Source organism: Aptenodytes patagonicus, chromosome 3, assembly GCF_965638725.1.
Source record: "Aptenodytes patagonicus chromosome 3, bAptPat1.pri.cur, whole genome shotgun sequence".
In the NCBI taxonomy this organism is placed as follows: Eukaryota; Metazoa; Chordata; class Aves; order Sphenisciformes; family Spheniscidae; genus Aptenodytes; species Aptenodytes patagonicus.
Window position 1 is genome coordinate 106,072,264 of NC_134951.1, and position 285,778 is coordinate 106,358,041.

Below are 285,778 nucleotides of genomic sequence, written 5' to 3' on the forward strand. Positions count from 1 at the left end.
CTGCCTTGCCTTCTGTCTCTCTGTCATGGCAAGCTCCCCTCTTTCGGCTGTGCCATTCCTGCTGATTGTTGAGCCATTCTGTGAACAGGATCAGGCAACTGACACTCAAAAAAAGGCTCTTTTTTCACACAAGATTACTTTTCAACCAGCTACAGTTCACCGACCAGGTTTATTATGCAGCCCATAAGCATTGTGCTGGCACCACAGGGAGAGCAGCAATATGGGAGAAGGGTGGGGTGAGGAGGTAAGACATGCTTTAGATGGTGTTGCCACCCAGAAAACTGTTTGTACCCCTATTCTCTCAAAGGATTGCTACTACTGCTTTTACACGTTACATCCATACACCCTGAAAATATACTCAGTGCCCACACAGCATGAAATTCTAGCCTAGGTGGATTTCAGAGGCAACCAAAGCTCATTTTTTCCTCTGGATGTCTGAAGTCTCTGCCCTTTCCCTTGCTCTTCCCCCACACTGAGTAGGAACTGAACACCTTGGTTGAAACCCTGGCAGAAACGCAGTCCCTGATGACAAATCCCACTGACCTGGGGGGTGGGGAGGAGTAGGTTTCATGCCATCACTTCTCACAAGTTTAAACCCAAAACTTCTCACTCTCTGACTCCATCAGTAATAAAGCACAAATAAGCATAGTGCAATGCCTTACCTTAAAGCATCAGTGGCCTTTCAAAGGAACCAAGACATTTGAGTGAGAACTGAAGTAGGTTAAGCAGGGGTATGTCCCCTTCTGTCAGTTCTGGTAATTAATGGCAGAGGAGCAGAGCAATAGCCATGCAGTGAAAACTGTGGCTGCTAAATTTACCAGAGCCAATTTATCAATGCTCTTACTCAGCTGGAATGTACCCACATGAACAGCCCTACTGAAATCAGCTTGTAAATTAGATAAATGTCACCCACACCCATTTTAAAATTCCTTTGTATTGCCAAAATGGCATGGGGGGGGGGGGTGTATAGGGAAAGAAACAGGTGTGATGTTTTAGCATGTTAGTAAAGTTGTTGGGACTACGATTTTGAAATCAGTAAGGCAAATCATCCAAGTGCTTGGCAACATATGCAGCTGTTTGCAATTTCCCGTAAGATTTTGAGAAAATCTAGACTGCAACGTGCAACTTCAGAACCTGAATATGGATCCATGCACGCAAAGCTCTTGTGCTCTCACTGGGAGTATCAGCACACAATTAAATGAAAATATTTAAATTTACTAACTACAGTGCTGAAACAGTAATGCAAGTCTTGGTTTGCAATCTAAGAAGATCCACTTTCATGCCAAGTATACATGAATTAAACTCACCTCATACAATTCCATGAGAGGACTGATGATTAAAAAGAAATCTGCTCCATGAAACCTGGAGAATAACCTCAGAGAACTAACCCTTGGTTGCTAATTGAATGACATCAGAAAGCAGCCATCAGCGGTATTCTGCCAATTTCCTAGACGCTGGAGAGTTTTGGTAAGACTTGCATTAAATGATCTGTCATCAACTGAATATTAATCTCTCAGTATTTTATTACTCAGTCTTAAACAGGGCCTTCTGGAGGGCATGAATTATTGGCAATGGAAGGCAGTAATTACAAAGTGAGGTATAGTGTAGAAAACATGACAAGTGAGTTAAAACAGTGTCTGGGGACCATTTAATATTGTGCTGGCAAACAGAACATGTTATAAAACCATTTTAGAGAGAACTGATATAATGCAGGAATCTAGCTGCTAAACTACAAAAAGGAACCCTGAAGCAGAAAATTACATTTTTCATTTCTCACATTAAGGCATAACCTTTCTGGCTGTGCTCCTTTAACGGAGCAGTAGATTCTGCCTATACAGACCACCACGTGGATGCGCCGAGTTTCTTGAATGTGCTGCAGGACCAGACACATTTTTTGAACATGTAGTAATCACTGTCCATGAGATGCCATGTTCCACGGTCTGCCTTTTGGGTGCCATGTGGCTGATGACAGTCTTGCTGAACTCAGCGGTGAAGGGGCTCCAAGTAAGAGCAGGGTTAAACTGAGGAAATATGCACTATACCTGTGTGTAACACTGACATAATTCTGTTGTAGTTTAGAAAATATTTCAGTAAAGTGAAAACAAAATCACACTGAATTATTCCAGTTCAAATATCCCAACCTGAGCCAAGTATGAACAGGTACTGTGTATTGTGAAGGGATGGTAAGAAAAACTAAAATCAAAGTGTACAGGGGATCAGCTGTCACAGGGCAGGGCATATGGCTGATAAAAAGATACGTGGCTTTGGAAAGCATCGCTGAATTACTAGGAAGCCTCAACTCATGAAACACAGAACCGACCATTTCAGGCCACATGATACAGCCTGATGTTCCCACAGCTGTCATTATTGCATGACAAAGCGTGAGTAATAGCAGAGGAGTTTTCTTCAAGTGTATCAGTGCATGGAAAGACCAGGAAAGTACTGGAACATTTCCCTGGACTGGCTACTCATTGCAACAAATCCTCTGCCTTGAAGAACTTGTATTTTTAGTAGGTAAAATGGGCAGATGGCACTGGAAAGAGATACATTTTACCTGATAAATGACCAATAGCAATGTACCTTGCAAAGCATGATAGACCTGAATTAAGAGCATTTCTTCATTAAAAAGTATTTTGAAAATGTATCGCATGATGCAAAAAAAAAGGTCATTATTATTATTATTATAATTATTATTATTATAATTATTATTATATTATTATTAGGGAAATTGGGATGTTTCTAAGCAAAGAAGTAGAGACTGCATATTGACTTGGGATAGATTATTGCTTTCTCACTTATTTTTAATATGCGTTCACTAACTGAATTACTGCTCTTGAAACACTACTGTTTAGGTATAAAACAAGTATGCAGACTGTGTAATGGGATTTTTATTAAGAAATCATGCAACAGTTTAATATCCTTGTGTTATCATTTGTAATAGTATATTCTCCAAGTTTGTGAGAGCAAACCAAGAAAACAACAGCTAAGAGTCTCTCCATATGCATCTGATGTCACATGTTGCGATAAAAGTGAAATTGAAAACACATCATCCATTTTTTCTTTTGAATGTATATAGCTGGTATTTAAAAAGTAAAATACTTTCATTTTTCCCAACCATTATAAAAGCTATAACTTGAATTCAAAGTAATTATCTACAATTGTACGTTGTTTCCTGAATTTGTAGTTGGAAATGTAAAGAAAATAAATGGAAACAAATGATGATGGAAAACCAATTACTGAAAACTGGAGGAACTGGTTTTCATATGAATTAAGTAGAATATTTTGAATTTTATAAAATATCAAATTGACATAAAAAGCTGATAATCTAATAATTTATGGGGAAAACATTTTGATCACATAGTTTCTTAACATGATGGTAAAAATACAGATGTGTTCACATGTGAGTGTCATTTAGAATTGCTCATTAAAAGCCTGAGTAGTCATGTAACTTTATATTACAGCTCTCAGTCACCCATATCCCCATTTCTGCTCTTCTGCTTGAATTGTATCCACAATTAGATCCTGTCCCTGCTGCAAGTTGCTCTGTGTGGGCTGACCTCATTGACTGTTCAAAACTCCCTGAGTTATCTGAAACTCCAGACAGGAGAAGTGTGGAACTACCAGCAGGACAAAGGTTCAAACCGAGGCAGGCTCCCTCAGCATTTTATTCACCTGGAAAAAGGGACTTCTGTTCTTATATAAACAATACATAAGTTGTTGTCATTAATTTCCTCACCTGTATGATGAAAAAGTCTCTTTCAAATTTGATGGCTCTTGGCTATTAATCAAGTCCTTCAACACAGCTGATGGATCACCTACCGCTGGAAAGGCATTGGCAAGGGCGCATAACCTCTCAGTGCACTGACAGAATAGGTCCTGAGTCCATACTGGAACTTAGCAAACAAATGGGATGACCAGAATTTACAAGGGAAATTTCTAGCCTATGTACTATTGTCATTTACAGTAAAAAAGAAAGAAAAAATATTCATCTCTAGAGATTATTTACCTCGCAACCCAATAGTGCACTTGGAAATTACTGTACCCTAAAACAGCTCTGATAAGCAAAGATGAAACTCAAATAGCTAAAAGGGAACTAGCAGATCTCTTGCTTAGTATCAAATCCTGTTTTAAACCCTTCTGCTCTTAAAGACATCCTGTTTATATATTTCATCAATGAACTGGATGTCAGAGAAACAAAAATTGCCTGCAATCCTCTGTAAAATGCGTATTTGCAAAGTTGGAGTAACTCAGCTTTTAAAGTAAACAACTAAACAATTTGGGAAATTCCCCAAATTCCTGTTAGATTCTGTTTCTGTTTCTCTGTGAACAGTTTTCTGATTTTTCTGGGAATGTACCACGGTTCAATAGTAGGCATTTAGGAAAAAAAAAAAAAATCCCTTTCTCTTCTGCTCTTTCCTTACCTGGATGCTATCCAAGATTACAATTTGATAAGAGACTGCCTCTGACAAAACCTGTGTTAGCTCTCCTGTCAAAATGAGCTTCTGGATAATGATGTGAGATTCAGGGACCTCAGGGGGTTGCTTTTATTTGTTTTGTTTTGTTTGTTTTCAGATCTTCTTGCTTTTAAAGACCAATTGCAAGCCTTCTCCAAAGAGAATAAGGACATGGGACAGGAGGAAATATTTTGGATCACCAGTATACTCAATTGATCTCACCTCAAATAATCAAGCTTCATCCTAAAACTAAGCAGGTTGCATGCATGCATGCCTACCTACAAAGTTGCTCACATACACCATTTCTGTTGGAAGGCTATTCCTGAACATCTTTCTTCCGACAGGTAGAAACTTCTTCACACATATAGCTCAAAATGTGTACAAATTGTACCTATTTATTCTTCTACTAACATTACTTCGTATCTATGATAGCTCTTTCCCTTACATGGTCTTTACTCCGCTGTAATTGCATAGACAGTGATCCTTCCACTTCTCAGACTTTATTTGTCTGAAATGAAGTCTCAAAAAAATAGATTCTTCATTCCCTTAATCTTCCTAGTAGCCCTTCCATGTACCTGTACTAGTTTTGGTTCATCTTTATTATGGTCGAGCAGAAATGTATGCAGAATTCCAGATGAGGTTTTGCCAGGCCCTTGCATAATTAAATTGATATTTCTCTCTTTAAGAACACAAATACACAAATAAAGAAATAACCCCATTACTACGCATCTGAGTTCCTATTTAACTTCCTTGTTGCCCTACTGCATTGGTGCCTCAGGATCAGTAACTGACTAATACGCCTTTGCCTGTTCATTCCATTGTCATTTCCAATTGATGAGTCTCCACCTTGTGACAGAAATTCTTGTTAATAGTTCTTCCAGTCTGTGACTGTATACTTTGCATCATGACAGGCTGCTAGATAATCTCATCTAGGTTCCCTTCCCCAGAAAATGTTGGACCAGATGATCTTCTGAGGTCCCTTCCAACCTGGGCTGCTCTAGATTTCTATGATTCTGTGATTTTATGGTTAATTATCATGGCATTTCTATTCTCTTCTGCAAGGTCATGCAGTTTCTTTTGCATGATATTTCAATCTTCTTCTGTACTAATGGTTCCTTTGTATCCAAAGTCCTTACCGAAGATACTAAACAAGAGTGGTCTGCGACCAGTCCTTAAGAACCTCCACTTATAAACCATTCTTTAGCCTGATAGCTCCCTTTTCAAAACAAACTATTGCCATTTTCCTTCAGCTAGTTCTCTGGTGATTTTTCAATTCTTGTACTATTTCACATCATCTCCAGCTGAAGTAACTGTATCTTGTATAGCATTGCATCAAACAAGCAGAGTCTTGTTGCTTATTCCTTATCCTCAATTATTTTACCTAAGACAGATAACAAATTAGTATTCTCAAAATGTACTTTACAATGGGAAGACAAACCTTAATAGTTTGCTTATCCCAAAAGAGATTACTTATGACCCTTGCTTAGAATCTCAAGAGTTTTGACATTTTAATAATTTAGAATAATGAAAACATGACAACAACTTCATTATGAGACAGTTAAAGGAGAAAGTTCTTCCCAATAATTGGAGACATCTATCCAGAACTGAGGTCTGAGGGGACCGGTCTGTGGTAGACTTAATTGGGCAGTACCCGAATGAGTGCAGCAAGCTACGCTGGCAGTCTGTAGAACTTATTAAACACATACAATAAAACCTCTTCTAATGCAGATTTAAAACAAACACACCTATTAGAGATATCATTTTCTATTTGGCTACATGAAGAAGCTGCTTCAGGATGAGATAAGCTGTGAAATTGAAGCACTGTAGTCACTTGGTACTAACTCCTCAAATGAATGTTTTCATTCTATACCAAGACAGCCCTTTGTGGTTTAGCTTATCCACTTCTAAAGAGAACTATAATGATTCCCTTAGAGCAGGCAAACACATAAATAGAGAACAGATTATTTGCAAAAGATATGCCAGCTATTTCCAGAATAGTCAAGCCCTTACATTTGATGTCATGGTTTAAAAATTCGACAGTGGGAGAAAAAATTCCTACTCTATTCTTATGGATTTTTTCCACAGGAACTATCTAGGAAAAAACCTGAATGAATACCAGAAAAGGAGCACGCAATCCCAGGGATGATTGTTACTATGGTTTCCTTACTAAGAATTACCCACTTCAAGTTAGCCTGTAGCTATTCTTGAGTTAAATATTACCCAAGTTAGTAAGCATAGTGCCACATGTCCTCTGAGGCAGCTGTAGGGCTGTTTCTACTTCCAGTGAAATCAATGTAAAACCCACGTTTCTGCAAACAATTAATCCAAATTCTTTCACTCCCGTATGGATGTGTGCCCACACCATATGCTGTATGTACATGTAAAATGTTTCTCCAGTGACGACTTGACAGTAACCCAGGGTTTACAAACAGAAAACTCCTACCCTCCTATAAAGAGAGTAACAGTAGTCTTCGTAACAGTAAATAAACCCACCACTTCTCCTGCTTATCAGACATGCTTCCTTCCTGTGACAGGAATTATATCACTGCACTGATGGGAAGAAGAGAAAGGGATTTTTTTTAAATGGTTGTTTTATCTATCACTTTCACTGAGGCAGAAATTCTAGACTGATTCACAGATGGAAACCCCAAATGCCATGCAGCAAAGCGTTCATCTATGGACAGGAAACAGTTTGGGTTTTATAGGCTAGAGTAAAGGTTATGTCACTTTTAAGTACCTTTTAAAAGACTGCACAGACACCTTCCTTAATATTCAACTGACAAAACTAGCCACACATAAAAGCCTTTAATCATATACAGGGTGTACCAGTGAAGTTCAATTTCTATATGCTCCTACAGATTAGCCTTGTTCCTCTAATACCGATAAACATTAAGCGATGTTGTCATCAAGCTGCACAGGAACAGAAGGAAACAGGAAGAAGGAAAAAAAAGTGGCATTTGAAATAAAATGGTGAGAGAATACAAAGGCTACTGCAAATACCAAATGCAGATGAGCTCAGCAGGTATTACAGAAGGAGCAGGAGACGACAGTAAAAGGTACCAGGGAAAAGAACAGAAAGTCTGTAGAATAGGCTGTTTTAAATATGTTCTTTTAAAGGTGTATTTTTAGCAAGACTCTGGATGAGTATATGAAGATGCTTATAAATGTTCATAGACATGAATGTAAAACATCAGTGGGAAGGAGCAAGACTTTCTAATCGGCTCTCTTGAAGTATAGTAGTTGATCTCTTATACTCACACTAGCAGTTTTGGGAAGCTTGACTTTGTCTTTCTGTTGATTTTTTTTACCTTTGGAGGCTAAAATTATCTTTTCAAAATATGATCAATTTAAATCTGACCCAACAACTGAAAGAAATGAATAGACAAATAGCTGAATTGGACCCACTCTACTCCCGGAATGAATACTTTTATCTGCGGGTAAGTTTGTACTGAGCATTTTGCTTCTTCATTAGAGTCACAGAAAATACAAAAAGGAAATCCACGCTAACCAAATCTAGACAAACTGCGACCTTCATTGTGAACCTAAGAGGCAAAATCCAGCTTTCTTGGCAACCCTCATCTACATTACGCATCCACAAACAAGACTGCGATTCACAGTACTCCTCACATGAACCACCAGCTGAACATAGAAAAGATCTTCCCTATATACCTGCATCTGAAAATCACGTGAATGTAATACAGACCACATTCGTAGGGAACAAGTCAAACGAACTGGAAGCTTTCTGAAGCTAGAATACATCAAGCGGTATTTTAGCCACATACAGGTATGAAACATTTTTTGTGATGGTGTAATACCCTGCTGCAGAAGGAGAGGTTTGGATTTGGAAAAGAACTTTCTGTTGCTTCGTTAACAAATGGGCCTTTTCCTTTCTGTTCTCCTTTCTGGTTCCCTATTCATGTAACAATTATCCCATGCTCCAGAACATACTTTCAGTTTTCAAACTCTCTGTAAATCAATATCCTTATGAACAGCTCCTGCAGAGTGTAATCAGCCTGTACGCGTATCATTTGCTTAGGGATACATAAGCCTGTGCTTTAACAGTTCATTGTCCCTTTCGACCCATGATTCAGCTATGACATTAATTCTATAAATATATCAGAATGTTGGGTTTATTTAGCTTGGGACTCATTTTGCTCACTTCTTTTGCTTGGGGTTCCCAGCTGCCCTTGAACATTAGTCACACAATACACTGTGAGAGATGCCTCGGTTAATCTGGTAAACAGAAGAATGATGCATAAGACCCTTTGGAAGTAGCGCTGGGAAAAAAAGGTGATGCAACAGATGAAGGAGGAAGAAGCAGTCCAGGCCCCAGAGGTTTCAAAGCCCGCTGTTACTAATGGACGTGATACACAGACTGGAGCTACACCCTGTGGTTGTGGGAAGGAACTGGTGGCAGTGAGGGCCCCTGCAGGGCTCCCAGACCTTCCAAGGAATAGCAGATCCTTGGACTTAGGTTGCTGTTGCCGGCGCACCATGTTGCTGTGAATTCAACTGTCTTCCCCTGTACACTCTGCATGGACATTATACAGTTAATAAACCAATAAACTCCAATGCAGAAACAGTGGATTAAAGCTTGCATCACAGAACAAGAATAGTGCTTACTGATGGAGAGCGTACAATAGAACTTGGACTACCAAATGATAAGCTGGAGCCAGTTTCTAGACAGATGTTTAGAAGAGTAAATGTGTAAGGGGGAGGATTTTACACAGGGAACTAGATCGCCACTTCTAGAAGCAAGCATCTGTAGGACAAAAATCTTTAGAAGGATTCTGCTGGGATGGACTGTCTTGGACAAGGTGGTTGATCTTTCCTCCCATTTTCGAGGGTCTGCAGGGCTCCACAGGAGAGACCATGCTTTCGCACCAGCCCTGACCTCAACTAGCTACTTTCCATTCCCAGCCTCAGCTCAGTTACACACACCTAGTTAAGAGATGTGAGATATCCTCTCTCCCTCTCCCTCCATCCTAAGCTATAATGAATTTTCCCAGAGTGAATGTTGTTCATTTCCACTATGCTCCTCCTTCTCCATTACACCTCTACTCTGCCCAAATTACACAGTGGCATCCAGGGCCTGAAGGAATGTGGGTGGGTGGATGAAGTTGCTTAAGATAGCTTCCTTTCTTAAGGGTGACACACAGAATCATATCAAGGACATTATCCAAAATGCTTATTTTGAAGTGTCTCAAAACTTTCATTTTCCTTGGCAGGGACTGCACCAGCTTTTCTTTGCGGGATGACTCAGTTCTTACAGGACCAGAAGAAACTTTGAAGACATTTAGGCTGTAGATAGCTTCTGCAAATGCTGAAAACTCTCTTGGGGACAACTTAATGAAAACTTTTAAAGAAGCCAACAGCTCATGCCTGTTATCTTGAGTTTCTAGCCTAGGACAATAGCATGAGAGGGCCCTTTAGAAGGCAGAGTTTACACGGTTTCCCCAGTTCTATCTTGGCAGTGATCAGCAATGCATCATGCTACTGAAGAAGCTAAAAAAGCAAAAAAATCTTTCAGATATTTCAAATCATATTCTGCTGATAAATACTACAATCCTGGTGAGGGGAGAAATTAATCCCACGAGTTGAACTGAAAAAAATCCAAATGCTGAAGTGAGAGAGTTGGCAAAGGGGTGGAGCTTTTTATTATCCAAAGGTGCTCTTTGACTGGGAAATACTGCAAGAAAAACACTTTGCTGGATCTCAGGCTACAGCATTCACATTTCTAGAGCTTGACACGACTAAGAATCTTCAGAGAAAGTAAATGCAGTTTTCTCTATTTCTCACTAACATTGTCATAGTTTTTCCTTTTTGTAAAAAAAAAACCAAAACAAACCGTTAAAGAAAACATAATGTTTTTCTTGCAAGCAGTTATCAAACATCTTCGGTGTGGACATAGAACAAAATGCTTAGCTAAACTCAATTTGTTCTATCTATGGACATCATTTACCAGAAGCAATATGCAAGATGAAGGATAAAGGTATTTGTTGATTTCCAGTAAGTGCATTAAAACAGTAAATTTTAAAATCTGCTTTTTAAAACAACATGTGGAACCAGCAAACTCTGTTTTGCTTTTCTTCCACACAGAGCAGGTAATCATCATTAGAAATTGGCCAAGCCATATTTTAGGATATAAAACACTCCAAGAACTAACGTTGACAGGGCTGATAATTGGGGATACTAAAGAAATAAAGACTGGGAAAACTCATTTGTTACACACACTTCAAAAGAGGAACCAATGAAGAGGTGATAAGCAAATGATAAAACAACTGACAGGAAGATTAGCATTAGACTTTGGATTTGACCAGTAAAGAAAAAGTAGAGATGTTATAAAGACATTGATTATTGAAGAAGGTGGAGAACATCATAAAGATGGGACATCGCTTTTATTAACCAAACCTGTTTAGAGGAAAAAAAAAACAGCAGCCAGAATGTGATATACATGGATGACAAGTGACAAAGGGTTACTGGCAGTGGACGTGTGGGAGAAAGGCATCCCAGCCCAAGGTCAGTACTTTTCCCTGTCTACATTCCATCGCACGATGGTGGGCTGCACCGCACTTTGACATTTCTGAATGCAAAACTGTGGCTTGAAGATTCTACCAAATAAGAAGTCGCCGTTCGAATTGTCTGTTTTCCATACTGGTATTTTCCTGAGATTCAGAAGACTGTAACACTTCAGCATGGAGAAGAGCTGCGTGGTCAAGTCCAGCCCTCTTCGATGGAAGACCTGCACCATAAGTAGGCAGTTCTTCAAATCTCCTGTCAATGACACTTTCACACATCACATTTAAAGGTGATCAAGGAGAGCTCTCATCTTGGCAGGCAGCTGGCAAGTGCATCGGGCCTTGGTACGGTCACAAAGTTCATGGTACAGTGCAATAGTGGACAGATCTTTTCATGATCCTTCAACACTTCACTCAAGTGTTTCATTTCATCTGTTAGCTTTCCGATTTCTCTTTTCAGGGAGGTATTTTCTTGCTCAAGAGACTCGTATTCCTGGAAGGAGGGAAAAAAAAATAAAAGCCTACTCAACAGTCAAAACATTCCTTTCAGTGCTTCCACCTTGAGTATATTCACGTAACTGTAAAAAAACTGCACAGTTTCTTATTACAATCTGCAAAATGCTAAGGAAAGACAGACACAGCCTGGGTGCTGGAACAGGGCAAGTGCTTCACAACCTGTGCCCTGACCACGCTGTGATTCCTTTTGTGGCCCCGAAGACCAGGAGGTGCCGCTGGCCCTCGGGGGTCCCCAGCAGCCCAGGGCTGCAGGCATGGGTGGCTGCGTTCCCATGGTGGCCTCCTCCAGCCCTGGGCCGCCTCTGCTGGTAAGGGCCGAGCAGGGCAGCTCTGCACTGTCAGAGCAGAGAAAATGAAAGCACCGAGCACAGGTAGGTGCTGGGAAAACCCAGTGCCTGGCATTGCCAGCGAGGAAAGGGCAGCCCCTGCTCCGGGCCAGTGCAGGGAAAGTCCGTTTACCCAGGTGCTGGCTGAGACGGACACCCAGCACAAGCACGCCCGGTGCCAGTCACTCTCCTCCAGCCCAGCCAGGCTTGTAGCCACCTGCTCAGATGCCCGGGAACTCAAGAACAGGAGGAGGGGAGCGTTATGCCAGCTTGTTCCCAGCCCCACTTTGTCACCAGAAGGCCTGACCACTGCCTTGGTTATCCCTGACCCAGGCTGCTTTTGAGCTAAGGCTTCTCTGGCAACGAATACGCTGCTATTAACTGCCGGGGAGTTCTGAGATGCTCTGCAGTATACATCTGTGACGGATATGAGACTCGTGTGTCACATTTTTTGATAACTGCGTGTTTCAAGTGTCCCTGCTGTCAAGACTTCTCATCCCAAAGAGAAGAGAGCTAGAGGTTCAGAGCCAGCCCACGGAAAACCTGCAGGTGTCTGCACCTCACTGCTGGCCTAGGGCTCAACACTCACCCACTCAATCTCACCTCCCTGGGAAAGCTTCAAAGTGAACTTCAAAGCCTACACATGCCTTAAAAGGCCTGTTTATCAGGCAGCAGGGAGAGCCTCTCATGCAACGCTCCTCTGGGCAGCCTGGCACTGTCTCTGTTGCCCTTTGCTGCAGAAGTTTGGATCCCCTTGCCCTCCCTCAACACCCTTCCACCACCCACCACTTCTCACCCACAGAGTGAGACAGGCACGTTTCTCTTAACATCTTATTGTAGCCAAACTCCAGCCAAGTTGTCCATCCCTGACTCTGTCCCTGCTCACCTCTTGTTGCCCCAAACCCCATGGGGTTGGGTTTTGGAGTAAATGTTACTCTCCCATTGCTCTGTCCCATTTTCAGGGACGAGACTATCAAATTGTTCTTGCTAAGAATGAATGTCTATTCAACCAGATCTGCCTGCACCTGAGAAAACCTACGTGCCCGAGAATGAAGATTCCCAGCACGAGGAAGACCCTCGAGTCCAGGAGGAACATCAGAGAGGCTGCAGGATGGCACAGGGCCCAGAAATTATTCCACAAAAGCCAGGGGTTACCCCTTTCCAGAAGTACCCTGCACCTGGCTTTCTCGGGCGCTGACTCAGAGGAGATCTGGGAAAAACCAAACCCAAAACTCCCCACACTGTCCCTCTTGGCCTCTGCTGACTGTTGGCAGAACCTTCCACACTGAGAAAGAGAAGAGCCTGTGCTGAACCTCCAGAGCTGAACAACTGACTCAGCCACAATCGCAGCAGCAGAACTAACACCTACCCCAAGAGCCCTGTCTGCAACAAAAGCACTGTTGTGTGAGGTAACATCCAAAACCAGAGAAAGGGGATTCCTGTCCTCCAGCATTTGCACTGGGGACACGAGAAAACTACACCACATTGTGATATTGAGAAGTATTAAGAGTTTCTGGAAGAATCAGTTACTTTCATGGTTTTTTGGAAACACCCACTGTTATTTATCAGAGTATACAAGTGTAACAGCTAACTGAACCGAGCTCTCACGCTTGGAGGTTCTGAAGTTCCTAAGAAGCCTTTTCAACTGGGTATTTCTGTCTCACACTCTAGTTTTAGAATTGACTTAAGCCAGCACTGCCACTAAGCAGCACGGTCCCCTCCTCCCCCTCCATCGCCTTCTCCCTCGTAAGGCAGCAAGCATTCATCCACTGCCATAGCGAACATGACAAGCTTAACACTAATCCAGAAGGAAATGGGTTTGTTTTAGCCCAGAGGAGCCCTGTGATCCAGTTCACTGGGTGGTCACGGGAATAGCAAAAGAGGGAGGGTGAGGGGAGGGGCAGGACCACATCTCTCTCTCCCTCGCAGTGTCACCGATGGCAGAGCTGCACCATCCAACGTGAGCATCAGTGTCCGGGAGTTCCCGACCAGGCACCCCGCAGCACGCCTGTCTCTGCCTCACACCCACAGCTCTCTGAGCTGGATTAGCGTTAAGACAGGCCCACGCCTGCTTAAGAAGTCCCATTTATTGTAAAGTCCCGCGCTCGGTACCCAAGCCGTGCCTGCAAAGCATCAAGTACCCATTCACCTCGTGAAGTTTATCTGCTTTCTGAGTTTGCTTCTTTCGGCTCCTCTGTGCAGCAACTCGATTTTTTTCTCTCCTCCTTACCTTTCTGTCATCTTCTTCATGACTCTGGAAGACATAAACCAGAAACGCGTTTTTAAAGTGCACACGGAGACTCCCGAAGTCAGGCGTATAAGGGTTGCTGAGCATGAGCACATACTCCCAATTTCACAGCACCTAACCCCGGCCTCCCACAGACCGCACGGTGCCTGCCAAGGGCAGCGCATCCCCCTGCCCCGCTGCACAGGTGGGGCCCGAGGCGGAGGGGTGGAAGCCGGCAGAGATGGCCGGGAGATGCCGCAGAGCCCCGCGGGCACTCGCTGCACCGCTGATGGGGGCACCCCCGTCTCCCACGGCGGGGACCTGCGCTCCCGCTCTGCCCGACGGGCAGCATTTTACACCAGCGCGAACGAGGAGACGAAGGTGCGAGCGGCGGGGAAGAAAGCCGGGCTACCGCTGCGCCCGCACCCGCGGCCGGCGGAGCCGCCCTGCTGCCCTCCCTGCTGCGGGCCAGCGGCGCTCCCGGCCCGGCGCTTCTCACGGCGCCCGCCCGGCTCTCTGCGGCGGGGAAAAAGCCGCTGTCCGCGCCGTGCGGCGGCGGCAGGGAGCTTTCCGCGCACCACCGGCGGTTCTCCCGCTCTCCTACCTGGAAAAGCCTGCACCACAGCCGCCTCCTGGGAAGGGAAGAGCCGATGCCCGGGGGGAGAGGGCACCCCCGACAGGGCGCTGCCCGGCGTGACTCAGCCCCATGTGCCCGCCCGCCTACAGCACCGAGCCCCTCCGCCCTGCCCCTACCTGCTGGCTGCCCTCGGCCGCCGCGCTCCGAGGCAGCGCGCTGCCCCCCGCCGCCGCCGCCGCCGCCGCCGGGACGGCGCACGACATCCCGCTGGCTGCGGAGCCGCCCCGGGGCGCCGCGCTCGGCGCCGCTGGGCTCCCCCGGCCCGCGGGGGGTGGGAAGGGAGGGGAAGGGAGGGCAGGCCGGGCAGGGCCGGGGCGGGGCGGGGCGGGGCAGGGGACGCACCGCCCCGGGCCGCCCCGGCACCTGGCACCCCCCCGGCCCGGGGGCGGAGCCGCCGCCCCGCCGCGGGAGCCCCGCCGGGCCGCCGCGCTCCCGGCCGCTCCGCCGCCCGCATGGCCGTCACATGGCGTCCGCCGGCAGCCGCGCCGCGCCCGGGGAACCGGGAGCCCCCGGCCCGCACTGCTTCCCTCCGGGCCGGCCGCCCCGGCTCTGAGCCTCCCGCGCCGGCAAGGGTGCCCGTCCCCCGGCACCGCGGGGTCTGCTCAGCCCCCGGGAGCCGGGGGAAAGCCCGCACCCCCGCGGCACGGCGTTGCCGGGCAGGAGCTGCCTGAAAATCCCCCGGAGAGCCCCAGCTCCGGGGGCCGGCTAGGCCCGGCGCCCCTCCGGGCGGCCCGACTCGTGCTTTCGCCTGCAGAACTAACCGCCCCGCAGTTTCTCTTCTCCCCAGGTTTCCTCCCGGCGGCGGGGCGGGGAGGCCAGGCTGCCCCGGGAGCCGGCCCAGCCCTCCCGCGGCGTCCCCCGCCCAGAGCCCGCCCGGCGCTCGGGACCGGCTCACCTCCGGCAGCTGCTGCCCGCCGCGCTTCTGCGACATCGGCTTTCACAAGCGGCCTGAGCTCCAGCGAAATGACAGCCGGCTCAGCCAGGGTTCATGGGCGTGGGGACACGGCATCGGGGCTGGGATAGAGCGATTTTCACTTTCGCTACTCGCCCTGTTCCTTTAAATAATAAGGAAATGCCACAGGCTTCTTGTAAAGGCGAAGCCGGACAAGGACCGCTGAAAATACAGTTGCTGCAGGCAAAAATCCCTCTGTTCGACTATTCTGTCGAGAGTATTTTCACACTGAACAATGTTTCTTTTACCCCTCCAAACACTTTCCTTACATTTTAATTGAACCGTTATCTTGGCCCTCCGCTCTGAAGGAAGGGAAGGTGTTTGCACCGACAGGTACCTCAACAACGTCCTTGCTCTACCATAGATGTATATATGGCAAGTAACGTGCACTCCTGGCCGTGCTCAACTCACAGGGGCAAACGCGTGGCCATGCAAGGAGGGTTAAGTGCCCCCAAACTGCAGGGCAGTCAGTCATAAAGCCCCAGGTACCTTAACAAATCAGATACTTCCCTATTTTTCTGGTTTCCCCAGAAGTTTGAGTCATCCAGCTTAAATGAAGATGAGGTTACAAAGTTTGCAAACTGAGTAAATAGAGACTATCCTTTCAGGAAGATCTGGCTAACAGTTCGTGCTGAAGGTGAGAGAACTGCGCTGCCCGGGAGTCCAAGAGTCAAACAGAAGTCTGCACTCTGCCACGGGTTTCCTGGTAGGCTCCGGGACCATCAGCATTACTGAAAAACCTGAGCAGGACTTCCCTGGTAGGAAGCGCTTCTCCCCAGCTGTTCTACCTCAAAGCAGCTTCTGTCTCCATCTTCCAGGCTACCCACACCTTTGCTTTTGCACTTTCTCAGAGCTCCTCTGACCCCGGAGGACTGAGTACCTGTGAGCCTTCCCCACCGTAACGGCCACGGGGACCCACAACTCGGATGGGCACCCTCGCCAAAGTGCCCTGACCTCACCTGCATCCCCAGACTGGGCTGGGTCTCCCAAGCATCTTACAGGATGTTCTCAGCCCCCTGGTTTCTTTAAAAGCAGCCTTGCTTCTCCCTTCCTCCGTCATCCAACATGCCGACACCAGGGTGCTCACCAAGGGGGTGCTCATGGAGGCGGCAGAAGGTGTGGGTTCAGTGCCGTTCTCCAGCTGAGGGGATCCAAACCAACGTCTCTTGGAGGCAGCCCTAGCTGCCAGGCGGTGAGCAGTTAGAGGGTGAATTGCTCTCAACTGCTCCTTTGAAACCGTCCAATCTTGCATTAACTACACATTGTGCAGTTAAAGAAAAGGAGTAGAAGTATGGGCATGAGCGGAGACTTAGTTGGGACAGCTGCTTAAAAAGAGAGCGCTGGGCTCCTTGCTGCCTTTGTAGCTTAAGCACAGTTGAAATAAACAGGACTAGAAGCCGGTATTTTCATAAGCTCAGGGAACAGGTATATTCTCTTGCAATAAAACCTATGAACCATGCAGAAAAAATACCTCAACAGCCCTTCAGAGTGATCTGTGGGGAAAAAAGCCCCCTTCCACAGAGGGACTTTGGACTGACCCCACACGAAGCTCTCGTGCTGTTCCAGGAGCCATGCTGCCGTTAATGGCAACTGCACAAGCAGGCTATCTAACAGCATCAAGTCCTGAGCAGCTTACCAAGAATTTATTAGTGCTGAATAAATATCTGCTTCATTGAGTAACTCCCAGCAGCTGTAGAGTAAGGTTTCCGGGATCCCACAGGTATGGGACAAGTCACAGGACGGTCCCCTCGAGCCTGAACACAGTCTGTTCTTGTTCAAAGTGGCAAAGGAAATGAAAAGTCAAAATTTGCTTGTGGGAACAAGTTTCTGCTTAGTATTAAAGCTATCTCTGGTACATCTGTAGAAATGCCTACACAATAATTCCAGGTAACGCAGCAGTAAAGGCAGAGTGTTTCTATGCAGGAGAGAAAACAAGCCCAGAAAGCAGTCTAAGTCAGCGGAGTTTACATTTTATAATGGCAGTTTATCAGTTATTTTTGTCTGCACTGAAGCAGCCTACACACATGCAGACTAGAGTCGCTGAACACGGCTTGGCACAGCACGGCTCTTCTGAAGAACGCCACGTATCAGAACTGGGTTTCAGAGCACCAGCACGCCCAAGCTTCCAAACAGACGTCGGTGTCCACGTGAAGATTTCTGGAGGAGGAGCTTCCCTGCACACTATTTGTAATCCCCTTTGTTCAGAAACTACACACAGCAAAAGCGTGCGTGGATACTGCTCCAATTTACAAGTTTTTCTTGGGTAGGGATGGCCCACCCTCACGAGCGATAAGCACATCGCTGACACTACACGCTAACAAACAGCGAGATGTTCCATCTCACCCCAAAAAGCCATGAAATTCAAACTCGGTTTGCCAATGTCCCCAAGCATCCATCACCATTGAGCCGTCTTACAAAAGTCAAAGGCTATATAAAGAAAAACTACCAGACATTTCTTGATGCAATACCAATTCGCCCCAAGTTAAAAATAAGAAGTTTGGACGTTGTGACACTTCAGTAGAAGCCTGATTAGACGCCTGTCTTGCACAACACTGCTGATTTCTATGAAAAGTTAACTGAAGGACAAAAGGCTACTGGAATGGGAAAAAATTAAGTATTTTATACATTTCTGCCAGTGGGAAGAACGGATGCCAGGCACGGCTAGTTGCAGATATCGCTTGCTGCAGAAATTTTTAATAATAATTTGAAAAACAGCTGAACATGCAAGTGTCAAGTTTAGCTCATCACAGAACTTGCATTTAAAGGGAGGTCCTCTGACACCTTCCATTGCTGCTTGGCCAAAAGTAGCCACCAGAGATTTGTAAATTCATAGTTTATATGCTGCACTTGGAATCTTGATTGTTTTCTTTATCCTTCTTTACACTATTTATTTGGCCAGCGTTTCCAGATGCATTTGTTTTCTTTTTCCACCCAGCTGCGGTTGAAACAAGGGCTATGGAACAAGGCCTGACGGCCCCAGCTCAGGGCATCCATTCAAATCCTGGGCAGACCAACTATCCTGCAATCTCTTAACTCTAACACGGACTGTAGGGTGAATTCATTAATTGGCTTATTAAATCTTAAATCATTAAATCTTAAATCTTATTAAATCCACCGTGATCTCCCTCCTTATTTCTTAAGGCATTTGTCCTACCTTGGCCATTTTTGATGAGACCTCTTCAAAGAGACCTGCCTATTCCTAGCTATTTTCTATACTTGCCTGTCATTATTTGCAGGGAATAGCAGGGAATCTTCCTATTAACATAGAAAACGTTCAAATACTGTAATGGTAGCCATGCAAAATCTTGCAGGGCTCACCTTAGTCTAGGAACGCTCAGACTAAAGAGTATCTGTGGATCTTGGTGACGAGAGCCATGGTGAGGATTTTCAACGCAGCACGGAGCACGTGTACTGAAAAGCAGCTAGAATAGCAAGTCGCTGTGTGAAAAACCGTCCGTCACACGTTCCACAGCTTCGCAGCTCCAGTCCCTCTTACATCCTGTCCTCTCTTACATTAGACGCTTTGTAGCCCTGAGATTAATAACAGTTGTGAGTTCAAAGGCGGTAAATGGAACTACTTCAGTTACTCGAGCCAAAATTTAACACAGATGTCTTCTGAAGTACACTTACTGTTCCGTCACCATCTATTCCAGGATTAGAACTAACAACATTATCTGAAACTTTGATCTTCCTTAATCGATTTAATTTACTTTGTATAAAAACACAGGTTTGTATATACAAGAGCGACGGGAAACAAATATTTACATATGATTAAATATACAAAGTCTCAGTACAGATGCTCACCTTTACAAAATAAATGATGCTAAAATCTGTCACACATTTTCTTGAAAATTTTCAGTCTCTTGGACATTAAGTTGGACCTATCTTCTTACCACAGTACATTTCATTAATAAAGCTTCTAAAAACCCCCCTCCATTTACTGTGTGAGAAATACGTTACATATTAGACATGAGTACTTACTGCAAGCACATGCAATCATAAACCAGAAAGAGTTATGAAAGGTTAAGGCACAATGCTCAACTTAGTACTACTGTGCAATCGTCTAGCTACTAATGTGTAAAGGAAAAAAAAAAAGTAAGCTAGCTCAACTTAATACCATTTACTGGTAGCCTATACCGATCTTTAAAGTTTAGTCAAACATCACAAATGCACACATGACCCAAGTCAAGATCCTGTAATGTACAGAAATATTGTCCAGGAAACCCCCAGACTGCATAATTGGATTACATGAAATGAAATATCAGATGGCAAGATGTGGATGGTCAAATCTTTGTTCAGAAGAGCACGCTGCAAGTAAATACATACAATTACTAAAAATCCAAGTTTAAACAAACATGACTATAAATATGCCCCGCTGACCTAAATTCAGGAAAGGTGGAATAGCACGGACCAATGTCACATCTGTGTGTGGATTTTCTAAAAACTGTAACATCATATCAAATCTGGTGTTTTCAATATGCTCCAGTGTGAATTTCTTTTTAATTTATTTATTAAAAAAATAGCCACCTGACTCAGTAATAAATGAAAGTGCATTAGGAAAGCTAGACATTCTCCAACCTCTCCAGAGACATGCTTCGTGTAAATGAGCACTTAGTGGTTTACTAAAAGACTGCCCACGTACGTAAAGCATGTGCACAAACTCTGAGAAGCACGAGGACTCAAGCTAAATGCTGTAATAAAAGAGCAAAAAATGAGAGTTAATCAGCAAATATACTTGCTGGATATCGGATGCTACTGGTATGCGTAGGCTTTCATATACCATCAGTGCGACAGTAAAAATAGAAATATTTAAAAGGATCAAAGACTAAATAATTAAGGAAGCTCCCATGTATAGCACTGAACTAGAGGGGAGACGAAGTTTTAAGAAAAAAGACTGAGCACACTGAACAAGAGTACAACTGAGATTCCAATCTGAAAACACTAAATGAGAAATTCACGCGCTGAGAGTAATCTTCCTCCGCCGAAGTGGGTAACGTCTTCTTTCTGGTGAATCTGCAGCTTTTTTTCTTTTTAGCAAAACATAAGGATTTTTACTGGTATCAGCGTCTGTTGGTGTGACTTCTCCTGGTGATACGAAATTTTGGACATCATTTTCCTCCTTTGCCTTGCAACCAGCAAAGACTTCTTGCCGCAGCTTGCAGAGTTCCAAGGTTGGTTGCCAAGTTAACGCTTGGGAAAAACCTTCTGCTCTTTCTATCAGCGCTGGGAGAGACTGCAAAAACAAACCCACGTATCTCAAGTTACATGGGAAAAGTAATGGTTACAATGAATGAAATACATTAATTAGATCCTGACAGGCACAAAAGCTTCAGTGTCTGCAGAGATGATCCTTAGGATGGCAGGTGAAGGTTGGGAACTCAGAGCTACCAGCCTAACAGTGACAAGGGTCTGCACTCAGAAGCCATGCAAAGAATATGCCAAGTTTAAATGTTCCTTCATTACGGCTCTAAGCTGAGTAAGTACCACAGGAACACCACAGTTCATGTCTAAGCTGGTACTGAAGTAATAGGTGTCACGTGCTATAAGAAGTTGTATGGGTCTTCAAAAGACATTTTAGTTTTCAGATGCTGCAGGTTCTAAAATCTCTGTAAAAAATATTTCCTATAGCCACAGGGTAGTCTTCCTTACTACCACGTGAGTGGGAATGCTTTACAGATACAACTTCAGCAGCCCAAACCTAGAGGTAAAGTACACACGCAGGCTTTTTTGTACAAAACTATAACCAAGATGAGTTAGAACTCCTGTTTTGTGACGTATTATCAGATCAAGAAACTAAAAAAATAGCCTCTTGGAGCACACAGAGATCTCACCTTCATTGCTCCACTGATCTGTTCGGATGCCATTTCTGTCACCTGCTTCAGATCTGCGATGTAAGCATCTACATAAAAACATAAAGCCCAAATAAACTTCTGAAACACAACTCCCTCCCCCCAATACTTGCTATTGACTTCTTAGAAATCGGACAGAAAAGCAGTAGAGTCCCTGTACAAAACTTAAACCTACAACACACCCCTTTCATCATAGCATTGAGGATGACAGCTTGTATGTTTTATCTTACTGTTATTACTCTTTATCACTCAAAATGTAGTAGTGTCTAGCAGTCTCAACTATAGCAAGCCACAAAGCTCTTCACTAGAAAACCTACAGCTTATACAAAACATGAGACACAAAGACAGTATTTGACATAAAGAGAACAGTTATAAAGGGGGAAAAAAAAATCTGTATTCAAACCTTTCAAGCTCATATTACATTTGATAAAAATGCATGAAAGAAGGAGAATAAACACAACTGTGGAGAAAATGAGATGAAGGAAACCCATTTTAAGGAGGGCAAAAAAAATAATCTTACAGCTCCAACGAGTCAGCTTTTACAAGAAAGGCTACATTTTTCTCCTGGCTTAACTTACCAAGCATTAACACTAAGAACAAAAAAAACCCCAAGCGTAAACATCATGAACTGCATTAATTCTGCTGGGTTAATAAAAAAAAGAAAGAAAAAGAAGCTTTCAGGAACACTGAAGCAGGCAGCAGGTGCAGAATACTGGGGGGAAAATGGCATATATTTGATTGCAGTAGCAATATGGTAAGATCATCAACACAACATATGTTTTCAACGATTGATTTACAAGCAATAGTAATTCTTTACTCAAGAGTTAAACTTACAAAACTGTTTTGCACGTTCCCCGCCATTATTCCATCTGCAATGCTATGCCATCAACAAAAACTTAAAATCAGCAGATAAGCAAGCGTGCTCCCGGGAACTAAGCAGCCTCACCTCCGCTACTACTATTTTTCTGTAGGGTTTCAGCAGTGCCTGCAGCAGGATACAACGTTAGACGGTGCACACACCCCTAAACCCTTTCAGGGTTAAACACAGCATTCTGCTTTGAAGTCAATCTCATTAGTGCTACTGAAGATAATTTAAGTCAATCACTGTATTCTATCTCAGGGTGACAGTGATCCCCTGCTGAAACGTAGTAAGCAGCAAGAGACGGCGTTATGTTAAATTGTCTGTCCGCATGCCCAATGTGCTGATCAGACATGGTTTAGGAATACATAATCCATGTATGAACATGGATGCTAAAATGCGCGTCATTCAGAGTTTGGAAGGAAAAATGGTCCAACAGCAGCCTCTTTAAACACACCACAGAGGCCTATGAATGGACATTCTCTAAAAGAAGGCTATGTCCGTAATGAAGCATTCTTATAGCACAGTATTGGGATTAGGAGACTGGTGACCCTATGAAATGGCAAGGAAGGAGTTAAGTAAAAGTAAAAATAATTACTTGGATTATTCCAGTTATACAGAAAGACTGACACACAGTTAAATGAAATTTGCCTGCAGGAGTTCAGCTTGACATGGACAGCATTATATTCCTCAGTGTTCAAGGCTTTCCAAAACATAGGGAAATGAAAAAAGGAAACGAAAGGTATTGAGTAATCTAAACATTTTTGGTTTCTGGCCACTGTACTTGCTAAACTGGGATACATAAACTTCCCAAAGACTACATAATACTAAAATTCAGCACAAACTCTATGCTATCTTGGCTAGGACTTTGCTGTTACCAAACCTAAAAAGGCAATACCATAGTGCAAGCCGTTACTAACTTACAAGTAGTTAATTCACATCAGAAAAGCATAGATCTGGAACACTAGAAACCAAAAGAAACCCAGATATGAAGTGACACTCTTTACTGCTCCCGTTAGCTGCTTTGCTGCACAGGCTGGCATTTCTGGAAGCAATGTCTCCTGTTTACAAAGAGGAAATGATGCCTAGAGTGAAGTTAGATCAGCAAGATGAGAACTGGAAGATTAAGCTCAGCTTCTCAAACTTTAACACCACTGCTTGTTACACCAGCTTTACATCATGTGCAGCAATCCATAGTGAGGATTCTGTAACCACGCTTTTCAACTTAGAAAAGCATCGGTAAATTCTGTCATTTTTCAATACTTAAGAGCAGGCAAGACAAAACTTTCAATTTCTTAAGATCAGCCTCAAAAAAGCACATCCCAATCACCAGTTGCAAAATACACCACCTTGTTCCAAGGAGTCTGTATAAGGAATCTTTCAAAAGCATGTAGAAAACTTATGACATTGTTTGCAGTTTTGTTTCTTCATCAACCCTTACAAGTGACACAGGCAGGATAAAATTTGATGCCTCTTTGCAAGTTAGGAGAGTCAACACTGCCATCACTGAGTACTACACAACTGCTTTCAATTCCCTGAAGAAACTGACTGATTAGGAAGAGAGACCGAAGCATTTCTAGTATTCACGTAAAAGGAACACAAGAACGGTCAAAGTATAATGTCAGCGATCCATCTAGTTCCCCATCTGGCCTCCACCAGTGGTGAAGGAAAGAAGTAAGAAAACCTACTGAGCGTAGCTCTGTGACAATTTCTACCCAATACCCACACAGTGGCCAGCTTTTGCCTTTAAGTACAGTGCCTAACAGCAGACAGCGCTTAGAAGAAGAGAAACGGGTGCAACAAACTGATGCAGCAATACATTCAGTTATGACAAACTTCTAGCTATTTTAGTTAATTATTTAAACAGTCAATAATTTTAAACAAAGCTTCTTAAACATTTACAGCTAGCCAGTAAAGTAGGCAGTGTTTCCTCAGTACAGTTGCCATCCCCGCGAAATCTTTACCTTGAGAAGGCTGTGATCTTATCTCTTCTGGCGTTACAAAAGGCTGGTAGAGCTTCTGCATATTCAAAAAAAGAAAAATTCTGAAATATCCTCTTGGTTTAATAGATATCTAATGTACACATAGCAGTCAGAACAACGGAGAAAGGCTAATACAAGGAGATGGTGGTGGAATTATTTAGATAAAGAATGTATTAGAGGTACAGTTTATAGACACTCAGTTACTGGAAATAGTGTTCTGGTTAACACGGTTAAGTTCACTGCAAACACGTCTCCAAAATCTGCTTTAGTTTGCAGCATTCTAATTATTAAAGCATGAGAACTAAACCGAAATCCAGGCATTTTGGAAGAAGCATTGCCACCTGCTGCACAACTGAGGAAAGAGAGCTGCTCTGGCTTCTAAGGAGCCATTCACAAAAACAGTACGCTTTTACAGAGGAGCAAACTCGAACAAAGGGTACATTAAGACAAAAAGCTAAGAAAAAGAAAACTATTTAAATTACTACATTCTAGCCCTGCAATTACTTATGCATGAGTAAGAACACTCTCCTTCACAGACCAGGCTCTCTGGCTCTTTGGTCCTACTGTGAGTCTTGTGACCTGACATCAGTTAATTGTGACATGAATTTAACTAATAATAAATAGTGAATACAACTAATATTTAGTTATTTTAAAGGTAGAATTAGAAGTAACTACCGGAGAAGAAGGAAACAAGGCAAAGACATGGGAACGCAAGTTATGTCATCCACAAGTTAGTATTTTTCTCCACTTCAGATCTGTCTCTCAACCTTCTTCAACCAAAGACAAATAAGAGGAAAGTTAATTATTATTCCCTGTAGTTTTACCAGAGCAAATTTTTCACAGTTCACACATCTTCTTAGCAAGTTTACAGTAACAGCTTCAAGCAGAGGAACAAACATTGCTTGCATTATCCTCAAACATAACAGAATGTATTGACTGAAAACCTACAGGATGATCTCTTGCTTTGGCAATTATAGGGAGATCACCACACTGAATCAGTGGTTCTCTCCAGATAAACTGCAGTTAATTACCGCATCTTTGTAGCTGCTCTTTATGCCTCAGAAAACATGTATCACAGGAGCAGCTAGGGTCAAAAAAGAACATAAAAATTCCTCAACCAAAAGCAGAGAAACCACTAATACCTTCGCTGAAGTAGCTGAGAGGGAAAAAAAAGCCACTTCATTTACAGAGATAAACTAAAAACTTTCTATATTTTGCAGACACTTTTAATTAAAATAATCATCTAGTTGTGGTGGTGTAAAATTTGAAGAGGTCAGCAACAGAAAAAAGGTAGCATGAGAGGCATTCTAAATAATCCACTTTGGGAGCCAGGTAGAACAGTTTTCCTTTTGCAGAAAGATTAAAAGGTCTTGTTAAATCTTGGTGTTATGCAATAGCATATTTTATTTTAGCTAATTTTTTTTGTTTGTTTTACATACTTGATATAGTGACAAAACAGAGAGATCACAAAAGGCAATATATGTTAGAAAACATCTCAGATTTAAGACAAATATATACCCATGCACTTTTACTTACAGTAAATCATCTATGCCTGGCTAACCGAGAGAATTACTTTTGTCAATTTTAGTCCTCAGAAATGCAATGCAGGCTCTTAAACAACTTTCTAAAAAAAATCCCTTCTTTAGTATAGAATCATAGAATAGCTGAGGTTGGAAAGGGCCTCTAAAGATGGTCTAGTCCAACCGCTTACTGAAAGCACGGCCAACTAGAGCCAGTTGCTCAGGGCCTCATCCAGTCAGGTTTTGAATATCTCCAAGGATGGAGACTCCACCGTCTCACTGGGCAACCTGTGCCAGTGTTTTGACTACCCTCACAGTCCTTTTTTATTTTTAAATGGTTAAATGGCATTTCCTGCATTTCCATTTGTGCCCATTGCCGCTTGTCCTTCCCCCCCCCCCCCCATAGAAAACTGATTCCTAATTAATCACCAGGTAAGCAAAAGGCAGGCCTAACATAACTGCAGGAAAGAAATTTAGCAACCAAGGACATGACTGGGTTGTTGAATGCCAGTAATCACTTTACACTCAGTGTCAAAAAATCAGAGAAATTACCACACCTATTCATTCATCCACATTACTTTTTTTTTTTCTTTCTTTCTTTACTGAAAGTACTTACTCAATGCAGTCATTAGCTCAACAAAAGTGCTTAGGAAAACACAGACATCTTTTTAAAAGTCATATACTGCACATGATAGTATCTGTACGTATCATAACATTTAGTACTTCAACCAGCCTTCAGCCAAGGATTTCAGAAACCCGGATTTGACAAGACAAATAGGTGTATACTGGCTTGTAAATCATGAGTCTTCATGTTGAAGCAATCTGTTTAAGTAACTCGCTGAACTGTGCCACAGGCCCAATTCACTCATAGTCACACCACTTTGTGGTAACCCTCATTTTACTGAAGAACAAATTAATACAAAGAAACAATTTCATTATATGACAAAGAATGAAAAGCAACTATCGGAAGGAGCTTAAAGCTCAACATTTGATGATTTATTTCTTCAAGTTACACGTGGTCAGCAGCTACTATATGCAAAGGTTTTCTGAAAATCTTAGGTTACTCACCAACATCTCTTGCTCTGCTTTCATGGTTTGGATAGCATGCATCAGTATCTTTTTAGGCCACTGCTTACGCTTTGTTGTTGTCTCTACTATTAGTTCATCAAATTGATCTTCAAGAATTTTGATGTTGGAACCTAAAAATCACAAACACACAAAGTTATTGTAGGAATTCTCCTACAATTTCTTTTTAATTTGAGACAAAGTTATAAGGAAAAAGACAGCTTTAGATCTGAAATAAGAAATCGTGCACGATTATCAATGAAGATGAAGATATCTGTCTTGGATCTCCTTGTAAGGTGATATAGAAATTGGAGCACAACAGTTACTTTTGAAGCAAGGGAGCCGGTGAGAACAGGGGAGGCAGGGAATGATCTGGGGAAAAAAACAAAAATGTATTTTTCTCTAGGCACTCTGAATCTATAAAGAAAATCTCACAAAGAAATGGTTGTCCTTTGGGATAATTTGTTTTTCAACTGAAGAAAAGCAATGCAAGATGCAGCAAGAAAAACGGTTTACCTGTGTAATTTACAGGCATTAAACAAATACCAACTGTCCAAACAGTAATTTGAAGCCTAACATTTTATAGCATATAGAGCACAGATACGCAGTTTGATTTTAAAATCCGTCTATGAATTTTTGACAATATGCAATGCCACCATAATGAAACACAGTTTCTGGAAATACTCTGCATCCTGAGGACATCTGTAATTACTAGTCATATGGAGTTTCCAAAAAACCAAAACATGTCTGCTTTCAACATCTGAGGCCCAAGAGACCGTATCTGGTAGAAGCTAACTTTCATAGCTTGCTTTTCCAATCGTAAGATTAGACTAAATACCTAGAACATATTTTTAGCTCTTGACTGAAGCGTTTTGACTACTGCTACCCGACTACAGGTACTCAGCTTCTTCAAGACTGCAATTAAACTGCAATTTAATTTAAAATTAAACAATTTTAAAAGCTTAAGATAGTATTTTAAAACTGGTTTCAAAATTTAGTAAATGCCTGCACTGTCCTGACATCACACACCATCATTACAAACCATAAAAATTAAGAGTTATAGAAGAAAACAGAATTAACCACTCAATCTTATATCCTAACTGCGTGTAACTGAAAGGTGGTGCATATTTCTATATTCTTCCATCTGTACACTCTTGTAATTTTTCTCCCCTGGTGGAGATTTGAAACGTTGACAACAGCCTTGCTTTTTCATTTTTTTTAATTTAATTTTGCAAACTCCTTAGCATTTAAATTCACTGTCCCCACTAACATCTCGAGCACAACTTGCAAGCCATGCAATGTTTTCAATCTAGTGGTAAAGAATGGATTTTGAGCACCCTCTCTTGGTCAATCTGTGCAGAACCAGGTGATCGTAAACCTCAGAAAGGCAAAATCAAGGTTTTAAGAGTTTGTGGGTTTGTTTGTTTTAGGATCACCATGAAATCATTTAAGTATAGAGAGGAAAGACTTGAGCCACTGGTCGACGTAAACACCGAAGGCACAAAATGCCGGATCACTTGGTGATTCAAACTGGATCAGAGATAGGCAAATGAGTAAATTTATGTCAAATTAAAAAGCACAATACAGTCCTTACACCTGCTTTATGCCAGCTGTAGGAAGATGACAGTATCTTAGCTGGCATAAAGTTAGACTTGTACAGACAAAGGCTAACTTACTGAAAATAACATCCAATTGGACAAAGTTTTCCTGTTAAGAAAATCCTCTTACGAATTTTTGAACAAACTGGAATTAGTTAAGCAAGCCTGAATCAGTTCAGCATTTTGCATCATGAGACCAGTGCATTTTTGACTTTGTAGTCAAAGGAGTTGGAGTTTTATTATTCTAGAACTACAACTGCAGAAGCTTCCTGACCAAAAAACAGTTCAAGGAGCTCTTTCTCCAGAGCCAGTTCAATATATCTGTATTTTCGGCTTCGTGCAACTATAAAAAGCATCATTACAGGCAAAGAACATCTAACACTAATACAGGCCAGCAAATGAATCGCACTGAAATTTTCTTTGGACACCAGACTACCAAGAATCTCCACTACTATTATTCAAAAGAAAATAATTATAAAAATATTGTATATATTGCATATAAATATATGACTATATAGCAATAATTATAAACATTTACTTAATTTGTATATTCAATAATAGCAACAGACATACTATTAGGGTCTCTTGATAGGAAGAGATCTTGGCCAAAATCACTCAGGCTGGAAGGGCCCTCAGAAGGTGTCTCCTGACTCAAGCCTCCTGCTCACAGCAGGGTCAACACCCAGTTCAAAGCAGGTTGCTCAGGACTTTCATCCAGTTGGTTCTTGGAAGCCTCCAGTGCTGGAGACTACACAGGCTCTCTGGGCAACCTTTTCCAATGCTCGGTTATCGTAATAGTGAATTATTACTTCCTTACATCAAGTCAGAACCTCCCCTTTTAATTTATGACCCTTGCCTCTGTGCACCTCAATAAATAGCCTGGCTCCATATTCTCAGTAACCTCCTCATAGGTACTGGAAGGCTGGCTTGTCTTCTCTGGGCTAACAAGCCCAGTTCCTTCAGTCTCAACTCATAGGGCAAGTGCTCCAGTCTCCTTGCTGTCTTGGCAGCCTCTGATGAACTCACTCCAGTTTATCATCAATTTCCCTATACTGGGGAGTCCAAAAATGGGTGCACTACTCCAGATGTGCTCTAGTAAGTGCAGAGTAAAGGCAAATAATCAATTCCTTGCATCTACTGACTACACTCCTGTTAACACAATGTACTAGGCTGGCTCAGGGTTAGCCTGCCAGGACCCCCAGGTCCTTTTCATCCTGTACCCCTGCAGGGGGTTACCCCTTCCCAGATTTAGGGCTTTGCTTTTTGTCCTTGTTGAATTTCATGAGATTCCCACAGATGCATTTCTCCAGCCTGTTTACGCCCCCCTGAATGGGCCTGCCCTTGAGCATATTCACTGCATGCCAACCTGGTTGATGTCAGCTGCAAATTGGGTGAAGACACTTTCCATCTCCTCCTCCAGGTCACAGATAAAGACATTAAACAGAATGGGTTCCAGAATAGACACCTGAGGAACTCTGCCTGTAATCAGCCCCGAGATAAAAGTATGAACCATTAAACACTACCCTCTGAGCTCAACGATCCAGCTAGGATTCTCATCTACCTAGACCATAACATCCTAGCTTGGATGCTCTGGGAGACTGTCATTGAGTACTGGAGCAACTCAAATGGAAGAACACCAAGAGGGTTGGTATCCAGCGTACATGGTGTATGAGAAGCAGCTGAGGGAGCTAGGTTTGTTCGGCCTGGAGAAGAGAAGGCTAGGGGGTAATTTAACTGCTACCCTCAACTAGCTAAAGGCGGTTCTAGAGGGGACAAAGGCAGGCTCTTCTCAGAGGTGTGCAGCAAAAGGATGAGAGGCAATAGATACGTTACAGTAAAGGAAATTCCAATAGGCCACAGGAAAGAAAATTTTCACCATCAGGGCAGTCAATCACAGAAACTGACTGCCCAGAGAGGGCAGGAAGCCTCCGGACTTGGATCCTGTTGCTGTGTTCTAGCTTTAAAAATAGATCACCTTACCCTATTCCATTAAATGTTGTACACTCCCTTTATTCTGATAAGAGAAGCTGACGAAATAGAACATGCTCTATCCTAACCTCCCAAATGAAAAATCTTGCTTTGAAATACCAACTTTCTGAAAGCTTGCTGTAGACTTTCCAGCAAGACAGCTGCTATTAAACTTAGTTAAACCTTTATTTTTCCCATGTTAATATCAGATACTTTGGTAGTCTCCAAGCTACTTTTTCTCTAGTAGTCAAGAGCAGATCCTTTAAGTTAGGTAGCCACCATACTAGTGACAGCTGGAACTTGTGCCTCAAGATCTATAAGGATCTTGACAGAAGTGCCAAACAAGCAACGGTCCTTCAGATAAAGCACTTTCCCCTTCCTTTTCTCTTGGATACAGGTCCCTACAAGTCTTGGTTACCCTTCTTTTTGTTTATGAACACTGCTCTGTGAGAATCGTGCTCCCGCAGTGCAGCACTTCAGATCTTTACACGGGCACATCTGAGCTGGAGTTTGACCTTACCTGCTCCATAAGCATCCTTACTGCCACAGATAGCTGGGGGAAAAAACTGCCCAATTAAAAATACCACATGCAGAAGCCAAAACCACCCAGCAGGAAATTAATGGAAACCAACCCATACCACTCTGCAGCTCGGAGTCATCCGAAGTCTCCTCCCAGGGCTGCCCATTAATGGTAACGTTCTCCCGCACCGCTGTTTCGAAGTTCTGCAAGAGACGGGAGAGCTTGAGAAGCCATCCTTCTGGCACAGGTACGCAACATCTGCAGCTGGAAAGGCCTCTCCTGCCTCACCGCTCTGCCCGGGTTGGCCACCTCGGGGGAAACAGCTACACAAACCCGCTAAGCTAAGGGCTGACACCACGGACCGCCTCAGCTTTGTGCCGGGCCCCGGGCACAAGCGCTCAGAGACGAGACCCAGTAGCGTCGGGGCTCCCCGCGCGCTGCTCAACCTCACCCAGAGCGCGTCTCCCGCGGCGGCGGGTCCGCCCGGCTGCCCCTGGGCCAGGGCCCGCACGAAGGGCGCGCAGAGCGCCATCACCTCGCCCAGGCTGCGCCGCGAGCAGCACCGCACCCGCAGGTCCCGCCGGGCGGCGGCGGCCGGGCTGAGCGGCGGCCCCGCGCCCGCCTCCCCCGGCGGCGGCGGCGGCAACAACGGCGGCGCCGGGCTGGCCGCCATTTCCCGCCTCGGACGCAGGGAAAATGCCGGCCCGGAAGCGGAACCCGCGGCCTCCCCACCCCTTCCCCTCAGCCCCGGGCGCGGCATGGCGGCGGCAGTAGGGTTGGTGGACTGCCACTGCCACCTCGCCGCGCCCTGCTTCCAGACGGTGAGGCGCGGAGGGGCGGCTGCGGCGCGGCGCGGCCCGGCCCTGGCGCTAAGTCGGTGCGTGTCTCTTGCAGGACGTGGCGGCTGTGGTGCGGGCGGCGCAGCAGGTGAGGCGGCCGGCAGTGACCCTCTCCTCACTCCTCCCCGGCCCCACCGCCCGGCCCGGCTTCAGCGGGGCGGGGGTTTCTGTCTGCCGCAGGCGGCGGTGTCGGCGCTGGTGGTGGTGTCGGAGCAGGCGGGGGAGTTCCGGGACGTCGTGGCGCTGTCGGAGAGGTGCGAGGCCGGCGTGGGGGCCTGGCGGCCACCTGTGTCCCGGCGGCGGGGTCCGCGCCTTGGCGGGAGCGAATGGCGGCGTGGGAGCTGACGGGGGACGCGCTGCCCTCTTCCTTGGTCAGGCCGGCCATTCTTTTTCACTTTAAACTCGCTTTTTCTGTGGTCTCTCGCACTACTGATATTTATTCTGTGTCCAGATTCCCAGGGTTTGTTTTTCCATGCCTGGGAGTTCACCCGGTTCAAGAGGTTTCGCCAGAGGAGCAGCGCAGTGTTACTTTGAAGGTAAAACACAGGCAACTTAGATTAGCACAGCTATAAAATAGTGCTGGGACTGCTCAGGGCAGCTGACAGGATGCTCTCTGGTCTGCCTGATTTAACTTCAGATCTGCCCAGTGATTTTTCTGCGCTTCTGTAATACGGGAGACCCAGCGGACCAAATGCCAGGGTCTCTTAGTACATCTATTTGTCTGTGTTAGTCCTAAAGCAGAATTGTTCACTGGAGTCATCTGGCCATATTACTGCAGTGAAGCAGTTTTAAAAATCCCAAGTGAGTGCTTTGCTTACAGCAGACGGAACACGTGTGCGTGTTTGCAGATGTCCCTTTGTTAGCATGGGAAGTGGAACACGACCGTTTGTGCCCTTGGCCTGAAAAACTTGGAGAGCTGTCTGCAGCCATTTAATGTTACAAAGCTTTTTATTGGCCTTGTTTTAATTACCTATTCTATTCCTGTGGAAAGATAACTTAAAATGAAGGGTCATTAAGTAAAGAAGGGAAATCCTGCAGGTTTCTAAAATCTGTCTGACCGCACAACTCACAGTAATAGCAAGTTTTAAGGTACAGAATTTAAGAACAATGAAGGAAACTCCAATTTAGTCATAATGCTGAGTTCATACCACTTCCATCTTGTAAGGGCAGCGAGGGTTGCGTCTTTAATTTGTTTTTGCAGGATCTGGATGCTGCATGGCCGCTTATAGAACTCTACAAAGATAAATTGGTGGGGATCGGAGAAGTAAGTAGAATTCCGTAACTTGTTTAAATGTCTATGGCTTTGGCAGCATCTGTCACCAGAATTACAAAAACTTAGTGAGTACTTGGTTTTGTGTATGCTATAAGTATTGCTATCAGTCTGAACAAGTGCTAAGTCTGATTTGTAATTCTCTTAATGTGCTTTCCTTCATAGATATGCCTGATTCCCTCTTTTCCTTCATTATCATTATTAGGAAATAAATGGCATTTATGCTGGTGGATTTAGTAGGAAGGATTGCATAATTATGCTATATCATCTTATACCCAAATGTCTTTTGACCTATGCTCTGGCACAGTGAAGTGTCGAGTCACATTGTTGTCCTCGTGCAGATCCTTCCTGCCTTCTTCCCTGACAAAGTTAAGCTACGCTATGATTTCAGTACACGTCACCGACTTGTACAGTCCTTTTTTCTTGTGATCCCTCATCTGTTTGTGCCCATGTGTTGTCTCATGTCTTATATTTCTTTATAAACTAGTTGAGGCTTGAAAGCTGTAGGGTAGAGTCTGCCTCTTTTGTGTGTTGGTACTGGAGGGACTTACGGCTGGTTCTGCACTGGCTGCAGAAAAAGCAGATATTGGCAGAGCTTTGTAGCTAAACTTGCCATGTTGTACTTGTACTGTATACCAAGGACTTTGGTTGATGTAACTGTGAATGGGGCTGCTTTGGCAAACTTTAAATTTTGCCTGAACATGTTTAAATAAAAAAAGTATAGAATTAATGGGTAATTTTTGCTAAAGATAGGACTAAAGCTACAGGTTCAGTTTGGAAATTTTGCTTGTATTGGAGATCCAGATTTGAAATTTAATCTGAAATAATATTCAATAGAATATAAAACCCCAGAAAACCAGTTACAGATTAAAATGTTAAATACACTTGTTAGTAACTGTTTGCCCACAAATGCTTCATAGTTGAAAAGCTTATGGTTGAGAATGGATTCCTCTCTGAGTTAAGCTACGGTTGAGCTCATTTTAATTGCAGTCTCTAGTATATATATTTTGAAATGCCTTGCAGTTTTGAAGCATTTTTTGCCTTTATATATGGTATTGTGGTTTAGTCAAGTGTTAGGTCTGTAAAATTTTTTCACTTCTCTTCTTGTACCGTAGGTTGGACTAGATTTCACTCCCAGATTTGCCAGCACAGATGAACAGAAGGAAGGACAAAGACAGGTTTTGATCAAGCACATTGAGTTAGCAAGAAGATTGGATTTGCCTTTGTAGGTTTTGTTTATACTAGTAGGAGAATTTGCCAGATCTCAGTAACATATGGAAATATTTCCCAGGATATATAGTTACCAAGAGCCCACGGAACTCTTCTTACATGGATTAAACTGGCATTAGTGTCCTGTCAGTCTCCAGCCTGAGATTTAATTATAGTTTTCCCTGTTTCCACTTGAATACTGTGGTCTTCTGTGTCCTGTCCTTGCTATATTGTTGCTATATCTTCACTGTAGCTAAAATGATTCATATATATGTCTCTAGATTTTTTTTCTGATAAAAGGTGTAATACAGATTAATTATTTTCTTCCCAAGCTGCTGTTAGTTCGTTTGTGTTTACAAAAAAAAGTATTTTGCTGAATTTCCTAATGCCGGGCCTCTCCTTGCTGTGCAGAAATGTTCATTCCCGCTCAGCTGGAAGACCAACCATTAATCTCTTAAAGGAACAAGGTATGTTTTTAATGCATTTTCTCCATCATGGCTTTTGTCAACAGAATTTCTTCAGTTGTGCCATGTCCTCACATCAGTTTGTGTACGTGAAACTGGGGAGGAATAGTGCAGAGATTCTGTATTCATTCTTTATGGGACCAAGGTCCCATTGGAAGCTGACATTGCAGACCTACTGTAAACACTGCTAATGGTTTGGTTGGCTTCTTTTCTCTGAGGTGCTACAAAGGTGTTGCTCCATGCATTTGATGGGAAGCTATCTGTAGCGATGGAAGGGGTGAAAGCTGGATACTTCTTCTCCATTCCTCCTTCCATTATAAGGAGTGAACAGGTAATGTTTAAAGGGGTTTGCTCCTTCTCGGTGCTTGGGGATTGCACATAATAGCTGACAGCTTGTCATGATGGCGAACATGACTGTTTTCACTGTGCAGCTCAAGAATATGCTTGTTTTTAACTGTACAGTTTGAAGTGGGACTAGCAGTGCTCGCAGACGGTTGCTGTCACCTGATGCTTCTCAATAGAAGTTTCAGTTGCTTATAGCGTTGCACATTTTTACTTTGGCTAAATTTCTACCTGAGGCTTTTGTCTTAGCTAGACTTTTGGGGGGAAATTTTGGCTAAAACAGTTCAGCTATTCCTGAGAAACAAGGGTTAAGAAAATAGGCATTTTCTTGTCATTTTAATGTGGTTTCTGGTGAACTCTTCTTTGGAAGCTTCTGTCGCTGTACTGTTTTAGAGCAGGGACATCATGTGGAAAAGGACTAGTTTCTACCTCAGTGCTATGGCACTTTCTGTTCAAAAGGAAATCTGCTCACAATTGGCTAAGTTACAGATCTTTGAAAAACTGCGATTATCACAAGGTGCACCCAGCAAAGAAGTGGCTAAATTGCTTGAAGACGGCATTGGTGAGGTTCAGCCCTTGATTTGATGAGACTGCTCTTTTAATTTCTACTCTGGGCTGCTACAAGCTATGCTAACTTCTTATTTTGGGGTAGCAGTCTGTTTCTATCCTGCACTATCATCGCTTTCTGTGATAAGCCTAGGAAATGTAAGAAAGGAAAAGGCATGATTCAAGTGGAGGGGGTGTGAGGGATGGATATAGATGGGGATGAGGTTAGGAACTTGGAGAAAGGAAAGCAAACTGGAATTGAGGGGTAAAAGCGGAGATGGGAAAAAGGTACATAACTATTATATATACAGAAAAATAGCAAATTAAAATTGCATTGGCAGCTCTAAATATAGGGTATTTTGTGCAATATAACTACGTGATTTAACAAATAACAATGGATTCAGTGTTTAGATAATAGTACTTCAGATATTTAGAAAACAGGATAATCCTAATTGTCGTGGTTTAACCTCAGTCGGCAACTAAGCACCACGCAGCCGCTCGCTCACTCTTCCCCCCCCCCCCCCCGCCCCCCGGTGGGATGAGGGGGAGAATTGGAAGAGCACAAGTGAGAAAAGCTCGTGGGTTGAGATAAAAACAGTTTAATAATTGAAATAAAATGATAATAATAATAATAAAATAATAATACACAAAGCAAGTGATGCACAGTACAGTTGCTCACCACCTGCCGACCGATGCCCAGCCAGTCCCCGAGCAGCGGCCCCCCCGGCCAGCTTTCCCCAGTCTATGTACTGAGCATGACGTCACATGGTATGGAATGTCCCTCTGGCCAGTTTGGCTGTGCCCCCTCCCAGCTTCTTGTGCACCTTCAGCCTTCTCAGTCGGTAGAGCATGGGAAACTAAAAAGTCCTTGGCTAGTGTAAGCATTACCTCGCAACAACTAAAACATTGGTGCGTTATCAACTTTGTTCTCATCCTAAATCCAAAACACAGCACTGTACCAGCTACTAGGAAGGAAATTAACTCTATCCCTGCCAAAACCAGGACACTAATTTGAAGGGACTTCTTGAGCAGCTCCTGGTATCCTTGCTTCCATTCTGAAATTGTTGATAAAATGCAGACAGTCTTTTGACATTGCTTTTAAATGCAGAGGATCTCCTCCCTTCATACATTTTTTCCCACAGGTCTAAGTGCATAAAGTGTTTAATGGCTGTCTTATTTTCTTCAAGAAGCAGAAGCTTGTGAAACTGTTACCTCTGGAAAATATATGCTTGGAAACTGACTCTCCTGCTCTGGGGCCTGAAAAACAGGTAAATGATGGGGCAGGGGGGACTGCTATGTATGTATATCCAAACCCACACCTTACGGAGGTCAGTTACTGGCATGGGAGAGTGAAGTAGTGCAAGCATGGGTACAAAGGACAAAAGAGGTCGCCAAGTGAAAATTTTGAGATGAACAAGTCAGTGTTCCTGGGGCTGGGAAAGGAGAAGAAATTCCAGGAATGGGCAAAGGGGAAAATAATCCAAGAAGAATAAATACATGTAATTTCTCTGGCACACATGCCATAATGTGACTGAAGTTGTGTCAGGAAGTACTGAATCTGAAACACCTGTGACCTGTAGGGATTGTAATTTGGGGGTTTTTTTGTTTGTTTTCAGGTGAGAAATGAACCAAAAAATATTTACATTGCTGCAGAATATATTGCCAAAATTAAAGGAATTCCAGTTGAAGAAGTTATAGAAGTGACTACACAGAATGCACTGAAAGTATTCCCCAAACTTTGGAACTTTCTTCAGATATAGATTCAGAAACTGAAATATATGACATTGCAGAAACTATTATTTATGGTGTAATTAATAAAACCAACGTGCATCTTATCTTGAAGTGGAGTTTTGCTGTTGAAAAGTTCAAGAAGTGAGCAGAGTGTTATATAGATGCATAGGATGAATATAGGGAATTTCTCAAAGATCTTTGGTATGCCCCATTGTCATGTCTTGGATGTGATAAAGACAGGTTGTTCACTTGCATCTCTCATGTCTCTGAACAAATACTTTCTAAAGAAGAGCACCATAAAATTGTCAGTTTAGTTTCTCAGACTCCTCGCTCAGCTGCCTCTAGTCTGGGAGACGCCTGATGTGCAGTGCTTAACGTCCCCCTCATCCCTTAATTTCATCTGACTGAAAGTCATAGGGTTGTGGGCCTACTTGTGATACGAAAGCTCCTGTTAGGACTTGTCGACTGTACATCCCTTTCTGAGCCATTAAAAAAACCCAGCTGGATGGACATTCTCTGTATGTCGTATTGACTGGGCTCTGCGAGTGGTGCAGAAGCAACACCTCTGATGTCCTTAAAAATACAGTTGGAAGGAAAGAATTATGGCCCTTCTACTCCTTCTCTCCTTTTCCCTTGTAAACAGTTGCTCAGATCTTGGCTATTTTGAGAAGGATTTGCTTTGATTTTTTGTATTTTATTTTTTGAATCATATTCAAAGGAAAAAACCTGGGTTTGGTCTTATTTCAAGGACTTACTCTTCTGACTGCTCAGTATCAGGAGATATGGGATGTGAAAGGGAGACAAGCCCAATTTTGTGAGATCTTGGAGGCACCTGTCTGCTGTGGATTCTGCCACGTTGGCCAGTGTCCTAAAAACTGAATCTTGTGCTCTCTCACAGCACCTGTGTGGACGTGGGCCTGTTGAAATACTCATCAAAATTTTGCTGACTATAAACCAGCAATGAACGAGGTGAGTTATATATGACACTCAATTGTTCTGAGGGCCACTAGGGAAGTGGAGGCTTTGCCTCCCTAGAGGGGGGGGTTTACTAGCTCAGTGAAGAAAATACGCAAGTATTAACTTAGTCCGTCACCACCTCAGGTACAAAATCATGCATCATACCAGCCGATGGTGAGAGCATTTGGGTTTAAGATTTGGGCATGTGTATTCTATGTCTCGGGTACCTATGTGATTTTTCAGATGAGACTCCTTCCTGTCTTCCTGGTTAGAACATCTTACCAGTTGCCCCTTTGCAAAATGGTTTGTAATGCCCTGTTCTGAAATCATCTGATGTCTGCTTTTTGGGGTGTAGGACTGCAAGGCAAGGGTTTGGGGCTTTTTCCTGTTTTGAGGAGGATACAGGTGGAGAAGGTATCAGCTCCCAGATAGAGGAGGGGGGGGGGAAAGGGAGCAAAAGCTTGTAATGTAAGCAATACCCATCTTAAACTTTTGGTTTCCTCTACATTTTCTTCCTCAATTTCTTAAAACCATACTGTCAGGTTTTTTTGCTATCTTTAGCAGAACAGCTGTGTTCTGCTTTTTGCCTAGAGTTAGCTTATTAAGTTTAAACATATGTTCCTAAACAGTTTTCAGCCTGCAGCAAGCAACCAAACTTGAATAATTTGTCTCTATTACAACATGTATTCAGAGCAGCAAACGCCTGAATCTTTGCTGAATGTTTGACCCAGAGCAGTTAGAGCCATTTGTTACCCTGGATCTACAGGCATCATTTCCACTAAATTGGCTGAAGGACAGAGTTTGCCTCCAGATGGTGCTAGGGAACAGGTGTGCAATAGTCTTAAGAATATTAATGTCATTGACATCAATGATTAGTAATCATGTTGTCATCGGAGATGCTAAACAGGTGATACCAGACAGCCTTACATGTGCTTCCTGCTGCCTGTGTGACGGGAAGGCTCCCAGTATTGCGTGGGAGATGCTCCTGGTAAAAAGTCAGGCAGTGTCCAAATGTTTGCAGAGTTTTGGCCTTATTATTCTCTATGAAATTCTTAGCCTTGGATGGAAACACTGGTTTTGCAAAAAAGGGAATATCAAGTATTTAGTCTGCTCAAAATCCCTCTCTCTGCAAGGGGGTAACATTGCTCTGGTTCAGGCTTAGCCTCACAGTCGATGATACCTGGCCTGAGCTCTTGAATTCCTTTTGCTGCTGCAGTGCTACAAAAACCTGTAGACGTGCTCACATCCTGCAGCTCCCAGCTGGGCAGGGCACTGCCGAGGGCAGCCAGCCCCACGTGGGCTGTGGGGAGCTCTGTGGGACAGCCTGTGCCCCCTGTCCCTGAAGCAGCAGGGTCCAGAGGTGCTTGCTGCGGCGCGGGAGCGTGGTTGGGGCCGGGGAAGGAGGCACAGGGTTTCTTCCCCCTGGGCAAGAGAAACCTGGCATTGCAGCAGCTGTGGGTAGGGCGAGCCTGGCAGGGTGCCCGCAGCAGAACAGACCGACTTTGTCCTCTCCTTAGACCTGCAGCGCCTGAACTCAGTCACGGCATAGGTGGCCTGGCGCTCCAGAAAAGGAAAATGCAGTGTCATTCCCACACCGTCTTGGCATCCCTAACACCAAACAAGGGTCAGAAGTAGCACCCTTTCCCCAGTGCCGCTGGTTTTGCTGCGCGAGCTGTGCCCCAGCCCTCTGCAGTCAGCACTGGGGGGGCGGCAGGCACTGGAAGTAAAATCGTTGCTTTGCGCAGGAAACCCAACTTTTGAAGGCGCTCACTCAGGACTGGTGGTAGCTAACGTGTGGGGGGAGGCCGTGTGGTTTTCACACTGGAAAACATCGTTGATCTCTCAGCAGTCATCCTGTGTCTTTACCTCGAAAGGGGAATTTAACAGAGAGCTTGCATTTCTGCCTGCAGTCCCAGGCTAACGCCTGGTCCAGAGGGGCTCGGCAAGGCCAGACAGCTCATGAGGGAGCCATGTGGCTGCACACCATGAAACCCTCCATCCCCACAAAGGCTGGCCTTAACAGTGTGTGTGCTGAACCCTGTTGCAGCCTCTCAGGTTGTCTGGACAAGCCATGTCCCCTCCTACATAGCATAGGACACTGGACTGGCCAGGGACGTACTAGGGGAAGGACCCATTTCAAATTTAGCTGGATGCCGTGTTTAGCTTTCGGGAAACCTGAGGGGAAATGAGAGAGAAAGCACAGAGTTCGTGGAGACCCCAGTTTTCTTTTCAGTCATGCCATTAATTTTGGGGGACACTAACAGCCCCAGTGACCTCTCTCTCACAGAGATGGAATGGCACAGATGGTCTGCAGCAGTATGGAAAGCGGTAGGTCCCAAGCTCCATCTGGTAACTGTAGCCATCACCTTTCCGTGGGATGCTACAAACAGCAGATCTGATTGCACTTTGTATGACTCCTCATGTCTCTCTATCTTGCAGGATGTATATGATGTGATAGAAAAATCAAGAAAGGTTTGTGATTTCTTTGGCATAATTAGTGCCTTCCGAGTGCCTCGCTTGTTAGTCAGTACTCTGTTATTGATGCAGCTCTGACTGGTACAGCTTCTGCCAGAAAAAAAAGCCCCGCATCACTCGGTTCTTTCCAGGCTTAAAATAATGCACGCAGATGCACTGTGTGCACTAGGGACTCCCACACGTGCAAGGCCTTACAGTGAGCGGATAGCTTAACACCAGGCATAAATAATGAGGGGGATGCAGGGTGATGGTAATAATGTGAAGGTACTTTCCATAGGCTGAGATGCGAAGCTTGTAGATCTAGAGAGCTTCTAAAGCAGATTTGTCTGTTGATAGAGACAAAATAGTGGACCAGCATATGCCGTCAATGGCTACCAAATCACACAGAGGTACTTTGCACCTTCTTTGTTCAATGAGCACCTTGAATCAATAGCAGGGGCTGGAAGGATGCTGAAATTGCAATTCCTCGGCTGGCTGGTGTCGTCGCCCTTTCGCCACCCGTGCCAAGCTGCTTGCAGGACTCACGTGGAACAAGACTGAAATGATTTTGCCTGAAGGCCAAGTGACTTGCAAGAGTGGAGTGGGTATAGTAGGACTAAAAGGTTCAGCGTAAGTCACTTGAACTCCTCAGATCCTGGAAATCCCCTCTGAGTTCAAGACCGACAGCTAAGAGTCTAAGGGCTCTATCTGTGCTCAGTCAATTAGTTTTTGGAGGGCTGCAGGTGGATCATCCTCCCGGGGCCTTTCTTCTGAAACTTGTTCTTAGTCATGGACTAACAGGGCCTGAATCTGCTGAACTCTGGGACAAACTGCGAGGGTGATGAGTTTGTCCAGATTTCGACATGGGAACAAGCGAGGAGATGGTGATGAGGCCAAGTGGATGATAAGCTGTTTAATCCTGCTGTTTATTGTGGTAAGAGTTTAAACAAATTGACCAAAGACTTTTACTGGAGGTGCTTCCAACAGGCTCCTATGCAATGCATAGATAGGCTCTTTCGAGGCAAAAGCAAATAAATAATTGGCTGGAAATGCAACTTTCATCACTAATGAACTTCTGCTTTTGTTTGTTTTTTCATTAATGCAGGCTGGGGTTCGATCCTCTGTTCCCGTTACAGAGCAGGAAAACGCATTTGAGAGAGTCACTGGCTTAGCAGAAAGGTTTGTTGTTCTTCTCTTTGCTTTCTATATGGAGTACAAAGATACAGCTGAGATCAAAGAAAGGATACGAATTGCCATAGTACCTAGTTGTCTCGGCATTTTCCTCTTCAGCAGGTGGTTATCCATCCATTCATTTCCCCTGCTGGGGTTGGCTTTTCTATCGGTGTGAATCAGTTGGGGCACGGGCATGATAACCCTCATTGCACCGCAAAGTACCCCCTCCAGGGCCTGGCAAATTTTTACGCCCCTCTTTGAGCTGCTGTGAATGACAAAATGGTGACAAAACATAGTGAAGATTATGGCCCTGATGAACCCGTGCCTGGGGCAGGAACTGATACTCATCTCCCCAAGTGCACGGAGAGATGCTGCCAACAGGGTGCTTAATGCAAACACAGGAGATCAGTGCCACTACCCGTGCCCGGGTCTGCTGATGAAAATGGTGGTGTGGTTCACGTGAAAAAGCAGAAACAATGAGGCACTGGGACAAGGAGTCTGTAGGAGCAAGATGTAGCCCCTCTCTGCCCTAGAAAACAGCATAACGAGCAGTGCCGGTGTTTGGCTTGGCTGCTACAGAGGGCTTTGGTGCACAGAGCCGCTGGCGCGTGGAGCACTTGTCATGTAGTGAGTGCGCAGGTGGCATCAAGAAACTTAAGACAAAGCTGAAAAAAAGTGTAGAGAAGTGGCACATGCACAGAACAGGAAGATCTGGCCTCTTTTCAAAGGGCTGTGGTCTGAAGAGCAAGCTACTTCTGCGGCGGCACTTGGGGACATATCTGATGTCCTACCAAAGTGACAGTCAACATCAAAATACATGGATTTTGTCTGCAGTGCTTGGGTGAGGTACTATGTCTATGTACACTGCCTTCAAGGGCAGGCAAGGAGGCTGCGTGGCGTCCACGGTCGGTGGCTGCATACAGATGAGCCTGGCCTGCCACGGCAGAGCACTGGCGCCGCGGCGTGGCTGAGCAAACCTTCAGCTTCCCAGCACGGGATCAAGTACAGCTGCCTGAAAGACCACGAAGCAGCACTGACATGGGGGGAAGCAGGGCCACATCCCTGTTTTGGAAGTGCAGGGGGTGAGACATGGAAAAGTCACAACATCGGCAGTGTGACTGAACCCGTGATGCCCCAGAGGTATCACCTGGCAGGCAGGCTGGGTCAGCGCACGGACTGTATCTGGGGCTGGCTGTTAAAGCCTGCCTGCAGAGGTGGGAGAGCTGTTTGTGCTCCCCACCCTGCTTAGTCCCTGTTGATGAAGCCCGTGATGCTAAACAGCAGCAGAGCTGTGCCCCATGGCACCGTGATGGGTGTCCTCTCCATCTGCTGCAAGGTCCCCATGGCTGCTGGCACTTACTGCACCTGGGCTACGCTTGCTGCTGGGGAATAACGGCTGACATGTTCCTGCCTCCTCCCGCCCCCAAAGGCATCCCGACTTGGTCATCGCATGTTTTGGGGTTCATCTGATTCGGAGCAGAGCAGACGGGCAGTGCAGCGCCACGGTCCGGGTGAGGTGCCTGGCTCCTTCCCACATGTATTTTGTATTTCTGTGACAAAGTGTGGACACTGGGTTTAACTTCTTTAATATGCACATTCAGATTTTGTGTCCGCTATTTTGGCTGTGCCAGGGCTGTATGCTCTGTCACCAGAGTGCAGACACTTGGCTCCTTGTCAGTGGCCAACCACAGCTTAGGTAAAGTACATGTGTCCCGTGTTGATAGAAGACAAGTTATCTCACAAGCAGCACAACCAGTAAAGCTTTTTTCCCCCCAGGGATTTATGACCTCACCACAGCAATCCCAGTCTCCTACCTGAGTCCTGTGATGCTCCCATTACGGCCCAGCACTCCCGGTGCTGCATTTCCAGCTCCCTGTGTGTCTCCCTGATGCCTGCCATGGTACCACCAGCTCCTCCGCATACCCTCTGGGCTCTGCCCGCCACAGTACCTCGGCTTTCTTCTGTGTCCTTGTGGCCTCCCTGTAATTCCCCAGCTCTCTTCCACGTTGCCTCCCTGCACTTGTTGGATTGCCATTTAGACAAGAAATAGCACATGCTGAGATTAGTCCAGAGCTGGGTCGGTCATGTTTGGATAGCTGCTGGCGTCAGACTCAGCAGCTGGGTGTGTGCCTCCTCTTGGTAGCCTTGAGGGGGAATGGAGAGAGTCGGTGTCATCTACATGGCCACCAACTCTCACAAACCTTGTAGGAACTTTGTATCTCCAAGAGCTCTGTCTGCCTGCCAAATTTTGTTGACTGTTGTAAAAAACTGTGAGTTGTGGATGTGGACGAGGAGACAGCATGACCATGTTAACTGATTTCCATGGGAATGTGTGTATGTCGGATGCTGCGTCTCACGGGTGGAATTGGACCTGCTGCTTGGGACCTCCTAGGTCTGCTCAGCACATGACCATGGGTGAACCCATGAAATGGAAAGGACCTGGGATTATTTAGCAGGAAGGTCTGTCTTTGTTAAGTGCACTGCCTGGAGAGGGCAGCTTTGAAGTCCTGATTGGCATTGGCTTATTGCTATAAATATATAGAGAGAACATTTTTGTGCTCAGAACATTTCTGGATGCACAACAAAGGGGGAGGAAGCGAACAAATGGAGTGCTGTGGGAAGAAGTTAAACGGAGCACTATGTGTGGAGCTTCAATCAAAGCATCGCTAGGTAACTTCCCTTCTCTTCAGGGGTCATTATTCCTGCCTGGAAAAGTCAGGGTGGAAACTCAGCTCTGTACTGCACAGGACCTCTGTGCTGAGTCGAGACAATGGCAAGTGCATGTGCAGTGGGATAATGTGGTATATAATATGCATGAGCAGATGTCAGCACTCTCCGAAATAATCCCTTCTGTGCTCCCAGTGAGTGCAGCACATCCATTGACAATCTATGTGTGTGTGTGGGACCATTTATCCAAAGAGGTTGTTTCTTGACCAGCACATGGAGGCTGCTGTGGTATCAGGATGATCAGAGCTTCCTCTTGGAGTCCTTAGGTTGCCCTTTTTTTGGAGAGGTGCGGCTACACGCAGTGGTCTTGCTTCATCCCTGCTGTCTTAGTGGATGCAGATTGTGGCAGGGAAGGGTGAACGCTGGGGCATAACTCAAGGAAGGTAAGTACTGACCCTGTTGCCACCAGTGGCAGATAGAGTTGAGGTTCAGCAGGAGCCCTGCTGGTAGAGGCTGTCTTGCCCTCATCTCCCAGGGATGGGGAGAAGTCTCCCTCCCTCCTAGCCTCTGCCCCACATGGCACTGGATGGGGGTCTCATTGCTGGAAGCCCACAGTGAAGCTTTACCAAAGCTGAGGACAGGGTGCATGGGAAATTGTCGTGTCCGTGTGCTGTTTGCTGGTGCAGCTCCTGAACATGACCCTGTGCTGTTGAATAGCCCAGAGTGATGAAGAGCTCGGCTGAAAAGGCAGTGATTTGTGGGGCTGGTCTGGTACGCTGGTTCAATGAGACCTGCTCCCTGGCACTGACAACTGCCTTTCCTCTGGGAAGGACACCACCCAGGACCAGGCTGCCAGGGACCTATTAAGTTGCCAAGATGCCTTTCTCAGAGGTTTCCCGGCTCTTAGAAGATGAGGCTCAGTTCAGCCAAATTAGGGAGAATGGGGTCTTTCTTCCTCTGCTCACTAGCAGAGTTACCTGGACTAGCATCCCTCCAACCCTCTTTGAATCTATCTTTCCATTTTCTTTCCAAAGGGCTGAGTAATTACGTTATTCAGAAGCTGTTAGTAACACAGTAGACTGACCCCCTCTGTCCCAGACTGTCATTTTCATGATTTGCATTTCAAGATGCACAATAATAGTTGTGTGTGGTTTTGTTTGCCATGGCTCAGCTTAGCCCCCAGCAGTCTTTACAAAGCACATGACCTGGTTTATTACAGGACGTGGAATCTGTCCTCCCGCTCTTCAAGAAATACACAGATAAGCTGGTGGCCATTGGCAAGGTAATCTGCTCTGATTTCTGCATAAGCAGAGTTTGCTTGATTTGACTATATGCAAACTGCCTTAAGGTGCACGTAACTCATTGTAATCTCTGGCTGCTTACATTCCTCTGCATGGATAGATATGAAACGAGTTGGGATTAAAACCCAAAACTCTATTTTCCTGGCTAAATGACCCTGCAGGAGTAAAATGAAAATTGGAAAATCCCACAAGGCGGGCGTATTGATAGACATCTGAAATGCTGGTTTCCTGCAACAAAGACATTGCAGGGAAGCTAGAGAAGCTACTTTAGATCTTTACCAGGAGTATTTTCCTAGCTGATGTCACATTTTCTTGATTTTTATTATTCATATGTTACTATATTTCCAGGTATGTTGCCTTTTGGAGGGTGCTGCTTTCTGCTCTGTTTCTTCATTGCTAAGAGCTTCTGCCACTCTCCTGAGAAAATTAAGCTAGCGAAGGCATTAGATCCCCACAGTTTGAAGTTCATCACATTTTGTGAAGTCTTAACTGGCTCTTTGTGCGGGTTGGGCTGGACTTCACGCCATAGCTCATGTCCACACCTCAGCAACGCGAGGAGCAGCAGAGAGTCCTTGCGCTGCAGCTGGCCACAGCAAAACAACTGGACTTGCCGGTGTGAGCCAGAAACGTTTCACGCAGTGTCTCCTTCATACATCGGACTTTAACTAGGCTCGACACCTGTTTCCTGCATCACAGCTCCACAGGCATCCTCTAAGGAACACTAGGGGTTGTTTTGAAGTTTGAGTTTATCCAAGTATTCAATGGCTTGAGATGAAAAAATAACAATACTTGTGAGCACTTACATCTAGGAGTGTGGCGTCTTTGCCAAACGTGAACTAGAAAAATGTTCTTTTCCAGCTGTGCTTCTGCTAAGGATGTGGGAAACTTCCTAGCCTTTCTCCCAAAGGAGACTTCTTTTTACGGTTCTTCACCTTTTTCTGTTAGTACCCACACCATCCTTACAGTGATAACTGGGTTATGCTTCCCTAAATGGACCACTCAGGATTTAGACTTGTGATAATTACTCTCAAGGCTTCATTCTTCTCTCCCACGCTACATGACGTAGCAGAGGAAAGGTTCTCATTGAAACAAGGGGAGAAAAATGAAAGAGGGCCTGCTTTCGCCTCCAGGGAACTTGGCTAGTGATTTGCCCATGAGGCCCAGAAGCAGATGTGCCTCCTGTCCAGTTACTCTTAAAATCTCCTTCCTGACTCAAGTTCAGGTTTCAGCCCTTCATATATGTAACTTGCAATGGAGGAGGGAGGATGGGACAAAGAAGCTTATCTTCTTATTAATATAAATAAGCATGCTGCATGCAGTTTATATACGTGGGGAAGGGTCATAGCCATATTCACATAGGTGCCCAGGGCACTGACAGAATAAAAACGAGTTAAATTTAATCCAATACTTGCGAACGACTCTCTTAAACTTCAGATGGATGCAAATAGCAACAAAAATGAAATAACATGTGGCCAGCAGTGATTGCTGGAAAACAAATATGTGGAGGAAATCAAAGATCAGATTTTCTGGAGCACTACTGCTTTGCTGTGCACCGTCCGTGTAATCTGGCCATAAGCCAGTTTGAGTGATCAGGAGTGGGTGTTTTGGGTATAGTCCATTGACAGCTATTTCACTTATACCCTTTGGACCTGGCATAGCAGATACAAAGGTGGGGCTGGAAAAAAGGGCTGAGTGTTTATCCCAGCCTGCTGCTTTTGGTCTCTGTCCAGTCCAGGGTGAGTCGGAGCAGCCCCTGCTCACTCTGTGCCCTCCAGCTGTAAGGGCCTGCTCAAAACAGCATCAGGAGAGAGTCAATGTAAAGGGGGACTTGAAACTACCTTTGCTTGTGACTTCTGACATGTCTTATGCTGCTAAATCCACAAAAAATAGGGGTCTGGATCCATGGAAAGGGAGATCTGTCTATGTTTGGTTTGGGAAATCGCTGTGGGAGAGTATCCTTCCCCCAGGCTGCCTGCCCTGTAGAGTCAATCTGTGATTGCAAACCAGGTGAGGTCCTTTCCCTCGCACTTCCGATAGCAAAAGGATGCAGATCAAGCAGTGCCCTCCATGGTAACTGTTCAGTGCCATCATCTTAGTATGTGTTTGGTGGACACGCACCACCACCAAAACTGGTGGAAGTAGAAGGAAAACTAGAAGGAAAAAGAACAGGTCTGCCTTGCTTTTCCACAGCCATCGTGGCTGCACGCATCAAGCGGGTGCAAAGCCTTCCTCTGAACCGCACATGACTGTCTTCCTGAGTGACCTGTGCTCCTATCTCTCCACTGTGCTCCGAGTGCCAAGTTTAACTCTGCTCACCTCCACAGCTGCTCTTTATTGCTAATGGAAGGCTATTGCTTTCTAAAAGTAAATAAACTAGTATTTAAGATAAAAACGATGAACTCACTCAGTGTCACTCTGCTTTTCTAAGGCATGTGTTTGCATTGAGCAGAAACGTGCATCCTTGCTCAGCTGGCAGACAAACGATTGCTTTCCTGAAGGAGGAAGGTAGGCATTGCTCCTGTGTTTTTTTAACAGTGGGTACAGGCTTAGAAATAATTTATTTTTTGGAAGTGATCTGTGAGATGACTCCACTCACATACAAGAACTTCACCCATTGCCTCTGCTTACACAGAAGTGATAGTAATGCATCTCTGCCTTGAATGTACGTGTCAAGATTCAGTAAGGTCAAGAGAGCTGGGCAGAAGGCACTGGGGTGCTACTTAGTACTGACCTAGTAACCTAAGTAATCACAAAGTACACCTGAACAAGTGTGTCAGATGGAAAATTAGTGAAACAGAGACCAAGGAAAGTAATGTAACTTTGGGGGGAACAGTGAAGGTAGTGGAGCAAATCAGCTACTGCCTCAGCATTAGCCGATGTGGTGGGTTTTTTTAATTAGGGTAAGAAAGTATGATTTAATGAGGTTTTTTTTCTCCTTGTGGACTATTTTAAGCTGATGTGTATATTCCAAATTTTACTTACCTAATGGGGAAAAAATGTATATCCTTTCCACTCCTTTAAAAACAATTAGGTTTATGCATAGCTTAAAATATAAGCATGGCAGAAGACAACAGGACAGAAAAAAGGGGCTGTGGACCTGGAAGAGAAGTAGCTGAGCAATTATAGCAAAGATTTTTCCTATATTTGCAAGTCCTAATACAGACCAGGCAGGTGCTAACTGAAACATGTGCCCATTACTAGTCCTCTGGTGACTGATAAGTTAATTTGGTGGTACTTGCCTACCTACCAGAGGGCTGAAGGAATCTCAGCAGCTATTTCACCATATGGAGGGCAGGGTTAACAAATCCAAGCTTTGCATTTTTCAGTGACTGTAGTACTGCCTATAATCTTGGAGTCTTCTTGTCCTGCTGTAAGAAAACCTGATACACAGTGTTCGGGTTGCTCAACTCTGCAGCCTGATCCCAGTTCCCTGGCTTTCTTACGTACATTGTAGGTGTTCAAGACGTACTGCTCCATAACTTTGCTGGGAGACAGTCTGTCACTCTGGAAGGGGTACAAGCTGGCTATTATTTTTCTTTTCCTCCGGCTGTTACAAGGCATGATCAGGTTAGTCCTTGCAGAGTTCCTGGAAGCCATTTCAGGAGGGTTATAATTGGATTGCATGAGCCTTGGCCTTTTGCCTTCTCTTCCAACTATCGTTTTCCAGTACCTGAATCAATGCAGAAGGAAAAGTGATACTAGCAGGGATGGGGGGGCTGGCTGGGGGGTGACTTCCACGTCATGAAAAATGTCAATGCCCCCGTAAACTTGTTTTCCTTTGGAATGAAAATGAGACACTGGGATTTTTTGGATTTTGGAAAAAAACATGAGAAAGAGACCTCATGTAGCAGTTTGAAGCTAAGCCTCCCACAGGCTGTTGTTTTCAAACAAAACTGTCCATTTTGAAATGAGAGGCTGATTTTTTTTTTCTGTATTTCCCAGGTAAAACCAAACATTTCAACACTTCTTAACTGAAAGTTCAGTATGAAATTCACAGTGAAATGATTTGGTGTTTATAAATGAAAGAAAGTTTCCCAAACATGTAAGTAACTTTGGTCCCTCAAAAATGCAGCCTTTCCCAGGCCAACCCTTTGTCAGGGAGCAGCGGGAGCTTCACCTTCACCACCGTCCATCCAAACATTGCCCAGCTCTGCTTTTGCCCCAGGCTCTGGCTGCTCCATCACCTCCCTCTGGCCTGATGGAGGCACAAAGTCTTCTGTTTCCAGCACTCAGACATTTCCCCTGGGAGAAGCTGAGCTGACAGGAGAGTCACCAAGAGTACTAAATCTGCCTAGGTAAAAGGAGGCAATAATGAGCTCTCCCTATCCGTTCTCTTAGGCTGGGAGGAGGGATGCTGGGATGTTTCTGAGCACGGTGCTCCCGAGCTGCCAGACAGGTCGTGGCTGAGCTGTTCTTTCACCAGTGTGTTAAACTGACCCGTGTCTCTTCAGCAGCTTTGTGAGTCTGCTTTCTGGCATCCAACATCGCTTCTGTCCTGTGCGTAGCTCCTAGGAGCCCACGGTTGTTGTACAGCCAGCGGAGAGAAGTAAGCACCCAAAGCAGAGTTATTCTCAGGACCCAAGTTATTTCCTCTTCATTCCCCTCCTAAGGTTTCTAAAAGCTATAAGCTGTTGGTACTGTCTGAGGTCTTAAGGGACATAAATACTCTGTTCAGCCTGTGTTTGCAGTTCATTGGAAATATAGGATTATCTCCGAAGGCTTAAACAGTCTGAATGCCATTCTGGCAGAACCGGTACTTATTTTGCGTGTTGCTATATTGATTGCTGTAATGAGACTGACTTTCTCATGGGCTATTCTGTCTTGTTTATTTTCCTGGCTGTTAAGTTAATTAAACAGATTCCACTGCAGAACGTTTGCTTGAAGACTGATCCCCCTTCCCTTGCTCCAAACAAAGAGGTATAGTCAAAACCATGTAGATTAGTCCCTACATTTATGCTCCTTTAAAATCCTTTTCCTGTATTCTCTCTTAAAGTTCATGCACTTTAAGAGCCTTAGTGCTATGTAACATTTACATATGTTCTTTTTTACTATCGATTAGGTCTTTTCCAACCTACATGATTCTATGATTCTGTATATATGTAAGAGTCCCAGGGATCTCACAAGATGGAGAAACAATTTGTAAGTCAACACTTCAGCTGTTGGGCTGACATTATATGACCGTTGCTCCAGTAAAACACACTAATGAATGTATTCGTGGACACATCAGGGATGTCAGGTGCTGGGTGAGTGCCGGAGGTGCCGAGTGCCCTCTGTTCCCAGTGGTGCCATCAGGAGCTGGGCGTAGTGTTGAGGGGGTCAGTGTGCAGGCAGGAGGTGGAAGCAGAAGGCCAGGCTCTCCCCTGCTCTCTAAACATCTGGACGAAGTAGATGTCACTCACATGCAAAAAGCTCTAGGTGCTCTGGGGTTGTCCTACCAGAGGAGCTGCCCGCTGGCCGGCGGCTGTGGCAGTAACGGCATGGCTGATAAGGGCACTAGGCTTGTCTCCCCTGATAATAAAAGGGAGGGAATTTTGTGTGAGAGATTCTGGGTTTGCAGCTAATCTGAAATAGTTTGTATCTTGCTAGGTGTGCTGCAAAAGACAACTGTTCGAAAGAGTCTTTGGAGAACGCTTGGAGTGCTTTCCCAACACAGGAGTTCCAACAAGGACAGTCCCTCTTGGTGTCTGGCTGACTTCCTGTTAAAATGATTAATGCTCCTGGAATGTTAATGCATTTTCCATAAAGTACTGTCGCAGCCAGGGTCTTGGGCGGGCATCTTTTATTGTTATTCAGTCTAAACAAAAAAAATCCTGCTGATTTTTAGTTACCAGCTGGCTGCTGGTCAGCCAGCATCTTCCCCATTGAATGGATGGAGACCTTTAAAGAATATGGCTCTCTTCCTGCTGATAACCTCTTCAGAGAGAAATTGGGAACTTCAAGCTGTTACTAAATATTTGGTTTGCCTCAACAGTAAAAGTAGCAACGTTTCTCAAGCTTGGGTGAGCAATCTGTCTCTAAAATACAAGCGCATTTCCGTACTAGGCTTTTAATGGCTCCAAATTCACATGTCCCTTCCATTTAATTTTCGAAGGATGTGTGTGCATGGACCAGGCAGGTAAGTTGCAGTGAATCAAGTAGTGAAAGAGAGTTGGAAAATTTCAGTTACATTGTGGTGTTTTTTCATGAGTATAGTGCTTTAAATTGTTGTGACTCTTACCTGAGACCTCCTAGAAGCGGAGAGGACATTTTATCCTTATTGCTCTGAATGGTGGTTTCACCAGCTAATTGCTTCAACATTGCTATATACCCCTACGTAGATGGGGCAGGGAGCGGGAGCTCTCAGTGGACATTCTGCATCCACAGAAGGATACATCTGCGTTAGTCACTTGGGATCCCGCTATAGCCAGTAGAGAAAACTCTTAGGGAGCAATTCCTCTCACGTTACTGAACTCTTACGCGCTGAGTTGATAAATGGGTTGTGTCAGTGGAAACCTGCAATATCTCCCCGGTGTACTATTTAGGATGGGATGAACTGCAGCCTAGCAGTTCCTCGGGCTATGGGTGAACCGAGCCAACCTGCTCAGACACAGCTGGCTGCATCTGCATGGCTTCTCTAATCACTTCTGTCCCACGGTCCTTTGATGGGTCAGGTTGATGTCACTTTATCTCTCTCACAAAAGAGCTTGTCGATTATCTTTTAGGAAAGAAATGAACCCGAGAAAATCAGGATTGTCTCCCAGCCCATTGCTGTGGTGAAAGGCATATCACTGGAAGGAGTTTGTGAAGTAACAACTGAAATGCCCCAAAGCTTTACCCCAAAGTTAACCAACCTTTGAGTGAATGAGTGCTTGTCAAAAATGAGAATGTTCATCCAAGACAACCCTTCTGCACATCATGCTTTTTATTAATTTTTGTGGGCGTATACACTTTTCTTGCTGTGTATAAAGGATTCAGATGGAAGTTGCATTTTTTGTAATATATGAAGAGACTGTTAATCTTGGCAAATAAGAACCCAATAAATGTTACCTACTGTATTTGTTCACAATTATTTTTTGTACACAAAATTCATTTTGTGTATGTAATTTTCTTCCCCTGCTTGCTTTGGTAAGAAACTCAGGGGTAAAATTCCATTACGTATATGAAATTGATAGCTAACTACAAAAGGAAAACCAGATGGCAGCCCGACAGAAGCACCAGATGTACGTTTCTGCATCTTTTATATGGATTGAGACACACAGAAACACAGATTTCTATTGTTTACAGTAGAGGAGTTCATTGCCCGTATTTTAAAATTCAGAACTTTTCTCTGATACTTAAGAGTATACTTCTATATTCCCGTCAGTACATCAAAAATTGAATCCAGGTCGTTGGCAAACATGCCTACTGTGGGCAGTCATATTCCAAAATTGAGGTGGCCAGACAAACACCTGGAGCTACAAACAAATTTCAGTTAAGTGCCTTGTGTTGCAAGCGCTCATTCTCCAGGTGGGATTATGGCTTTATCTTGTGGGGAGAGTGGGCAAATGTTGCTGGAATGAGGACTGCATAGGAGGAAGAGGATGTTTACGTTTTCCCCTGTATTCTCTAATAGCTTTCAATCAAGAAATTTAAACATGTTACTCTCCGACTACTTTCTTTCAAGTCCAGCTTATTGAGGTTTGTTTAATATCCTGCTAAAATAGTTCATTTCTAGCTTAGTTGGAACTTCAGATCTTTTGTTCTGAAATCCCTTTCTTAAGCTGCTGTAGTTTTCTTGTTTAAACAACTGGTCTGGAAGACAAGTACCTGGTGCACTCCTGCCATGTAGGTTTTCTCTGCATCGAGAGACCAACTTTTGCATTGAAAATCATAACCAAGAGTTAAATGCATTATAAAATAATGTTTAATTTTTTTCCTTTAGAGACTGAAATACATCGTTTGAAACATTAAAAAAAAGAAAATCTGGAAGTCTTAACTGTGTGCCTGCTGTACATAAAAATTCTAGTTTTACTTCAGAAGTGTTGATATTTTGGCAACATTCTACATTGTTCATTTCAGACTTCTAACCTTGGGCTCAAGTTTTACAAAGATGGATTGACTTGTGGGGTTTTTTTTGGGGGTGGCTTAGATACCGTTTTGAGGTTTGGAAGAAGGACATAACTAGAAATTGATACCACTGAAATAATCCAGCTAGGAGTGTCAGAAAGCTAATTACACCCTGAAAGCAGCACTCTATAGCTGGGTTTCCTTTATTTTGTGAAATGCCCTGGACTGAAGCAAAAAGGCACCTTCTGAGCCATTTTTTTGTACAAAGATGGCATTATCTGCAAGATAAAATTAAAGTTTGGAAATAGTTATGAAAATACATTGTTCTACAGAAGGAACAATAACACCACTACATTTCTAATTGCTTTTTAACTTTCTTCAGCCTGAGAATTTGAGTGCTTGGCCTCTGCCTGACTTCTGAAATTTGGGCACAAGAAAATAATTGCTGTGGAGTAAATTAGTATCAGCTACTTCCCAGTGACTGCCTGATACATAAGATGTATTTTAGCCTTTTCACAGCATTCAGGAAAACAACTTTGTTAACGTTTGGGTATAAATGAACAATTTCTGGCTCTATCACTAATAGGAATATTCAGGAGAGCCTAAATTTTCAGTTAGAGGTAGATTGAAAAAGGATAGCAGCAGTTTTAAGCTAAACTTGTGCTGTAAACCTTGACATCAGTATTCTGTTTTTAGCTTAATAAATTGTCCATGAAATGTAGAAATCCAAGGACGCGCTTTTTAAGTGAACTCCTGCAATGGATGTTTCTTATGGGATAACTTTATCTTGCTGGGCAACTACGTTCTTGGCACTGCTTCTCATACAAATGGGTGTAAATCAGAAGTAATGGTTGTGAAGCCTCTGAAATACAGCGGTGTAAAAAGTCAGGGGATGAGTATCAAAGCTTTGCCTTGATGCTGTCCATTTGGTTTGCCTTTTCCTTTCTTTTTTAGGAAGGTACTTCTGGAGATAAACGTCCCCAAAGACGGAACTGTATTGACTATACCTCATCAAAATCAACCTGGTTTTATTTCACCAAGATCAGTGCAGCTGTAGCAAAGGTGGATTTGGCTTCGTGTTGATCTGTTATAAATAAACTTACTTCTTTCTGGAAAAAGTCTCCTCTCCTTATGGGAGGTAGCTTTCATCCAGGTGCTGCTTCCACTGCCAGGCTTAGCCTCTTTTTCTCTACAGTTCCCTGATGTCTAGTTATTTCTTCCCTGCAGGATCCCTGTGCAGGAAGCAGATGATGCTCTGTGTGCTGAACTGTAAGGCGGATAGAGGAGACGATGCTCTGTGGGCGCTGTGGCAGTGAAACCCCAGGCGTGCCGGCCATTCTAGAGTGGTCTGAATTAGAACCTTTCCCTGAGGGTATTAGCTGGCACAGCTCTGCCTGCTGCACGGAGCCAAGGGTGTAACAGTAGGAAAAGGAAGAATGAGGGAAGAACAAAGCCTGTTTTCCTCTGTCGTTAAGAAGTAAATGTTATCTTTGGATGGACTTTGAAGTCATCCAAAATTCAGCAGGGGTGGGGGTGGGGTGGGAAATGTTAAATGAAATCAGCTGTAGATTAATGTTTACACCTTCTTCCAAAAGAACAAGAGTTGTTTAGGATGCTAACGCCACATCTATATGACTCAACCAAAGTGGCACGGTCCTTTCCCTGGCCCCAAGGCCAACCCACAGCCTGTGCCAGGGATTGCTGTAGCAGTTCAGCAGTGTGGACGACTGGGTCCCAGTGACCACGAACGGGACCCAGAGAAAGCGTAGATGTAGTCTCAGGTGTGTTTTCAGCATATTTCTACCAATGTGTAACACGGACATACGTTCCTGAAGTGAAAGCCGGCTATTCTGTTGCTTTGATAATGTTTGTTTCAGTTCCCACTACACTTCTTCCTCTTGAAGTCCTGTTTTAAAAAAAGCTTCATTGCTACAGCACGTAGCACTTGAACTGTGAAGTAAGGCAGAGGAATTCAGAAGAATTTACCCAGCATCTGATCTTACACAGGAAAACTAAAAATAAATCGGGCTTTTTCTTGGTATGAATGAAAGAGGCAAGAGGGGCCTGAATCTGACATAGGTAACTTCATTTTTAAAAAGCAGGTTTCTAACACACACCTGTGATCTGCAAATTCAGGATTCACTTCCAGTAGTCTCTAAAAATCCATGGTGCCTGCCATCATCACTACCGTTGCTCAGCTAAGTGCTCAGGGAAAGCAAACATAGCCAAATTAATATTTTGAAGCATGTGTTCGTATTATTATTCATGCTGTAAATAAGATCAGGAACTGTGGCTTACATAGATCACCTGATCTTGAGTAACATACCAACTCATAATTAGTGAGGGAACTTAAGACTGATGGCTAAGCGCATCTACCACACAGACACAGATCTGATTAGGCTCTGACATATCTGTGAACAATGCACGGTGTGTTATTTGCAGAACACACGCCAAATGATTTCCCACAAAAGCCAGTAAAATACTTCTAACGTCGTTAACAAACTTAAATATTTCTGTATTTTCCTAATGCTCTTTGGAGAACAATCTGGGTTTTTATTAGGGTACGGTGCCAGCAGCGGCAGAATTACAAACCGTGACAGGGGCTGCCAGACACTGCTCCTGTGCAGACATCTACCGAGCAGGGTTTGAGGGAAGATTGCTTACTGAAGTGGTATCTAACCGCCTCCGCACGTGAGCCAGAGGGCCAGTTTTCTGGGGTATGTGTCAAATCAAATTTCAGAGGTTGAGTGGAAACGAGGAATGTTTTGCCTGCGGCTCTGCAGGCAACGAAGGGCTAGGGTGGATGCACGCGCCCCTTGACGCACCCGTCCTGGTCACCCTCCGCCGCAATTTGGGCCTCCGTCTCTGCCCGCCCGTCTCCTGTCACCAGTACATTTCTCCGCACCAAATCTTCTTATCGCAGGGGAAGGCCAGCGATTAACGCGCAGGGAGCGGTGTGGCCTGCGTGTCCGTGGCACAGACGGCGCAGCAGCCGATGCCGCCCGCCCAACCGGAGGTGGGCGAGGGACGAGCTGCCAAGCGTAGGTCTGTGACCGCTCAGCCTTGCCTGCGCAGGACACACCGGCCAAGAAAGCAATTACAGGAGTGATTCTGCTGCTCCTTCCTCAGGGATGTCGTGGGGATTGTTTACATCATTCCCGTCTCCGTATGGTTCTCAGTCACCCGCACGGACAGCCTTTATAGGTTCAGTTTAAAAGACTGGGGGGGGGTGGGGTGCAGAGAGAGAGAAAGAGAGAGAGAGAGAGAGAGAGTACACACACCCACACCCCCACACCCACACCCCCACACCCACACCCCCACACCCACACACACACACACACACCCCCCACACCCCCCCCCCCCCCCCCCCCCAACGGCTTCGCAGCGATCAGGGCTGCAGCAACAGCCTTTCAAACCCACCCTCGGCCATTTCAGTGCCGCCCCGCCCGACGAGACCCCCGCCATTCGCCGGGACCGCCTCCCGCTCCGCCCCGCCGGGCCGGGCCGCGGGGGCCCGGCCCCGGGGTGTGGGCGGCCGGGGCGGGGCGGTGGCGGCGTGGTCTCGGCGGCAGCGGCGGAGCCGGAGCCAGAGCCGGAGCCAGAGCCGGAGCCGGGTGACCTTGGCAGGCAGAGCCGGGCTGCGCCCGCCGCCGCTACTACCGGCGAAGCTGGGTGGGGAGACGGCCGAGATGGTGGAGGACGGCGGCGAGGAGGAGGCGGAGGGGGAGAGCGGGGAGATGCCGGCGGCCGCCGCCGCCGTGCCCCGCCTGCAGCGTTGCAACGGCTTCCTCCCCGGCAAGGAGGCAGAGGACGGCGGGCGGGCGGCCCCGGCGGGCGGCGGGGAGCGGGCGGCGGCGGCGGAGACGGAGACGGAGACCGAGGCCGAGGCCATGCTGTCGGCGGGCGGCGGCCGGGTGGAGACGCGCCTGTCGCGGCGGCGGTTGGCGGTGCTGGCCGTCTTCAGCTGCTACTCGCTGGTGAACGCTTTCCAGTGGATCCAGTACAGCATCCTCAGCAACGTCTTCGCCGGCTTCTACGGCGTCTCCTTCACGCAGATAGACTGGCTCTCCATGGTCTACATGGTGGCCTACGTGCCGCTGATCCTGCCCGCCACCTGGCTGCTGGACGCCCGTGGCCTGCGCCTCACCGCCCTGCTGGGCGCCGGCCTCAACGACCTGGGCGCCTGGCTCAAGTGTGCCAGCCTGGCCCCCGACCGGTACCCCCTCACCCTGGCGGCCCAGGCCGTCTGCGCCGTCGCCCAGGTCTTCATCCTGGGGCTGCCCTCACGCATCGCCTCCGTCTGGTTCGGCCCCACCGAGGTCTCCACCGCCTGCGCCGTGGCCGTGCTGGGCAACCAGGTAGGGGCGACGGGCGGAGGGGGGCAAGGGAGGCTTTGGAGAAGTGAGCTTCCTTAGAGTTTGGCGTGGCATCGATTTAAAAATAAGTCGTTTAAGTGGGAAAAACCATTCTCCAGGAAATGGTTACGGGGCAGCATTGGAGAGAGGAAAAGTGGGGGAGCGGGGGCAAGCGCGGAGGTGATGTTACACCCCACCCTCCCTGGCCTTGATTTGCAGGACCCTGGCTGTATGGCAGTGTGTAGCAGCTTGCACGCTTCTGTCAGCTGCCTGAAGTACATCAGTCAAGACCCTTTGCAGAAGTTGTCATGCTCCGCTTTCTCTTCCTCTTGCATTTGGCATCATTCATGTGACTGAATCCACACCCAGCTGGAGGGGGGGGTGAAGTACCTGAACTTTCATGGAGAGCCCCAGTGCCAACATATATTAGTTCCTGCTATCTAAAATACGGCCTCGAATTGCTAAGTGCCAGTAGTCAATGCCCTGCTGTCTCATGAAGTTTTCTGTAATGCTGTGATAGTTTGCGTCACTGTGGGGAGCGATAACTGAGTCTCAGATTTCCTTGAGCTCCCTGGTCCTGGCTGGTTTCAGAGAGCTGGAACAGGCATATCTGAAAGTACGGGTGAAGATATGATGCTGATGGGTTTTTCTTTTTCTTCCCATAGCCTTGTTCTCGCCCCTTGCCACTGTCCCTGCTTTTCTGTGGCAACAAAATGTTAAGATTCCCATCAGCATCACTGGTGCAGGCTGAGGTCATAGGTACAGTTTGATTAAGGTAATGGGGGATTTTTTTTTTCCTCGTGCAAGTCTAATGATTTTATGTTTGTGCACTTTGGATTATTACAGCGATAATATTAGTGTTACATATTTACAGTTAGGGTTGCTCATTAGCTCATACCTGGCTGTTTCCAGTTTTCCCAATGCTTTTCCAAAACAATTTTTTTTTGCATTGAAGTCTTCCAGTGGACAAGTCAACTGTCCCTTTTGGACTGAAGACTTTGGGGGTTGTTGGTCGGTTGTTTTAGCAGTTTAGCAAAAATTTTGCATCTGCGTCCCAGAATCAGGTTAAAGGTTTCTCTGGCAGCTAAATTTCCACTCTTCCTGACATGCACCAGTCCTCCCAGTAGCAAGGAGTTACTGGGGTTTCAGTTCTACAGTACAGTGCCAAGGATCCAGCTGGGAGTCTGAAACCGATGCTTTGCTCGGATGCTGAGATGTGGGGGCTGAAGTGGTGCGGGAGAGGAGCAGGAGCGCAGGGATGGGCGGACAGGCACCACGAGAAAGATGGACAAGGAAAACGGGAGCAGAGGTGTGAACAAAATAAACCTTAGTTATTCTGGGTTCTGGCGTATTCCCTCCAGAAGCTAGGGCTGATCTTAGTGTGGTGACGTGTTTGATGGCCCTCTGCCAGGGAAACACCTGTGAAACGCACTGACAGTGTGTTTCGGCTCCCTCTGGCAGTCCTGCGCAAAGGGTAATGGCTTATTCTGCAGCTATGTCGTACCCTGCTAACTCAGAGCTGTGTGCTACACAAGTCTTAAGATCCCAGTCCTGCTTGTGACCCATGAAGACTGATACGGTGTCAAACAATAGAATTTCTCTGTCCTCAGTTTTTGCTTTCTTAAAAGTAACCTCTCAAAAGCTAGATTGAAGGAGTAGTGAAATGACAAATTAGGCACTCGAAGTTAGAAGTAATGTTGTCTGTATATCCCAATGCAGTTCACTTCTGCATACGCATTACGATACAGTCTCACTGTACCTGTTTAATTCCACGAGGTGAACTATGTAACAGAATCGGGTTGCTGTAACCAACTGGGCTGTTGGTCATCTGATTTCTTATCAGATACTTTACATCGCTTCAGAGCTACAGCAAACGGGGCTGGGACCGCAGGCAGGGGAGGGACAGAGTAGTTATGAAAAATCAGATTGCACCCATTATCTCTTGAAATGTGTTTTAGCTGCAAATGATCAGCAAATCACTGGGAATGCGGCGATGTACCTGTCAAGGGTTGTTAGGAGTGGCAGATTTCCACAAATATTTAGCATCTTAAACTGGGCACACCGGACTCATTGGAACTCTGGATCCTTCTGGCCTTAACCTCTCTAGGTGTAAAAGGTGAAAAATGGTATCACTTGACTTTCTTGGAATATTGTGGGTACTGTACTGTCTCACATTGGGGGAGGAAAAAACATACCTTAAGAAAAAGAGTAATTGTGTACTCAGTTCATGTTTGTAGGGTTAATATACTGGAGGGTGAGGATAAAAAGAGACGAATTCTTCAGGTGAGCACTGGATACTGTGTAAATCTGATGGTCTGTGGGGGGAAAAAAAGGCGGCAGCAAAACCCTCATCGGGCATATGCACAAAGGGCACTTTGTAAGCACATTGACACACCTTTAGTTTGAGTACTTTCTGAGTGTTGGACTTGCTCCTCTAACAGTCTTTGGTGCTCTTTTTTTATTTTTTTACCTGAAATAGATGCAGCGTTTTTTAGTTTAAAAAAAAAAAAGTTCTAACACTTTAAAATGCAGTTTAGTTTTGGAGAGGCAGCAGAGGGAAATTGGAGAGTAGTCCAAGACTGTTGTTCCTTCATGTTTTAAAATGCTTTATGTATATATACCCAAAATTTCAGTCCTTGTTTTTTCTCTTTTTAATACAAAATCAGTTGCTACATTGGAATTGACTCCAGATACAAACCCACTACTATTTTATTTTGTGATTTTTTTTTTCTTTATTTCCTTAGCAATAATTGCAGATGTAGGTTTTGGGTTTGTGTTCTTAATAAGGATGCTCCTTTTCTCTTGCTCTTCTCTGCTCTATCGGTTCTGCAATAAACCTTGCATGTCAGTCTTTGTTACTGTAGTGGCAGGATGGTGGAGCGTTTTGATCGAGAAAAAGAGAAGAGCGTTTCTACAAGAGTAGCTGGAGTCTTCTGTCATCTCTAGGCTTTCAGTTGCAGGATGACTGATACGAATTTATGTGCATGCACAGTATTTTCCTGTGAAAGATTCTTCTGCAGAAAAACTTCCTTAATGCTTAGTTGTTAAATGTGCTATATACTGGGTGTAGTATTGTAGTTTAATTTAGAAATGAAAAGGTTAAAACCTGAGTTGTGGAAGACCTGATTGTGAAATGTCATTGAGAGCAAATGGCTCAGAAATATGGTACTAAAAGAACACTTTTCCTTCATAGTTTTATTAACGCTTATTATGATACAAATTCTGAATTCTACCTGGTAAGGCTTTTCACTTCTGTTAATTTTTATGTTCACAAGGAAATGATTTTTGGTTTTCTTTTCTTGCCTTACAGCTTGGCACTGCAATTGGCTTTTTGTTGCCACCTGTTTTGGTTCCAAATACACCTAACGATATTGAGCTAATGGCACATAACATCAGCATCATGTTCTACGGAACAGCTATAGTGTCCACGCTTTTGTTCTTCTTAACAGGAGTTGGTAAGTGTTCCCTTCTTGTAATTTAAATGGTGACCATAGGGAGTGTTTACAACATCTCGCTTAAAGCATCTGACTTTGCTCAAAGTAGCTGAGGTCACATTTTCTCCAGTTGGCTTGTGTTCATTTACCTGTTGTGCCAGGGTTAAGCGACAACCAGTTTATTGTATGTTGTGCTTCACACGGGGTGACCTTTCAGAATATTTAGTTCAGTTAGGCTTTTTGCTACAAGGACACTATGATGTAATGTGAATTCTCTCTGTTAATCTTACAATTCAGATACAAAGGTCTAGACACATTGCTACCAACATATGGTCAAAGACAGACTTCATCTGCAATCAGATGTGAGCAAATAATTAGCACATCCTTTGTGGCTGTGACTTGATTCTTCCATGAGAAAATCTAGAATGTTTTTTTTCATGGAAGTGTTAAAAACCACAAGTTAATCTCCTGAAATTCATCAAACTGAAACACTGCAAAAAGAAAAAACAGTCTGGTAAAGACAAATCAAAATTGTTCCTTCTTCTTTTTCCCCAGTGTTTGAAGAAAAGCCCAAATACCCTCCTAGTCACTCTCAGGCAGTCCTGCAAACTGTGCCTCCCGAGGATTACTCCTACAAGCAGTCGATTATTAACTTGTTCAAAAATATTCCATTTGTACTTCTGCTGATCAGTTACGGTAGGTGGTGCTGTCTGGCTCTAGCCTGGCAGAACAGTTCAAATGTGTGCCGAAAGCACGTTGAGTTTTGGTGGTGGTGGTGGTTTTTTATGGGGGAGGGAGTGTCAAACTTTCACTTGCTCAGCAGCCAGTGCTGGAAAACTCAGCAGGATTCAAAATACCATTTGTAGGTCTGGTGAAGAGATTTTACCTGGCAGATAGAAGGTTTTGCCTCTGATGTGAGTCTTAAATATCAGAAGGTTAACTCTTTAGGGTAGCAGATCTGTGTGGCTACACCTGGAATGACTGAAGCTTTTCTTTTGGTACTGCACTGCAGGTATTATGACTGGGGCATTTTATTCTGTCTCCACGTTATTAAACCAGATGATAGTAACTCATTATGAGGTAAGTTTCTTGGATCTTCTTTGTATTTTTTTTTTTTACTGTACATTTGCAGAGGTGATGTTTATTATTATGTAGGTGCTATGTGTGCTCAGACGTTTGGTTTCCTTTATGCCCTCCCTACAGTTTCTTGCACCATACAGCTATGGGAGTCATAGGAATGTTTATTTGCGCTTATGACTGCCAAGAGGTCTGAACTTGACTCTGAGTGGAAGCAAGTTATTAATGAGCACCATATAAATATTTGTTGAAAGGGAGAAGAAGTGAACGCTGGGAGAATTGGCTTGACACTGGTGGTGGCAGGAATGGTGGGTTCGATTATTTGTGGTTTGTGGCTGGATTACACTAAAACATACAAGTAAGTGTGGGTAGGCATGTATGGGGTTAGGGGTAGGAGAGCGGTGCAATTGCATTAGAAAAATACTGCAACGTAAGGACTGAAGTGAACTGATGATAAAATGCAGTTCATCTCTGATCTTTTAGCGGCCTTGATGGAGACTAGTTTCTGAGGCTACAGCAAAAGCTTGAGACTCTTACTCGTTCTTGGCCAAAAGAAATGAGAGAGGAGAACGCAAAGATGCAAAGAGGTTTTCCATCTACTCTTGTCTCTTCAGGAGTGTAAAGCTAACAAGGAAAGTACTGTATGTCCTACATACAGTGGCCAGGTGGCCCAGTGCGCTCCTTCTCCTAGGAACACATAAAGGCTCAAAACCTACTCGGCATTGTTTTGTAAAATGGACAGTTGATGGATTTTTTTTTTTTTTTAAATGCTACTCCTGGTCCTATTAGTAAGCATAACATTTGCTTTAATTCAGGGGATGACCATGGAGCAGAACTCTGTTCTGGGGTAGGAGCTCCTGGGTCCATCACCCATGGTGTGGTGCCCCTCAGGAGTGGGCAGTGTCCTGGAGCACTGCTTGCGGTGGAGTAGTTCTCCCCTGTGACTCTTAGTACATTATGTGCAAGAGCTCTAGAAACCTAATGGATGTTAATGCTGTAGATTTGTTTTGTTTCTGCATGTGTTTTGGCTTATTTATAAGTGACATGTGCTTTAATATTTTGGATGACATCCCTTATTCCAGATTTAAAATAAATAGAACATTGTAATGAGATTTGTTTGACTTGCCTCTTAGGCTGACTTTTATCGCTAACAGTGTTCAATTTGGCTGCTCATGTATTGTATAATGGGCAGCGCTGCAGAATGGCCGAGAGGTACAACATAGCAGAGAACTAAAATAGTCTTAAGGTAATAGTATCTGCTGTGATTGTCCTCTCTTTGAGAGTCTGAGTAAGTCTCTTTAGCCTTGAGTGAAGCAGCCATATAACCAAGGCAGTAAAGAGTTCAGGGAGGGATACGTTCTCATTGCATGATATGTTTGAGTCAGAATTACGTGAAGCAAATTTTATAGCTGTAGAATGTCAGTTATTAGAGAGTAAGTAATGTTTATGTTACTCTTCCATGCTTCAGCAATGTGCTATGACCTTCTGTTAACAATGTTTGTTTGTTTGTTTATTTATTTATTTTTGGTTGGGTTGCAGGCAAACTACTTTGATTGTTTACATTCTCTCTTTCATTGGATTGCTGGTATTTACTTTCACCCTGGACCTCGGATACCTTATAGTAGTGTTCGTGACTGGAGGAGTACTTGGGTGAGCAATTAAAGAGGTCTAGAAGACTTACTGCAGTTCTGTTCAGAAACAATACTTAACTGTTTTAACTAAATGCTTCTACTGTATATTCTGTCGCCATGCTCTCAGCCTATGCCTGTAGCTCACAGTACAGATACGGTTTACTAGGGTTTCACCTTCTGTTACATCAGAATAAATCTAAAGTAACTCACTTTTCAGTGAATTTCATTTAACACTTTTATGGACCTAACAGAAGTCTGTATGTGGCCAATTTGTTTGGTTCCGACTCAAAAAGCTGTCTGCGGTAAAGTTGAATCTTTTTGTTGACCACTGGGTAAGTGATTAGAGTTTAACTGAGCAAATTTAGGAAGACTGGCTTCTGTGCATTTTTATTAACCTGTATCTTGATAGCCCAAGCAACGTGCTGGGTGCTTTGTTCGCTCAGAAGAGCATGAGCATTTCTCATAGATACATAATCTAAAAGCCCCAAAAGGCGCTGAGGGAATAGTGCTGTATCCAGACATGGCAGTCAAGGTAGAGCCAGAAGTGTCTTGCGAGTTTCAGTTTGAAAACCAATCAACCAACCTCAACTGCATGAAGCCCCTGCTCGTCCTGTCACCTGTTGGTCCCCTCAGCTTCTTCCACAGCAGCTTCTAGCAGACAGTCCAGTGTCCAGCCTCACTCCCTACTGATGGTCTCCTTTTGTCCTCCAGCATGGATGTTTGGGCTGATCAAATGATGATGTTTGTGTATGTCTTTCATTTGAAAGTAGTTGGCTTCAATTACGGAGTGGCTTGTGGACTAGTCAGAGAAGGTTGTTTCGTATGTATGGAGTGGAGTGCTGGTGGTTATGGGAAACGGGACAAATACGTTAAAACGTCTTTGTCCTAAAAAGAGAGATGTATGGCTAAAACTGTTGGATGAGGTCGGGGGAATGAAGCAGGCAAAGCAAGTATTGAATCATGTTAGGTCTTGAAAACAGACAGTTCGGAATACCAGCTAATTCGTAATACCATGTGTTTATGTTTGATTTTCTTAGCTGTAGTAATAGATGAAGGCCACACCTGTCATCCTCTTACTCTCCTCTTCAACAGGTTCTTCATGACTGGCTATCTCCCACTTGGGTTTGAATTTGCTGTGGAAATTACATACCCAGAGTCTGAAGGCACTTCCTCAGGTCTCCTTAATGCATCAGCACAGGTTATATCATTTTATTTCCTCAAGTGAAGTAATGTTCAGGAAGGTCACTCTGCTCAAATCTAAGAAGGCTTTCTTAGACTGGGCTGCTAAGTCTCTTTTGTGTTGCTGTAGTCTTTAATTTTTTAAATTTCGTTTCTATAAGATGTGACCTGAAACTTTGCAAGGTAAAGTGATGACTCTTTTCTATGTGATCCTGATGAAGTGACTTGTTTGTTTATAGATATTTGGAATTGTCTTTACACTTGTTCAAGGAAAACTCACAACAAACTACAGTCCTCGTGCAGGAAACCTCTTTCTTTGTGCTTGGATTTTTGTGGGCATTATCTTAACAGGTAATTAATCGGAAATGTAAGTAATGATTTCTCTTTAATGTAAAGATGTGGAGGTTTTTTTGAGATAGTGAATTTCTGGGTAGTTTTTAGATGTCTTGGACATCTAGAATTTAAATATCTGGCTTCCTGTCTGGACTGACAGAAGTTTTAAGTGCAGGGTTTGGTCGTCGTGTGTGTGTGTGTCGCACCCCCCACTTTGTTTTTCACTTTACTTGCTGTGCGCACACCCTTTGTTTTAAGGATAATGTTGCTCATATATGGACAGCCATCTGTCACCTGTTTCTTGAGTCATGTCTTAAATTTGAGGCAGATGTCTATCTCCAGAGTAGAATAGTAAATGTAAACAAATACATAAATGGAGACAGTTTGTAGTTTTCCAAATGCAAGAAACTGCTGATGTATTCCTGAACTGTACCAGTGACTTAGACACGCTGGTACTTACAAATGTCCTGAAAGTTCTAAAACCATCAAGCTTTGCTTTAATTACTCATGGTTTAAAAGCTTTTATTGTCACTTTCTGCGTGTGCTGTGTGAGGAGCAAGTTCAAATTGCAAGAGAGTGAATACAGGTATTTTGCATATGTGCTGAAAGCAGCTTCCGTGTGCTTGGACTGTATAAACATTTCCCTAGAAATGCATGTCATTGCAAAGTTGTGAACGTGCTTTCTCTTTATTTTTTGTTTCAGCCTTAATAAAATCAGATTTGCGAAGACACAATGTGAATTCAGGGATTATGAATTTGGATGTTAAAGCTGTAAGTGGTGACTCTTTTTTTTTTTACCGTGATTGTATTACTGTACTTGAATGGTTGGCTTCTATTGGCATAATATTAACAGCAAAAGAGTAATTGACAAAAATTTATAATATGACTGTTTCCATGCTATTTTGGAACAACAGAGCCACATGGGATGCTGCCCTCAGATACCTGTTTCTCCCCTTAGCTCCCGTGAAAAAACCTAAAAGACCACCTGCTTTCAGATTTTCCTGAATTTTAAGTTGCTAATATTAATCTCTGATTTTATTGCTTAAATCTTGCTTTTTTCATATTTGCAGGTAGCATTGTAAATTGTGAAGCCTTCTTGTGTATTGGGTTAGGAGGCTGTGCTATAGACTACGTGTTTTATTTAAAATACCTGCAGTTCCTTTAAGTGAAGTCAGTGTCTGATGAGCAGAAGTCATGCTGCAGTTTCTATACCGTGCTGCATGAAGAGCTGGCTCTGTTCTTCTGCTGAGCACCCTCTCAATTTAAATGAAGAGCGAGCATAGCACTTTCTGCTGTTCAGGAGGTCGCAAGACCATGTTTCAGCAGCTTTGCCAAATTATCACAGTTACTAGTAGAAATAAGGCTGTTACTGGAAACTTTTTTTTCAGTGCTGTGGGTTTTCTGATCATTTGGATCTAGATAATGAAACAGCTTTTTGGAGTCAGATATTGCAAGATCCTCTGTCACGCTTCTTTTTATGTGTAGGTGTCTTGCATGTATAGCAGCTTTTGATCATCTGCGATCAGGTGCAGACTGTTAGTGTCTGCATAAGGTTGAGAAAAAACTTCCAGGCCGGTGCTATGTGTGCTAACTTGAACCTGAAGCCTGTGCAGCTGTGTGCGCACAGTATGGCATCCTGTGGGTTTATCAGCCTGGGTCAGGGCTATCTCGGGGGTGTACATGCTGACTATAGGCAGTGATCCATGACTTGTCTGTTTTCTGTTATCACCTTGTTAATTAGCCTAGATTGTCACACAACTTCATTTATATTAGCCAGGATATAAAAAAAGCCTGGAGTCCTTGCTCCGATATTGCTATAAATAATTGAGAACTGCCTGTGTTAATAAGGTACAATAACACTTTGATACCAAACCTTGATCATCAAGATTCTACCGTGTTTAAATGTAATGGAGAAAAAACCTGAAAGTTAATCTCCATGTGATAAATATCTATGTGCAGTAAACGTATACTTTAGAGTTATACTAAGAAACTCAGTTCTGTGGATGGTGGGTTTTTTTTTCATTACAGAGAGAAGGGAAAATAGGGCTTTCTATAAATGCCTAATTTGGCTAATTAACTACATATACTACTGGAGTCTAACCTAATAATTACCCAAGAATACTGAGGCTGGGAATAGCTTCTGCTGAATAACAGCTTATTTCCTGCTTTTTTTTTTCCCCCTCTCCCCCCCCCCGCCTCCAGGTACCAGTTGACAGTCCTGTAGAACCTGAAAGTACTACATTAAAAATTCAGTCGGCTTTATAAAGCTGAAAGAAGGTGACTTAGAAATGCACAAGTTTGGTTGGATACTGAACAATATTAATTGGTGTAATCACTGGATTTGTGTGTATGAGTAGTAAAATGTGTTTGGTGATATTGCTGATAGTTGTGTGGTGGAAACTATGAAGATGCTCAGTTCATTTTGCCCAAGACGCAAACAATTTGCCTTTGTATGGAATATTTATTCTAACAGTTTTCAAGTTTTGCAGTTTCATTAGTGGAGAACTGTGTGAATACTCTCCACGCTAGGGAGACATGTACATTCAGGATGCATACTTGAAAAAATCTGGAATTCTGAAGTACAGTCGTCATGATCAGAAGTATCTAATCTTCTTTTCTTATTCAGTCTTTGCTAGTGCATTTGAAAAGTCAGAGAGTAGGTAGCTGCACAGCTGGAGGATGTTCACAAGTTCCTTTTTTTAAATGTATCTGTATTTTTAATATAAGCCAACGGTTCCCTCTGGGAAACTGTCTATAGCACAATACTGAAAACAAGAGATGACTGCAAATGTGTGTGTTTCATACTGGCATCTGACTTTTTTTTTGCCTTGAAACTTCTCGATAGATATCAGAAGGCAGATAAGAGAAAACACTGTCTTATAGATTCACTGTAACATTTCTGGGGAGATTTAAAAAGTTTCCCACTAGATCAATTGAAGAAAAAAGATTCCTTATTAAATATAGTAAAAAGGAGGAGAAAGGCCTTTGATATCTCCACTGTGAAGTATTTGTAGGCAATGGAATGCTACCACGCAGGTTGCCTCCACAGAATATTTCGAGTGCTTTCTCAGTTAAAGTGAGAGGAGTATGTGTTTACAAAGAGCTGGTGCCTTTACTTTGTAAAGAAGATCCTTGCCTCATCTTGAGTTTAATCAGTGCTGCTGAAGAAATTCCACTTTGTGTGTTAAACCTCCTCTGAATATTTGTGGAGTACCAGAAAATGTGTTCTGTCCTTTTTTGCAATTATTTCTCTGCGTTATGAATTGTAGCATTTGTCTCATGAAGTTTTTGTGCTCGTGTAACTTAAATCATGTCTTTCACAGTTTGTTAAAAGCTGTAAGGGTGAGTGAAAGGAAAATAGTGATGTTTCACTTTGATGAAATATTTGCCATTTATATCATGCTTCTTAGCTACAAAAGGAGCAGATTTCATTAACGCTCACCTTGTGTTACTACATTTATCTGAACTTGGGATGTGGATTTCTCACTGCGGTGCTTCTGAAAGTATTCTCCTTTACCTTGTGCTCTACCTACACACCTACAGAATTGATAGTACTACAGTAATACTGAGGCCCTACTATTACTGAAGAAGTCAGACCCGAGTTAGACTTTTTGCAAACATTTAAGCTTTAGCAGTCTTTAAGCTGAGTCTGCACGTTTAGTGCCACCAGTGATGCCGTCTCTTTGAGTTCCCACAGATGTAGTGCCATCCAGAAGGTGGAATCCTACTCAGTTTTCCACAGATTGTTACAGTTGGGTATGGGGAACTTTTTAACTCCAAGATAGTCTTTCAGTATGATAAGCAGCACTAAATGCTTTTCTTCTTCTTCTTTCACTGTAGATTTAGAGAATCCTTTTATATAAAAAGGACCCTGTAAACTTAGCTTTCTAGACTTAGCCTCTAAACTTGATGATCTTGCTTTAACATTTTGTATGATAAATGCTTCAGACATGGGAAGACTGAACGGCAATGTACAAACCAGAATAAGCAAGGCATGCTTGGAACACTCGCCTTTCCAAAAAGGGTCCGTGTCTCTTTGCCAGGTCCAGTGCTAGAGAGAAAATAGGCACACCTTGCTGCTCCTGGAGAGGCGAGCTCTACGAGAAGAGTCTTCTGGTGAGGTAGCTGAATATAGGAAAAGTAACTCATAGATATTCAAACAGGAGGCAAGAGTATAGGAGTGGAAGTAGAGATGTTTTCACTATGTCAGTTCTTTACGTTTAATGACTTGCCGTGATATAAGCTGCCCCATCAAGGGATGTACATGTTTTCAGCCTGAGTGAGCAAAGTGAAAGTTCCTGCCTTTTGATATCTGTGGGTGGCTTTTCCCTTTGGAAAAATGATAATAATGTGTGCCAAAATATATACGTTCTTCCACAAGGTACAGATTCAGTAAATATTTGTGTTCATGGCCCATGGTTGCTTTGTACTTCCGCTGTTGCAAAATCTTAACAAGATAATATCTTTGCCGTTTTGGAGAAGTGTTTTCAAATGTCCAATAGAAAGTCTTTGGCAGTATCTGGAACGCTTTCTGAAATGTCCAGCACACACTGTTCAAATTCAAAGATTGAGCTTTTTTATTCCTTTTTAAAATTTATTTTTTAATTCTTTTCCTCACTACTAGTTTCCCCTTTCTTTAGTTATGTTCAGCTGATTATTGAAAAAAAATATTGTAGCCCTTCTGGCTCCTTGTGTTTTTTTTATCTTCTGCCAAATTACTTGCCTACCCTCTGAAAAGGTCCAAACAAGATTTTGGCATGCTAGAAACCCTGCTGGGTCCCTGAAAAGAAAATATTCCTAATAATGAAGGCTTATTTACATCCTGGATTTAATACTCCCCCTCTAAAAGGAGCTTGAAAGTTGGAAACCTGTGAGCTATTTCCACGCAACGATAAAGTATTTAAATAAAAGGCTCAGCAGCAAAATAAAGGGCAAATAAAGAACAAATCAGTATTTTATGCAATAATCTTACCATCTGTCAAGGTAACTGAGGTTCTAGCTCATGGCAGAAAAAAGTTTGGGGTAGTTGGGGCTTTGGTCTTTCTGCTTTTAACTTTTGTTTTTAAACAACATCCACCCAATCAAACATCCATCTGGAATTAGAAAGAGGGTTTCTGATTCTCTTAGCCTTGAGATTCTGGCTCAGCCCTCCAGTAAGGGTAGAGGTGGGGGCTAAAAATCGTAACTGCTTAAAGAGGTAATCGTTTAATGAATGGAATTACATTTCAACTATGAGAGGATGGAGTGGGAAACCAAGTGAGGAGAGGCATCCCAATCCCATGCATCAGCTCTTGCTTTTCAATATGCTTTTCTTTTAATTGCTTCGAGAGAACTCTGGAGGATGCAAGAGAACTCATGTAATGGTGAGCATAAGCAAGGGGGCTGCCCCAAGTTCCCAGGCGCCCACCAGGGCGTGTAACAAGATTCAGAGATTAGCCTTTAAAATAACGATCTATCTTTGTTTCTTCCAGACCATGTTAAACTTTTGCTAACTTCAGTGGAAGAGCCCCAGAGAACGTTGACCCATTTTTGTTTAGGATTCCTAACATGGCCTTAAACCCCTCGTTTCTGTTGGCTGGGTGTGACAATGTCAGACCTGTAAGGCATAGTCTGGAATTGCTGCAATCAGGAGCTTTCTTCTTCAGCTTGGTAGAAAAGTCCTTCAGAGCATTTATTTTGTACATGGGTGCTTGTCTTTTAATAACATCTCTTTCTGTTGCTGAATGCTCACGTTTTACGAGGAGGAAAGAACAAGGGAGGAAGTGGGGAGAATACATATGAATCATTTCGGGTTAATAGGGCTTTCCTAACTTCATCCTCTTGGTCATCTCTTTTGTTCAAGACAGTCTGTTTCAGAGACAATCACTGGAGTGTGCAATTAGAGCTGCCAGCCCGTGTTGCCTAATGAAAAAATGCTTTTTGAGAAATCTTTGGACTATCTTGTGCATCTACAACCAAGTGAAATTGGGTTAAGCTATAAGCATTTATTGCTTTCATTTTCCATTCTGTGAACTCACGAGTTTTCCTGCATGAATGGGAACATGTGACCTTTTCGGTTGCTGCCTTTCAATATGTGTATGTACCACCTTCTTAAGTGTTTTAGGCTAATAATGATTCATAGACCACAAGCTAAGTTAATTGTATCCCATGTGATTTCCCCCCGCCACCATTTTGTCTGAAGTCTGTGAAGAGGGAAGAGTGATGTTAATGCATGAACTAGAATGAATTAAGCAAAAAACACTCCTAAGAGAAATGTATTTCCATGTAAGACCCATCTTATTTACTGTTCATGTCTTTGTTCTTCTCATGAAGGTAGCAAAGATTTTTGCTGTAATACTTTGTTTTTGTTAGTGTCCCATTCTTTGTTTCAAGAGAAAATTAAAAGTTCCTTATGAATATTCTCTGACTGCAATATTGTACATATGTGTATATGTGGGTGGCATCACTCCTTACCATTATATGTTATTAATAAAGTGTATAATGTGTAACTTGATTGGAGCCAAGACTACAATTTTTGACAGCTACTGATACAGCTGATGGCCAAAAAATGGTTCATTTTTTTCCTTAAAAGCTGCCACTTAATGTAGGAAAATCTTGTAAGTGGATGATGTACTGTCATTAATAAACATGCATGCACACATATATGCAGAGTGCATGTATGCAGGGTATATAAATGTATTATACACAAGAGTATTGGCTTACAAAGAAATTCTCTCAGGGCATGGAATTAAAGTATTAGCATCAGTAGTTGAGTTGCACTGCTCTAGCACAGTGATTTCTCCTCCTTTGCTTTGGAAAAGGTCTGTGAGGAAAAGAAAGTGCAGTTAACACCTAAAGCAGAGCAGTTCAGTGTCATCTCCTTAAGGGTAGTGCAAATATTATTTTAATAAAGCACCCAGCTGGTAGTGCAAATATTATTTTAATAAAGCACCCAGCTGGTAGAGAGATTATCTGGGGAGAGAGGGTAGAATAACTTCTTAGAGAGGGTAGAGTGAGACATTGCATTCAGTTATGGCCCAGCTTTCATTTCTGAAACCAGAGTTGTCTTCAGCGGGAGCACAGTAGGACCCCTGTGAACACCCTGCAAGGGTTCTCTCGCTTATGCTCGGGCGTTTAGTGTTGATCCCCAGCACATCAGCTGTGAGCCAGGTAAGTTTGAGGAATCTGCTTCAAAGAAAGTAGAGTCACTGTAAGAAAAGGTTTTGGTTTTGTTTGTTTTTTCTCCCTTCTCCACAAAACTGGAATTACCTCAGCTATTCTCATGTAAGAGATTCTTCACAGGAGGAGGCTGCAGGTGCTGAGAGCACAGGAAATACGAGCCTTTTGTCATAAAGCGACGCTAGCATCCAGTTCAACAGTGGGATGAACTTTCAGATGGGTTCTCATTTTACAACCAGGGTTATAGGGTCGTATTCCTCTTATAGTATCTCTGTGAAAGCTGCAGTCTATATCCCCATTTAGCATTGCAATTTAAACATTCCCACAGCTGGGAAGGAACAATCACAGCAAATTATTATTGCCATAAAGTTCATTCTTTGGCAGACGCTCAGTCTTTCTTGAAAGAAAACACCAGAAACCTCATCAGGTAAGTGGGAGGTAGGAAGCTGTCACAGCTATGATTAGTCAAAGCTATTCTTGAGGGAAAATACTTTTTTTTGTTGTTGTTGTTTCTATAGCTGGGAGGAGGCACTATGTATCCAAAACTAACAAGTGTTACCGCTTCCAGAAAGCGATGCGGTTTGTGCATGGATAAGACACGCGTGTGCCCAACAGTGCAGCTGCTACCTAGACTGGAAAGGTTTCCTAGAAGCCTGCTGGATTTTCTCCCGGCTCTACTTCACAATGAGCTAACCTTATCTGACCATGTTCTAAATCAATATTTATATCTTCAATTAAACAACATCTTTCCAAAGACAAAACAATAATATCCTGAACTTTGTAGAAAGGACTCCAGCAGGTATGTTGCAGTAAAAAAAAAAAAAGGCTAAGTACTGGCAGTGGCTGGGCATAGTTACTGATTTGTGAGGCTGGGTGATACCTGCTTAATATCGGGTGTGGTCAAAATTCAGCCTCTAGGATGCTGATTTCCAGTGTTTTCTCAATAAACTGCTGCTGCCTGTAACAATGCTTAGGCCATTAAAAAAGCTTGTAAATAATATCTAAGGGGCATTGTCAGAATTGTGGCCTTGCGTTATGAGTTCTAGAAACAGAGGCGACCCTACAAAAGCTGTAAACTCCATGCAGACAGAAAACTATCATGAAAGCAATTGATTTTTTAAAAAAACCTGCTTAAGATGCCTCATGTGAGCCCAGAAGTGCTGTTGTTGCGGCTGCAGCTCCGCAGGTCAGAGTTCATCAGCTTTGTAGACGAGGCAGTGAATGTGCATCCTAGTGTGAGCTGATTTTGGAAAATGGGAAGGTGTAATTAAAAGCCGCCTTTTTCCATGCCTAGGTGACTTTGGTTTATGATGTCTGTTTTATCACTGTAATAGCAATTTCTTACTGGTTTAACTGTCTTTATGTTCTACCTGTACTTGTGTGTGCTTCAAAACTTACGTAGCATGTACTAAACCCAGCTTCCTGGTGAGCAGCATGACTTAGGGATGTCAGGGATTAACCCCAGTTCTTATGGCACGGGTTGCTTTGCTGGGAAAAAACCCAGGGAAGTATTCAAGGCTTCAGAAGTTTTCCCAGCCTGTGCTGGGCTGAACCGGAAACTTCCCAATTTTTTTTTCCAAATGGGGCAGTCCTAAAGTTGCTCAGATGCTGATCACTAGTTTGGATCAGGTAGAAGAGGGACTGCAGATGACTGCAAAGTTACTTATTCTTTTAGAAATTAAATTGTCCAGCTGCTGCCAAGGGAAAAAGAAATTAAAATATAACAGTGCAGTTTCTAAGCCTGTACATGCTGTTTTCTCCGTTAATTCCTGGAAGGTAACTTGATTTCTTCAGAATAATTCATCAGCTAATTCTGAACAACCCTACAGGTGTTAGACAAAACCTTCATCCTGTGCTGAATGAAGAGGCATTGTCACGCTAGGGTGAGAGTGACTCACCCTTGGATGATTAACTTGAAATGGGACTTGAATTTATGTATCTTCTGCTCCCAGAGAACAACTGAAATTTACTTAGGGGGGGCCTAATGCTAAAAGCCTAAAATTCACTTAGAGGCTAATGCCTAAAGCCTAGAAATCCCATGATTTCTCATCTTGTCACTGCTCCACAGAAGCTTCAAAAGGGTAAAGGAGCCCTCGGAGGCTCAGAAGTTTGACAAAGTTACCCAAACCAGACTGTTGCCAATAGAGATATGGAGGTCCATTGGCTTTTGGGGAGCAAAGACCCCCATGCTCGGTGTGATTTTCCTCTGACCTACTCCATCTGCTCAGGCTTGAGCTGTGAGAATCTCACGAGGGTTGAAATGTCTGTGTGCGTGAAGAGGACACAGAGCATTATGGAGCCTCCTTGAAGTCTGCAGCTTGTGTCACCGCACTTACGACGTTCCTGGTTTTGATTACAAGGTCAGAAAATGCTCTGTAGGCTTCTCGAGTTTGCTAGTTACCTCTGAAGATTAATATCATTCACATGATGGCAAACAACAAATATGACTGAAAAAAATTATTTTGTTCCAGATGACTGTAATTCCCTTAAGAGCTTTACGTTTTTTAATTGACCGCAATATTTGAACTTTACTCTCACTTTCAGGGGCTCCTGCAGTGTTTTGACTACTGTTCAGTCGTTCTCTTAGAGAGGGGGAATCTTAGTCTGCAGAGCACTGCCTTCCAGAGATGCTTGAAGTGATGCTTCAGATCAAAAACTGTTTGATGAAATCATCAGTGTTGTGATGATATCTTGTTGTACCATGACATTGAGAACAATGTATCATGCATTTCTCTCTTTGCAGGTTTCACACAGCACCTAAATTTAAGGGCTTGTGGTTTCTGGGCTTGTGACATATTCTATTGCTAAACAGTCACTTTTTCAGTCCACTTTCAAGTACTGCCTGGAAAGACAACGCGTTTGAGGAACTTTAATACACAAGGACGACGTTTGTTCAGAGTGTTTCCTAACCGGCATCGTACTGTTCCTAGGGGGCACAGGGTATCCCATAACAGAACTACGTTGCTTAACCAATTTCTAAACAGCACCAACAATTGTGCTTCTAATCTTCAGCAGGCAGGGGTTGTATTGCAGTACACTCCTCTTTCCCTGCAGGTGGGGATGACTCAGGTGCTCGCTTGGCAGTGGAGGTTAAGTCCTGCCTCTCACCTTTGGTGCCGCCACCAGCGGCTCCCCTGTGATAAGGGCTGCAGGTGCTGACGATTGCTGAAAAGAGTCAGCATTTTTTTTAGCCACTGCCTTTCTTTACTACCTGTACTTTTATTATGCAGTTCCCCTGAAGAGAAGTGGTTGTGCTGGGTAGTTTACCCTCTGACTGAAAGTTAAAGAAGAAGTAATTAGTCCAGAAAAGATAGATTGCTGAGATTTATGGAAGGTTACATTAGTGTTTCCTTGTTTTTATAAGCAGAGCTTGCTGCGAAGACCAAATCATGTGCTATGCTGGCAAGTAAGACCTTCACAGCAAACTGTATTGATGTAAATATTTTCCAAGCTACAGCAATATTTGGGACTGAAACCTTGGAACAAGGCAAAGAGTAAGGCAGGCTAATAGGGATGCTGACGCTGTACTAGTGAGAAACAACAATTTCATCTGTATCTGATGCTATCAGTTGTAGATCAGAATGAGGTGACTATAATAAGTACGGAAGAGGAAGGGCTATTTCACTGTCAGCAAAGGCTCAGGCCAAGTAGGACATGCTGACCTGCAATGAGGGGTGGAAAGAGAAAACTTGCAAAACGGTTTTGAGGAGGCCTGATTTATAGGCTTTTCCTGTCACTTCGATTTTTTTTTTTTTTTTTTTATGCTGGAAATCTTGCCTGTTGGATTAGCCTGAGATCAACTGGAGCCCAGTTAAACAAACCCATCTAAAATAAACACTGTAATATTTGCTGCAGTAGAATTACTGCAGGAGGTCCTCCTCCTTGCTCAGGCAGAAATCAAAAGATATTGCTGATGTTCTTTATTGCTAAAGCCAGAGCAGCTGATGGCTGTTTTTTCTGCTAGACCATTGCAAGATAAATAGTGTGTTGAGTTTCCAGAAAGGGCTACCTTGGGGAAAGCTCCAAAGAAGCGCACCCTGAAGCATTCCTTTTATAGCTTTCTTTTTTTTTTTCTTGTCTACTTTACATATTTATTTTCCCAATGACCACATTGATTAATACATAGTTATCGTTCTTAGTGGTTACGCAAATCACTCCTGCAAACTTGCATCAACAGCCATTCCCATATTACCACGGTTACATCCTTATCACAGTTTTACCTCGCATTTCATTACTAACCCAATCCAATTCCAGCATAACTTCCAGTTTGAGAAAAAGCCCCAAACAAACAAGTTTTATTTTCCTTTTCAAGGATCAAACAAGGTCACTGTAGTCTTTTCAGGAAATGGGCTAGTGTTTGCAGAGCAATAATGCAATTCACTTACAGCAGGCAAACTTTTTCGACCCGTTTTCCTCCTCCCCTTCTGCAAAGCTGAAGCACATTTATAGGATTAACGGTTTCAGACTGCTGCTGCTTTTCTGGACATACAGTGGTTCCTAAATTCAGAAAAGGCCATGAAGATCCTTGGCCCAGCTTTAGCAGAAGAGTGCACTCAAGCTGGGGATTCTTGTACCCAGGCTTCAGGCTTTTGCACTGACTGCTGCCAGGTGGAGGTACTGGACATATTTCCTGCTTCACCAGTAACTGACCTGCCTCTCATATGCTCAGTGCTGGTACAGGAACCTTCACTGAGTATGGAGCACTTGGCGTCCACTTTTGCCGACCTGGATAACAGCACAGGTCCAGATCTATCACGCTGCCACTGATTTGCACCTATCTGATAGAAGGAAAGAGTGCATGAGACCTCACAGGCACTTGTCACACCAGTGGTCCATTCTCCAGCAAAGCCAGCAGGTCCCTGCCCTGAGCCCGGGTCGGGCTGGAGCCGCTGGCCAGGGAAGCCTTCTCCTGCTCGCTCCTGGCGCCTGCACTGAGCCAGCAAGAAGGGCTGCTTGGAAACAACGGGTAATAGAGGAAGTATTTTCCCAAATAAATAAACAGCCTCTGTGTGTATGGAATATCACAGGGCAGTGAGGGTTTGCTACGCGGCAGGGCTGAATTCATCGCTGTGTGCAAGAAGATGCTTGCTGGGGAAGCTAGTGGGACCCCTTGAGGGGGGTGCGGAGGTGACACTTCTGGAGAAGAAATCTTCTTGGAAAAAAGTGCTGATGCTGTATCACCTTGCTGCCATGGTACAATTAAGAGCCATTAATTTTCCCACAGTTGGTTGTGTAATTGCGCTGCAGGGCCTTTTGAATACTGCATTTAAATTAGTCTGCAATTGGAAATAATGAAGGTTAAAACCCTCTTACATGATTTTATGATCAAATTAGTTCCTTTGACACAGAAAGCAGCTGTGGTAGCAACATGCGCTGCATTAGGAACAAGACCGTAGGTTCGAGGTGTTACTCGGAGCTAGCTTTAGAAAGGTGCCTCCATGCAAAGTGACTGGATTTCAAAATCAAAAGGCTCTTGGCTCTGGAGCCGGGGCCGGGCAGCAGCCTGGGGGCAAGGGGAGGGTCAGCACTGGCAGGGCGGAGGAAGAGCTGTGAACAGAACAGGAAACAGGGCAGCTCTGCTGAGACTTACGATATCAAAATTAGGTGGTCCCACGAGGTGAAAGCTGTCAGATGCTTGGGGGGGATGCAGGGGGACACGCTGCATATCCCGCCCTGCTCTTACTCATCTTGAATGTCTGCTCATGACTAATACTGGGGAGGGCTTGGGCTAAACCAAAGCAGCATTCTTCTATTTTTACTCTAATTTGTAGCTAGGAAGAGTGTAATTAAGGCTTTCCCTTAGCTGTGGGGACTTGGGGACTCTGCTTTTATCCCCTTAGGCTGTTTCGAAGTTGCCGTTAGCTTCAGGAACTCAGCTAACTTCTGCCCTGCCTGTCCGGCCCACAGGTGGCCTTGGGCACACTGGCTGGCCTCTGGGAGTTCAACTTGTCCCTCTTCATCCTGAGCATCAAGGAGGAGCTGATAAGATTTTTTTCCTTTCAGTCCCGTTTGGAAGGGGTCTGGGTGCTGCAAAGGGCTGCTATGGACAGGGCTGTGGTGTCCCAACCTTGCTGTGCCCCTTACCTGCCTGGCCAGGGAGACTCCTTCCCTCTGGCACAGAGCATGCCCTGGCATGGTGGATGCAGAAGGCTTTGAACTGCAAAGCACATAGCATCACTCTGGTCTTCACACTTCCAGGGTGCCTAACAAGTGGGTGGGTGTAGGAAGGTGTGATCTGAGGGTTCCTAGCTGCTCTGGGCAGTGGAGCAGCACTGAGCGAGGCTGTGGCAGCCTCACCACGATTGCCTGTTCCAACAGTGAACAAGGCTCTGGGGCTTACGTGGCTGCCAGTTTGTGTATCAGCGTCCTTGATGATGACTTTCTGCTGCACAATCCCAATGCTCCAGGCTCTGTCACACGCAGCGTGCCCCTGGGCAGTCCCATTAGTCCTAAGATGCAGGCCTGAATGATTTTCAAGCTTTCCCCTGGCTCTGCTCCAGCGAACTTGCACACTTTCTCAGCCCCCCTTTCCTCATTTTGCCTTGCCTGAGCCTCCCTCTGCTCTTCAAGAGCCCTCTCCTCCATGGCTGCAGCCACCTGCAGCCTCTCCAGGTCTCTGTGCCTCATCAGCTCCCATCTGGAGCTCATCTTGGTGCTCTCACATCTCACCGATGTGCAGCCTCATCTGCGCTCCGGAAGGAGAAACTGCACCTCCCCTGGGATCCTGCTCCAAAAACCAGCAGGGGGGTGCAGATCGCCTCTGGCAGGCACAGGGGCACATTTGCCCTCTGGTTGTGATGTTTGCCTGAACATTAGGGAAACGCAGGACATAGCGGTGAGGGTGAAGACTTCACAGCAGCTCTAAACTCACTCTGACCTTTCCTCCTCTCCCCCAAATTGCATCGCCATTTACACACTGAGCCCCCACGTTCAGCTCAGGGGGCTCGCTAGAGCAAAGTCTCCTAGGCTCAAACCTAACACTGGGCAAGCTGTGTGAGCTGAAACCCTTGGTTTGCTTTAGCTAATGGAACAGCCTTTCTCTGGCATCCCTTATGTTAAACCTCCTGATGAGATTCAGGCATGCCGCGTGGCCAGGGTGCGGCAGGGAAGATTACTGGTAGGACTCACAGAGACGTCAACTCCAGTGGAGAGCGATTAGTAACTCAACATACACCCGTGGCTCCTGAGAGCCTTCAGGAAGCTGATTAGGGCACTGGAGACATTTCTTTACAGTGAGAGATGAAAATCAGTAGTTGCAGCTGCTGAGGAGATGCACAGGTACGCACCCAGCCTGGCTGGGAGCAGGGGAGATCGGAGCGGGAGCAGTATCTGAGTGCATGGGCAGGGGATGGGAACAACATTTTTCAGACTACTGCTTATTTGTGATGGGGAGTCACCTCTAGCTCTAGGAGTTGTGTTAGGTTGACACTGTTGTGCTTGATGTAAAGAGCTAAAAGAACCCCTCCAAGCATGGAAATAAGCATCAGGGAACTGAGCTGAGTGGTGGAGATGGCAGTGGCAGCCAGGGAGTCGTCTGCCCGGGAGGTGCTGCAAGGCCACCGACACAGCTGGGCAAAGCCCTGGGGGAAGAGACAGGGTCCCCATTGCTCTCGGACACAGCTCCATCACATCGGGTACGAGCAGAGGAGGACCAGACGCTATTGTTTCTGTGGCGTTAGTGTGCGCAGATGTGTGAGGCAGGTACCTCTGACTGCTGCAGGGGATCAAGACAGAACATCACCACTGTGTGAGACAGCCTGAATAACGGGCTGTGCTCCGACTCATGGCCCAGCCCTGACAGTCTGTGTGGCAGCAAAACAGAGAAAGGCCGCACTGTGACGACCCTCCCTCCTACTCAGGGATCAGGCACTCAGTGCTCCTTCCACTAGAGCAGGAAATATTCCCCTGGAGGATGAGCAACAATCCGTGAGCCGTCCGTGGCAAAGGGAGGCTGTGGGCTGCAATGAGACCCCAGCCACTCATCCCTGTCATCACTGTAACACTCGATGGTTAACAATGATTTTCCAGCTCCGTTAGGAAGAAGGGAGCAGCCCACCTCTCTTCAATGAAGAGTCTGATTTTCAAGGGCCCCTCACGCAGCGGGGGGCAGGGATGAAAGGCACGGCACGGCACGGCACGGCACGGCACGGCACGGCACGGCGGGCCGTGAGCCGCCGCCCCACGCCGGCCAGCTGCGGGAGAAGGGGCTCGGACTGCGCCGCCTGGCTCCGGTGACCCGGGCCGCCCCGCAGGGGGCGCCTCCAGACAGCGTCTCCGCCAGTCACTGCTCGTCCCACCCCCCGAGCCCCGCCCCTCTTTGTTGTGGCCGCCAATAGGAGCGCGCCGAGGGCGGGCGGGCGGCTGGTAGCGTGGTAACGCGGCGGCATGGAGCGCGGCGCGGGGCGCGCCCCCAGCGCGGCTGGGGCCGGGGCGAGCGGGGTCGGGCCGGGGCGCCCGGGACGAGCTAGCTGCCGTGCCGCGGGGCGGGCGGGCGCCCGCCGCTAGGGGGGGGGTCGCCTCCGCGCTCAGCCTCCTCCGCACGCACGTAATACACACTTTTTAAAATTTTTTTATATATATTTATATATATATATATATATAGGGCCCGGGCGGCGGCGAGGCCGCGGGGCACCTCCCGGCAGCCGTCCCCGCGGCGCGCCCGGGCTCGGGCATGGCCGCGGGGCGATGACGGGCGCGGCGGCGGGCAGCGGCGGCCCTGGGAGCACCCGCCGTGCGGCGGTCGGCAAGGCGGGGGGCCGGTCGCGGAGCGCCCAGCCGCGGGCGGCGGGCGGCGGCGGGAGCGGCGGCGGCTCGGAGGAGGAGGAGCAGCGGGACGGCGGGTCGCTCTTCCTGGTGAACAAGAGCGGCTTCCCCATGGACGGGCAGACCTGGGAGCGGATGTGGGGGTACGTGGAGCGGGTGCACCCCGACGGCGGCGCCGTGGCGGCGGCCATCCGGAGCGCCGCCCGCCTGGCTCGGGTAAGGAGAAGCCCCCGTCCGCCCGTTAAAAAAGGGGAGGGTGCCACAAAGCCCCAACCCAGACATCCCGCGGCTGCTGAGCTTTGTGGGCGTCGAGGGAACGGGGAGACACAAGGGCCGGGCAGGAGGGCGTCACGCCTCAGCCCCGAGGATGCTCTCGGCCCCTGCGAGGGGCAGCGAGGGGAAAGCTGGAGCGCCTGCTATTTGAAAATACACGAAACGGGTGTGGGGGCGTGTGCCGCGCGATGCTTAGGAGCTGGAGTTGGTGTCTTGGGAAACAAGTAGAAAGAAAATTACTGTCTTGTCTTGGGGAGGAAAAAGCCGAAAACAAGAATTAAAAGAAATCTTCGGGGACTGAATGAAGCGCTTTGTGCAATTTAGAGCACATTTTGCTCAGCTCTTTGGAACACAGGCATTTCCTAAAACACAGCCTCTCTCCTGAAATGTAATAAGGGATTTAAAACTCAGACACTTCATTTCCAGTACATGGAAAGATTCCGAATGCTTTTGTCTTGTACGTTCCTTGGTACATGCTCCAAACAGCTCTGCCTGACCCAAGTCTTTTTCCTCCAGCCAGCAAATAAAATGTTGTTGTCTGCTGATGTTCCAAGGCTTCTCACCACTGCACTGAATTACTGATCACAATGTCTTTAACACTATTGTCTTTGGCAGACTTTGAGCTTGATTCACTTCTCCCACCAAGCAGCATTAATCTGAGCTGACCGCTGAAGTCAGCGTTGATTCGTACCCCTCTGCATGCTGGGGTGAGATGGTTGGGGTGGCATCGTCACGGTCCTAGTTGTCAGCGATATGTATCCTTGTTCTTTATGTGGGGTAGAAAGGAAAAACTCTGTGCGTGGAGAAGTTGAAAGTATATTGAGTAGAGCCGTCTTGCGAAGGCGCTTGTCAAATAAGACGCAGGCTGAAAAGGCCTTTCATCTGCTGAACCAGACATTGCAGAAGGGAGAAGTGCAATAGGGGCAATCTCTTCCTCTCTGTTCCCCTGCTTCCCTCGTGCTGGCATCAGCCTTTGTTTGGATGGGGGAGCAGATCCAGCTAAAGAATCATCTGGTTATGCTGGGTTTGTTTGCAGTTCCTTGGTGTGGTTCATCTCATACTTGCACAAGCACTTGAGGTAGAAATGAAGGGGCAGGGAGAGGGCAGAACTTCTTGTTTCAGTAGCGTGACCAGCTTAACACTGGTCTAAACGGCCTGCAGATCTGTTTGGTGTTAAGAGACGGCAAAGCACACACTGGACTTGATTTCCTTCCCTTACTTTCCAGCTCTAAAGCATGTAACTTTTACTGGTGACACCTGTAGTGACTGACAAAGCATCTGGTGAGAGACCTGCCAGTGGCTCCAATGTGCTGGAGCACCCCAGAGAGCACGACCCACGGCTTCTTCCTCAGTGCCGAAGCATGAGGCTGACTTGGTGTGGTATGTGCTGAAGCTGGGTAGGAGGAAAAAATGTTTTGAAATCTGCTTGGCTAAATCATTTGATGTTAGTTACTAGTTGCTGATCAGTGGAGGGTGCTGCAAGAGTTGTACTGCATTCCTCCAGCAGTGTCCGGCAGCAAACTCCCTGTCGCAGTGATTAACTTCTTCAAGAGCAGAAAGGCCTGGTGTCCCCTGAGACTAACTGGCACTTGCTGGCTAAGCCTGGGACCTCTGGGGTCAGAGGGTAGTTTGAGGACCACCTGGTCCTTATTAAGGCCAGCACAGCTCAGGTGAGCAAATGAAGGTTAGGAGCAGGTTTGTTTGCTACAAAGTGGTAGTGGGTTGCTAAAGTTGTGATGGTAATTTCTGGGTCAAAGTAGGAATGTGAGGGGAGAGTTGTTCCTTAAATGATGGTACAGCTTTTTTAATTGCCTTCTGCTGCTGGGTATGTGGCACCCTGCAAAAGACCAGGTAGTGCTGATTGGGAGTGACGAGAAACTTGTGCCTGTGAGAAGATGGCTTGTAATCCACTTGCATTGGTAGTTGGTGGAGGCTGAGTGAGTGGTGTGTGCAACTGCTCCGTTTCTGCATCTGATCTGTTCTTAATCCCTAGTGATGGGAGAGAGTTTTCATCCCCTCCCCAAGAAGCTCCGCTTGATTGCTCTAATCATCTTGGTATTAGTCGCGGCGATCATACATGCAGTGTGGTAAGTAGCTTCTTACTGTATTGGCGAGGTTGTCCTTGCTGGAACAAATGCAAACTGCGGGGGTGCAGGGCTGCATCTCTCCTGGGAGGAAGAGTCCTCAGGAAAAGCCGGCTTGTCTGCAAGGGGGGCAATTTTGGAACCTGAGGGGTCCCTTGCTTGCACCCCCCACCTCTGATTTTTGGCTTGAGCCAAAAGCGCAGGCTCCCAGTTTGGAAGGGCTGTACAATCCTTTACGTGGCCTGTGATCTTGGAGATACTTGTAGATCTTAATGAATTAAGCATCTCACCAGCTTTGAGGGCTCTAGCCTGCCGGCTTCATCCGTGCTAAGTAACAGCGTACTTGCAGGGTGAGCTAGCAGAAAATGACTTTCTGGTCATTAAATGAGACACAGTGGAGTCAGGCAAGACAAGTTTCAAACAGGATGTCTGCGGTGAACTGAGACTACAGCATTTCCAGCTGCAGGATGACGGTCTCCAGCTCTGCCATGAGGTCTTGCTCTGCAGCGGCTCTGCTGTCTCTGGAGCTGCTTGGAAATACTGATACTGGGTCAAGGTCCTTTCGTCTGCCTGGTCTCTGAATTTCACTGGCTTTATAAATTCATAGTCTGTAGTGCTGTGTCTGCATTTCCTCTCGGCAGCTCTGCCCTCCTGCTACAAACCCTTGCTGGCTCCTGGCTGCTGCGCCGGGATGTGCACTAGTAGCTGGAGGGCTGCAGCCTCAACCACAACAATGTCGCGCTTTCCTTCGCTTGAGGTATTGCGCAGCCCTGGCTTCTGCTCTGTGCTGGCTGGGTGCCCAGGATTGGTGGTCCTGCAGCTGGGGCAGGAATTTGGGGGGGGAAAAAATGGGTTTTGTTTGGAGGGAGTGGGAGCAGTGGGTGGCTTTCTGCTGCCCGGCTGGCGGCATGGTGGCGCGTACTGCCCACCCAGCACTGGAAAGAGGAGAGCAGAGCGCTGTCCTGTGCGGGGGAAGACCGGTGGCTGCTTCTCCCTCGTTGCCTGAGATCTGGAGGGACTTGTGCCTCCTGGCTCGGCAGGCCTGCCGAGGTAACTTTAACCGACAGGTGATGGGATACGTGTCAGCCGTTGGGAAAACCCTGATTCTCTTTACCTGAGCATGCCCCAGTGGCTGACACGATTGTCCTCCGCCTTGGAGATGGGGAAGCACCTCGCATGGAGGTCCAAAGCTGACCCCCATGGCGAGGGTGGCCGCTGTGGGTTACAGCAAGGGCTGCGTCCCTCCACACTGGTGCGGTCCCTATGGGATGCTCTCCTGTCCCATAGCTGGGCGAGGGCAGGGGCCTCCATTTTATGGAGGGCTGGGAAAGGGGTGCTATCCCCCCAGCAGCTCTGCAGCAGCCAGGAGTCTTGCTGGCTGGGACTCCCATTTGCCTTGGCACGTTGTGTCATGTTTGTGCAACTTGTGCACCTGGAGTTTTTTATCTTTGATTAAAAGGAGTGTTTATATCAGAGCAGGAATGACTACCCCTGGAAGGATTTGACAGGCCTGCCTTAATTCCCTTTTTCAGCTGCTTGCTGCTCTTGAAACTCGAGTCTTGTCTGGTGCGTTGAGTCCAGGCCTGCCTTAGTGCTGAGAGGGACAGGTGGATAATTCGTCCAGACCAAAGGGTCTGGGGACGGAAGGAACTTGTGAAACCAAAAAATTGCCTCTAATGAAGAGGTTAGGTGTGGAAATTGTGATTAAGAAGCGTTAATGAACCTTGCTCATAACTCCCACTTGTTCGGAGAGAAAACCTGTGTGTGTGCGGTTGTCTCCCATGTGGCGCTGGGGATGGCGGCAGCATGCTGGAGGCCTGGCCATCTGTCTCCTTGCCACTTAAAATATGTTTCTGTGTGCCAATAATGTAGGAGTGTCTATTTTGAGTTTTTTCCCTTCTCCGAGGTGTATTTACTATCTGACTGTAGTAACTAGCTACATGTAGTAAATGTTGGGTTTTGGTCGTCTTGGGATTATTGGTGCTCGCTCGCTGAAAGCAAACACGCAATCCCTCCATCATAGTGGAGGTGGGAGCCGGAGAGGAAAGTCTGTGTGGCAGAGATGGCCCTGTACCGCCTGAACTTGCTTTTCTTATCTGTAGTCGCTGACTTGAAGTGTCTTTAGAACAGTGATATCTCACTTTATGATCTTCAAACTATTGTAACGATGTCACAAGCCTTGCTTGTGATGATGCTTGCTCACGATGCTGCACGCTTTCCTTTGCGCCTTGTGTCACGGCTGCCTAAGTTGCTGGTTCCTGAATTTGGGTCTGCATTAATATTTAAATAAACTGTTTCCTCCACTACGTTTGTGAGAATTGTACTAACTTCTTTTAGCCACTCTGCCCACTTTAACATCTGCTGACCCCGTATTTTGCAGTCTCACCCCTAAAATAAGGGGACTTGGGACAAGGCCCTGCCCCTTTCCTGCGTGGTTACAGCCTCAGGAGCCACGTAGCTGTGGGGATTAAATATGGATTGAGGGCCCGGCTTCTTAAAGTGCTTAAGCACAAGCAGATGTCTTATGGGATTTTTCCAAAATCCCATTACGGTGCCAGTCTATATCTTTAAGTGTCTTAATATCATTAAATATCTGGGTCCCAGGTGGTCTTCTAGGTACCATGCACTCTCTGCCCAGCAAGTGTGCTGCTGACATGTGGCAGATGGGAAATTATGCAGCTTGAGATCCTTGTCTCCTTTTATCTTTCTGTCATGGTAGAGGAAACCAAAAATTAGACTTGAAATATCCTCTTGTGGGAGAGAGGACAGCAGAGCCAGTGCTGGGACTCTGCTCATCCAAACTGCCCTGTGCTAGAAGGGAAAAATGGGAAGCGTTTGCCTTCAGTGCTGGACTGTCTGCCCACATAGGGCAGTGTTTGAGGGATGTTGGTGGCCAGGACGAGCAGGCTGCCGTGGCGGGGGCCTGCCCTGGCCTTTCCACACCAGCAGGATGGGGCTGGCTCCAGTGCACGGGCAGCCCCTGTTGTCAGCGGGATGACTTTGCCCAATGCTTGAGTTCACGTGGGGTTTGAGCCATCTGTGCTGCCGCGTTGCATTGCACTAAGCGCATGCCACTGCCCAAGTAAATCACTTATCTGCTCTGCAGGGAGCGGTAACTGTCTAACCTCTTTATCTTTTTTTGTGTCCAGCCCTCAGTGCCGCCAGTGCCAAACTACAAGCTCTCCATGTCGATCCCAGAATGGCTCCAGGCAATACAGACCTACATGAAGATGCTGCAGTATCCTTCTCCGGCGTGTGGTCCCCAGCGAGAAGGCTGGCTTGTGCCTGGCATGAATTAACAAGGGCTTTACCAAATTGCTAGCTGGTCCTGAGGGCTTGGGTTCATTCAGGGGTGAAAGGACACCTCTAAGGATTTGTGATAGCACCTGCAGCACTGAGCTTGTCACAGCAATCCTCTGGGAGATGTAATTAACTTTAAATGATACTGAAGAATTTAACTGAAGTGACGTTGGTGGGAGCAGAAATGCTTATTTTGAAGTTGGTTTATGAGGATATTATGATCGGATCGTGATGCCTGGAGAAATAATGTGGCATCTTGTTGTAAAGCGACTAAGGGAGAGCCGGCGTTGTAGCAAACCCTTTCTCCCTCTGCCCTCGCAGCCCCTGCGGGCTCCCTGAGGACTGCCTACGTGTTCAGCTTGCAGGGGGTGCTTGTCATTGGGGTGGGGGGCACAAGCAGCTGTCCTGACTCCGAGGTGGGTAGGCTTGCCTGTGGCACAGGAGCTGACCAAAGGAATGCCCCCTTCCAGGTGTCCCACCTTGCTTGGGGGGCTCATCAGAGATGTACACATCCATCCAGCCTCCCTATCGCTGCCCCATGCCTAATACCTGACTGTTTCCTTTGCTGACAGATAATGTTGAAGGAGATGGTTGCTGGCCCAGATGCTGCCCTTCTCTCTGTTTTCCTTTTTTCTAAACTCTCCCTTTTTGTGTGTGTGTACGTGCATGTGTGTGGGGAAGCAGTGGGGATGAGGAATGAATGTAAAGTCCTGGTAAGGATTAAGAAGAGATGTGGGTGGCAGCTGGAAAAGCATCCAAAGATAGCAGGCACGGTTAGCCTGCTGGGGAGTAGTGGCTGGGATCAAGGCGGCAGCAGGGGTTGGAGCCGCAGCAGTTGCCGTGGGGAGGGAGGCAGGCTGGGGCCAGCCTGCTCTGCGGTGGGATGGCACGTTTCTCTTCTGCATGTCGGCCACTTGGGCAGGACAAGAGGCTTGCTGCTCAGTGGGGTTGTGCTGGAGAGGAGACCATGTCACGCAGAGCTCCAAAAATTTTATATTTTTTTTTCCCTCCCAGCAGTCTTGAAATCCTGTACTCTGCTATGTAGCGGGAGCAGGCCTTAGGCACGGGGTTTGGATCTGTGTTCAGAAAAGCTTCAATGTGGGCTGGGGAACAGGGTCTGGGCTTCCTTTGTGGGCTAAAAGAGTCTGTATGCTTTGTTCAGAGCATTCTGAAAGGGCCTCCTGATTTAGGTTTTGAAGGCAGGAGGGAAGCAAAGCCTTGTTTCTGGAGAACTCTGAACTCTAATTGAAGTCAGTTCAGAGCATCCTGGTGCGATCTGAAGTTTTTATTTAGACCATGGTTATACAGCCAGCAGCTGTGCTATTTATGCCTTGCAAGGTACCCTTTGCCTCCACGGGGTCACCTGTTTCTGCCCTGGTATCGCCACCACAGTTTTGCTGGCGTGAATGTTCTCATGGCCACGTTGGGAACTAGGCTGGGGAACAGATTCAACAGTAAAAATAACCTAGCAAAAGTAAGTGGGTGGTGTGATTTTTTTAAAATTTTTGTTGCTGTTGGGGTTTTTTTTCTTTTGTTTTTACTGGACAGATCGGTTTCCTGGTCTGATTTACTGCATTACTGCTTGAACAGCTATGCTCAAGGAGCGGGGAAGAGGCTGCTGTTGGTGATGTTGCTGCATGGTAGCTTGCACTCCTAGGCAAGTGGTGCTCTGGTCTGGTTGATGGGTGACCGCCTGCTAGCACCCTTTGTGATGAACTTTTCTCTTATGTTCATAGTGTTAACTAATGTTCTTGAATTGCACTTAGCTGGTTATTTCCATTTCAAGTGCATTGTATTTTTTAGAGAATGATTTATATTTCCTAGATGTGAATGGATGCACCTGCTGTGCTTTTGGTTTTTAGGTCATACGTGAGCTATGTGGCTGGCTGAGTTAAAAACTTATGAAGGAAGTAAGTTCTTTCGAACCATGAATGGTGTTGATTGGTTTGGCTGGACTATAAAAGCTTTCTGTTGCCCAAATGGGAGACTTTTTTTCAAACTTGTAACCTAATAGTGAGTGGAACCTAGAGGAAAAGTGACTTCATAACCCTCATATGCCAAATTTAAGTGTCATTTTAGACAAACAACCTTTTTGCTTGACTCTCCACCTAATGCCAGTTAATATGTCATAAAAAGACAAGTGAAAAAAAAATGCTTTATTTCACATGCCAGGGTTTCATTTCTGAGAGTCAATGGCTTTTACTGCTTGTTTTATGTTTCAACAGGAAATCGGAACTGAAATCCACCTTTTGAGCATTGTTATTTTATTGTTTGACTGTTCAAGTTACTTTCCTTTAACAGACAAAATTCAGATACAATCACACAGGAACACAGTTCTTCGAGATTAGAAAAAACAGACCTCTAAGTGGGTAAGTGTCTCTGGAAATGGTCTAGTGCCCTTGTCCCACATCGGCTGATCACCTTGGGCATTTAAGCACTGTAGCACCATGGCATGGGAGGGCTGTCTCCTCCATGCCACGGCTCCTCTGGCAGGGCCAAAACTGTGTATGTTGCTACCTTTGCAAAGAGGGTCCCAGCTTGCTGCTAGGTGGCAAATGGGCCCATTGAGAGCCAACGAGTGGAAGGGCTGGTCTTGCTCAGCAGCCGTGTGGGAGCTGCATAGCTGCCGGCCAAAGCTGAATGCACAGGGTTGGGAAAACTCTCAGTTCTCACTTGTTGGTGTTGGGTTGGGAGGGCTGGGCTGCTTTTATGGAAACTATGTAAGTCCTGATATTCTGGTCGCGCTGTAATGCTCTTTGCTGATGGTAGGAAGATATCAACTGCGCAAAATGCTGCGGGAATTTTGATGTCGTCACAGGCACAATCCTTTCCCCTGGAGGATCGCAACAGACTGTTTTAAGTCATGGCCTTGCTTCTCCCATTGCTGCTCATCTTGCCGTTCCTTCCACATGGTGGACTCATGCGCTGGTTGGCGATGAGTTGTGCAATACAAGTACGAACATGTGTGCAGGGAGCCTGGCAACAGAGAGCTGGGATCCCTTGCATGTACGAACTGCATTGTACTTAGGACAGCTCTTAATAGGACCCAGTAAATTATAGCAGGTTAGGGTAGGAAGACGTGTTGATAACATTATGCTTTTATTTTAGGGTGAAATTTAGATAAGCAGAATATCATTATGCCTGTAGACTGGCCTGTCTCTAGCTCTCCCCAGCTGTCTGTCATGAATCTAATGGTCTGTCACTGTAAATTCCAGTTCCCATCCCAGCTCTGCACTTCAGGTTTTCATCTTGCTGACAGAAATCTTTCCCACTTCCTTTCTCTGTAATGTTCACTGCACCAGTGGAACTAGTTTAGAAGAAATCTTGTGCCTTTAATGATAGATGAGTTTACAGAAGCTTAAACCAATTTTCAGGCTGGTCACTCATTTTTAAATTTGTCCCATTACTTTTCTCCGAGGAAGTGGAGGATGAAAATGAATTGTGCTCAGCACTCACCACTTGAAAGGTCGGCGTCCTCCTGGGCTGGATGAAAGCCTGGCTTATGAGGATGGTACTATTTCTGGGAAGGGAACCAATATAGTGCTCACAGCTGGAGGTGCACCTATGGCTTTGGATCCTCTCCTCGGTGGTACCATTTCCTCTGTTTACCTGCCTTAGTATTTGCTTGGGGACTCGTGTCTGACTTCTCTCCTTGTCCTGTTGCTGTTAGGACTAATGTGAGTGAATCGGTATGTGGTGGCAGGACTTCTGCAGAGTTAAGGAGAGTGCCCCTGGAAATGGTCCAACCCCTCGGGGCAGCTGCTGCCAGCTTGCCAGGCACAGTTGCCTGCACCTGGTGTACGCTGGACTTGCATAGTGTTAAGTCCTAAGACCTGTGCCGCTTTGCTCCTTGACCTGCTGGATGGGAGTGCAAGGAGTAGTGGAGCTGTTAGGAGTATACTTAGCTGCCCAGATCCTGTCGTACTGCAGTGGGGCTCAAGCGCTTGCCCTGTCATGGTTTTTCCAACTTTGAGAAGGGGAATAACGCGTTGATTGCCCTGTAATGTTGAGGTATCCCTAAAGGCTTTCCTTTCCTTCATCTGGGGTGCGTGGCTGTTCATACCAGCTGAGGATATCTTCCTTGCAGTTGTCCTTGGTTCCTTGGATTTGTTCTCCTGCTGCCAGGCCAGTTTTCATCAGGGCTGAAAAACACCCACACCTGCAAGTTTTTTTCCTGGGAGGTGTGTTCTACTTTGCAAGAAATCTGCTTCCGGCATGGCGACAACAGGCGTCTTGTGCTGAGGCGACAAGCGCTGCTCTGAGCAAGTTTCTGTGGTGTGAAAGGCCTTGCTTGCTGCAAGTCAAAGTCTGTATTTGCAAGTTGATCGGGCAAGATGCTGAGTACCTCCAATCGCCACCAGCTCCTGGAAGTTGAGGCTGTTCCCAGAGCTGTGATTTATTGATACTAAACATATTGCTTATTTCATAACATGAGGGCTCGAAGCTAATGAAAGTATTATGAGATCTTTGGCAGCCTCTCTTCAAGAGAGCAGTGGCCGGACACAAAGAAGCTGAGCACTAGATGGAAATTGAATATTCATAAATTCATGTGAAAGTGTCCTAAAGCAGCTGGGGCATATTAATGAGTTTTTCTATTATGGAGGGAGGACTAGATATTATAGAGATTTACTGTCAGCATTGGTGTGATGCATGAGAAAATAAAAATGCCTGGCTGCATTTAGGAAGAAGAGCATAAATTATCTATAGGAACTCATAACATCAAGGGACACAGGCTTGCTGTAATTCAGTATTTACAGTCTCTCTTAAGAAAAAGTCACTGTTAGCTATCAACTTGCTTCTAGACTGCCAGACACCCTGTGGATTTGTCTAGACTATAGATAACACTTTTGAAAATGCTAGATTTCTATTGGTGTAGCTGTGTGAGTCGGGGTGGCAGAGATGTGATCCTGCAAACTGTGTGTGGTGTTCCTGTTGTACTGGCAAACTGTGTCTGAAAATGCATCTTACCTGGCCTGAGTTTGCTGTATTTGCACAAAATCCAGATTTACAGGTGTAGCTACATCCACCGTAGGAGTGCTTTGCTAACAGAGTATACAAGGTATCCTGACCTGGGATGGTGTCCTTTACATAGGCTTTGTGATGTACCCTTTCATACTAGGTAGGTAAAGGGCACCCTATGGAGTTCAGCTCTACTGATCCATGGTGTGTGTGTGTTGTGTGTATGCATGCGATACAAGTGTTTCAGACACCGATTGAGCTGGTCTTCCTTTTCCCATACAGGATTATGCTGGCAAAACCTACATTACAGCTTTTGTTGGTACAACCATTCTGATAAAAAATGGCACTGTTAATTGAAATAGTCATTCTTTAAAACTCCCAAGCCTAGATCATGTAAGAGCTTCAGAAAAAAAAATGTATTTCTGGATATCTAGTAATATCTGTAACTGCATTCAATGTTAACAAACTTCTATTACTGGCTTTACAAGGAGCAATAAGCCCTCTGCAAGCTTCTGTTCTAGGACGCAGGCATGAGCCACAATGAGGAACAAATATCTTTGTCCTCCACAAAGTATCTGGGGAGGTTGTAGATAGGTGCGGTATTGTGCTGTTCCCTCCAGTTAAGTGCCAGCTGATCAGTGGGACCTACGACTGAAGCAAAAGGTGATGTTTAGGTAGGTTCTGGAGACTTTGAGAAATTACAGCTCAGAAGCTGCTCTGTGAAGATGGAGAGACATTCAGTGACTGCAGATATAATGGGTAATCAATTGCAATAAAAGAGCATGATAGAAGCAGTCACGTGGGAGCGATGCAACCAAATAACAGCGGGGGGAGGGTGGAAAATAATACTGTTTTGACACACCATGTTATTAAGGAACCCTGATGGGGCTGTAAAGAAAAATGGGCTCGTACCATTTCCAGACAATAGGCTGCAGAATGCATTTGAACATCTGCTTCTCTTGCACAAAGAGAGAATGTTACAGATACGGTGCTATGTTTAGCATGTGGTAGAAGTGCTTTTGCCATTGAAACAAACTGATTTTGAGAAGATTCACGAGAGCAGTAGCTGCCCTGCTGTTTTATCTCCTTTTACTCCTGTTGATGCCTTCTCTCTTTGCTTCATTGGGAAGAATAAAACTGTAAGGAGCCTTAGAAAAACTTGGGAGAGGGAGATTTTACAGACATCGTGCAAGTACCGAGTTGTAGGGAAGGAGAACTTAGTGGAAAATGCGCTGGAGCATCTCACTAATTCAAAGTTTACTGAAGTCTGTAGGAGTCTTTCTGGTGAAGGTAATGGGCAACCTCTCCTCCTAAGCATGGTTGTCTCTGCAGTGACTCTAGCGTGATGGGTGCCAGCTGGTGAGATCCTCCAGTTTGGGGCATGCTAAAAGTTTTGAAGCTTTTTCTAACCTGTATATGAGATTGGATGCCCTAGTGAAAAATCCAGGAGCAAAAGGAATTCATGGTTCCTGAGATGACTGCAGTCACTGCCATTTTAAACAGAAAGCATCCAAAAGATGCAAAATCATCTCCTCTATGGGCCTTCTCTTAGTGCAGAAAGCAAGGGAGATAATTCAGGTGGGCTTCTGAAAACATTGAAAGAAATTTGAGTCAATTTACAAGGAAATACCACCATCTGCCTAGGACTAGACCTCGAGGGAGGAGCGTGCAGCCTGTTTTTTCAGAGGCAGAAAAGTTCACTGTGGTCTGGAATAGAGATCTGCCTGGCAGACTTCAGGCAGTGGTGTGAATGCCACGAAGAGGGAAGCTGCATGATGCTTATTTTTTGACTGTGGCAGTCTCTCCCAAGTTACTGGAAGAGGCAGGCGGCCCCCGTGCTCACCGGGGTCTGTAGAGAGGGTGGCTTTGGGCTAGTTCCCAGCTAACCGTGATACGAGATGGAAAATTACTGCGTTAGAGTATCATATATGTGGAGTCTGTTCAGATAACTGGAAAGATTTAAAGAAAATTCGGCAAACAAACCCTGCTCAGGCAGGGAATTGAAATGCTTGATGCTGTTTTTTATTTCTTTCCCTGCTTCCTTAAATAATTCATTCACAAGTTTAATGGTGCAGCCTTTCCGGTTACAATTAACATCTGAGACAGCGTGGTAAGAATTCAGGAGTGAAAGAAAATAGGGAAAGGACAAGTCAAAGAGCACTTGTAATTAGTTGTTTTCAAATGAGCTGGATGCTCTCTCAGAGAACTGGCAAACAACTTCCAAACCATTAATACTTCTGTTAGAGGGTGTGAGGAGGATGGGTGCTCTTGTTGGAAACTGGGGAAGGCAAAGATACCAGCCTTTAAAACAAATAAGGGAAAAGGTAAGTCTAGGAACTGTGTGGGTTTATCTGCAGTTTCAGGAAAAATGCTAGGGCAAATAATCAAGTATCTGGAACCTAACAAGGTGGCGAGTGATAGGCAACATGAATTTAGTTTGGCACAGTTTGGTTCTGATAATATCCTTCTATAAGAGTGTAAGAGCTTTTGACAATCAGGGAGAAGTTGTAATAATTCTTTGCTTTAGTACGGCTTTTGGCAGCCTCCAGATAAGGCAGGGACCTCGAGTCCAAATGAAACTATTTTGACATAAGGACCCAACCTGGTGAAAAGCAGCACTTAAAAAGTGGTACTTAACCAATAGCTTGCTCTTGCCTAGCAGAGTTTGTCAGTTGAGGTGTGCAATCTCTGTCTCAGGTCAATGTTTTTTCATTAATGGTACAGATAAGACTAATTGTTGGCTAATAGATGTGCTTTGTGGTCCAGGCTGGACAAGGTGACAAGGCTTTGCAAAATGGATTTGGGATTCAGAGTGATCTCTGAAGGGTAAGAGAGCTGGGCTGGAACAAACAGGAGGTATATGAGTTAAGGGCAAATACAGAGAAGGGATTTGGGAATAGCCAGCTGTGGGAATACACAATGGAGAACGAAAGGCTAGTTTGCACAGATGGAGCTGATCTTAAAAAACAAACAAACAAAAAAACCCCAAAAAACCACACAAACACCCCCCCCCCCCCAAAAAAAAAAAACCAAAACCAAAAAACAAAACAAAACACTGGGTTGGTAGCAAAAATATACTGAAAGCTGGATTCAGAAGGAAATTGGTCAGTTTGTATTGGTGTGGTGGGCTCAGCTGTGAAGGGACCATGAGATGTGAGTCAGTTGAAGAGAATCCAAAAGGAAAGCAAAAAGTATTGCCCAAGGTCTAGAAAACATGACCTAAGGGAAGATTTGGGGTGAGAGAAATGGGGGAATTAAAAAGAAAAAAAAATACATGTCTTTCTCATGTTTACAGAGGAGTGGGTAGATTACAGCCTGTCGTGTATACAAATCTTGGTTGCAAGAGGAGAGATAATAAATGGTCTCCATGCCCACTCTGAATAGCAGAAATAGCTTCTTATTTAAATTGCAAAGAAGGAAAGATTTTGTTTAAACATTAGGAGACCTTAGATGCAAGGTTAAGTATAGGATAGATTAACTGTTGGGTTCCCGAGCCTTTGAGAACCCAGTTAAAAGCTGACTGGAAAATTATCTGTGAGGAGTGATTTAGATTTGGCTTATGCTACCTTGGGCAGAGCGGTGGCTTGGGGATTCTCCAAAGGCTTTGCTTCCGATGCAAACATGGGGTTTAAGGCCATGTTTCATCTCAAGCTTGTTAAAAGCGGAAGAAAGACTCTCTCAGTGGTTATTGAACTGGGTCATCCACGTAAACCCTGTGGTCTGTGTCGGAAATGCAGAGGGGAAAAAAGCAAACTGTTTGTGGAGTATTCCCCAGGACTCTGGGATGGGTGTGTGCGATGGCGTGACCTGCCCTGCAGGTGCAGATGGACGCCTGTTTGCTGATCATTGGTGATGCTTCTTGACCGATGCCCCCTTGCACAGATCCTCATCGCTGTCACGGTCCGGAGGCCGTGGCCATCTCTGAGCTGCCAGGTCCCGGGTGGCCACTGAGCGTCTGCTGCAGCTTCCTGGACCCGGGTGCTTTCAGCAGGAGGTGGGATAGGAAGGCTTCCCGGGGTCCCTTCTGATTCCAGCTATCTGATGATACTATGTAAAGGGAAGAGAGGGCTGCCGCTAGCCTCAGAAGGGACAGCCGAGGTACCCATGCACTAGCAGGCAGCGTGTTGTTAAGTAAGCAAAATGTCTTTCCTGTTCAGTTTAAATCTGTCTTAATAACCATATAGCATCCTGGAGAGCTGTGCTTCAGAACCAGCACGTATATGGCTTGCAAACAGAGTGCATGTTAAATACAACTTAGTATTTAAATAGCGTGAGTGTCGCTGTGACAGGTAAGTCGGTAGTAATTTGACTGCTCATTTAGGCCAATTATTTTGAAGACTCCCTCCCTGGCTGTGGAGTTATCTCCATGCTGACGACACCTTGAAATCATGACAGCAGTGAGCTTATAAAAGCAGGTGTTGGGAGACCTGATGCTGCACATGGTGACAAGGCAGCTCCAGTTCAGTCACTGTGTTTGCCTGCTGGCAGCGGGGTCATGTGTGGGTGTGGACCTGAGGAGGAGATGCTGGCCCTGTCCCTTGGACCATGTTAACTAGGCATACACCACACTAAATGGCTTGAAGCTAAATAGCTTTACAACTTCAGCTTTTTCTTGCCTCTGATACACATTCATAATTGGCTGTCACCCCCCCCCCCCCCCCCCCCCCCCCCCCCCCGAGTTAGAAGATAGGAAATTCAGTGGGTCGTCTTGTTTGTGGGTACCTCCCATGCATTGTCCGCATGTAATACTTCTCCGGACAGAGATGGGGCTTTGCAGAGGCTACTGCTGCAATCAGCACTGAGGAGCCACTGTGGGGGATAAAGGGGCCCCATTGTGTGCCCTTGTCGGAGCTGCTCCCTGCTTCCAGCAGTGGGGTTTCTGTGGCTGATTGTGAGCATGTAGGAGGCAGGCTAACTCTAATTTGTCTTCTGTACTGCAGGCAGAGTGTAAAGGGCAGTTGTTTACAAATGAAAAGATAATTTCTAACTTGGATAAATGGGACACGGAATGGCTGTGACAGGCTGTAATAGCGGTGGAAGCTGTGTTGCCATTTGCAGTCAATACAAGGTTTAAAATGCATGAGGTGGGTGAATTAGAAAGTGGGAAAAACAAAGTCTAATGGTTTCAGATGCATATTTTCATCATCTTCTCTAATACAAATATTTTTATCATTTAATATTGTGTTTCTGTAGAGTAGGGATCTGTTTACAAAGCTCTTCTCAGGGAAAGGACACGCATAGAGAAGACTTCAAAATAGAAGTCATCCTTTGGTTTGGTTTTTAGCTTTTTTTTTGGTGTGTCATTGAATATGACTCTTCTGGCCTTTTTTTTTATCTCCTTCCAGTATTTTTTTTTTAAAACTCTTCAGGATTTCAGGATCTGCTTGTGGAAGGTGATAGGATACCTAGTTGGTTGATGCTGTGGTGTCAGTCTGGCATGACAGCTTTCTCAGCTGAGCTGAGATTAGGTTGCTTGTTTCTCATCACAGTGTTGTCCCTGTCAGATAACTCTACTCCAAAGATGAGAGTCCAGATTGTAAATAAACTTTGTGAACTTGCAAGATCCTGGGCATGCGCAGTTTCCTGCACTCCTGCAGGAAATCCTATGTTTTCTACTACTTTCCCAGTCCACAGGACGTAGGGAGCAGCAGCAAGATGATAGCTCAGCTTGCAGTGGTGTGAAGTGTCTGTGTTGGCAGAGCTTTCTGCACAGCAGACTTGAGTAAAAAGGCATTAAATTCTTATCTGCACCTATAGCTATAGGCTCAGAGGCATTTGTAGCTTTCAGGGGGCCATCATGTAACCATCCTCTCCCCTGTTTTTTTCCAGAGGAGAGCCAGGGTTATTTTGAAAATAAGCTAAACTTGGTCCTGCTGTGGGAGCTTGCATGATTGCCAGCTTTTGCAGCTCAGCAGGGCTTTGTGTTACAGTCTGAAGTGATGCTCGTGGAGCTGCTGGAGAGGCAGAGAGGACTGCGTTCCTCCAACCCATCTTCAGAGGCTGGAAGGCACTGGGATGCCAAACGCCTTTTCCCTGCCCCCCCCCCGAGCCATTCTCCAGAAGTCAACAGGGCTCTGGCAAGTTGCTGAAGAGGAGAATCAAGTTCACCAGCACTTGCTGAGATAAGAACCGGAGGCGCTTGGCTCTTAGTGTACGAGAGGATGCTTTGATTCCTGTCAACTGCTCCAACTGAAAGGACTGAAAACCTTTTTGTTTCTGTCCTAGGTTAATGGAGACAGCAAAAGAAATGACCAGGGAGTCCTTACCTATCAAATGCCTTGAAGCAGTTATCCTGGGGATGTATCCTTTCACATGCCTCTGTGGCTTTTTCCACTGCAGAGCCATTTTATATATTGCCCTTTCTGGATGGTGTTTGAGATGGTCACAGCCAAAGGTGAGTGCCAGCAGCTCGGGGAACTGCCGTGGTGTTGATCAACAAGTTGCTGAATTGCCTAGGCTTGTCGGTGGGAGCTTGGATGCTGTGTCCCCGGTTCACAAGTGTCATGCTCTGGCTGTGCCGACTTTGTCTCCTGCCCTGGTAATCTGCATAATGTCAGGATCTGACCCAAAGTGCCCAGATAAGTATCTGTCTACACAATCCCTGTTTTCTTCATTAGTATTTCTCTGCCAGTTATTGTTGAAGCTTGGTAACACCTGAGGAATGCAGGTTTTGTCCTATGTTTGTCTATTGTTTACACGGCAAAGTCATGTTAGTTAGTTTTTGTCTCAGCCCACAACTGTGCTTTGTGCAGAAACGTGTATTATAGTTAAACACTTAAGTTTTACCGTAACATAATGTTTGCCTCCTATTCAGTCTCAGAAAAACATGCCAAGAATATTTTCATTTAGAGACTGTCTTGCTTCTTGACCCTCTTGTGCTGTCACTGGTAAATCAACCTGCATCATCCTAAAACACTAGAGGAGGGCAAGACAGGGTTGCAGGAATAATTGTATGCCAGATACGTCTTACCACCACTGATCAAGTTTGATTTAAAACAAAACGAAAACCCAACCCAAAATAAACCCTGAAGCAGACCAGCTTCTGGCATGTCTCTGCGGCGTTTTGCTTGCTGCTGCTGCCCCCTCTCGTGGGAGAAGCATCTGGCAGAGCCCCGCAGGTAGTGCCCGGTGTTGGCTCATGAGAAGGGGTGGCTGCTGTGAGGTGGGAAGGGGACGTGGGCTGAGCAAGTGTCATATGCGGTGTGTGAGACCCGATGCCGGATGCGGTCCCCACTGTGCTAGGTGGTCTGCGGTGTGCACTGGGTGCTGCTCGTGGCTGCGCTTGGCTCCCCATGTGCCAGAGATAGGCTTCCAGTCTGAGTCTGAAAGGTGGCTCTGGCTGACGGGGCTTCCCCTGCAAATGCTGGCAAGGTCTGCATGCAGCTAGAGGGATGGAGGTCCTGGGGGCTTGATGTCAGCAAGAGACTCAAACCGATGCCCTCCCAGAAACAGAAATTATGTCAGTGGATCTGTTGTGCTTCCCCTTGTGTCAGGGTTGTGTCCCGAACTATTTAGGGACCAAAGGGATGGGGGAAATAATCCCCAGATGGAGTTGATGCTGCTCTGCAGTACTGATATGTGTCAGTGTGGCTTCTAGTGCTGTATTTCTAGCACTGAACCAATTATTCCACATACCACACGAGCAGAGGCTGATTAGTGGTGTACAGATAACCATGATAACCTAAAAGTATTCTTGCTGATCTAAGTTTTGACCATTTTATTTTCATTTGGAAAGAGGGTTTTTTCTGCTTGCCTCAAACCTGACTTTTGTTTAGTTTTGGGGTTTTTTTGAGCAGTGGGGGAAGCAAAATAGTTGAAAGCTATGGTTTATACTATTTGGTGTCATCTGAAGTTTCTTTGGACTTTTGGATGAATTCTTCTGTCTCTAGATGCTGCTTTAAAAAAAGTTTATGGAAAACTTTTTTTTTAATTGAGATTACCTCATGAGAAGTCTTAAGCAGGGGGGAGGCTATGGGACAGGCCTGTCTTCCTGTGACTTCTGCTTGCTGTCTTGGAAGTCTCCTGTGTGAGAACAGGGGCTATCTGCTGGGGTGGTGATCCAGTAACAGATGCGTTAGGTTTTATATTGCATGGATCTTTTAAACTTTAAGTATTTTGCTTGAGGTGTGGGTACACAAAGAGTGTAGCAGTGGTGACTGGATGGGCTGTCTGAATGTGTGTGCTTTGACAGTGGCTGGTACGAAGCTTGTGCCCGTGCAGAACCTTGTGGTGCCATGCTGCATGTGGGTTTTTAGGATGCATCTTTGTAACAGCACGTGGGGAAGTTTGCTGATTTTTCTCAGCTGTGAGATTTTGATCTTCAGCATTGCCCTCTGGATGCGGACATGGTGAGGCCAGCAGCTGCGACTTGCTTTCCAAGGTCAGGCGGTTACCAGATAAGAGATGTGCTTACCCTCTCCTGAGTGTCAAACCAATGTCTTCACGTATGCCTGAGCTGAGCATCCCTGTGTGTGTGTTAACCTCTGGTTCCCTTCTCTGTCTCTGGAAATAAGGTACTGCTTTTAATTTGTGTGCTGGCAGGCTTTGCCATGTTGCTTGGATACTGAAAAGAGCCCAGCCCACTACAGCGGACCCTTGGTGTGAGTCTTCATTCAAAGGCTGGCTCGCGCAGAGCAGCTTAGCAAGATGTCATTTTAATTGAGCTGCTTGCTGGCTCGTGCAATTGCCTTTTACTATGCAACTTCTTATAAAATGCTTCTGTAATCCCTCCTGGTGCAGAATTGCGTTTTGCATAATTGCCTTCGCACTAGATCTTGAAGCGTTTTTATAGGGCAATGAGTTAAAATACTGAGCTACCCTGTCTGTACGCACCAAGGCAGCAGCTGCTGCGAGATCACCGAAAGCTCGTATAGATCTTCCAATATTATTTTGCAGCAATCTGCACGGCTCTTTTCTTCTCTGTGTAGCTGTCTGAACTGGCTTCGTATCTCTCTGCTTACATGGTCTGCTTGTCAGTGCCTAACTAGAGGCATTCCTCCTGCTGTCTTCCCCAGGGCATTTCTGAGTTCAGTTGTAAGTCAGCTGAATAATGGTGTGTTCAGCAAGGATCGAAATGACTTGTGCTCAAGAAAGGGAATAGTAAACCAAAAAGTGCCAAGGGAATTTTATCCGTGCTGTATTCACTTTATTAAAATGGGGAGAGCAAAATATCAGAGGGGGAGAGGGAAGCAGCAGGGTGCATCCATCCTCAGGGAGTCTCGCAGAGTGTGTCTGTGTTGGGTGAACATAAGTCACTCCCATTGCCTTCAGTGTGCCTCTCCCAGTTCATGCGAAGTAACGGTCAGACCCATGCAGTGTATTAGACCTCCCCCCGCCCAATAATATCATTAAACGAGGAAGAGGAGAGCAGAAGTGCCTCAGTAGGGAGAAATGATTTAATAGACTCTGCACTATGCCTTCTGTGCATTTAATCAATGGATGGTGTTTATCACCACTGGAGACCTGGGCCCATCCTGCTCCTCTTGCCTAGCAGGTACATCCCTGGGCTTGGGAGCGAGTGGTTTTCAATGGGGGGGGGGGGGAGTTTCTTGCCGCAGTCATTGCAGGATATTGATGTCCCCGCAGTGCCCCTCTTTGCCTCCTGCATGCTTGTCCACAGCTCGACCCACTTGCTAACTGAAATATGGGTGAGGAGGGTCCTGCTGAATATCTACAGCCCCTCTGGTAGCTGGGAAGAGCTGGGAGAGAGCTTTTAATTGCTTCCATTGCCATGGTCTAATCTTAAGCTAGTCACCTCAGACTGCAGCTGGGCACTGGAGAACAGGTGCCTCAAAAGGAGCGATGCCTGCCTGGCAGTCCTGCTTTGGGAGGCTGAGCCAGCTGCTCGAGGTGTTCCTTTGTGGGTGCTGGAGCTGCAGGGGGGGGAACCCAGGCTCTCTGTGCAGACGATATCCAGATGTGGGCTCGGTAGCACTCTGCCTCACAGTAAGCAATCCCAAACCTGGGATCTTGGCGCTCCTGGAGCCTGTGGGAAATGCTGTCTGACTCCAGGCTGTGGTTGGATACTTCTCCGAGTGTTTACTGCTGGTGGTCGGAGGCCCTCTGACATTGCAAGCAGTTGCTTGGTTTCTTGGGAAAAATAGCTCTTCTGTTTTTACTGAGGCCTTATCTGATGGTTTTGAAGTGTGAGGTTTATTCTCCTCTTGCTCCACCTCCTCACTCTGAGCTAGTGGCTTCAGCATTGCTAGCGTAAATAAAGCTGCCTTCTTGCTCCTCTCAGCGTGCTCTCATCCCCTCCAGCTTGCTTGTGCCCTGTGGCACAGCCTGCTGCGATGGCTCGGGGTGCCTGCTCACGCTTCCTCAGCCCTTGTGGGTGGCAGGAGAGGAGGGGAGCAGACACCCCGTGGCTTTCTGTGCTCATCTCGACCAGCAAAAAACACCCTTGCTGGGCTCTAAGACATGAAGCACTGCAATGTCATCTTGTCTGAGTTAAATAAGGGAGAATTTCAAACTAAAAAATAACAAATTGATTAGTACAAGCAGTGCAATGGGCGCTCATTTGCTCAATATCAGATTCATCTGGCTTTCCCTTTTTTGCCTTTGGTTTGTAAGGCAGAATGGGACTTGTAGCGGAGACACCAGAAGGTTTCAGGTGTGATGCTGGGTCTTCCTGCAGCTGGAGGAGAAGCACTTGCGAGTCTGGGCACCGGATCAGCTGGGTGCTTAGACCCGCTCGAACTTCAGTGTTGGTGGGCTCATCTGATCAAACAATTGATGCTGGCACTTACCTCTGAAACCTGAGACTGTCTTGGTTTGTTTCAAACTGCTGTGGGCTCTTCAGGGCCTTGCTGCACTGGCTTTTTTCCTTTGGGGCTCTGAGGAGGAGGGTCTCCCCACGCCCCCTGCCTCTGGGGGTCTGGGTCCCTGTTGGTGCTGCAGGGAGGGGGCACGGCGCAGGGGTGGCACTCATCTCCTCACCTGCTGCTAGTGCACCCCTTGCACAGTCCCTGCCTGTCAGCTTGGCAAACGCACCAGGTTTTTTTTCCTCCAGCTAAACTCCTGCTGAAGATGGTTTAGATGCAGGTGAGCTGAGGTCCTTGCAGCGTGTCCCTTTGCCTCCTGTTCAGCTGGCTGTGGTTCCTAGTGGTGGTGGGAAAGCTGCTGGTGGTAAGTAACCCGAGCTCACCTAGCCACGGGGAGCCAGCTGCTGTCCAGAGGGTGCTATCAGCTGCTAAGACCTATTTCCAGAAATATTCGAAGACTGGAGCCACAGTGCTGGCATGTGGAAAGATCCTGCTCTGATTATTTATTAATAATAATAATAAAAAGGCAAGAGAACATTTTTTTTTCTAAAAGTTGCTGCTGGCAAATAAACAAGGTGAAGGGCTTCAAGTCTCTCTTCTGAACGGGAACTGCTCTGTGCTCTGCAGTGGGGGCATCTGTGTAGGGAAGTGTCTGTACTGGGGGGGAAGATGCTGGGACTTCTTTGTGGGACTTTTTTGACATTAGAGTTCACCAGGAGGTTAAAAAAAACCAAAACCAACCCAGACAAACCACAGAAGGGCATTGGTTGAGTCATTGTGTGAGTGTGCAGATTTCAAGAAAACCCATTGAGATGCTTTCTGCTCCAGAGTTTTAAAACTAAGGGGTTGACTCAGCTAACACCTTAACTAATTCTCCCCTTTTCTTTTGAACTAAGGATGCTACTCCTCATTTGCCCCACTGCCCAGGAAGGTCCAGGTGGTGGCCAGAGTGCAGGTTTTGTGACCCAAGTCTTGCTTGTATTTGAGTCTGGGATCTGAATGTCTCCCAAGTATCCAAGCTACGTTGTGCGTGAGCCTGGGTGGTGAAGGAGATGGGACTACGGGAAGCAAAACAACCTGTGGCTCAGAGAATGGTGTACTTAATGTCGACTTGCAGGTACGTAGTAGCTGCATGCTGGCCTGGGAAATCTGGCCCTTTCTGCAGGCTGCTAGCAGTATTGGTGTGCTCAAGAAAGCCTACTTGTTAATAGAGCCATAGTGGTTTACCCCAATGGTCTGTCACCCCCAAAGCATGTTGTATGCTTCAGGCCCGATTCTTCTTTCACTCCTTTGACCCAAACCTGTCTCTTTCAAAATCAGCCCCCTGGGGTATGAGAACAGAATTCATAATTTGCCTAATACACGCAGCCCTGGCCAGCAGGCATTAGGGTCTGTGGGGTGGAAGAAATTGAGGTTGAAGGACTAGTATGAGGCTGCAGAAGAGCTGAGCGTCGGGGTGGGCAGGGTTTGGGAATCTCCAAGGGATGGGGACATGCCATACCAACCCATTCCTGTGAGACCCTGGTGGAGCTCCAGGTATCGTCCTTGTGCATTTCCTGGGTGTGGGGGAAGGGGAGGGATACTGGGGCAAGTGGTGGCCAGCCAGAAGATTAGTGTCCCTCTTGTGTGATCTCCAAGGAGATCAGCATCCCTCAGTGCTGTTTTTCTGCTGCTTTGATTTACACGAAGACCCAGGATCGGGAGGCTACTGAGCTTTCGTTACAGCTGCTTTTGCCCTCTCCTGCTCTGCGCTGCTTCTCTATTGTGGCACATAATTTACTCCCTGAGTCTCCATCCTGCAGTTACAGTCCCAGCTCAAAAGTGTGATTACAGCTGCGGCATTGCTGTGTCATTGCCTTTTGTTTGCCACAATACAGCTCTACTTGGGCAGAGCAGAAAGGAAAAGAAATAATAATGATGCATGGACGCAGGGGAAGATCTGATGTGCCTTTCCAGCTCGTTTGCTGTGTATTTCATCTCGGGTGGGGACTCTCATTAACTAGTCACTTAGCAGAAGCAACCTGTACCTAAAGGTTAATTTCCGCAGCGGTTGTTGCTGGGTTATTTGATGGTGGGTAATTTCCATCTTCAAAAGATTCTTTTACTCCTACCTAGTATTTAATGAGATTAAATTGCAACTTCTCCGAGACCTCGTGGCAGAAGTGTGTATGTGTGGCAGGTGGCCACCAAAGCTTTGTGTGGACTTAATAGAAAGGCACTCGGGGAGCAGAGAGAAAACCCTTTCATAATGAGGGGGAAAAATAGTGGTGATGTTTGAAAGCTTCATAGGTGTTAATAAAAGATAGTGCTTTTTCAGTTACACAGAATGATAAATACAATGGGCTTCTGCAAGAATCTGTCTGTAGGACAAAAATCATTGTAACATGACTTTGATGTACGCAGGATGCTCCTTTTAAGGCCTGGAGCAAGGTGACCTTTTAAATGAGGTGACTGTGGGCTGAGTTTTCCAGTTGATACAACGTCGCTGGGCCCCATTCTGACGTTGCAGTGTATTTATAATCTTTAATTCTACCGGTGGTGCGGGGTTTTGCCTTGGAGAAGCTAGTCCTAATGCAACAGCGATCCAGCGAGACCACCGAAGGCAATAGAGCTATTTCTGTTCTGTGTCAGTGTAGCTGGTATCGGGGTGAGCTTTTGACAGTTGCTGCAGGGTGTTTGCGTTTGCCCATCTGCTGCCTCACCTACATCAGAGGTGGGCGCACGTAGCCTTGGCTGAACGGGGGGTCGTGTGCGCTGTAGGGAGGTCTGCGCTCTGCTTTGCACGCTCGTCCAGACTTACTGTCCTGCAGATACTGAAGCGCACCACGAGCTGGGCCCATAGCGTTGTCTGTTCCTATACACTCTAATACGTTTTCTCCAGACTGCTAAAGCTGATGACATCTAGCACTGAATGCACTTAAATATGTTTGACATTGAACCAAAAAGCTTCCCTGTGGCTGTTTTGAAAGATTTTTGCCAATGTGTTTTTCTTGCATTTTTTTGTACAGAGGTTTAACTCCTTGCTCTCGACCTCAGATTCTGGACAGTTCACGAATCTCCTACTAGTTGGTTTCTGTGTTCACCTGGAGGGCAAAAGTTTGAATATGTGAAATTCAACAAGCGTCAGGTGGGTGAAATACCCCCTTGAGAAAATGCTTTAGAGACAGATAAGAGCCACGGGATGCTTTTCCTGCATCCCTGTAGAGAGAAGATGTGAAATGTGGGGTGCGGGGGGGGTCAGCATCCTGGGGAGTTGCACTGGTGGTGAGGTGGGGTGTCAGGCTGCACAGAACAAGAACCGAGCCTGAACTGTGTTTTATGATATTGATACAAAGGCTTTTTGTGTTCTCAGTTTCCCAGCAGCTGTCGGGCAGCTGTGCTATGCAGACATGGGAGAAAGGCCAGCCACAGTAACATCCCAGGGCATCTCAGCTGTGCAGTGGCTCTTGTTTCGCTGCTGTTAAAGACCTCCTTTTTGGGCACAGGGTAGGGGGAGGAGGGGATGCTGGAGATCTCCAGAGCAGGACCCTGGTCTGAGCTGGTTCCCTCAGTTCCAGCGGGGACCGACCCCACTCCTCTGTTCTTCAGGCTGCCCTCATGCTATCCTGGCAGTGCTGCCCCTTGGGCCAGTGTATTTTGTAGTCACACCGCCCTGACTGACTGCCTTGACCACGTCTGCCTCTGGGGATGGCTCCGGGGTTACTGCAGGTGCCTCTGGCTGGAGTAACCCCAGGCTGGAGCATCTTGCTACAGCCTTTTCTGGTCATCCCTCCTCCATTCCCCAGGCGTGGGTAGGGGGGGGAGCTGCAGAGGGGAAGGGCGCCTGCTGTCCCAGGGGCTGGGTGTCAGCATGTGGAGCCAGGCTGGGTTTCAGCTGTCCAGGGATTAGCAGCAGGGAGCTGTGTGCAACGTAGGTGCTGACGCAAACCCACTTGCGTGAGGGAATCTCAGTCTCTCCTCCCCCTGCCACAGGCCAGCAGCCTCCCGAGGAGATGACCTGGGACCCACACGTAGTTCCCCTCTGAGATCACTTACTACGTTGTTACGGAGCTTGGCTCCGGCCTCTGCACGTGGTCCATTTGAAATGGCCAGCCAGTAATTCAGGGGACATGTTTTGCTTTTTAAAAGCGTTTGTTCCTGATGATGTCTCTGTGCTTATCTAATTAATTATCCGTCTGGGAGCTTTACTTTGTTTGTCTCAGCAATGCATTACAAGGGTAACATGCAAAAACATTCTTTTATGAGGAGTGGCCATGCTGAGGGCTGGTTTACAGATGGAAAGGGAGACTGTCACCCTGGAGAGCAATAAATTCAGATTTTTTTTTTATACTGTTTGAAGAGTTGGGAAAATGAGGATCAATAACCTAAGTCGTACCAAGATCCAGCATGAAACTGAGGGAAACTCTGTTCCCTTTTAGGAGCATGGGAGTTTGATCTTGGTATCAAATGGGGGAGTTCCCACAGATCTGGGGAAGGTGGTCTCTCTTCTGGTGTGCTGACCCAATCACTGTTGTGTTTTTTCCTTCCCTGCCTGAAGCATTGCATCTTATTCTCCAAGTAGTGAAATGGGCTTTGGCAGCATTGACTGTTTCTGGGGCACAGCGAGAATAAATTTGTGTCTGTAAGAAAGCACTTGTCCTGGCAGTTAAAAAGACCCGCTAAAGATGTCTTACAGGGGTAGTTGTACGTGCTCCCTTCCCAGCGCCGTCGTTGCCTTGACGCAGTGCACACCAGATACTTAACAAATGGGCAGCCCTCCGTGGAACGATTCCCCATCAGCTTTAAAACCCACTTCTCAGGGAACTATTTTCATCATGTGGTGCTCGGGATTTACTGCAATGGCCGGTATGGCTCGCTGGGCATGAGCAGACGATCAGATCTGATGGACAAACCTCTAACTTACCGAACTCTGAGCGACCTCATCTTTGAATTTGAAGACTCCTATAAAAAGTACTTGCATTCAGTCAAAAAAGTAAAAATCGGATTATACGTCCCGCACGAGCCGCACAGCTTTCAGCCCATCGAGTGGAAACAGCTGGTCCTCAATGTATCCAAAATGATGCGCACAGAAGTCAGGAAGGAGCTGGAGAAGTTTGCCAGGGATATGAGGATGAAGGTAGGTCCGTGTGCCTGGGCGGTGGACTCAGAGGTGGGTGTGCCTAGTGTGCCTCCTGCGGAGGTGGGTCTTGCTCCATGTCAGCAGACTGACCCCGGCCTGAGATTAAGGCGGTATCAGGTGGGCTGCGGGTGTGCTTACATCTGTCTCGGTGGTTCTCCCACAGGGTTTGGTGTGTTTTCAAGCCCTTATAGCTATTTTTTTTTTTTTTAGTTCAAAGATTTCCCCTTCAGCCTGGGAAACACTTGAACCCATACTCGTCCTTGGCCATCAAGGAGCTATTGCCCAGTTTGCTTTTCTCACCGACTCTGGAAGAAGGTGGCTGGGAAGAACTAGTGTGCCTGGGACTGGTGGGGTGGGCGGCCTGGTTGCAGGTAGGGATCTCTGTTCTTTGCACCTGAGCTGCAAGGGGTTCCGTGGCACAGCCGTGTCAGTGGTTGCTTCTCCTTGCAGGGCATGCTGGTGGGCTTGCCCTGCGCCACCTGATGCCCACCACTCCCAGCTAAATCACAAAGTAGGTTATATGGGAAGGGTGAGGAAAGGGAGTCCCTGACAGGCTGGTGCTTCCCCGCTGGCTGGTTGGACTGAAGAGCCCGGAGGGAAATGATGGGGAGACAGGGCAGGCTGCCAAGGGGGCTGGAGGGTTTGGCTGCCCTTGGGGATGAGGGGTGTCCCTGACCGTGCCTCCGGGGCCGGTGTAGACGAGGAGCTGGTTGTGGTCATGGTGGAAGGGGATTTGGTGCCTTTCCAGCCTGCTGCTGGCAGTGGGAGAAGAGCAGGTGTGTTGCTAAATATGGGGCTGGCTCTCGTGAAGAGGCATGCGGCATCCCGTCCAAGTTATTCTGGGTTCCTGTCCCCTGCCCTGCTGAGGAATGGCTCCTACATAGCAGCCGCATGCTTTTTTGGCTGAGGCACCTGCCCCCTCACCCTGACCTTGAGGTGAGTGTCGCCAGTAGCATCGTGGCCCCTACGTCCTGCTGCCACCTCTCCTGCCCTGCCAAGGAGTTTTGAGGACCAGCTTGTACCATACTGTCACCTTAAGCACATGTGCTTGATTACAGATGTAATGAAACTTTTCTTCCCCTTCTTCTCCATGCACTTTTAATATCATCTAGAGAACAAACAGCTGAAGCAGGCTCTAGTTGAAGAAGTCTATATGGGTGGATGATTTACTGAACTTAGTCTTGCTTTTGATAGAGGGACCAGCTCTGTGTGTGTGCTGACCTGTGACATTGGGTCCAGTCCTTTTAAGTGCCTCAAGGCCAGGATCACAGCCCTGAACCCTTGAAGGCTGAAGGCCCTGCATCTGACTCTTCCCTTGAGTTAATTCAGAATTTGAGGCACTTGATTCAGAGGGCTCCTGTTGTGAGGGGTCTGACTTTGGAGGATCAGGTCTTAAAAATAGCCTGGAGTGCGAGTGTCGTGCTGATGGACTTCTGAGGCTGGAGGGCCTGAGGGATGTGGGCAAGTGTGCGAATGGAAGGAGACCTACTGAAAAGTCCCACTGTTGCACAGAGTTCAACTGCCAGCCTGGGAGACGATCGCCTCTGTTTGCAGAGAAGAAAGCTGGAGAGGGTGATTCGGCTGCATGAGTTTCCTTCAGCTGATGCTCAAAGCCGTTTTTCTTATCCTTTGCTGTTGCCAGCTCTGAAGAAAGCTGTGGATGAGACCTTTTCTTCAGTGTTTTGCTGGGAATTGAATTGGTGACACCAACTAATTTTTGCAGAGGGCCCCTGAACAGCTATCACGTGATAACAGCTTTGGGTTCCTCTTAACCTGGGGCGGGGTTTGAATAAGCCCCAAGAGACTGAAGGCTCTTTGTGTGCCGTCCCCGCTACTGTATGAGGCCCTTTATTTTTATTTTTTATTTTCAGTGAATCATTGCCTTTATTGAATGCCTTTTCCTTCCTTTCCCCATCTCTCGCAGATTCTGAAACCCTCAAGTGCCCATTCTCCGATGAAAGAGAGATCACGGGGTAAGTCGTTGTCCCCTCGCCGAAGGCAAGCCAGCCCTCAGAGACGTGCGTGCAGAAGAGACAAATCGTGAGTATTCCTGCTGCTATCACTGGTGGGTCAGAAGTTGAGGGTGGTGACATATTGTTTTGCTGTACAAAAATTACATGCTCACTGGCATATACAGGAAAACTGCACCAGGTATCTTGGTTGCCTGAGAGGCTCCAGAAGCTGCTGGTACTGCTGAAGTCCTGGCGTTGCTGTGCTTACTGCTGCCCGATGGCCCCTCTGTGTGGTGTCCTTGGAGGCCCCGATGGCCTTTGCTGGGTTCAGCTGGATGTTGGATGACTGTGAAAGTGGAAGTGTGGGTTTCCTCTTTTATTTTTTCCGTCTTTATACAGGCCACTGTCTGGAGAAACAAAGAACCTAGTTTGGGGTGCAGGGGACCTGTACAGGAGGGAAAGTAGCTTCATCACATTTAAGGGTGTTCAGACATAAGTATTAAAAACAGGAGGATGTATCTGCTAACGGTGGTGGGATGCCCTGCTGTCATGGTCACTCAGACAGAAATTAGATTCTCCGTGATGAGCCTTCGTACGGAGCTGTTCTGATGGAGTGGTTTTCGCTGAGGACTGTCTGAGTTACAGGGATGGTGAAAAAGTAAACCTTTTTTCTCCTTGCCAAAGTGGAAACATCACTTGCATTGTATTCTTTGATTTTAATAGCTTTAAAAAAACCCAGACCACTTCCCTCGTGTGTCGTAGCTAATAGTTTTTCTTTAACTGTGCAGGGAAGGATGGACTAACTGCATGCGATACCTCTAAATGGATAAAACTGATCTTCCAGATCACAGGCCTTTTACAGCCACTGGCAATTCAGACTCCCATACCTTAGATGTGGAAGAATGAGTTTTAGCTGTGCTGCTTCATGCCAAAAAGCTGACAACTGTGAAAGCCTATACGTAACCCAGATCAGTCACATATTTATGACCATCGCTTTTTAAATAGGCTCCCAGACTACTGTCTCAGCGCTTACTTATTTATTTTAAAGCAGCTAACAAAGACATTAGACTAACCTTCTAAAGATAACTTCAAGATACTTTGGCAGCAGGTGACTTCACAGCAGGCTTTTATTTTTACATGTGAATTCACACTCAGTCCACGATGCTGTACTTTGGGCTTCATCACTGAGAGCTCCTTGTTTAGTGCATGGATAATTATAGTTGTAATGGGCTTGGCTACTCCAGGGTTCTTCACCTCCTAGATTCGCTTTGAGGGATGGTTTCATCTTTGGGTTTCTGATAGTGCAGTTGCTGGAGTAGATCACGTATGTCTGGAGAGAAGAGTGAGTCTCGCTGGGCTTGGAGACTTGCCAGTTGGGCTGGTTTCCTGAGAGAGCTGCTGGGCATGTGGCTGTTCTGCAGTGGCTGGTTCCTCCTTGGCAGCTTTGCTTTTCCAGGACAGAAAGACAAGTGAAGTACTGGTGGCCTTGCAGTGGCTTCAGCACCTGTTACCTGCTCGGTGGTTCTGCTGCGTTGCTTTGTATCTAGAGCAAATTTTATGTTATTCTAAAATAAACCCTGGGTCACCATGATACAAGATCCAGGACCCAGCTATGGCATGATGCGGGAGCAGGAGATCGAGAGCAGACTCTGCATGAGACCATCTCTGTTCTGGCGGAAGGTGTTGAAGCATTTCAGAGCGGATGAGAGCTCTTGCAGCACGTGCTTCGTGGCTGCGTGACAACCCTGTGGGTCCTGCACAGCCCCCTCACAAGCCTGGCCAGTATGCTTGGAAGGAAAAGGGGAGTGAAGGAGCTTTCAGCAGGTCCAGAGCCTTTGAGCAGACCCAAGAGGCTACTCTCTGTCAGAAAAGTGATGCTAAGGAGAAGAACTGGGTTCCTGATGTTAAAATGATGCTTCTGTGCAGTGGCGCTGGTGGCTCGAAGGCTGACTGTGCCTTTTGCCCCAGAGGGAGTGATGCTGCAGAGGAGTGCGTTACTGCAGGGAGTTCCCTGCTGGTGATAAAACCCTTTCATTTCCAAAACTGAGATCTGCTGGTTTCTGCAATGGGAGGTCTCCAAGATCTGAAGGGGGAATGGCATCCCCTCATCAAGGATGAGCTGAATGACACATACCAGCATGTACCGCGGTTGACACGGGGTGAGAAATACAAGAGGGGAAATTGGGTATTTTCTTCCGTATGTTGATGCATCTCTGAGAACCTAGTTGCAGTGAGAGGCCTTTGTGTTATGCACAGAAGAGGAAAGACTTTCAGGCTTGCTAGGCTTTAGGCTGAAATCCTAGCTAAAGAATGGCCATGCTTCTCAACACTGTGTTTTGCTTCTTTGTGGATCTTACTCACATGTTGTAATTACAGCTTTTCAGAGCTTGCAGGGGAGGGGGAGAGCGGTGTTTTGCTCTAGTGTGAGCTGGCAGGGGCTGAATAACACATTCGTCTGAGAGGCTTCACCTGCTGATGACAAGCTGTTATTACAGCCTGGTTTTTGTCAACAATAAAATTATATGGGCCTGCTGGGAGAATCTCCTAGTGAAAAATATGTGAACTGGAATGTCTTTGCTGGATTGTTTCTGAAGGACAAAGGCTGAAGCGGTGCTTAAGGACAAAAGTGGAATTTACAGCCTCAACCCTTTAACTTCTCATCCTGGTTCCTTACTAGTTTGTTAGGTAAATGCCAGTGGTGGCCACTAGCAAGCCCACGATAGCATTTTAGCCTGGAAATACAGCTACAAGGCAGATAGGGTACGTTGCAGGACACGGGTGGCAATGCGATCAGCAGTACATGCCTGTCTAGGAGACTGGCGTGTAGTCAAATTGCAGCTCATTAACTGAGCTATGGTAACAGTCCATGTGCTCTTAGCCCACAGCTGATGTGATCCTGCTAAGAGTGGCCAACAGACAGGATGAATAAAGAGGATATAGGGTGGTGTGAATCTGCCTGGTAAGTCTGAAGCTTTACTGTGTCTACTTGTCCATCCTCTGAAGTCCCAAAGCAGGAGGGTGCAGTAAATTGCAAGCCACTGTGCTGGACCAGGCAACGCAGTGTTTCATCCTCAATAGAGGTGCTTGGAGCTGGAGGGATTTGGGAGAGTTGATACGAGTTTGGAAGGGAGCGTCGTGCAGCAGCCCAAAGCAATCTCTGCTCCTAAGTGCCAGTTCACCAGATCTATTTCCTTTTAATTTCATACTGAGGCTTAACACATGCATGCTCTGAGTGTCATAGCAACACTGGCCTTGTGTGCTTCTCGCCGAATTTAGCCGTTGAAAGGAAAATTCTGTTAGTCCATTATATTAGGATGTGCAAGGGGCAGGATTATATTAGGATTATATTACATTGGGATGTGCAAAATCAGGCATATCCAATGCAGACAATTCATGAATACTGTGTACCCAGCAGCTACGCACAGCTTATTCATGTGCTCATTGTCATGGCGCTTTGGAGAGGAGGTGCGATCTGATGGGCCGGTACAGCAGAGGTCCCTTGCTTCAGAGGGGATGTTTGACGTCGGGTCACTTGCCAGCCAAGGTGAATAGGGGCTGCGGTGCCTCTGCTCCAACAAATCCTTGCTTTTTCCTAAAACCCTGAAGAGAAGCCGTATGGAGGACAGTCTGTTTGTAGCTACAAGCTAGAGAATTGTCATGGGGTGGAAATGGGCGTGTTGCCATGGGTGTGCAGTGACTCCCCATCTCTCTTGGATAATTAGAGAAGGTTGAACCATCCAGGCGTGCTTTAATTAAAACCATATTCTGGCTTTAATTAAAGGGAGGGAGGGAGAGAGGGAGAAAAGGGTGGGAAGGGGAGAGCATCCCTAGATTTGAGGGAGGAAGGACGCTCTGGAATTTTCATACACTGTATCTCTCGCTGGTCTCTGACTCCTACGCAAGCTCTGAGGGATGCAGCTTGTAACTTGTTTTCTGGCTAGTCAAATCCCATCTGCTCCAAAGGAATAAAGTGGAAAAATCCAAACTATCTTACAATGACTTCTTCAGGTGCGATCCCTTCCTGCAAGTGACAGAGACCAGTGAAGACTCCTTCACTTCTGTGAAGTACTTACAAACTGAGACAAACACGAGGCAGGGTGCAGGGCATTACTGCAAAGAGGATGATGGGGTTATTAATAGAGGTGCTTGGATAAGTGGCAAAAAACCAGGTTGCATTCAATGTGTGACTCTAGGCAGAAGAGCATTAGTTGTCCACAGCAATGTCCCCAGCTCTCAAATGCTGTGCAAATTCTCAGCAGAGATCTGGTGTTAGCAGCTCTGCTCTTCAAAAAAATAAAAATAATAAAATCACTTATTGAATCGAAGAATTAAAAAATATTCCTGAGGCTCTGCTGTGTGTGTGTGTATGTATGTATGTAAGCTACCCATCCCTACCTCTTAGGGCTGCAGCGGTACAGCTTTAGATTGGCGCGTGCACCCAGCAGCGTGCCACGGGCAGGGTTTCCCTGGCCTGACAGCCTGCCTGCTGCGCGCTGCCTCTCCCGTGGCCGTGCTGGCTGCCCAGAGGAGCTTCGGCAGTGAGAGGCAGGCAGCGTGCAATGAGGAGGTAAGCGTCAGCCTTGCGTGTGCGAACTCACGGGTCGCATCTGCTACCCAGTGAGCAAAGAGTAAGTGCAAGAGCTGGAAACCAGGTCTAAGGAGCTGTAGGAAGGCACTAGAGGCATTACCAGCTTCACATTGTACTACTTGGACTTTAGCTGAGTCTTTGCAGTGAAGTGGACATGCTGTAGAGTCTACTAGGAGAAACGTGTATTTTAGACAATGTTTTTCTTTAGAAAAGCAAACATATGGCTTAATGTGAAAATAGCTAAAAGCCTGGAATAAGCTCTCAGATTAGACACTGCCATAGACTATAAATCACCAGGAGTGTTTTGGTTTGACAGCTTTGTTGCAGGAGCTTTTCCATTGCTTGCTAAATAGGGAGAGACTGATTGCTCAATCTCAAGGTTTCACTTGGTTCAGGTTGTTGATATACTTAAATGACCTAACAGCATACGTGTATGTGTGATTACTCAAGTGAATGGCTGGACTGTATCAGAATATAAGAAGCCTGGAGACTGAAGGGAGTTCATCTTGTGTTTTCTATTTGGTGGGCTCTAGCCCTTCACACAGACTTAGCCAAGAGGAAAGGGCAGGTCCAGAGAGACAAAGTGCTGTGACCGTGTGAGAGGCCTTGGCTGTTTGCTCTTGGCAGTTTCCACTTTATTCTAAAAGCCAGTCCTGCTCTGGGGTAGAACATGGGTGGGATGTGTCTAGTCTTAGCTACTCATTTAGGCCCTCTCTCAAGTCGGGGGAGAGAGGTGCTCCCGGGCTCAGATCACGGACCCCAGGATGGGATGACTTGTTCTTGGCTGGCGCTTGGCTTCAGAGGCAACCCACACAAGTAGCTCGATCGCACTAGTTCATGTGACAAATTCAACAGGATTGTGCTTAGGATGAGAAAATTAGATCTAGTCAGTCCTCTTTTGAAGTAAACCGTTCCTGAGTTGACAGCTGCTCTCTCCACTCCTGCACAGCAGTGTGGGATTGCTGGTGAGCAGCACCCTCTTCTCTCCTTTGCTCACAGGCCTGCGGTGGTGGACAAGAAAGGAGACCTGGCTAAGCTCAACGAGGTAGGCTACCAGCTCCGCATCTAACAAAGCCATACGCCGGACAGAGGGCTTCCCTGGTGCTTCCCGCTGCACTTTACCCGCACTCCGTTGGAAGGAAAAAGGAATGGGACTATTTGTTAACTTGGACTCTTGTAATAAAAGTTTTACCTAGGAAATAGAAGGGGGGATTTTTTTTTTTGGTGGCAGTATTTATTTTCTTTCAATTCATAGAAAAGACATCAGTGAAGAGAACCTAAAATTATGTTTATCAGGCTATAGGATTTTTTTCCCCTCCATGATGTAGCAGGTGACTCCAGTGGTGTGAGAGTTTTCAAATATAATTTCCCTGTACAAGTATTAATTGAATTTGGGCATTGTGCTGGGTAGTAGCATTGGGATAACTAAGAAATCATATTCTTAGTGTTAAGATGTGCTGGGGTGCAGTGCAGTTTTAAAAAAATCGTATTCAGTATTAATACTTAATTCAGCAATAAAAACAGAAGCGGCGTGAGTTTTTGAAGTAGCAACATTACCTCACTAAACTTAACAGATATGCAAAACTGTCAGTATTATTGTTTTGTAACTAATTTGTACTGTTTCCCAGCATTTCTGGTAGTATTAAAACAGCACTGGATGTTTTACTGCCACCTGTATTATTATTTTGTGCATGTTGCTGAAAGATGTTAAGTAATAGTAATATGCATCTTATTAGGCAAAATATGAGGGTTTTTTTTAAATGATGATAATTGATGAATAATGACTTTTTAAACTTTTGGAATTTTTTTATACTTTGTCACAAGCTTTTAGTCTTTCTGGACTATACTGCTGAAGCACAAAATGTAGAGATTGCTGTTTTGTAGAGACAACTGTTTACCTACTAGTCAGGTTGTTTCTTGTATACGTTCCTGGAATAATGGAAAAAATGTCAAATTACTAACCTGAGTCTATATGCTTTTCTTTCAACATTTGTGTGTAACTTTGAACCTTGTCTTCGAAAGGCTGAGCAGTCTCAGATGGTGATGCCTTGACATCTTATATTAAGATCAGACATCGCAGGCTGAAGTTAACCTTCTGCCATGCTGCCGTAGGGAGTTCTTCCTGTATGTGTTGTAGTAACAAGGGCTTAGTCAGACCTGAATAAGGAAGCTTGTACTGGAACAACTTCAGCAATAAATTAAATTGTACGTCTGAAATAGCTGAAAATCAAGCTTGTCTGCTTCCTCCCTACTCAGTCCTTTTGTTCTAAGACTTAGCTAAGGACCCGTGATGGACAGCAGTGTTCTCAAGTGATGCGGTAAGACTTTCACTGGGGTCTGCCATTCGCATTAGTGAAGTTCTCTGGAAGCATTCGAGTGCTGCATTCCTGAAAATATTTCATTAGGTGCCTAAAAAGAAACTGGATTATTGTACAAGTCCAGCCTCTACCCTTTGTGCTGTGCTTATAGATGATACTGCCATGGGCCTTGTGTACCTCCCCTCCTGGGCACGCACTTACTTTTTTGGGATCTCGATGAAGACAGGACATTGTAACGCAGTTGACAATGCTGCTTAATCAAATTGAATGATTTAAGCTCCTAGAGCGCTTATATCAGCCAGCAATTGAATGAATACAGAAGGAGACGATTGCTTGTACACAGACCTCATTGCTCAAAAAAAGTCAATGAATCTCACCTACCTAGGACAGGAAGACAACACCGAGACCCAGCAACCTTCTCCCAACAGTAAAAGGCTTTCTACTAATGAGACTTCAGAAGATCTAGAAAGAAGACTTTTCAAACATAGTATACTTCTTTATAAAAGAAAGATTGCCATATCAATTACAGGGAGGCCTTTCCCATCCCTCTTTCTGCAAACTTTTCCACTCCTGTGTTCACAATAGGAATTTTTTTGGTTCAGGAGTGAAATTGGAGAGGGAAATACTCTTTTGGTGGAAATTCTTGTGTAATTTGACATCAGCTGCAGAGTTTCAGTTTTAAACTTTGTGCTGCTCAGTGTCTTGTGAAGAATCAAACAATTTTTTCATGTATCCCTTAGATTTCTCATGATGTGAAAAACTTACTTTCATCAGCTGTATCCTAGAGCACAAGGTTATCTGATATGTTACAAGTTTTCTTCTATGAAACCATGGTTTACTTCAGCTCAAGTAATGGTGGTTGGTACGTAGTTTTTACCATTGTCCAGCACAACTTGAGTTATTTTCTCTTAACATCTAACTTATACTGAAACTTTTCAATGCTGTAGAGGTATGTGACAAATTGCTTTTGGTTTTGTTTTGAAGTTCAGCTGAAATACTCTCTTGAAACTTGCTTATGATGGCATTTGTCTTAAGTGTGGTTCTAGTGGCTGTTTTTCTAACTTACTGCAAAGTGGTCAAATAGTGTAGAAAACATGCATGACTTTTTGGGTTTTTTTTAATCACTTGTATGTTTATGCACAGCATGAAACGTCAATAAAATATCATGGTAGTCTTTTTTTTTAATGACTTAGGGTTATTTTTATGTCCTGTCCAGGTTTCTATTTCAGAAAAGATCTAAGTTGTTTCTAAAAATCAAGATAGGACAAATGGCAATGAACTAAAGCAGACTTTTTTTTTTTTAAGATTGTTAAATACTTACCTCATTTACTATTCTACAAAGAAATCACTGAACATACAGGCCTTAAACCCACCCTATAGCTAACCATTAATGTGTTATACAAAGAAAGACTGAAACACAATCAGAATGCAGTTATGGAACAATAAACACCTCTGCACTAGCAGCACTGATGACTGCATCACGTCAAGCAGCTTCTGCTTTTTTCTTTCAGTAGTACCTTGGCCCTTTCCCCATGTTATCGTCATCAAAATGGGGAAAGACACTTGAGGTGACAGTTTCCCCTTTTGTCAAGGAAAGCAAATTAATGTAGTCCTTTAATAATAACATACACTAATGAAGTAGAAAAAAATATGTCTTATTGCCTTAATGGTTTCATGTGGTTACTAGGGAAGTGGGGTATGTTTTTCAGAAGGCCATCTTTACTACCTTGAGGAATTTGGCCATTTTAAAATGTCACAGCAACACAGTATCTGAATACAAGCCAAATATGGAAACCATTGATCAGCAAGTCCAAAGCATTTGCTTTCAAATTAGCATAAAACTTAAGATTCAAACCAGCATTGTAAATAACTAGGTGTTTGGCCTGGCCTAAGTAAGTGCTGCTCTGTATAAAAGAGAATGGAACCGATGTGAAACCTCTACTTTGGAGGAGATGAGGCTTTAGACAAGCCTGAGAAGTGCTGCTCAAGTTAAGGTTTATTCTAAACAGCAGAACTTCTCTCTTTCTTACCCACCTTCCCCTGTTCAGCAGCCTTTTTTGCCCAGCAGTGCTCTTGAGCAGCGCCATTAGGATCTCACATTTCTCTCTGCAGTGGAGACAACACGCAGTCCTCCAGGCTAGCAAACCGCCTCGCTCTTAACACAGGCTACACAGGTTGCTACAGCTGAACACTGGTTTTAGCTGTAACCAGTATCTACCAGAAATTTGTTGCAGCTGGTTAAGTATGTTTGCATCTATCAATCAGCTCCAGCTTTGAGAATGTCTGATTGTAAGTAGCTGAATAGAGTCCAGTATTGAATAGGTAGTCATCCACAGCATTGACTTGACTGTTAACAAGTAGTAGAGGAAAGCTCCTCAGTCACAATTACTTAGGAGAAAAATAGTCCACTTCCAAATTCCAAGTAAGCTGAATGTTTTGGTAGGTAGTTGTATTTTTCAACATAACACCGAAGTACTTTTTCAGTTTGATTGGTTTTGCGATTACTACCACTGTACTTCCTGCATTATTCTCAAAGCACAAAGTAATCACAGTTGTAATTCTGCAGTCAGAAAAAGGAAACCCAGATGAAAATTCCAAAAATTAGGTTAGAGAAGAACAAACAAGTGTTTCTGGGAGACAAATGCATCTGAATATGATTTCAGAAACATGGGTGCAGGCTTTCCAGCACTACACTGAAAGACAGTTCTCTCTCTAAGTGTTACTTTTAAGTCAGTTTTACATTATGTACCCATATGTAGCTTCACCAAGTTACAAGACTTGTTTCCAGCCCCCGCTGGCTCCCTGCAGGTTTCCTATCCAGGCAGTCTTTGGTTTTTTTATTATGTAAATCATATTTTGCACAGAATGCTTATCAGTGCATTATGAGAGTAAATATAAAATCTTGATCATTTAATACCTCAGGATCTGTCATTTCAATATACAACTTGACATTTTTAATAACTAAATGGAAAAAAAACTTCCGCCAGTTGTTCAATATATATGAAGCCTCAAGATGTCAAGGACTCATTTTTTTTTCCCCTATAGTAGATCAATTAAGTTTCCTATAAGTTTTCATGCTCATTAAATTTGGTTTTATTTCAGATACTTTTAAAAAGATTTCAGTGAATGCTACCTATATTTAATCTTTTAGAAGTTAAAGAAGTAACTTTTTAGAACAGAAGTATTTGCCTTACTGCAAAGCTGTCGTCTTCCTTTGGAAGTCTAATCTTGCAGCCTCTGCACTGACTACACTCTAGGTAACGGTGGAAATTCCTTTGTGGAAGTATTTAGATAGAAGCGTCTAACAGAGCAACTTTGTAGTAAAATGTTACTTTCAGCTCATTATATAGCGTGGCATGCACACAAACGCTCTCCCCTTTACTTGAAGAAGCACACAGTTCTCAGAGAATAATCAGTTTTACTATGATTTACAATAAAAAACCATTTACAGCATCTCCATGAAAAATGCCATTTTGAGACTGGCACAGATTTTTTCCATTATCAAAGAGGAAGCTAATGTAAAATCTTTTCTTTTTTCCTTAAAGACCTCATAAAGTAGTTTAAACATTTTAAAAAAAAGTCTCTTTAAAAAGTCTACTTTACACAACACTAACAAATCAGCATGCATGCAAACTTATTTAAACCGGACCAGCAGTGCTTGAATTAACCTTTAAAAAAAAAATAATAATCACATGAAGAGAGAAGGTGAAGGTAACTTTACCTACACAAAAAGTCCTTTGGATATTACCGTTCAATAAGCCTGAACTCTGCTAGCAGTGGCAGGTGGTCAGAAGAGTTATTTTCATTGGGAAGACCATTAACAGTCCAAAGATCTTTCTCTGTTAGAAGTGCCAGCCTGCCAAGAAGTTTCAGACCTCCATGAAAAGAATCCTCTGCTCCTGGTTTAAAAAAAAAAAAAAGTGGAAATGTTAATCAGTGTGGGCTAAAAAAAAAAAAAAAAAAAAAATCACACATTCATACATACGCAGAAGGAGGAAAACAGGATGGCAGAAATAATCTGAAGTCATCATTGTTCCATGCAAAAATCACCGATAAAGTAGTTCAGAAATTCTTTTTGTTTACTGTTACTCTCACAGTAGAACTTATAATCAGTAGAGCTCAAAGTACGCAGAAAGACACTACCCCTCCATTTTGTGGAGGGATAAATTGAGGTAGAAGGGGAAAGGGATTTATTTGTTCATATTAACTCCCCTGAAAAAGCCTCACACAATCCAGTCTTCTACTCTAGCACAACAGCATTGCTAAACAGAGCTGACACTTGCAAAACTAAGCATCTTTTGAGAGTTACTCTTTCACATAACGTTTTATTTCTGGATCCTCAAGCACACAGTTCTCCAGCAGGCAAGTCATACAGGAACTCTTGCTCATAAGCGTGACAGCCTTCTGGCATTTCTCTTCCTAACTGTTCATCATAAGAAAGGGATCTTCCTCCATTATTTCCTGCTACCTATTCCTATAATTGCCAAAAAAGGAAACAAAACCAACCACTAAAAAAACCCCAAACATACAAAAACACCACAAAAAAATCCCCCACCACACACATGAAACACCACATTGCTCATGGAAGAGGGGAAGATGACTCACAGCCTTGCTATTATTACACCTTATTATTACACTATACTTAAAATATTTGTGTCCTCATTAACAAAAAAAAAAACCCAGAAAACCATCATCATCAAAAAGTAACAAGCTTTTTGCAACTCAAGTAAAGAAATTCCATTGAGAACATGATCCTTCCACGATGTGTCAAACTTGTAGACTTCTTGAGCTACCTACTTGTGTGAGATGCCTACTCAGCAACCCTAGCTACTGCTTTTAGAGCAGAGAGATGATTCTGAGCAGGTTGAGTGCTTTCAGGACCAGCACAAACAGCAGCTGTAACTTTGATAAAAGTATTTTCTGTATGAAAGTGATCAGCAACTTCAGAACTTCCTGGCTGAACCTGGTACTGGCTTACCAGTAGGCGTATTTTAAAGGATTATCCAGCAACTGTTAAACTCCTCAGATAGTTCAACAGCTTCACTCCTTTGCCATCTGCCAGCTTTCTAGTTCTCTAACAACCGAGCAGCTGTTTACTGCTGCTCTGAAGAAGAGCTTTTTTACTGCAGAGATGTCTCGGTAGCTCTAGAGCACACGTCCACCCAGCTCTTGAGCCAAATTTATCATTTGGCACAGCACCTGCATGTCTACAAAGGAGCAGTTTGTTGCTACAGAGAGCTTGGTCTGCATGCAGTGATTAATGTCAGCTCAGAGGACTCTGGAACCAGCAAAATTGAGTCCTGCAGGACTCGAGCAGATACTGAACCCTGCTTTCACAGCAAATCCTGAATACCAAACCAAATACTTGGCCAAGCATAACACAGACTAAAGCATAAAAACTTTCAAAAAAACCCCTTTAAATGGAAAAAAGCCATCAGTCAGCCTAGACCACATTTAATACTCACTTGTTCAGACTTTGACAACTTTTAATGCCGAGGCACAGGTCATCAGAAAACTGAAAATCCAGACTATTACTTAGTTTCTAGAAACTAATGAATAAAAACTACACCAGCTTAAACTACTTGGAGAATTCAAGTTTGGTCTCATTCTGTACTCTGATGTGGGGTGAAGAATCTATTTGAAAAACAAGTGCAGAAAGAAAAAAGTGCTATAGCTCTGCTGGGGCAATGATGGTGCAACAAAATATATAAGCAGGTGAATTACCATTAAATTTTGCACAGGGATGCACTCTGAAATCACACAGCACTCTTAAATCACACAGCATTCCAAAGTCATTTAGATACTTCTCATATCCTAGTTTTTCAGTCAAAGCTTTTATTTCTGTACTGTGAAGCTTTTGTATTTGATATTTTACGCTAAGATAGCATTTACTACGCATGTTATGACAAATGAGACTTTTGTGCATTGACTCAATGAATTTTAACAATCTAGTCTCAAGGTATGAGAGATAAAGGTGATATTTTCATTTCACACACTGAAAACAATGTTAATTTATAAAAATCAGTTGCAATCTACAGTGGGAGCAGGAGTGGAATCCGGGTTTCTTTGTTCCGAGTTCTGCAGAGCCATTTATCTGATTGTACAGCACAGTGCAAAGACCTTTGACGATGGCATAAAACACAGAACTAATGATGACATGGAAAGCACGCTGCTCAGACATATCCATGGTAAGGGCACAAATGCAGCAAGGGATAGCACTGTGTTACCATCAAGAAATACACCCGCAGAAGTACCATGTCTTTCTTGCACCATCTGGTGAGTTTTAACTGCAACTGCAATCAAGAGAGTGACAACTGGGCATGTGCAAGTGGCTGCTCTAAGCGCAAAGGCCACAGAGGTCATTTACTTGACAGACATTACATCAAGACTATCTAAAAAGTCACTTTCTAAGAAACAGTTCATTTATCAGTTTTAATGCACATCATAAATTGCCGTTCACCATTTTGTTGATCAGATGATTGGAAATACTGCTTTGTTGTAGGTCCGGCCACTAAGGTCCTGCATGAGTTACTGATAGCAGTTATTTCTCGGGTGCTACTTACATTGCTGCTTTTCTGTCGCCTCAGCTCTTGTCTCCATGCTGAGATGGCAACTACAGGAATGTTCAGTTAGGTGAAAAAGTTTGCCCTGTGTGGCACTACAAGTCCAACTGTGGTGAGTCGACAAGGCCAGCCGTGTTTCCCAGATAACAGCTGACATTCAAAGCACCACCACGAACCTCTGAGGTACTTCATGTGGATTAAATTATCACTACATTTCCCTCAGAACAGCATCCGAACATTCCCATTTCGCAGTTGTGAAAAATACTTAAAAGCTGGTTTCTTTACCTGGCTGGGCAGCAGTATCATCGTTTGCTGCAGAATAGAAAATATAATCCACAGTGACAGCACTTCGGGAGTGACAAGTCGTTACTTCTGGTATCCCAGTTTCAGGAAAGTAATGAGAATAGACTGAAGACAATTTAAAATGGTGCTGCAATTTTGAAGACAACCTAAACAGGAATCACAGAAAATAATTTTATTTTCTTGTCTTTCCGAGAAAGAATAAACAATGAAGAAATACCAAATAGTTCCTCGTTACAAACAAAATGAGTTATTTGGATATGTAAACTAGCATTTCTCTCATGCAATCAATCCCACAGCCTTTTGTGTTAGTGGCCTAAACCTCTGAAGGCAAAATGCAGGCAGCTTTTTCAAGTAAAAGGCAGATACCTAAGAGCCTATCAAAACTGGCTTAACTGACTTCAAATATACATAGCTTTCACCTCCATCTACACTTTGTAAGATTTCATGTCCTCATTCAGCAATCTCTCCCTGACACAGGGGTAGAAGTGTCCATAAGAGCAGCTTATATGAAAGCAACAAACTATGAACTCATCTAACCAGGCCCTTCAGCATATAGTGAAATTAAGATTTTTAGGGTTTTTTTCCTCCCCTAAACTAAAGCTATCAAGTGTTTTCAAGTTAGGCTACGCCTAATCTTCTTTCCTCCACTCAGGCTCCCATTTTGTCTCTCCCCATCATCTGTCAGTCTGTTCCTCTTCAGTTCAGCCCATCTTGTCTCACCTGTTTTTTCAATCTTGAAAGCAAACTGCAAAACTGCACCTTGCAGCAAAAGAACTCCTCTCTCCCTCCCAGCCATTTGCTCCCACCAGCTCTGCAAGTCATCCATCCCTCAGCTGTACCTGCCTCACCTTGCACGGCTGCATGTTAAACCTGAGCTGCGGTGTGTTCTGGTTAAAACCCAAGCAATTTAAAAAAAAAAAAAAAAATCAGCATGTCAGCTCCTGATTTAGAGAAGACTGACAAACATGCCAGTTGTTACAATACAGAAGTGTAGTAATTTCTGCTCTTGTTACATGACATCCTTTTTAAGATGAGGCAAAAACCCCCGCAAGTCGTGTTCAACACATGGCACACTATGGATTTACACAGCACAGTAGTGCTTCCTGTCTTGTTATCTACTTCTTTTCTCAGAAATGCCATTACTTAGCTTTTTGATCACTAAGAATCACCAAGTGTTTTAATATAACTATCTGCAGTGATACCAAGATCTCATTTCTGATAAGAAATGGCTGACTTGGAGCCTGACATCACACATACAGTTGGGGCAATTTCCTCCTTTTATGCCTTACTTTATATGCCTTTACCAGTTTGGTAAATGCAAATATATTCTTCTTTTCAAAAAGCAGTTACATTTTCCTTCTCAGCAGTCTAATGGTGGCTTCCTCCTTCAGTTTAACAAGCAAATGTTTTGATCTGAGTAAGAGCTGTACTACCAAATCCATAATACTCCAAGTTTCTGGGACTCAAAGAACTTAAATTCTCCCACAGAACTCTTGACAAGGAAGATTTTATGATCTTTCCAGTTCCTTTCCCTCCTTCATCCCAATTTCACATTGTATTATAGGATTTTGTTAGCATCCATAAACCAGTATCTCAAAAACAGTGAAGAGAGAGAATTGCCAACACTTAAGCAGCTGGCCAACACTGGGGTTTTTTTGTTGATTTCCCCCCCCGCCCCCCTCTTAAAAACATGGTTTCTGCAACTGGACTGAAGTTCACAGCTTTCCTACGATACCACTACACAGCAAAATGTCCTGTTTATGTCAAGAAGTGACAAAAAATGCCAAAAGCATTCTTTTAATAAGCAGACAAAAAGTACCCTCTAAACAGCACTGACACCTCGCCTCTGCATTCTGAAATAGTATCTGCAAGTTCCCGCAAGAACACACACTCTTGATTATTTCCAGTTCTAGTCTTTTGCTGTCTGATGAGCCTTTTCATGTTTAAATGGAAGATGACTTCTTGCCAGATGGGCAGACTGGGTGGGGTGAGCATCTTGTATCCACATCTGGAATCAGATACAAGTTTGGTCTAAAAACCAAAACAACCCCCCAAAACTAGGAACCAGTCAAGGGCTTCCATTTTTCCCCCAACACATACTTTTCAGATGCTATTACAATCTCCTGAGTGTTGTCCAGTTTTGCTGCTTCCAATTTTTCTCCTGCAAAATAAAAATACATTAAATTTACATTTAAAAATAGGATGTAGGCGAGACCAATATTGAAGAGCTACAGAAAAGCAAAGCTAAAAAAAAAAAATCTTTAAGTACACTTATTTTTTGCAGCAGACAAGATACAATTCACAAAGCTGGATTAAATTCTTCTGTTCCATTAGTAAGATCCCCTCCAAAGACTCTTTCAAATGATGTCCCATTCATTTAAAATTGTTTTTTGTGTCAAAGAAAAAATGGTGGATGAAAGATGTAATAATACTCAGCAAGGAATCACTCGCTTTTCCCCACTTGTTCCATAAAGTGCTCACAATACATAAACACTGAAGTAGAACGTGGGTTCATGCTACATACATGTGCTGCATTCCTCCATCTCTTTCCCCAGTCACAGCACAACTGTCTTTCATGATGCACACACAGTAGTTTAAATATTACGCACCAGCCCCTGAATGGCAATTTCTAACTATTGTCTTCTAAAGATTCAAAGTTGCAAATGCTTATGCGAACAACTAACTTTACACTCTAATGAGCCCAACAAGGAAGTTTTGCAAACTCAAGACACGCTGTTTTTCCCCCCACTAGAACAGATAATCTGTTTTTCAGTGCTACCTGAATGGTATTTTCAAAGGACCACAAAATTCATCAACCTAGAAACTGACCTGCATGTTCTTCTTTTTGTTGCTGTTTTATTTCATATACACAGTTTTGCGAAATACCTAATTTTTTTGGCCAAATTGGAATAGATAAGATTCTTTGTCCCCTTGGAAATTGTTCTTGTCCAGAGACCTAAGAAAGACAACATGAGCTTTTTTCAGACAGAAATCTGATTTAAAAAAATTTGAAATGAGTGGACATTTTTTGTAAAGTTTAAAGTTTTAAGCAAAAAACCCCACCCCAGTCCCGTAGAATAAATCTTTTATAATGGCCTGTCAAATCTCTGTAAAAATAACACCCCCCCTTATGTACACGCTCTTTGTTTACTCTTACCAAGTTTTTTGCAGCTACCCAATTTTTCAAGATAGTTTTTGTGACACTAAGCTGAGAGACTACCAAGGCTACCAAGAACACTTTTAGCAACGTAACAGGACTGAGTATATACAGCTCCCTAGCAGACGCTTACTTTACATTCATTATGCTTATTCTTCTTGGAGCAAGTCAAGTCAAGTCAAAGTGAGGCTTGAAAGAACTACCCACCAGCAACAAACACGAGTGGGGGCTATTTTTTCCATGTTTTCTCATTGTATGTACTCCAGTTACTTTCTATTAAATAGCATGTGACACATCCAACAGCTACATACAAGAGCTTACAACAAAAACCATCTAACCCGAAACAGTTTAGGTTCAGCATCTAATTGCATTTTTGCTTTTACAATTATTCTAGCCACTCTAATTCAAAGTTTACCTAAAATAAGAATCATCTTTCCATAGAGCACACAGTAGGTATTTGATTAAGTAGTTATTTTATCCTACTTAAAGACTGGGACACTTAAACACAGTGATACAATCATCCTGTGGATAACTACCTTGCCAACAAATTAATTGTTCTTGCAAGTTTTTAATTTCAGAATGCTAGAAGCGGATACAACATTCTGTAAGGCACAGCTAATACACCCAAGCTTATTTTAGTAACTCCACAGTAACTTTCGCTTTGCAGACGGCGTAAAGGGCACTAAGATTGGTACTGCAATGGAAATAATCACAAGCCCAGTTATGGCATGGTAGCACCACTCAGTTAAATATGTCTCTTTAATCAGCATTAGCTTTTTTTTTTTTGTGTGTGAGAAGTGAAAAGCATAGCCTACCTTCCCTATAGCAAGTCCTTCATAATTTAACTTTCCTTCCTTTATAAATCTGTACAATGGAGAACCAGGAACAGAATTGAAGTCACCACAGATGATAATTGGACAGAAGGTACCATCCTTCTGAGGGGCAACACTAGCAATCTCTGCCAGAAGCATTGCAAGTTGGGTCAGTTTGATGTCCCCTCGCCTTGGGTTATACAGCAGATGTGTATTGGCTATACAGATTGCAGCATTAGTTTTACAGTGAAATCTAGGCTGCAAAAGCAACACCAGTCCAACGTTGTCCCTGTCCAAGAGTGGAATATCACGGCGAAAAAATTCCACGGGGTTTGATGAGATCAGGCTAAATTTGGAAGTTTTGAAGCAAATAGCACAGCCATCAGGTTTCCTCCCTGTCCTCATTTTATACTCACAGTGATACCCTGCAAGAAAGGCAATTAAAAACATAAAATACCATTGTATAAATAGAGATAATTTTATTAAAAACATAAAATACCATTGTATGAATAGAGATAATTTAAAAAAAAAATTAGAAAAGCCTCACGCTACTTTTCTCACATGGCAGTCAACACCCAGTCTGAAGTACCAAAGACTACGTAAAGTTCACATAGAAAAGTGAACACAAGAGACTTTGTCCTATCTAGCTTCAGTTTAGATACTACAGGAAACCTGGTCTAGTACCTTTTGTGATGTGTAAGCATCTACATGGTTTAAGATACTAGGCATGTTCTTCTATCCTCATGTGGAAAAACACCCAATATAAAACAACAAAAAAACCCCACAAGTCACATAAAAGTGGACTTGTGTATTGAAGTTTTTTCTGGATGTTACTACAGTGGTTTACGAATAATACCAGTGAAGCATTCCAATCAAAAGCAATAATCACTATAAGTCATAAATCACTGTCTAAAATGATTCATAGAACAAAGGTCTCAAGCATATTTACACAATTATGTAATTATCCAGTTAGCAGCAAGAGGCAAGCTTTCAACAGGGAAACCGAGATATTTATCAAATGACAGTATCGGAGTTCAAACAAGTCTACCTGAAAACAGTAATTTCTCAAGTTCTTTATTTTATGCAGAAGTGAAACACAGATTTTAATGAGACCTTACCTATATAAGAAAAAAATAACGATCTTGAAACAGTATCTAATTTTCGCCATTTTAAAATGCTTCTCTGCCCAGCCCATGCCATATGAATTCAAGAAGCACAGCCCCATGAAGTGGAGTGAGTTGACCTCCGAGCTCACACCAGTGCTGGAACAGGGGATTCCCACTCCTCTCTCCCACCTCCAGGCCATGTGCTCCTGCCACTTACTCTTAACTCAGTAAGCCAGCAGAAAACTAGTCCAGGAAAATAAAATTAGTCTGGATAGCATTCTGCTGGACTGGTGGATTTCACCAGGGTAATGGTCTAGTGAGTGCCAGAACTAGCCCAGGAGAAGGGACAGGACGTGCATCTGGGAGTAGGGAGGGGAAGAGGAAGAGCTACAGCGAGCTCCACATGCTCATGAATAGCAGCAGGAAGCTCAGCTGCCCACACGAGCCTGGACTTAGTGTTGTTTCACATTTCAAGTGGATTTAAATCAGTACTGCCGTTACTCTACTTTCTTTACAAACACTCAATTCTGGGAGCTAGACTATCACCAACTAACCAAGAAAGAAAAAAGTATCAGTCCAGTGCTGCTCCTTGAACTGGCTCCTCCTGGCATCAGACAAATACCAGTGCCAGGAAGAGAGTGGGGCCCTGGGGCTGGAAGGAGGTGTAGAGCACAAGATATTTAGATCAGTTTAAACCACCATGGAATCACACCCCTAGCAGCATGTTCCTTACCATAAATTCACATGGGAGAGTGCTAAGACAGTGCTATTTAGGCTGACTGACAGTACTAGTATAAAAACTAATGAATATAAACAGACTGTGGATAAAATTTAGTGCTGATATTTGGAAGGTTTCAAGCCAGAAAAACCCCATACCCTAGAAAAGCTATCCAACAGGAATACCGGTAGAAAACACTAATGTAGTTTCAAGAAAGCACTTGATGAGTTTATAAAACGGGGTATACAACATTGTTGCATGTGATGGCAGGAGATTGATTCTATAATCTAAGAGAGGTTTTTCTGAGGAAAATAGTACTGGGGTGGGGGAGAAGACAATGTATTGGTCGTAAGAGTTTCATCATACCCAGGGATTCCAAACTTGACTTGATCTCTGTTCTATAGTGGTCTTCTTGGACTTCTTGTAAACAGAGTACCTAAGGCAAAAGTTTACAATTAAAAGATATTAGTAAGTACATCAAAATATTACCATATCTCTGTGGGACAGTCTGTATAGGTATTAAAAAAAATAATAATTCAGAGGCTTTTTGCCTCCATAATCCTACAAAAGGATTCACTCTCCTATAGAAAATGCTCCTTAAGATTGTGAAGAGGGCCGCAATTCCTCCCACCCTTTCTCAGACAGACATACATTTTCAGATGTGAAATTAAATTTAATCAAAATAGTGACCTGCTAATACATTTTCAGCAGTTTAGGAGAGGGCTAAATGCCAGAGCAGTGGGATGAAGAGGCCAAGGGCACACTTTTCATTAACTACAGCGTGGACAACAGGTTTCCATATTATGACAACCCGAACAAAAGACAACCTCAAAATACTCCATTAAGAGAGTTCTGAGCATCTTGGGGCCTTCTCCCTGCACACTGCAGTAACACACAGATTTACAAACACCCTGGGACTCTGACAAAGGACTGAGTTCCTGAAGGGTAATGAGTTAGCACTGCCTGCTGAACTGCAGCAACAGACTTTACTTACCCAGCTGACACGAGCTTATTCAAGGTCTCAAAGGAGAACCAAATCTCAAGCAATATTCTAAAATCTCTGCCTCACTTTAAGGTTACAGTTCAAAACAATGAATCAGTAAAAAGTCTATGTCCTTTAGCAAGAACTTCCTCTGCACAAGAGGGCACCTGCATCTACTTGGGTCTGTGAGCAGCTGCTCCTCATGACTCAATGCATGCAATACAAGGCATTACCTCTTTACCCCCATGCTGCGTTGTGTGTCTCTGCAGACCTCACCAAGTACCCTGAACTGAACTGCTCTTTGCTAGAGGGGCTGGCTTTGTGTCCAGCCCTTCCGTGCTGGAGAACCGTCTGTTACTACTAATAGCACCAGGCAGATCTTCACCAGAGTCCCTCTGCCCAATGATCCTTCCAGAAAGCCCATTAATGTATCTCACTGTAAAAATACATACATACATAATGTATAAATTTATGAGGAAGGAAGAAAGGAAGAGCTTGAAGGGGACTTTAATCTCCAGCTTCCTAGCTACGTAGTAACATAACTGCATTTTTCAAATGGTACAAGACAGTTTTTCCTGTGGCTTCCCCAATACAAGTACTTTGATTTTTTCAATACTGTTTTCTGACATGAACAGGTTGGATTCTATCACCAAACTTTTAGTGGCCTGAACAATGACTGAAGCAAAAAGTTTACTGACTTGACTTCCTGATTAAGATTAACAGTAAGTGATAAGTGTCCTCAGAAACAAACAAAAAACTCCACAACCAACCAAGAACACAGTAAGGTATTTTTTCAGACTCCAATATAAACAGAAGTTCAGAGTTATATCTCAGTAAAGAACAGCAAGCTTGTTCACAAGTCAAATGGTGCAGAGAACCAGGTGAAGACAGAAATGAACACCTGAGAGGAATACTTTTGGATCAGTCTCACATGAATGCTACTAACACCTGCATCTTCGTCTCAACCTTGAACATTAATCTCAAGAAAATGGAGATCCACACAACAGTCTCATCACCCCAGTCCTCATACAATCAAAAAAGTAAAACATTTGAGTCTGCCTTCCAAACAAAGGATTCAGACATGATTGAGTTCTCCATTACCTGGTCTAACAAATGGCTCTGAAGGATTAGCAGCCAGATTTTAGAAAGGGACTTTTGATTCACTGAGTATACAGTGAAGGGGGAAGGGGATAAAACCAGGCTCACTAGAGACGAGCCTAGAGGTGGCGTGGCGATGCCGGGGGCGAAATCGATAGCCCAGCTCAAGTGCATATACACCAATGCACGCATCATGGGCGGCAAGCAGGAGGAGCTGGAAGCCATTGTGCAGCAAGAGAGATATGACTTAGTCGCCATCACAGAAACATGGTGGGGTGACTCTCATGACTGGAGTGCTGCAATGGATGGCTATAGACTCTTCAGAAGGGACAGGCGAGGAAGGAGGGACGGTGGGGTGGCCCTGTATGTTAGGGAGTGTTTTGATTGTATAGAGCTCAACGATTGTGATGATGATACGGTTGAGTGTTTATGGGTAAGGATGAGGGGGAAGGCCAATGAGGCAGATATCCTGCTGGGAGTCTGTTATAGACCACCCAACCAGGATGAAGGGGCGGATGAAGCGTTCTATAAGCGGCTGGCAGAAGTCTCTCAATCGCTAGCCCTTGTTCTCGTGGGGGACTTCAACTTCCCGGACGTCTGCTGGAAATACAACACGGCAGAGAGGAAGCAGTCTAGGAGGTTCCTGGAGTGTGTGGAAGACAACTTCCTGACACAGCTGGTAAGTGAGCCTACCAGGGGAGGTGCCTCGCTCGACCTGCTGTTTACAAACAGAGAAGGACTGGTGGGAGATGTGGTGGTTGGAGGCCGTCTTGGGCTTAGCAACCATGAAATGATAGAATTCTCGCTTCTTGGTGAAGTAAGGAGGGGGGGCAGCAAAACCACAACCATGGACTTCTGGAGGGCGGACTTTGGCCTGTTCAGGACATTGGTTGAGAGAGTCCCGTGGGAGACGGTCCTGAAGGGCAAAGGGGTCCAGGAAGGCTGGACGATCTTCAAGAAGGAAGTCTTAAAGGCGCAGGAGCAGGCTGTCCCTGTACGCCGTAAGAAGAATGGGCGGGGAAGACGACCGGCCTGGCTGAACGGGGAGCTCTTGCTGGGACTCAGGAAAAAAAGGAGAGTTTACCGCTTGTGGAAGAAGGGGCAGGCGACTCAAGAAGAGTACAGGGATCTCGTTAGGTCGTGCAGAGAAGAAATGAGAAAGGCAAAAGCCCAGCTAGAACACAATCTGGCCGCTGTCATTAAAGACAACAAAAAAAGTTTTTACAAATATATTAATGACAAGAAGAGAGCCAAGGAGAATCTCCATCCTTTATTGGATGCAAGGGGGAACATTGTCACCGAGGATGAGGAAAAGGCTGAGGTACTCAATGCCTTCTTTGCCTCAGTCTTTAACAGGCAGACCAGTTATCCTCAGGGTACTCGGCCCCCTGAGCTGGAAGACGGGGACGGCGAGCAGGATGAACCCCCCGTAATCCAAGAGGAAGCAGTCAATGACCTGCTACACCACCTGGATGCTCACAAGTCTATGGGGCCGGATGGGATCCACCCAAGAGTGCTGAGGGAGCTGGCGGAGGTGCTCGCCAAGCCGCTCTCCATCATTTATCAGCAGTCCTGGTTAACGGGGGAGGTCCCAGATGACTGGAGGCTTGCCAATGTGACGCCCATCCACAAGAAGGGCCGGAAGGAGGATCCGGGGAACTACAGGCCTGTCAGCCTGACCTCGGTGCCGGGGAAGATTATGGAGCGGTTCATCTTGAGGGCGCTCACAAGGCATGAGCGGGACAACCAGGGGATCCGGCCTAGCCAGCACGGATTCATGAAAGGCAGGTCCTGCTTGACCAACCTGATCTCCTTCTATAACCAGGTGACCCGCCTAGTGGATGAGGGAAAGGCTGTGGATGTGGTCTACCTGGACTTCAGCAAGGCCTTTGACACTGTCTCCCACAGCATTCTCCTAGAGAAGCTGGCGACTCACGGCTTAGACAGGTGGACTCTGCGCTGGGTCAAAAACTGGCTGGACGGCCGGGCCCAGAGAGTTGTGGTGAATGGAGTTACATCCAGTTGGCGGCCGGTCACAAGCAGCATTCCCCAGGGCTCAGTTTTGGGACTGGTCTTGTTTAATATCTTTATCGATGATCTGGATGAGGGGATTGAGTGCACCCTCAGTAAGTTTGCAGACGACACCAAGCTGGGTGGGAGTGTTGATCTGCTCGAGGGTAGGAAGGCTCTGCAGAGGGACCTGGACAGAGAGGCTGGATCGATGGGCCCAGGCCAACTGTATGAGGTTCAACAAGGCCAAGTGCCGGGTCCTGCACTTCGGCCACAACAACCCCATGCAGCGCTACAGGCTTGGGGAAGAGTGGCTGGAAAGCTGCCCAGCAGAGAAGGACCTGGGGGTGTTGGTCAACAGCCGGCTGAACATGAGCTGGCAGTGTGCCCAGGCGGCCAAGAAGGCCAATGGCATCCTGGCCTGTATCAGAAATAGTGTGGCCAGCAGGAGTAGGGAAGTGATGGTGCCCCTGTACTCGGCACTGGTGAGGCCGCACCTCGAATACTGTGTTCAGTTTTGGGCCCCTCATTACAAGAAGGACGTTGAGGTGCTGGAGCGTGTCCAGAGAAGGGCAACGAGGCTGGTGAGGGGTCTGGAGAACAAGTCTTATGAGGAGCGGCTGAGGGAACTGGGACTGTTCAGCCTGGAGAAAAGGAGGCTGAGGGGAGACCTCATCGCTCTCTACAACTACCTGAAAGGAGGTTGTAGCGAGGTGGGTGTCGGTCTCTTCTCCCAAGTAACTAGCGATAGGACGAGAGGAAATGGCCTCAAGTTGCGGCAGGGGAGGTTTAGATTGGACATGAGGAAAAATTTCTTTACTGAAAGAGTGGTTAAACATTGGAAGAGGCTGCCCAGGGAAGTGGTGGAGTCCCCATCCCTGGAGGTATTTAAAAGACGTGTAGATGAGGCGCTTAGGGACATGGTTTAGTGGGCATGGTGGTGTTGGGTTGACGGTTGGACTCTCTGATCTTAGAGGTCTTTTCCAACCTCAATGATTCTATGATTCTATTCTATGATTCTACAGACACTTGATGTAACTACTACCTAAACAAATATGAAGTCAAAGTCACACACCTGAAGTTAGAAAATGCTGGTCCTGGAGGTTGCCTGAATTTGACCCTCCTGCGTGCACACATACAATTTTTCCTCCACAAAAGCCTGGCATGCAAGATTAAGTGTTTGTGAATTATGATCAACTATTCAGTCTTGCACGTCCTTTGCACTAAATAACTTATGGCACAATTAAAGAGAAAGCCTCCAGCTCCAGAGCTTCCTAAACTGTACAGTCCCAGAAGCTGAGACTATCCTGGAGAGAGGTGCGCTGTTCTCCTACTCTAGGCATTTATCATTAGCTACTGTTACAAACATGACACTAGACTAGGTGGACCTTCGGCCTATGCAAGTATAGCTGTTCTTATGTTCAACACCTTATTTACAGCACTCTTAACTGGTGTGCTCTAGGTACAGACTAAGAAAGATTTATGTGAAGAAAGAAGGTTTTGGAATTATAAAAAAATTGCAGAGTATCAGCAGAACATCAGTCATGTCAAAAGACCGTTCCAGGAAGTTATGGACAAAAAAAGGCAACTACGAGTGATATGTACTGTAGAGTTTGCCTTTGCTGTAAATTCAGATTGCACAGAATACACTCATTGCATAAGCATAAATCAAAACTACTGTTAAGCATGACATAACTAAAAGCTCAGTTGGATTCACTAGACAGCCCACTTATCAAAATAAAGAACAGCAAGAATTTGCTGCTCCAGTTTATCAGTTCTTAAGAAATATCCACATGCTCATTTTCTACTCACATCTGCATCCAGCTGTTTGATTTCTTGTAGAATGTTGGGAAATCTGTATGTCCAGATTAACAATCGTTGCCTGCAGTGTTTGTACAGGTGGGAGTTATCTTCTAACAAATTCTGTGAGAGGATATTGTAGGACATGACTGTAAAATCAAATTTTGCCTCACTTTCTGTATTGCTTTGGTCAGTTTCTTTATTTTCAAAGATTTTCATTGTTCTACTGTGCTGACAGAAATATTCCCAGTGCCTTTTGACGGTTCCTGTTAAAAGCACATGAAACAGAAAAAGTTATGTAATACATCCTATGACTTCTTACTGCTCTTAAAAATCATTCTACTGACAACTAGTTGTCTTTCAAATTGCTTAAGCAATTCGAAAAGCTCATTTGATTAGCAGTGACTTAGACCCTCTGTTTAAGATGAACTTTATATAAGCACCAGTAAAAAACCAAAACAAACCCCAAAACACAGCACAAAACCGTTATATGCCCTGGATTTCAAACTGCTTTGAAATTAGGAAACTGGCCTGTTCTAAGGAGATCGTTGCAGTCAGACTACACCACCCTGCTCCCTGTAGAAAGGCAGTCAAACTGGTAAGCCAAATCCAGTCTGTTGACATAGTCTTACGCTACCTTCTGCCACTACCTCCTCAGTGGAGATGGGGTATGTCAGTCTGGGATACACCCTTTAGAGCAGCATATGGGCACCTTGCCGATCTTTCTATCTGTGACTAAAAAAGGGTTAGGAATCAAACAAAGGGTTCACCTCTAGCCTGTGTACAGTCTGACAAACTCAGCCATAAGCTGCAACAGGGTCCATTACAGGGGTCCCAAAACAGATAATGAACCTGATTTCCCTCAGTGAGGTTGAGTAATTAAAAAATTAATAAGCCTCAGAATTACCAAGAACTTCTGAAAAGGCTTACTTTGCCTTTCTGTCATTCCTAGTTTCATACTACTTATTAGTATCATTATATGAAAGTTTATAAGAATATATCTGCCCATCATTAAGCATCCAATTATTTTTCAGATATATATGTTTGAGTTTTGTAAGTGGAGAAAAAGATGCCTTTCAGCTTTGTCCCAACTCATCTGAGAGCATGCCAAGGTCCAGTTATCTGTGCTATCAACTAGTGGCAGACTGCAGGTATAGCTGTTAGCATCTGCCCTGTTTGGGTGGTAAATTTCATCACTGTGCTTGCATTATTCAGGACTTTATCTAGTATTTGCAATGAATACAGCAAGGCTTTAAGTACTGTTTCTATAGTGGGAGAGAGGCCACACTGCTCCTCAGCAGGTATCTTTAATTACTGTCACCTTACAATATGCGACGAAAAGACAACTAGGAAGGACCACAATGCTAACTACTCTCTGAGATAAAGGTATGTCAAAATGTACTTGCTAAGGGAGTTGACAGAGGACTCAAGAATAAAGGCACAAAGCAAACTCCCTTCTTTCAGCTCCTGCAGATGGATACGATGTTTCTAAGCCTTACGGATATTTGTGTCCAAAAATCCCTTTGGGGTGCTGATGGTATCTGTCGCCCTTCCAGTTTATTTTGTTAAGGAAGTGATTTATGCAAGAGAGGGCCAGTTTTGACTATGCTCTTCTGTTTCACAGTAGACAACACTATAAATATCCACAATACTCAGTAAAACATTTGGATGCTCTGTAGAAGACTATATCTGTAATAAGCTGAAGCAGACACTTCCAAGCTTCATGAAAGTTACTGAGTTGGATAGACATCTTTGCACTTCTTATTGTATTTATCTGGATAAGCCCATTTGTTGTTTGCTCTGCCAGTCATGGTCTGACACAAAACCTGCTAACGTGCCAGTGGCAGAATACAGTTGTAAAAACAAAACCACACAATCACACTGGAAGCAAACACTGTTAAATCTCAGTCCATTAATTCTCAGTTATCTAGGTCACAGATAACTAAACTGGCTCGGAAAGAAGCCAATTCAGGTCCAGCAGGGCTTATGAGCTCAGGTACAGTACAAGGAATGAAGCTATACAACTGCCAGCCCAGCTCAGCCCTACAGCAAGTTAGCTAGATTTTTTTTGCTTTAGAAGAGTTCCAAGTTAACAGACCTGATCTGGCAACAGATACCTGTGAAAGAGTTGTCTGAACCAGGCTCAGGACTCCCCAGCTGGGCAATCCCTCGCGTAATTGACCATGTTCTACCACGAAGCGCAGTGAACCTAGTTCTGGCAGACTGTTTGACAGCACAAAATACAACTTTACAGACTAAACAGCATTACAAAACTGTAACATTTTTAAGACAGATGTTTTCTTGAGAGAGGTGCCAACAAAAACAGTAACTCAAAAGGTGCAGGCAGTGTCACTTATAGCTTGTTAGATGCATTTAGCACTACAAATAAACAAGGAAAATGAGCAAAGAGCATCTTTTACCTTTCTTGCTGCTATGTTTTTCTTCATTCTGTGCTACAGAAAAACACAATACTTCCTGCTGATTAGAGAAGTCTGTTTCTTCTTCAGGAGTTGAAGTATCATGCTGGCCACTGAGTCTTCTCTTCTTTGTCAATGGTTCTTCTCCCTCAGATTTCATACTGGAGTTAGGTAGGTGAAAGCAAGAACTTTGCGTGAAGTTATCAAGCTGCCAATTAGAGTTCTGAAATTGTCTCCAAGGTCCAAAAAATGGAGGCAGTCTCCAGTTTGCTGAGAAATCAACTGGAACAGGAAGTGGAAACGAGGCCCAGGGATACTGTCCGGCCCATCTCATACAGCTGGAAACCGGGCTGTTCAAGGTGAGCATCTGAGAACCATTCCAGTGGGCAATCCAGTCTCTGCCCAGCCTCTGCACGTGACGGGGCAGCATGGAGTGTCTACCAAAGAAAGCGCAGGTTTCATTACTTACACACAACTACATCTGCCTGTAGAAGACTGTAGATGCAAGTCATCCTGGTCATGACTTATACAAGACATTCTTTCTCTGTAAGTTAACACATACAAGATATTCAAACCTTGTACGTATCTAAAAAGATATTTAAACCTTTATCTAGATGATATGCAAAGTGGGACTTCACAAAGCGATCTTGTATCTTTTTTCCCCCTTCAGATTTACAAACACCATTTAATTTCCAAAATCTATCCATCTGAATAACCATTTACAATTTATTTTCTGCCTAGTTGAATTCAACTATCAGATCTTTCAAGTGCTCGTGGAACAACCTTTACAAAAGATCATTTTTGCATGCTGCATTAACTTTATAAGGCTATTTGAAAGGAATCAGAAAACCACTTCCCTTCAAGCCGTCAGAAGTTTGTTTAAAAAGCCACTGACTTAGCTCAAACCACAATGCCAACAAGACAGGGAAACAGAGGCACTAAACTCTCACGCCATCGCTGGCACCAGCTTATAGAGTAAATTTGTATTCTTAGTTATTTTCCAGATGGGAAAACTGCAGCTTAGTGATTAATACCATGAAAATAAGGTGTTTTTTTCCTTTTTTCCAGAAATAAATAAATAAAATCTGAGTCTCAACCGAAATGCAGGAAGGAAGGCTGAGTGACATCAATCTGTCTCAGCTTCCTCATTGTTTAAATAAGAAGGCATACTTTGAGCTCATAAGCAAAAGACGTCAATGTTTGGTATACCTGAAGTTGAACTAGAGTGAGAACCTTCTAGCTGCCATTCAGCCTAGCGAATAAACCTGAATACAGCTTTCAGCAAAACCAGCTTGTCCTGAAACAGCAGTTTCCACCACGATGCACCAGAAGTACCTCAACAGACACATAAGCAAAACACACCCCAGGGCACCACGGCATTACGGTGCAGCCGAAAGGAAGAGGCGCCTCTCCTTTGCGAAGACCTCCTGAAACACCTGTTTTACAGAAAAGCGCTGAGAAAGGCTCCCTTCCTAAAAGCCCAGCCCCGGGCGGGTACTTCCCCGCAACCACCTACACCCGGCAAAGGAAAACCCCAAGCCCGCGCTGTGTTTTGTTTGCCGCGGCCCTGCTCTGGCTAATGGCGGGTATTTAAAACAAGTGACTGTCAATCACCCCACGGCCGGGCTGGGGGCTCTGCTCCCGCGGCAGCGGCCAGGCCGCTCCCCGCCCCCAGCTGGGATGAGGAGCTGCCCTTTAGCGGGCAGTTCCAACGCCGCCGGGGTCACGCCAGCCGCGGGAAGCCCCCGCACAGGCCGCCTCGGCCTCCGCTGGCGCCGGGCAGCTGCCGGGACGCGAGGGGGGCGGAGGGCCGGCTGCCGCCGCACAGCCCCTCGCCGCTGCCCCGCGGCTCCGCGCACGACGGCGCCCAGGCGGCCGCCGGGCCCGGCCGAGGCCCAGCGGCACCCCGACCCCCGCGCGGCTGTTTACCTCCCGGCGGGCCCGGGTGCGGGCCCGGCCCAGGGGGGGCCCGCTATCGGCTCCGCGCAGCCCCGGCGCCCCCAGAGGGGGTCATCCCAGGGCAGCGCCAGCTCCGCCCGCCGCCGACGCTGCCGGCCCGCCGCTTACCCCGCATGGGCGGCGGCCGCGCCGCGCCCCGCGCCCGCTCGCTCCTGGGACTTGTAGTCCAAGGGCCGGCGCCGCGCCCCGGAACCATATTTGATCCGGGAGGCCGGCGCCGAAGCCAGGCCGCCATCTTGGGGTGGGGCGGGGTGACGGCCCGGGAGCCCTCTTGGCTGCAGGCGGCCTGTGTGGGTGCTGGGAGCCGCTCCGGGGCAGCGCCAGCTCCAGAGCGCAGCAAAAGGGGGTTGTAGGCTGCTTGTTTTCAGACTTTTGATTCTTTTAAATGGATGTAACACTGTGCTAATGCAGTAGTTTCCATACGTGGTCATCTCCCTGGGATTACCGTGTGTCCCCATAGGGTCAAAGGGTCTCAAGGAAGAGCTGCTGTGTGTTTCAAGGTGCCATTTCAGGGCAGCAGCACCATGTTTACTGTTTGCAGGAAAACAAAACCCACTCACCTGACACAGTATTGTAACATTCTCAGGTTAAAATGCACTTGAAAACGCTTTGCACAGTGGCTATTGCCCCTATGCAGGCTGAGGAGACCTGGCCTGAGGGACGGGTGGGAGACCTGCAGGCCCCGCGGATGGACCTGCCGTTACTTAGCAGCTGCATAAACAATCCTCTCTGTGTCCATGCTGCTTGAATAAGCAGTTAAAACGCTTTCTTGAGGTCTTCTGAGGACAGAGTAAATGCTGGCTCTGTTTACTGTAAGGAAACATAGTACAAAGAATACGAAATACGATCTGCTGAATAGTGCAGATGCTGTGCAGAAACTGTAATCAAGTAAAATACTGTTTCTCTGCATTCCTTTTACTTGTGTCATAAAAGTGACTTTAACAATAATTTTAAAGTTTTCCCAGGAGTGGTAGGGAAGACTGAAACTGGAATAACGTAGTTATGTTAAGAGTGTGCTACTCAGGCAATGTGTCAAATCCACTTCGGGTTTTCCACTTCTTGGACAAAAGTTACTGGCAAAAGGTAAAAATACCCATCCATTTTCTGTTAGTTTCTTCACAACGTAATAAGTGAGCAAAGCTACTAGCTCCATAATATGTGGTTAGTAAAAGATCTCCCAACTATATTTTCCAGATCTACGTTACTTTGGTAATTTGTTCTTTTCCACATTTTTGAAGTATTCTTACATATTAGATATATTTCTAAGATAGAAGACAGTAAGCCATAGCTATAGCAACAACAACTGCTGTTATTTTTAGGAGCAGAGGGAATCTTCCCATGGAATGCAGTTATTTTCTGTATTTTGACCTGCATAAGACACCCAAGTTACTCTGTCACTTCAAAGGTTTTTACATAATAGTAATCTCGGTAGTGATGCTGGAAAAAGGGAAGGGGTGAAGCTTTGGGTTTTTTTAAGATAAGCCTTAATGAAAAGGAAGATATGCTGATAAGCGTAAAATTTAATTGTGTAACAGACAAAATAAAAGATAAGAAAGATTAACCTATTAATATGATGCAAATTGCTTCTCATCTCAATGTTGCTATTATTTCTTGCCTTGACCTAGGAAAGTCTTAATAAGCCAGTAACACTTAATTGCGGATTGTTTACTCTCCTCTAATTATTATTTTGTGTATCTAGGTTGGCTATACCATGTTAAGAGATATTCTTCAAAATAGGTATCTCCAAATTCTGATTTGTAACTAACGCCAAATTATTTTATGAGTCATTTGAGCTTTTGAAACTCCCTAGTGAATGGAGGCTACTGACTCACTGAAGGATGTTTTGATTGATTATACTGCACATAAGAACAGCCACGGTGGTTCAGATCAATGGTCCACTGAGCTCAGTTTCCTGCTTTCTAAAAGTGGTTAGCAGCAGATGCCTAGAGATGTGCAGGGGCTGGGCAAACTTCAAATGAACACTCTCCCTGCCTCTAGCTGTTTTCAGCTCAGTAGATTTCCTAAGCCTGATGCATTTGTCTCTTTAGTTACACTCAGTGACTCTCCCCCAATTACTTGAATTTGTGAACTTTCTGCATCAGCAATATCCTTTGACAAGAGTCCTGCAGGTCTAGCACTCATTATGTGAAGAACTATTTTACTATTATTAATTCTATGACCTCATTCATACTAGCTTCACTGGCCTCTGGTTCTTGTGTTAAGAGAGACTGAACAGTCCATCCCCATCCATCTTCTCCATGTCACTCATGATTTCATGGACCACTATCATGTCCCCTCACGTTATTCCTTCTTCCATGCCGAAAAATCTCAGACTACTCCATTGTTCCGCATGAAGAAGCTATTCCATATATCTGATCATTTTTATTGTCCTTCTTGGTTCAGCCATGGAGTTATACAGTTGCAATATACTCTTCTCTGCCTTGTTCTCTACTCCTACCGCTTCTTCTCCCTTCTTCCTCCCACCAAATTGCTACCTTTTGAGTTAGACGGCATTTCAAGTTGGAATTTTTTTCTCAGAAGATGCATCAGTTGGCTACTGAAATTTAAATGAGATCTGTTATATAATTCATCAGGGATTAGTCAATGATGGCTTCAGTCCCATTGATTTCTGTTTATACCATTAAAACCGCAAAAATACCACATCTTATGAGATATTACAAGCAAATGCTGCTTCGTAAGCAAATTTATACCAGAACTGGTTGTCTAATCATGTTATTATACTAGAGGGTTATATGAGCTGCATGATGTATCAAATAATTAGTATACCATGCTAGAAAATATTCCTTGTTTACTTGAGGAAGTGTATTTTCAACCAGCTGTTTGGTTTTTGGATGTGATGCCACTACATCTGAGTAGCTGCAAGCTTCCTATAGCTAAAATTAGAGAAGATGAGAATAAAAAAGTATCCTTGAGATCATTCTGTCCAACCCCTTCATTTCAGATCTAAACAAACCTCAGATTAGGTTCCCTCATTTGTACATTAAAATTACTCCAAACAGAGGATCTCTTCATGGAAAGTGTCTTTCAGTGAAACTTCAACTGCATCATCATTGGTATAAGAAAACAGTCGCCATCTAATGGAGTTTGATGCGTATCTTTTAGCTTTGGGACTTAGAAACTTGCTTCGGAAGAACAATGATCAAGACCAACTTATGGCTGAGGTGCTCCTTTTTACAGTTACTTCCATGAAGTTAGATATACCAACACCTTTTCAAAAGATGTAAAAGACACACTCTTCCTCTCTCAGAAGATAAGTGAGAGTGGCAAGTGAGCTTCTAACAATCAACATCCTCTTTCTTCCCCATTCCTTAAGAAAATGTTCCCCACGCAAAATAGACTAGACCTATCAAGCAATTCTTAGATAAAAAGGATAAAGAATCCTTCTAGTAACTTGGTAGCTGGGAACATCAAAGTAATGTAAAAAAATGGAGAGGCAGGATGCTATAAAATTCACATTTGGACTGTTTCTGTCCTATGACATGTTAGAAAGCGTCATTGTGTTCTCCCACAGAAAATTACCTTTCTCTGGGATAGTACTGTTCAGAGAAGCAGCTGTATCTGGATGCTAGAACACTTCTACATGGAGGTCCTCTGACCTGACTTTGCTAGGCTCTCCAGGATTGTCAAATCAACTGTTTTCTGTCAGACCAGGCCTGGGAGGGGAACAGCTGGTCCACTCATGCCTGTTTCCCTGACTCTGCATGTTTGCAGGACCTACTTGCCTCTGGTATGCAGGTTGGAATTCCCATTATAATGAGATACAAATTGAGTGAGGGCAGTGTTGAAATTAAAAGTAACAGTGATCTTGTAATCACTAGGAATAAGGACGAAGTGAAACTGTGGCAGTACCTCCAAACAGCATCACACTGAAACTGCTTAGAAAGACTCAACGGGTAAGTTTGTGCTTCCAGATGTGTAGAAGTGCATCTGATCTGGAACTCAGAAAATGAATGTGATTATAGAAGACGACCTTTCATTTACATAGGAATAATTGGGAATGTTGTAAAGATTGACGATGCAGTTCAGTCATCCTCAAAGGAGAGACACCTGTTTACTATGAGCTCCAGTACAAGAGTCTCTCATCTTTTACAAAGAAATGCAATTAAGTATTTTTCTTTATGTCAAAGACCTGCATGAGATCAGAAATATTAATAACCTGGTAATGAAAAGCTGATTTTTTAACATCTGCTATTAAATGGATGAAATCACAGTGATAAAAAAAGAAAATAATCTTAACAGTTTATATAATCTGGAGTGTGATCTCTATTTGTGTAGATCTGTGTTGGTATAGATCCCACTATAGCCAAGTAATTCACAGTACCTGTAATCTTATGAAAGGAGAATGTCTTGCAGCGCAAAATCGCGCTCCTTTGAACTGAAGCAATGCACCTCAAACCCTGGAGAGTTTCCTCACACCAAAGTGTTTCGCAGACCTGTGTGCACACAAGAGCCCATCTGCAGGGAGAAGTCCAGGTACAGTTAAAGAGTCTGGAGAAGACACGAAACACAAAACATGGCGATTCAGTAACCATCAAACTTGCCTTTCTGTTAACATTCCTCTTTAAAATTTGTGAGTCATTTCTGCATTACAGGCCTTTAGGTTTAGGGCAGCATACCTTAAAATAGCCCACAGCAAACACTGGAAGCGGCGTACCAGCTCTGTCAGTGGAAGGTCTTACTACAGATTTGTAGATGCCATGGGGCACCTGTATTTGAAAGGGGCTCGGTGGTCACTGCTGAGTGTAGATCCCTCACAGCCATGCCCTAGCAGAATCCCTTGAACAGGACTGGACTGCCGCAGGGCTGGATGATTTGACCATGACACCTTGGCCTCATCCACGCCATGAAGGCTTTCAGGCTCCGGCAAACGCGACTACATCCAAGCCGCCCGTTAGGAACCGGGGATACTCAAAACCGGCAGCTGGAAGCGGTGTGGGAGGGAGAGGGCCCGGCCAGGCCGGGGCCCGGGGGCCGTCCAGCGGCCGGGCACCGCTGGGAACCGCCGCAGCGCCCGCCTCTGGCTCAGCCTCGGCCCAGCCGCCAAACACCCGCAGAAACACCCAGGCAGCCCCCTCACGGCAGCCGCCCTCCCTGGCGGGCGGCGCAGCGGAGGCCGCGGCCGGGCGGGGCTCCCCGCGGCGGGGCGGGCTCGGCCAGCTCCCCGGCACCGCCCGGGCGGGGCGGGGCGTTCCTGGGCGCCGCTTCCGCCTCGGTCGGGGCCCGGCGCGGCGGAGGCGGTGTTGCGGCGGGGGGCAGCATGCTGAGCCCGCGGGAGCGCGGCGGGGACCTGGCCCGCTTCTACACGGTGACGGAGCCGCGGCGGCACCCCCGCGGGCACACCGTCTACAAGGTCACGGCGCGGGTGAGTCAGCGCCCGGCCGGGCCTCGGCCCCGGCCCCCTTCGTGCCGGCTGCCCGGCGCGCCGCGGGCCGCCGCCCTGCCCCTCGCCTCCTCAGGTCCCCGCGGCCGGCCTGCCTGTTATTTGGTCTTTAAAGCCGCCGCTGCGTGCGGAGTAGAGCCTGTGGCTGGGCTGCCGATGGGGATCCTGGCTGCCCTGCGCGGATCAGGCCGGTCGCGACGTGGAAACCCCCCTCAGGGACACGGGTGGGTGGGTGGGAGGGAGGGAAGGCTCGGATACGGCGGTCTCTTCTGAGCTGAGCCTCGGTCCCCTCCGGCAAACCTGTAGCTTCACATAACGTTGTAATTGTCTCAAACGCGCTTTGCAAATGTCAATTTCTCCTGTTTGTTGCAGGGCATGCGAGAATAGCTTAAAACCAAACAACTCTGTCTTCGCCCCCCCCCCCCCAAAAAAAAAAACCAAACAAACCAAAAAACCAACAACAAAACCCTCTTTGGATAGGGTGCAGCAGAATTGCTCTGTCTTCCTGCCTGCTCCACAGTGCAGTCAGCTCCGGAGGAAGAATGAGGGAGCAGAGCGTGTAGGTACAGCACGCCTACGCTGGAAGCACAGAGCTGTTTGAATTGAGTATTTAGACAGCCCCTTTCTTAAGGGGGGCTGCGTGTGCCTAGTGTTCAACCCCATTTGGGCAGAAGAGGGTCTGGGAGACCCTCTAGGAGACTAGGAGAGGCCTGGTAGGAGAAGAAGGAGAGCTGAAGCAGATAACTGGGTGTTGGGAGAGCTGGCTTGGTGCTAGTTTTGCTGAAAGCTCCTTCTATTCCCCTAGGGAAATTCCTGGTTTCTTTTCTCCTCCACTTTCCTATTTAAGTGAAAGAGGGAGGGGCAATAAGTAAATACGTGGGGATAGGTGCAAGAGGAGTGGGAGTTCAGGTCACAGGTATGGCGGGATATATTGAGAACATCAGAAAGTGTCAAGAGGGACAGAGTTTATTTAAATGTCCTGTGATCTTGTTGTTTCTGCCGCTGTAGACATTCTGCCCATGAGAGCAACGTACACTTATATGTGCCCTTCCCTTAATTCAAAGAATACAGTGTTCAGTATGTGTGTGTGTGTGTATATTACAGCTCTCAGGTTGTTTGAGTATGATCACTTTGCATGACTTGTGAAATTAAAAATACTTTTTAAAATCTTTTTTGTCAAATATACGTATACAAGTCCACCAAACACAAGTATGGGGCATGTTTATAACATTCTTTTTAGTCCAATAAAATGTAATATTTTTTAAGAGGAAAAAAAAAAGAGTTGTTTTTCCCTATGAGGTTTTAATCTAAAAAGCCTTTCCTGAGATAGACGCAAGGAAAACAGTGCCTTCAGGTCTTTCTGCAGTAGCTCATGATGGGCTAAGTGTGTGTTAAACAGTTGTGTCAGTACAATGGTGACTAATGGGAATGAGCCAAAACTTCAGCTTATTTTATTCTGGTGACTTTGTTCTTGCTGGCTGAAGTGAGTTAAAATGCTCTGTGATATTTTGGTTTATGCAGAATTGTTCAAGAGCAAGTTGTGGCTAACTCGTGAGGAATGTCACTCTTTCTCCATGTCCCGTAAGTTGTAGATGCTCTGGTGCTTTTCTAAGCGAGGCAGTGCAGAATCAGGCAGTGTGCTGACTGCGTGTGATTTAGTACAGAGCAAGGAGCTGATCAGTTTGTGAGCTGTCCAAATTAAACTGAGCTACCAGAGATCATTAGTTCTAAAGTGTGTTTTAATATCTAAAATCCTCAAAGTGAAAAAAAATTTCTCTTATGCAGCAAAGGATGGTTTGGAATCACAAATGTAGAAGTATAAATAACTTGTTTCAGTAGGGCTCTATCTAGTAATCTGTTAGGTAGTACTGGAAATGAGGATTTGGGGAGTTAAATGCTGAACAAAATGATTTAAAAATGATTCAATGTACGTATCTGCTACTCTCCCTTTTTCTCTCCTCCTATTCCTCCCTCCTGTTCCTGCAGTGATCTGGCTCCACGGTTGATACCACAGCACTACAGCTGTATTTGCTGATCTGATGCTCAGCAACTTTGTGGGCCCACTAGGAAAAAAGTGAGGTGGATCTTCCTGGTGTATTGAATATCCTTCTGGCCTCAGCCAGAGGTACTCCGTACTCAGGGTACTCTGTACGTGCTAGCGGAGATTTCTGGTTCCTTTCAGTGGTGTATGAGTGAATACTTTGTGAAACGAAGTTAAAGGAACTTTCTGTTACAATATAATGGTAGATTAATAATCATGGATGAGAAAGCACTTGTTTAGTGCGTCCTAAACATCTGACCCAAAGGCACAACTACCCATGCAGTCTCTTCTGAGTGCTAAGGTGGTCTATCCTTATTGCAGATTTTTCTTAAAGGTTTTGTTTGTATAGCAAAGAATATATATTTTATTTATTTGTAAACTGTGAGATAATTTAAGTGCAGACAAGATTAAATGAATATTGGCTTTTTTTATATCCCTTTCCAAAGGCTAAAGAACAGAAAGAGATCTCAGCAAGTTGCAATACTAGGAGTGTTCTTTAATGATATCTGAAAATAGAGGCCACTAATAAAAGGTCACATAATTTAGAAGATTACAATTATTAATGATAATTAAAATTCTAATGAGTTATGTTGGATATCTGCAGGTCAGACTGAATATTTCAACCTGAAATACTTTGATGGTGAGGATCCTTGTAGGATCTCTGTTTTCAGAGCCTAATGCAGTAATTATGCATTGCCTAGCTCATTGGTGGGTATCCTAATGATATTTTTAAAAATAGATTGAAGTTGCTTACAGATTTGCAGAAGGAGCTGACTGCATTGATCCTTGTGGGAGGATTAAAAAAGTGCACTGAAAATTTGGGGGATTGGATCATCTTTGCCAAGTCTCTAGGTTGATTATAGGTTGGATTGAAGGGGCAGACCTCTTCTGAGGTTGACCTTCAGAAAAGGATATGAAGAACAAAGTAGGACAACTCATAAATTATTGCGTACTGACTTAAAGTTGGCATGGCTGGTAGATATAGAAGGCGATGTAACGTCAGAACAAGTGTGAAACAGGGCCTCTGGGTATTATTCCAGATTCTTACTAACTGGCTGGGTAATTACTCATCTCTCTGGGTCTCCTTCTGCCCATCTGGTAACCTACCTAACTGCCAAAACTGTTGCAAGGCTTTAGTTAAAGGTGAACTGCAAAGCAAAACAGTTGGTATGTGCCCTTTGGTGTTCTTCTGTGGTGTGTAGCCATGCCTATGATATCTTCTTCCCCCAGCTCTACAGGCTCCTTACATCAAGTATGCCAACTATTAGAAAAGAAGGTTAGAAATATTTCGCAAATTGTACTTACGAACTGTCTGGTAGTGAATGAAGGAGCAACAGCCGCCAAGGTTAAAATTTGGTTAAGTTGCCAAATGTTAGATTACTCAAGAGTGAGGAAAAGTTGAGGAAGGTTTTATCAATGTAGACTACGCTGGAAGAAGAGGACTTTAATATGTAAGGTGAGAGAAAGAACTTAGACTTGTGAAGGAAAATGTTTTAGGTCTTTTGGGGGATTGCTAGAGAAGATAACGCTTCTCTTTTCTGTCTTGTCTCCTCCAAAATGTGTGAAAGATTACAGTGGCTGGTTTGTGTAGTAAACTGATGTTACGAAATCTGGGAGGCTTTGGCAAGGATTCTTGAAAAATGAAAGGGGGAAAGAGAGCTAGTATGAGGTGTATGTTATTGTCACTTAGCAAGAGGAAAGTGTAGATTTAGTGACTTCCATCTTAGAGCAACAGCTGTGTGGCGCTTGCAGTACAGTGGGATGGTGTTTTAGTCTCTGGGGTGCAAGTAGCATGGACTCCTTGCGCTTGCCTATATGCATCATCTATTCACAGCATTAATTACTCTGGGGTATGTCGGTGTGTGGATAGTCTCAGTTTGGATTGAGAATGCCTATTTTGCTTTAGCTAACAATAGGCTAATTATTTTGTTAAACAGCTTTGGCTGAGTTATAATGAAGGATATACTGACTTGCACAAGATAATTGCAGTTATGAATTAAAGATGTCTTGATTTGATTTGTTTGTTTGTGTGGATATGCTCTTACTGCTGTTTATAAGCCCAATACAGAACTTGGATTACAAAGGCTTTTGTGATCAATATTTATTTAAAGAAAAAAATCCTGACAAAATACAGGCTTCTTTATGGCGTGTAGCCAAGACTCGTTTTCACTGCAATTTTTCCCCTGGACAAAGTCATTTATAATTAATTAGGCAAAGAGTGTTTAAGGAGAAACAAATACACAAGGATAGAGTCAGACGTGTGCAAGCATTGATGGCTGTAAGTAAAGTAGAAATATTGTCTTAGTAAATGCAAAGCTTCACGTTCACAGTGAGGTTGTGTGCAGCTTATATTAAGCCAAGTAGCCTTAATTAGCTCCGCTTATTGGGAGTAATATGAATTAATAGGAAGAGACTAGAAAGAAGATGGGGGATGTGCTCTATGTAGCTTTGTTTTGTGAGATGCCTTCTGTGCCATTTTGCCTAGAATGAACGTCTTTATTTCGAATCACAGCGACTGACTCTGCTGCTAAAATCTCACCGTGTTGTATTTGGATATTAGACTTCTCTAAAACTAAATGAAAACATTTCTGAGCGCAGAGGAACATGCAACTGTTTGCCTTTTTCCAGATTTTTCTCTTCAGCAACAAATCATTGTATGTTACTCTTTAACTTCCAAACTGAAAATTCAAGCGCTTATATGGTTTTTTGTTTTGCTTTTCAGATCGTTTCAAGAAAAAGTCCAGAGGATGTCCAGGAGGTAACAGTTTAAACTTGTGCAAATGTCTTTGTGTATCACACTATGCCTTTTGAAGCATCTTTGATATAATTTAGCAGTTTCTGTGTGTTTTGTCATTGTAATTGAGCAAAGTTTTTTGTATGTTTCCATTTGTCTTTAGCTTTCATAGTTGAAAACAGTAGCTGGTGTAACATGTTGTAATTCATCCCTCAGTGATGAATCGTGACTTGAAACAAAGTCTTAGGGAGTAAAGTGTCTTTTGATGACAAAACTGCTTTGATAACTTTGCAAGCTCTTTTCTCAGGGCTGGAGTTGGCAAATTGATGGTTACTTAACACCTACTGGTAAAATTAGAGATCAGTCCACAACCCAAGTCTTAAGTCTCAGCTGTAGGTACTCTTTTCCTCTTTAACCAATACTTCACTGAAAAGCCTACATCATTACTGTCTATTAGTGAAGAGGGAAAATAGAGGAGCGTAGGAGTAGTTGAGAGAGATTAGACTGCGAGTCATGTATTATGCCTATCTCTCTGAGGCTCCTTAAGTATTTTCCAGTCATATACTTTGATAAAACTTTAAAATTGCTTACCCTTTGCCTCTTCTGAAAAGGCTCTGAATAAGGGTCTGCTGTATTCTTGTGCCTCTTTAATACTTCAAAAGACTGTCAGGAACCATTTTATTGAGATAAGAAAATACGTCACACGTGTGGGTTGTGGGTTTGGTTTTTGTTTTCTTTTTTTTTCTTTAGATTAAAAAACTTTTTTTCCCCTTTTGACTTCTTCTGGACTAATGACTTGACATTGATACTATTATACTATGTACATGCAAAATATTCCTTCAAAAACACAACCTTATGGCTTTTCAGACATTGTGTAACATGTCCATATGTTCAATTTCTGGCGCAGTCTCTTACTACAGTTGAGGAGAACCTGGATAGTTGATGAAAGAAGAGCCCATAAATGAATTCATTGCATCTCTGTGTGGTCAAACATGAGTTACTGATTAGTGGCTTGGCAGAGGTGAGAATTGGCTAATACACCTAACACCCCTTTGTTGCATCCTTCTTTGAAATCTTGAGAATCAGACAAACATGAGTATTCATGCTTTTTGCATTTTTTTAATCTCTAGAAGATTAAAATAGCCTATCAGAATCAGAGATGATCATGGATCTAGTTTTACAACTGCATTACCATAGTTTGTAGCTTGATGTTCACCTTTTCCAGGGAGACTCCTGAATTGAACCTATCCATGAGCACATTCTGCCATTACCTTAATCTTCATTTGTGGGAAAAACACTTTATAGCAGCTGTTGATGAGCCATTCATCAGAAAAATATATTGTAAGTGTCTTTCAGCTAGAGTGTTGCATGAATATATGTGAAGTAGTTTTGAAACAATAGCAAAACCGTATCTTTTAGTCATTGCTTTGGTCGTTGCTTTGATCTGTGGCTGTAGGTTAGCCATGCAGAGTTCCACATACTCTAGACAACAACAAGACATAAATGTGCTATGAACTTGTTGATGATTGCCCTTTTCCACCCCTGGTTGTACCAAATTAATTATTTTGCATGTGATAGCATGTTAGGTGTGGTGTGATTCTGTTATAAGCAAGCATCTGAAAGTACCTAGTTATTAAAAGGAATATCCTAGATGGTAGTTGCCATAAGGGTGAATTGTAGTCAAAAACCCACATACGTTGGGAGCTTTTCTGTTATGCTGGCTTCCTATGATTAAAAAAAGAATTGTGGGCAGCCTTTGAAAGAAAAAGAATATGCTCCTAACCTGTTCCCACTGAAAATAAATTTACCTTGGTTTTCCAGAATGCTCAATTAGAAATTCAATAGACAAAATTTTGTGTACACAACCACCCTGTTGCTTTATGATCTGTCTCATGCAACCCCCTTCCCGCATCCATATAGGACCACTTAGCTGTGCCTGCCTACTCATTCAGAAGTCTCTTTTAATGTCACTGCTGTGATGTTAATACATACATTATGTATGTACAACTGTACATAAGGCTGTGTGCTGTGACCTCAACTCTACCTGCCAGTTTTCTGTCACTTTTTTTAACTGCCCTTTGGGATACAAGCCTTTAATACAGCATCTCTCCCGCTGCAACCAATTACAATTCAAGATAACCCCAGCTGTTGTTGCTGGGACAGGAAGGAAGATAACCTTGTAAGGGCTTCTCAAAAGGATGAAAGAAGTTAACATGAAGTTGTGTGTGGAGGAGTTAATAGATACAGAAAGGCTAGCGGACTTAACTTTAATTTCCTTGCTTCTGGGGATTGATGGTGGCAGCATGGTCTGTGAGGCAATTGTAGCTAGGGTAGTCTTGTGGGTTTTTTTTTCCTCTTACTCATTCATGGAGGAGAAGGGGTTGTTCATTGTGGAGCAGATGAGTCAGACGAGTTAATAGAGATCTACTGGCTCTAGCCATGACAAGCACCTTATTGCATTACAAGTCTAACATATGTTTTATGATATACTTGCTGTGCTTCGTTGGACCTCAAAGTACAATGTGTCCTTCCTCCAAATCTGATTTCTAATGAGTATGTTAGAGTGGGAACTTTGCTAACTTTGCTGAGCTGCATGCATGCAAAGGCATGATTTCCATGAGCTTGTGTAGGGTTTTAGGATGACCTTGAATGCTTTTGCTTTGCAAGCTACTTATGGTTATTTAATTTCTTCCTCTTGGCTATTGGGAGATCACTTGCAGCAGTAGAAAATGATACTTCTTTAGTGGAATGGAATCTCATGCTCTTATTTTCTGGCAGCTTTTCACGTTGTCTCCAAGTACTGACAATACAGTAACGTGATGTTTCAAGACTTCACCATCTTAAGCAATTTTATGTTCTATATGCTGCTTGAGAAGTGCGAATCATCCACTTTCTGGATATTGGATTAGATGGAAGTACATCGTTGAAAAATGATTGCCGATGGTAGCAAAATCACTAGTTGGCCTTCTTGAGAGACTCTGATTTTTCTTTCCTTGTCTGTTGAACTCTACTAAGTGCTAGTTGTAATTGAGTCCTGGAAATGTGTGCACAATAGGTGGGGCTGAATCAGAACTGCTAGTTTTATTATAGCTAAGTTTATAAGGTGGATAGAGTGTTGCCATATTAAAGCTTTGCATATCCACTGTTAATGGTCTTGTTACCTTGTATCTGCATTGTAGTAGGTAGGACTACTGTAGGTAGGACTTGCATCTGCTGAAACTTAGAAGGCCTCTGACCTTAGTGTTTAAAAAAAACAAACAAAACCCCTCCAAACCCCCCAAAAACAACAACAAAAACCCCTCTAAAATTAAACCTCTTATTTAGCTCTAAATCTGGTTTGCTTGAAAAAAGTAGTGTTTCAATTATGATCGCTCATGAAAAGGCAACCTGTTAAATCAGTCAAATATTTGGAATCTTTTAAGTTGTGGTTAGTTGTATTAAGCTAATTGAGACATTTGACTGACGAACACTGAAATCAACTGTTGAATGCATTGCAGTCTCTCTCTTTTTTTTCCTGTTCTACTTTAATCACTTTACATTAGTGTTGAGGTTTATTACATGGCTCAGTGAGCCTGACCAAAAATGAGGCCAAGATATAAAATGTCTTTGTTCTTTTTTTCCATCCTGATAGCAAACCTGTTAGCAGTCAAGTGTAAATTTCGTTGCTCAGTTCTTTCCCTAGCCTGATTTTCCTATTGGGTTCCTCTCCTTCCTTGAATGGAAAGAATACAAAGAATGAGGTGGAAGAAGGATAAGGTAGATACCTGGCTGGGAGATGACTACTTCCTTCTGGAAAGGATGGATCAGGAAAAGCTGATGTAATGAACCAATGCTCTCTTTGCATTCCTGAAGTTGGAGATTTTATCTAGATTACAAAAGGAACATATGCAATTTTTCATCAGGGTTATTAGTAATAAACCATTTAAAATGTGGGCTTGCATTTACACCTGATCAGCATTTCACATAAACAAATTATGAGCTGGTTTGTAGTTCTGGGTGTTTAATGTTCTGTCCTTAAGAATCCCTTACTTGTATTGATTTCTCTTCCCTCATTTTCATTTTTGCTGTTGTCTTTTCCCCATACCTGCAGCTGCGCCAAGCACAGCATGCTATTGAGCGTTGGATAGTGCAACGCTACTGTTAGGCTTTTTTTCCTCTCTTGCTGGTTCCCTGTGTAGCTCTGGATCGCAGTGTGACTGAAACAGTGCTGCCTTTGCCCTTTCTGTTTCCTTCTTTCAGCTTTTACTTAGTATTTTTTTTCTATACGCTGTAGTCTTGTTAGTCAAAATGGGGGTTGAGGACAGATAATGACCATTTTTTTTAATGGTTGTTACAGTTGGCAGTTCAGATTGTATATTTTTGTTAAACATATTTGCTGAAGGTAGTGGTCTGATTTGCTTAAAGTAATGTATTTGTGGTGTGATGCAATGCGAACAATGAACCTCACCAATACTTCTCTCCCCTTTCTCTGCTTCAGATAGTCGTTTGGAAGAGATACAGTGACTTTAAGAAACTGCACAAAGATCTCTGGCAAATTCATAAAAACCTATGCAGACATACAGAACTCTTTCCACCTTTTGCCAAAGCAATAGTATTTGGTAAGCATAATTTCTTCCTGACTTGCTGAAATTCTTTGATAACTCAGTATCTATAAATACATCTTGTTTTGCAGCTACATGGAACTCTTTTCCATGTGCTTTTACTACTCAGCTTTTTGGTTTGTTGTGTCTTACTTGTAGGTGTGCTGGTATCATAGCTTGATACTTTTATTTATTTTTTTTTTTAACAGGGGTAGTTATGTCCTCACTTCCATGTTAGAGATATTACCGCAGATATTTATTGATGTATATGTTCTGTATCTTTACAATGTACATTCCCTCTTTTCAGGAGCATAAAGTCTATATTAGCTTTGTGAACAGCACTTGAACAATGAACACAGATTTTCATATGAGCTGTCTGTGATTTTTAGTGATGAGCTATAGTAAAGTATCAAGCGGTTGTTGCAGAAAATAAGTTTGTATTTTAGGAATTTGATTGTAGTTATCAATTTTATCTAGCTAGGCTTTTGAGATCAGTTTTACATATAGCAGTTAACTATTTCACCAAAACAACCCAACACCACAACAAAGATTGTGACTCTACATGAGAAATACATGGCAAAAAGTAATTAGCTCTTAAAAGCCAAAGGTCTTAAATTAATCCTGATGTATATGTCATCATGAATGAGCTATAGGTGGACATTCAGTGAAGTGGTATGACTCCATATAGAATTCCTTCTACCACATTTCTTTTTAGCAGTTTTTTGTGTTTATTTTATCGGTGTGGGGTTTTTTGTTTTAGCATGTGTCCTTTGTGTTCAGCACAAAGCGTTGCTGTTTTTTTGGCGTGCATATGCCACACTATCCAGTGGGGTTTTAAGCATTTTTCAGCATTTTTTTAATGTGTCCAGTATGTTTGGTGTCTTTTTTGCATGTATGTTTTTGCACGTGCTTTGTGTTTCTAAGCTGTGTGCTAACTGTCCGGAATAGGTTTGGTGCTTTTTGGTGTGCATCTACCATGTGCTTTCGAGCCTTTTTTCCAAGCATTTTAACATTTTTTTAGGTGCCCAACAAGTATTTGGCATTTCTTTGAATGCATCTACCACGTGCTCTTTTTTTGGTTTGGTTTTGCCTGGGCTTTTGGGTTTCTAAAGTGCTTATGGGGTTACTAAGGCATTTCCGTGACATTTACGAGTTGCTCTAGTGTATTATTTTTTTAAAACATCCAGCCTTTGTTTATGCTTTTTTCTGGTATGCATCTAGTGTGGTGTTTGGCGTTTTTTGGCGTGCATCTCCCATGTGCTCTCTTTTATTTTTTTTTTTTTGGCAAGGTTTCTGATATGGATTTTGGGCATTTTGTGATGTGTTTATTGATTCCTAAGGCGTGGCTGCAGCGTTTTTTCTGTCCAGGATTTCTTTGGCATTTTTTTTGGTGTGCATATACCATGCAATTTTCTGTGGGTTTTTAAGTGTCCAGCATGTTTGGCCTTTTTTTGGCATGCATCTACCATGTGCTCTTCTTTTGGCAAGGTTTCTGGTGTGGATTTTGCATGTTTTTTTTGGTGTGGGTTTTGGTTCCTAAAGCATTGCTGCAGCATGTTTGGCATTGCTGCATCGGTGTTTCGAGTGTCCAGCACGTTTAGTGTTTTTTGGCATGCATCTCGCATGCACTCTTTTTTTTGCCAAGGTTTTTGGTATCGATTTTGCACCTTTTTTTGGCATGCTTTTTTTTGTTTCTGAGGCGTTGCTGTGGCATTGTTTTCTATTGTCATGGTGTTTCTAAGATGTTTTGTTGGGTTTTTAAACATACAGCACACTTATGGCATTTTTTAGTGTGCATCTATGATGTGCTTTTAAGTGTGTTTAGCATCCAGCATGGGTTTGGCTTTTTTTTTGCGTCCTGTTACCACGTGCTTTTTTGTGTTTTTTCCATATTTCTTGCTGAACACTAAAAATGCTGAAACATGTTTGGCGTTTTTGGCATGCATGTAGTGCATGCTTTTGTGTCTATTTTGTGTGTATTTGCATGTTTTCCATGTGTTGTGCCTGTTTTCTGTGTTTATCATGCATGTTTTTGCATGTTTTTTCCATGTGTTGTGCATATTTTAGTATCCAGCCAGTGTTTGGTGTGTTTTGGCATGCATCTAGTGCCTGTTTTTGTGGTTTGGTTTTTTTTTTTGTGTAGCATTTTTAGCAGTTTTAGTGGCGTGGGGCATGCATCTAGTGCATATTTTTCCATGTTTTTCCACTGTGTCGCACATTAGCATGTTTTAGCATCCAGCATGTTTCACATTTTTTGGCATGTATCTATTGCATGTTTTTGCATGTTTTTTCCCCTGTGTCGTGATTTTAGTGTGTTTTAGCATCCAGTATGCTTTTGGCAGTTTTTGGCATGCACCTACTACATGCTTCACATGGAAAAATGTGCAAAAACATTTTTAGCATTTTTGCATGCTTTTAGCATAAGCTTTTGTTCACTTTTGTGTGCCCTAGCATTTTTTTGTGGTTTTTCTGCATTTTTAGTTTTTTAGTTGTATAGTGACGGTTTTTTGTTGTTTGGTTTTTTTAATATTCTACTTTTTTTGGTGTATTATGCTTTTTGGTGTGTGGTTTTTTTTGGGTTTACTATTACTTTGGGATAGTCAAGCCTGTCAGTTTGGAAAGTGCCAAAACTGAGGTTGTTTAGTCAGCCTTTTTTCCACCACTTTGTGTGACAGCACTATAATACTGCCTGGGGTTATAGTTCTGTGTTGGTATTTGCTGGTCCTCTTTTGCTTTGAGTGCCAGAGAAACTGTATGAAACTCCCCTGGTGGCAAAACCTCAGCCTGGAAAGTGCAAATTTTCCTTTTGATGTTTCAGGACCAAATACTGCCACAGATTTGTAATTTTTGCTACTTGGTGTTCATTTTTGATGACTACTGCATGTAGGCATGGCACTGAGAAGCTTTAAAGAATATACTAGCATAAACAACTTCGAACAAGTTGAAGTTAGCTTGTAACCCAAGTCCAATCTGCCCCTACAGCTTTGGGGGAGCCTCTGACTTAACTCCTTGTTGTGTGGACCAGCTAAGTGTAATGCAAGGAAGCTGAACTCTGATGCAGATTTCATGGTTCTCTTTGCAGAGCTGGGTAAAATTCCTAGTTTAAATTGTCTTTCACATTGGCTAAATTGTATCCAACTTTCATGTAATTTTATTTTTTCTTATTTATGAAGTTGGAAGCGGGGTAAATTTCAGTGCTATGTCAGAACTTGTGCACTAATGGTCAAATGGAGAATGTAATATTAGTTTCATCCTGAGATGATTTTGTATCGGATTTACAGAGTAGTCACTGGACAAGTTATTTACAAAGCTAGTATTTGCAAAGCAGAATTTAATCTCAGGTAGAAGATACGGTAGCTTTTAATAGGAGAGGAAAGAGAGGGGTAAAACGAAGAGAAGATCGGGGTGGAAGAGAGTACACGCTTCTAATCTTAAATAATTTTGAATTGCCAGAAATGCAAATTAGCTGTTTTTACGCTAGCTCTGTAAGCAAGGGAAGAATTGAGTGAAACCCCTTCTGAAAGACATCCTTCTTCTATTGTATTTGGTGGACAAAAGTGACTGCAATGTACATTGAAAGAGATGGAGATCTACAGAAATATTCAATGTAGTTATTTGCAAAAAAAGCTTTTTGAAATTAAAACTAAACCAAAACAAAACCCACTACATTTGCATGAAGCTGAGCCACAGAAGAATACAGGAAAGAGGAGGTAATGTAAAAACAAATTTTAAATGATTGGTACATAGCTGAAAGGAACAGAAATGTCTGACTCTTCAATTTAAGAATTACTTTTCTATTTAAAGCATAAAATTTTACTTTGTATCCTTCCATCTCACTTCTACACATAATAGCTGCTGTGTGTTTTATTTTAATTTAAGGCATTTATCTTCAGATCAGTCCTAGTATTTTTTGTACTAGAGTAAAAATGTAATCTTAGTAGATTTTGAGTTTTTGACAAACTTGTTTTCAGTCTGTTCAGTTAATGGTGAGCTGCAAGGTCCATCCTTATTAAGATCTTTTGTTTTCAAGCTTCTTTAATGGAGCACTTGGGGAGTGTTTCTTCCCTGTGGTGATGTTCCACTTGTTGCAGCTTTTAAACTAGTTACTAATTAGCATTGCCAATAGTTGCTGGCAACTTGTTGATTTTTTTTTTTTTGGATATGTGTGCTTTAAATGTATACATACTGCTTTGCGGAGAGTACACTTTACAAAATGAGCATTGGTGGTTCTGACAGGTGAACTTACTTGTGGTAGAAGTATTAAACCTGAGCAGAATCTCAAGTTCAGCATTCAGAGTTTCAGGAGATGGTGTGGAGAACTGAGATGTATTTAAAAACAAATGGGTCACTCTGTGCTTCCATGTTTCATGCAACCGAAGACTTGCCACATCTGCAGAACTGAACTGCATTGCATGTTTTATACCACAGCTTCTGATAATTATAACGTGCAAGTGTATGTATTTTTATCCTGTTACAATAGAGCTGCTCACATCAAAGCATGAAACTTGTTATGGGTGGGAAAAATAAATCATTTCACTTTTTCTGCACTTCACTTGAACCTTTTCCACCCATGTTATGGAGAAAACATAATGACCTTGAGCATGGGAATCTAAAATGTCCTAACAGATCCATCTGTTAAAGCTTCTCTGAATTGTTATGCAGCAATTATGATACCTATTTCTGGGAAGTGATTACTCTCCTTCCCTAATATTCATCAACGTATCTTCAGTATTTTCAAACTACTTTTTTTATTGGAAGCTTTAAGTATTCCCATATATTGGCTATACATGGCATTTTACCAAAATACTAGTAAATCTGTACTCAGCATTTCTTGTATCTAACAACTGCGGAAATTTACTCTAGTGTAAAAAATACACTCCCTTCTGACAAAAAGAAAGCAGAAAAACCCCAGATACTGATAACTTGCTAGCAGTGAGTCAGAAAAATGATTCGCATTGTAAAGCTCAGATAAGGATGCTTCTTGGATTTGAAAATACCAAATGAAGTAGCGTATTTAAGAATTAGGTGTCACGTACAGTTGTCACGTCTCGTGAGAAACTAACTGAAACATGAACACAAACCTTGCTAGGTGTTTTGTTGTTCAGATCTGCTCCAGAAAATGAATTGTGCATTCTCTTTACAGGAGTTTACAATTGGTTTCCATGTATATAAGAAATTCTGAATGGATCATTGCTGGAGGAATAGCAGAACTGTGCTAATGCATTTGTTATATGCTAAGATTGTAGCTGACACTTCCTACAACCCTGGAAAGACATGATCCCTATAATGAAGTTTCCATGTGTCTGAGAGATGTAAAGAATAGTGGATGTAAAGAATAGTGGAAATAACATTTATTTAGATGCAGGAAGACTTCCTGATAGAAATGTTTGAAGAGTCAGCTGGGTATCTAAGCACCTTTGAACATCTGATTGAGAAGGGTGATAATGAAAGTGTTGAGCAATAAAAGATAGCTTGAAAGTATGAAAAAAGGGAGGGGGGGGGAAGGAGTTAGGCAGGGTTGGCTGGGAATGAAACTGCCAGCAAGATGCCAGATAGTCTGTGAACAAACCAGTGCTGAATTATGTTCTTCCTTTCCCCCACAGTCCTCTGGTTCTGTAAGTGGTTGTCCTGATAGCGTATCATGATGCTGATGAGCTGGAAAATGTGACAGTGACTAATGTTTCAATGCCTCTGTTCGAACATGTATTTTTTTTTTTTTAGCTCAGCTTCCTAAGAAAATAAGGCTTATGTAATTGTGCTGTCAGAAAGTCAAACCTCTTACTCATGTGGCTGTATCAGCTAAATTTGAGAGGGAAGGCGGTTGCAAATGTAATTATATTTCTACAAAGTCTGTGAAACAGCAGCTGAGTAAGAAGAGAGTGCGTGCTGTGGTGCTACCAAGGGCCAGGCAGGCTCAGCTCATACCCGTGAGTTTGCAGCTGCCTGGATGATCGGTGAACGCGCGCTGGTCAGCCTGGCAGTGCTGGTCCTGACATGTCCTCTCTGGTGCCCAGTGGAAGTATTGAGAAGATGTGGATGAGGAAAATTAGTTTTTGTTGGGTTTGATGACAGAGTAGATCGAGGAGAGAAAGATCCCTGGGAAACAAGGAAAAATACCTTATAGAATTACTTGCTTGCAAAAGTTACCTGTTTCTGGCCTTGTTCGGTGTTTATTTCTTTGCAATTGATTTTCTGTTCCATTATAACAGTGTTTGTGTTATTTTGTAGATTCATTTAACTGTCCCATGCGGGGACGTTGCTGAGGGAAGTTGTTTTTTCATGATGTCCTATTTTGCGGGGGATGAAGCAAAAGCCCTAACGCACCCGCAGTGTTGCTCTGAAGACATAGGAGGTTTGAGCAGTTTAATAGAGCCTGATTTCAGTGTTGCCACTCAACGTGGTAACATTGCCTTTGCCTTCTTTCTTCTTGCTTGTTGCTCGCTCTTTTGTACGGCTGCTAATGTTTGTACAGCTGAAAGAGCAGGGTGAACAAGTCATGGAACCGATCTAGCTGAAAATTAGCCCAACGATGTCTTTCCTTTCCTTTCATGGAAAAATAACCCCCGAAAGCTTTGTTTGTGATCTTGTGAGTATGTGTGTATCTTTCTAGTTTTATTTTCTTTTTTCTGGTACCACATGGGCAGGAGCTATTTACTTGAAGAATTTCTGGAAAGAATCCTGCTTTGATACTTTCTTCTGGGATTATTTTTTTGCTTGCTCTGAGTATAAATGAATTTTGCTTCTGTATTCAATGTTTCTTTTGTCCTCTTCAAAGGTTAATGCCACAGAGCTGTCACAGGTGGTTCTTATTTTTCTGGTCATGCTGTTACAGCAATACTGTTTCTTGAACTTGTCTTCCCAGTCCTTTTTTCCCCTCTGTATAGCTGTTCCAGTATCTGTTCTATTCTCCTCCAATTATTACTGTTAACCTCTGCCCTTTTCCTTTTGTAAACTTGTGACTATTTCAACAACAAAGTGATGTTGATATGAAAAGCTAAAATAAGTTGTGTGCAGTTGTGAAGAATGTGAATTTAAGGTAGCAATCCAAGGGTTCTTTCTCCTGAGAAGCAAATCTCTCAGGTGAACTGTGGGATTGTTTTTTAAATATGTTTTTTCTAATTGGAATGTCTTGGGTGCTGGGTAGGGAAAAGGGAAGGATCATATGTTTTGGTAAATGATCTGCTTCCCAGCTCTGCTTACCTCTTGAATACAGGAGGAGATGAGACCCTGTCTGCATGGAGCTACTTCAGAGGAAAGCTTCAGTGCCTGGTAGCGGTGATTCACCATCTCCCCTACACTCTGTCTCCTCCATAAATGGCACCTTGGAATTGATGATCTGTTTGGAGGCTTTTAGCAATACTTCGTTTACTATCTGCTCATATTGTGCGTTGTTCTTGAGAATATGTGAAGAATGCTCAGCTCCTTACAGGATTTGGGCCGTAATCAAGGCTGACGCTGACTGGCATGTTGTCAAATTGTGCATGTATCATTTATTGTTAGATAACACTGGACATCCGTTAGTGTCTCTTGACTAATCAAGAGTGTTGCTTCACATATTCTTACGACGAGAAGGCGAAGGATTCTTGTCGTAGCTGCCACCTTTCATCATCTGAGTGGATTGCAGAAGACGGGACTCTAGGGACAATTGAGAATAGGAAGCTTGAAGATTTGCTATGTTCTCCTGAAGCATTGGAATGACTTTCATAGACTCAGGGCATTGTCTCCAGAAGGTTGCTTTTGTCTTGGTTTTTTTCATGGTGGTTATTATGGCAGAATAAATGTGTAGTTATTTCTAAAACTGTCAATCCATGTGTCTGTTCCAGGGCGATTTGATGAAACTGTGATTGAAGAAAGAAGGCAATGTGCTGAAGATCTGTTGCAGTTTTCTGCTAATATCCCTGCTCTCTATAACAGCAAACAGCTTGAAGAGTTTTTTAAGGTTTGTTAGTATTTGCAGAAGTATTTACTTCTTACTGATATGAATAAAGTATAGCACTGGTTCTGCTTTACTTTATAAACCGCAGAGTGACAGTGAGCTGATCTGACATGCTTTGTGAAGTGACTGGGAGTTTTCCATTCACTCTAGAAATGTGGCTTTAAAAAAACTCCAGTGCCACACCTCTACAAGGTGGAAAACTTTACAGGAACTTCAGGTGAAGGGATTTGGAATTTTTGTTTATTAAATGATGAGCAAAACCAGTGATGTTAAATCCAGGTGTTCAGTGGGGAAGTAATAAAAATATTGTCACTGTTTCTATATTTTATGTAGGTGTTTATAGTTTCAAACCAAAGGAAGGAAGACTGTCTAGACAGTTTTCTCGTGGCCTGTTATGGATTCAGGTCTGTGACAACAAATTTGGCATATAACTAGTCAAACGTGCTGCTTGTACAGTGTTGTGAGAACCACTCTCCAAAATATAGTTTAGGACAATATGTTGATCTGGACTTCCTCTTTATTACATCTGAAGCAGTTTGTTTTCAATAGTTTCTTCAAGTCTCTCTATTTTCAGTAGCTTAGTCCAACATTCTGCAAACACATAAGCGTAAATTTACATGTAAACATGATAGTAACTCCCTGGAATTAAGGAAGTGCTCATCTGGCTGAGATGGGACTTAAGTGTATTGACATGTTAAGCATATTTAAATGTTACATATGGAAAAGCAAAATTACAGTGAAGCTTAAAAATGTTCACTTGTTTTCATGATGCAGTTATTGCAGAGCCCTTTAAAATACTTAAAAATAATTTTCTTTAAGCTTTGGTGGCAAAAATGAATGGGAGACTGAGAGTATTTTACTTCTCAGTTTATTTGCATTTGCACTTTTTTAGTTCTTTGGAAATACTTCTGTGGTTTTGGGTATTTGTTCAGAGCTCTTTTCCCCCTCCTTTGCTTAACAAAAGTATTAGTTTTAGCCTTCCAATGGACCTTTTCTGGCTTTATAAAGCAATGATTAAAACTAGAAAGGCATTGATTTTTATAGGAGCAAGTACGTCTACAAGGGGAGTTATGCAAGTGTAATAATTTAGGCTCATTTGTTAGCTGATGTTGTGTCATGTTTTCCTGTAAGAAAGCCTTAGGTTTTGATCAGTCACCAGCTCAGCCAGTGTCCTTTAGCTCTGCTCACGGGTGCTTTTGTTCCTTTTCAGATTTTTGTGCAAATAGCCACGGAGAGATAGACTTGGACAATAAAGTCTTAGAAACAACCGAAGGAAGTGCTGTGTGTATCTATGTACTATAGACTTCAGAAAAATGGGCTGGCTAGTGTGAAAATACTCTGGGCTAGTTCAAGACAGATTAGCAATGCCCTTTTGTAACACTGCCTTGGAAATGGTGCAGTTCCTATTAAAGTTGCATGGAAAGTGAGCACCTGAAATACAAAGCAGCATTTAAAAAAAAAACATTTAGGTGGTTTCTAGTGCAATTAGTTATTCCTGTTGTTGCTTCATTTATGTTTGTTTCCTTCTAGGCTTGGGAGGGAATAATGTCCTCCTTATATGCTGGGATGGCCTTATCTTCCCTGTTTGTCCAGTCTCGACTACGACTGAACTCCAGATAGTGGGCCACGGGTGGGACATTAGCCTGATGGAGAAATGCTCCTGCATGAGGGACCTGCTGAGCTTGGGAACACCACTGCAGGGCACAGACTGTCAGTACCACAAGAGAGCAAGAGCATCACTGTTCTCTCCCTGTTAAACTCTGGGCTTTGCAGGCAGACCTGCTGCAGCCTGTATGGTTCAGGACTCTCGTTACTCACCACAGAAGCTGCAGTAGGCTAACTGTTTAGAAACCTAGACAGTCTGTGGCAACCAAACATGGCCTAACCAAAAGCCCTTGTTTAATTTTGCAGGCTTATATAGTTTAATTAAATGCATTAACTATAAAGTCATGGAGCATTCACTGGTTAGGAAGTCTAATTTTGACTATCGCTGCTATATAATGAGACTTTCCATAGAGCACAGCAGCTAATTAATTCCTTTCCCCCTTTCTTTTCAGGGTGGAGAGGTACATGATGGGTCTGAACTGATTGGTCCCGTCGAGCCTCTGTCCGACTCTCTGACTGACAACCTGTCTGACTGCAGCTCTGAAGGTTTGCTTTCTTTACTCTTGTAACCTTATAGTGTGATCTGTTTTAAAGCAGCACATAAATGACAAGGGCCATATTTGTACGAGCATTGGCTTCCAGTTTCTGTTTGCTTGGTGTGACAGAAATGCCAGAACTGGGATTAACAAAAGAGAAATTGGGCTCAGCAGAGCTCTGTCTGCACTGCTGGGAGTTTGCTTCTAACAGGAAGTTTTCTGGGAGTTTGTCTAGTTCATTCTAGAAGTCCTAGTGCTCTGTTGCTCAAAAAGAACTGCTTTTGGTGCTAACTGAACTGAACCCTCTGGTTTAAATGTACATAATCCTGCCTGCTTCCAAAAGGTGTGGTAGTGTTCACTACTAATCATGACCCAAGTCTCAAGCTGTAACAATTTGCAGAGAACTTTAAAACCATTTTGAGGTTGATCAATAAATACAAAGATGACTGTCTGAATTTGCCTAGAGCATGAAAAATAGGTCTAAGATTTGAACTGCCCCATTCATTTCAGAGGGTTCTCATTCAGCTGTTCATGCTCTGGGTGTCACCATGCTTGCAGTGCTTAGTAAAATCCAGAAGAGAGTTGGTATCATATTTTAAAAGTTTAAGTATGTCTTCTGGATGGAGCATACGGGAGTGGTGAATGTTGAAGCCTCCTGCAGGGCTCGGGGAGATAAGCAAGTTGCTTAAGTCTCTTAAGAAAAAATGCTGGCAGTTTTTGTTTCCTGAAAAGAACTCCCTATTCTTGAAAGCCTGAGAGGTTGTGTGTTAGAGCCAGTGTGGACTATGTTCAGTTGAAAACTGGAAATCCCTTCCTTAACTTGCTAATGTTTTCTGATTGTGCTATGCCAATGGAGGGTGTGTCCCTTTTCCGATGACTTCATTTCCTTAGCACACTGTAAAGATGTACGTGCTGGCTTGGATACCACATGTAGAGTAATTTTAGTGGCACTTCACTTGCGCTAAATAATAGTATAGCTGTGAGGTAGGGTCCATTAGCCCAAAAAAATACTGTACTAGGGCTTCTTGCCTGCCTCTGGAGGCTGAGCTAGCTTAAGCATTTCTGTGTATAATCATCTGCCAAGTACCATGCAATCTTCTGGATATTTATGTATTTGAATTATGCTTGGGTCCTTGTGACTTCTAAGAAATGCTTTTCCAACCCTTCAGATTTTCCTTTGGAACTGTTTTACACTCATTTATAAATACACATTATTATACAAACACTTATGAAGCTTATTTGGCAGGGTTTTTTTTCTTAACTACTTAATTTCGTCTGATCTTTCTGGCATAGAACTTGCTTTGGTAAAACTCTGCTTGAATAACAAGAACTGCTTGCGTTTTCTAACGTTGGTTGGTTTTTTATTTATTTTTTGCTTGAGGTTGTATGGCTTGCCACTGGGATCTCTCTATGTCAATAACTTTGTGCTTAGTTATATAATACGTTCTACATGGGCAGTGAGTTTAGCATTTTATTTTGTAGTATCTTCTATAATGTTAATGAACTAATGCCCCCATAATATTTCGTTCTGTGAAGGGAAAGGTATAGAGCTGTTTATCATAACTATCCTCTGTAATTAAATACTGGTAACTAGTTTTAAAGGGGCACTATTTCTGTGAAATTTAACATTTCAGATTCTGACAATGCACTTACTTTACACTGTGCCTTATAAAAGAAAAAGTGCTTCTAAAAGTGCTTAATGTGAATGTTTCTATTCTTTATTCACAAGGGCCTCATTTTTAGAAGAAGAAAAACACTTCTTTTATGTGAGATAAAATACTGAAAAGAAAAAAATGCTGTAAAGTAGAAAAATTCTTTGATACTCTTCTGAATTGGCTGGAGTGGTTTTAGGGGATACTTGCAACAACTGTGAGCACAGGATTTCCAGATGCTGAATGTGACTTTTGCGGAGTTATCTTTTCTACAAATCTATGTGTTTTCCAGCTCATATTTTCTTATGTTTGAAACCAAATTTTGAATGGGGAGGCGACTAGGGAGAGAAGTAAACATCTGCCTTTAAGGCCTCTAGATGGCAGTGGCAATACTCGGCTCTGAGTCTTCTCCCTGCCTCTCCTCAGGGCATCCTGCATCTAATTTTTCCCAGTCTGATTATCGTAGTTAACTGTGACTAGTTCACTGTGTTAGTTTTTGTGAACATTCAAGTGCCTCCACGTGGGCACTGCTCCTTCAAGCTGTTGTACTAAGAAGTATCAAGCCCATTCTTTAACAGGTGCTGGTGTTTGCTTATAAGGGTGGGTTGTGTTTTCTCACTTTTATCTGTTCTTTTCAGACAAAGTTCAGTCTGCAGAAGGTGTGCACATTAATGGTAGAAGATGCAAATTGATAGTAGTAGAAATGTTTTTATACCAAAATAAGCGATAAGTATCTTCCTTGTAAAGGCAGTTTGGCAGTTCATGCTTTCACAGGAACCTGCTTTTTAAGAGGCCAGGTTACCCAGGCTTTCCACCAATTTTTGGAAACTGCGTTTACTTCTCATATACTTGGTGAAATTGCACAAGGCAGAGACAAGTACAGGAATTTATGTTCAATTTCAGCATCATTATACTCATCTAATATTCCTGACAAACAGTCACTCTGTCTTCCTCTCTGGGTACATGGGATAATGTTCATATGTCCAACTTTCTCTTCAAAAGTCTTTCTATACCAATTGCCAAATTCTTTAGAGAAATTCACCGGGAAGCTCATCTTTTTTTTTTTTTCATTTTATTTTCATTCTTTTCCCCCCGCTTCCTTCTGTTTTACCATGTTCACATTATCTTCCCAGAAATAAGCATATGCAGTTCAGACTCTTCCTACCTCTCGGGCTGATTGGAAGCCCCATGACTGTGGTGGTGTGGTGCCAGACCTGGGCTCTAAACCTGCCCTTAAGCAAAGTTTATTAGCTCAGGCTCTGTGCCATGCTAGCTGTGTTCATACAGCTTCTGGTCAAGTTGGCTGCAAGAGCAGAGCAAACGTGGTTTTGTTTGGACTGTAGGGAGGGGAACTTGGGTCTGTCTGAAATCTGCTGTGTGGAAATGCTCTAATTCATCTAACATGGGTGGCCAGCACACCCTTCCCACAAACCCACCAGCTTTTCCATTCATTATCTGCACCCTTTGTCCGTCTGTCAGCTCTGCTTCCACCTATACATTCCCTAGCTAGCAATTTCTCTTCACTGAACAAAATAACTTGACTCCTCTAAATGTTGTTTCATAAATTCTCAGTCCTCTGCACCCATATTTGACATTGCTGTCCCTAAATTGGGCAGGTGAATGGCCCATTATTAATACACTAATTAATGAATCTTCTGTCTTCCTCCAACTGTTCTGTTGTGAGGTTGCCTTCTTTCTTGCAGGACTTGGGGCTGCACAGGCAGTTTTCTTCTCTGCATGGACACTTTGTTTTATGTCCCTCCCCTGAAAAGATCAGGAGCATTGTCTTCTGTGCACCCTGTCCCCTCCTCTCAAGCAGTCTTGTGTCACTAAGTATCACTGTGCCTTGCTTTTCAGACAAAGAGAGTGGCTGGTAATCTGTTCTCCTTCCTGTCTTTTTTCTCTAACTCACATTAAAGGAACTGCTAGCTTTTAGAAAAGCAGTATTTCTACGGTGTCTTCTTACTCCTCTTCCATAAATTGTAAACTTCCTCTAACTCTAGAGTTGTGAAATCGAAAAGAAAGTTTGAGTTAGTTGCCTTTGAGTCAGCTCCTTGCTACTGCCACATACTTTTTGCAGGTAAGTCAGAACTTTACCTGATAATGTGGATAAACTCTTGACTCTGATAATACAAAAGAAAACAGACACCAGGTTTTAGCTCAGAATTTACTTTCTCTGTGTGTTCAAACAGCTAAATGTCTTGACCTTGTTGCCTGTTTTATTGCCTCAGTGGGTACATGTGCCAAGGTGATAAAACAAACTGCTACTTGATATCCAGGTGGCACTGCCAAATTCGTGGCTCGCTCCATATGTCTCATGCAGGGTACTGTTCTGGAATGACATTTTTGAGACTGAAAGCTGGCTTTCTTTTTTTCTTCTTGGTGTGTAGGTCCCATCTTTGAAGGCTCTCCTGTTTTAAGTCTCCTTAGCTGTAAATCATCAGAGCAGTGAGAGATAGGGATTTAAGTGCTGCTGCTATTGAAATTAAGTGAGTTGGAGTGCTGAGGTTTGAATTAGCCCCCCCCCAAGCAAGCACCTGTGTTTTGTTTTTTAACCTCGGAGGCAATGAGAAATGGCAAATCTAATACTACTGTCACAATTTTAGTGGTGAATTACCAAATGGATATCTCTGCTAGCTGGTCAAAGACCAGTTTCATATTATGTACTTTTACCTGTAGTGGGGTCATGCCCTTTCATTTTGATGGCAAGTGAACATCCGATCTGCTGTACAAAAGGATGTCAGAAACATTTTTATCATTCTTGTCCTTTTCAGTTCGAAAGGATTTAAGTGGGCTTGATGATGTGACACTTACGAGCCAGTCGGAATGCGGAGGTGAGATCTAGAAGTTGTTTCCGTTACATTTGTGGAATTTAAATTATTAGGAAGTCATAAATTATGAGTGAACACTTTTTGTGGATGATAATCCTTACAGAATGAAATGGTGAACGTGTAAAATATCTTTGTTGCCATTTATTTCCAAATAACCCTGCTAAGTTGCTGTAGTTTAGTTACTGAAGGTCAGCTTGCAGTAAGTATATATGCTTTTAGCTTATGGCAAATGTAAAATGTGTTAGCTCAAATTTCAGTGAACGAGTTGTAAGCTAATTCATTTTACCGTGTGTTAGCGATGAAAGAAGAGTATACGTGGTGGATGTGAGTTAGTGCTGCATGATGCATAAGCTGACAGTAACTCTGTGTTAATTCCAACTCCTAATTTACTGTTTTTTGGGATGCTTCATCTTACTGATTTAAAACAGTATGTTGGGATTTCTTGCAACGGTAATCTGACTCCTGCTGATTGACTTTTCTAATAGCACTCACACAGAGTACTTTTCCTGGAGCCCAATGGTGTGCAGGCTTTGAAAGTTTAAGTTGGGTGTTAGATGTTGGTATCTTCATTCCCAGTATTAAAATGAAGACCAGTTGCTCTGCGGAGTTTGTAGCTAACTTTAAAAAACATGTTTCTATAGGTAATAATTTTTAAGACAGCTTTACATGCAGGGAATTTCTGTGCACAACGTCTCAGGAAGCTGCATAAGTGAGAAGAAAGCTAAAGTCTTTGGATGGGATAAAGAATTTTGGAGGTTCCTAAGGTATATGAGAAATCTAGAGTAATGGATGTCTTTCTGACTGTGCTTTCAGGCTTCTCCAGTGACAGCGACCTGATCTCTCTGACAGTCGATGCAGACTCTCTTGCTGAGTTAGATGATGGAATGGCATCCAACCAAAGTTCTCCCAGTAGAGCTGTTGGCCTTTGCCTTACTTCTGAACCCCCAGTACGAAGCACACTGGCACCTGAGCAGGAGTGGAGCAAACCTGAAGGAGAGAGGGAAAGCCATAGTCTGTTTACTGGAAGCTTAAAACCCAAGCCTGGCAAACAAGATTACTTGGAGAAAGCAGGCGAGTTGATAAAACTGGCCTTGAAGAAGGAGGAGGAAGAAGATTATGAAACTGCCTTCAGCTTTTATAGAAAGGGCGTTGATCTGCTTCTGGAAGGTGTTCAAGGTATGGATCTTCCTGCTATGTTTGCCTTACCTTTGGTTATGGGTATTTGTTTATGGCGTTTCCTTAGTTAACATCAGCTTACTATGTTGCAAAGAGGTGATATGAAATGCAGGATGATGTGTGCCTGGCTTTCGCGTGCTTGATAGCTGCTGTGCATATGAGAGAGAGAGAGAAAAGTCTTTCCCTCTAAGACTGAATGATAATTTAGGGTCTCATCTTCCAAGTGCCAAATATCTCCTCGTTTAAAATTGCAGCACAACCTCCGACTTGCAGGTAAGTAGTGAAGTGCTCCACTTTTGCCTCTTTCCTTTTTATTACCTAGGCATTAATTAATATGTGGCACTTGTAGCACTGTAGAAACATTATTTAATTTACATGGTTAAGTGAGGATTAATTATCCCCATTTTACGCATGGGGAGAGGCAGACTCAGGTTAACTTCCCAGTCACAACAGGATTAGAACTATTCTTGGCTTACAGCCTCTTGCTTCTTCCACTAAACTGTTCTCCTTTTCTAGCTAAAGGACGCATACAAACTTATGTGCCTGCACTGCTGGAGGAGAACAGGATTATTTTTTTTTCAAAAGACTTTGGTGTGTCAATATTATGTCTGCAAAAGCTGTTGTTAACTGACCAGATGCATCTACATGTGAATTTCTGTGGACTCTCCTTGCATCTTGTCAGTCAGGGAACAATTTTTTCCCCTTCCATCTCTAGCTCTTGAGAATCTAGAGCAATAACCTCATATATTTGCATTTTGTCCAACAATGACTTAAAACTATAAAGCACAGGAAAAGATTTGTTCTTTCCTTGAGTGAATTCAGGGTCTGTGTATTGTGCTTCTGTCCCACGCAGGTCAAATGAGTAACATTAGAATTGTGGCTTTGTTTGATGGTATACAGCACAGATGCATTATGCTGCTCCAGAGCTGAACTTAAATGCCAATGTACCAAAGAACATACAAGCAGAAACCTTTGCTGCATCTCGGTAGGATGCACAGCAGTGGTCCAGACCCTCTGAACAGTTCTAGGAATGAAAGTTACCTGCTGAGCTGCTTTAACAGGGCCTGGCAAAAAGTAATGGATAGGTTACTGATGAAAACTAGAGGTGTGGGCCAAGATATGTGCATAGCTTTTGCTTAAAGTGTCTTTTTACTTTTTGGCAAAAGTAAATCTTCCTCTTTCTTTTCAAGTCCCAGTGATGTCAGTAGGGTTACTGCTTTGCTGCTTGTTGTGGCTTTTCAATAGCATCCTATCTTTCCTTGCCCATGTTATCAAAATGCTTTTCATTTTTGATATTGAATGTGCTGGCAATCCTTCTGTTGGAGAGCCCAGCTATTCTTTCTTTACTAACACACTTCTTCATAGACCTGTGTGCCATGCAGTTATAGTCTTCTAAAGAATATCCTGTTTCATCTTAACCAATTCTGTCTTCTGGCCATGATGCAAGGCTGCTATGATGCAGTTTCAAACTGACAGTCCGAGTTTCAGCTTCAAAAAGCTTTCTTTATTAAACAGTTGCAAACTGTTAGGGCATGCACACAAGTCAGGCTATTGCGCATCAGTTGAGCTGTGGTAACTATGCATGCGTACTTGACTTGTGGCAGTGATTAAACATGTTGGCTTTGAATCCATGGTAATCCTTATGGTAATATGTTTACCTTGAAGTTGTGAAAGGCCATTCTTACATGTATTGTAGGTGACTTGCTCAACTGATGCATAATAACTCGTTGAACCAGAGTGGGTTGAGCTTTTTACTTACATTTGCTAACATTTCCTCTAAGGACTTTTGCTTCTTTGCCGTTGACTAGTTACTCATCCAGCTACCTCGGATGACTGATAATCCTTTTCTTTCACCCACTGGTATCCGTGCTTTTCAGGCTAGGAAAAAATTCAAGGCGTCTTAGAAGAGTGTGATATTCTGCCCTGTTTTCCTGATGCCACTCAGATAGTACAGTGGGGGTTATTAATAAATTTATAGTGGTGGGACCTCTGTGTGTGTGGGTAGAGGTGTTCCTGATGGATGAAGAGATGTGTAGCCAGCACTTGCAACTTTTTCTGTGCAGTCCCTGATACTGCATCTGTACAGCACAAGGAAGGGAATAACAGGAGTGAGTTGCTTTTTAACTGGCATCTTATCCCTTGGGAACATAAACGTACAAGGGCTAGTTCTTAGCAGTCAGGTCTTCTTTCTCCTTTCTCTGTGTTACCCTGTATGGCTGTGGAGGTGGAAAGGAAATTAATGTTCGTCCTCTGCTGGGCACTTACACTAGATTTGGCTAGATCCAGCTCATCTTGTGTCCTTTCTCTTTGGAGCTTCTGCAAGCTGGCAAGGAGACACTGATGTCCTTCTTTATAATGATAGGCCTGATTCAAACGCCTTCCTAAAATTGTACGCCTTCTCAGGATCTATGAGGACAGTAAAAAAACCAACCAAACAAACAAAAACCCCCCAAAACCAAAAAAACCAAGACCCCAACAAAAAAACACAAATAACTATCTGTATCATGCTTTTTAATCTAGCTACTTTGAGGGTGATGTTTAGTGTTGATATGTGGATATTCACTGTATGTTGCAATAAAAAAACCCAACCTTAACTTAATCACTTCAGCTATTTAAACACCCATGGTTACGCATTTCACATGGATAATAACATGCTTCAAAGATAAGGATGGTGCAATTGTTACAAAATGCCTACGATCTTCTGCCATTGATTATTTTTATACTATTTTGTGTAAATTAGCCTTCGTAATATCTGAAAGTGAAACACAGCATTCATATATGCTTACACACACATATAAAGTGACATTGCCTTTCAGTGTATAGCCATTGCAGAATGTGTGGCCCCTCTTTAGAATGGACTGGAAGTGGCTTTTGCAAGTTATATGGTAATACATATTTTTGCCACGTGGTGGCACCAAGGAAATAGAAATTGACACCTAAGAATTGCAATCAGGAAATGTAACTAGTGTACCAGGGGGAAAAAACCCACATCCATCCTCTGTGTTTGAAACTTCTCTCAGAATTAGCTTGGAAATGTAGTGCCTCTATAAGTTGGTTAGATGTATCTGAAAGAGAAGGGTGTCTCTGTTGCCAGCTGCTCCTTTAGGCTTGGTACAAGATGATCTACTTCTTAAGGCTGCCTCGTCAAAATCGTGTACGAGTAAGTTTATAACTGCAAGTTTATAGACTCATGTTGTTTAGTTTGAAGCAGCTGGCTTCCATAAAGGCAGTCGGAGCACACCTGAGTCCGTTACTTTACTGATGACTTTCCAGCTCTCTGAGCTGATGACACTAATGCTAGACGAGGCAGGTGGTGCATGTGCTTACACCAAAGAAAGGTACATCTTGACTTCATTTTCAGCTGTGTGCGCATGCTCTCACAACTATAGTGGTGTTAATTATACTGTGCAAGGTGCATTTTCCTCTGCTAGTCTCTTGCAGAGTTTTAGTACTAAATCTTTTAATGTCCTATTCACAGTCCTGCCAGAAGGCCTGATCTGCATGTCACTTGGGGAATGAATGCCGTCTGTGCTCTGAGAGGCTGGTGTATACCTTGGACTCTGGGCATCTGCTCTTTATACATCTTGGGCCTAGTTCTACTCCGTACATGGATTTTAATATTAAACATGTTTGTCAGTGGGAAGGAGGAGAACGCATTCTTGGACTGGCAGCAGAGCCCTTGGACTACCCATTGAACTACCTGCACCTCTTGTACCTCCCCACTTCATTTATACCAGAGCTCCCTCATGTGCAGTGAGAGGGAATGGCTGCTATCCTTTCCTTTTTCCTCTGGATATGTATTGATTCTGCTGCCCCTCTTGTGTTTTCTGGATATTGTTGTGTACAGGATTTTGGAGCTTTTGGAAAGCAGGTCTGTAAGGGTTGTATAGGATGGTTAAACAATTCTCTAGAAGCTGAAACCTTCTAGAATTCCAATCTTCTGCCTTTTAAAGCATACTAGAAGATAAGTATATTAATTGATAGAAACTTTGGCTCACAATTATAGCTGTTCCTTTGTTTTGTTAGCATGTCAGAGCACTTTGAGGTCAATGCATTGCTTCAGGCCTAGTGATGGAAAAAATGCACTAATCGATAGCAAGCCACCAACTTCTAGGCTGGAAGTTAACTGTGTTTTATGCGAAGTAGTGCTTTCCCTGACTTTGGTGTAGGACGTAGTTTATGTTAGGAAAAAGTAGATCAGGAGGCTAAAATTATGGAAAGTGTGTTTTGTAATAAAGGAGGGAGTCCTGTCTGTATAAACTGCTCCTCTTTTTCCAACTCCCAACTGTTCTCATGTTATATCCGTTGTGGATCTGGGCAATCTGAGCTGTGTGATAAACACAGTTAACATTATTGCTTATCGCTGGGTTTCAGTAACTTCAGGCACATGATGAAGCAAGAGCGCTTCACAATTTGGTCAGTCTAATTCGTGTAGAAAAGTACAGGATCTGTTCTATGTGGTTTAGAAAGCAAATGTGTTCATTGCTGGTCTGTTACATACAAGGTTCCATGTTACACATTACAATCTGAAGGAAGATGATCCATTTACTCTGTCAGAGATTTGGGGTGGTTGTTTTCACATGTGTAGCAGCTGTAGCTGGGCACAATGAATGTTTATTTGTTTTAGGGGGCTGATTCAGCTAGGCAGCATGGACCTTGTTGCATGAAGTATGAGGTGCCTCTTAAGCCAGTTTAGCAGCCACGAGCTGTTTTCTAGGTATCTGTATTTTGCATTAGGTATCTACAACTTCTAGATAAGCTGCTGGTGTCTTTGAAAGCGGGCTGCGAATGTCAGTTTTGCACTGCTCTGTGCTATTTTAATGTTTATGCAGTAAACAGAGCTGGAACAAAAATTACACAAATTACTGGAACCTTGCTAAAATGACTTTGACTTTTAACCCAGAAATGCATATACAATGAAATGCTGGGAATACTTTGGACAACTAGATGATATTTTTGGATATTCTGAAAACAAACCAACTTGTGTCTAATTACTGGGATTATGATGGGCTGTGATTTGAACTTGTGATGGAGCCAGGGATGCAAACAGGAGCATGCTTGACAGAATGCCAAGAAGACAGTGCTTTATGAAAAGGGGAAGAGGAGCCATGGCTGTTCCACAAGCACGTTTCTGGCTTCCAGAGTGAAAAGCACCTTTGCTTGTTTGTTGAATGGCAGTTATGAAGACAACTTCTGTTACAACATAGTAGCTATTTTAAATTCCTTTCACTTGTTAAGTTCTCTGAGTAGTGGTTCTCATTGAGAGTAACAATCTCTCAGGCTTTCTGAGCTACTCAGCAGCTATGCCTGATTTGAGCAACATCTTTGAGGAAACAACAGACCTGTTCTCTGAGAAGATGCATTGGGGTGTGAGCTGATGTCTGCAGGGAAACCGTAGAGTTGTGCTGGGCCCCACAGAGAAAGGTTAGTGACAGGGTGACTGACAGAACTGTAATTCTCCCCCACCTGATCTCAGACCACCGTGCTTCTATGGTGTATCATCACTTACCTTATTTGCTGTTGTAGCTTTATGCTTCCACTGAGGCTGGAACCAGTCAAGACAAAAACTTCCTGCCCCGGTTCCTTCCAAAAGAGCTGAAAACCGTCTGTTTCCTGCTACTGGGCTGTGAGGGTGCTGTGGGACCGTTTGGGTTGGACTTTCTAAGCAACCATACAAAGTGCTCCCTCTCTCCTAGTGCTTCATACAACCTTGAAATCACAGCTGCTGTTTCAGAAGGTTAGATGTTGGTGAGAAGACTTGTCTATTGACAAGCAGCTAGATTAAGAAGGGATGTTGGAAATACTGTGGTTTGCTTAAAAAAAAAAAAGTCGTCTAACCTCACTGTGCTGCCAGTGATATTGAAACCCACGCTAATATGGGCTACGAGCTGTTCATAATGGAAATGTGTTGGCTTCCAAGCCCATTGCAGACCATACAGAGCTTCAGAGCAGATTAGTGCTATAGGATCCATCACTGTGCAGTAGATGCTGGATGGATTACCCTGAGTGATGTCATTCCATATGCAAAAGTACTGGGTTTAGACACTTCATTGTGGCAAAGCAGTAAAATACAGCATCTGCCAGTAAAGTACGGTGAAGTTGGTTAATGTATAAATACAGTCAGATTCAGCTATGTAAAGGAATACTCAAGGCAAAGTTCCACTTAAACTGCAAGACTTCTCTGCAGCAAGAGGCTGATAAAGGTCTGGGGTTTAGCACCTGCTGCACAGCTTAGAGCCTTAGAATACATGTAAAAGTGAATTGTAGGAATACTTGTAAGCCAACATGTAGGGCATGATACAGAGATGACTCTGAATGCGGTTGCTTAGCACGTGGCTGTTAAAGAATGAATAAATATGTGACGAGGTGGGCCTTAAAAATCTGTTCTTTCTTCCCTGTTCTGGGGGACACAGCTAACTGCATTGGCTTGGTGTTGATCTGACCTTTCCAAGACTTCTGAATCTGTCCTCATAGCAGCTTCTTGCCAGGTTGCTGCTTGTGCCCAGCCTCTTTGACAGACATCTCTGCCTGCCTGCACAGCCTTTTATCTCAGCTGTTGTTAGCCAGCACTTAGCTGCAGCTAAGTGCATTAATCTTTTTTTGACTGTTGCTATGTGGGGTTTCTACCTCCTGTCAGAAGACCTAGTAGGGTTGCCACACTTCTTCCAGCATACAGCGTAGGCAGAACAGACTGATCTAGCTTACAGTGCCACTTCTGTCCTTAGGTGAGAAAATTGAAGTCTCTGGCTGCAGGATTAAATGCCTCGGGCAGTGTGGGTGAATTGAGGCAAATTACTAGCTGGAATAGAAAAATTGCGTAGATATGTTTAAGGGCATGATGCTGCAGGATAATCAGTGCTCTGCTTTCGCCACCCCCCCCCCCCCCCAGTTCTTGCGTATACACCTTCTCTCTTTTCCCATCCTCCTTTTCTCTTTTCCTGTCCTCTTTCCCTCTTTTCCCTTCCAGTGTCTTAAAATAGCTTCTCTAGCTTCAGAGCTGTGTAGAAGGACTAGTATAGGTTTGATCTCTACAGGGCCTGCCACTGGCTCTTCTGTTTTAGACATTTTGGTGATTGCTTATGGAAAGATACCATTTCCCATAGTACTATATAACAGTACATATGAATTACATTTAATACATAGATATCAGTACTGTTAGACAGTCAGGATTGATGAATCTCATAATTGTTTTATCATGTCTTTTTTTCTTTTTTTCTTTCTGCAATACTTTGTGCTTCAAACTGTAGTAACTTGTTCTTGAAGGGATAGGTGCCTGTGTGCCTGGGTTCCCTCTGCTCTGAAATAAGGAATGCTTGTGGTTGCTAATTCTAATTTGGACTTGTCCTTTTAGTTAAGAAGGAAGAGCGCAGAGAACTTGGAAAATCTTTTCCTCTCTTCTGTGGTGGTGGCCTGTGTAACTTCTTTCCTTGCTCTGACTGGCAGTGCTCTCCTCCTGTTCCTGTGGTGTTTGTTGGAGGACCTGCTGCTGCTGTCACCATTTTGTTTCCTCATCTGTGCTAGGATGCCACTGCTTGTCCTTCTGTCTTGCAACACTCACGGTTTTCCCCCCCCCCCGCCCCTTATTCTTATGTAGTTTTACAGGAAAGTGTTCAAGAATATTTCTCACGTTGTCAACAAAGTCTTACTTTGGTGAAATACCTTGCAGTTGAAGACTACAAGTTTTAGCAGATGGATGGGAAGTTTAAGCTTTTCTTCCCTGAAATGGTGTGTGCTGTGTGACCATTAATTTTAGTTTTTTCCAGATAGTCACATACACACATGAAAAGCTACCACCACCTTGTGGATTTAATATGAGAGTTTCTCTATAAACAGATGTTTGTTGATTAGTGTTTCTGGAAAGTTACGTTTCTTATTATCTTCAGTGTTACTGACTCCTGCTTTACCGGTCACTCAAACACGTTTCACCCACACCATTCTTCTATGTAATCTTAACTTTGGCACATATGCCAATATTTTTTTTCCAGAGAGGTGTTTACCTAGACGTTTACACCACTGGTGTGTAACCTTAGGTTTTCTACAGGATGCAGAATTGGTAACTTCACAGAAGTGTAGATCTGTGAGTGTCTCGAGCAACCTGCAATGAAGATGATGTATAAAACATAGACGTAATAGTTATGAGCACACTGGAAAGTTGGAAGAAGAATTCTTAGGTGTTCGCTCACTGTCACGCATTTGTGCTTCAGCATGAGAGGTTTAACTTTTAAATGGCTTTTCTTCTTGGTTGCTAGAGTACAGTACTGTCCTGAATCTTCAAAAACTAAGAAAGAATGGTTCTGATAAATGTGGTGCATCTTACTAAATTTTGACTCACAATGTTAAAAAAAAAAAAAGGAAAAAAGATCACTTGAAACTGTTTTACTATAATGGGCTTAACCTTGGTCTTATTTTTTAATATTTACGTGCTTTTTTTTCAGCTGCAGAATTTGGCCACCACCTCAAAGGAACTCATCATTAATATAATATATAGCATACTAGAGACGACGAGCTAGTGGGCTTATTTCACAATTCCAAACTGCCACCTGGTGCTAAAATCTATAGCATCTTTCCTTGATGCTGAAGTGTCCATCTACCCCAGCACCTGCCACATTTCACTTAAGTAATTGTTTGAAAATTGAAGGTTACCCACTGTCCTGTGAAAGTTGGTGGAAACTTGTTCCAAAATCGGCAGCTTTTCCCCTTTCTGAAATAAATTTCGGGGTTATAAAACTGTGTCCAAAGTGGTCACAAGCCTGTGCTGGATTATGAATCGCATTGTCACTTATGGTGTGCCTGAGCTTTTGTTTGGCTAATATGGACAAAGGAGTCTGCTTCACATGATGTAAGAAGTGTTTGCCCTAAGAAGAACAGAGGTCCTCTTGAACCAATTAGGCAAAAATAACAGCTGGGCTACCCACTAATAAGGAAGGTGCTGCTAAACCTCTTTTCATTGTGAGAAGAAATAAATCTTTTAAGGCTTACTCCCTTGCATTTTTATAGAGAGCAATTCTTTGAAAAATTCAGCAATCCAGCTGGGTGATATGTGCAGGAAGACTGTGAAGAAGATAAAGAAACTTTTAAAAATAAAAAATGGTATTATAGCTGTTAGATTTGGCAATTATAAATGTTTCATTGAAGATTTCAGTATTTAGAGGAAGTTTTACTGTTTAAATTGTTAAGAACATGGAGTTTGGGGTTAGCACAACAGGCAGTCTCCCACAAGTTCCTTGTAGCCTGTTCTGCAAGAGGACATTCCTTCCTGGAGCAAATCTCTTCTGATATCTTCTTAAATAAAGGCAGCCCACATATATTTTTAGTAACTCTGAGAGAAAAGCAGGAAGATTTGGAATATGGAGGTTACAGAGGATTGGGACTGGTAATGCTAACTTTTTAGCCTTACCTTTTCTGCAGAAATATCCACATACTGGTAAAGCAGCGAGTTAGGTAGGGAGTGCACTGATGTTGTCCTGACAGATTGGCTCTTCCTGAGGAAAATCTGTAATGCCCAGTGGGGGGTGATTCGGAGGTGGTCAGACACAAAGGAAGGAAGGAATATCTAGAATTTCTGGGTGGGTGCTATATACTGTGATTTACTGAATATTGTATATGTTACTGGCAAATGGTGACTAGAGCTATCTTTGTTTGTTACCATCCAGTAAGACACAACTTCCACATGACTTTATCCTAGACCTGTGGAGGAGAAGAGTTAAGGACCAGAGAAAGTTTGAGAGCACTTCTATGCATCTGAGACGTGTTCTGTTAGTACCCCAGATTATTTCAGGGAAAAGGACAGATTTTTTTCATGGTCCTTACCACTCAGATTTTTTGTTTGTTTGAGTTTATTGGGTATGGCCCCCTTTCAATAGCTTTTTGCTCTTAATACCTGAACATAAGTCATTTTCTTATACAATAGAATTACAGAAGATTTGATGCCTGAATAAACAGTTAATTGAGCTGAATACTTAACACTTCAACATTAAGTTAGCTAATCTTTCAAAGGTATGTACTCTTCTGAGGTGCTATGAGGTGTGAGTAGAAGACTCTTTTGAGTAGAAGACAAACAAAAATATTGCTATTTTCCCAGATGCTACTACTATGTACCTATTCTGTGGAAATACTGCTGCTCTATTTTTCATTCAAATCAGTGGACTATGGGAAAACAAGCAGGCAAGTCACAGATGAACTCAATGGCACAATTATTCTGATATTTGTGGTTTTCCTCTATCAAACCCTCAAGATCATTTGCATGTTGTTAGGAACGTCTGTTTTTGTAAATTTATTGTAGCTGAACCCTCCTTAGAAATAAAAATTAAAGAACAAATTTTAAATCATTGGCTGCTGTCCTAATGTCCTGGCTACTGTTACTTTGGTCAGCGGGTGGCCTGGTCAGCCTTTCCAAAGCCAATTTTCATTTTAAGATATTTTTAATTCTTTGAAATAGGCAAAGCCTTTGGAAAATGAGGGAGCAGCCCGTTTGTGCTTGTGTAGATGAAGGCTTATATGTGCAACAAAGTAGCTGTGGAGTTTTTATATTCTGTTTGCAGTAATAGTAAACAGAGCATCTAAAATAACCACTTGCACATTGCAACAAACACATCATCATTTGCTTAAAAAGAGTTATAATTACAGTTGACGAAGCATGGACACCATAAAAAATGCATTAGTTTGGCTTGACACATTAATTACCTGTTTTTGCAGATGTTTTTATATATTGTTGTGTGAACAGTTTACAAAATAATTACAGGAAAGTCATATGGAAAATAAACTAAGTGGGTGGTTTCTCGCCTTAATATTTTCATTCATGTGAATCTGCGTGAGGCACAGCTGCTCCGTAGCGAATGCAGAGGGAGAGAGAGGGAGAGAGACGGGGAATCTTGAGGGGTTTTTATTCTAAGGTCTCTATGATCAGCCTTGCTACACTTTTATATCTTGCTTTAGCAGTGTAGTTTTTAAACATGTAAAATTACATTGCTGATTTAATCCCAGTGACCAGGAGGGGGGAGAAGCTTTGATCCTGATCAGATGAAACGTAAATCTTTTAGTATCTAGGAAAATAAATGAAAAATCAATATTATTTTAAGCACGATGATCTTTTATGAGCAGTTGTAAAGATTCATCAAAGGCTTTGACACAGTTTAAACATTTCCTGTTTGCTGCCATTTAAAGAAAAATGCCTTTCAAGTTATAAATTGTAATTAAAGAGAGATACCTCTTTAGATTACTGTGGGCTAACCACAGAATGGAAATAGGAGCTCAGTATGTTCACACAGTGTTTAAATCAAAAGGTTTTAACTAGGAATAAATTAGTGGATTCTTTTAAGAGTACACATTTTGTGTAACTAAAAACACTATCCCATAACAAAATGCAATATTGCCTTTAAAAAAAATGCATAGTCTGCATCACAGCTTTAACATCTGTCAAATATAAGGATTTGTTCTAGTACTGTGTTTTAGTGATTTATTAGGTTTTACGTGAAGAGTTCTATGACCTGAAATTTGGTAGAAATGCTAAAGATTATTTTTAGTTTAATGGTGTCTTTATTGTTACTCATAACCTTGTGTTTAAGGCTTTTTAAGTAACTTTTTTTTTTGGCATTCCTATCCTGTGTTTTTTTACAGATTTTTGTGAGATGTTAGCTGTTTAAATGGGAAATTGTATTGAAATGTAGCTTTTTACATTTTCTTGGTTAAACTAATATAAAGAATAAAAAGCCCAAATCCTACTTCCATAAATGCAATTGTCAAACATCCACCTGTTACAGTATTCAGAGACTGAACTGTTAATGATCCTATTCACAAATAAGATGCAAGAACTTGTTGAGTAAATGTTGTTTTGTGAACCCACACCCTCTTTTACGGCTGAAGATTTTAATGAGTGAGCAGTTTGCAAATGTTATTTAACAAATTACTCAGGAAGGAAAAGTAGAAGGAAAACTGAAATTAATGTCTTGTGAAAGTAGGGGGAACAAAGACAGCTCTAAGGGGACATCCTAGCTTGTTTGCGTTAATTACTGTAAAATTACCGAAGCATTGAAAAAAGGCAATAAACATCCCAACTAAATACACATAACTAACAATTAAGCAGTAAGCTTGACTTTTATGATAGCCTTAGACACTAACCTAGCAGTTTTCTACCAGTCTGCTTGAAGAAAACGCTGGCTGAAGAGTTTATTGTTGCTATGTAGATGGCTTATTTTACCGGAGCAACTACCACTTTGTGTGTCTAAGAGAATGTGGGTGATCACCAGTGGATCGGCACAAGGAAGTTTTATGGTGCCGTAAGATTAAATGTAGAGATGAAAGCAAAAGCGTTAGTCATGTTTTAAGAAATTGCAACACACATTTATAAAGTACTGTGTATCTGTTCTCTTCTGATAAAGCCAAATCTAGATCCAAACAATTGTGGGGTTTTTTTTTTGTTTTTGTTTTTAATCCTAGATGGGAATAAGGCTGGCAGTCTCATCTAGGGGAATTTCCCCAGATGAGTCCTAGCAAGTGGAGGCTGATATTAGAGGTGCTGGACCTGGTACAAAGTCCCCTCTGTCTTTAGAATGAGAGAAATTACTGAGAAAGTATTACATATCCATGATATTGTATGCTGAAAGTGCACTGAATTTCTGACTGTCCAGCTTCTTCCCAAACCAAGTGTAGTCCAAGGTGTTTGCAGAGCAGGGCTGTGTGTCTCTGTCCAAGGAGGTGACAGTCACTTTTCCCTCCTGCTGTGAGGTGGATAATAAGATTTACAATAGATCACTTACAGCAGAGCTTGGAGTAGATTGTAAGTCTCTTCTACTTATTCTTGATGGAGTCTGTGTGATGGTACTGTGTGTTTAGGTAGTTTGTAGTCATAATATGAAAGGCAGGGTGAGTCTTTATTTTAACAGGGTCAAAATGACTAGTAGTAGACCATGGTGACATAAAGTGGAAAAGAGCCTCTGCCTTCTTCGCTCTCTGAGTCTAAGGATTGTTAAAAGCAAGAGCAATGATTCATTCCCTCTTGCATGGGGTGGGGGGAAAACAGCAGCTCTGAGAGCCTGCAGCAGAGGAACTCTCCACGAACTTTCTGAAGAGACCTTGTACTTAGTTTTTCATTATTATCTGCCATCTTGAAAGTGTTTTGGGAAAATTAAACAGTCAGACAACCTGCTCCTCCTCCTTTATTAAGGAGTCAGTGTTAAAGCTAGCCAGATCTAGCTGACTGAAGGATCAGAGCAATTCCTTCTGCCTCAAGCTGCTGGAGAGACCTGGCTGCAGCTTACCCCTTGTTACCTCAGTAGTGAAGCTGAGTGCAAATTTCTGAGAGGGGCTTGCATGTGCACACATGTACTCTGTATGGACATGGATGACCACAAACAGATTGACGCAGGCAGAAGGATGTTGCCTTTAGAGACACCTACATAACCACGGACAGCATGAACAGACCAACCTCTTTTGAACTATTGCTGGTCAGGGAAAGACCTGCTTTTCAGGTCTCTTTGGTAGCTGCCCCCCAGCTCCATGATCCAGTTCTCAGACATTTTGTCTGACTTGCCTGCTTATCTGGCTTGAAGTTTGTTGGTGTATCTTATGCACAGAGAATAATGAGCACACTCATGCAGAAAATAGTGAGGAGTAGAGTTTTATAAGATGGTAAGACAGACAGTGGTGGTCAGGTACAGGGCTCAGTCAGACAAGCATATTGACCAGCAGCCTGTTACATACAATCAGCCCATGCAGAATCATAAAATCATTAAGGTTGGAAAAGACCTCTAAGATCAGAGAGTCCAACCATCAATCCAACACCACCATGCCCACTAAACCATGTCCCTAAGTGCCTTACCTACACGTCTTTTAAATACCTCCAGGGATGGGGACTCCACCACTTCCCTGGGCAGCCTCTTCCAATGTTTAACCACTCCTTCAGTAAAGAAATTTTTCCTCATGTCCAATCTAAACCTCCCCTGCCGCAACTTGAGGCCATTTCCTCTCGTCCTATCGCTTGTTACTTGGGAGAAGAGACCGACACCCACCTCGCTACAACCTCCCTTCAGGTAGTTGTAGAGAGCGATGAGGTCTCCCCTCAGCCTCCTCTTCTCCAGGCTAAACAACACCAGTTCCCTCAGCCGCTCCTCATCAGACTTGTTCTCCAGACCCCTCACCAGCCTCGTTGCCCTTCTCTGGACACGTTCCAGCACCTCGATGTCCTTCTTGTAGTGAGGGGCCCAAAACTGAACACGGTATTCGAGGTGCGGCCTCACCAGTCCCGAGTACAGGGGGATGATCACTTCCCTGCTCCTGCTGGCCACACTATTTCTGATACAGGCCAGGATGCCATTGGCCTTCTTGGCCGCCTGGGCACACTGCCGGCTCATGTTCAGCCGGCTGTTGACCAACACCCCCAGGTCCTTTTCCTCCAGGCAGCTTTCCAGCCACTTTTCCCCAAGCCTGTAGCGCTGCATGGGGTGGTTGTGGCCGAAGTGCAGGACCCGGCACTTGGCCTTGTTGAACCTCATACAGTTGGCCTCGGCCCATCGATCCAGCCTGTCCAGGTCCCTCTGCAGAGCCTTCCTACCCTCGAGCAGATCAACACTCCCACCCAGCTTGGTGTCGTCTGCAAACTGACTGAGGGTGCACTCAATCCCCTCATCCAGATCATTGATAAAGATATTAAACAAGACCGGCCCCAAAACTGAGCCCTGGGAAACACTGCTCGTGACCGGCCGCCAACTGGATGTAACTCCATTCACCACAACTCTCTGGGCCCGGCCGTCCAGCCAGTTTTTACCCAGCGCAGACTACACCTGTCTAAGCTGTGAGCTGCCAGCTTCTCTAGGAGAATGCTGTGGGAGACGGTGTCAAAGGCCTTACTGAAGTCCAGGTAGACCAATTCCCATCTCTGTTTTTCATGCTTGTGCGCCCCCTTCCACCTTGACCCCTCCCTTTCCTCACCTTTAATCCTGCCCCTAAACATCTCACAACGTCTTACACGTTGCCACAATCCCCCCTGAAAACTTCCCACAGTAAGTTTTGCATGCAAGCCTTTACAGAGTAAGTTCTTTCTCAGACATCCCATAATAAGTTTGCTCTTTTTTATGAGACTCATTCTTGATAACCACAATAATCCTCTTATTTCTTTTCTTATCAGTTACCAAGTTTCTGGTTGAACTTCTTCAAGGGTACACTCAGAGGTTCCCTTCGTGGCCTATTGATCAGTGTCTTATGAGTTCTAGTCTTTGTTACTGTCCCTGTTATCTGCTGTTTGTTAGGGTTTGTGTATTTGCATGTTTAATTTATTACCTTTCCTGTTCCTTGCCTTGTCTTTCATGTTGAGTAGCTGTTAGGCAGATATCCTTGCAGTTCCTTGCCCCGTTTGAGCATCGGTTTGCGAGAGGTGCTGGCTTGCACCCGTTGGTGCAGAAGCCTGTCACAGCCAAGGCTGTGTTTCTGCAAGTCTTGGATGGCCTCATTTATGGCTGGAAGAGACTGTCAGGGCCATATGAAGTTTCTGCTATTGCTCTGACTTCTTCTGGGACAGTTGTCTGTAACTATTTTTCAGCATAGTAATCTCAATTCTCTGTTATAACAATTGTGGCTCACAATTTTTTTATCTTTGCTTGGTGGTTGAATGATTGGGTGTTGTCATCACAAATTGAGTCTGTTATAACATACTGCTCGTGATGTGAATGCCTAAACATAAACTGTAAGTTTTAGAGTGAATACAGAATTTGTGCTGTATCACAGTATTCTCACCTCTTGCAAGAGTTTGGGTAGATTAGATATAACACAAAGGTTGTTCAGCCATCTGGGAAGTGAAGTAGTTGGTGCAAGCACTTCTTCATTTCTTCCTGTGTCACCCCAAGCCAACAGGCAAGGAGCAGGTAGCATTGGAAAGTTGTGAGCAAGAGTTCTTGGTGTCTCTCATGTCGCCTTTTGGCTATTGATAGCGTTTCTGACGTTTTTTATCCTTAGAAAAGCCCATATTAGAAACATGGGGAAAAAACAGGTTTCTTTTTTTTATTGTAAATGTCTTATCGTGTCTTCCCTAATTGAATTTTTTTGGGGGTACAACATTCAGATCAGTCATTTGTTTCAGTTCTTACCTATGTTACCATAGGAACATATACCAGCTCACAGAAAAATGAGGTAAGACTTTTTATTTACCTTTGTCTATAGCAAGGCTTAAATTGTTATTTTTGTAGAACTCTGAGCTCATAGTACTTGCTTTTTATAAGATGCATATCTGTAGGTTTGAGTATGAATAACCCAAAGGAAATCAAAAAGGTAGAATCAAAGCAGTTGTGCTTTGATTACTTAGTACCTCTCTCTCTATAGAAAAAATACCTTTCTTTTTCTCCATTGAGGTGAATCAAGTCCAACTCGTCGAGAAGCAGTGAAAAGGAAGACTGCAGAATACCTTATGCGTGCAGAAAAAATTTCCAGTCTCTGCCATAAATCCTCTGAAGATGCATCTGTTTCTATGGTAAGCTTTATTTTTTTTTTTTCTGAACCAGAATTTGGTATAATTAAATTATTCTGTCTTTTAGCAAAGCACATTCAAGCTTGAGGTTCAAAAACTGCCTAGAACTTCTCTCTTTCAGGAGGCCTGAGGAGTATTTTGATGTTACATTTCTGTTAAGTTGCTGTTCTTTTCTGATTCTTGTTGGTTGCATTTCATAGCATTACAAGGGGTGCTTGATTTAATCCAGGCCTGTTTGTTCACATGCTTTCCTCCTACTCTGCAGTTAATGATGTAAACATTATTAATCATGCTAAAGAATTTAAAGGTAAAGCAAAAAAACCCACCAGAACGTAACATTTCTTTTGACTTTCCCATGAGAATATTGCTTGGTCCTGTAGGGAGCAGAAAGGCTGTTGGTTTCTTTAGCCTAGCATGTAATGGTGTATCAGAAGTGAGTTCAAGCACATGGTGGGGGGATGGGAGATGAATTTCCCACAAAGTACTTAATTGAGCAAATGTTCTTCCTGATCCCTTCAGATGTCTCTCTTGGATGTGTTTCAGTGATCAGCTGCTGCTTGATTTTTGAGGAGTTTCTGTAGTACTTCCCACCTTCTTAAGCAGAAACACCCTTATCTGTACTTGTACGAAAGACAAACAAAGCTTATTCCAAGGCACCCTCAATAAATCTCTTCTTTGCCCTTCCCCAACTAATTCCTTTGGGACTTACCTGTTCTTACTTTAGACTTTTACTGCAGTCATGCTAAACTGTGTGTGATTGTCAATAACCGCCCTATTGCAGTAAATATAAAAGTTACCAACTTCCTATCTCTCTACATTTATATCAAGTGAGGACAAAAGGGCAGAAGATTATTGCTGCTTATTTTGCACAGATCTAAAAATGCTTTAAGGAGACCACTGCTGCAAAAATAGGAAGCCTTATAAAATCCGACTGCCTAATAAGTAAGTGAAAAAAGCAAAACCACCGATTTTGAAGGGTAGCTTTTTTTATGTTGAGAGCCCACAAGTACAATTTTGAGGATGTTCCAAATGGGATATATTTTGTGAGGTTTGGAGTCTTGCTGCTCCTATGAATTGTACTTTGAACAATTTAGTATTTTGGACTGATATGAACTCCTACTAGGTAGTCTTTCTTTGGGTCAAACACCCCTGAAAATGGGGAAGAATCTGTGTTGAATGAAAACCTCAGTGTGTTTGGAAACCGCAGAACAAGAAAAAAACCATTAACAACCTATTTTTGCCTTTTTATAAGTTTAAAAACTAATTGTGGTTGGGAAGGAGGAAGAAATAGGTGGCATTTTTGTATGTGAACTTGAGAGGTAAAGTATTTCCTCTTTTATGCTGTACTGAATAAGGTACATGCCTTCTTTGCAGATCCAAAGGAAAGCAGGATTAATCGGGATAAGACAAGAAAAAAAAAGTAGTGAGAATAGAATACCATTCTTCTTCTGTGTTGAAACTCAAAATTGACAAGTTAGGGCAAATCTGACTTTGCACAAGCAAAATGTTGCACCTGGCTCATTCTCCTTTTTACAAAAAAAGCCCTGTTTCCATGATTTGGCTTTGTTTTACCTAAGTCTGTATGTGTATTTTAATGTCTTTTATTTGCTGCTCTTCATAATGCATAAACTTGACTTTTATCTTGAGAGTTTTGGAATTTGCTGGCATCAAGGGCAGATGGTGCTGATGGGTCATGATGGTTGTGGTGAGGAACAGCTTGTCTCCAAGTTGATAGCTGAAAGTTCATCGGGAGGAGGACTTACCTCCCAAAGTTATTGTAAGGGTAGTGGTAGGAACCACTAAGAATTGGCATGCTCTGTGCTCTGCCTTAGTGTCTTAAGGAAAGTGGGGAATGTGACTCTTCCTGCACGTTGGTTGCTGAGCAGACTTGAATTCTTGCACCTTAGTTACTGCTTATCCTTTTTACTGCCCAAGATAGTTTACATTGGAGTTTGCGTGAATTATTCCACGCCATGCAGACAGTGGGGTGGAATGACCTGCATCTATAAACGGTGTGATTCTTGGGAGATACTAGTGGAAACATGCAGATACTTTGTGTTCTTCTCCTAAAGAAATTAAGTCTACAGTGCACAAGGTTAGTGTGTATGCCTCCTTGCACCATCACTTCACACCAGCTTGATGTTTCTTTAACTGCTGTTTACATGCCTTTGGTCATGCTGGGGCAAGGCTGGTCTGTTACCACCAGCACCTCCTACTGCTGTAGGTCATGCTGACTGATACCATCCCTTGTTCAAATGCGAATGTTTAAATAACACTGTACAATGCCTTCTTTGCTTACATGAATCTGTAAAGAGGTCTCTCATCACTTCTTCTGTGTGGGAGGGACACTGAAATCTTTGAGAAGAATCACTGCGTTAGTACCCTTAGGAAGCCTTTCCTAGAAGCATGACCAAGCGCTGTTACACTTGTTAGCCCAGCACAGCTTGAACCATTTAACTGAAATTGGTTTGCAAGAAAATGGTGGACAAATACTGTACCCTAGCATTACCTGTGCCTATATTACAATGGGCAGAGTGCAGTTTGGTTATGGGAAGCATGGTTCAGTGCAGGGAACTTCATGGGCAGTGGGGGTGCTGAGATCGTTTGCACTTTGGAGGAAGAGGTCTGACTAGTAAGCAAGCGTCGGCATTTGAGGCAAAGTGTTCTTGTTCGTGACCTGATGTTACAAGGTAGAACTGCTTTGTCACCCATGTCTGGTGTAGATAGCTTTGTGTTTCCTATTGTGCCCTTACAAGGAGCAACCACAGTGATCAGCATCAAAACTAGGCTCACCTGGCCTTCTTAGACATGAAATTTTACTTCTTTCTCATCCACCAGGCCAGAGAAATGTCCAGCAAGGGAAGAGGTAAGCTCAGAAGTACATGTTCAGTTATTGTCCTGCACCCCTCAGCCTCTCATATCTCCCAAAAGCTCAGGCTGCCAGCTGTGTGCTGAACCATGTGCAGCAGTCTCAAAAGACTATGCCTGCTAAACGCACCCCAAGCCACCCATTTGCCATATGAACACCACGTGACGGTAAAGCATGGTGGCTTTTCTCTGGTGACCGGGGACAGAGGGAAGCGAGCTATTCTTCTGCGGCCCAAGCCAGGCTCTTGCCTCTTCAAAGACTAGATTTCACTAGAGGTGAAGGCCTGGCATTTCAGAGCTGAGAAGCAAAAATTATCTTTGATGCCATGGAAACCAAACAAAGAACAATAGTAGTTTGTTACTTTTCTTGCCTCAACAAAAAGCCAAGAGAGTAGCCCTCAAGGATAGCATCCTTAGCAACCACCCTGCTGCTGGCAAGTCTGAGTGGTGAAGAGAGGAGCACAAGAGGAGGTGTTTGGAGAACCCTTGGCACTGTTAAAAAAAGGTTGTTGGTATAGGGCTTAAGGATGGATAGAAGATTTCGTAAGGCTGAAAAGAAGCACAGGGAACTGACGCAACTGTGACTGACCGTGAACTGTGGGGAGCTCACTTGACAGGGTCTTGTAAACATTGAGAAAAGCCTTCCTATGACCTGTAGGAGTAGGAGATGTGGGGACAGCCTCTGGAGGTTGTAAACAGGCATGCAGACCTTCTGGAAAAACAAGCTGCAGCAAACGCTGTCCTTCTCTTCCTCCTCTGGCACAGCACAGCAGCCTCAAGGGCCTTCTCGACAACAAATGCTCAAGAATGCTGTGTGACGGCAGCAGCAGGCCATTTTGCAGAGTCTCAAGCTGTATTTTCTCCTCTGCCCCTTTGTAAGTAGCAGCTCTGGTGAGCCACCTCCAAGCCTGAGTGGGAGCTGCAGCAACAGCCTTTGAATCACACTGGATTGACCGTCAGAAAGCTGCAGTCTTACATAGCTGTCAGCTGTGTGTCCATTTTAACTTTGTTGGTATTTTTATAATGTGTATTTTTTTCACTCGTTGAAATTATTTCTGGTTCTACTTATGCCCAATTTTTGATATTTAGAATTGTCTCTTTTTGCGCTGTTATAAAAGTTGTTGCCTTTTAAAATGTCAATTATTTTTGATTTTCAAAGCAATTTAGTAACGAGTTACATGCAAGTCTGATGCCCAAACAGGAAAAGCAGTCTTCAGTCTTTGCAGTTTTCATAGGGTATCTTACTTCTAAAATTCTCATTAAATGTGCATGAAAATTACACGAAGTGTAAAGAAAATACACTGCTGTAGTTCTGTGAGATGTAAATTTAACATAAAATAAGAAATTTGGTCTCAAGGCTTCCACGACCACATTCTGCATTCCTGTCTGCTGCTGGTTCCAGATGTGCATGACCCCAGACGTGTCCCAGCTTCAGGGAAGATGCAGTCCCAAATTGGTGATCACTGGGGACCTTCTGAAGCACACCATAGCTCTGTCCATGTTCAGATGCGTGCAGAGATGCAACCTTGTTTTCCCATGGTGCGACGTGAGGAAGGGGCCAGGATGTTCTGCCAGGCCAGGAGAGCTGGAAGCTCTTTGACACCCATGGTGTGGAGTCTCACACCTCAGGCCAGCAGTATCTGCTTCAAAACAAGGCATCTCCTTGCTGCAGTCGAGGGTCTGGCCATGCTACAGGGGGATGGTTACTGAAGTCATCAGACACAGACCTCTGAATGGTGAGGGGCGATCACGTTTTGATGCGCAGCTCTGCACTGGTGTTGGTGAAAGTGCTCTTTTTTATCCTGAGGTTCTGTGGTGACTGCTGTCAAAGGTGGCAGCATCAGCAGTAGAATCATTTCCCATCAAATGGGAAATGTCACCGAGCTAGGGATAGTGCTCTTGCCTTAAATGAGGTTAACATGAGAGGCTCTTCCTCTTGCTTGGCTGGTGGTGTACTTCTCTTTCTCCCCCTGCTCTTAAAACTGCTGGCAGTGATGCCAAAGCTGAGGCAAGAGCTATTGCCATATTTTGTTGTGTAGCTTGCAAAATTAGAGCCTTCCGAAGGCAAGTGGTGGCCGCAAGCTGCTGGGTCTTTGCAGAGGCCAGCATCACAATCAGCATCGTCCTTTTCCACTTGAAATTAGCATATGCTAGCCAAAAGGTGATGGTGGGAAAAGGAACTGGTGACACCGATCCCAAGTCAGATAACTCCAGCTGTGCAGCTCAGTGTAGTCTGGAAATAGTTTCAAAACATACAGGGCCTGGCCACAGGAGAGAAGGTACTGGGTTACCTGAGCAACATGCTGAGCATTTGGACAGGCTGCTGAAGGCCTTCTGCAGGCAGAGGTAGCCTGCCACTTTCTTTAGTATATAAATGCCTTATTTCTAAAGGCAAATGAAGCCTTTGAGTTTTTGTCACTCTCCTTCCTGTATTTTTTTTTTTTGTTCCTCTATTTTTGATGAGAGCTCTGTTTTTTATTTTTCTTATCGCTGGCTAGATGCTGAGCTTGGACTTTTACTCTATTCAGAGGAGCAGGCGGCTTCATAGCATGCTTAATTGCTGTAGTTCTGGGAATTGGGTATTTAGAGTTTGCTTCCGGCTTGCTTCACAACAGAATGTGATGCCTCCTCATCACTGGGCTCCACTATTAGACTTTGCAACAGTGAAACCAAAGTACTGTAAAGAGCAAAAAATAACCTGAAACTGATAAAAACGGAGAAGCTACTGGGAGCTGTGGAGATGTGGATGTGATTATTAATCATTTTAAGGTAAGAAATGACTGTAGAATGTGTATATGGAAAACGATGTGTGTACACAGTATTACTGACTGTGCCACCATTGGTGATACTTTATAGAAGGACCCAAAAATATGTACTGGTTTTTTTGGGCTCTTCAGACATGGGGGGTGCAGAAGTCTGATTCTATAGCATTATTAGACAACTATTAACTTCTGTAGAGATGTATGAACATAATTCATGGTTGAAATGTTATGCATAAGAGAAAATTTTAAAAGCTTGATTATGGAGGAATGGTTATAAAATGTAATAGCATGCAGATAGAAGTGGAAATCTTTTATAGTAGTCTAGAGGATTTGGAAATATTTTCTTTCATTAAATGTATTCCTTAGAATGCTTTTGAAGTCTTGTCATGAATAAACTCTGTGTTAGCACAACTCTTTGTTTCAAAGCAAATATTTCATTATTGCAGAAAAATTGCACACTCTTAAAATACAACCCAACAAAAGAACTCCCTTGACCTTCCAACAGCTTGCTAGAATGTGGAACCTAAATTAGGTGTGGAGAAAAAACTTCATGTAGAGTTTTTTTTTCTTCATACTAAAACCTTTAGTGATTTGTAGAACCTGGGCTGCTTTCTCTTAACTGCTGTTGGCACTCTTGCTCGGCAGTGTTTACATGGCAAAATAATTATAAGACCCAGATAGATAAATGAAGATAAATAATAAACTCTTTTTAACATATAGCCCAGTAGGTGACCATAAAAGAAAAGCACACTTTTCTCCATGCTTTTTGACTGTGTGTTTTTGAGTTTAATTTTGCAGGCAATGCTAAAACAAGAGTTGATTTTTTGGGAAAGAATTTGGAAGGAGAGAAGGTGGTTGACTGGCAACATGAAGGGGAACCAGTTTTGGGGAGGGCTTTGGGGAGGTGCTCTGGACTTGGATAGCACAGTAAAGATGTTGGAGGGCAAACACTAGGGAGGAAGCAAATGGAATTACCTAGTTCAGGATCTTCAGTTTTTCTGGGGGTTTCTGATCGTAAGGGAAAACTTCTTGATTTTTCCTGATACGTAAACATTTCATCCACAGCATAATTGCTTACCGGCAGTTTTCCTTCGTGACATATTTGTTAAATATTGCCTCAGGATGCTGACAAATTAGATAAACAGCTTTTGCTTCTTAGAAGCCTAAAAATCAAGGAGTTTCACCTTCTTCTTCCTTTACCTTTATGCAGTAGAAGTGTACTTGGGGAGGCCAGGCTATGCTTAAAAAGAGTTTGGCATTCAACAACTCTGCAAATCAAGTTACCTTATTTGTGAGGAAGAGATCCAGGTCTGTGGTTCTACTAGAAGCTGCATGTTGAATTTTTGGAGGAGGATCTAATAAATTCTCTCAGTTGGGAACTAGAAACTTCTGAAAATGTTTGTTAATGTGCCAGAGGTGTATGTGATGCTTAAGAGGTTCATCTTTGTCCCAGAAGACTTCCAGTTGAAATGTTGTTCCCTCCTTTGACATGCAAGCTTTGGTTTGCCCTAAGAAACTACAAAACGTAGCACGGACAAAAATCTATGTGTATTAACTACTTGAATAGTTAGCACCTGCCAATGCTCTTGCTATGGTGTTAATTTCTAGATTAATGATACGTGGCTAGCTACCTTTTTCTAAGGCAGTTTTAGGAATCATTGCTGTTGTGCACTTTGTTATTAAAATGATTTAATAAAGCTCACCAGAGAACCCTGTTTATAATTCTGTATTTTATGTTCTTCAGACTTAAAAAGCCTCTAATTTGCTTTCTCCTCCTCAGTGATCTCGGAATTATTTTGTACCCAGAATACCTGTAAGGCTTTGATTATTGTGATGGGGTAAGAATTGAGTAATCAATTGCCAGGTTCCATTAAGCACAGAAAGTATAAAAATTCATTATTTTTTCTTTCTAAAATTTTTGTCCTCAATGTTATCTTGATTTTTACTTACTTGCAAGTTGTTTTCCCCCCGCTCCCACCCCAACTAAGGACAAACAGAAAACTTCTCCTTTCATCTTCAGTCTCTCTGATTTATGATAAATTTAGTTTCCTTTGGCCTGGCATTTGCTGCAGCAGGCAGTCTTCCTTCAAGTACCACCCTGATTGATGTATAATCTTTGATATCTTCCATTAGCCTCCCGGATCACTAAGTTCAAGGCCCTCTTGGAACCTAAGGAGCCCTGCCGAGGAACTGAAGGCCTTCAGAGTCCTTGGGGTGATTGACAAGGTAATTCTTCAGTGTCTCTTCAAGAATTCAGTCATAAATCGACTGCATGCTGACATTTTGTCTTTGAAGCTGTGGATCTTAAGGATATGAAACAAAAGGGGAAAATGACTCAAATGCATCTGCACTTTAAAATAACAAAAGTAGAAGAAAAAAGGCTTTTATCTAAGCAATTCATGTAAGGTCATGCAAAATACATTTGAGCTAAAGGATAAGGTACATGTTTGGTGGCATTCAATAGGATGAGGCCTGTTTTTCAAAAATGAAGTCATGGTTACAATACTGGGGTAAGGATGAGTTGATGTGTTTTCAGTTGAATAATCTGGTGGATACTTGAAATATAGAAGGGTAGAAATTCCTGCTTTTGAACTGTCACTTGAAATAGGGGCTGGGGACACACATGACTGTTCTCCTTCCCTAAGAATTTGGAATTGAAATCCCCTGCCAAGACAGAGATTCAGCAGTGAAGCCAAGCTTATTTTTGACTCATGCGAATAATGTCTTCCAAAATCCCAGGGTAATACCCCTCTGTAAACAGTAAAGGACCATACGGATTTTTTGCAAACCTAATTAAGAGACCAGAAGAATTGCTGCATTGTTTTGATAATGCTGATTAGTTATCACCTTACCAAATACTTTTAAGATGATGTATTATTCAGCAATGTGGCAGTGGCTAATGCAGACTGTAAAGGCTCATTTCCTTTTTGCTGCGCCAATTCCCTTGCGGCTTTTGATAGTTCCTTATGTAGTCCCTGGTTTGTGCATGATGTACTGATGCATGGTCAATTTACACATTTGTAACGTGCATCAGAAAGCCTGTAGCTGGTCTCTTAAGGTCTGTATTTCTTGGTTTCTTTTTCTTGTTGGACTGAACCTAGCTATAGGAACTGATTTTTGTTTTTCTTTGCCTGTTTTGTTGTAATTATGTGCATAAGTTGATAACTTCTCCTCAGAGGGCTATATACATTAGGTATTATGGTTGTTTTTACAGCACACAAAGTTTTCTCAGCTCTGACTTAATATTCATTGTATCTTCTTTCCTCAGTTGTAAGTACAGAATTTAGCCTGTGTTCCACTCTGTATACGTATCAGAGACACAGGTTGGAAAGAACACCGATCTTGCATTAGTAGTCACTAACTAAATTAGTAGCCACTAAATGGATGCAGTAGGCATGGACTTTGTGAATTAGTCTGACAATGTGAGACTGCAGAAGTGTTGGAAATGAACCAAGAAAGACCTTTTCGGTATCTTCGTTCTTGTATAAGAATAATGAACGGCGACTGGAGAAGATGCTTGATCAGAATGAAGCTTTTGGAGTCCTTGGTGTTATCAGATCTCCTAGATCTCTCTGAGCGCAGCTCTAGTAAGTGTCCCACGTGTGAGCTGAACGTGTCCAGATCTTTGAGGCAGAGCTGGGAAGAATCAGGGTTCTGGTGATGACAAAAATACAAGATCTTAGTGTTGGAGATATGCATGAGGAGTAACAGGCCCGTGTATACAGCTGGTATGCTCATGTGTAAACAATATTATAGGGGTCAGAGTTAATGTTTAATTATTATATGAAAAAGGGAGCAATGTTCTTTCAGGTGTCTCTCTACTCTGCGTACCTGCTTCCAGATTCTCCTTATTTGAACTTAATCTTAGTCTGAGTATGCTGTCTTTTTTCATATATTTTTTAAGTGTTCATAAAGTTATGAGGTAAATGAAAAGCTGCTCTAAGCCCAAATGTTCAGAGCATGTTTTATTTGGTTTTACAATGCATACACAAAATGCATGTGAATATGAAGCAGAAGTGTGCACGTGTATCTATTTGTTGGAGACGATGCCCCTGCCCTTGGTTTAAAGCACCATCTCACTTCCTTCCTCACCATCACTGTTCTTTGCCTCCTTCTCTGCTTGCATGTGCCCTAAAGCTCACATCATGGAGAAATCCAAATAGATGTGTAAGTATCCTCGCTGGAGCCAAGCAGATGACATAGCGTGTTTGTTTGTGAAAGTGGATTCTGATTTTCAGGGCCAGCGTTGAAAATGCCATGCTTTTGGGCACAAGTCTGTAACTGATTCAGCATCATGCAGAGTTTTGCCTGAAAATACTCTTATCCTATTCTAACCCTGAGGTAACTGCTTCGGTTTCAGCAGAAAATGGGTGTGTGGACAGTAATGAGCCACTGGCATTTTTACTGCTGTCTTGCCTAATCCTGTGCGAGACTGGCTTAAACACACTGACAAAAATGGCGGTGGTTGGTTTGCAGACTTCTCCCACTGCTGCTTGAAGCCCAGAGTGGTGTCTGTCTGCTACAGTGCTGCCTCAAGAAAACCAGCTGTTAACCTGCACTCCATCAAATGCTGACAGGTTCAGTGCCTTCCCTTAGAGTAATGTCAGTCTTTGTTCTTTTGAAGCCTCTTGAAGTGTTTTGAATTGGCTTCATTTTCACAGACAAAATGCTTGTTGCTACCTGAAACTCTGGGTTTTTCAAACTATTTTAGGCTAGGCAGAATGATTAAACATTTAATTTTAGCCTAGTTTATTCCCAATGTGCCATCTTTCCCTCTCTGTCTGCCTTTCCACCTTCCTTGTTGCCTGAATAATTTTTGCTGCGTTGACCTTTTCTGCTGAATCTGAGAGAGTTAGAGATCTTAGTGTTATTAAACTCCTTACAATATTGCGAACATTCATAGAAGAATGACTGTATCTGTGCCTTGCCTCCCATTCTTCTGCTCTCATGCAAAGGCTGTGGTATAAATCCAACTATTCTAACAGACCCAAGAGGACCTACGCTTTGCTTGAGGAAACTAGGTTTCTTGAATTCTGCTGCTGTTGTGTTTGCTTACTTCATGGTGTCAAAGGTAGTTAACCTTTTGCAGGTATTTTATGTGTTTTTATGGGAAGAGTCTACCTCTGAGTAGGCTTCTGAAAATAGAGGTTTAATCTAATTACAAAGGTGGCTTTTGTCCTGCAAATGTTGTGGGCTCTGAGGTGCTGCTGATGGGCAGCAAAGCTCTTGTTATTGTTAGCAGAGGTACCACATTGAAAACAGGCTAATATCTAAATATTTTAGCTACTGTTATCACCAACCAAGAATGATCAATTATTTTATCAGTTCATGTGCCTTAAAGTAGAAAACTTCTTTTTGGAATAGCAAAGATTTTTGCTTTCAAAATTTGCCTAATTAAAAAATCAAGGTTGCAGATTCTGTGCTGAGTTTCTGCCCTAGGCAAATCTTTCCTTTGAAGCTACAACTGGCCCCTAAAGAAACGACTTTGTTATGGTGCTGCTGGATACCTTCACAATGCTGTTTCAAACCCAATTTCTTATTCTTTAGAACCCTCTGTTATTTAGATTCATTCAATTTAAAGATTCATCTTGAAAGCAGAGTGCATTAAGTAATAACTATGCCTCTGTAACCAATGACTGTCTTTTATGTCTTTTCTATCCCCTCCCCTGGTCCCCCATCAAGCCACATTGTCTGTATTGGCACTGGTGTGACTGTGATCAGGTCTTCCGCAGATGTCTGTACATTTGAGCTTGTTGTTCAATACGCTGTTTGTTAAGCTTCATTATACAATCTGAAACCTTATAAAATAAAATACTCTCATCAGGGCCTTGCTAAAATTATTCTGGGAGTTTCTGAAGAGGATTCTAGAAGTAGGTAACTTCTTTCTGAAGAACTGGAAGCAATTCCGTTAATCTTGAGAGTAGGTTATTTTTTGTGGCTGTCGTGCTATCATGAAAAGTCATAGCTCTGATGGTAGTACATTTTGATGAATTGACCTTAGAAATATGCAGAAGAACCAAATCAGTATTATTAATTATTTAGAAGGTGTGATTCCTACTTGTCTACTTGATGAGTGTAAGTGCCAAAAAGCAGGAATATATAGTATATATGTAGAGTTCGCATGCATAATCTGCAGACCCATAGTTGACTTTAAACAGGTTATGGTTAGTTTTAATGGAATTTAATCAGAGGATAGGAGAAATGGGCTCTTTTTATGGCAGTGTGTGTGCCGTGCATGAATAACAAGACATAGGTAACTATGTCCTGTAAGTGTTTGTTGGAAACTTAAATATTCGACATTTGATTTTGAGGTGAGGTTAAAGACTGTTGCAGTTGTGAAATTGAGTTGACCATAGCAGATGTTTTCTCTCACCTGGCTCTCAGGTGCCCACTGCCAAGCATCTTCAGATCATCTTGTAGATTTGAATGAGTGGCTGTGTGTACGTAAGAGGTGTGGGGAAAAGGGAGCTGTAATAAACAGCACAATCGAGTACAGACATTCATCTTGTTTCATTACGATGCTTAGAAAGAGAATCTGGCTGAAAACATGTTATAATGAATTCAACCGACTAGCAAGTTTTCCTCATCCAAACATGGCATAATGGAAAATAGCAGCGGCAATAATGGTTAAAAATCTGAAACTGAGTAATAATAGTAACTATTAATACAAATAAAGAAACTTTTAAGAGCTTGTTTTATGTTTTGATAACCCTCTAGTTTCTTAAGTGACTTGCCAAGTCCTACAAAATCAAATCAACTACAGAGTCGTCGTCAAAACTGATTTCTTAGCTCACTACCTTCCTTTCCCTACTGCTGCGGGATTATTCCTAAGCTACAGTCAGTTTTCAAGCCCCAAGTAACAAAGCTTGCTCAACTTCAAAACACAATCTCTCTCCCAGCTAGAAAGAGTCCTGTCCCTTCTTCCCTGCTCTCAAACACCTGCCACTTGTTTTCCTGAAGTCTTTCCATTTATACCAGTCTGAACATTTCTGAGTGTTTTGTTGTTATAACCCTTAGTCTCTCTCCAGCTTGTTTCTTGTTTGTCTCACTGAAATTTCTTCTGACTTTAGTGAATGTTTTGTCTCATCTGACATAAAACAGTCCTAAGATTGGCTAAAGTAATGCAGATTTTGCCCTTCCCTTTATAAAATAGAAATTAAATTATTGAATATTCCAGTGCAGGCTGAACTATATGTATCTTCTGTCCTCCAGAAAGAAATAATTTATAGAGATATTTTCTTTTAAACCAAAATTACTTCAGTTTGTCTTCCTAACTATTACTAAGTTGCTTAGTATATAAGTGGTGCCAGGCAATTACTCTGTGATGCTGAGTGCTATGTCATATTGTAAACTGTATTCTCTAGTAAGACCTGTCAGATATATTTTCTAGGTTAATATTTCAGCATTTGTCATTTATTGGCCAGTTTTTAGTTTGCTTGAAGAAAGTGGACTTTCCTCTCTGTTACCAACCAACTAAAAGTATTTAAAAATTCGAATTTTAATATATGCTGCTTTCTTAGCATTTGCATTATTTAAAGCTGCACTGTTTGTCTTTTAAGTACACTATTATTGCAAGTCATAGAATATATGAGCTGTAAGTTCCTTAGAATAATGGTTTGAAAGGAGGAATAATTGCAAACTGAAGATAATTCATGTTGCACAGGTACAAGGATAAGCAATAATCGCATTTTTCATACATATTAGCCAAATGTAATCTCTTTTTATAACGACAGAGGGAGACGAGCGAGAGTCCGGGTGGTGTAATCTGAAAAGTGACAAGAATAAATCTGTGTTAAGTAAATCTTTTAATCCTGGTAGCCTTGACAGCCAGCACAGCTGAGGAGAGTGGGGGGAATTGCATGCCTGCCTGCTTCTGCCTCATCACCGCAACTGTGCCCTGAGTGTGCCAGCCCCTGCTAAGGTTTTCTTGCAGCTCCAAGTACTCCTGCTAGGATCAGGTGACCAACTTGTCTCGTTCCTGGTTGTCTGTTACTACTTGTAACGGGATTGTCCAACTGGTGAGGTAAATGCATGGAGAAAAATCTTAGGTGATCATCTGATACATCTTCGAGTTTGTAGGACTTTTGCTAGAGAATCTATCCTATGATGAGAGTGCATTTGTTTAGGAGATAAGGACCAGAATTAATAGATGGCCCACTGGTGATGTTATTACGTGATGTGTTTCCAGTGTAGAATGGCAATTTAGTAACAAAATGGAGCTGGTTTTAAAGTAATCCCTTAGCTCTGGTGTGTCTTCAAAACCTTTCTGGTATCTGGAACTGCAGTAAGAGATCCTATTCCGTTTTCTTTGATTAGGCACAAGCTATTTTTCAACCCGTGTTAGTGAACTTAAAGCCACATTTTTGTAAGCAAACGTTTTTTGAGGTGTTTATTTTGATCAGTGTTAAAACCTGCTCAAGTAAATAAAAAGCACAGGTATGTTCTGTGCCACGTCCTGAAACTGTGGAGACTGGAAAAAAATCAGTATTAGATGCTGGGTGGGGGGAAGGGAGGGGAAAAAAAAACCAGAAAAGAAAGGGGGACCGGGGAAGCAAATGTCTGCAGTGTGATAGAGGACTGCATTTATGTTAAAGCCACCCGCAGGAGAGCAGTGCATTTAGAGCAGTCCTTAGTTCTTCCAGTGTTGTCCCCCGTGACCTTGGTTGGGTACTCGGTAGGGTGACTAATGGTTCACCATGTTCTTTTTTCCTGGTGACTTGCCTGTTGCCTGCCTCTGGGTTTGTGATTCCCCTTATGCTGACTTCTGCAGTATTCCTTCAGTCTCTTATTTCAGGGCTTTGATGCATATGTTCTGAAGGTGGCCACCGTGACTTTGGGTGGCAGCAGATGGTAAACCTTCAGGCTGCCACCGGCTATACTGGTGTTAAGTTGGAAACTTAACGTTTGATGAAGAATCAGTAGTGCATATGAAAGAGCTTTTACTGCAGAAATATCTTTTAATTAAAAAAAATTAGCATACTGGAACATTTGCTAATTTCTGTGCATTTAAAGGATCCTAAAATTAACTGTTTTCTTAAAGCTAGACTATGGTTATTTACCAGGCAGGTTTTATTTTATTTTTCTCCAATTAATTGTACCTACTATACTGAATTGAATTTATTTTCCACTAAGCTGTTGGATATACTGTAAATCAAATCTAAGAAGCTAATTTTTTTTGAGTAGCTGCTGTCAGCATCAGAATTAACCCCGACTTAGAATTTTCTACTTGTGATTTTTTTTTTTTTTCTTTCTATTTGACATCATGGAGGGGTATTGCTATCTGCCACTTTACTGAGCTGCTGCCATGCAGCGCTGCTGTGTTCACTTGTTTTTTGGGATGTGCCTGAGAGCTCAGGTGCTTGTACAAAATAGGGATGTCTGTGCTGCTGAAGACACTTATTTACATTATATATTTATTTGTGGCAATTGCTATTTGCTTGTCAGTGTTTTTGGCCACGTTGAGGTTGTCATCAACGCAGAAGAATAGGGAAAGAACGAGTAAGCAACAGTGCCGTAAAAGCCAGCGTGATATGTAGACCTTGACTCTGTTCATACATTGGTATTACAAACAGGATTTTGCCTTGTCTCCTTTTGTGTCACAGTCTAGTTGCTCAGTGCCCAGGAATGCCCCGCTGTGCATTCTTCTCCCTCCCCTCTGAGATAGGATGCTGAATGTTACAGCTGACAGCTCATTGTTAGGAGGTATTAAATATTACAAGTTACACAGTAGTCATCATCAGTGAAACAGGTTCCATCAGCTTATGCAAGCTAGGACCAGCCTAGTCTAATGCGAGCACCTTTGTGTGATCTGCTCTGGAGAAGAACAGAGTTATGCCATAGGGAATGCTATGTGGAATCCTGTTTTGTCCCATCGTGCCATTAGGGTGGACACTTGTCACTTTGCATTTTAAAAAGAAATCTTAGGAAAAGAATTACTGAAGCACTCCCTTTTGCAATGGGAGAGAAATGTGAAGGAATGCAAACAGGAAAGACTTGTTGGGATAGCACTACTGTCTAGAAATTGTCTGTAAAGCATGAGGTGAGGAGAGTAAGTTGGCATTTGGGTCAATGGCAGGCTTACTGTTAACGCACTTCTGCAGCAGCCTGGTAATGCATCCAAGAGCTGTTCACCTTGCTCTGGATGCGTGATAAAAAGTCAAGCAAATATACTTGTGACCGTCTCTTTCCTGGTCCTATCCCTTCCTGAAATGTCAGCTTTCTGATAGTGATCTACTCATTCATGTAGTCCTTTAATTATTTGGGTGAATCTGGTTAAACCACTTTTTTGTAATATGCATGCAGGCTGCCTCTCCTTGGAGCAGGTTTTTGGTTTGGTGGGCCCATGTAAAGCCCACAGTCTGCCAGGGCCAAATGGAGCATCACTAGGTGAATTTCTAAAGTTACTTTTATGGCTCTTCCTGGGCTTCTTGGAGTCCCTTTTGAAGCAAACAGTCTTGCAGAAAGCTCAGTATTGAATCAGCAAAGAAATAGTTTTCCATGAAATGAACTGGAGCTGTAGATGTTCATCACTGGGGGAAGGTATGATGCCTGATGGGAAGGAAGAAGAAAGAAGCTGGTTAGAAAGACTGGTTAGTCCATCTAGTTAACCTCAAAGGCACACAAATATTATTTGTTGTTATTACAGTTATAAAACCGTAGCTGCTACTTTCATTTTCATGTTGTAATATAACAACAGATGAAGCTAGCCCTAAAGGGACCCGTTGTCTGCTTTATTCGCGTTAGTGGTAGTCATTCTATATGTCGTCTTATAGGGTGAGGGCTTAGTAATCTGTTCTGTTACACCATATGCTAATACAGTGCTGATAAGCAAGTGTGAAAAATGAAAGGGAGGAATACATTAATTGTATTTGTGCAATAAGGTATGCTATCAAAGGCAATTATTTCATGACAGTTTTAGTTATAGCAGTTGTTTTATCATGGAATAAAAGATGGCTTTAGGAGCCTTTTATTGGAAAGACAATTGTATCAAATTAGTACCAAATTAGATTTTTGTCTTTATAAAGGTGAGCAAACCCATGAGCAGTTTTTAAATTGGTGTCTTCTACTCTACAAATGAACAAATCCTGTTTGAGGGTTAAAGAAGCTATTATTCTGTCCTTTATGCTGACAGCTTCATTACTGATTGGCCTACTGTTGGTATTAAAAAAATGTTTGGCTCCTTATGATCTTTGTGCATGCAACTATAATATTAATACAGACCACGGAACTGTTCATTAAGAAATGACTTTAAATGAGGTTGATGCTTGTAAATCTGGAGAGATACAGATGTTAAATGCTGCCATTCCTTTTCATATACAGCTGTATGGCTAATAATTTCCAAGTGGCTAAAGCTCTTGTTAGCAAGAGTGCTGGTGTGTTAAGAATGGCCCTATAAATAACTTTAAGAACTGAAGTTGAAGGTGCTTCTTTTAAAGACTATTGTTAACTAAACATTATTGCCAAACAGATGGAAAGCATTCACCAGCCTGATGTTTTTAGGTCTAATTATATTATCGCCAGTCCTGTACGGCTCAGTTGAAGAGGTGTATCCAGAGGCCAATTTATAATCATTTAGCCAACACCTGTTTAGGAGATATTGACAGTCAAAGGGCACATTTAAAAAAAAAATCACATATGTTCTTGTATTTATTGCCTCAATGTGAACAGTGTCTAGTTACAAACAAACTTGGGAGAAGAAGAAGGAAAGTGACTGTAAACACATAGTTGTTTCCAAACATTTTTATCTTCTTTTGGCACCTCTTGTAAAGTGGCTTTTATTTTTCTCTTTTGGTTTTCTTTATTGTTTGTTTGTTTTTTTAATTTTAATTTTACACCTTTTGATTAAGCAAGGATTAAAAAAACCCAGTTTTACAGTTGTTATTTATTCATCTGGTTTCCGCTGTTTCTGGAAGTCCCAGGTAAGAGGCCTGAAAAGTTGTTCAGCAAACTCAGTGGCCTGGGGACACTTGTCTTTCCTTATCCTGCCCTTGACATGGAAACTCTGTGTCATTCCTTTGTCAAAAAATGTCAGTAACACCAACTTCTGTTGATATCTTTCTGGCCAGAAGATATAGAGCAGCTTTTAAAATTGGGTGCAACCCTAGTAAAAGAGGAGGTCTTTGAGATGGAGAGGTGTCTGTCATTTTACTACTTTTGGTGAAATTTGATGAGAGAGAAATGATTAGAAAAGACTCCAATTCTCCTCCTCTTGCTTGAGACGCTCAGGTGTGCGATGGGGAGAGATGGAGGGCAGTGTTTTGAACGCGGCCATCCCAAAGAGAAAAGGTTGCTTTGCTGCAGCTGCTGCGTGGGGGAAGCCAGCACAACCCTGCCCTAGACCTCCCCTCCTGGCCCAGCCGCCTGGGCCTTTTGCACGTCTCCACCTCACCTCGCTGTGGGCACTGCACGGGACGGCTGTTTCTGCAGTTCCCTTCAACCTGGTAGACTTCACCCCTTCAGAGATAGCAGGGTATGACTGCATCGCTGCCCCACACAGCAGGGAGATAAGGGAGACTGTGCGCTGTGTTGTCCTTCTCCTGTCACCTGATGAATCCAACACCATGTTACTCCTGACACGCCATTCCTCTGCGACAGGTCTTATTTGATGCGAGCTGACTTGGTCTTCACTGCATCTTGTCTATTGACTTGGAGTTGCAGCATCTTGTCTATTGAACTCAAAGTTTGGTAACCCCAGTGCTGGCATTTTGCAGCCTAAATATTTTGGTGTAACTGTATGTGAATATTTCTACTGGAAGTTTACAATGTCTATTGTAAATAAACAGTGAGTGCACACCCTTGTTCTTGTTCCTAGAGGAGGGTTGGGCTTGTGCTTGTGCTGCTCGTTGTGGCTGTCTTGCAGCTGGTGCTTTTCAAGTACGTCTGTGTTCTTGGGGTTTGAAAACAATTAATTCCAGAGCAGGGTGATTTGAAGACGGAGATGCGGAGGGTTCCAGCTCCCTAAAGATGCAGTTTGCCAAGTATATATACACATATATATTTTTGTTTGTTTTGTTTTCAACACATAAATAAATGGAGCTTGCGAAGAGGGTGGTCGTTATTTAGTACTTCTCTCATTGCTGTGCTGTGTTTAAAGTGCTTTCAGTAGAGGTGATGCACTCCTAACAGAGATGCTCTCTGCAGCTGTAGGTGTTCTCATCTCTGCAGCGAACCCATCCACTCTTTTCTCCCTAAATAAATCCTTTTTTGTTGTTGTTGTTACCTTAATACTAGTTTACAGTAGCACAAAGAGGCTTCCTTGTGGCTTATGAGTGCTGCAAAACAAAAATGGCAGTGGAGGAATGAGACAGCAGTGACTATACAGTTGATAAAACATTTTCTTGTGGCCTGGGCATGTGTGTGGCCAGCTTTTAGTTTAGCTTCCTGGAAAGCAGGTATATAGCCATCCTGCAAAAAAACACCACAAAAAAACCCTCTGGTAACCTACTGGTAGGCAACACATTTGATGTATAGGAAGCCTGATGGGGAAAAGTGTTGCACTAGAAAGGTAGGTACAGTGAGGATTTAAGTGAAGTGACATGGGAAGGTAATGCTATGTGAAGGTTACTTTTTGTGCTTCATTGTGTTGCTACCATTGCATTTCTATAAATTGGGTTCTGCTAGATTATTGCTGTAATTATAAAGTGCTGGTTATTTCTGTTACCAAGTTAGGATTCATTCTTTAAGTTAGGGCATCAGGTGACATTCTGGTAGTTCTCTAGAGATCTATATCCTCAATCATATTTCTTTCCTAAAAAAAACCTGGTTATCAAATGTATGCTGCAGGGCTTTAATTTTTTTTTAATCATTACTTATATCACTTCCTTTGTAAGAATATTCAACATTGGAGTTAAGAGCTGTGTTTTGTTAACTGACTCATGTGAATCTTAAATATTTCTCTGAATGCTTTTTGCTTAGGTTTTGCTTGTAATGGACACTAGAACACAGCAGACTTTTATACTGAAGGTGAGTAAAGTCTTATTACTCCTCTAAACAGTTTGGCCTCCTAAATTACACCACCACACAAAGATCAATTTACATCTAATGTATAGAGTTATCTCTGCGATATATGGATATGTTAATACATATATCCCTATTAAGCGCACTGGAATTCTTTTTGTTGGTATTCGGTTGCTTTCTGTTCCTTTCTCTGTAATGTCTCTAGTGCTCAGATGTGCTGGTTTAGTCAACTTGAGTTGCCGCTGGTTACTGAGGCCAACACTTTAGCAGGCTTCGGTAAAGAACCACAGTTTCAGTGTGCTGCTTAAAACATCTGTAAAGCCCTTGTGGCTCAGGACATGCGCGGGCTGCTGCTGAAGGGGAAATTTCTCCTTAGCCCAAGTACATGCACAACACTTTGTGCTTGGTCTTCCCTTAGCTGAAGAATATGATATTGGCCGAAGTGGATTCTGGATGAAATGGACGACTGGTCTTATTCAAAATTGCTTTCCTATGTTTTTCATCAATACGCTGTGAAAACTGAGTTTAATGTTACTAAACGATTGAATTAACGAATAGTTAATTGGTCAGAATAAAATTTTTCACATTACTCTTGTGTTTCAGAAGTGCTCAGATCAGGATCCCAATATGCTCGGAGCATCTGTGATGCTGAGAATTAGTTTAGTATGAATATTGCTATTGTGGCCATTATTTCAGGCTCCCCTTGACGTGAATTCCCCTGCTGACGGGAGAAGGGGCTGAAAAACTGTGCCCCAAACATGGAGCTCTAATTAATTGTTAACAATTTGTAACTTCGCTTCAGGTCTGGCTTACAACCCTGCCTTAACTTTGTGCATCTGGCCTTTGAAATTGTTTGTCTTAAGTATGGGCAGGGTACAGAAAACCTGTTTGTTCCTCAGAAAGGATTAGTTGTGAATATTGTATATTAGAACCTCGCTTTATCTACTGCCAGATAGGGTAACATTGAATTTCCCATTTAACTGCTTATGTTTATCAATATTGTAATAGGTCACACTATTGACATAATTTTTTTTTCTCTTTCTCTCTCCTCTCCCTTTCTCCCTCCCACATCAATTTTTTCACTTCTGGCAACTTCATCTCTGTGCTACTTCCCAAAAATCATTACCTCTCAAGGAGACTAATCCTTTCCTTTCCTTTTTGTTGTGGTGGTGGTCGTCTTTAGTAAAGTACAATGGAAATGCGAGGATTACCTGTAAGGCTAAGGCATTCTTTTGTCTTTAGAACTTGAATTGAATTTTTTTAATAGTGTCTTTTGGTCACACGCAAAAATAAAATTTTAAAAAAAGGTCACAGGGAAATAACTGAGTGTCATCCTGATGACTTAGTTTGAGAGAGATTCTAATAAAAACATTGACCCATGTAATTGATTTTAATGGCAGCTTTGTGCCATCTTCTGTTCTCTGGAAATGCGCCAGATGCCATCAGCACAGCCTCGGGGGACCGAGGGGCATAGAGCAGCAGATGAGTGGTTTCTCTGAAGCCCAGAGTAACTCGGATAGATTAGTTTGGTTGATAAACACAGAGCACAGCAGGCTCCAAAGGCAACTGAGGGTACAACTGACCTTTTTGTTCTCTGTCAGGGTCTAAGGAAAAGTAGTGAGTACAGCAGGAGCAGAACGACCATCATCCCCCGCTGTGTGCCCAACATGGTGTGTCTGCACAAGTACATCATCTCCGAGGAGTCTGTCTTTCTCGTGTTACAGCATGCAGAAGGTTTGTCTCTCGTTTAAGTATATTGCTGAAAAGAGTCAAAGGTTTAAGTTTTAATCAATGGTACCTTTCATTGTCAAATTAATCTCTTGTACATCTAATTAAAAGATTTTTAGTGTGCCTAAGAGATGTCATGTAAGACACCCCACTCCCATCCTCCGTCCCTCCCCCTTTTTCCCCACTCATTCCGCGGTGGATCTGATTCCTGTTTCAAATGGCCTCAAATCCTGATGGGTTACTTGAATTCTAGCAATATTGAAAGCTTCCAACTGTTTATTTTCTACAGGAGAGCGAGTGCTTTGACTGCAACAACTATCTGTAGTATTTACAGTCATCTCTCAGAGATAAAGTCTTTGGCTACTTTTATAAACTTTGGCAAGGAAATCTTTTTAGCATCTTACAGTTAAAATGACAAGTATTCACACAAGAATTTAGTAAGTCTCTGCAAAAAAACATGAACATTTGCCTGTTGGTTAATATTGCATAGTTATTCTGATCTGGATTTTTAAGAAAATAGCTAGTGGCATCACACAGGAGTTCAAAGCAGAACCACAGAGTTGTGCCTTCAAACTATTTATAAAATTCCTGTTAAATGTACGGGGAACAGGTGGCACAAAATAATTACATTTTGATTTTTTTGGTCTAACACCTGGATTTAAATATTCCCTAAATGTAATTACCCTTATTTGTTTAGAATGAGTGCAGAATATAAATTTTGGGATTGCTAATAGTTCTCTTTTTAGGAAATGTTAATAATGCAGTCAGAATGGATGATGTGAAGGAGCTAAGCTAACTGATAGAGAAGATAATTTTATTACATTGAATATTATTTCTTTTTTCCCTAATGACTTAGATTTTGTCTTTTTCATGAGCAATATGTCACATGAGGCCAGTTAAACTTAACTATACAACTTGAATGACTGTTTCTGCTATGTGTGACTTAATTTTGCCATAAGCAGTGATGCATGAAGAAAGGCCTCACATTACAGTACTGCCTGATCGTGATCTCGAGGGTTTACAGTGCTGCTTTGTCCAATGCTGCTTTTCCTGAGGTGTGTGTAATTCAGCTGAATGGAGGCTCACACCTGAACTGTAATATCCACATAAGTTAGTACGTTTTGTTTGGAGAAATAATATTTAAACGCCTCCCCAAAACAAAAAAAACCCCAAACCCCAACCTTGTCAGATACCAACTGCCCTTAAGACTATCATAATCAAAGGATTAGAGACAGGATGAAACAATCACTTAAAAAACCTGTTCCTAATATTTCTGCAATTTCTGAAGACCTACAATTCTGCTCTTCTCTTCAGGAAGAATGTTCCTTCTCAAGATAGGTAGAAAACTGGGTGAAGAAGTAGTGGAATTTGGGGGAGTAGTGATCAGATGGAGAGAACAAAAATTCTAAGGAAGGTTTAATGTGACCAGTTGACAAAGATGATCTCTTGGAAGTGATAATTTTATTGTGACAACAGTGAGAAAAATGGAGACATTGCATGATCAGAGCTCTTTCATTTAAGAACAGAAACCTCAGCTTAACATTTGGGATGGATGGGGTGCTGTCCTTAAAAAGGAATGAGTCTCTCCTGGTCACCTTTGACATAGTCACAAGTCCAGTGAAATGTGCTTGGCCTGGATGTCTTGCTTTTACCAACATGAGCTGTAACATGTTTTGAGTTCTATGGGGGAAGGATTATTAATTTACTAAGTGCCTTCTAAATCAGGTTTGTGCAACACACAGCCTTGTGCAACACCCCACACCATTTGTTTGATCTGCCAACAGTGAAGGTGGTGTCTGTCAAGCACCCTCATTTTGGCTGGCCAGGCAGCAAACACATACGCAAAGGCAGCCGCAGCTTATGTTGCCTTTCTCCCAGCCGTGGGTCTAACACGTGCAAGTAGGACACATGGGGGGGAGATGGGTTATTTTGAGGTGGAGTTGGGAGAGGAGGTGCAGATGAGATGAGTGCTTTCTACAGGGAGAGCCCTGAAGGGAAACAGGGCATAGGGAGCGTGGGAAGAACTGGGGAGCATTGCAGAGAGGATGGAGGACTGGCAGGCTGTGCTGGGGAGGAAGGGGAGAGCTGTGGGGACCAGAAGGGATTTCGACGTCGGTGAGGGCTGTTGTTGGTAATATATGGTACGTGGGTTCACTTGACTTGGACACTTGTGGTTATAAGTTATAAACTGCATAGGGTTTTCCCTTATTTTCTGATAAAGCAGCAGGTAGTTTGGAAATGGATTCACCTCTATCCTTGTTCGCAAACCATTCAAAAATTATGATGTGCTATAAGGACTTTTCCCTGATTTTCAGGGAATTAACAAGATTAATTTCTTTAAGGATAGTCGCCTGCTTTCATGTACTTACTGACTGGGCTCAGAACAGGCAAAGGGAGAGGAAAATGACTGATATATTCTGTTCTGAAGAGGGATAGCTGGGGTACAAAGTCATGAGTAAATTGCCTGAGAATGCATACAAAAAAGCATATTGCAGGTGTAGGGCCTGATCCCAAATACCTAACTGGGGCAATAATTTTTTGTTGCCATCTAGAACTGCATGGCCTCTGCACGTCACCCTGTCCCGGGAGACTGTTGCTGGAAAATGATTCAGGAGAAAGGCTTCATTTTCAAGCTTTGGAATGCCTATAGATAAAGCTGTCTTAAAATTTCATCCATCAGACCAAATATAAATAGAGAAGGTACTTGTAGTTTATTTTGGGAAAGGATAGAAATTTCTAGGACAATGCTTTTTAAGTGATAGTCTCTGAATTTTTATTCCATAATTTCATGAATGCTCTTAACATTCATACTGCAAGTAGTTCTGTTCCAATAGGAAAGAAGATACTGCCAGTCAAATTCATAAGTATGTTACTTTGTGGTGATTTATTATGTTAGGTATGTTAGCTGCACCATTGGAAAGTTCAAGAGTAAAATATTAATTTAAGTGGGCAATGGCTTGAATTACAGCAAATTTAGAGGAAGTTTTAATGTTACGTACAGACATTATGTATTTGCTAAGCAGCCTGCTATTTCCTGTTTGTAGTAAATTTTAGCTGTATTAAGTGCAGCACTACTGGGTTTTGTATGGAATTCTGAAAGCTTGACCCCAGAGTCTTGCTCAAGATGAAGACCTTTTTTTTGTTTTGTTTTTAAATCATGATGCCATTGCATGCTCAGAATGGGTGAGTGAGGTCTTGGGTTCTCTTACAGGCTTTTCTCATGGCCACAGTTTGAGGCTTCAGGGGTGTCTCAGGAGCATGAAAGTCCATAAAGTTATCTTGTAGCTTTGTTGGAAAGGACTTGGCAAATTCTAGTGTGGTAGAGAGCCAATCTGATGTTAATAAGGCCTCGCTTCTTCTTGGCAGTACGAACTCCAGAAATTTTAGAAACAGATGCTTCAAAAATAGGCTGGGGGGCTTCCATGGGACATCAAAGTTTAAGTGGCTGTTAGAAGCTGTCAAATCTCTTTAAGCATAAACAAGCTGGAGTTCCTCTCAATCTGGAGAGCACTCAAGAAACTTCATGCTGAAGAGGCATGCTGCATGCAGGAATTGATAGACAACAAGGCGGTAGCATTCTGGCTTGCAAAGCTGAGGATTTGTTGTTGGGAAGGGAGATAGTACTAGCTGTAAAGATTCGACAGCGATTGGAAAATGTGGGAAAGGTGATATGGTCCTTGGCAAGTGACTTTTTCAGGAGGCTGCTTTGAAATAATAGCTTTTGCTCAAAGTACATCGGGAAGTGGGAGCTTTGCCTAAACTAGCAAACTTTGTAGCAGAGATTCACCAGCAGCAGTGGAAACGGCCATGTATATAAGACTCTGGTGCTTGTAACTACTGTCATGTTAGAGATTAGGTTGGAGATTAGCTGTAGATTCATGTGTACGCTGCAACCCCACTGTGGCTGCCGTTGGAATGCTGTGAAACGTTGTTGTTGTATCATGGTAGTGCCTACGTGTCTGGTTCCCTTTTGGCCTAGAAACTGTACAAGCATAATTTTATGTAATCATTGTATATTAACATGATCAAGTTTACCAGTAGACATGTCTTTATTGAAAAGGAGGACAGTGATTCTAAGAAAACCATAAGGTTGTTCTTTTTCCAGCAAGGAAGAATATTAATTCGCACAAGGTGCATGACTTATGATTGGTACTCCTGGCCATAAACAAATTCTTATGCAGTGATGTAGAGACTTGGGCCTGGTTTTGGAGAACAATTCAAGCAGATGTCTTTCAGTACTGTTTTCCTTCCCTATCCGATCACAATTATTTGGAAGCCTGGATTCTTCACTTTGACTTTGTTTGGGATTTCCTAAATACAGTAATTACTGCATTCTTAGCTGCATTCCAGTTCTGCAGGAATTGGAGTGTATCGTCCTTCAGAGTAAACTCATGGGCCAAACTAGCAAAAGCCATTGATTTATTTTGGAATATGTCTCTTTAGTCAGCCAGTCTTTCAGAATGTGAAGCTGAAATGTTAAGTGTCTGAGCACCGGGTGAGGAAAAATCCAACAGGTCATGAATTTTTCTTGTCAGCTAGAACAAAAACGTGTTTAGGAGACTAAATTTGCTGATCTGTTAGGTTTCGTTTTATCCTATGATACGTACTATACAGTCTCTGTATCTTCTTCTCTTTGATGTTCCCGCATCAAGTGCTATTAATAACAAAAAACTGCAGAAATGTTTGAAAGAATATAAAAATATTGTGGAACTAACAAGATTTCTAGCCAGTTTCATCACTTGATCACTGTATGCTGAAATTTCCCGTTGATTATTTTGGACACTAACTTTTTAGATTGTGCCTCTCGAAGCAGAGGTATAACCTCCAGAGTGCTGGAAATGTGGTTAAGTAAGGCAATTCTAATAAGTAATTTTATGTTGAATAACTGCAGAATAATGTAGAGCTTGGTGATTTTCATGTGCATGGTAGAAGAAAATAATCTTTATTAGTTATGGTAATACTGTGCTTCTGAAATTGTATTAAACACTAATAAACTTTAGCTTAAAACGGCAGCTTTTATAGTTATTTAGTATGTGAGACTATTTGACAATGACTGAAGCTTACTTGTTTGGATTGATTTCTGTAATTTTAGTTTTTATAGATTCCTGATGCTGTATTAGCATGGCTTGCTAATGGGTTTTCTTGGTCTTACACAACACACGGGGAGAGGGGGAAAGATTATTAGTATGTCATTCATAAAGGCATAATTATATACCCAGATACAAATATCACTCTTGTTTGACCCTGGATTGGACATTTTCAGAAAGGAATAAAATTGTTGTTGTTCACTATAGAACACAATTATTGAATAGCATTTATTTACGTATTTCCACTTGACCAGGAGGCCAGTCTTGAAATATTTGTATGTAAACATATTTGGACATAATTTTTTTTTTTAATTTACTTGCATTTAACTCTAAATTGGAGTTGCAGTAAGTCATTTCCACTGTGATTTCTAAGTCCAAGTGATTATTAGTGAGCAACTTCTTCTTTAAAAAGGTAAGATAATACATTTACAAATAAAGAATGAGTCATTGTTGCGGTTCTGTCTGTTTTCACAGGTGGACAGTAGTGAATTCCTGAGTACTGTAAGGATAAAGAGGCTGTATTTGTCTTTTGCAAATTTTAGGTTTGCTGAAAGCACTTGAAATTGAACATTTTTAAAAACATAACCTGAACCTCTTGATTCTTCCAGTGATTTTTCTGTGGGGTTTTGAAGGATTGATCTCAACACATCTGTTTTCCTTCCTTAATCCTTCTTGGGTCTCCTTCTTCCTTAAGCTACACTAAGACTTCAAGTAGAGGCCAAAATCTAGTGGAGGCTGCATGAAATCTTGCATGAAGTGTGGTGGAGGGAGCAGAAGACAGGAGTTGTCCTGAGAGCAGCTTGACCTGTCTGTAGGTGAAAAGCTAAGTTGTGTGAGGATAATTCTTGCACTTCTCATACTGCTGGGCAGCCCAGCCCCTTCCTACCTTAATACAGGGGTACGAAACATTTAGGTCAGTGAGAGCCGTTCAGATGTCACACGTAAAAGAACACCTAGTGTCCAGTAATGACACAGGAAAAAAAGTCACAATAGATCGCAGAAATAAGGTTTTGAGCTTTCTGCATCCCTGGGTCAAAGCTCAACCCAGGCCTCCATTAGAAAGACATTTCCTTACTACTTGCATTTGGGGAAGGACTGATGGTGCTAATATTTGCATTTAAAGCTGTGCCTGGAGGCTGAGGTGCTGTTGTGCCAGGCACTGTCCAAAGCTGCAAAAATGTACTGTGGGTCTTCGTGGGTCATGTTCTGTGAACACCCTTTGAAACCTGAGATTTGTCTTTTCATAAGAAATTTGTGAAGCACAAATAATAAACACTAGTAATATGAAGACGGAAATATTTAGCATTTGCTTGTACTAATTAATATAATGCAGGTGGGATGGGGAGACTTTGTGTTTTATTAAATGCAGCAGGGGTGTGGTTGTCAAATGAGATTTTATTGTTTGGTATGAAACGACCCCGAATAATTCCATGCCTAGTTTATAAACTGGGCAGTTATTTTGCAAGCACTGTTTACTTAAAGTAATTTAATTGAAATTTTAAAGAAAATTAATTGTTATAAAGATATTGTTCCATCAGAATCTTGGGGTAAAATTAAACTTTTGTGTTGCTTCTTTTGTCATGGATGAAAGTGTGGAAGAGAGGAGAAAGTCTTTCACACATATATAAAAGTATGTATGTTCTCGCTCTTTCTCATTCTCTTGTCTGTTGTTTTCTCTCCCAGCCATTCCACAACAAAAGCGTGAATAAATGTAAAAATGTAATATAAGAAAAAAATTATTGGCGATTATGGGATGAACAAATTCTATCTTTACCAAATCAGTTTAAAACCAGTAATTCTGAAGTCCTATGCAAGCTGCAGGGCTCAGAAAGCACGGCAATGCCCTGCCTCTGCCTTTGCCCTGCTGAACAGCTGTGTAACGCGTCGTATTTAAGGCAAGTGGCTTCATCTTAAGAGTCTGCATGGACTCACTGCTTCTCACGGAGGCAAGGTCCTGCTCGTCGGGCACTTCTGGCAGGACCAGGGCCCTTGGTCTCACCGATACAGGGCGGCAGGTCACTTGCATCCAGGCAAGCTCAGAGGCAGTCGCCGCCCAGGGGGGCAGCCTGCTTCGCTGGGCTGAGGGCTGCTGCTCTGCTGGGAGTGACTGATGAGCCATGTCTTGCTACTGTGGCATGGCACGCTTGTAGGTATTTTGAATGCATCTTTGGGTAAGTATTTAAGTGCTTATGCAATACAGTGGTCTGCAGTAGTTGTTCTTCCCTTCTCTACAGGCATTGCTTCTGTTTGCTCCTATTCGTTTACCTGACATCCTTTCTCATCGTCTTCTAGAAGGTGGCAAGGGTCATTCTGACCTACTAAGTCCGTTTGTAGCTTATGGCAGAAACCATGCGGATTAACAGATCTAAATTGTCATTTTTACCATTGGACTCAAGCTGTTAGAATTCCCTCTTAATATTTTAATATACTTAGTTTCACCACAACCAGCAAGATATTTTTTTTTTTTCCCCTTCAAAAACAAGTCTTGTCTTAGCCAGCAGGATGGAGGGCAAGAAAACTCCACATTCTATTATTCAAATTCATTTTTAAAGTATCAAGGTTTTTCTGCCTTTGATAAGTTATTTTTGAAATACCTGGGAGTGTAGAAAACCTGTTCCTAGGCAATGAAAAATACTTTCTTCTTTTTCTGTACTTTTTAAAGGAATTTTGCCTGATATGGAGAGTGTTTAAAAATAACTATTAAGGACTGTATTTTGAAAAAATATAAAACTGTTTTATCCAAATAAGTAAAAAAAAAAAAAAAAAAAAAAGAAAGAGAGAAAAAAACCCAATCAAAACTTTGCAGATGCCCAGTGGGCTGGATACTTATTTTTTTCTTCTACAAAGATTTTGTTAGAACTCCTGCATTTTCCAGAATTTCTGTACAATCTTTTAAATTGAAATGTGTTGACTTTGCATTTTTCCATAAGTTATCAAAGGTGGCTTTCTAGCTTTAAGCCAAATTCTTTGGCACGTGCAAGAGATGCAGTAACTTCTTGATTTGTTTTGTGTGAATTATGTTTTCTAATCTGTAAGCTTTTTTAATATGTACAATATTTGGAAACAGAGAGAGTCCTATTTTGTATTTTTAAAATGTAACTATTAATTTTGGAGCTGTAACTTTCTTAGAGTCTTTGATGTGAAGGAACTGGTTTGCCAATGTAACTTAGAGTATTGATAAATCCTTGTGTAATGCAGCAAGCTGTAAACTTCGAGTTCTGAAGTTAAAGGGAGAAATACATCCACATTTAAGTAACAAAACCCACTTCTTCAAAGAGAGAAACAGAGCCTTAAAATATCCTGCTAGTACGAGGTAATTTCCTTCCCCTTACCAAACTTGCTAGTTAGTTTTTAGTCCGTCTCCCCTAATGTTGCCCATGAGCTTGGAGCTGTGATGCAGAAGTATTCAGTACAGGCAGAACTGGTAATGGGCACCAAACCACTTGGTCTTCCCTAGTTTTTGCTTTCTTTTGAGACAGCATATGGAGAGTAGTCACCACCATGCAACTTGAGACAGACTCTGAAATGAGACTTTACTGAAGTTTAAAAAAAACCAAACCAACGCAGCTTAATCTCGGATGCAGCTCTTTAAATATTTATGTATTAATACAAATCTGCTTGAAAAGCAAGTTGTGGTCCCTGTAATTATTTCCTCCTGAGGTAGCAGATCCAACTTGCTCTGTGGGGATAAGGATATAATGTATTGTGACAATGAGGGTATTTTCCTGTTTCATAATGAAACCAATTCTGTTTTGAGTGAAATTAAGAGATTTCGTGTCCCCGTCCCCTCCCCTCTTTTCTTGCAGGAGGAAAACTGTGGTCTTATGTCAGTAAGTTCTTAAACAGAAGTCCTGAAGAGAGCTTTGAAATTCCTGAACCCAGAACATCCAGTTCAACTAAAATTTACCTGGAGCAGCCAACACCTAGTCCTAAAGAAATCGGTAGCAGCACTGATTCCAGAGAAAGCTACGGGGAGACCACGCTGAAGGTGGTCCCACTGAAGAGCAGCCTAACGCTAAGCTCTCAGGATGACAGCAGCAACCAGGAAGATGGCCAAGAGAGTTCGAAGTGGATGGACTCAGGATCCAGCTCAGAAGAAGAGTGCACTACTAGTTATTTAACGTTATGCAATGAATATGGGCAAGAAAAAATTGACTCTGGCTCTCTAAATGAGGAACCGGTGGTTAAACTGGAGAGCGAAGGTCTAAATACCAAAAAGAGAAGTTGCTTACAGAAATGCAGTGTCGTTGGCAGTGATAGCTTCACCTCTCAGACTGCATCTCAGGAACGAAAGCTTTTCATTGACAATGCTGAGGCGGAAATAGCTAGCCCTACTAGGATATTGGACTCATTAACTAAATCAAAGAACAGTCCCATGGAACTCTTCAGAATAGACAGCAAAGATAGCACTAGTGAGCTCCTGGGGCTTGATTTTGGAGAAAAACTATATAACCTGAAATCGGAGCCTTTGGAGCCATTGTTTTCTGTCCCAGACCATGACAGAAGCTTGGATGCCCTAGAGAGCAAAATGGGTGTGAGAGCTCATGACACCATAAGCAGGGGTTCAAATGACTCTGTGCCAGTTATCTCCTTTAAGGATGCTGCTTTTGATGATGTAAATAGCATTGATGAAGGAAGGCCTGATCTCCTAATAAACTTACCTGGTATGTCTGATGAAACAGAAGAGGCAGCAGTGTCAAGGCCAACAAAGTTTACAAAAACTGATAGGGACATGTTGGAAGTAAAGCTATTAGAAACACCTGATGTCTTACAATTAAATAATTCTGCAGAGCCATGCAAAGCATTTGGTGAAGAGCCAAATCATGTGGCATCAGAAGTGGGTGATCTTTCCCGCGAGGAAGCAAACGGACAAAGCGGTGTCACTCAGGGAGCTCTTGGGACCCTCTTTACATCTGACCAAGAGGTAGGTTGTTCAGAAGATGGGGCTCTGTTTCAAGGGCTTGGAGCCTGCTCCTTAAACGTGACGAGCAAAGAAGAAAGTTTATTTGTTTCCAACCCGCTCTCAGGTGCTCAAGATGTTAGCTTGGATGGAGACATGTTAAGAAATGAAGCAGTGTTGCTGTTTTCCGATCAAACTGAAGACTTTGGGAAAGAGGAAACAGACTCGGCTTTGTTGCCAGCAGCTGAAAGTAAAAAGACAGCACCAAAGAAGGAAGGCAAAATAGCAGTAGCAGGGGAGAAGGAAATACATCAAATTTTTCAGGACCTCGACGAAAGATTAGCGATAACCTCCAGGTTTCATATCCCAGAGGACTGCATTCAAAGATGGGCAGCTGAAATGGTTGTAGCCCTCGATGCTTTACATAGAGAAGGAATTGTGTGCCGCGATTTGAACCCAAACAACATCTTATTGAATGATAGAGGTCAGGAACTTTTGCAAATGCATTTCTTTTTATTCGCTGTTGCTTCCAATTAACTGAGTAGGCGTTTTATCTTGTAATTAGTATCTTCATTTCCTGTCTAGAGCTTCATTATCAGTGCAGCAAATTCACCCCCAGTAATAGCTTCTAGTACTTAATGATGCCATTATTCTTAATGATACTGTTTTTAGCTACAAAAGGAGTAATTACAGTTCACTTCTGCAGAAAATGGAAGGGAAAAATGTTTTGATTTCTCCTGTCGTTTTGTTTTTAGGACACATTCAGCTAACGTATTTTAGCAGGTGGAGGGAGGTTGAAGATTCCTGTGACAACGATGCCATAGAGAGAATGTACTGTGCCCCAGGTTAGAGCAATCACCTACAATGTTTCACTTGGAAAGTAGATTAGCAGCTTTCATTTTCTCACGGAGCTGCTATAGCATAGAGCTCGAGATCATGCAATATCTGAATTTTCTTTGCTTTTTCCTGAATGTCTTAAAAAGCTAGAGGGCTCATAACTGCTTTATCACTGTGGTGATGTTTGTTAGATCATTTCCATAAAGTGTAATTGTATTGAATGTCTTGTTTAAGCAAATTCAAGGAATGTTTTGTTTTCTTGCAGGTATTTGCTATGTGTGAGTACATCTTGATAACTGAAAAGAGCAAATAAGGGAAAGGGCAGACTGAAAAGATGACACTTAAGAGCCTTAAAAATACAAAAATTTATACATGCAAAGAACATGGGGGGAAAAAAGACCATAGCAGTTTGAAAAATACAACCCTAATGGGCTCAGAGATGCCTCTGACATTTTTGATGAGCTACAGTGGGCTTTGAAATAGTTTAGAGCGCTTTTTTCTTAGAACTGCTTTCATCAATCATGAGAGTGATAAAATCAATATCTCTTGGGTTTTTATAGCAAGGATGGCACTTGAAACCGAACCCTCCCTCTTTTCCTTTTTCCAATTTATTTTCTGCTAATATACTGGTCAAATGATAGTGACAGCCAAAGATCAGATGTTTTACTTATAACTTCATATTTTAAAAATTTCATAGCTAGCTGAAAAAAACTACTTTTAGAGTTGAAATGACTACTGGGAGGCTATTCAGATTTTCAGTTTCTCTTTTTTATTCTGAATTTGAAATGCCAGCATACTCTTCCTGCTGAGTGTGTGGTCTGGCTAGGCATGGCAACTTGGTATGCAGGTAGTCCTCAAGCTCAGAGTCTGTAAATGTGCTCAGAAAAATTTTGAATAAAGCTTATCAGCAATGGAAGTTCTGAACTTAGTTTGGCATCAGGTGTTTATTCAGTGACTTTGTCCTGCAACTGAAATACAGTAAGGAACTGCTCTCTGTGAATAAAGGTGGTAGGATCTCAACAAAAATTTGAACGCCAGCCTCTTGAGATAAATAGTAAATAAAATCTTTTCTATCCAGGTGCAAGTCGAAAGAGTAGGTATTACAGAAAAGAATTCTTTTTACCTATCAAAGCAAACCCACCACCTTCATTCTACCCTCACCCCACTTTAATTCAAGAACAAGAAGATTGGGGAATCCCAGCAATTCTTGTGGTTGTTTAATAGAAACATGTCCTGGTTGCCAACGTGCATGACGTCCTGTTAGAAAGAGGCGTTTTCCTGCCTCCCTAACCCAGCCTCATACAAAGTGCTCCCTAGTTGAGTAGTAGCAAAGATGGAAGTGCAGCCTTTTCCCACTGTCATCATTAATGAGCTGTGAAAGTCAAAGCTTACTTTTTCTGTATTTTAATGAGGATCCAAAGAGAGGCTTTTTTTTGCCCCCTAAGCCCCCACCAGCCAACTCCTGCAGTAGTTAAGTGTTTAGGGGTCAGTTTAAATAATATTTAGAAGTCCCCAAATGCAAGAATAAAGTTTTCCGCACCATCATTATTTCCACCTCACAGCACAGGTGTGGTATCCATCCGGGCTTTTCTTGGTTAAGTTGCCCTCTCCTCTCTGCCCTACCCCAAGCTGCAGTTTGCTTTGTGTGTCTGTAACTGGCGAGCTACAAGATGAAGATTTGCAAATGCAAATATTAGATATATGCAAGATGGCTGAATTGATACTCTATGATTCTTACCTTTCATATTTCTTGATCTTAATGTTATCTCTGCAAAGCGTACGCTTATTTTAGTGTAGCTATTTCATGCTAATTTTTGCGTAGGAGAGTAATACTTGGTATAACTTAGCAGTACAAAATATATTTTGGAGTCAAGTGCCATTCTATTCTAAGCGATGATTTAATACCTGTACCTTCAATAATGGTGTATAGCTGAGTCCAAAGCAGCTTTCTTATGGCTACTGCTGCTGGTAAATCTTGCTCTAGAACTTTCGATTAGCATTAAAAAAATAATCATGTTAGTGGGCTTTCTTTAGGCTCCAATGTTACAGGTGAAAAACCCCTTATTTGGATGATCATTTTTCATTTTAAGGAGTGTACCATGTCCCTGGAACCCATGTCTCCCCTTTATCATGGTAGCATTGCTCCTCAAGCTGCTTCTTGGAATAAGGATTTTGAAATTATACTTGTGCTTCAGTTCAGTACACTAAGAGAAATTGGCAAGTTCGGGTTTTTTTCATTCTTTTTAAGTTGCTTTTTAAAACTGATCATAAATGTTTCTCACAGCTTGATTTTTCCTGCTGAAGGAAGGGCTGCAATTTTGTAGAGGTGAACAAGTGATCTTCACAAAATTTCATCAGGTCTTATGATTTCTTATCGTAATACAACGCAGTGACTAAATAAAGTGACTCAAATTGAGTCTTTATCTTGTTTTGAATTTTCCTCGTGTTTCCAGTATTGTGTGCTCTGTTGCCCTACCTCTGGGTACTCAGCCTTCCCTCTCCTTTTCTCTCCTAACTGAAGGATGCAGTGAAACTTGACTTGTAAAATTTTGTCTCCATGTGTTTAGTTTGGTGTGTGTTTTCATCAGAGTTTGGGATAGAATAGGATTTGGATGTGATAACTATATGTTACGTGATTTCAACGTTTTGTTATTTAAATGCACTCATTAAAAGTATGCAAGAAAGGGAAGATGTCTTTATCAAAACGCTGTCTTCTAGGGTGTCGTGTTGGAGACTGAGAACAGATGATGAGTCTTGGGATGCAGTTCTTTTTCTGCATTGGTTTTTGAGGAGCAAATTTTGGAGGCAGAAAAAGGAGAGGATGAATGTGAAATTTAAACAGATTGCAGGATATCTTCAATTTAAAATAGGTAGGAAATTGTATTGCAGAGTTATGTGAAAGATGTAAAAGTGTATTTGAAACAATTTTATCTTTTTAATTGGTAAGGTTTCAGGTGTTACTTTTTTACAGTACAAGTTACAAAGTGCTTAACAGTGAAGTGCCTGAGGAGGTATTAAAATTTGCTTTATTGGTTGAAGGAAAACATAGAGTCTAAATTCTACAATTTATATATCAGAATCTAATTCCTGGAGGGGCTAAGGATAATAATGTATTAATGTTGAAGCTTTTCAGACCCAGGGGAGAATAGAGGTCCAACTACGTGGAGCTTGCTTGCAGGATCTAGGATTTTGTATTTGAGACTTTCAGTACCCCAGGTTGTAACCTTGTATTAAAGCAAAACAAGGTAGTATTGGTACAGAAACAGTGATCAGATCCTTGCCATGGTGAATAGCAAGGACTTGCTCAGCTCTTGTTATCCTACGAAAAGCGGAGAGGCAATGCGACTGCGTATGTAGAAAAGAGATGACGCAGTGTATATGTAAAATAATAGAATAAATGCAAACATTATAAATGGAGAAGTGTCAAAAAGGTGAGGGAAGAGAGAGTTTTAAAAGCTGCATACCATTCCCTGCTAGCAATATAATTAATTTTGTATGAAATAGCAATTGTCATTTTATATCGTGCATAAATTAAAAGCAGCGCTAAATCTGTTGCAAGAAGTGGCACTTCTCCACTATTGACGGCAGGTGGCATTGTACCATTAATGGATTTTGCTGTTGCACTTGCTGGCTCTAATTTGCCAACTTCACATAAGAACTAGAGACGGAAGATGCGGCTTATTTGTAATGATTTGCATATCAAGAATTGTACTTGCAAGCTCAGAGTCGTGGTGTGTTATAGTGCTGTTGAATCTGTTGGTAAAGCTGGGTAAGTCTCTTTACTCCTGCATAGTTCTACTCAATAAAAAAAAAGTTCATGCTGAACCAACTACTGCAACAACAAAGCTATCTGCAGATGCTTAAAAGTAGCGCCTGTGCTATACTTTGATTAATGGCCAAACTAAATCTCTGCTGTTCACCTATGATAAGTCAAATGTTGTTTCTCTAACACACAAGGGAAACGATGGATTATAAATCACCCCCTATAAACTCAACACCACTTCAAGTAAAACTGTGGGGGTTTTGGCCAAGAATAACCTATTTGCTTTTAAAGAAGAAATTAAGCACTTGTAACTGAGAATTTCTGCTGCGTTAATATGGTTAAGGTGACTGATGTGAGGTTTATGTGTCTTTTTCTTTAACTTTCCTCCTCTTTATAGTAATTTTGTTTTCTGAATGTTTTAAGGTGTGCTAAGCAGCTGATGTCTGAATACAAAGTTATTAGCAGATCAGATGAGAATGATTCACTTCTGTTTAAACAGCCCTTTGCTCTCCATGCCCCCTGAGAACTCTTATCACATATTTGTCCAAAAAAAGCCACGAAAACTAACAAAAAATCCCTCGCATTATCCACCTGCCTGGTGGCTGATAGTATCAGCAATGTATCTCTCTATCTCTTGGTTAATGTGCCTTGGTATTCTGAAGGGGGGAAAATTCCAGTAACAGATTCAATTTACACGGACAGAAACTTGAGCAAATGCCAGCCTAGCAGGGGGGCCATTATTCTGCTCTATAAATAAGTTTAAAAAAGAAACAAACACACACACAAACCTGTGAATCAACATGTTTTGGTCTAATTGAGGGAAAAGCAAGATAGACAAATTTTGAAGTGCAAATTATCACCTTCTGTTATTGAAGTATCGGTTTTGCCAACTTTGTGATCTTAAATATAAAGAGTTGTTACCTTTTAAATAGAGTAATAATTATATTCCATTCTTGATAGTCATGATTTTTAAAATCAAATTGGTAACTTTTAAAAAAAAACACCCCTTCATAGTATGCTTAATACCTGTGAGAAAGACAAAATTGTCTACAGCCACAGCCTAGTCAAGACTCTCTTCAACTAAAACAGATTAAGTTGAGGATTTAGTCATAAAGAGAAATCTTTTAGGTACTTTTTCGACCTAACCTGTGAAGTGTCATGTTGTAGAAGCTGCTTGCTGGTCTAACATCTTGTGTAAATACGATGTGTGAATGAGATGTTTTATTTACGCTCTCCGAGTTCTTGTTCCAGCAGCGGGGATGTGTTCTGTCACATCTCTGTAGTGTTTTCGGAGGATGAGATTTCAGAACTGGGCTGCCTTTGGAGTCTTTTTTCTTTCTTGTCCAAACAATGAGTATTCACCGGACTGTGTTTACTAAAAACTGGAGATTTGCTTGCTAGGATCATAAAGCTAAAGGGAGCTTAGTTTCATAGAAAATATAAGTAGGAAACTGGCCATCAGTAATGCATCATATTGTTCTAATGCTTTCATAAGCTGTGTGCTATAATCAAGCCTTATTTATACAAACTAGCCTTCACAGAAACCCGCACATAAATACATGGTGTATTTGGTTTTATCTAACCTGCTACTAATTGTACACAATGCAAAACCTAAGCAAAAAGAAGGCTTTGTGGGTAAATGATTTTGTCCCCCAAAAGACCAAAATGTTTCAGTGTGCAACCTGATTTTTGTGCTCGCAAATGAAGATGTCACTTCTGGTCTTAGACAATTGAAAATACAGATGCGAAGTGCAGCTGATAACCTAAAACATATGGCATGAAAATAAAAATTGCTGGGTTGCTATTATTAGCCTGTATGCTATAATTTTTATTTACTGAATAAGGAAAAACTGGTCTTCCTCTGTTTACCAAATAGATATTTGATGCTAGAAAACCTGCGTATTATTTGTGTATGTGTTTTTCAGTAGGAATTTGCAGGCGCTCATTAAATGTGCTATTCTGTACTATAGTAATTTAATTTGAGTAGATTGTTTAAGGAGCAAAATAACTGTGGTAGATTAAAGTGCCATTGACCCTGAGAGGTGTCGAGGAGTGGGCTGGTCTCATGGTTATAGTGTAAGACTGGACTTCCTAGATTTTATCTCTGACTCTGCCCTAGCTTTTTGTGTGGCATTAATGTCTCAGGATAATCCTAAAAAGGAAAGGAAAAAACAGGGCAGGTGAATGAGCTTTGAGCAGCAAAGACAGAAGGATGGGCTAACTTGATTTGAAAAGCCCTGGCAATAGGCAACAGGACTAAACGTTAACATGAAAAATATACGGCTGGTGTGAATAACGAGGAAAGGTCTGGAGGTGCAGAAAAAGTTCTGATTATTGTGAAGCTGGGAGTAACAACTTTACAACAACCATTTGGAGTGGTATAGCTCTCCAAAGGCACCTGAGTGTCCCACAGAAAACCATGACAACTGACTGCTCCCAAAATAGCAGGATTTCATGAACCTGGAGTAGATAATTGAAAGCATAGGTTTGGGAAGAGAATCAGGTATTTTCTGAAAACAATGTGATGTGGTTTGGCACTCAGGCTTGTTGTAAGTACACTACATGTTTCAGGTGAAGTACGTGTTCTTGTGGTTTTTCACAGACCCTGTAACTAGAAAAAGCAGTAAGATGTACCAAAGCTGCTGTTTTGTAAAAATCTGGTATTTTAGCCTGACTGACATAAAAGCCAGTTAATAACTCTGGAAGAAACTGTAATTTACCTGTGTGGTGTGGTTGTTTCTGGTTTTTATTTATTTTCTTTTTTAATTTTTTAAATTATTATTATTATTACAGATGGGGCTAAAACTTGAAGATAGTATAGAAGATGCCTTTGAAAATAAATGGAGCTAGCTGAAGGGTTAATTAGTTTGTTTTGTTTTGATAACAGAGCAGTAAAAAGTTTCTTTGTCTCTTTTGCCACCTGATTATTTTAGAGGAAGTTTTAATTCCATCTTGGGCTGCTAAAAGGAAGAAAGAACACAGTTCCCTTTATTAACTTATTTTCTGTTAGTGACACGAGGAAATTTCTTCCAAAGAGGAACATAGATGCTCATATGTTTTTGCATACCTTTAAGATGAAACTTCCTATTTTCATACTCCATTTGATCTTAGCAGATGTTCATTGGACTTGCCTCACTACTTTATTGTTTAAAGACCATGATACACTTTTTATACTCAACTATAGATGTTTCAATACTGTGTTTTATAAATTGCTAAAGCATTTTAGGCAAAGCATTATGGCCAGATTGCTTGTGTGATGTGTTATTTAGTGACTGTATCTTACGATATCTTGGCTGACTGAGTCTGCCTAGAGTAATTAGCTTGGACTCATTTTACTTGGTTCTCTGCAAATGCTTCTTTACATATATAGATATTAAAATATGATAAAATAGTAAGCTTTTAAAATTAAATGAGTGTAAGGTAAATAGAATTTCCGAAGCGACTCTAATGGTTTTTCGTGCAATACTGTTTATCTTAATGGCCACAGAAGGGGAAAACATTATGTCTGATGTTTTCAGGATGTTGGACAAGTCCATTTCCTCCTGAACAGTTTCAGGCACCTGATGGTAGTTCAGATGGGTCTCCTTGTTTTCTTATCAGTGCAGAAACGATACTTGAAGGTATGCTGTTTCTGCTTGAAACCCAGGGTAAGGGAAAGTGCCTCCGCAGGTTTTGAAATTCTTATCCACCAGGAGTCAAATGGTTCCCTTCTTAATTCCAGGAAAACCACCTCAATGCAAAGCCCTTCCTGACTCTTAGGTGTTTGGAGAAGCAGTACTTCCACCTAGAGCCTATTTTCTTGTGAGCTGACTTCAGATGCATTTTTTTGGATGTTACAGTTTATCCCACAAAGTTTTTGATTGAGTTTTTGTTCTTGGTGATTCGCAAGCCATCTGGCCTGAGTTGCACAGTGAATGTCTAAGTCCGCCTTTAAGCCTGGCTTCTTTTATGTTAACTGTGTTTGTTGGCCTCCTGCTGGTTGGGAGGCCTTATTGTCAGCCCTGGAGGAAATTGTATTTGGGAGAAAGTGTTTGAGGTGTGGTAGTAAAAGCCTTTGAAATCCTTCAGCATGAAGGGTTTATTTCAGGTTAAGGTGCTGTAGAAGGAATGAGAAAATCAGCCTTGGTGTTACAGTTAATGACTTTATCGAGGATGTGTGTTCAAGAGAGGCAAAGTTCTGCTTTTTTACTTTAGAACTGGCACGTCTGTTTAAAAATACAGAGCATTGTCAGCTACGTATCCCGTATCAGGAAGTAAGGTATTACTGTGTGTAATGCAAATATTGAGATAAGTATGGAAACCATAAAGAAATGGCCTTTCAGTTGAGACCAGCTGCTCTGGAAGGAGGACGGTGCTGGGTAGTGAAGGTGTTTACCCGTACCATCTGTCTCTATCTGAACCTGATAGTGTTTTACAAATTTCCTTCCCTTCAGTTACCCCAACGGCTGCTGTTGAAATTGCTTCTGTGCAGGAATTTAGCATTGCTGTTGACATGTGCTGCTTGGTGCTAGATGTCGTATGGGCATGCATCAGGAAGGGAGAAAGAAGAAAGCTCTCCCTTTTAATGAAGTTGCAGTAAAGTTGGAAGAGCTACTGATTCTTTTTTTCACCCTGCTTTTTTATTTCTCTGATTTAAAAGGATTTTGTATTTGAGAATGATAGGAATATTTTTTAATGCAAATTTTGTACTGCTAGTCCTAGAAACACCAACACTGTGCACATGTGTGCGCACGTTTATGTTTGTACAAATGTGGATAAGGTCCTTGATTTCAAGGTTCATGAAGTAAAGAATTGGCACAAATATCCCCATGTTATTTACTTAAGCTTATGGGTCGCTACCATTTATTGTCTAAATTACTTTGCTGATGGATTGAGATGAAAATGTTTTCTTAGTGAAGGCAGATATTGTAGTTCAGATTTACTGCAATATTAAAGGTTTAAAAAAAGCGTATGCCCTGTGTGGTATATTACATTAGCTAGCTACTCTGTATCACTTGAAAGCACTTCATAATCTATAGTTTCTAAATTTTCCCATGATGTGTAGTCAAGATAAAATGCAGTAATATTGATGTGATATCCTGAACTTATTATGATCAGCATATTGCATCAGAAGTAGTGTGACCTGTTTGAAGTAAGGGAATGTAAACAACACATATTTATTTGTAGCATTCACAATGATTTTTTTCTCCCCCCCCGGAAAACATTTATTTTAATCTGAAGTAAGGAAACTTTGGGACCTAGGGAAAGCAGCAGGAAAGCAGACATTGGGTAATAGGAGAAAAGTTGAGCTAAAATTTAATTTTTGTAAAAAAGGATACTCAGATGTTCCCCTCAGCTGAGTTTTCCATTTTCTGTTTTATGTTGGTTCAGATGACTTGGCACACAGTTTCTGCTGTGTGCATGAGAACCCAGCCAGAGCCCTTCAGCCCAGGGAGAGATCTGTGTAACTTGACTGTTCTCAATTTAACCCACTTGTGTCATTTTGGTCATGGTCAAAAGTGGACGGAAGAGTTCAGTGCTGCTCTCAAGAGATCTGCAATGACATTTGTTTTGACTTGGCATATATTGAAAGTGTTCTTACAGTTGAAAATATGAGCTTGGATTTTGGAGAAGTGGACTCTAGTTTACTTTTTGACTCTTACTCTGTGTCCGTTTTCTTCATCAGTGAAGTAAGTGAGGTAATGAACAGTGTGTGATTCTGTGAAAGAAGGCAGCATAACTTTGATGCTTCAAAGAACTGGATCAGCAGCTGTGATTGCCAACATAAAAGGAAATAATACCAAAACTCAGAAATGAATTTTTTGTAATGTTTCTTTTCCCTGTGCTCAGAATGATGTTTTTTTCACCTTTAGAATATTTTTTTGTGTTGGGCTGTAACTCAAGAGGCCCATCCCCACTGAGTGTCTTTGGGGAAGAATGGATTATCTCCTTTTGTGGCATTATTCTAAAATTTAAGATGTGTCAATATGGGGAAGTTAATGGTATAGGAACTGAGAATGTAGTAGTCAATCTTAATTAACTCTTGGCTTTACTGTCCTTATTCTGGAATAAGTGTGGAATTTAATTTAAAAATAAAAATCTTCACTTGTTTGGAAGAAAGCTCTATTAGTCTAGAATATTCCCAGGATTAAAGCCACACGGGAAAGAAAACTCTGCTCTAAAGAAGCCTAAAGTATTTGTTTTTAGATTTTACTTTCCATTCATGTTATCTTGTTTTTGAATGTACATTATTGGAACATACAGCACTAGGAAATCACAATCAGACTGGAAAGGCATTTCCACTCAGTAGGTTTCACGGAGAGATGCTATGAAAACCTTTCGCCAGCTGGTTCATGTAGAAAGGCCTGAGTTTGGTTTTTTGTTTTACTTTTTTAAAGGACAGTTACCTAGAAGGTCTGCCTTTCTGAAGGGACGTAAAATTAAATTGCGAGAACAGATTTTGATTTTTACACAAATTCTCTCAATTTACCATAATTTCAACTTCATCTGGACGCTTGCTTGGGATCTTAAAACATTTTAAAAATGCATGCAATCATGGTGATACAGTTCCTCATGTGGCTGCCATTATATCCTTATAAAAGTTTCTTGATACTGATAGAAGTATTAATCTGTAAGGAATGGAATAAATTCTAATGTGTGGCACCCTTATAGTAATGTATTGGGCATTCAAATGCCATTAACTGTAATAAACTTTTCAATGTGAGGGATGTCCTACCTAAAGAAACAATGTCTGAGCCATCCTTCCTTGCTGCTCTTGCAACAGCAACCTCAGCCTGGTCCTATAAGGTGCTGAGCGTCTTCCAGCTTGTGTGGCAGCTGCCCGAGGGGGCAGCCCCCGTGCTCAGCGTGTGTGTGCATCTCTGCATCTGGGGAGGTCTGGGGCTACCGCCTTCCTTTCACTGACCCTGGAGTGTGACTCATCTGTAGTTCTCCTTGGCCATGCTCATGCCAAGCTCCATAAAATGATGAGCAAGATTTTTCGAACATGCCACAATGCTTTTCACAGCAACGACTATGTGACTATATGCTAATTGTTGTCCTCTGCTGGGAAGCTGGTGTGGCTTTTGCCACCAAAGCTATTTTAGTGCAGCTTCTGCATTTTTTTGACAGTCAAAATGAAGATTTCATCTTCACTGCAATCTGTTTTTCTGCCTGTTTTAGAGCAGGCAGCGTGGTGTGTTTGTATTTAGTAATTTTTGTGGTTTAAAGCCTGAGTCAGTGAAGGCCAAATTTTCTGCATGCATCATGCTATTGAATACGTGAATGGGTATGGCAAGGGACTCTATAACTCCCGTCTTACCTCTCCACAGTCTTTTGTGCAAGGACAGCAATAGGAGAGTGTTGGGTGCTGGCTGGATGCTAGGGAAAACTTTTTGTACCTAGGTGCAGTTTGGGCTGAGCTGTAGCAATACACAGTTGCTGGCTGTGGTTAGGCTATGTGAAGTAGATTTAGCATCGCTATCTGGTTCCCAACAGACAAGAGAGGCTATTGTGAAAAGCCTCCCATGGTGATCCCAGCAAAGGGTGTGGGTTAGCCATGAGAAGAATCCTGCCCTCTAAGACAGAATTAAGGCATTAAACAGTGCAGTAGACTATTATAACCTCCCTTGTGCTGCTTTTATGGATGCTTCAGGCCACTCTGGTCAGTCCAGCTCTCCTGACCAGGGTAAATTCTCTAAATATGTTTTGCTTTACTGTCTGTCACTGTCCAGTTCTAGTCCAGTATAGAAGAGTCCTAACTGTAATGCCTACAAGTCTTGAAAATGCCTATGTATGCATGGAAAAGGCAAATTATGGATGAAATGTAGAGTGTTGCTGTGTTTGAACAATGCAATCTGTAGGTGGCTAAAGGGCTAACTAAATTGCAGGCATAATGAAAGCTCTGTGGTATTTAGTATATGTTCTGTCAGCATTAAACAGTCACCTTGTAAATATATGTTAATTTTGAAGGTGTAACTGACCTTTTTAATATTAATTGAAACGTCTTGTGTTTAGAGGTTGGTGCTATCCTAGAAGAGACAGAAGCCTGTGACTGGTGGAGCCTGGGTGCCATTCTTTTTGAACTCCTCACCGGGAAGGTAGGGCTGAGGGCAAGTTACTCGATAAAACTGACCTCTTGGCCAGTAGCTTCTCACAAGTGGTGTGCCCAGTTGTGATTTCCTTGCTTGTCTTTCTCAGATATGCTTTGCCGACCTGAGTACCCTCAATTTGCTTGGTCTGCATGGGGCCAGAGAAACGAAACATGCTCAAGCTTCAGCAGAACAACTTGATAAAGCCGTATCAAACTCAGGACTGAAAAATAACCAAAACCCATGCTGCCCTCTTAACCACAGTGAAAGCAAAGTCCTCTAACAGTCCTTCTGTACATTTGCAAAATTTTTGCCCTAATAGTTTCAGTATTATTTCCTGGGACAGGGTAGAAGCCATATGTTGCTGTTACACATTAATTCGGTATTTTGAGACAAAGAGTGCTCAGCCAAATCAAACTGGTGATTAGTTGACAGTTCTGCATGAAGAAAGCAAAGTCCACCAAATTCCCAGACGCTTCAAGTCCGAGCAATAAAGCACAAGCACTAAGACGTAAATGTTCTAAAACTGTATCTCTAGGGGGACATCAGTGCCTGTAGACATTCCTCCCAGAATCAGTACTTCATACTAGGAAGCACTGAAATTTTAGCTGTGTGTGTTAATTTGCATGTATACTAGGAGATAATCCAACACTACAATTTTTTAATTAATAAATGTATCTGCTGGCTTTGATTTTTTAAAAAAAATTTTTAATTTTTTTTCTTCTCCAGACTCTGGTTGAGTGTCATCCATCAGGAATAAACACTCACACTTCTTTGAGTATACCAGACCATGTATCAAAGGAGGCCAGATCACTGATTCAGCAGGTAATTGAGGGGAAAATTTGTCTTCTATAGGTACACATGTAGACTGGACAAATACTTATCTACCTAAGTTCTTCTGGTGAAATAAATGTAAAACCAGAAAGCTGCTGATAGGAACGTGGATGGGTCTTTTGTCAGCACTGATGAATTTTGCCCACTGTCTTGTTGCATCTGGAAACTTTGACTTCTGCTGCCAGGTGTCTCTGTAGAAAACCGGAGTGCTTTGCCATTTCTTCAGAGAACAAGTTTGGTCAATGCTGAGTGCTTTGGAAACACCTGCTGGTGATGCACGAACGTTTTAGGAATTCTGCCCTAAACGTTCATGGAAACATTTGTAATGAATTGAATTAAACTAAAAAATGTTGATGCCAATTCAGCAAGATAGCTCTAAGTACTATGAAACCTGTAACACGCTGAGTAGAAGTTACGACCTTGCTGTGGTTGAAAATCTGTAGCTGTCCTCCAGGAAACCTTCTGGGTGCCATTTGTTAAGAAAAGCACTTTAAATTGTGAATACAGTGACTTTTGTAAGAAGATAACTGGTAGGTTGGACAAAAGGCAGAGTAGGAAACCTTAAAATATAGACAACCTTCCAGACTGATACACCATTTTCAAACTAATGGGAATAGTATTGACTGCTGGTTTTAGTTTACTCTTAGCTTTAGGTAGTCATGACTGAAAGAATAAACCTGTAGTACAGGGTCTTGAATTTCATATAATGCTATCTTCCTTCTAGTTAATTCTGACCTAACTGAGGAAGCGGAGCCTGGATCTGACCTATTCTACTTGAGTAGAATAAGTGATATATGTGAACTGTGTTGTTTGGCTTTGAAGAGTATCTTGCTAGTGGATGCATAAATAATGACATCACTTAGATGTAGATTTGAACAGAGCAGAGCGGAAAAAAATAGTTCTTGAAGAAAACGAAGGACAGAGATTTTGAAAATTCAGTGAGTCAAAAGACACAGTGACAGATTGATTTCTGTGCCATTACTGTGAAATGATTAATGGAAATGGAACTAGACGTTTGGACCTCCTATTTTGACTAGGCGACATGAAGTCACTGAAGGTGAAAGCATGTGTCTGTGTGTTTCTGGCAAAGGTAGAAAGGGAAGCGACTAAAGAAAAATCCCATTTTTGTATAATCTGTGTTTATATTGCTAGACGGTAGCAAATTGTTACCCTCACCCACAGATGCTACAGACTACACAGGACTCAGATGGCTAAAGGAAAGCAAAACCACACTTGGTGAAGGGAATTTCTCCCATTAAGACTAGAAGTAAAGGCAAATGAAGTCATCCAGTCCACTTCTCCCTGCCAATGTAGGATTGTTCTTCACTGCAGACTAATGTATTGCCTATTTTCAAATATGCCAAAGAGTGGCTCTTTTGCCACTTGCGGTTTAAGTGGCAAATATATCTCTGCCACTCGCAGATATATTACAAGGCCATATCTCTTCAGAGACAGTCACTCCAGTGCCTGTTAGGTTAAGCCTTCTAGTGTAGGGTGGTGACTTATCTGGTGGAGGTTCGGCTATATGAGCTAGTAAATCACATTTTTGTTGTGTGACTATCCAAGGAAGCTGCCATTCATTGTTGAGGAAGCCTTGTCAGGAAAAGGAAGAAAGCTCTCCTGGCATGGATAGCAATTTGTCATTGCGACTTTCCTTCCCCCCACTGCCAAGGGTAAACAGGTCAAAGCATCACAGAATAACTCTCCGGGATCAATGTTCAGCTATACAGAAAACTGTGTCAGGCGTTGTCTCCTGCTGTGGCTTCCAGTGCAGGTGACTTCGTTGTAAACACCTCCTTCATTTAGCCAGCTTCTAAGAAAACAGAGATCTGTGTATTTCTGGTGAAAGATGAAGTTGTTATTTTTATGTTGGTTTGGTATTTTGCACCCAGTATTTTTTTTCAGGCACCTTCAGGCTTTCCTACCAACAAAATATGCAAAATGACTTTTCAATAGGTATCTGTTGCAGTTTGTGTTGCATCTGCTTTCTAAGATTAAAGTTCATCTGGAAGGACAAACTCCAGAAAATAAGTGTCTGTGCTTACTTTCCCCCTGCTGGTGCCGGTTGTATTTCAGCAGAAGGCAGAGAGACCCTGGCCGCATCTATTTCTGCTGGCTTGTGGAAGATATCAGAGCAGCACTATTCACTGTCACCGAGCTACCTTTATTATGTGACATTATGACTGCAAATAGCAGAGCCATCTTAAAATGTGTAAATTCCCATGTTTATGGATGTAGACTCACTTAGATGTCGAGTGCATTAAGATATGAATACACATTGTTCCAAGTGACAACTGGGAGAAGTTATCCTATTAGCTGTTGCAGGAGAAGCAAGAAAGAAATCATGCCTTTGTACTGGCTGTAATTGAATAGAGTATAAACAGTTCTCTAAAACTGCAAAATATTTTTGTGTGTCTTTATTAGTCTCTTTGGAGTATTACCTTTGCATTCCCTTTTATATGGATTGGTATCTTTAAATAGATGTAAATATTGTGATTTCCTTTTCACATGAATTCAGCATGTGATGTACAACTAAAAAAGCAAATGAGGTGCTGAATTTTAGGAAATTTCCGTGAAGCCATTACAATGTTTTGTTTCTTTCACTGGGGTTTTGGTTTTTCAGTTTTCGTCCATTTGTAGGACTCTAAAACTTTGGGGTTTTTTTTGTGTTTTGTGGTGGTTTTTTTTTTTTTTTAGGAAACAGAGAACTGGCTGTAATACCCTGGTATTTTAGGACCAACTCACAATTTATGAAACGGAAAGTTACAGACCACTGTCCCCGATGTAGCCGTAACACAGTGGTGTGAGCAAAGGTTAACATGAAGCAAACGCAGTGTCCAGAGTTCTACCGATGCAGGCTCTGGCTGCTGCTCTCTTTTTTTAAATGAGGTTACACTTAAAATGAAGTCCCAATGTGCAGTGCTTCAGGGAATTGCATGCTGTGATCAGTAGTCTCTGAAGACTGTAACACTGAGACTCAAGGAAAGGAGAGTCTTCTTCCATTTACTGGATTTTAGGAATTTCAAGTATGCTTTCGCACTCTTGAAAGTAATTCATAGAGCAGGAAAACGGTAGGATGTCCCTTACCTTAGACCTTTGTGGAACTTTTAAGCAGTTGTTTTTGTTCTTACTGAATCACATATATATTTTTCTTTTTATATCAAGCTTTTGCAGTTTAATCCTGCGGAGCGTCTTGGTGCTGGCGTTGCTGGTGTTGAAGACATCAAATCTCATCCATTTTTTGCCCTTATAGAATGGGCAGATCTGCTGAGATGAGAGATGCGTGCCCTCTGAACAAACTCAGGTCAAGTGGATAAGTTTCTCTGGCACAGAAGCACCCTGACTTGCTTCCTTTGGATGTCTCAAACCATTTGGACGTCATGACTAAAGGACGCTGGAGCAATCAGGCCAAAAGTGAACACTTTTAACAGGAATCACTGGTTGTACAGGGTGCTAGCTTATTTTTCCGGCAGCTGGTTGCTATGTGTGTGTAAGTCTTTTCACCGAAGGGTGGTTTGTGATGAAACTCCTGGGCAGAGCATGTTTAGCATTGCCAGCTTGTCGACTAAGTAGAAACAGGAATGTGCTCCTGGTGCTTTGTCTGATGATGGAAGTGTCTATAGACCGTGCCAGTTGCAAATATCTTTTATAGTGTCAATAGACCATTTCCCTATGCTAAGTGCAGCTCTGGGGGGGCGGGGGGAGGAAGGAGCAAATAATTTATTAATGGTATATGCTGAATAAAATACTAAAATGCTTTATGCAAAAGTTGACAGGTTAAAAATAATATCTCAATTAAAAACTAGGAAAGCTGTTGCATAATACTGTGGAACGTGTCTTGAAAATGGCATATCATTTCCCACTGTGGGAAGAGCATATAAAAGGCAAATAATGCTGTCAAATGTTGTACTTTGCTGGCTGGCAATGTCTGTTCAAAACTCTTGACTGCGTTGTATTTGATGAGCTACATGTTAAAGTCACTACCAAAAGGGAAATCTTTTCCTCAGCCGGACAAACACTGCTTTAGCACTCTAACAAGGAGCAAGAAAACATGATGCTAAATAAATGTATAGATTAAAAAAGGAAAAACTCTTCTCTCATCACTGCAGCCACCACTTTATCACTTAATGAACTTTACTTCCTCTAAGTGTCCTATTTTTAGCTGCTACTTCAGGAAAAAACCTTTCTGCTCGTGCTCTTCTGCTTGAGGAAGCTTCTGAACTCTCCTGTTTGTTTGTTAATAGTCTTAATAAATCAAAGAAAGCCTTCACCCACTCTGCTGCTCGAACAGGAAGAAGCCTGGGATTTGCTCATGCCAAATGACTAAGTGACATCTCTGAGCAAACCCTAGTGGGTAAGACTTGGGCGCGAGCCAATTAGCTGACCTGTTTGTTTGTTAGAAAGGTCTGGAGAATGGGAGAAGAATATAAGACGTGCAGAATATTTTGCTGTGCGCTGCTGTTGCTGCTAAGCAGCCATGCTTGTATGGGTTCCTGACGTACAAATGCTGTACGCTGCAATGCTTGTACAGATTATGGATCTGTGGGTTTTTTCCTAAATGTTCCCTTCGCTCTCACTCTTTTTTTTTTTTTCTTCTTCCCCTGTTTCTTCTTCTCCCCAGCTTTATCCGGAGAACAAAGGGCAAATTCCTTTGGGACAGTGAGGTGACAGCAATGATTATTGAATTTACAACTAAAAAAAAAAAAAAAAGTATCCCTCCATTTGTATTTTAGCAGTGTATTTTATGGGCACTCCCAAAAGTGCATCTGCACAGTCTCCATCTGTTAGACACCAGGTCGGTGTATTCAAATAAAGTGGAAAAGGAAAATGCTTCACTTAAACAAAGGAAATCTGGAAACTTTTTTTTCCTTTTTAAATTATTCCGCTCCCCTCTTTTTTTTTTTTTTTCTTCCCTTTCTTGTGATCACCAGGCCAGCAGAGGGGCTGTAACAACACTGCAGGTTGTAACCAGGTCACTAGTATCACTGCCTACGGAGTGCTGTCCAAGATTACATCACTCTCAGAAACTGTGTTTCAACCTACCACCCTCTGGCTTCATAACAGGAACTCCCTCAGGTGAGCCACAGGAACAACTTCCTGCGCCGAGCGGGTCGGAAATCTCTAATGCGGAGACCAAGCTGATCCAGAGCTTCCTTCCAGCACTGCCCTGGCTGTGACTTTGGAGAGGGCTCGCTGCTCAAGGGAAGCCTGCCTTCCCTCGGCCACCTGACTCCATCCCTGGGGCTCTCTAGCCCGGCCACCAGATAATGTCGTTGCCTGTGTTGATCTGTCCCATCGCATTTGCCTGGCGATAACTGTAAAAAAATATTTTCCAAGTTACTTTAAAATGGTCTCTTGTTCAGGTTGCGCCCGTGTGCCGATTGCAAGTAAAGGAGGGATAAGAGAGCACAGGAGCACAAGCTGGTTTCTGTGAGCCGCAGAAGGAAAACGCTGTTCTCGCAGAAACCAGATGACCAGTCACTCTCACTGCAAAGCATTTGGTTTAGTTAGTGACACAGAAATATTTCAAGTATGTTAGTAGTGAGGAACTCTAGATCACGGAGACTAGAAGGAATGGGGCACTTGGCAGGATGGCTTGCCAGAAATGAGCCTTTGAGATGCTACAGGTTTTCGTAACCTTACCGCTGACCCAGATAATGGTTTTGCTAAAGGAAGCACAGTCTGGAGTTAACAGCACAAAAAATCCTGCTTCTATCTTTTTTTTTTTTTTCCTTTAACGTGTATTATGTTGTATTGGTGTTTACATGTATTCCTTTAATAAACAAAACCTTTCAAGCCTAATTCAGACCTTGGGTTTCTGAACTTTACATTTAGTTCTTGAAGACAATCCTTCCTACCTAATCAATGCTTTTTGTCCTTGGCTTTTATGACTTGAAATGTCCTAGATACCTTCTTTTTGGTTCCTCTTATGAAGCCCTGTGGTGGACATCTCTATTTTGCTGACTGTTAAGTAGTGCAAAGTCCATTCCACCTTGCTTCTGTTACACCTAATGGCTGATAGCAAAACAAATCAGTGCCATTTTGTTCACAGGAATTAGTGAGAGTCTATGTGAAACACAGTAAAATAAACCTATAGATCTTCCTGTTCTCCTGTGGGTGTTCAGGTAAGGCAGATAACACACTTAGGACATCTCAAAGTGGTAATTCATTGCACCTTGTTGAACCACTCTGTAATGTTTTTTGTGTCCTACTAATAAAAACCGGGAGACAAAAAGTTTGTTGAACCACTCTGTAATGTTTTTTGTGTCCTACTAATAAAAACCGGGAGACAAAACGTTTGAAGGCTTGCACTGGGTAGAATTGCTGAGGTGAGCCAGGGCCCCTGCCCAGACCTACGGAAGAAATTACATCTCATGAAATACAAGGGGCATAACTTTGTTCGCTTTTAATGGCTGTATTCACAGCTTCTGTGCTTGTAGCACAGCCCCTATATCTCCTGTGAAAATCACCTCTCAGACAGCAGTCACTGTCACGCTGACTCTCCGCGCACCTTTGGGATGCTGAGTCGGCAGGGTTACCTGCGCTGGAACATCCACCCGGCTCCTCTCTCCAGTGCTAAACCTGTTCCTTGGTGTGTCCCCGCAGCGAAGGGCACTGGGATGAAGAAGGCTGGGGAGGTCAGCCTTCTCTAAATGAAGCACTCAGCATAACAAGGTACAGGGAAGTGTGAAGTAAACCACTACAGGATTTTTTTTTTTTTTTTTTGAGTGTGGTGTCATTTGTTTTCTCAAGGACACCGAGTAGGAAGCTGGAGAAACAGAAACTTCCTCTCTGGCGAGATTTATGGTAGGGATTTTAGCAATAAAATGAAAAAGTACATTTGTTGATTTCTTCAGGTTTGTGCTTTCTGTGTGGGCTTTGCTGTGAGCTGAACTCCGTGGTTCCTGGCTGCTGCCCGGCCCCGCGCTGTGCAGGAAGGGGGCCTTTACCTGGGCCCCAGCACATGCCAGCGAGCCAGCCTGCGGCCCGGTCTGTCCACGGCTCAGCACCCCGAAGTCCTCTTCCAGTCAGCAGCGTCTGCGGCTGAAGAGCACCTCTTGCAGCTGGCCCTCAGCTCTGTGTGTTTTCTGAGCCACACGTAGCTTTCAAATCAGAGCCCCACAGCTTTTTGCAGGGTCTAAGAAGTTGCACGGACAGGATTTCTTTGTCTCTCTGCAGCAGCGGCCTGTTAAATGCTGCCTCAGCGGCTCGTTACCTCAGCACTGCCTGTCCTCGCTGCATGGCGTCCTTGGGGTGCAGTGGGAGATGCTGCTGGAGAGACCCTTCGTGTGACCAGTGCCTCTTGTTTCCTTCCGCCATGCTTCTGCCTAGCAGCCTCCTGCGTGGTGTAGTGGGCCAGGCCTCCTGCGGGCTCTCGCCTTGCAGCGGTGCGTGGCACCATGTACGTTAACGGTTGTTGTTTAGTGTGTACCCACCAACAAATGGCAGGCTGGGGCGTAGCGAGGACCAGACCAGGCCTGGTGCTTGGGCCACCCTGAGTGCCCAAGGACTTTCCATATGATCTCACCTCCAGAGCTGGACCCTGTGAGGGTGTCACACCGTGGCACTGCAGGAGGACAAGCACCTTGGCAAGGTCACGAGGCTGGGGCGCAGCTCCTGCTTACGTGAATGCATGTGGGGGCAAGAGGGCGAGACAGGGGAGCGAGGGACTTGGCCGAACAGCAGCGGGGACACTGGCAGCTGCAGCGGGGGCATGGGGCGTGCGTGAGGGGCTCAGGCAGCCCCCAGGACAGGGTGCCTTGTGTGGCTCCAGCTGCAGTTTGGGAAGGGGTGGCGGAGCCAACTCCCAGAGGGGGAACGGGACTTGCTTAAAAGGTGCTGAGCAGCTGCTGCTGGCAGAAGTGGTTTAGACTGGCAGCGCACGGCTGTCTCCTGCGCCGCGGGGCCCGGTGGAGGGCTGATTGCTGCCTAAGCCATCTGCAGGAGCAGAACCGGGGAGCCCTGGCCCAAAGGTGAGGTGTCCTCAAGAAAATCCCAACTTTTGGGTGGCAAAATGGTGGAAGTGGTCCCACGTCTTGCTAGTGCCATGCAGTGAAATCTCCTGCGCCCCTGCTGCCCTGCAGAGGCGGCTAATCAGGGCACAGCAGAGAGGATGCTCCAGACTCCTGGCAATGGGTGACAGCTTAACGCGCTGCCCCAACAGGACCTCACTGCCTCTTGGCAGACCAGAGGCTCTCCTTCTCCAAAGGCAGCTCTGTCTCCATCTTCTTGGCCCAGGGACCTATCAGGAGGGATTAGAGCTGCTGCTGGAGGGCTGCGGTGGCACTGTGATGGGCAGGAGGGCTGGGGAAGTGTGCAACGCCAGGCAGCGGGGAATTGGCGTCCTCTTGGGAAGGTTGCGGGCAGTTGCCTTGATGCTTTGCTGCTGAGATCCTAATGTTGGCAAGTTTGGGAAAAGTCCTTCTGGGGGCACTAAGCTAGACAAACCAGTTGGCAAGTGGTGGAGCTGGATAAAGATGGGCCAGCCAGGGAAAGAGCAGATGTTGCAGGGGTCAGCAGTCCTCCTCAGCAAAGCCTTGCTAACCTCAATTTGCTTTGCCTTGGAGACAGAGCCATTTTGCCTCAGTACCACCTCACCTCTACCGGTTTCTCCCATCCGCTTCCATGAGCTGAGCCATTTATCCCCAGGGTATTTTCTAGGTTTGCCCAGCTGCCTCCATCCACGTCCTGCATTACATCCTTCAGCCCTGGTCACAGATTTTCTTGCCCTTTCTGTGCCTTTGGTTCTGAAATGCTGCCCCAAAACGCTGGGACCCAGGAGTGGATTATTAGATGCAGCTGTTATCCCCATGTACCGATGAAAACAAGGAGAGAGGATTACTCCCACAAAATGAAAGCGTGGAGGTTGTAAAAGCTTTAGGAAATTGCTTACCCCAGCAGCGTGTGAGTAACGAGAGTTTTATGGTACCTCGCGCAGTGGTGGGATAACGAGGAAGGAGCCTCCACGAGAGGGGCTGGTGCTGCACCATGATTTAGAGCACGGCGCTGGCTAGCTACGCTCCGCTTGTGGTCTTGCTTGTGCACTGTGGTCTGACATTTGCCAGGTCGTAATCTTCCTTTACGAACCAGGCATGGAGAAGAGCTACTTCGACAGCGTGGACCATGAGCCAAATGGCATATATCCTTTCCCCAGATTTTTAATTTTTTTTTTTCACATCCTTCCCCACTACTCTGCCTCCTTGGGCTCCTTCCTTTCCAGCCTCACGGCTGCTTTGACCTCAGAGAGGTCCCCCGCAACCAGCCCCTAGTCTTTCAGGGTGTCCTGCCAGGCCCAGCAAAGCTGAGACCCAGTAAGGCGAAGCGAGAGGTGAGTTCCCGTGAGAAGGACCTTGGCTGTTCTGGCTCCTTGCAGGCACCTCAGGAGGTGCTCTGTGATACTGCAGAGAGTCCTGAGCTAATAGGCTTTCTAGGGTAAAGTAAGCGCACAGCGTGAAGTCCCAGCCCCATTAACATCACTGGGAGTTTTCCCATTGACTTTGCTGGGTCAGGAGCTTACCCTTCAATTAGAGAGAGAAGCCAATTTCATGAAAATAGGTATAGAGAGCTTATTTGCTTTCCTACTTTAAGCACGCCCGTGTAGTTTCAGCCTCAGTGTTAGAGAAATAAGCTTTTTTTTTTTTTTTTTTTTTAATTTATTTGCTATTCTGGCGGGTGCAGTTAACATGGCTATCCAGTTACTGGTTACTGTCCCTGGCTGGGGTAAGGTCTGCAACTCTTCTCCCTCAGACTTTGCTGTGCCGCTGATTGACTGCGTGAGCCTCCCTGTGAAACAGGGAGGGCATTTTGCTAAGTGGCAGAGATGGGAAGAGTTAGTTAGCGCCTGCCCTGCGTTTTGAGGCTGAGAAGTCTTCGATGAGCAGCGCTGCACATGCCCCATCAGGGTGACTGGAGCGCAGAGGGCTGAGAAAGGCAGGCATCTGGTTTCCTCATTATTTCTTTTCATGAATAATCCCTTGTCCTTGCACCCTGGACTCTGACAGCATTTAGAACATGCCGGGTGTGTGTTTTCCCCCCGCCCCCCCCTCCGAAACTTATTCATTTGGAGAGCGGTTAAACAATAGGTTTTTGTTTAAATCTTTACCAGTGAAATTGTCAGGAGAGATTTCCGCCCCCCTCTCCCCTCTATCCTCCTTTTGTCTCCTTCAGTCGTTGGGGTCAGGATCCGCCGCCAAACGGAGACCGCGGTTGCTTTTCCAGGCCCCAGATGCCAATATGTGGCAGCATCTGGCTGGTTGGCAGGCGCCGGGGCAGTGGTGCTGGCTGCGCCGCAGCCTGTCATGCGGTGGCGGCATTTGATGGGCGCCCTGCTTCTTTGAGAATATGGTCCCAACCAAGGAAACGGATAATAATTAAATCTACTAAAGGAGGTGAATTATCGGGTACGGCGGCTGCCGTCAGAAGCTGTGCTGACTCCCGGCCCTGTTTTTTTTTTGTCCTCTTCGGCGGCATCTCGTGTAACCTTACCTTCTTGTGCTGTGAGCGTTTCGGGTGCCTTAAGGCATGGAGGTCCTTGAAAGAGAAATACAAATCACTAAAAATGTAGAGATAAAACCCTCTCCTTAGAGGCCATGTGTTTGGCATGGGAAACACATGATAACAGCTTGCTTTAGAAAGGTGACATTTCCACTGAAGGCTGAATAATAAAAAATGCATTCTAAAAGCCGAGCTTTTCTCTCTCTTCTGATATATTAGACTTTTGTAATGAAGACAGCTTCTGGGACCGGGGAATCTACTGCTTCCTTGAAATATATGTGTGGGAGCTCTCCCTGGCCCTAATGGGTGTCGCGTGTGGCTCCGGCTACATTAACGTTGCAAGCTCTATTAAAAGGGATTGTCGGTAGCCCTTCACATGCCATAAATCAAAGCTGTCTTTCCCTAACTTTGCTTTAGCTCAGGCTCGCCCGTGTAGACAGACTTGCCCAGGGTTAAGTCACTTTTAATACTAAGATGGATAGAAAAGATTCTAATACGTGGTGGTTTGTTTTTTTTTTCCCCTCCCTTTTAATTCAGAGCTTGTGGTGAAGGACTCTGGAGGGATGGGGAAGGAGGAGACAGCCAGGCAGCTTAAAGCGGCCTCTGAGGGTCATGTTGAGTCTGTGCTATTATGTTCCAGCGAGGAGAATAGCTTTATTGACAGACAGCTGCTTGACTCCTGCAGCCGTACAGTATTTGCTGCAGATCTGCATAAATACTGAGCCCGTGTTGACAAATTCCTCGTCAGTGCAAGGTAGTTAAACCTGCTTGTTTAATCATTTGTGTGCTCTTACCTCTGCAGCTCTGAAAAGAACGAGCCGCTGTTTTACAATACGATGCATGAGAAATCTGGAAATGCTCAGAGCTGTTTCACATGAGGTTTTCAGGGTGCCTTTTTATTCAGACCCTCTTAGAAATATAGTACTCTATTTTTTTATTATGGTTAATTCAGTTTTTCTTCTTTTTTTTTTCTCTAAAAAAGGTGTAATTTTTGTTTTCAAATAAAAAATCTGGCAAGCTGGCTTTATAACACAGGTAGCAGACCTCTTGGCAGAACCTAGGTCCTGTCTGCGATATGCCACCAGCACCGGCACAGCCCCTTTAGGAGTCCCACACCTTGGTTTGCAGCACGTGCGCGGAGGCACGTGAGGATGTGTGTTTTGGTTTGGCTTTTCTGGCACAGGGGTATGGAACCTGTGGTACCGGTCGCCTCCTGCCCGTAGCTCAGGGGGTGGCTTTTTGACCTCCCTCCCTTTTCACAATAATATCCGCCTTCATACCAGCATACTATCTTGTCACATTGTTGGCCTCATCTCTGGAAATATAGTATCTAAAATTAAAGATTTGTTTCCGTTTTGGAAATTTCGAATTGACCTTTGTCACTTAAATAGGGAGAGAGTGGTGTAAGTCAGGGTTTCTGCCACACAGTCAATGGGGAAAAAAAAGAGATGTCTTTTGAGACTTTCTTCAGACCCTCCTTACAGTGTAGTGTCTCTGTGGTCCTTTCAAAATGTTTCTGGTGTGTGAGTAATTTTCTAATCAAAAGGTTGAGGGGTGACCAAAAGAGAAGGCCTCACTGAAATGGGAACCTATTGTTTAGTCAGACAAAAACTTAAAACTAAAATGTCAAATCGGTATTTAGAGAGATCGGTCACTGTATGTTTATATTGCAGTGAAGGAGATGGACGTTTCTTTCAGGATAAGGCTGTGGATGCTTGAAGTCGTTGGCAACTGACAAACTGTCTGTCCTATGGCTGTAGCTACTGACGGAGCTGAACCTGATGGTGCTGCTGGTTTTTGAGACTTTTTATCGGTTTCCCAGTAAGAGCAGGGAAAGCCAATGTTATCTGACAATTTTATTTTTTAAGTACTAATGTCAGTGCAAGACATCATTAGTTATAATGAAGATTTACACTTGTGTGATGCACACTTGTGAAAAATCCTGTGTATCCTATGGAAGGACACTTAGCCTGGTCAGCTATCTCTGATGAGGCTGCAGAGATCAGCACGTAGAAGAAATCAGGTTTCCATTGATTTCAGAGCATACAGGTGCTTTTTTGCATTGATTTAACTAAAAAAAACCCAGCGTAAGTATACAGTCTTACAAGTATGGCACAGCTTTGCCTATTGACCAGGCCAGGCAGCCTCACTCGAAGCCTTAGGAGCCTGGACAGCTCCTACATTACTTCCAAGGGAATTGCCTCCTCCTCCTCTCTCCGTATGTATGCTTCTTGGGGGTTTTCCAATTATTAACCAAGTAATTTATTGAATGTTGTTTTTATCATTCATGTGATGGCAATTTTGACTCTCAGTTATTTTTCAGTCTTTTTCCAAGGGGACGTGGTTCTGACTTGCCTCCTAGCCACCGAAAGGGTGGTTTGCTGCAGAAACTTTGGCTTTCATTCCATTGAAGCGTTTTAAAAGCGCGTTCCCTTCTTTTTAGTACATCTGCATAGCTTGTTTGTTGAGGCCCAAGAGCTGTACAAGTTTATGTGGCTAATGAAAATATTTCCAGATGAATGAGAAATATTAAAAAAACCCCAACACCTTGAACATAATTAGAAGCTTTGGAAGTAATACAAACTCTTTTGGCTCAGGGCATAAGCCAACCTTCAGCTAGAGGTCTTTTTAAAAAAAACTTTCCTTCTGTCGTTCATCTTTCATCATTATAAGAGGAATAACAACCTATCTTTACATATAATTAATAAAATAGCTCAATTGGCCACTTAAATAATTTTTAAGTGCATGACAGCCACAAAGACCAACAGACAAGTTGGCCTTTTTGGGAGACTGAGGAAAGGTAACCGCAGAGATCTAGCATAGTCGGTTGAATTTGGAGTCCACCTTCAAAGCAGAGTCAGCCAGCTGACTGAAGATGGCTGAAAAGCAGGTCAGGTTTCTTCAGGTTTCCACCTTTCAACCCTGCTGTTGCTAATATGGCTGTTATCCCCGCTGTTTTTTTAAACAGGATTTTTGGCTGTAGGCTAACTTTTTTTGGTACAAAAACCAAAGCACCAGTGATTCCTGCCAGTAGTGGGGCTGGTATGGTCCCCATCCCAACCAAGCATGAAATGGACCTGCTGGAGAAGGACACCAAGCCAAAAGTCTGGTAGATGAGAGAAAGAATCCTGTTCTGTGTTCAGAGAGATACCACTATTTTGTCTTTATGTTGCGGTCTTGTACAACCCATGTGCAAGCCTGAAGGAAGGAGCATCCCCAGCCTCAGAGAACTGACAGTTCAAATAGCCTCATGTCAGAGGGCATGAAAAAATGGAGCTAAAGCCAGAGCATTTGGTACTATTGATCATGCTGGGACTGGGCACGTCAATCTCTCCTTTAGGTGCTTGATATTTACCAGATGCTTCCCAGCCCAGTGCTACGCTCACCCTAATAAGAAAGGTGTAGATGATTTATATCCAACACAATTTTCTCACTTGTTTTCTTTGTTCCTGAATGAGGCGCTTAGGGACATGGTTTAGTGGGCATGGTGGTGTTGGGTTGACGGTTGGACTCGATGATCTTAGAGGTCTTTTCCAACCTCAATGATTCTATGATTCTATGATTCTATGAATAACGAAAAACCCAAATATGCTGGTGTCCAGGTGTCTCTGTGGTGGGAGTCTCAGGGGACGACGTACAGCACATCTACCCTGAGCAGTGGGTGACCACAACCACAAGCACTCCAGGGAGGCCACCGAGATTGCCGCCATATACACCTCTGCTGTCAGGAAGTCTGAGAGGTTTTCTAGCATGGGACGCAACGAGGCTCTCCTGCAGTCATCGGGGAGTGAGCGTTTTCTTGGATGTGCGCAGCTCATTTGTTACGAAGCAAGCTGTACTCCTGCTGTGCGTCTGTATGCACAATGCTTATTTATTACAGCCCTTAATCAGAGCTGGGTCAAATCCGTCTAAGGAAAACATAAATGTGTTACAATGGATTTTTTAGTAATTAAAATTGTAACTCCTTCTCTGAAGTCTTGATTAAACAGCATTAAATGTCACAATGCTGTGAGAAATAGCCATTACCAACAAAAATCAAACCAGGTATAAACCGCTAAAGGAATTTTGCCTGGAGCGGTCAAATTTCAGTGCAAACACAAAGGGTCAACTTGTGACACTTGGCTCCTGTATTCTGCTCGTAAGCATCCCGGCGTATTTGCTTTGCTCTCTCTGTCTTTTTCCTCCTCTGTTCCCCTTTCCATATATCAGTGTCAGGGAGTTCAGACATCACAAGGGCCGGTGGGTTTTTTATTATTATTGTAGTGCCTAATGTGGAATTTCGCATGAGCAACACTCCTTCCTGTCGGTACTTGGAAACTCTTTTGTGTTACGTCCGTCCTTTCTTTGAAGTAATCGCTCAACTATTTCTAGCAATAAAATATTCCTCTCTAGCCCCATCGGATATGTTAGAAAGATTAGTGCAAGATCTGAAGGCCCTGTCCAGCTAAGTTCAACAAAACTTCCCTGGGCTTTAATGTTCTCCTTTTATTTCACTGCAGATATCGCCTGAGGACACGGTATAGGAAAAAGGCACCCAGATACTCTCTGATAGGCTCAAGCAATATACTCTATAGTGAGGCTGCACATCGTCTGAGTGACACAACTCACACGAGCGACCTGCCAAGGGACAGGAACATGAAGAACGGCAGTCTGTGCGTATCTACGTCCTTCTTCTCTATGTTTTTTAATTAACTTCAAAAACACTACACAGAAGATTTGCCTAAAACTTGTTAGGGTACTGGGAATGGGACCTGCCTCTTCTTTGGTCTGAAAAGGCGGCATGGTTCTTGTCTCTCCGCAGCTGGGAAACTGAGGAGAGAAACCATTCTCAGTAAGGCAGTTTAAAAACCTTATTTGGCACCTAAGATACACTTTGGGGGAGGGAAGGCTTTCCTAAGATATTTAAACATGTACCTGACTAATGATGGGAGAATTCGCTTCCTTTGCTCCCTGCTCAGGGACTAACATTAGTTGAAGTAGAGCTGAAACTCCCGACAACTGTTAAGAAAACTTTAAAGAATGGAGAAGTGACGCCCATACTGCTTTCCATGTCACCAGTTGCACCAGCTGGAAGTACACATGCAAACTGAACTTACTTTCAGCGGTTGCTTTGACCTGACTTTGGGAAGCAGGGAGTGAGTCTGTTGGAACTTGCTTGTGGAAAAAAACAACTCCTCGGGCCTTCACAGGGGAACCAGCTCCTCCACGAGGTGAAGCCCTAGGGATGAAACTGCTTGTTCCTTGGCCTTTCTTTGGTCTTTCTTCAGCCGGACGGAGGCCGTAACTCCAGTTTGGGGAGGCTTCCCCCCATGCGGCAAAGTCTCTGCTCCTTGGGAAGGGGCCGTGCGTGGGCAGCTGCCCATGGCGGGGCCATCTGACTGTCCCACTCGCTGCCTTGCTCCACGCTGCTGTCTCCTGTGGCTTCGGCTCTAAAAAAAAGTTTACTTCAGTTTGAGGGTATTTTTGTGCACTACCTTTTTTTTTTGTTTTGTTTTTGTTTGACAGCCATGACAGCCTCTCCTCATTATTATGGAAAATATAGGGTTGGTGGTAATTACTATCTGAGTATGAATGGGAGCAGAAGTGGGCATAGCCTGCACTGGCCTTTCTTTGACAAGGTATAACTTTCTTCTGAATTTCTGTGTTAATTAATGCTTATTTAAAAACCACTTTAATTGGCAGTAAACACCTCAACTTTTTGTACTCATTAAAATGCACCCATTGATGTGTGATGGATTTTTTAAAGCTTAATTAACTTTCTTCCTGTATATATAACCTATAATAATGACAAATACTGGAAACTGCCTTTTTCTGTGTGCCCCCCCCGCCTTTTTGGCCCTCCCCCCCGATATTGCTATCACTTGAAGAAAGGCTATAAAAATGTATCCTGACTTAGCCAGGATGGGGAAGCGCTCTGGGGACAGTAATTCAGCCCCTCTCAGAGCCCCCGCGGAGGCTGGGACAGTGGCCAGGAGGTACGGGCAGCTGCCCTGCCTGCCCATGCCCTGTCCCGTGCCTGTGGTTGCAGCCTGAGATGCCCACCCTGCCCTCACCCTTCTCCCTTGTAGGCAGAAATTGGATCCTTCTCCCATCTTCACTGCGTGTCGTTGACAACATTTTCTTTCTTTCTTTTTTTTTTTTATAAAAAATGCTGTGCGAAACTTTTTTTCAGGTAAGCTTGCAGGCCTGCTCTTCCCTGAAAAAACAAAATCTTTTGGTGAAAATTGAAGTGAAAATTGATTTTCTGGTTCTGTTGTTTTTTTTTTGTTTTTTAAATAGATTCAGGTGCGTTTATCTCCACGCATATGTGTAAGTGCCAAGTCAAAAGAACCAGGAAACCTCTAAAAGTGCTTTTCTCTTTTTCCAATTTTCAGCCCACATCTAAGCCACGGAGCAGGATTTAGTGTAAAACCTTCTAGTGCGATGAAGTGAACGATGATTTCAAGCTGTATTTTCTAAGTGTGTCAGCATTTTGGACTATGAAATTAGACTCCCGAGTCACTTTTGAATGTGGGATGTTGGTACTTTTTGCAACTGTGATCCTTCGTATACAACAGAAATTACCAACAAGGAGAGCACATTACAGTAATTCATGCAAAATATGCAATTTGCTTGGTTCAGCTATTACACACAGATCCTTTCCCAGTTTTCCTTTGCAATTTCTGGAATATTCTTGTTTAAGGTGGATAAATCAGAAGTTTTAAAATGGGGAATCTGGTTTGTGAAGGCACCTATACTGAGTACATTTTAAATGCATGAAGCAATGATTTAATTTCCAAAAGTGCTTCACTTCCAAAAACTTCTACTATCTTCAGCAAAATGTAAGCTTGCTTAAAATACCTTGTAAAACGCTCTTTATTCTCCTTTACTCTGCGTGCTTTCTCTAACCCAATTGATAACTGTACTGCTGCCCAGTTCCTTTCTCTTTACCTGTCTCAAGGAGCGATTAGGCTGACCAATTAAATTCCCCACTGCAATAATAAATACACCGAGATATTGCCTCCTGCTTCGTAAACTGTTGCGTGGCTGAGCTAGCACCAACATTTAATGGCCACTGCATCTTGTCTGCTTTACAGGAATCTGCCACTCTGTGGTGATGGACACAAATCTTTATAGCCGCAGCTTATATTCAGTAAAGCACCTGCTTTTTGGAAGTATATAAATAAGTATACTATTCCTCTGGGGGCAAGCAATCTTGTTCACCAACTTGTGGGCACTTTTCAGATACTCCCCTGGCTGGCGGTGTTCAGATAAAGACTATTTATTCCTGTCACTGTCACTCCCGCTTGCCTGAATTTGCTCCTTCCAGCAGGCAGGGACCAGGCCTGGGGCTGTGCACACTTAAAACTATGAAGCTTGCTGAGTTTCTGCTGCTGGGTAGTTTTTCTGTACAGCTTTGGAATAGAACAACCAAGATATGCATTGATTAAGAACTTGGTTTCTCTCACTTGCTCAAGGTAACTTAATTAATATTAATATTTAATTATTATTTTAAAATATAAATTCATGTGGCTAAATGTGGATGGCATGCAGTATCTGAACATTAATGCTAACTTTCTTCCTGGGCTGATTTCAAGGCTATCATTAAAATAAAATGCTGCTGCCTGTTAATTTGACCATGTCAATAAATAAAAATGTCCATAACAAGTGTATGAGGCTAATTAGGATTTTATGGCTGTGTTGTTCTGGTTGATAGCTGTGCTGCTGGCTTGCTGGGTCTTTATGTTTCGGTGATGTACACCTCATTGATGCATAACATGTAACACCTGTTGATGCGTTAAATGTTTAGTCCTGGCAATTGGTCCTCACATAATTTCCAGGTACAAGAGCTCTGTGTAGCAGACTGCAGGTCTCACAATTAGGCTTCCTCGGTTTAGAAGAGCTTGTCCTAAAGGAAAACTTTAAAGCTTCTCTACTGCTGGTGAAGTTTCCTGAAGTTTGTGAAAAAGGCCAGCATTATTTTCTGTCGCAAAGGGGCAAGTTTATAGCCGCGGGCTGGTTTGGTCCTTGCCTGTGAGGCAGGGCCACCCCCTGCAACAGGCTGCTGAAGGCTCCAGGCACAGCTGCTCTTTCTCTCCCAGCATGTCCTAGCAAGCACACAGCACTAGCAATGCTGCCGCTTCCTTAGCTTTAGGTGCCGTACAGAAACATCGGTATTCTGAAATAAAATCAGTATTCACTGAATCGAGCGTCTGTTCTTCACTGTTTTTCAGCACCAGGCCTGCCTGAGAATTGCATCTGTATAATAAAGAACCATGAAATAATTTTCTTGTAGTTGGAGTTTCCTGCAAAGTCCAATTAGTTTCAGACTTTGCTTTGAAATGTAAAAGATTATACCCGTCTTACCTTTGTTTAGTTGAACAGCTTTAACTAGATCTGCTTGAACTGTTGTTAAAATTCATTGGGTTTAAAATATTTATTTATTGTTTTTAAAATCCTATTAATGCCTTGTTTTTAACAGGATTTTGTGACTGTGGATTGCACAAGCCCATTTGACACTGTGCTTAACTAGAAGTATTATCTTTTTCCTGGAGTGCTGGCTCCCAGGCTAAGCTCCACAGCAGTTGGTGTACATTAGGAGAGCCACCCTGTGCTAACGAAGGGGGCAGAGGCACCTCCTAGTAAGGCTAAGTAAGGCTAACCAGGGTTTCACGGCAATTGTAGCCACACACCTTGGGGTTTCTGTTTCGTGGAAGATCAGCTTGAGTGAACAGGTTCCTCTGCTTCCTATTATAAGAACATTAGAAATGTATTTTATTAAGTCTATTATCCTATATTTTAAAACTATTAATCATAGTTAATGGTAATTAACTGGTAATTAACAGGACAACAGTGTTACTCATCAGAAAGGAAAAGCAGGTAAGCAACCCAGCCTGGTATCAAATTCAATAAATGAACACAATAAATAATTCCAGCAGTTTATTCTCCCCACCTCGATCTTGTCATTCTGTAACATTTTGAAATTTCATTTTTCAGAAAAGAGCATGGCTGCCAAATGGAAATAAAGCTGCTACAGAAGACTGTCCCACTGTATTTCTATTGGATGCAATGGCAGAAATGTATAAGAGAGCAAAGACTAAAGCAGAGAAGAGAGAGAAGGACCTGAATAATTGATTTCAATGAAAGGTAGGTGTATTCTGATGGAGAATTCAGATTTTTCTTCCTTGCTTTTTGACTAAAGTTCTCTCCTAAAGGAAAGACTACGTTTTTGACTGCAAAACAATTTGAAGGAAAAAAAAAAAGGGGGTTAGAGTTTCAACAGTGGCTCCTGAAATGGTGGAAAGCATAGTCCTGGACGAGCTTGTCCCTGACCTGTGCTTGCTGTGGGTCACCCAGCGCCTGCCATAGGAACCTGCCATTGGCCCTGCGGGCAGTTTGTTGGTAAGACTCTTCTCCTGCCAGAGTCATCTCTCTTCTTAAAATGGGGTGTCTTCCCATCTTCATATTTATCTGCACAGGTTACACAAAGTAAGTTTGTCCTTGCCTGTGATTTACTTGTTACCAAGATGTTAATGACTCAAATTCAGAGATTAGTTGTGTTGATTGCCATGATGTTATCACAGCTCCAACCGGCACCTGATATGCAAGCGACCAACCCAAACCAAGTGCCTGGCTTTACGGTTCAAAATATGAAACTCCTATCACTCCCTCCACAAACTGACTTGTGAACGTATGATGAGAAGAATTGCTGGATTGAACGGATCAGGATTGTTCAGGAACCCCATTTGGAAATCTTGGGGTCACCAATATCACTAATTTTTCAGATTTTTGCCAAAGCAAACTGGTAAAAATTTTGATTTTTGAAAACTGGAAGATAGTGGTTTCCAGATTCTTTAAATAATATCTCCACCATGCTAGGAAGACAAAAGCAGAAAACTAGAGGAGTGAAAGTTAAAAGCAAAAAAACTTGGATTTTTTTTACCAAGTAACTTTTACCAGAAAGAAAAATTTCTATAAAAAATTATTTTGATTAACAGGCCATTTTGATTTGATTATTGTTTTTATTTTTCAATGGCAAGTTATTTACTGTTTTCTTTTCTCTTCATTGTGTGGCCCCAGGCCTTACTAAATGTGTTCTATTCAAAGCCTGATCTGAAGACAGAAATATTAATTTCCACATGGGCTTTTCTATAGAACTCATCACTATGGTAACTGAATGTTTCATAAACATTAATGAACTTATTTTCACTGCACTGCAGTGAGGCATTGGGTGGTAGTATTATCCCCATTTCATGATGAAGAACTGAGGCAGAAAGAGATTAAGTACAAAAGTATTCACTAATTTTAAGTTCCCAATCTGAGATGCATGGTCTGATTTTTCAGAGGACTTAGCTTGTTATCTGTTCAAAGCACAGCTCCCATTGCCTTCGCTTGCAGCTGTGAGTTCAAATTTCTTTGTGCTTTCTTTACTCGGATAGAGACTGCTTAATCCCGTTCATACATGGCCTTTTTAATTTCTTTCCTCCAAGATAATCAGAAGGAACTGAAACTTATTAGGTACTGGCCACATATTCTTTCTATGTACTAACTGAAGTGACAATAGTTTACATAATTTTATCCGAACACCAATTCGTAGCTTTGGTGTTATAACTAAAATAAGAAATGATCTTATCCTAACTTATCAAAGATTAGAAAAGCATTTGCTCTGGTAGAGTTTATTTTTAGTTTTCATGAAAGAGAGCAAAACTCCTGGGAGCCACTTGTTTTGAGGATAACCTGGAGGCTGCTGATGTAGCTACAAACAGTCAAACTGGTGTTTGGAATCATGGATCTTTATCCAGAGTCACTCATTTAAAAAATGAATCCTGCCCTCCCTGAAAGCCAAGATATCAAACAAATTAAATGTATTAGATACATTTTGTTATATGGGATTTTTCAAGCAGGTGAATCAAGTATCTTGTTTCAAACACACCTGGGCTTTGGCAAAGTTCAGATTCCCAGTCGTTGACCTGCAGATGTCCCCCTACATAGGAGAGGGTCTATTAAGATCATCTTCTGTCTTTAGGCAGCGAAGCTTTATAGTGGCTTAGGATATCTTGAAGATCCAGGCCTTAATTTGCATCAGCATATGCCACTTGGACTCATGGCTCCCCTCATTTAGAATAATTTTGCAGGTTCCTGTCCCATTCTTTCCTTTAGACCTACAAGTTGCAAAAGTTTACAAATGCAAAGTTTACTCTCAGACCTTTCCTGAGAGATTTACTTCTGGAGCAAATTTTTGTAGATGTTTTTCTAAAGCAGTGGCTTGGAAGGCAAGCACTGACCCCATCTTAACCAGAGGTGCAAACAGGCTGCTGTAATATTGTGTTGTTGAATTTTCCCTCCAGTGCCGAATGAGAGAGAGCTTGCCCTCTTCCTCAAATCTCTCCCCGATCGAGAGATGAGTGAGACGGTAACTACAATATCCAATGGCTTCACCAAGTCGAGAATGTGATGTCTGTGTAATAACTCTCAATTTTGCACACTTCAAATCCATTAGTAGCAATTACCTTACCTGAGGTGTTTTGAGTTAATTTTAGCACAGCATTCTTGCAGTTGGTAGATAATGAGCATAATAATGTATACAGCATTTTCAAGTCTGTTTTTAGCTACAATAATGCCATTAGGACTCTATTTAGCAAATGTGTGCTTCACGCAAAAGGTTAAGACTTTTTTGTTCATGTTTCCCTCCCCACTTTTTCTATTGCACCTCATGTCCTATTCTATGCAGCGCTGGCTTTCGTGAAAGAGCCGGAAAGTGTTTTAGCCACTGCACTTATGCAAAGGCAGTGGGGCCTAGTACATCGAGCACAAAACCAGGATGCAGGAGAGCAGGGTTTTGCTTTAGAATCATAGAATAGAATCATAGAATCATTGAGGTTGGAAAAGACCTCTAAGATCATCGAGTCCAACCGTCAACCCAACACCACCATGCCCACTAAACCATGTCCCTAAGTGCCTCATCTACTCGTCTTTTAAATACTTCCAGGGATGGGGACTCAACCACTTCCCTGGGCAGCCTGTTCCAATGTTTAACCACTCTTTCAGTAAAGACATTTTTTCTCACGTCCAATCTAAACCTCCCCTGGCGCAACTTGAGGCAGTTTCCTCTCGTCCTATCGCTTGTTTCTTGGGAGAAGAGACCGACACCCACCTCGCTACAACCTCCTTTCAGGTAGTTGTAGAGAGCGATGAGGTCTCCCCTCAGCCTCCTTTTCTCCAGGCTGAACAGTCCCAGTTCCCTCAGCCGCTCCTCATCAGACTTGTTCTCCAGACCCCTCACCAGCCTCGTTGCCCTTCTCTGGACACGCTCCAGCACCTCAACGTCCTTCTTGTAGTGAGGGGCCCAAAACTGAACACAGTATTCGAGGTGCGGCCTCACCAGGGCCGAGTACAGGGGCACGATCACTTCCCTACTCCTGCTGGCCACACTATTTCTGATACAGAAGTCCTGCCACAGCCTGCTGGGCACCCCTGGGCAAGCTGTGTGTCTGTGCTCTGCTGTGTCTTGTTTGCCCAAGGAATGGGGCCCGCTGACACCCTTGCAGCACACCGCAGCAGCCGCCCCGCTCGCACCAGGATCAGCTGTGACACTGCTGGAGTTGCTGGTGGACTGCAAGGTGGTGGGAGATGCAGGTGGGCTGCATGGTGGCGAGAGATTGAGGTGTTACAGCACCTTTTGCTAGGGATGCCGGCTCGGTCATCTGCTCTGGGGGTCCTTGGGCACTGCAGATGTGCCATGGCTCCTCTGCCCCACTGGGCTTTTTCTTCCTTTGGAAAAAGAATTTATAGCCCATATGGGGACTTACAGCTGAGAAGAAGCCTGGCTTGGGCCTGGGGGATAAAAAAGGGGGGATGGTAAAGTAAAGGTGGCTGCAGTGCATGTTTCCCCATGCCTGCTTGTTTCCAGATGTCAATGGGGTCAGACAACTCTGGTTTGGGTGGGATAACCCTGCCCTCGCTCTGGGCTGAGGAGCCACCCCAGTACACCACAAGATCCCTCTTCATCAGGTAGGTCCTGCTGTCCTTGTAGCAATGTAACTATTTCAGGAAAGCTTTTGGTTGGGAGAACCAGTACGCCGCCAGGTTTTCCTTCCCTCTGCCCACTGAATGGGAAAAATAAGAATTCTGATTTTTGGCTATCATCTGAACCAAATGATACTGCTAAGCTACCCCCCTCCAGTTTTCTAAGAAACAAGATTTCTTTGGTTTTATCTTTCCAAAGAATTCCTTACCAGAGAACGAGAAAAGGGATGGGGAGATATAATTGATGCCTTTGTAGATGTCACTGCTAAGGTCTCTGGCACAGATCATATCAGCACATTAAAAATAGCTCTAAAATGTTACAGTGTTCCTTTTGTATTAAAATTATCAAACTCAAGAAGCAAAGAGTATTTGGGCAGCCACACAAAATGTTTTGGGAAACTGACCTGTATTTGCAGTTGATGTGTTTAGAAACAGACAGGGTAAGAGCTTGGAGAGCCTTCCCTGTTTTGAAAGGGAACACGTGAAAATGTCTTTGGCAGATGTGCACCTTCTCTCCAGCTCTTTTGCACTTAGATGCTCTTTTGAAAAAGCAAACTGATTCTTCTGGCATTGAATTGATCTTTCTCACCTTTTAGTTGGCTCTGGCACACTGACTGCATGCCCATCCAATGCCTCCTCCTGCTCTGTGAGCACACGTTCACAATGTGTGGGGTATGCTGGGTATCCCATACTTGATGGAGAATGGTGGAGAGCTGTCGTGGTAATGTTCAGCAGGGAAAGCTAAGCTGAATTTTAGCACCCCACGGACAAGGACAAAATGATGGAAAAGCACCCGCCTGCTTGAAGATAACAAAGTGCCTCTGGCTGTGGGGTAGACAGGATAAAGGGGAGCAGAGCCTGTCCCCCCTCCTCTGCTGCCACCCGTTCTCCCTGCCTGCAGGGCTGCCAGGCAGCCAGTCGGGCCGTGACTGCCTGTTCCAGGGGCTGAGGTGTTTGCTCACCACCTCCTGGCCCCTTCAGCTGCGAGAGTGACTGTCACCTCCATCCGTCTGCTGCCCCGGATGTCTGCTTACTTGACAGCAGAGCCCAAAAGCTGACCCCATCCGCAGCCTGCAAACTGAAGGCGAACCGAGGGAGGCAGATATCACCTCTCAGTCACAACGTGCCCAGGCTGCTCCGGGGGCAGCACAGCAAAGCGCTGGCCCTGATCTCCTTGCATTGCCATCACCTACCCTGAAATTAGTAACAGCATGTCCAAGGTTAGTGGTAAATTCAGATACCCAAGCTACAGAGGAGGAGGGTGAATAAAGGACAGTGGTTGCGTACAGTATAAGCAGTTGCCTTAGACAATGCGTGACCTCTGAATTAAAAAGACCAGGATTAGTGAAGAGCTTTTTGCATTATTGGGCCCATTTACAAAAAGCTTTAGTCCTAATTGTATGGTACCACAGAGCTTTAACTCGAGCACATATTGGTTTTGTAACCTGATCCCCACATAAATCATAGTCGGTGAGAGTGGAACAATTAGTGCCTTAATCTATTGGAACTACAGAGTATCTTTAAATCTGAATTTTCCTGATCATTACGGGTATTACAAAAGTCAATTAATTTATATTTCACACAAAATGTAATTAAATCCCACGATAACCTGACTGTGAAATGAATGGGGGTGGGCGATGAAGAGCAGGGGGGGAAAGGCCTTTCCTCGTGGAGCTGCCATCAAACGTCGTGGCGTGCCATCGATGGAGGCGAACTGCCTCCTCTTCAACTTTACAAAGGACGGAAGTCTTGGGGTGAGGGGGTGTTGTTTCCTAATTTCGTACTGCGCAGCCGTGTGGTCACAAAAAGAGTTTGCCGACGTGTACTTCCAATGCAGCCTGCGAGAAAAGCGTGCCGTGTTTGCTAACCCATTTAAGTGCTTGGAAAAGAGGAAGGCCTTGATGTTGCAGAGAGCCCAATGCCTGTAGTTGGTCACCTAAGGGAATCCACTTATGACTCTATTACCCGGTAAATTAGCAGAGTGGTTCAGTCAGGTATATTTATCATGAAGAGAACTGAAGATAATTAATACACTGCATTGAATGCAAATTGCACCCACAGCACTTATCTCATTTTCAATTAGCACAAATGTTACAGCACTGCAGGCTTGTTATGGTTTTACCATGGGCTGGGTAATTAATTTCTGTGAGCTACATATCAGACACCTGATAATGCCATTTATTAATAAATGTCACCCCAGGTATCTGTTAGGAGAGGTAAATAAATTAAATGTTCAGTTGTCTGCCCTGTGCAAATCTATTCTTACACCTCATTGCATCTTTTCACTTGTTTGTTTATCAAGGAGAATGACTATGGAGATTACAATGGCAAACAAAGGAATATGAGGAACAATAATCTGTACCCAAAAGCGGTGTTTCTCTCAGAGACGGCCCCACCGCCGACGGCAGGAGCCGTGCTGCCGCTGCGCGTCTCCTTCCTGCCCAGGGGGCACGGCTGCGGCCTGCTGAGGTGACCCTCCCACCAGGGCCACCTAGGACCCACGAGAGGAGAAAAGCTGAAGTGCCCCCCAAATCCTTCGCTTTCAAGGAATTTGCCAACCACTTATTGGTATATATTTCTGTCTGTAACTCTGTCCCTCAGAGCGTTTTAGCTGCCCCCTGCCAGAGTCCATGTTTAAAGCCGTAATGGCCGATGTCCACACAGGTCCTTGTGGCACTTATGCTCCTTGGCTCCTGAGGTAATTTCAGGTTTGTGTTTTTCCCTTTCCTCCCGAAACTTCAGAAAAGAAGGGTGGGTGTGGGTGAACCCACCGGCTTGTCTCCACCCTGTGGGGGCCATGGCCCCTGGCAGAGGTGAGGGCCCCTCCGGCCACCTCAGGGCTGGGGGTGGCAGGGCATGGCCTATGCCAGGCATTTTCGGAGATCTCTCCTCACCTCAGAAACAAAATAATAATGATTATAGCAAGAATGAAGGAGCCGCATATTCTCTAATCTGTTCCAGGCTTTGGGAAAAGAGAGGAGCGGGAGGTGCTGCGATTTTGACAGACTGACAGAGGATAAAGCCAGGTAAGGCCCTTATGCAGGAATATGGGACTGTCAGGAAACGCAATTTCCCCCAGACCTTGCGCTTTCTTCTTTTGAGTGGGTAGATCATATCTGGCAAACTTTATGGCCAAATCCTGCTTTCAAATGTTTCAACATGAGTCTCGTCACCTTTGTGAGGAAAGGTCCTTTTTTTTCTCGTTTCATTTTGGAATTTCAGCGAGTCACACTAACAAAAATAGCTGAAAATGATCCAGCTAACCTGAACTTTAAAAAAAAAATCAGTTCACCAAAATCTTAGGAAGGCTGTTAGGGTTGGAAAATGTGCATGGTCAAACACAACCTGTTGTGACTTTTAGCTTCTCTGCCAACTTCTATCGCTGTGTCTGTTCAGAGAGTATCTGCTTCTCCTTCAGTTTGCACAGCAGAGACCTGTGCCACAGGCGCTGGTGGTGGCTTTGGTGATCCCTCTCCCCAGGGAAGATCACAAGCAGGTAGCTGCAGTCACTTTAAGCAAGCTTTGCTTAACCTGTCTTAGACCATGCAGGCCTGATTAAATTAACACGACCTCTGCTGTGTGGGTGCAATTCAGCTGATAGAAAGATGCTTTATGTTAGTGATTTCTTACTGCAAGTACAGAATCAAGGCAAGTAGACCTGTACTGTATAAATACTTTTATTCTGGTGTACATTAGGAGTTGTACTAGTTTGAATACACTGGAAAAATGAATACCTCTAACTGACCATTATATTGGTAGAAATCTGAGTATGGAACAAGTGCCAATCTTTCTGGAAGATAAAGAGTACTTACAACAAAAAATTAGGTGCAATACAACACTCATTTCCCCAGATACAGACGTATTTAGGAATAACTGCATTATGAGCGACTTGTAAGTTAGCTATGGGTAAGGAAGCCTCTAACAAGTGACTCTTGCCACAATAATTTAATCAGTGTGAATTTCAGCAAACACTGCTCTTAAGCAAAGTGCTTTCATCCCTTATGCAGATCTTCATTATATTTCCTAGTTTTTATACGGTAAATAATTTCCATGTGCTTCTTGGTAGCGTGACCTACCATCTTACCATTGTCTGCTGTGATCTTTTCAGATTGCAGGACTCAGAGATAGCTCACTATTTGAAGATGGGATTTACAATAATGCTTTAAAAATACTGCACCACTTGAAAAATCAATTAAAAAAAGTCTTATTTGGATTAAGGTTCATACTCCAGAGAAGAACATGTGATTTTAAAGGCCAGATGACCTGCCAACATCCTTTTAAACCACGTTTACTATGCTGAGAAGAATGTATAAACTCTCAGTTTAAACAATTATAATAATATCCATGCTGAGGAGCTGGCAAGGTATGGAATTAATGCAGTTTCCTTATTTGATCAGGGACAATATATACAATAAAAATAGAGATGGTGAATGCACTTTAGTATCTAAGTGAGACAGATTTGGTTTCTTTCTGGTCAGATCCAGGTTAACTCCCAGGCATGACAGGTCCCACATGGACTGCTGACCTGAGTGTGTGCCCTGCATGTCAGCTCCCCCTGGGTAGCCACCTTGCCCTGGGAGGCAGAGCACAGCCGGGGCCAGGGCCATGCCAAGCCAACTGTACCATGCTGACCAGGCTTTGGCTTTGCTGGTGGGACTGGTGTTACCTGCAGAGTGAGGGTCTGTCATAGGGAACAGGCATCGTGGAAAAAGTCCTCCAGGAAGGAACTCTGCACCATTTGTCAGAGCCTTCTGATGGCATCATGCAGCAAAACAAGGAGATATTTACAGGGAGAGAGGCCTAGGAAAGGGTCGTTGGTGGCTGACGTCAGTAGTGAGCTGGTGGGGAGTGAGCTCATGTGGCTCATCCCTATAATAGCCAGCCCCCTGTACCCTGTGATGAGCCTTGTACCTGTGCATCAGTCACACGTTGATTCCCTCTCCTACCTTCCTGCCAAGGGAGAAGTGGATGTAATGGAACATCTTGGTTTTGTGTTTCTGATGATGTTGTTCATACAAGTCAGAGAAATACGCCTTATGATGGAGGGGAAGTTTGGTGAAGGTTTGTGTTCCCTGAAGATGTTCAATCCACAGGCTGAGGGCTCTGGACAGATGTGTATGATTCTTTCTGCAGAGAGCTCACAGGGCTAGTAGAGCGAATCTGTCAAACGTTTCCTTCACTGCAGCTTTATACAAAATGTTAGATGTGATGAGGATGATAAGAACGAAGACCATGAACTCAATTAGGAATTCCATGGGAAGCCGGTGCCAGGCCCAATGCCAGGTTTGATATGCCTTTGTCACTGAAGAGATGCATTGCAGCAGTAAATGAAGTTTTCTAGGCATGAATGCTGCGTGCTTGCATATTTCAAATGACTATAGTCCAGCTGAGAAGTGACACAGCCATGAATAACAGAGACAAGGTCATCACCTGCCAGGATGGCAGAGAGCCTCCTAGCCAATAGAAGACAATAGAAGCGTTACTTGCAGAGGCTGCTATGGGAAAACTTAGCATCAGTAGCAAATCCAAGAGCACTCCTAAATTATGAAATAAACACACCAGTTGTGGAAATGCACCCTCATGCCAGGCATAGTGCACTCAAGTGACAAGCTCTTAAAGATGCTTTCCTGTCTCCCATCTGTCTTACCTCCATTTTGCTTGGATTTAAGCAGCTGTTTTTCTTCCACTGCCATGTTGGCGGTAGCAGTGTGTGTATATACACAGAAATTTAGGTATAGCTGTATTTCATCTGCCTGTTTCTGGCAATTCAGTCCATGCCATATCACCTAGCGGCTCTGTGTAGACACAGGGAAGCACCACAAAGAATACAGATCAGGAGTCCACAGGAGAGAGGAGTGTAGTGCTGGAGATAACGTTTTTTCACAAGTCACAGGGTGTGTCCCAGCAGGAATGACTCAAAATAATTTTAGTACATTACCCTGGACTTCTGCCACCCATCAAGCGAGACAGCAATATCTCATGGTTAATGCTGAAGTCAAGGAGGATGAGGATGGATGTCTGCCCTCTCCCCACTGACAGGAGGATGTCATCCATCAATGCCACTCGAATAGCTCCAGTTCCACTTCCTGGCTTGAATCCAGACCATGCCAGATCTAAAAGATTCACTTCTAGCAGATTTAATCCAAGCTGCCCTTTGGCTAGCAGCTGTAGCAGCTTTCTTGGGGACTAGGAAGCCTGTCGAATGTTAGTTAGGAAGAACTGATGTCTGCAAGGCGGATTTCCTCAAGGCTGGGCAACAGTCAATTCCCAACATGCTGGTAATTCTCGGTTGGTGTCCCCCCAGCTCCCCTCTTTCAAGACTTCAGCCTTCTGGGTTGGGCTCTGGAGCAATCCTGGACAGATGGCAGCATGAGGAAGCCAGTGTCGCCAGGTTAAAGCCAGGACAAACGGATACTGAAACAGAGGGAGTTCTGAGGCGCAGCCACTGCAGCCAGAAGCCCTGTCCTATCAACACATTGGTAAATGCCTGGTCCTCCGATCAGCTGTGTGAGAACACTTTCTAGGATTTTAAGATGAAGATAAGTTTGGCCAGATGTAAAAGAATGCCCTTGCTTTTTCACAGGATGGGGAGGAGGGAATGGAAAGGAAAGCATTTACAGAAGATATAACTATTTTGTCTTTGGATCCTGTGATGAAGCTGAGTTCCACTTATAAGGAAGTGCTAGGTCCCGCCTTTTGATTAAGTTGTAGGGAAGGACAATGGGAGGGCACAGCATTGCATCCATTCATCAGTATGATCTCTCCTGCAATGAATGAAAAACAGGTGTCTGCTATGATACTTGCAGTAGATGTATGTACTGACACTGGTGATGGCAGCGTGCAGCGGTGGTCCTGGCCCCAGGGTGGTGCTGGCAACTGTGTGGGCGCCCCGTCCTCAGGCCAGTGCTGCAGGGCAGAGGAGAGAAGTGCTGGCTTGCACCACATCACCCACACCAGCGGGACCCACTTGCCCATTGCACTTTGCCCCAACTTGCAGCACACTCAGCCAACTCTGGCTGTGCTCGGCTGCTGTGGAGGCTGGGTGAGCCCAGAGCCGTTGTGCCTCTGTGCAGGTAAGTGTGTGCCGAAGTGCCTTGGGAAGACAATTACAGAAGAGAGAAAGTCCATTAGCTGCCTCGATTTAGCTCCCTATCATTATTTATGTCCATGTGTGAGATTTCTTTTGGCTCCTTGGTTACTTCTGGATGTCAATACTGTAATGGAGGTCTAGGGTGGTGGTTACTATTTACCGCTAGGTTGGGACCAAATGCTCTGGGCACTGAAGGAAAATAAACATGAATAGCCTGAATATGCAACAACTTTTTCCTTCCTGCCTTGTGGGTTTATCTCAAAGCCTTTAAGTCTTTATGTTCCAGTAGTTTTTCTGTAGCTACATGTTAATTATGTGTGTATATTCTTACAAATACGGATTTACATTTACCTGTGTTTCAAGATGATTAGTGGGTACCAAGCAACTGATTACACTTGCAGCCAATCATGTGCCATTAACAGTGAAAAATGGCAGGCATTGTTGTTTCAAATCTCGTTTGGTTTGGCAAGGGGACAATGGTAAAAAAATAACAGCTAAATCAATTGCTTGAATATACAGTTTTTTTTCACGTTCAGGCATCTTTATCAGCACAGTTTTGATTAATATCTGTACACTGACTGGCATTTTCCTATTGCCATTAGAGAAAATTTAATAGGCTGTTCACTACTTTTCTCAAAGGAGTAGATTTTAGAAAAAAAAATTTACCTCATTTTTATCTTTAGAAGAAGTCAGTCAAAGTTGATGATCCTCATGTTTGACCCACAATCTGAAGAATTATTTGCAAAGTTCTGTGAGCTATTTAGTTTTCCCAATTACAACACTGATTGTGTTTATTTTTGTTTAACAAACAAAAATTCCAGAGAAGTACTGTTTGCCCCACTACAAACAGGTCAGAGTTCATAATAAGCATATGTGTAATGAAGGTAAACTAATATTAGCAAGCAGAGGAGAGGATCAAATATTTAATCTGAAACTGAGTTCTTGGTTAAAACATACAGTTTTCTGTCAAACAAAATGAGTCATGAATTTGTGCTGCTTTTAGTGAATTGTTTCAATTTGGCGAAAAAGGTAAAAGAATGCCCCAAACCCCTGTTTCGTTTCAGCATTTCTAAACATTCCAACATGTTCTACAATGAAATACTTTAATTTCTCAACTTAAAATATTGTTTAATTTTCAAAATTATTTCCATTTTATTTTAAAAAATAAAATGAAAGAGATAAAATATAAATTCAACTATGTTGTTTTGGAGTGCATAAGATGTTTTGCTGAAATGGTATCATAATTTGCCAAATTTTGTTTTGCTAAAGCTTCCTTTTTTTTAATAAAGAAAACCTTCTGGAAACTTGTTTTAGGTCAAAGCAACAAATGATTACATGTTATTTTTTGATTTGGCTTTGATTTTATTTGGCTGTTTATAGCCACTTGAACAAATCTTGTAGGAAGAAATGTCAATTTCAAGTTTCCCAATTCGCAGAAACAGATAAAATGGCCTGATTGTTGGAACTAGGTAGGAGAGTCAACGTGACGGTGGGGACTTCACTTCCTCTGGGGTCGGGAACTTTGGAGTTTAATCTTGCTACTGTGAAAGTCAATGGGAAAATGTGTAGGCAGGATCTGGCCCACTGTACTAATCCTGTGAATCAGAAGGTCTGCGTATCCAGGTGCTTTCCTGGTCTTATTGCTAATGAATCTATGGTATAAGAAAATTACCTTGACCCTGTAGTACGTGCACTTCTTTGCTATGGTTAACATCATTAAGGTCCTTGCAATCCTGCTCAGTGCTGTAGATATCACGCTTCACCACTCATTTGTTACCTAAGGACTTTTTTTTTGGTAATCTTTGCTCTAACAAGGAAGCAAAGGTTGTTGTGAGCGAAGACAAGGATGGGGGTGGGGAGGATTTTAATCAGCAAGTGATCTGGGAATAAAGAAAGGTTACCTGTTTGTTTGTCAACAGGATGAAGTAAATAAGAGTTAAAAAAATCTGAGACACCAGTCAAAGGCAATCAAATATGTATTTAATTAAAGCAAACATAAAAATTAAAGTTACATGTTGAATCAATAAACAGCACTTTTTTCTACATGCATTTTGAACAAGACAGATCAGAATCTTGCATGATGAAGACATAATGTGTCATAATAATTAGGAACACAGACAAAAGAACAGCTAATCAACATGCAAATTTATGCAGTTCTGGCGATTCAGATGAGGCAGATTTCTACCTCTTTTTTTGCTTGATTCATCTTCATTGCTAATCATCTGAAGGCTGCCAAATGTTCACTGACACTAATGTATTATAGGTCAAGAGAGGCAGGTCTTCACCTATTACCCCCACAAACAATATGCTTTCCTTCCCTGTTTCCTCTTCAGGATTTTCAGCAATTACTGCCAGATGCAATCAGACTCCTTGAATAGGAGCAACTGGGGCTTGTTTGTGGCTTGGATTCATTAGAATCAGGAGGATGAAGAAAGGAATAAATTACTTAATTGCACAAAAAAGTTGCAGCCAAAGTGATGGTGAGAGAAGCTGATTGTGTAGTTGCGTATTAGGCCACTCTTGGAATGGAGGATCTTAGAATAGCTGGTAGTTTGGCCTTCCTGATTCAGACAGATTTGGGTGTCCTCCAAAACAGATGGCTCCACACACCATCTATTCTTCTCTTTGTCAGGTTTTACCATTTATTTGATCTTGTTCATCTATGATGCTAGTTGTATTAGATGTAACACAAATATGCATTCAGATCATATCCATTTAGTCTTGCATCCCAACTTTTATTCTTTTAGCCTTGTTTGATGAGATGATCAAGTTGAACAAAGCCCTTGTTGTCCTATTCCCGCACAACATCCATACATAAAACACCAAAAACCGTGACTAAAGCCTTGCACAGACAAATAATCCTCCTGGGTCACAGGTTTTAAAGGTTTATTTTTCCCTGTTTTATCAAGCAGCCCCCCGCTCTGACAAATGATAACCAGACACAACAAATAGTTAATTTTTATTTGATCCCATAGAAACAAACATTTGCATATGCCCAAGCAAAACTGCCCGCCTCCCATCCTTATGCTGAGACCCCTGTTCAGATATTCTCTTCAGGTTCCAGGCCATGTGTTATGCTTGTGGGTGGTCTTAAGATCTTAAAGAAAAGCTTTGCTCTGTGAAGTCATGCAGCACTGTATGTAATTAAGTGGCTTTTTTTTTTTTTTTTTTTTTTTGCAAAACCCCTCTATGTTTCCTAATTTTGTTGTTGTTGCGAATGATCAACACTTTGTGGAAGAGCTGCCTTTCAGGTAATAGTTAACATTAACTTTTTAAAAAATGAGATGTGTGGTTAGGGATTCACTTCCCGGGTGTCCCGCTGAGCACAGTGCTGCTCCACAGTACCGCTCACTCGTGGGGGCTGGAGTGAGGGTCACATATACTTTCTGATCGCTGGGTCTGAAGTGCATGTTGCTGTGTATGTATTTATAGGAAAGCCTTGGCAGCTGCTATAGGTCTTTCAGCTGGGGGAGTTGGGGTGTTCCTTGTTTGGCCGATTATTGTGGGGATCTGTGGTCAGAGAGGGGCAGGTCTTTATGTAATACGATGTGGTCCTGGATTACAATGAACTTTTAGGGTCTGTATTCATTTCTCTTTTGGCCCAACATCTGTTGCAGCCTGACAGATGCCCAGGAATGCTGCTTTACTCTGTGATCATGTTTAGGTCTTGAGTGCACAATGCAGGCTTTTTGGGTGCCTTTGAAACCAAAACTGAAGTTTGTAAAAGGTGTTAACATTTTTTCAAAGTAAAATGAAACGCCCATGGGTATGGCAGTGCAGTTGCAACACTGGAGGGAGAACTCAAGCTCACAATTTCCAGCATCAGAGCTGCAAACCCCCAAATGTCCTATCTTTTTGGAGACTTGTGAGACAAGGAGACATGCTGGAGACCCACCTCTTGCCGAGGCTGGCATCTAACAACTGTTTGCATTGACCCTGGGGAGCAGCCATCCCAAGGAGCCTGAGATACCTCCTGTAGTCTTTTTAGAGGCCACGTGTTGATACAGGTTTATGAAGGGTGTGCCCTTCAGGTGGCAACTTTACTTTTGGGACTGAAGCTTATGGAAATTTTTGGCCAGAACCCCTGCTGCAGCCTCTGGTGGCCATTTTGTCCTCCTTGTCCTCCCCTCAGCCCCTCCATGGTGCCCATGGCTCACTGTGGTTTTGGTCCCAAGGTTTCCCTGCTCCTCTCCCTGGGTGGGAGGGGAATGAGCATCATGCCCCTGGGGAGGAGCGGGGCCCATCTGATGGCTCCCCTTGCCCTGGGAGGGTCAAATCCTGTACCAGGAGCATCTCCCCCTTCCTGTCAGTGAAGACAGAGGAGGGCTGGGCCTGCTGTAAAAGCAAAAGTAACGCCCTGCTCTGTGCGCTGCTTTCATTCCCATGAGCAAGTATGATTTTTATTTGGGGTGTTTCATAGGGCACCAGTGAATGCATTTTATTGCAAGTCTTGGAGACTTAATTTTACTACTGTGTCACTAGGGGGAGATTTTTGAAGGCACAAATGCATTTAAGTGCTTACCTCTCTTTCAAAAGTCAACAGGACTTACGCATCTAAATGGCCTTTGTGTCTGAGGGAAATATTCGCCGTGAAATGGGGAGAGCCCACATATCTGCTGCAAGCGATAAAGAAACCCAGTGGGTGAGGCTACACTGAACTGTTTTTTTTTTTGTTGGCTTTTTTTTTTTAAATTGCCCTCACATCCTTCATTTCTCACAGGCTGGGGTTTGGTTTGTTACAAAGCGTTGCGATACCTCATATTCTCAGTCAAAATCCTCCTAGATTGTTTTGTGATAAGACGACTGAGAAAATCCACACAAGGAACTTGTCTTTGTACAGACGATACCTGGCTGCTTTTCCATCTAAAGTTATAGAGATTCAAGAGCTGATGATGTCTTACAAAGGCTCCCTCTATCTGAGGGTCTGCTCAGAAAGGCTGGGGGAGCTTTGCTTTGACAGGCTTTAAAGTCTGTGTAATCTCTTGCAGAATGGCCTTTGCTTTCACAGCTCCTCATGTTGCACCATGTCCTGATTTCTACACTTGTATTTGTCACTGAAAAGTTGCCTGAGCAGCTTGGGTGAACAGTGCTCATTCTGAGGGCTGCTCACTTTGGGTATTTACCGTTTTTTATTCTGTTGTGAAACTATCCCAATGCACAGAATATTATCGATAGCATGTGAATGAGTGACTAAACTGTTCTGAATGGAAACATGAGGGAAGTTGAAGGATGCAAATGAATACTCTTGTCTGCCTGGAAATACAGGAGCACTGGCAAAGCTTTGGGCAAATAAAAGGCTATTTGTGCAAATGGTGGAAAGGCTATGGACACAGTTGGAGCAAAAAGCCCTCTGCAACGTGCATGTTTGTGAATGATGCTTTAACTAGATCTAAGCACCTGCGCTGGGCAACTGTGGCCATAAGCATCTGCATTTGCTATTAGCAGCATTCTTTAAAAGCTGGTGTTTCCTATCAGAGTAGGGCATAGAGTTGGAAAATGGAGATAGTCATTCTGTGTGGAACTAGCACATCTATGGGCAGACCACCATACTTCGTGTGTGTGCAAAATGGAGGTTAAAAAGGTTGCTGTCCTTTTGTGTCAGGAGGCATACGTCACCTTGCTGGTCTCTGAAGGCTCTTGAGGAACTTCTGCCGATCGGTGAACTCATTCGTCCTGACAGTCTATTACCTCCTTTGTTTTGACATATTTTCACTCTCCTCTTAATGTTTCCTGTTTTCATGAATCTTCCCCTTCTGCTGTATTTTCCTGTGTGTGTTTTTTGTCTCCCAGATGTATGGACAGCTATTTCAGTAACTCTTTGCGTACTACAAAATTGAAAAAAAATGCAAGTGGAAAAAACCCATGTTGGAATGATAGTGTATTTTCCATGCACATGTCACACGATGGCTGAAACATGTTCAACTGATACGTTAAACATCTACCTAAAATATTGCAGTACAAAGTGCTTAATTAGTGTATGCATTCAGTATATGAATTGGTATCTGTTATTTCAAAAAGCAAGAGGCTCTTTTAAAATAGCAATGATTTGCTAGCAATGATGGATTTGATATTTATTCAGTGCTTGAACTGATTTAAGCACAGATTTGTTTGATATAGGTAGTTTAGGACTATGGACTTCTATGGAAAAACATGATGCACTTATTAAATGGCCAAAATATGTGGACGTAGGGTAGGATATTTGAAGATCCATGCCGTAGCTCTTGTTCTAACTTCCTGATATACGGCACTTCTGAAAGTCAGGCTATTTATTTAGGTGCCTAACTGCACATTTCTACAGTTGAAAATGTCAGCCTGCATTGTAAAGCTTAGCCATGTCAGCTCTTTACTTACCAAAGTAATTCTATCTGTATCCATGCAGAGTTATCAGGGTTTGGTTCTTTTCTTGTATGGCATAGTTTGTATGTAATATACCCTTGTACTAGTATGTGGTGATTCCTGTGGGAGCTGAAATGGGATGATCTCCTCAGTTTTACATGTCTGTATTGCCTGTCTTTGACAGCTGGTTGCTGAAAACTTTGCAATGGTAAATACAGATAAACTTGGGTCCTAAGCTCCAGAGGTTTTGTCCATTTACCTCTGAGATTTAGTTGCCATGCATAAGCGTCAAGCAAAATTTCACACTGGAAATGGATAACTAACGTAAAAACCAGGCTATGTGGAACAGACAGTATCTGTATCATAGCTCTGTCACTAGCCTTCACCTCAGTTCTTCAAGTGAATGTCTGCTAAGTAAATGTCCTTGGAGCATGTTTCTTCCCACACTTCACTTGCCTTATAGATGGGTGTCACTAGCTGAAATGGTTATAGAGTCTACATATACACTTGGCAAGATTTTCTCCAAATCCTAACTGTTGGGGTAACCATTTAACCAGTACATAAATCCTCAGAAAATGTGGTGCATACTCAGCTGTTTCAAAAAACCCAGGGTGTGAAAAACATACTGCCTTTGAACAAGCTGACCACATGTAAATGGTGAGTTCAGTGCTGCTGGAATGCACTATAAGGCTTGTCATGCCCATATGGCCAACAGGATTCTCTGAGTGGGTCCAATGTAGGGGAAGTTTGACCTATGAAACCAGCAGAATCAAATTCCTCATTGGCATCTGGCCTGGCTGAGTGATAAATCTTGTCCTTACCTTTCAGTGAATTCAGATTTAGTTCTGTTATGTAAGAGCTCTGCTGAGTTTTCCTCAGCTCTGCTACTTTTCAGTGCACCTCCTCCTATTTTGAGAAACTGCCTTTGGCCTAACCTCTCTGCCACTTCAGTAGCTTTGTAATGTCGTCACTGGCAGGTGAAGATGGGCATGAATGACCCCTGAGAAAAACTTTGCCACAAGACAGGATCCCAGAATTTCTTCTTACTCCCATTCTTCTCAGGTCACTACCTGAGCAGTCCAGGATGCTGAGGATCAGAGGAATTCAGTCTATAAATGCAATTCTTCAGAGCTGAAACTTTCCCTTCACGCGTGTTGCTGACCGATGGTGGCATTCAGTCCTTTGCCAATGGAGCTAGGAACTGCATGCTAGAGCAAGAGCTCCTGAGTTGTGATACACTGGTAACTTGTGACATGCAAGGCACTTCAGAAAGGCAGGTAGTGTGGCAAGTGTAGAGGTGGAACCCTTGGCAAAAAGGTTTTCACAGCTCTTGATTTAAAACCATGGCCCACATGATAGTCTCACCAATAGGACTCTTCCTAAATCTCTTGTTACTTTTTGTATTTTGAAAATGCCACCTGACACTGTCAAGTGATTGGGGTGCTGTCATGCAGTCACCTGATTCCTTTGCCAGCTGGGCTTGTTCGCAGATGAGTTAGGAAGTCCAGGAGTTTGGACCCTTGATGGCAGCAAAGTCGTCTTCTCTTTAAATGTATAACGTATTTTCTATGCCCTCTTAAAAAACAATGGTACCTGGGTTTTCTTTCAGATCCAGATGGAAAGCTTTTGTTAAAGGGAGTGGTAATGAGGCTTAGTAAGATTTGTTTTTTGTTAAGAAAAGATCATCTGGTGCTTGCTTTTGGAGCTGGTTGCTCATGAAGGTTTCTAATTCAGGGTCTTAATTTTTGTAAAGCGTGAATTACAAGAAGTCAGAAGAATGATGCGAAGAGCATTTAATAATGCACATTCACAAAGAAGTGGTGTAACTACATTAATTAGGCAAGTCTTGCGTAAAGATGCAATGTAATTATATATTTGAGACAGTTAATTAGGGAGCTACTTGGAAATTTCAGTGAATATTAAGGTAATTATACGTAAATACTATAACCATTAAGACTGCACCCATAATGAAAGCAATAACTAATTACATAAATAACAGCATACTTATGTTTTTACATTACCAATACCTAACAATACTTCTTCTCTTTCCCTGCTCTCTTTGCCATGCAAATGACAAAACTTCCATTTTTAATTCAGATATTCTTGCAAATTGTCGGGGAAACAATGAACTTTCCTTTTGTTCGCTTTCTTTAGAGAAGACTGGACAACTGGAGTTATGCACACCTAGCAGGAAGACAGTCAAGCATACTGCAGATATCCGCAAGCTACATGCGGAGTTTTTGCTGGCTGCCCTTGGATTTCATACAAGCCCAGGTCTGAGAAGCTAAATAAAGAAATTGTATAACTCTAAAGATAATGATTTAGACTGTTTAGGCAGCTTTGAGTGAATCAATACTGACGGTTAGATGAATGGCTTTCGTAGAAACTGGGCCCTGCATTTTATAGTATTGGGCCTATGGGCAAATGCCTGATCCTTGCTAAAGCATTTCTTACCATTTATTTCTGTCAGGGTTTGGGGTATTTGTCTGCTATCACCTTCATGTTCGCCTAAATCTACCAACTTCCAAGGACAAGTGAGTGTGGCAACAGTTAATGTGCTGTGCACGTTGCTATCCTCTCCTCCTACTACCTCAACAGGACTGAAACTCAGGCTCTCTAACCCCATAAGAACTTCTAATCTAAGAGCTTTATATGAGGAGCAGCCTTACTGACTCAGCTGAAATAGAGAATTGTTGCTTCCAAACATACTTACTGAATTGATGATAGTTTCTAGCAACTCTCATCCAAGGATCTAAAAGTGTCTCAAAAGCTCTAATAGGTAAGGTCTCAAAATGAGTCTGTGATTTTGTGAGTTATCATGATGGAGACTTTACAGGTGGGGAAACTGAGGCACGAAGCGCTCAAGTGACTTGTCCAATGTCATAAAGAACATCCAGAGTCCCACTGTAAGTATCTCTGCTCTGTTTTAGTCACAAAGTCATCCTCTCTCCTGCAAGAGGGACGTGGCACGTGGTTTGGGGTCTAGCGATGGTACACTTTTCTGTCTTTGCTAATCTTCTCTGAATAATTTAATTGACCTAGTGAGACAGTGCAATCCACAAAGGAATGTAATTTTCAGCCGGTTGTATGTTTCCATCAGACATCATGACTAGCTGTCTGAAAGGGCCCACAGCAGCATGGGCTCCGTGCATGTTTGTAACATTGAAGTCAGCGTCCTGCAAAACAAGGTCGTAATTAGAGCTGGGCTGGCACCTGGGAATTCTGCAGGTTTGCATGTCCTGCCATGCTAAAGAAACAACGAAGGCAATTCTTTCCTTGCTAAGTCCCATTTCCATTAAGATATCTACACTAAGGTATAAATGCTGAGACAAAGCTAAGGATGATTTAGGACAACACAGCAAATTTTGCTATACTCTCATTGCAGACTCCAGGGCAAGAAGCTGTATGCAACTGAACCATATTTTCTTAGCTCAACAACAGCAACCAATGATGCTTCCTGCCATAAACTTCAAAACCTGTCAAAGGCTGGTGGGACCTTTCAAATTATTTTTATTCTAGATAGATAGTGTCATAATTTTGAGATGGCTAATCCTTTGCATCTCTAGAAATGATCTTAGTATTATGAGTTTACACTGTGACTCGTGTTTCAAGGCAGACCAGGTCTTTTTTTTTTTTTTTGTACTGAAATAATTCCACTAACTTTTTAAGCTCTTCATTTCTAGCAGAGTGAGACTGGGGGGAGCTGACCTTTGTTGTCATTGTAATACACGGACACTGAACTTTGTGTAGATCTGTTGGAAGAAAGATTAATTCGCAAATACTGTAGTAGTAGATAGGCTACCAAAGATAAATTGTGTTAGATTGCTGTGATATCTTTCTCTGAGTTTGTGACCAAGAGAAATATAGTACCTCTAATTCATCAAGATTTGTGTAAAATATTTAATGCAGTGCTATGTGAAAGAAAATAATTTGGTCTGGAAAACATAGGGCAAAAGAAATGTAAAGAAATGGCTATAGGAGGGTTGCTGAGAACTGAGCTGAAAGAACTGTCAAGGGACAAGAACAGTAACTAGCAGAGTTTATTAATGATCAGTCTTGTAACCTATCTGAACATTTTTATTTGTGGCCACAGCAGAAAATGAGTGCAAATACAAAGTCTGTAAGAGACAGAAAGCTGAGAGGCCTTGACAATTCAGAGAAGGACTGACCCTGACAACAGGAGAAATGGAAAACGGATAAAATTAAGTACTAATAAACCACAAGGTCATGCAGATGTTTTTTTTGCTCTGAGCAGGAGGCTCATCAGCTGGAAGTAACAGAGAAGTGTTTTGCTGAATCTCACAATGACTGACAACTGCTGGAGCTCTGCAATAGCAGGGAAGGGAAATATTCCCTGAGATGTTCCCCTGGATGTTGCATCAGGGGAAGCATATCCAGGAAACATGTGGGATTCCTGACTACTTTTGTACAAGACACTGGGGAGATCCAGAAAAAGACAGGGTCCAGAAAAAGGGCTATTAAATTGAGATAGGAAATGGAGAATAAAGACCCTGTCTTTAGTTTAGCAAAACTAAAACTGAGTAGGGGTATATTGCTCCCTATAAATATATCGTCAGGGTAAATGGTGAGAGAGAACTGATTAAATTAGGGGTGTACTGAATGTCATAGGAACAACTGATAGGAGCCAAATGAATAAATGTTCTTTGGAAAGGGATGAAGATTTAATAACATGAAGTTTTGGAGCAGCTTTCCAACAGGAGTCACAGGGGCAAGAAAACTACCTGGTTTCAAGAAAAAACTTGAGAAATTTATCAATGAGATTGTGATGTTGTGATGTCAATGATGTATGATGTGTCAGACGTAGCAGGGGATGACCTGGGAGGACTCTTCCAGTCCTATTTCCTATGTAAAACTATTCAATAGAGACCCTGGTCTCCAGAGTATTTTTCTGTAAAAAGACTTCAATAGCAAGCTAGGGAAAATGGCCTTTCCTTTGGATTCTTTGTTTGCCCTTATCTGTACAGGAGACATAGATCCGATCAAAGTACCAATGAATCTTGTGGTAGGCTGGATGCAGATCTCTATTATCCGTATGACAATACCTCTCAGAGGTCCTGTTCATTACTAGGGCCCAGCCTCTTTCCATGACCTTACTTTTATGATCCCAGTTCATCTCTTAGCTAAATCCATCTGAAGCTGTGTTTCCTCGATAGCCCCTTTAATATTTTATAGGTTACTTACAGTTCTTGTATTCTTGTAATCTTCTGAGGTCCTTCACAGCAAGCCGAACAATCTTCTACCTTTCACGGTGCCATCAGCTAGCCAAAGCCATGAGTAGATCACTAATTCTTTGAGATAAGATCAATAGCAAATCGCCTGCCACTATCCTGAAAAGATCTGACAACTCAGTCTAGTTGTAGCAACCGAAAGAACTGTTAATAATGGATGATGACTGACAAAATTCATAGGTGTGAAAGGAGGTTTACCAGAAACATGGTATTCATGCATACTGCTCGTTGATTGACAGCCCCAACAGGTTATAGGTTACCCATGGAATACAGCCTTGATGGCCTAGGATGAAATGTTCCTTCTGACCCTTCTGTAAGCTAGTGATATAAAGCACTGGCTAACATATCATTAACTTGCAACACCACGATGATGGGATTAAGACCCAGAGGGCTTTATCTCTACCTTATTAATGGCAATTAAAAGCTGCGTGACAGTTTTAAAACTTGTTGATGTAAAGAAAGTTAGTACCTGTCTTATAGTAGCACAGTAAATAATTGTCTGGTTGCTTTGCTTTTCGTAATCTGTCCATGCAGCTGTATATTATCATTATTTTGCTGCAAATACAGCTTTTCGATTTATCAACAGAAGAGCAGGTAAGGCTCTATGTAAATAATAATGAAGGACACTTCCAGGTTGGATTTTTTCCCATTTAGATTGCTGAACATGAAAGAAGCAGAGGATTTTCAAAACTAATGACAATATCTGTTAGAGCTGTTTTTCAAAGCCTAATTACCCCAAAATGTTTTAAAACCAATTTTAGTTACTGCAAACTTCACCTGGCTAATTCATAGGGCAGGCAGGTATTAAAAACTCTCCCCACCTCTCTTTTTCTGGAAGTGGCTATTTATTCCTTCTTGGGTGTTAACCATTGGTGGAGCTATACTGGTTTCATGGCAAGAAGTTTCATACCTCTTATCCTTCTGCATATTCAGGGAAATGTGACTACTGACAGAGCAACAGTGAGTGCTATGAACTAGAACTAGCTCTTTTACATGCTGCTTCTGTTAAAATCTCAATCTACATTGGAAAGAAATGATCAAACTCAAATGCGCACACTGTCTGTGTGAGCTTCAGCCAGCTGGTAGGTGCGTGCACACACACAGAGCCTGCAGAATATCCAGAGATCTGATGCAGGTGGCGGGGAGCAGGACCCAGAGGTTTCCGGATTTATAGCCCCTCTAAAGTCCCCTCTCCCTCAAACATTTAGTGGCTGTTCTTGTGATCCTACATATCCTGATTATTTAACTACTCTGGTTGTGGCGTCTCACACTTTTGGGGCAATGTTTCTGAACCACCTTCCTCACTCCTGTTTTGCTGTCCAAATGTGCCTTGGGTGCTGTTTCATGAGAACTCGCTGTCACGGTGTTGGGGGGCCTCATATCCTGTGAATTCTTCTTTATCCCTTGGGAAGCACAGTCAGGTTTTGTGCTCCCAAGAGCTGATGTCAACTCTGCAGAGTGACAGAGCAGGGCAAAAGTCATCCGTGCAGCCTCCAAAGAGACTTGTCTCCACTTGCTCCCCAATGAGCAGGGGCAAAGGCGCTAGGCCTACCTTGCTGTGTATTAACATTTGCTGGGTCTTTGCCTCAGGGTTATAGAGGCTGGAGAATCTTTATATATTTGGTATTGCTCTGTTGCTTTCTGACTAGAGAAAAGGAGTCTTAGCTTTCGCCATTGCTGTTATTTCAGAGGTGTCGGTGGCTGTGGCAGCCTGCAGTGGCTTGTGCCTGGCTGTGCAGCTCCGGCTGTGCGGAGCTGGCTTCAGGGCTCCCGCTGGGTGCTTTCTCCTCCTGGATCCCCAGAAGCTGTGGGACTGGGAGATGGCACTTGTCGTTTTAGCCTCTTGCCACTCCAAGGCAGAGATTGCCTTACACATGTAGTTTATACAGCCCCAAGCACAATGTCAGCATTACACATTAATTAATAATAGTGGCTTATATTGCTAATCACTTAATTATAAATTATGTGTGCTGGTTATGCCTGCCATCACATATTACTTTGTAGTTACATAGATATACACATAGTGTATCTGAGCTTTTGTAAATCAGCTTGTAGTTGTTCAATGATACAAAGGCTATGCCAGCACATAAATCCGATGTAAAGTGCTAATCATTTTTAAATGAAGACAAAGCAATCTGAGTTTTAAATCCATAATGCAAGAGAATTACAGTGCATGTGCTTGAAATTTAGGAAGAGAACTTGCTTTGCAGACGTTTCAATTGTAAGCAAAATTCTGACGTTATGCGCATTACATGGTATTTTACTGAAATCGCACTCAGTGGCAGATTTGCATAAATGAATGTATTGTATTTTTTATAACTGTGAAAGCTTTAATTACCTAAACTCTAATTAGGCTTGCATTTTTCAGAAAACACAAGATATTAGCTTGTTTTGTAGTTGGCTCAACTTTAATGTTTTCACACATTTGTAACTCATACGCAACAATATACTATAAAAACACAGGGAAAACACAGAGATGAAGGCATCCCTGGAATTTCTGAAGCTGATTGGTTGTTTCTTCTCTTGGTATATTTAAGCCTCAATGCATTGAAATTTTCTTGAATGCTGTCCTAGGACCAAAATCACACCTGATGTAAATTTGCCACAGCCAAATTTGATAGTGTTGCATCAAGGATGAATTTAAACGAGTATATTTTAATAATTTCTAGGCATAAAGGTGTTGTGTGAAAGGGAGTTATTGATGGCATTGTTTTCTAGTGGAATTTGTTTGGTGTTTTTGAGACTCTTGTGGAGTTCTACAGATATTTTTGGACAGTGAGATAACGGTACTGGCTGGGTACTTGGCCTGCTGGTGTTGCAACAAAGATTTAGGCACACAACACTGGTTTTGGAAAGACTCTTGCAATAGAACTCTCACTTGGCACCTAGTGAGTCACTGTGGTGCCTTTCATAAAGTGGGAAAAATAAACCAGATGATAAATAAAACTACCATTAATCATTGCTCCCCCTTTTGCCAAACCTATGAAGGAAGAAGTGCTAATGCGTCTTGTGTTAATTCTGCTGAATTTTCTCATTTGCTTCCGTATCAACACGCCTGTTGTGTCTGTGTTGGGTTGTCTAGATTTTGCCCTTTCCTCTAACATAAAGCTGTGACAATTACCTGTGTGTTTGTCACTGTGTAGCTAGGCTGCTGTAACATGCTCAAACAAGAGCTACTTTTAAAGGCAAATCAGAAGCCTGTGCTGGAGCAGAGCATCCTGCCCAGCGTTCACTGAGGGCATGCTGCTGAGAGCATGCTGCACCTGTGTTCTGCACTTGCTGTTAATGCAGGTCTACATGCTGTTGATGTGCTAGTTGGGGTGTGTAGCCTTCCAGATGCTCAGGAGTTCTGCTTTTCTAAGTCAAAGGGAGGTGAGGATGCCTCGCCTCTTGAAGGACTGTGTTGAGAGAAATTGTACAAATCTTCCAGTTTTATTCTAGGTGTTGCTTGCAATGTTTCTGTCAGGTGGAGCCAAACAGCACTGCAGCCCTAGCATTGCCTGAACTGAAAAGAAAGACTGTTAATATTTCACCCATTCTTATTACTGAGGGTTTCTACTATATTTTGTCAGGAGGAATGAAGAAAGGCAAAGGAGCATCATATGTATTTCCGTGTTTTCTCCTCTCACTGTTTTTAATCCTTGCATGACTTGCAGCAGAAAGATTTGAGGAATTCCAAGTGTTTAAAAGCAAAGTAAGAGATGTAAACAGTTAGCATCTACAGGTTACATTCCTTGTTTTCTTCTCTAACCTCAAGGCTCCCCTCTTATAATGCTGACTGTGCCTTTCGTTTAATTATCATAGTGCTCTGGGAGGCATTCTCCTTTTCAGTGCAGGACTGGTGGGAATATATTACAGTGTGTGGTATGTTACTGTATATGTGCTAAGTAACACCACCCGGAGTGATGGACAGCACATTTTTAAAAGTGCCTTTCTGCTTTTCTTACACATCACAATATTGTCCGAAACATGTTATTTTGAACTCATGCAGACACCTGAGATTGCAAGGTATCACGGAAGCTTCTGTACTAGGGCAGACCTGTGAGTGGATTCAGTGATTATGTCAGCCCTGCTAAAAGCAAACAGACTTTAGAGGGGCTATAAATCTGGAAACCTCTGGGTCCTGCTCCCCGCCACCTGCATCATATCTCTGGATACTCTGCAGGCTCTGTGTGTGTGCACGCACCTATGAGCTGGCTGAAGCTCCTTGACACGTTCCTGTGTAGAACTACGTGTCCATGCTTGAGCTCTGAAAAGTCTGGCCTTCAGATGGTGTAGGTAGAGCTATTGGGAAAGATGAGCTTGGATGGCATGGAGTGCACAGGTATATCCATCTCCTGCTATTTCATGAGGGCTGTGTTCTTCTAAACTCCTCCTAAGGGACTGTGAATGTAGGCTTGGATCCACAAGAGGTGTTGTAACCCATTGCTATGAACCTGGACAGGACTAGTTCTTCTCTTCCACAAGGGGCAAAACATCAGCAAACTTGTATGAGGGGTGGTAAGTAGCTGTCTGTCTTTGAGGTTCTTAGTCCCTCTCAGCAAATGAGTCTCTTTGTGGGATATCCTCCTGGAATAAGGTACTAAACAGCATGGTTAAAGGTGAGGGAAGGGAATCAGGCCTTATGGTAAGTTATTTGGCATTTTCAGACACACATAAGGGAATGGGGAGCCCTTTTACTTCAGGATACATCAAACGTATGTTTTGAAGAAGTAGAAGTAATATTGACATTTTGTGCTTAAGTGGAATCTTTATTTTCTTAAAAACAGAAATGAATGCCAAATGGCACCATCAGCTTGAAATCTGGTCAGTATAAACAAGTGAATAAAACAGGTTCAGTTCCTAGACCTGCTTCTTAGGCCTCCCAGTGACTTTTGGGTGTTATGGTTGCCAGCTCCTCCTGCCTTTAAGTAGTTTTCTTTTCCTTGTTGTGTGAAAAGCACCTGGAAAAAGTAGTTATATAATGAGAAAGCGTGAAGTGGACCAGGAAGTAGTCCATCAAATGCAGAAAGTAGACACATATTTAGAGAAGAATGAGTTAGTCACTTCCCACTCTTATGAGCAAAATTTTATTTGCAACTGTGTGCACAAGAAAAAGGAACAAGCTCCAGGAAGGAAAGATTGATCCAGTATTTAAGTCTCAGCCATGGCACTGGGAAGTTTGGGTTCAGATCGCTCACCCTCGGGGCACATTTTCAGTACTAGTTTTGGTAAGGTTTTCTGGCCCCATTGCACAGATATGACAACAGTGAGTGCCATAACACCAAGTGTCACAACACTTATCTTCAGTGAAATTAGCAGCCTTGGAGGTAGGTGCATAGGTTTGTTATGAAATCTATATGGATTTCGGAAGCTGGCCAGTGAAAGACCATTGCAAGATGCTTCCCTCCAGGCATAGACTCTTTAATCAGCACTGTTTATCACCTCTCTTGGGCTTTGCAGACTCAAAGTGTCTCTTGAAGCTCAGTGTCTGACTTTTCTCTCAAGAACCGACAAGGAGGCAGCAGTACTTTTATCTGATACTTTACTGGTTAGCACATTCATCCAAGACATCTGAATTCACTTTCCTTTTCTCCTACCTTAATTCAGGCATCTCTCTTCTGGCAGGATTAGATCCTAAACATCAAGCTATCAGCTAGTCTTAGGCAGGATGAGGGGAGAAGACACTCTTCATGCTTCTTCTTAAAACAATTCTTGTTGTAAAATTCAGGATTAATGGGGACAGAAAAAGGATGTAAGAATAGCCTGACTCTGTAGCACAGTAGTTAGCACACCCATTTGGGAAAGGAAGGTTGTGTGGCAAAGACTGTGAAGCAGGTAATAGAAATCAAATGCTGCCATTACTACTAGGCATGCCTTTCTCCCGTAGCTGTGGTGTATAGGAAATAGAGAGCAATGAAGGTCTTGTATGGAGCCCCTTCCAGTAGACATATTCCAAAGGTACCTATGAGACCAGGCTGTGCTTCTGAGATAGATGGAGGTGTGTGGATGCCTGCTGGGGCATAAGTACTTGATGACCACCGAGTGACTGAGCCTTTTCAAGACAGCATTTTCTAGGCATGCACAGAAACACAATTGTAGAAACTGGGGAAAATGTAATGCAATCGATTGATGTGCCAAAAGACTCCTGGGTGTTCTGAGGATTATATCTTTTCCATGCAGGCTGGATATAGCTGCCCAAGCCCTGCTGTGGGTCTGGTCCAGAACCTCTGTGTATTGGAGTTTTCCACCAGCAAAATGCAGATAGTGTCCTTGTCTACCTAAGGAGTTGAGATGCTACGCCCCATTATCAGATGAATATCTAGCATAAAAAGGACAAAGAAAAGTTAACAGTGTCTCTTTCAGTCTGCAAGCTGGTAGGTAAATACCATTCCAACTTGATGTGGGATGTTGCGAAGGGCAGAGAGGTAAAAGGCCAACATTTCAAAATTGCAGGTAATTTGTGGGAAGACAAATTTGTGATTTTCCAAACTTGGTTCTGAGTGGTCCTGAGAAGCCAATAGGAGCTACTGATTCCCAGGCATTCTGAGACCAGACCCCAGGAGCTGCACCTGAGTCCCCTAAAAATGGAAGCATCTGAGATCAGCGTGAGAAAAATTTTGGCGGAGTACCCTATGTCACACAGTAGGCTTGTGCCGAAGCCAGGGCCCAGCATCCTTTCTCCAAGTTCTCATAACAATAAGAACAACCTCCTCAGCAATTGCCTTACAAAAGGTTTGAACATCAGGTTACCCAGAGACATGAGCAGATAGTAGAGCAGTGATGTACAAATGAAAGTCCTACACTTTGACCTCCAACCACATGAAGCCCCATTACAATAAATATCCAACAACACATCCCTTTCCACACCACATGGATGCTGCCTTAGGTACAAAGGTACTAAAATGACTGTTCCATGTAATAAAACATGGTGGGAGAAATTATGAAGTATAAAGTGAGGTTATTGCCTTCACTGCTAATTAAAGTTTACTGTATCTTCTTGAAGCTTTGTTTAATGGGCTCCAACATATCATGGGGTGTTTCTTTAAAGAATTAAAAGAAAGCTCTTTTTAAGGTCACTCACTTGACCTCAATTCATTGTGTTGTGAATGCGGTATTGTAGTAGCACATATTGTGTGGGGTACAACACCATGTGCTGCTCCAAGACTCCCGTGGTAGCTAAGCACAAAGGGCTGCGTTAACGATGGTGTGTCAGCCTTAGCTTTGAATTTCCTTGCTTGAGTGCTAGTTTTCATTACTGACATATAATATATGGTGTTAACCATTTCAGCACTGAACTGTGCACCAGGGACACACCACCGCTTGTGCTTGGAAATGGCCATTTCTGAAGTGCCAATGATCTGAGGTACAATTATTATTTCATTACTTAATGGCACCAATTAGGGCAAGCATTGTCGACTAGCACACAATGATCTCAGCACCACAGTGTGATATAACTATTACAGTGAGTATCATAGCCTGATACTAATGCCATATAGGGAATAAAAAGCTTTCAGGCTGTTTTTTTTTTTTCTGATTTGGCCAAAAATTCTGTGTTCTGAGGTTTTCACTTTGTTCCTTTGTGCCTTCATTTCCTCCTCAGATAAATTCTGCAAAGCTCTTTGAATATTACTAGTACTTTATGTAACACGTTTCATCCCACAAAAATTTTCTTAGTAGTAACTTGTGGCACTGTCCTCGGGGCATTTTGAATGGCTAAATTCTTGCTTATTTTCAGTTTTCCCTTGCATCTTTTTCCCAGTCTGCTAGCTAAGTGTAGGTCCGTGTTTACATCATACATCTCAGGCTGCAGCTGCTGTGGACCCTCTTGTTTGGTGGAACTCTGTTACTTTGGTATCTTGGCTCTTTATCTGGCTTGGGTTCCTTCCTCCTCAATACATGTTCCACTCATGAGGCGGGTGATCCAAAGCCCATTGAAGTAAATGGAAAAATTGCTGTTGATTAAATTATTTCACATCTGCACTCCCTGGCTCTACCAGCTTCTTCCATTGTCCACACATCCTGATTCACAAATGTTTTAAATGACAGCTTTAGGAACATGAAAGCCTTTGGGGCAATGGCCTAAAGAGACAGCAGAGGGTAAAATCTGTGAGCATTATAGTGCTATAGCTGTAGTACTTCCATTAATCAGTACTGAGCATCTAACTGAAAAGCCTGCTTCAGTCAGGCAAGGAAGGCTTGTATTTCACACACTCAGACACACAGGCAGCCCCCATCTCAGAGTGTAGTTCATCAGGAGGATTATTTCCTTCCAAATGCAAACTGAGCATCAACTATGTTTTGCTGGAGGATTTGGTTTGCTTTGCTGTTTCCATTTCCATTCCTCTTTCATGTGAATGGAGGGCAGCAATAACACCAACTGCCCAAGAACCTGATTAAGGGTGTTGTAGAGTAGGAAAATGCGATAAGCATCTGATCTCGGGGGATGTCAGACTGAAGGAGTGTGGAGAAGCAATGCCGAAGCAGCTCTGTCACCCTCCTGAGCTCCTGCGGGGATCGTCGCTGCTGGGGCCCAGCCCTGGTGCTAGCAGATGTGTCTAAACTGTGGGACCCAGGGGTATTGCCCAGCTGCATCCTGATGGCAAATCTGTATGAAACCTGGAGGGCTTCACCCTCCCCTCATCCCCAAATCCTGGCATTCACTGGGGGAAAATCTGGGAACATGGGGAGGGAGGAAACCAGATCATGCACATGGCCTGCTCTCAGGATCAGAGATTCATGATGACAGGGTGTACACACCCTTCATTTAGGTGCTGCCCCCAGCTGCTTCTTTAAAGTGACTCCCTGGGGGAACCCTTTATAGGATGGAGTGTAATTTATATCTGGATTTCAATGGACTCCCCAAAACAGTTAAAATGGCAGACAGAAGTATCAGTAGACCTCATTTTCAGGTGTCAGTAGTGGAAATTCAAGTGAATTTTCAAAAAGTAGGGGCTGTTTACCAACATAATAATTTTTGGAAGCAGTCAGGATGCAATATACAATTATGGCAACTGTGCACATACATTTGATAAAGGTCACATGCATTTATGTGCTCAACAACTCGAATATCATCCCCAAGATTTTCTCATTTGATTTTTTTCTCTTTCTCTCCTTTGCTCCTATGCCCACTGTCTCTCTGAGCTGGAGTGTTATTCCAGGCACAAAGATTATGAGGTTATTATTACATACAGCCAAGCACAGATGTGGAGGGTAAAAATTCGGCACTATGAGCTCACCTGTCCTTAGGAGGAAGTTTACAAACATTTAGAAGCCATTTAAAAGCATTTACAAATCTTTTGAGGTTTGTCATCTTCCACCAGGACATGGATTCAGCTTTTCCAATGGAACAGATGCTGGTTTATATGCCTGAATTATATAACTTTGTATCAAACCTTTCTGTTCATTACTAAAAGAATAGCAATGTCATTACAGTTATAAATATAGTTACCAAGGAAACCAGTTTATCATAATTGACTATTTATCCTTGTTTCATTCTTTATCCCAGTTTCTTTCTGTTCTCTATCCCACTGCACCTGAGCTTTTTTCCCCCCCTCCAGTTAAAAGATACAATAAACTGCTGTCAGGCTGGCTAACTTGTGGATACACATCTTAATAGAGATGGATATATCTTGCCTGCAAAGTTTAAATCTAGATTTTCTTTCTTTTCCCTCTTTAGTTTTACGGGCCTAGCAGAGGAGTCTGTCAGTTTATTGTGCCCATACTATTGAAAAGTGACTTGGATTTATAGTATTTCCAAATTTGTATGCTGCCACTAAAAACATAATGAGGGAAAGAGGAAGCAATTCTTGGCTAACAGTTGGAATTAGCTCCCCTGAAATGTTTAAAATAATCAAGGAAAAGATGTCATATCCTGTGGCAGAGGAAGGAAAGGACTTGGCTTTCTTTGCCAGGACCTTGAAGCACTTCTTTTCTACAGCAATTGTTTGGGGGTGATTTTGTCGGGTGTCTTTGGTCCTGATTTCCTACCTGTGTGGCAAGTGTAAGGCATGCCATTGATTGTTGAGATCAATGACATTACTTCCACAAACTGAGTGAAACACTTTGCTTTATGAGTGATGATGGGAACAGTCCCTTTCTTTGAATTCCCCTGCACTGTCATTTTAAGATAGGTGAAAGCTTTAGCTTTAACTGAATGTCACATCAATTTTATTATGTCTGTAGGTGTCTTTGTTTTTAAAATTCATGACAAGTTCCTTGCAATACATTTTTACTACGTTACAGCCACCTGTTCTACCTTGGTGGGTGGCTGTAAATCTGGGACTGTCCTTTTGTGTGCATGTGCATGAATGATTGTTTCTTTATACAGTGTATTAGGAGCTTCCAAAATGTATTCATAGCCTGGACCGTCCTGGGGGGACACATGCATGTTTTGTGGATCAGCTTTCTTTTTCTGCCACCGCAAAAGGGTCACCTGGGGTCCCGAAGCAAAAACTTCTTGTCCTTCCCATAGGGCACCTTTTATCTAGGCCCAACATACACATTTTATCTATTCCTAATGACAGTCAGTTCCCTTGTACTGTATGCTGCCATTAAAAAGAGTTTACTCCTAGATCAGCTTCAAATAAATAATTCAGATTCATGTGAATCTTCACATGCCTTTACATTTATTTGTCAATATCTGACCTACCTAAAGAATGTCAATTATAGATGCTGTGTGTTAGGAAAATAAGCAAGCACATGCCTAGTGTCCCTTTGGTGCTTCTGGAGCTGGATTCAGTCAACCATGTTCAGCTCGAGTCCTCAGCTCCCATGGAGCTGCAGGCAGGTTGGGTCAAGAAGCCATTTCTGCTCCCTGCAGGGGAGTCCGCTTCACCCTGTGGTTCAGTGGTGCAATTGGCCTGTGGGTGAGGTGTTAAATGTGAACCCAGGATGATCGACATTCAGTTCCTGGCCCTGTCCCCGTTGTCTGGGTCAGGCTTGGAGCAACCATCTCACCTCCATGTGCCTGAGTTTCCTATTTTTAAAATGGAGATAATGATATTTGCTGTCTCCTTTTTTCCTCCTGTCAGTTTAATTGCTACTCTTCCTGGTGGTGTTACACCTGAAAAAAACCTTGTAAAGCTGTTCGTATAAATACTGTAGCTTTTTGATGCCTGTTAAAGTGCCAGAGGCCTAAGAGATAAATGCATTTGTTTTATGGGATGAATTACAAATAAACTAACTCAATACATTATTAGAACCCTGGGCTGACTTCAGGTAGAGGTTTACAGGCTTGCTTTGTTCATAGCCAATGGAAGCTCCTGGGGGCAGAGTCTTCTCTCTCTGTATATTCGTTTTTAAGAGCTGTAAAATAATATCATTATGCAGAGGCTGTCCAGTTCCTTGTACAATATTGTAACCCAAATTCGTGGGCCACATAGAAGGCTTGTGATGATAGAAAGCAGTCTCAAGAGTCAATGCTGCAGGCTAGTCTTTTATTAATCTCCTGCAAAATGAGGTCCCACAGCAGCAAATCACACAGTGCTGACACATTTAGTGCTCGTCTTCCCTAGTTCACATAAGGGGAAGAGCTCTGCATCCCCATTTCTGAGAGAATGAGGTGCAGCATGCGCTGTGTCTAAGGAAGAGGTTGGGTTTGCCAAGAGCACCAGATGAGACATTGATGAAATCCTGGGAGCGCCTGTGTACTTCTGGTGGTGTGGATTGTAAATCACAGTAAGGGATGTCGATGC

At 43.2% G+C, this 285,778-nt stretch overlaps 8 protein-coding genes across 20 annotated transcripts; 5 read left to right on the forward strand and 3 right to left on the reverse strand.

Annotated features, from left to right (window-relative positions):
• Positions 1-10,833: 10,833 nt before the first annotated feature.
• On the reverse strand, positions 10,834-15,132 carry BATF3 (basic leucine zipper ATF-like transcription factor 3). Its single transcript, XM_076335565.1, is given in 4 exon segments — positions 10,834-11,465; positions 13,964-14,068; positions 14,795-15,040; positions 15,043-15,132. Coding segments are annotated over 4 exon segments (627 nt in total). The 3' UTR covers positions 10,834-11,279.
• Positions 15,133-19,311: 4,179 nt separating this feature from the next.
• Positions 19,312-31,679, reverse strand: NSL1 (NSL1 component of MIS12 kinetochore complex). Its single transcript, XM_076334542.1, has 6 exons — positions 31,443-31,679; positions 31,110-31,194; positions 26,909-27,039; positions 24,303-24,357; positions 21,462-21,529; positions 19,312-20,863 (listed from the first exon to the last, which is right to left on the reverse strand). The coding sequence occupies exons 1-6, from the start codon at positions 31,662-31,664 to the stop codon at positions 20,585-20,587; spliced, it is 840 nt and encodes a 279-aa protein (XP_076190657.1). The 5' UTR covers positions 31,665-31,679; the 3' UTR covers positions 19,312-20,584.
• A 41-nt stretch (positions 31,680-31,720) lies between these two features.
• Positions 31,721-38,359, forward strand: TATDN3 (TatD DNase domain containing 3). Of its 4 annotated transcripts, none has more exons than XM_076334540.1 (11): positions 31,721-31,812; positions 31,886-31,918; positions 32,011-32,084; positions 32,282-32,366; positions 33,032-33,094; positions 34,216-34,325; positions 34,721-34,776; positions 34,992-35,104; positions 35,575-35,677; positions 36,849-36,929; positions 38,291-38,359. In XM_076334540.1, the coding sequence occupies exons 1-10, from the start codon at positions 31,750-31,752 to the stop codon at positions 36,899-36,901; spliced, it is 753 nt and encodes a 250-aa protein (XP_076190655.1). In that variant the 5' UTR covers positions 31,721-31,749; the 3' UTR covers positions 36,902-36,929; positions 38,291-38,359. The 4 variants fall into 4 exon arrangements, with proteins under 4 accessions (XP_076190655.1, XP_076190654.1, XP_076190652.1 ...); XM_076334539.1 differs by lacking the exon at positions 38,291-38,359 and adding an exon at positions 37,278-37,359 and having other exon boundaries at positions 31,723-31,812; XM_076334537.1 differs by lacking the exons at positions 35,575-35,677; positions 38,291-38,359 and adding an exon at positions 37,278-37,496 and having other exon boundaries at positions 31,725-31,812.
• Positions 38,295-52,978, forward strand: LOC143158515 (putative deoxyribonuclease tatdn3-A). Its single transcript, XM_076334541.1, has 8 exons — positions 38,295-38,361; positions 41,909-41,982; positions 45,863-45,925; positions 48,373-48,449; positions 49,399-49,511; positions 50,790-50,861; positions 51,004-51,083; positions 51,531-52,978. The coding sequence occupies exons 1-8, from the start codon at positions 38,353-38,355 to the stop codon at positions 51,634-51,636; spliced, it is 594 nt and encodes a 197-aa protein (XP_076190656.1). The 5' UTR covers positions 38,295-38,352; the 3' UTR covers positions 51,637-52,978.
• A 4,680-nt stretch (positions 52,979-57,658) lies between these two features.
• FLVCR1 (FLVCR choline and heme transporter 1) lies at positions 57,659-72,471 on the forward strand. The gene is made up of 10 exons (XM_076334544.1): positions 57,659-58,327; positions 61,635-61,779; positions 62,314-62,454; positions 62,771-62,838; positions 63,090-63,193; positions 64,375-64,485; positions 65,559-65,664; positions 65,885-65,996; positions 66,682-66,749; positions 68,181-72,471. Exons 1-10 carry the CDS (start codon positions 57,659-57,661, stop codon positions 68,241-68,243), a joined length of 1,587 nt encoding a protein of 528 aa, XP_076190659.1. The 3' UTR covers positions 68,244-72,471.
• Positions 72,472-82,019: 9,548 nt separating this feature from the next.
• VASH2 (vasohibin 2) lies at positions 82,020-118,428 on the forward strand. 3 transcript variants are annotated; one of them, XM_076334546.1, is made up of 7 exons: positions 82,020-82,115; positions 87,406-87,494; positions 89,869-89,925; positions 98,741-98,835; positions 108,003-108,394; positions 110,322-110,437; positions 115,937-118,428. In XM_076334546.1, the coding sequence occupies exons 1-7, from the start codon at positions 82,035-82,037 to the stop codon at positions 116,004-116,006; spliced, it is 900 nt and encodes a 299-aa protein (XP_076190661.1). In that variant the 5' UTR covers positions 82,020-82,034; the 3' UTR covers positions 116,007-118,428. The 3 variants fall into 3 exon arrangements, with proteins under 3 accessions (XP_076190661.1, XP_076190660.1, XP_076190662.1); XM_076334545.1 differs by having other exon boundaries at positions 98,741-98,815; positions 108,013-108,394; XM_076334547.1 differs by lacking the exons at positions 89,869-89,925; positions 98,741-98,835 and having other exon boundaries at positions 108,013-108,394.
• A 2,225-nt stretch (positions 118,429-120,653) lies between these two features.
• ANGEL2 (angel homolog 2) lies at positions 120,654-140,309 on the reverse strand. 3 transcript variants are annotated; one of them, XM_076334550.1, is made up of 9 exons: positions 140,289-140,309; positions 138,225-138,658; positions 135,817-136,070; positions 130,281-130,350; positions 128,094-128,515; positions 126,951-127,077; positions 126,222-126,282; positions 124,104-124,267; positions 120,654-121,154 (listed from the first exon to the last, which is right to left on the reverse strand). In XM_076334550.1, the coding sequence occupies exons 2-9, from the start codon at positions 138,649-138,651 to the stop codon at positions 121,000-121,002; spliced, it is 1,680 nt and encodes a 559-aa protein (XP_076190665.1). In that variant the 5' UTR covers positions 138,652-138,658; positions 140,289-140,309; the 3' UTR covers positions 120,654-120,999. The 3 variants fall into 3 exon arrangements, with proteins under 3 accessions (XP_076190665.1, XP_076190663.1, XP_076190664.1); XM_076334548.1 differs by lacking the exon at positions 140,289-140,309 and adding an exon at positions 140,151-140,260; XM_076334549.1 differs by lacking the exon at positions 140,289-140,309 and adding an exon at positions 139,584-139,607.
• A 5,141-nt stretch (positions 140,310-145,450) lies between these two features.
• Positions 145,451-236,752, forward strand: RPS6KC1 (ribosomal protein S6 kinase C1). Of its 6 annotated transcripts, none has more exons than XM_076334551.1 (16): positions 145,451-145,563; positions 150,345-150,380; positions 154,834-154,954; positions 162,760-162,875; positions 164,930-165,023; positions 169,440-169,499; positions 170,310-170,672; positions 187,010-187,128; positions 194,889-194,981; positions 206,670-206,717; positions 208,313-208,445; positions 217,333-218,910; positions 219,182-219,271; positions 231,022-231,104; positions 231,825-231,920; positions 235,095-236,752. In XM_076334551.1, the coding sequence occupies exons 1-16, from the start codon at positions 145,459-145,461 to the stop codon at positions 235,203-235,205; spliced, it is 3,246 nt and encodes a 1,081-aa protein (XP_076190666.1). In that variant the 5' UTR covers positions 145,451-145,458; the 3' UTR covers positions 235,206-236,752. The 6 variants fall into 6 exon arrangements, with proteins under 6 accessions (XP_076190666.1, XP_076190669.1, XP_076190667.1 ...); XM_076334555.1 differs by lacking the exons at positions 145,451-145,563; positions 150,345-150,380 and adding exons at positions 151,338-151,377; positions 151,582-151,697; XM_076334554.1 differs by lacking the exon at positions 219,182-219,271.
• The last annotated feature ends 49,026 nt before the right edge of the window (positions 236,753-285,778 follow it).

Bases quoted from the DNA above. Each gene is read 5' to 3' on its own strand.
- LOC143158515 (XM_076334541.1), top strand. The intron at 49,512-50,789 runs GTTAGTCCTTGC...CTGGCTGTTAAG, and splicing joins CTGTTACAAGGCATGATCAG to TTAATTAAACAGATTCCACT. The intron at 51,084-51,530 runs GTAAGTCAACAC...GTATCTTGCTAG, and splicing joins ACAAGATGGAGAAACAATTT to GTGTGCTGCAAAAGACAACT.
- RPS6KC1 (XM_076334551.1), top strand. From the start codon at position 145,459: ATGCTGAGCCCGCGGGAGCGCGGCGGGGACCTGGCCCGCTTCTACACG. The intron at 165,024-169,439 runs GTTTGCTTTCTT...TGTCCTTTTCAG, and splicing joins GTCTGACTGCAGCTCTGAAG to TTCGAAAGGATTTAAGTGGG. The intron at 170,673-187,009 runs GTATGGATCTTC...TTCTCCATTGAG, and splicing joins GCTTCTGGAAGGTGTTCAAG to GTGAATCAAGTCCAACTCGT.
- NSL1 (XM_076334542.1), bottom strand. From the start codon at position 31,664: ATGGCGGCCAGCCCGGCGCCGCCGTTGTTGCCGCCGCCGCCGCCGGGG. The intron at 31,195-31,442 runs GTGAGGTTGAGC...CGTCTCTTGCAG, and splicing joins CCGCGGGAGACGCGCTCTGG to AACTTCGAAACAGCGGTGCG. The intron at 20,864-21,461 runs GTGAGATCTCTG...TTGTTTTTGCAG, and splicing joins AGATCAGTGGAGCAATGAAG to TCTCTCCCAGCGCTGATAGA.
- FLVCR1 (XM_076334544.1), top strand. From the start codon at position 57,659: ATGGTGGAGGACGGCGGCGAGGAGGAGGCGGAGGGGGAGAGCGGGGAG. The intron at 62,455-62,770 runs GTAGGTGGTGCT...ACTGCACTGCAG, and splicing joins ACTTCTGCTGATCAGTTACG to GTATTATGACTGGGGCATTT. The intron at 66,750-68,180 runs GTAAGTGGTGAC...CCCCGCCTCCAG, and splicing joins TGAATTTGGATGTTAAAGCT to GTACCAGTTGACAGTCCTGT.
- TATDN3 (XM_076334537.1), top strand. From the start codon at position 31,750: ATGGCGGCGGCAGTAGGGTTGGTGGACTGCCACTGCCACCTCGCCGCG. The intron at 32,085-32,281 runs GTGCGAGGCCGG...TTCTGTGTCCAG, and splicing joins GTCGTGGCGCTGTCGGAGAG to ATTCCCAGGGTTTGTTTTTC. The intron at 33,095-34,215 runs GTAAGTAGAATT...CTTGTACCGTAG, and splicing joins AATTGGTGGGGATCGGAGAA to GTTGGACTAGATTTCACTCC.
- ANGEL2 (XM_076334550.1), bottom strand. From the start codon at position 138,651: ATGCTGCCCCGTCACGTGCAGAGGCTGGGCAGAGACTGGATTGCCCAC. The intron at 128,516-130,280 runs GTATGATGAAAC...CCTTTCTTGCAG, and splicing joins GTCAAGTTTGGAATCCCTGG to GGTATCACTGTGAGTATAAA. The intron at 127,078-128,093 runs GTAGGCTATGCT...TGTCTTTCTTAG, and splicing joins AAGGACTTGCTATAGGGAAG to GTCTCTGGACAAGAACAATT.
- VASH2 (XM_076334546.1), top strand. From the start codon at position 82,035: ATGTGGGGGTACGTGGAGCGGGTGCACCCCGACGGCGGCGCCGTGGCG. The intron at 87,495-89,868 runs GTATCCTTCTCC...GACAAAATTCAG, and splicing joins ACCTACATGAAGATGCTGCA to ATACAATCACACAGGAACAC. The intron at 89,926-98,740 runs GTAAGTGTCTCT...TTTCTGTCCTAG, and splicing joins AAAAACAGACCTCTAAGTGG to GTTAATGGAGACAGCAAAAG.